Source organism: Vanellus vanellus, assembly GCF_965231255.1.
Source record: "Vanellus vanellus genome assembly, chromosome: 5".
Classification (NCBI taxonomy): Eukaryota; Metazoa; Chordata; class Aves; order Charadriiformes; family Charadriidae; genus Vanellus; species Vanellus vanellus.
Genome location: NC_138910.1, coordinates 76,671,201 through 76,959,558, shown reverse-complemented (window position 1 = coordinate 76,959,558; position 288,358 = coordinate 76,671,201).

The following is a 288,358-nucleotide window of genomic DNA, read 5'->3' as shown; positions in this document are numbered from 1 at the left end:
TTTCATCACAGAAGAAGTGACTCACAGGGATGTGAGTTGTCGTTAGTGTGAAAAGCCCATCAGCACTTCTTGGGAACGATGGAGGTGCTCGAGCACATTGCTGTGGCTTCCCTGGAGCAGATTTTCACCTGCAGTGTGTCTTCTTGCAAAGGCTTGTCCAGAAAAAAGGTGTTTTGTAGAGTGGGGCTCCCTCCTTTAGAAAAATCCCAGGCTGAACACGTTCATTTGTTGTGGCAGCTCCTCTTCAAAACACGTCACTTCTGATCTCCCGTCTTCTTTACTCAGTCCCCAGAATAAAATGGTCTCTTCAGCAGGATCCACCTTGACAAGCAGAGATTTATGCAGAAACTGAAGAGTGATGACTCTTTTGCCCTTTTCCCCACTGCCCATTGATATTTTACAGGCTGTGCTCCCACACCGGCTCAAGCCAATGTGGATGGGCTGCATGGTCACCCCCCATGGTCCCCAGCCTCCTGACTTTGCCGAACGTCCTGTCTGCATCCTAGCAGTTACATGAGAGCTTCATCTCCCACCACAAAAAAAAAAATGTAAAAGGAAAAAAATAGGATTATTTGTTCATGATGGGTTATCCATGTGTCATTCCTCAGCCAAGAACACATATGTTTCGTTTGTAGTCCCCTACCCGCTGCTTTGATGATAGTGTGAGAACCTTAGAGCTAAGGAGAGCTCCACTTTTTGCTTTTGGCAAGGTAAGTTTCCAACCCCAACCCCTCGACAACACCAAGAATTAATATTTAACATATCCCCAGCGTAACGAGGAAATGTGGACTCCTCCTTCTAAGATTTTAAAGCTAACTATTGAATACTGAGCATTCTCTGCTTGGTAGCAAACGTACATGAGAGTCCTCTGTAACTTGTTGGTTTTTCAAAAGAAAAGACCTGACGTAGGCTAAGCAGCGTAAAACCTCTTGATCCCATAATATGTGATAAGGAAACAACGGTTACTGCCCTAGAAAGAGATATCTGAGGGTGGCTATGTGACAGCAGCTCAAGCACTCCAATTCTTATTAAGGCTGTGGTTTGCACCCAACTGTAAGATTTGTGGTATCGTACCACCAGTGCCGTGTGCCAGATGAGCAACACGCTGCTACAGCATAGACAAACTCCAATTAATGGTTCACATTTGTCAAAAAAACCCAACCAAAAAAAAAAAAAAAAGCCAACCCTTTATAACAGCAGTTTTTTTAACATATCAGTATTGTCTTAACTTCATGTTGGACCAGCTATCTTCTGCCTTTCCACAGCAGGAGTGCAGCTAGCACAGAAGTATAAAGCTGGTATAAATTCCATATCATGTCCCTTGGCTAATTTGACAAAACACAATCATGTGTCCATGCCTGATCCACATTAGATTTATAGTCCTGGGTGAGTTGGTAGTGCACAGATCTGGTATTAATAATCCTGGAACCACAGCCTAAATCTATTAGCTGGAAGCAGTTATATGATTCTTAATCCTATTTTGTGTCAGAGCAGATGACTGCAACCAAGACGGAGCAGAAATTGCATGTTTTTGCCTGGCTAAACTTGCCCTGAGTCTGAGCTTTTGGAGAGTTCGAGCCATTCCAGGTACTAATCTTAAACCTGATGTTGTGGGGGCACTTTATGGGAACTGAACCTAGAAATCCAAGAGCCCAAAGGACGAAGCTTTGTCCTGGAAGAAATAGGCTCCTTTTACTTGAAAGATGTTTATATCTCATGCAAAGAAACGTCATCTATGTTTGAGAACCCACCATTGGAGCAGGATGAAAGCTTATGAGCTTAACATAATTTGCAAGCGTGGTAAAGATTTGGAACAATATGCCCTGAAAACTTAATGAGACCCATACTGCAAGAGTCCACCATAAAAATGCAGCTCCCTTCCTTAGAATGATTTGCCCATACTAAATATCTGAAAATCATAATCCTGCTGTTTCCTCAGCAATTAGATATTTTTATATACTACATTTCTTTAATAATACTAAGAGTTGTTTTTTTTTTTTATTTAAAAAAGCCGTCCCCTTACAAACACGTTATTAAATTACAGTTTATAGCTCTTGCAGTGGGGTAAATTATGGTTGTTTCATTAAAGTATTTTAAAGACTGGCGTTTTACCGACATGTTGCTCATTGCCAATAGTTGGCCGGGCCCGTGAAAGCTGCAAAGGTGCAAGTTGCCTCTCGCAGAGTCCTTCTGCACACCAGGAGGGAATTTATGTTTGCTTTTCCAAATAATGCGATATCCCAGAAAGCACATCCCGGCTGACTCCGAAACTCTGATGTTTAACACGCATTATCTATCTTGGGGGTGTCGTATTTTCTCTCTCACGAGCGGTGTGACCCCAGGAGGAAGAGGCCATAGCCTGTTACTGTTCTTCTGTTTATTCTTATCGCAGGAGTTTATTTGCTTCTTTGCAAATGACCCTGCTTCTCCACAGCTGCTGGCGCACCAGGAGCTCCTCAACTTGAAGGGCTACACGTGCTTACCAAATTGAAAACCGTAAATAAAGTATTGGCGACATCCAGGCTGCATAAAGACGCAATGAAAACGCAAACTCATGCCACTAGCCCGGCCACGCCAAAGGGCGCGTGCGCCTTCAGGACCCACTTCTGCCCCACGTTACCCTCCCTGGAGTTACGCCGATGTCAAATTGACATCAGGAAAAGGAAAATCACATCCCAGATATTAAACAGAACGCTTGGGCCTTGTGTGGAGTCAGTACCGCATTTTCCCACTTCCGCAGGCTTGTTGTATCTGCAGTTGGTAACTCTGCGCTTCTGTCATCGTGTTTTGTGATGCTAAACTGCGTTGCGGGAACAGACTCGCACGCGCGCGCGGTCGCGGAGCCGAAGCTCCACCAGCCTCGCCGGGGGCTGATCCTGCGGGAGAGCTCCCTTGTCTTCTGCTCCGAGCAATTTCTGCGCACGGCATTTGGCACTGAAACAGGAAATTAAGGGCTGTAGGAAAGCAACCTTTGGCCTTTAATTCACTTTTTAATAAAATCATTAAAAGAAACCTCCTCCCTGCCAGACATTATGGGAAATTGCTTTAATGATACTTGCAAGCAAAACACATTCACTCAGCTGCATGCATGGCTTGCTCAATAGCTTCAGCTCACTTATTTGTGAGTTTGCAGTATGAAAATGGTTTGAATTAAAAAGTCAGGCTAGAAAATTTTATACGAACCAGGCCATGATCACTAGAGGCGGGGTTCTGTCCATCGTACATTTCTCTAACACGTAAACAACAGTTTCAAAGGTTTGCTGGAAAAGATCAGTAAGTTTGAGCCAAAGATGAGCATCAACAACATAAAAGGACAAAGAGAGCAGAGGGGTTTTGCGTCCTCCCAGTCTCTACCGGGAACAAAATGGGTGCCATTAACTGCACAAGTGATGGGCACACAGCTGGTCTCCCATTGACTTTAGATTTTACCGTTGCATGATTGTGTATGCTCTTGTGAAAAAAAATCATGGCATTCTTGTACTAGAGAAGAGGCAAATCTCACTTTAGAACTGTTAAATTCGTAACTGACCACTTGGGCTTGTATAAATCTATTTAAGAAATTTTATTAATTGACCTGAGCCTATGGATAGGTAGATGGTTACTGAGGAGACCTGAAAAATTACAGGAGAGATCTGTGCTAAACCAAATTCATTGTTTAGTTACAGCAGTGAAATTTTAAAAGACTGAGTAATTTCTATATCTAGTGCGAAATTTGCCTCCATGTACATTCGTTCTTTCTTTCTTTCTTTCTTTCTTTCTTTCTTTCTTTCTTTCTTTCTTTCCCATTGTATAGAACAATGTTAATCAACAAACCCGGTAGTTTTCTACAATCAATAAATTCTAAGTCCAAGCCACAGTAGCTTTTATGTCTGTACGTTGTAAAAGTAAATTTACATCATATGTCAAACATTACACATGAAGACAAAAACAACGCTGATTTCTAGTCCTAAAAGATATATGTGTATCCATAAAACCAGCAAGCTGTGTCCTGAATACAGCTGGAAGATCATACTCTGACCAAATGGCTTTTTGTTTAAGACTGGAGATCTGTCAGCCTCAACTGTTTTCCAGAGCCGCATCTGTTTCAGGGAGCTTTGGGGAAACACAGAGGGAGCCCCTGGTTTTCTACCAGTCCTGGAAGAACCCAAATTTTCCTGCTTCCCAGGCTGCGGAGCAGCCAAAGGGGTCATGACAGGTTCCCAGAGGCTCCGGGATGGCAAGAACTGAGCCCAAATCGGAGCTGCGCTGCACACCCTTCCCCGGCAGAGAGCCAGGCAGCCTGGTAAAGTTCGGTCAGCAGAGGGAAATGACAAAGGAGGAAAGACCCAGCTGCGTTAATTAATCACGGGACGTCTCGACGGCACCAGTGTGATCCCGAGAAAAGCAGATCTGCTGCTGGCAAGAGGGACTGAGCAGACACAAGGGAGCGGGGAGGCTTTTGCCAGAGGTGTTGATAAGAGCCCGTCGGGGATCCGGCGCACGTTGCTGCTCACCCTTGGCGAGAATCCCAGCCAGAAGAAATGGAGGAAACGGGCAACTAGAAATACCAGGGAATAAGCAGTCTTCCTTACAAGACGAAACTTCAGACTTGTGGCACCTCTAGCCTACCAAAATGAAATCTAAGAAGGACACAATATCTATCTAAAGATGTATTGGAGAAGAGCAGCGTAAAGGAAGGAAATACGGCTTTAATTTAAAGGGCAAATGTGGCACAAGAAGGATGGAGTATAACCTCTGCCCATAATTACATAAACATACAAGGAACTCCACTGATTAGAGGAAAGAATGGTCAGCATAGTTTTAAGGTTTGTGGTTTTACCCCAACATGCTGAAGATAGTAAAATCTTCTTGCAATGGCCGTAATTATTTACTCCTTTTTTTTCCCAGAAATGAACACATATTGCTACTCATCTTTCTAACTCCAGGAGGCTGCACCTTGGAGGCTGGGGAACACAGCAGAAAAGACAAAGGTGGAACCAGAAGAGAAGATGTGTTCACGGGCTCTTTGTTACTGTCATTTTTTCACATCCTCCGTGAAAAAAAAATGCTGCTTCTGCAGAGCACAGGACAAGAGTATTTCCAGAACATTTTCCACTGTTTTCCAATGACATGACATTAGTTTATTTGGGTGGACTCCTTTCTTTGGCTAGTTGTGTCCCAATTCTTGGCTGGAAATCTCCACGGATGAGTAAGGAAAGGAACGCCACCTATTCCCACAAGTAAAGAGGTTTTTTGAGCTGCAGTTTTTAACGAAGGCCCCTGTGTACCTTTCTCATGGAAGGAATTTATTAGAAAATCCCTAATGAAAATTAATATATCTCTGAAATGAGCTTTTTTTCTCATACCTCACCATCTTGCTGGGAAGTGACTGGGTGGAGGCAATTGGATTTCGATCTGGATCTGGTTAATATAAACTGCCACCTGGCGAATGCTGAAGAGTATTTGTGCCTTCGCTAGGTGTGGTCTGGTTTACACTTAGGAGAAGAACTGATCCTCAGATATTCATGTTGTACAACTAGGGATTACAACACAAATAGGGATATCATGAAATCACTGCATCGCTTTCTTCCAGCCACGCTGCGCAGAGATTACTCTGACAAAACGGTTACTTCTAGAGCCCCCAGGCCAGAGCAACCCGAAATCAGGCATTTGCAGTTCCTGCTAACCCAACTACTTTTCCATCCAACACTGAGATGTCTTAAGAAGCTGTCCCGCTAAACCCGTGCTACCTGTTGGTAACACAGAAATGCCAATAGCTCCTTACAAGGATGGTGAAGGAGGCTAAAGGCCATGTATGAAGTGTCCAAACCCGGTGGCGATGAGGCCGCAGCGGTGTCTAGGGGAGATTTGGGATGCCAGGCTGCAGCAGCTCCTTTCAGACAGCCTGCGGCATCACAGACCTGCTCTGAAGCCTATTGACACTGAAGGACTCCCACCGGCTTTTATCAGCTTTGGCTCCCATCCTTGGCATCTGGTTCATGCCGCTTTATTTATAATGTCGTGCATATCAGAAGCAGCCTCCCAGGGAAAATACGCCAACTCATCTTCTTGCTCAAAGAAGCCATTTCGCTGTGATCGTAATCTGTGATTTCATTGCTAGCCCCTATTTGCCTTCGCAGTTAGACTCTCCGGGGATAGAATTTTATTTCTTTGGCACAGCTTAAGCATTGCGCTGTGCAAATCTATCTGTCTATTTATCTCATGCATACCTATATAATAAGCATGTATGCGATGAATAATAAGTACCTAGGTATTACGGGCCTCCTTTGTATTTCTTTGGCACTATTAATAGCCCTAAAAAGTGGGAATAACTCTTATTAGCACCAGCTCTAAGCTGTCTTGATACAGTCCAAGCACTGTAAGGGAGTTTTATTATAAACAGAACATTTCTGAATAATTAATCATTCCGATATAAGACATACACGTACCAATTCCAAATAACCCCTGCATGCGTTCTTGGTTGAAAGTGGCAAATGAAAGATGGGGAAAAAATGGAGTCAAGATAAGGAGCTAAGATACAGAATCCAGCCAGGAAAACGTGGACTCCTTTTTTTTTTTTTTTCCTCCTTACTCATACAATTCAGAACGTATTTTCCCTATAAAGTAAATGGGTAGGATATCCAAGTATACCTCTGACAGTATCTCAGCTACACGTGCAGCAGTGGGGCATAAGGATGGGGTGTTGGACAACATCCTCTGCTGTTACCCACCGAGCACGGTCCCAAAAAGTATGTGCCAAGCTCTTGGCACTGCAGTAGCAGATGTGCAACCTGTTGGGCTGCCCAGCGGCACCTGTGTGTATAAGCTGGTGCAGTCACTTCTTTCACTTTTAAGAAACCCAAACAATTATAAACACACACACGTTTTTAGCTTTAGCAGCTGTAGCGGAATTCACCAGGGTGAGATGGTCAAGAAACTCGTGCGAGGCAGGAGGTTTGGTGGTTGCTCGTAATTTCAATGGATGTTTCACCGCACTCCGTTCTTTTTTTTTTCGGAAACATCGTGAATCGGCGTGTGGCACACCCAGCCGGAGGAGGCTGTAGTCCATAAGGACAGAGCCTACAGTATTACTCACTGCTTTCTATTCGCTGTCCGGCTCGTGTTGCTCTTCCTGAAAGTCAGTCTTGCCCTTCCTCAAACGAGTGGTTCGTTATCACATGGAAATGGAGTTGTGGGATGCTCTCTTTACGGCAGGGGAAGACACAAAATGAGCCCGAGTCTTTAAACAGGCAGCACGGCTCTGGGGAACCCGGGGGGATGTGTTGCTTTTGCTGGGTTAATCGTACAGCAGGGTCATCTTAAGAACGAGAGCTAATTTCTGCTTTTTCCAGTCGTCTCGTGTTTTCTGAAGTCTCTCAAATCCAGCCAAGCACATCTTTAGTAAATAAAGGTTGAAAGACCTTTGTTTTGCAGTCATGTAACGTGAAATCGTGTCTAATATATGAGTCAAAAACAAACAAACAAACAAAAATCAGAGTGGTTCATGGGAATAATGCATTTCTTCTCTGACTAATACAAAAGGCATTGTCAGAGCACTCCCAGAACCAGCATCTATAAACGGCCTCAGCCTTTGAAATCCTGCTGCCGCGTATTTCTAAAACACGGATGAGCTGGCAGACCTCGGGCACCATCTTCCGTGCCACGAGACGTGGGCTGAAGGTTTGGAGGAAGTTTAACTTCTCCTTCATTCAGGACTCTACCAGATGATGGTCTCATGCAATCTGATCTACGCTATGGCAGTGTCAGGGCGGAGGGAAAGATCAAAGTGATTTATCGTAGTACACTTGTCCGTGGCCAGAACAACCCTGTTCCAGTAAAGGACGGCCCAGCCCTGCAATCGAAATCCAGATCCAGGATGGGCTCACAACCAGCCGTTCGATTTGGTAGTGTGGTTTGGATTATCCATGCTAATTTCTGCTCTCTGAATGGCAGGAGGTTCCGGTGCTGCAGGCTTACGTTTTATCAGTAAGCTGTAAGGAGACATAAATAGTCTAACGATAGCGGAATCTGTCAGGGGAACCACATGAAAATCCCAAGAAACTGGAATTTGGGCAGTGCTTTCTCAGACTTTAGTAGCAATTGTGGTATCTAGCAAAGGTTTTTTTTTTTTTTTTATAAAAAAAAATATTCTTTATGATGACTTTAATGGGAGAGGAAAATTGAGTGCCTGACTTTGCAGCTTGCTTTTGGGATTTGGAAGGATTTTTTCCATACTAGGGATCAGGACTTTTACTACAAATCACTCCCAAACTCCACTGAACTCCCTCTGTCACAGGGATGCTGTGCCTGAAACATGCTTTGTGCACCCCTGAGGGCCCTTTAGACCTTCACACCTTGGTCCCTGGTGCTAAACAACTGGCAAGAAAAAACTTGTGCCTTTAATGCCATTACAGCAAAGCAGCTTCTTACCACACAGAAAATCACACGAAGCTCTAAGTCTGAATTGAGGTTATAAATCAGCCCCATTTACACAAGCAGACAAGTTCAAGTTGAAGTTATCAAGTATGACGGCTCAAGTGGCATCCTGTACGTCAGACCCAGAACCAAATGACCCCTCTTTTCCTTTTGCCAAAGAGACAAATGGTGAGATCGTGTCAGATTTTATCTCTGATTCACTTTTTTTTTTAGCTGGCGACATAGGAAATTTTAAACTGAAAATAATGTCTTTCTAGGGGCGTGTTACAACTTTTTTTCTGGAAAAAGGTCTTTCTTTTTAAAAACAGGGCGATAAACAGAACAACACCCAAATAATGACAAGATTGAACTATACGGATGTTTTCAAGCATTTGTCATCAAAGAGATACTGAGCTGCTTGCCTCCAAAGGCCAGCTCATGAGTGACTTTCCTTGCAGCAGGACGGCATAGCATGCCTTGGCCTGTGCCGCTACCCTGTCTGAGATAAGCCCCTGCCAGATCTTTCATCTTTGTCCCACGGACAGAAGGTCCCTGGTGATCCCCTGTTGAAATATCAAAGCATTAATGACACACCACACTCATTCTCCCACCATGAGGTTCCCCAGGACCACGATCTGGCCGTGACATCTTATGGAAACCAGCAGTTGCTCTTGCATCAGCGCGGACGATCTGTGGCCGGGTTAGAGCACTTCTATATGTCAGAGTGCCATAAATGGGATGCAGCCTGGTGGAAGGTGGGGTCTTCGGTCTTTATGCTCCCCTTAGCCAAACAAAGGTCCATTAAAAACAAAACAAAGCCAAACAAAAAACTATCAGGAAAACATCCCAGTCCTTCACGGCAGAGCGGTCAGATCATGTAATGTTAGTACACATCTCAAGCAGAGACGCATTGCCCTTTCCCTTTGTGTTAGATAAACAGCAGCTTCTTTCCTTTTTTTTTTTCTTTCTTTGGGGAGGAAATCATAACTGCATAGCTTGCCGTATTACTCAGCGGCTGAGTTACTAACAGCCTTCAAAATCCTTTCCATTAGGAAGCAACCAAACAAACTTGACAGGAGCATCATGCATTCGATCACTTTTACCAAATTCTGTTTATGTTATTTTTAAAGTGGATTTAGCATTCCCAAGACTATATCACTTTTTGAAACACAGGCAACAAAAGCTCTTGCTGTTAACAGGAAAGGGATAGAAGAGGTCCTTCACATGTCCTTGAAAGCTCTCTGCTGCTCTTCTGGCTCTTGAGCCAAAAGCGCAGCGAGGTCTTACATGTGGCCATGCAAGTTCTGCAGAAATTGCCAAAAACATGCCCAGAATATTGATTGTTTTCTGCCTCTGAGAAAGTGAGTGGGAAGGTCAATCCCATCAATTCATTCAACAAGCGAAGGTTGACAGCCTTATGCTGGTGGCTGCCATCACCGCCAAACTGGACTTCATTCAGAATAGGACTTGTTCTTCCTGCAGTGGGAATCTAACTGGTGGCTTTAGTGGTGTGGCCTTTACGGGGGAAATAAAGACAGCCAGAAGCCTCACGGCCTTCCAGCTCAAAGCCCGTATCACCAACAAACAAGGGGGGATTGTGTTTGGTTTCCTATCTGCACCTGGACCCACCACAGCGGCTCATGACAGCCATGCGCTTCATCTCATCTCTGGGTTATCCTCCACAAAGCGAGTGGGATTTTATCCAGAGCAATTCTGTAAAGCGTGGTGAGTGGTAGCAGTAGCATTTCGTAAAATGTTTCATTTCACGCAATTAGCTTCTTGGTCTGCAAAAGTGTGTTTCTGAGAGAATTCCCATTCGTCTACTGGGCAGTAAAGCTAATTAATTTCACCTGACAATGTTACATTTTAAAACTGAAAATACCCTTTTTTCAAAGAAAAGCTTTCTGATCAGCCAGGCCCATGGTGAGGCAGCGCTTATTGTTCCTTGGTTGGAAGAGCCTTTGCGCCACGTGCAGACAAAAAAGCGATTATTAACCCTAATCCCTGCAGTGAACATCGCACCAGCCCTGCAAACCGCTCTCGCGTTCCGATAAGGAAGGAAAACATCAATGCAAAATTTATTGGTCATCAGGCAGCCTATTGTGGCTGGAATTTTCCAACGAGCTCAGCGTCTCTAGCGGTGGCCAAACATTCAAAAGAAGCCCTTCATAGTCCAAAATAAATGTCTACATTTTCAGAAGACAGGCAAGAGATTAGGCACTGTCTGGGAAAGAGATTCCACTTTTTTTATCACTTCCAAGTTTTATTTTTTTCACGTGAATTTTGTCCTCGGGTCTGGCTGAGCTGGAAGAGGCGCACGATGCTCTGCTTCTCAGAAGGGCCAGCCAAGCACGGGCGCCGTATAACCTTAAACCAGAAAGACTCATCAGCTTTGCCCTCTGGAGCGTAAGAGAAAAGCCTTGCACATACTCGCACCCTGGAAAAGCACACACACACAGATCGTATCGCGTTGCCTACTGTAACACAAGAGGAATGAGAAATCAAAGACACTGGAGACTTTTATTGTTCTTTTTAAGTTCTCTCCCAGCAAATACGGTGCCCATATTTTACAAGGCTACAACACAATAATCTACCACCACCGCTTTAACGACCAAGCAGTTGCAGAGTTGATCTATAAACTGATGTTGCCATTTAATGTGGTTTCCAGTGAACTGTAAAATTTATAGCTGTAACTAACACCCCCCCTGCCCCTCTCTCTTTTATGTTCTCCTCAAAAAACAAGCTGCTCCACAGCTCCAAAAGGCAATGTGCCGAAAATCAATGTGTAACCTGAAGTGAGCTAATTAGGATCATATTCACATACCGTGGATCTGTGGCCTTCTGGTCAATTAAGCAGAGATTAATGTCTAACACTGGGTGGACAAATACCGCCAAAAGGAAGGCATAGAAATATTCAGATCCTTCTTGCACAGCTTCTTTCATGAATAGTGGCAAAACTGCTGTGCAGAGCAGAGAACCTCTGGGAACTTTCTTCCACGGGCTTTCCCCACACTCTCCTTTGCAAACTTCTCAGCTCGTTTTGGGCAGCCTCACCACCATCGTCATCTCGGCATGGTGCCACTGTCACCCCTTCTTTGGCAGCTGCCTGGCATGGGTGTCTCTGCCCTCACCCATGCTGATAAGAGCGGGTGTAAGATGAAATCCTCTTCTGCTCAGCTGGTCTGGCCCTTCTCGCGTCCCCTTTCAAGTGATTGATGGGATTTAAATGGGCTTTACTTCAAGTCCACCGCATGGGGGGAACTTTGTCCCAAACGAACGTCATGTTGGAAAATCTTTTTGGGCGCGCACAAGCGCACGAATTGATTTAAGCTCACTGTTGTGAACGCTTGGAATAAAAACCGGGGGCCTGATCCCAAAGCCCATTAGCCTTTGGAAAGGCTCCCTATGATGTCAGTGGATTTTGGAACAAGTTTTTGATGCTTTCTGGTAAGGGCTGATGGAAAAAAATCTCCAAGCTTAATTGGGATGGGGGGGTGGGAGGTGGTAAGGAAAATGTTTTTAGATGAACACCACCTTTGCAGGGCGATGCACGTGCTTGCTTGAGGTCCATTGATACTTTCTGTAGAAAATTCCCACATTTATTGCTTTTGTCTATTTGTTTATAGGGTGTGATTTTTTTGGGGGCGGGGAAGGATTAACTTTCTGACCTCATGTGAGATCACATTTAATGTTTTAATCTTCTCAACAGCTTCCTAATGGGAAGGAGGATCCATTTCAGGACTTTTATCTGGATATTCAATCAAAATTCTGGCCTCCTCTCCTCTGCCACTGCCTCTCCGCCACAAGCACGGCTGTCTGCAAGCGCAGGAATGGTGATGATGCCGTGATGGATTGAGCAATAGATGCACGCTGCCTCCAGGGGAGGTTTCTCAGGGGGATGGAGAGAGCAGTCCAAAGGGACACAAAGTCTTCCCTGGGCCATGCTGGGAGCTCCCGGGGCTGCAGCACGTGTATATCGCCTGATGAGAGAAGTCATGGTCTTCAGCATCATGACTGCAGTACTTATTTAACCACAGACTTGCTTTGGTGACTTGACCAGGTGGCTTTGGCTGGAGCCAGAGTGTGAGTGGCAATTCGGGGTAAGGGTACCTTATGATGGTTTTTGGAAAATTGTCATGCTAAGCTCCTGTCGTGGCTGCCACGCTTTTTATTAAACAACAGAGCGAAACAAAGGCAGAGGGACAGATTCTGACGGCATTTTTGCTAGTAAAACCAGGCACAAGTCAATGGGTAATAAACTCACCACTGGAGAACCACGGTGCTGTGCCATGTAATTATGGGCGGCCACATAGAAATTAGTGGAGGTGGGAATGGAAGAGAGCTGCCGTCTTAATGAAAAAGAAATTAGGAACTCTACTAGTAGGGGAAAAGAGGGTGGATAACAAACAATCGGATCCAACGTGCCCGGTTTGGGACGTTCAAAAGTGTTAGATGAATTTTCTTCTTTTCCCTTAACTCAGCTCATCACTTGCTGGCTGCATTTGCCACGGGGGGACTATCTCCTGGAAGTCTCCCTGCTCAAGGCGGTGCGATCACACCAAGATATTGCTGGGCAAGGGCGCAGACACGAGGAGCCGTTGTTTCCCGATCGGGCTGAATGCGGAAACACCGAGCAACTTGCAAGCACCTTAGCAGAGCTGTAGGATATCGATGGGGTACCGCATCGCATAGCCAGCCAGCGCGTAACCAAAGAGCCCAGAAAGCAGAAACAACAAGGCAGCGATTAGGAATAGCAACAAATATTATCCCCGTGAATCTGCTCAGCAGACTTTGCAGCAGGGAGAGCTCAACTCGAGTTTTACACAACAGCTTGGAAGCTGCGCTATTTATATGTTCACCACCAAGGTCTCATTAATTTTAACATGGACAACCCCCGCATTATTTTGGGAGACTAAATGGGAGATGTATTTAATTTCCTTAAATATAAAATACGGGTCAAGCAAAATAAACTATGGATCGTATTTTTTTTTTAAGGAAAAAAAAAGGGTCAGTTTAACAGAATTCAGACAGAGCAATGTCTGATCATATTTACAGCATTTATAGGTTTGGAAATCTCCAAAGAAATCTGAGGAAACCTAAAGCCTGCCTGAGTACATTGAGTGAAATTCCTCTTGGTAATGCATAAATATTCCACAGGTCTTTACAAGAAAACCCTTTTAACTATATGCAAATATTCCACAATCTTTTAGAAAAAGGTGATGCTTAAAAAAGGCGCTTTTTTTTTTTTACTTTTAATTTTTTAAAAGCCATTTGCAGATCCTTTCATTTCCCTCAGATTTCTTCCTTTTCCTAAAAACACCAGTGTTTCCAAACAGCCATACAAAGGCTTTCGAAACAGAGTCCTTGTGCTGTTTAAAAAAAGTTCTCAGATATTAACTACACGCACCTAAATCAAATCACAGCTACAAACAAACTTACTTCGCACCTCATCTTGTTCCTTGAGATTTAATGGAAAACTGGCATAAAGCGTGGCAACAGAAGAAATACCTGCCACAAAAAATAAATCTGTCATACTTGGGAAAATCCATTCATCAAAGGAGGGAAAAATACAATGAAATCGTGAGAAGTTTATGGAATAAATCTGTAACTGATTTGGCTCTAATATTTAATCTCCCTCTGCTCCCTTGTAGTGTGATATTGTGTTCACCCTGCATAACTTGGAACATGACAATGGGTTTTTAGTGGCAAATTTATAACTTAATCGGGATATTACTGGCGTGGTAGGACAAAGCCAGTGTCTTCCGAGTGTTTCTGATTCTGGCCAGAGGGACAGATGCTTGGGGAGGTAAATCAGACATAGTTTGACTGGTAACACATGACTTTGTAGAAGCTCCACTGATTTACACCGCTGCAGAGCCTGGCTCTTATCTGCACTGGAAAAGGCACCTTCAAAGCAAAATCACCCCCGTGCACACCAGTTCCAGTCAAACACAATCCTGGTTTGTCCCGGGAGCCAGGATCCGGGATCAGAGGTTTGCAGTGCCAGGAGAAGCGCTCTCAGCTTCGTTCCTTTAACAGAATAAAAACCTTTGCCCTCGCACACCGTGGCGGCCACGCTGAGCTTGCTGACACACCAGGCTTCAAAGGAGGGCGAGGGGTGGCTGTGAAGGAGCTGACCTTGCAAAGAGGTTTGTTTATCGGCACGAACCGGTGCCCTCCTCCAGCCCAGCGGCCAACTGAGTCAAACAGCTTCTGTTCAAGCCCGTGAACTGCGGGGAACTGGGGAGCCCATGGGAGGGCTGCAGAGCCCATCCAGAGATTTGACTTTCTTGAGTGACAGCTTGATGAACTCAGGCGTGAGGAGTTGGCCCTTTGAAGAAGTAATTATGCTGCCCGTCAAGAAAAAAATAGCTCCGGATTGTGCCATGTGTGTTTACACCGTGCCAAAGAGCCGGGCAGGCGCTCCATGGGACGGGTGCCGCAACAAGGAAGAAGCATTTCAAAGAGTTATTTATTCACCGGAGATCCTGAAAGGATGTTTGTTGGATCAGGCAGAAGAGTGGAAGCTCCTGAAATCCAGGATGCCATAATTTCAACTAGGAGCAGGCAGCAGAAGATTTATCTCTCTGGGCTACTGGGATCTTGTCACTGCTTCAAGTGCCATAATTACCATTCGGTCTCCTCCCACCCGTGACTTCTCAGTGGCAGTCGCCTTTGTGACAGCCCTAGTGGTGATTATTTATGTCATATAAACAACATATGTTGGCATAATCATCTTTCCCCACTTCTTAATTCACCAGTTTCTCGATGAGCTTTGCAAATGCACCGGAAATGGGATCAGTGCTGAGCAAGCGAAGGGGTTTGTCTGAGATGTCCTCCTCGCCGAGGAAGAGTGAGAGCCTCTGCATGCCCCCGTGCTGCTGGGTACCTGGGGAAGCACTGGCCTAGCCTCATCCCTTAGGACGCTGTTGGCTCCCAGTGCTCCTCAGGACGTCATTTAGCACAAAAGCAGTAAAAAAAAAAGAGCATACGTGGCTATTTTTATAATAAAGCATCCACCTTCTGCCTTCCTGTGCGGCGTGCTTGCTCTGAGACGGATGCCTCCCCTGTGCCAGCCCCTTGCTGGCATCTTGTTCCTCTACCCCTCTTGTTTTGTCTACCCTCTCCGTGATAATCGCCTGCGTTTGTACACTGCGTTGTTTTAATTCCAGCCACCAGCCGGATAAGACTATCAGCACATCAACAACTTTTGCTGAGGATAATCTGTGAGTGCTCTTGTGAAAGGCATGTTCTGCAACCCCCGGGGGGGCAGCGCGGGGTGTACCAGAGGGATGCTCAGCGGCCACGGCCTTGCTGCACAACCTGAAGCAAATCGCCTCAGCTGTTTTCCCACTTGACACCATCTGTCTGCTTATTTTTGAGAGTAAGGCCGACTTTTAACACAGATAGCCGGAGCGCGAAGCATGGGGGTGGACCTTGACTGAATCTCTGCCGGCTACTGTAATATATGCTGCATCGTAATGTACAGCCAAGTTGTAGGCAAACATTTTTATATAGATAAGCTGACATCTTGTTTAGTATATGCACTCTAATTTCCAATAAAACCTCTAATAAAGAATTATAAAGTAAATTTATTGCTTCACTTCAAAGCAAGGACATGGTGCCCCTTTGAAGGGGTATTTGAAGTGTTAAATCCATTTCTATGATGCTTTAATGCATTTTCTGTACTCTTTTTTTCTAAAGTTATTTTAATATTATTGTGCCACTCTGTTAAAAGGCCATAAAATATTTTAAAGAGCAATAAAAGTAAACACAAATGCTAAAAAGCCCATTCTTCTCTCTCCAACCCACTGAGAGAGGAAGAGACAGAGGATTTAGGCATAACAAAATTCACGGCAGCTGTGTAAATAAAATAAAAGAGCACACTGTTTTTCTGTTGATGGTGACTCTTAACATCTTGCTATCTAGCAGGAGCCCAAGGCGAGCTATGGGAAGGAAGAAGAAACACCGAAGGAGAGCTCGCAACGGAGGGCAGGCTTTGCATCCTTCCTGAAAACGAGAATCGAAATAAAAGAACAATAGAGAGCTTTCCAGGGCAAGAGCCTTCATCCAGCAGACTTCACCTGCTGCAGGCATGAACCAGCTGAAGGGTGTCATTACAACCAGCGGTACTAAGGATGCGCTCCTCACCAAGCCAGAGGAGGCTTCGGTAGGACCAGCTCCCCCTGAGATAAACTCCCTTCTCCTCTCCGGCTTTCGTTTGCTTTCTGCAAACCAGAGGGTTCAGCTCCGTGCTGGGTACCTGCTTATGGTTCACTGAAGTTTTAGAAGAGTGCTTAAAGAAGACATAACTCGATAAACTACGTGGTTCTTCTCAGCCCACCCATGAATTTCACCCGATGCAGGAAGAGGAAAGTCTAGTCTAGCTGCAACACTGAAGCTCAAGTGGGGATGAAAACGGTCAGAGAGAGTCTTTCAAAAATCTGAATAATGACTGTTAATGCTACTGAAAATAGAGAGGCAAAACCCCCTGCCAAAATGGGTTTAGCTCAGGGAAATTGGATTCTCGAAGTTGATGCTCTCTGCAGAAATTTACAACAGTTCTCATAAAAGAAAATCATGGATTTTGAGCCAGCATCCCTCCTTTCTGTCAAATATTCCTGACAAAAGTAAGGGTGTGTGTGTGTGTGTGTGTGTGTGTTTCCCCAGCCCAGTCCAGTGCAGGGAGCACAGCACCTTCCCACGCTGCCTCTGACGGCGAGCGATGGCCGCTCTCGCCGGCTCCTTCGGTCCGGGGCAGCAAGGAGCTGTCAGAGCCGCTGTCAGCTCTCGGCCCTGCTGCCTTATTAAAAAGCAAGAAAGCAGCACGGGTTATTCCACTTACGGCATGTTAAAATCTGAATTTGCAGCTGGCTCTACAGGTACAAGCTCAGGCCCTGGTCTGCTGCTTGGGATGAGCACAAAGCCCCGTGATACAGCTCGTGTTTGGGGTTCAGCAATAATTATACAAGAAAACCTCCCAAACTGCCATGTCTGTTGGAGTTTTTGGAGATGTCAGGCATATCATGGAGAGACATGGAGAGTTATTTTGCAAGATGCCGGTACAAACTTTCTTTGCCTTGAAGACTGTTTCACCAACAAGCTCTTACAAACGCAATGTTTCACAGATGACAGCCACAGGGGTGATGGCAGAAGTGACAAAGAATTTGCCTTCAAAAGCCAACTTGTGAAAGAAGGGTGGAATAAATTCGCGAGACCTGGGGTGAGGCAAAGCTTAGTGGGAGCAAAACATGACTAATGGTCAAGCTGATCCAACGGGTAATGACCACCATGGAGGCTCCTTCAAGAGCTGGAGACCTCTTGGCTTATGTTAGAAAGGTTTCCCGGGTAGGGAAAGGTAGCAGGATCCTCACCTCAGCGCGTGCACAAGCCCTGATCAGTCTCGCGGGGCTTCTGCCACCCCGTAGCCCCCCAACCTGCCCCACACCAGGCAGGACCCACAGCTCGCCTAACTCCCGATGAGTGCGCTGCAGTCTGTAATTGCAGCACACACACAGGGAGCCATGCGTCGCATGAGCAAGACGCTCGACAATGTTTTTCTGGAAGTGACTTCATTTGGTCTGAGACCTTAATGCAGGATTTGGTTGTATTTATTTATTTTTCCCTCTGTTTTCTTGTCCTAGACAACTCATTTGCAGCTGCGAAGGGCTGATGACTCCCTTCGCTAAGCAGACTTTCTCCTGAGAGCTTTCTTTCAATGGTCTCCATTGTAACGATCTGGATTTTGCATTTCCGCCGTCGCGCTGACGAATGGAGTCCCAGGTCCTGGAGTCACTACAATGAGCACGGGGCAGAAATCACAGCCAAATTCACCAGCGCAGCTCACTGGCCTCTGATTTATTTCCCTCTGTGACCTTCACATGGCTGCGGTCCAGACGTAAGCCCACGTACCGCTGGAATCCTACACATCATTTCGGGGTCTTTACTCATCATTTACTAGACTGTGCTCTCCGAGTTGTCAGTACCGTTTCCAGGAGGCTCTCGTTGTGCTCAGTGGGGATTTGGCCACGGCTTTCCGGAAGGACAGGAATACTGAAAGTACTAAAGTCCTCCAAGTTACTCACTTCAGCGTGTCTGTAAGGTCCGCATATGGAAAATTATTTGTCATTTCCTTGCAGACGCTATTTTCAAAGGAGAGATATATCATTCTGGCAACAGCGCAGCACCGTGATTTAATAGTTTGTTTATCTCTCAGCCCAGCTCTGCTGTATAAGTTCAGGAATCTAGCCCTGTCCCTTCTTCCTATCCTTTTTTGTTAACGAGCGCACAGTTCTGGTCTAATAAGGCTCGTTCGTTGAACAGGATCCACCGACATGAATGAACCCTGGCTACTAAGGGAAACAGGAGTTTGCAGTGCTCAGAGCTTCATCCAGAGGGGTGAGGTTGTCTGAAAGCCTAAGAGGGACTCCAACAGCTAAAGAGATTTCGAGATGGGACTTCATCATATCGTTTCACTAGCCAGACACAGTCTTAACATTGGGGTGTAGAGATGTCGGAGGAGAACATTGCTGTGGGACAAGCTTTCTGGGGCAAAACCCCCATGAAACGGTTCTCTTCACTCCTGTTAGCAGAACAAGCGGAGGAAGGGATACCATATGGTTTCTTTGTGAGCCACCAATTTTCTCCATTTCTCCTACCTCCAGCAGCCTTGGGTACCATTTATAGCTATGTTGTAGTAGCTCTCAGGCCTGGCACACAACTAACTCAGCTAAGAAAGGGAGCTTGCAAAGCAACCCTGGACCTTACCACCCATCCTGATGTCGGGCATCCCGTGACACTCCTTATCCCCAGCCAGCCCAGGGCTTTCAGCCTCTAAAACAGAGAGCACAAGCACACCTATATACCATTTCAGGATGTTCTGAAGCAGTAAGGGCTTTCTCTCATTTTGCTCTTTTTTTTTTTTTTTAAGAGGCAGGATACTTTATTTTCTATGATGTTTTATAAGAAGCAAAGTTACAAGGGGCCTGATCTTGTGAGGGCACTGTGCTTCGATGGAGTTTGGCTCCAACGTGTATTGAGCCCCGGATTCGCTTTGAATAGAAGCTGAAGCGCCTGTAAGTTCTGGCTGCAGAAGAGCCATGGATGTAGTCAGACCTCTTACAGTACAAGTCAAATTACATCTTTGGAATGGGAAGCAGACATTTCAGAGCTGAGACAGAAATTCATTAGAAATAAAGACAGGAGACCACGAAGTCCAGGACTGTGAATGGAAGAAGTTAAATAACCTCCCAAAGCCCTGACAGGCCAACAACCTCCCCCACCAAAACATTAAAGATGTCTCTTCACAAAATAAAATTTAAAAAAGTGCATTTTAGGGCTTGAGAGAGATCTGCTTCAGGAATTCCTTTGTCCATTTGCCCAAAAGTCTCAGTATCAGTTACAGCCTGTGAAACACTCAAAGCTTTCTGGGGTCGCTTAGCCAGCAGATTCCCTCTCTCTGCTTCCAAGGATTATTTTTTCCCCATTAGAATACAAATTTTGGACAATTTCCCTCTCATCATGCACAAGTGTAACAGATGATCTCTCACTGAATTATTTTAGAAATGCATTTACGGAGTCTGTTGTCTGGGATATAGAAGCTCCATCTTTCCTATGCTATATATTATCAAATATCATTAACAGGGTCCAAAGCATGAAAGACTGACTTTGCAACTAAGAAAAACCTTCCACCAGTCAACCCGGACACTCTGCTATACATCTGCACTGTGCTTATAATCCGCTTTGTATCTGTCTCAAGTGCCTCTTGCACGCGGAGGATAGAAAGCCATTCCTGATCCCAGTTGAAGGAGCTGCTACCATAGCTCAGGTGACAAAAGCTTACACCTTTCGGTCACATCAATCCCATGCCTGCTTCTCACCGAGGACACAACCCTGGACATTTGCAGCCGCAGACCCGCTGCTGTTGATGCCATATGCTGTTGTGATGCTGCTTGCTGACCTGGTGACACCTTTGGAAAAGTGATGGCTTTCTGCAAAACGATGGTGAGGGAAGAGAAGGGTCCCGGCCACGTGCGTGCTCACCCTCCTGGTCTCCGGGTGCGCAGGTTGGTTGTGTCCTGGCTTCTTGCTAGGAACTGACCTGAGCGTGGTCTGTCTCCCACGCGTGCCCCGTTTCCTTGGGAAAGGAGGAGGCCATGGGACAATTCTTGAGGTCCCTTGGCGTAGACGAGCTTCAAACATGGGCTGCAGACCTCACCGTCCTGAATCATTAGTGTCGTCTATGCGTCATCCGTTGTGTTGGAGTCAGACAAGGGAAAGTCGTTATAAGGATTTATTTACAAAGAAAACAAAAAGACATCACAAACCCAATGCTGTACAATGGGCAGTACAGAAAATACACTGCCCTGAGCCAACCGAATACTGAAGCTGATACTTAGCGTTTCCTCTGTGTTTAAAATTGCGCGTGTTCAGGGGTCGGGCCCTGGATGCTGAACTTCTTAGGCAATCCAGCCCCCCAGTGCTGCTCGGGACATTCTTTTTGGTTTACAAGGAATCTTTATTGGAGCAGTACAAAACGATAAGCATTAATAGAAAGGACATTCCTCTCCCATAACTTTAAAGAGAAACCATTAATTCCCTTTGCAGAAATGTGTGCAATGTGAATTCCTGGAAGGGTGGGGCAGGAGGGAGAAAGGACGGAGAGAGGAAAACCTGGCGGAATGGCGTCAAAAATAAAATGTAAGCTGTATAGTGCATGATGTAGCTTTAGAAAAGCAATGTGCCTTGGTTAAAAAAAAAAAGCACTGATCAGCCACTATTAGCAGCGTGTCCAACTCGATTATCCTGTCCCCAACTAATGTCCCATCTACTGACCACCCCAGAAGCTGGTGGGCAGGGTCATCCCGTTCCCTTCCCCACTTGTTGTCCTCTCTCTGGCCGCAGTGCTGTTGGTCTCAGACCTGTCTGTCATGCTGCTGCCCTCTCCTGTTGGATGGACTGGGCATAACCATCCTTCAGTAGGCAGAGAGAGGGTGGAGGGCAAGGACCAGAAACTTTTGCAAACGTGGCATGGTGAGAACGGGAACGTTGCCCCTGCATCAGTTCGCTGCTCTTGCAAGAAAGACCGCTTCTGCAGGTCATGCCCTGAGTGCTGGTCCTGAAGTGCAGACGTGTTGCCATGCCCAGGGCTAACCCCAGGCTGCGGACACGAGGACAAGTGCCGCAGGACATCTTGCCACGTGCCATCACCCTGCGACGGCCAGTCCCTTGGAGCGCTGAGCCCAGGGCCAGGAGCAGGAAGGGAGGAGAGGAGACAGAGAGGTGAGGAATCAGCAAGGCAATTAGCCACAGCCTCAGATAAGAGTAAAATATTCCGTCTGTCTTTGTTTTAATGTCATTGATCTAAACCAGAGACCCAATGATTTCCAGTGCAAAAGTTTATGGGCATAATCTCTGTTTGCTGGTGGAAATGGGACTTCAGAGTGGGAGCATGCCACGTTGGTGCAGTTTATCTTCTGGTGAGCTAGAGACTTCAAGGAGATCACTTTAACAAGGGGTTAGTAAACTTCACAGTTGTCTGCGATATTTTATTGGAGGTTGGAGAGACTGTTCAAACATCTGTTCGGAAACGTAAACAAACAGCCTTGCCACGTCGGTTATAGCTGGCTCACGGTTCTTGTGAAGGAGGTGATCAATGGACTTAAATTACAGTTTGAAAGCGCAGGCTAGCTCCTAGGGTAGGACTTATATGGCAAATAAGAGCACGAGGAGGTTGCGGAGCCTCCCTGCGATCCAGTTCTGGCCCTCTCCATTGCATTCGTACTTTAATATCGCATCCCCAAAGGGAGATGGAGGTGGCGGTTGTTTTTCGGAATAAACATTCTGGGTCAGGAGCAACGATTAATACAGCAGAGATCTGGGAAAATATACGCCTGTAAACAACACCGTTTTATAGCTGCGAAAGGAACCGCGTGTACCGAGAATCCTCTGCCTGTATCCACGTATGCCCTGCTCGCTGAAACGAATCAACAGGGAATTTCCCCACATGGAGGAAAATATTCAGAAGATTTCGTTTGTACAGTATGTTTCACCTAATCCATATTTCCCTGGAATGAAGAGATAGAATATAGACTGTGGTAGGAAATGAAATACATGAGGAACCAAAGGAGGAGTCTGAGATTTCTTATGTGGATAACAGAATGAAATACACTAGAAAACTTTAACTTTGCTATCGCTCACTGAAAAGAAAGTTTAAAATATAGATCCTGCCAGCCACAAATTTCCAATGTAATGTTATGGTAAGAATGCTGCACTTGTATATATATACATCTCTCTCTCTGCACAGAAATAAAGACATTTAACACTGGAAAAATGTGTGTCACCCAAATGAAACGGTGAAATATGCCGTGTACAAAGGCATTGGCGATATTATCTGTTATGCAAGTGCCAGCCCTGCCAGCAGCTGGGACCACGAGCTCCATGGGGGGGTTGAGGTCAACAGAAGAAGCCCATATGGGTAACCTAATAGCCCAGTATAGGCAGGAATGATTTTCACTGCACAAAGGGCAATTTCATGGCCATCTCCCTTGGAAAGCTGGTGGGAGGTGGAAGCTGAACCGCTATTTATGTCTTTGAAAACCTCTCCTGTAATATTCAGACAGAATGGCAACAGGGTTTTAAAAAAAACACCCCAAAACAGGCAAAGGTGGAACCTGTTTTAATCTAATGCTGTCCAAAGATAGGAAGGTCTGTCATTTGAACAAGAGAAAATATTTAAATATTGACCCGTGGACCAACGTGCCTTTGATTAAATTACCCTTATCAGTGCTCGTGGCTGCAGGGGAGTCCTCTTAACGTTTGGTGAGCCCTCAAGTGACACGCAACATGCTCAGGACACTCCAGAAGCCACTGACACGGTCACTGGGGATACAGGTAGCTGTGTCATTCATTTAGAGAGTACAGCAACCAACAAACTGAGCCCTGAACTTCAGGGGCTTAGTAACCTTCTTGTGTTGAAGAACAAATGGCGTTATCAGAAGAAAACCTGCGCTTTTCCTTGCAAGGGTGACTTTGCTCACTCCCCTGGCAGAAGCCAGGCACGCAGAGCCCTTTTTTTCCTGTAGATATTCTCTTTTTCAATAGATTGCACAACACGCAGTAATCTTACTATGCTAGGTAGGTTGTTTTTATAAAGAAAATAGGACTTCTCCCTATAAAAGACTGCTTCTTTCAGAGGAAGACTGCTTTTTTCTAAGGAAAAAACAAGGCTTGGGCTGTGGCGGCAAGTCTTCCAGGAAATTCAGGGGCTGACTCATTCTTCTTCTTTGGTGCCAGAGACCTCATGTCTCCTAGGCTCCCCATCACAGATGGACATCACCTTCTTGCCCCTCGCAGGCAGCTTTCCCCAGTGCTCAGGGACATGAAGGTGTCCCTCATATTGTGGCTGACCCAGGAGAGGAGGAGGAGGAGGAGAAGGTGGAGGTGATCATCCATGCTGGGCGAATGTCAGCCCTTGGGCTTTAGATTCCTATCCCAAATCTTTCTGAAAATTGAACAACTGGCTTAATAACAGGAAGTCGGGAGCTGGCAAAATACCGTTCTTACAATCGGAACAGGAGGCTGAGAGAAGGAGTTGTGTTTTGGCAGTGATAACTAATTTCCACATCTCATTAAAACACCGTGGCTTATTCATGTATTTTTAAGGCTGTTTTTCGTTTAACGGATAATAGAGCAGGTGCCCTCTTTTATGAGGCACTAATCCATTTTGGCTGAGCGGTTTGTATTGGTGGAGGAAGCGGATTTATTCCAAGTGCCTGGGTAAACACGGTACCAGTCCTGTATCCCTCTGATACCAAGGCTCTTACGGGAAAAGACATGAAACACGTCACTTCCATGGTGTGTCTCTGGGCTCAGCTCCGAGTCGGCGCAGCAACTGTCCCGGGAGCCCTTTCATCACGCACGTCCCCTGCATTGTTTTTTTTTCCCAAAAGAGGCTCAATATTTTGATGTGGGTGTGACTGAAAAGTCTCCAAAGGGATAAATATATGGGCTTATGGTATGAGGGTGCCGGCATGTACCCGGCCACTGTGCAGTGCAACGGGTGGGTGGACCTGGCCCAGTCGCCAGCCTACATCCCACCTCTGCAAGAGTGATGTTGTGTGAGCGGTGTCAGGAATAACATTGTCAGTCGGGTCCTTTCCAACAGCTGGGGCAGTTTAAGGACAATTCAGGTCTGCAGAGACCTTTCTCCTTTCCTCGTTGGTAAAGTCCTTACCCGTGAGGACAGAAGAACTGGTCTTGTAGAAGGAAAACGTTCAATAAAGCAGATTACTTGCGTACACGGTGACTTTCCCCAACAGCAGTCCTCCTCGGTGGAAATCCCACTCTCCTTCCTACCTGGCTGCAACCCTTTTGCGCAGAGGACTGAGATGTGGTGGGCAGCAAAAGCACTGCACAACGCAGAGGGTGCTTTGCAAAGCCAGCCCGAAGGTCTGCGCAGAGACACAACAGTGATAAGACAGAAGGAAGAGTGACCGAAAGCCCGCGTTACCAAAGGTGTGGGTCATAATGATCCCACAACAACATTTACACAGAGTTTCTGAAACGCAATCTTTGAAGGGATAAGGCTGTATTTTGACTGAATCTGGGCCGAAGGCTGCTGCGGCGGATTTCTTTGCTACGGCCCCAGAATCAATGGTTTGGGCAGAAACCTCTTGCTGCAAAATAGTAAGGCTCGAGGCAGCGCTAACTGCGCGACAGAAAACACCCCCCCCAAAATTGGCATAATGTTCACCCCAGTAGGGACTTTATCCTTTGAATTATGTTTAAAGATAAGTAGAGGCCAAGCGTGTGTCTTCGTCAGGCACTTCTATAACGTGATCTGAAACAAAAAAGTTTGGGCTGAGCAATTTAGGAGCGAGGAAAAATCTAACTTGTCCAGTTTTATATACGAACCAGACAGCCTAGCACAGAAGGGAGCCTGGTCCCTGAGGTCCAGCACCTTTTGCTAGACGATATATTGACTGTACGTACAATGCTGTAAAATATCCTGTCTGCTTTATCTTGGGTGGAGCAATAAAGGAAGGAAAGTCACAATAGCACTCCTCCCTTTATCAAAATAGCCTGTGCCTATCTAAGAATCAAGGATAAATTAATAATAGGTATCCTTTGGGATTTGGGCTGCTGCTAGAAGCCAAGGAGCGACATGGTGAATATACATACTTGAATATCATCCAAGCATTTAACACCCTCCGATTCGGACAACGTGTCTGTGCAGCATCCCTCCAACCAGTTCCTGTGCAGCCTCATAAAATACGTAAACACTGCACTCTTTTTTTATGGAAGCCTCTCCTTCCTTTCATATTAGTTTTTTATATCCCTTTGCATCCTCTGCCTCTCTCCTCCCAAAGACAACCCAGTGCCTTCCAGCCTGCAGCCTCCCCGAGTCCCCACTGCACACAGGGAACGGCACCTTCTGCATGTCCTCGATGTGTTTCTTCTTTTCAGCAGCTGAAAGGTATCCCTGCCGAATGCCTCATTTGCACTTGGCCACATATTTACTCACATTTCTTTGGCCGGTGCTGAATATATATGCATTTCCTGAATTTAAAAATAACAGCGCGGAATTTTTCTTCTCCAAGGAAAGAAGGAGAATGAAAACTTGACTTGCTATCAGATTCCTAAGCAAAATGGAGAGGAAAATTTGGAGACGATCAGAGAAAGGACAGTAGGACTGAGTGACCATGGCCAAAACAGAGAGGCATGCACAGCGCAGGCATTCTTCACGTCTGCACCAGGGCTGGCCCTGCTTTGTGGGGACCAGACACACCTAAATATGTTTTGTCCTCAGCCGAGCGATACAGCACCTTACCGCAAGGGCTGATTGCTGTATCGCGGGCTGTCTCACAGAGAAATCACACAAAGCACAAACCACCCAAGGTGCCCGGCCACCTCGCAGAGCGGTCAGCCACCAGCCCTGCGCTGGGGTCCCTCCAGTGCAGGGATGAGGAAGGAACACCAGGTGATGGGTGAAACAGGGAGGGAAAGCTGCTGCAGAATGAGACCACGTAGTGGCTAAGGAACAACTAATTTTATTGCATGGTGCCTTTTTTTTTTTTTTTTGTAGGCTGGGCTGGTTTATTTTATATAGCCAACCTGCTCTTTTGTGTGTGTGTGAGAGGAGTACCTTTTTTGGAAGGACTTGGCTGAAGGGAAGCTGATGAGCAAGGAAAGGGAGCAAGCCAAGCAGAGGAGGATTGTGGGGCGAGTTCTTAAACAACATGTTAGCAAAGAGGGGAAAGCTTTTCCTTACATGAGAGGGATGAAAACAGGCTTTTCAGGCAGGTTGTAGGATGTGGGAGCACCAACAGGAACATCTGCCCTGTGTGAATGGGATATCAAGAGCTCAGTGGTGGAATATATTCTCTAATTTAAAGGACACCAATTCTGTCCAAATTACAGAAACTCACGTCCCAGGAATCCCTGTACAAACCTCAGCTGATCTATGGGCAGGTCAGATGCTCCACCGAGGGTTAATACTGGCCTAACCCAAATTATTTGTCACCATTTGTGGTTTGATGGGAGAAGATCAAATATAAGGATGCTCCTCATCTCCTGTAGACGGCAACACAAGCCAGGAGAGAGGAAAGGTTTGCTCTGCCGAGGAGAGTGGGTCTGGTTAAATGGAGAGCGCTCCACACATTTCCTGGGCACAGGAGGGAGCACGGGGAAGAACCATGTCCCGGAGGAGTGACCCTTCCTGCACTCTCCCCTATGACAATGCCTTTTTTTTTTTTACCCCTCCTTCTTCAGGGTTATTTGCAGCTGATACCATCTGACCCTAATTCACTATAGAGCTCTGTCTTGCCCGTGGCTTCCCCAGGCAAAAGAGTGGAGGTGACTGAGCCCTGTGTTTAAACGGCAATAGGCACACGCGGCTGTTCGTGTCTTAAGGGGTACAGCATCCCAAGAAGGAGAGAGAAAAAAAAAAAAAAAAAAAAGGCGTATTTTCTCATGATTTATGCAACTGATATGAAATATTTGTTATACATTTCCTCTGGGATGTATTTTGGTTCAAAACCTGTGATACCAGCTGATAATGAGTTACACATTTATTTTGAAAGAGTGCAGACCAACGCTAATTGGAAGCACGTTCTGTTTGACTAAGCAGGTACGATAACTCTCAAATATTCACCATCAGGCTTCTGCAGCAGTATTAATCAAAGCACTTTTTCTAAGCTAAGAAAAAGTCAATGTAGCAGTGATCAGGTATGATATAGAGTAAAGCAACGACCAGCCAAGGAGATTTTTCTTTTCTGGGACTGTTATGTTTTCATCAAAAAAATCAAAAAAGCTTTCAACTGGGGCTAGTAAATTTTTCATTGTCAGATGAAAACTTCTAGTGATTTCAGGAAATGTCAATTTTTCCCCCCGTGGAAAGCAGACTTTTTTTGTAAAAAAAAAAAAAAAAAAAAAAAGGTGATTTAAGTTATAAGCCTGGCTGGGAATTTGTGACTAGTTTTTATACATGCTCTTTCTGCGCTCTCTGGCAATCGCGTTGCATCTCCAAACATTAACTCATTGTGCCGTGGCCCAACCGTAACCATGTGAGATCCGAGAAATGGAGACACAGGGAGAACTGGAGACACGACGAGGTCGCGGCAGCCGCTGCTGCGAAGCCCGACAACACGGTTCGTCATCGCCATTTGCGTTACATTATCCTGCACGATCACGCAAGCAAGGCTGAGACTACCGACTGCAACGCGGTGTACAAAGACACATGAGGAGCCTCTTATACCTCTTGGGACAGGATTTAATATTAGCTATAGCAGGACTGTGGTGATAGTCGTTATGCAGAAAACCAATTGGCATTCACGGCCAGGAAAGTAAGGCGCAAAGACAACCCTTAAGATGGCAGATTAAGCGTAGAAAACTGTGACAGCACTGCGCGAAATAAATAGGCTGTCAGCCCTTGAAACTTCAGAGGATCGACAATCTAAATTGTTTAAGAGAGCAGAGAGATCTGCCTTTTGCCCTTCCACTATTTATATAGATAAACGGATAGAAATGATTACGTGAGTGCGGATGATGTAGGAAACTTTTCTGTGGGTGAAAGCAGATTCAGAGAACTACTCAATAAGCGTTACTCAAGCAGAAAGAGCTGCACTGAAAATCAGGTTGGTGTAAGGAAGGCGAGGAAATGATCAGAATAAGACTTTTTGGCGTCAGATCTTGCAGTCCCATACCTGACGCCCCAAGCTGCTCACATCCACCGAAGCGACTCATCCCCACCACAGAAATGTGATTTTCACAGAGGCATTCAATGTGGGGGAATCATCTGCTATTTTCAAAGCTAAAGCTGGGTTTTTCCTATTGCCATATCTTGCCAAATACTTGGGGAAAACAGTAAAAGGGCGTTCTCAAATGCATTTACCTTAATTTTTCAGGTATTAAGCACTGTTTCCTCCTCCAAATATGATAAAAAAATGCGATTTTTTTTTTTTTTAACATCTAGTTCCAGCCATGGGATGATTTTTGTGTACCCGGCAATCATTGCTTTGCTATCTAATAAGTTGCTGTTGAGTGTCTGCAATGGGCTGGAAGTAATTCAATCACGCTTTTGCAGGAGAAGGGTTCAGCAAAGTTTCACTGGGGTACTCCAGCACAAAACTTTCCCACCTGGCTAAGTTACAAATGGGCCTTTCCCCCATACCACGAGGAGATTTAATAAACCAGTGAAACCCTCTAACCACACAGGTTGGAAGCAAAAGGCAACGCAGAGGGGCTCAAGGGGAAGCCAGGGCAAAACACGCCGGCACAAACACGCACGCAGAGATATTGAGTAAATAGGAGAAAAACTACGCAGAGGCATAATTAGATCTTGCGCGGATCTAATTATTAATCCACTGCTTGGTACTGCTGGGCTGGCTCCAGGCCTTGGAGAAACACAGAGCGATCTCCAGCGAGGGAAATTTCCACGAAACAGCGTCGTGAGGACGTCCTGCGCCCGCTCCACCACGGCTTTTTCCAAGAAAAACAGCCGTCAGCCCAAACCAAACCCCAAACAACGTAGACCTCAGAAATGTAAATAAAAACAAGCAGGAGAAAGAAGCCTTCGGAAATTTGGGAAAGCAAGGAAAGGAGCAGCCCAGCTGAAGGCACCGCAGGGCTTGAAGAAGTCCGGCCTGCTATTTGTTCATCGCACCAGAGCAAATGCGATGAAACTGTCCCGGGGAGCAAGAGCTTTGGCTGGCTAGAGCACAACAACGTGCCTGTTCCCCAAAATGGGAGGTTTCGTGCGGACTTCATCACCAGAGAGCAGTAACTTTCCATTCGAAAGCCAACGAGGAGATTGGCTGCGACGGTGTAAGTCCTCCCCGAAGAAGAAAGGCATTGTGCGCCCCCAGTCCCTTGGACGATGGGTGCAAGTCCATGGGTTAGAGTGTCTATTTCCAGAGGCTACAAAAAGCCACTCCAAACAAAGGGCCCTCTCAACGTGACACAAGCAGTGGTGAGAGTATCACCGTAAGTGCAGCTGACATCAGAAAAAAACAGTCTCCAGGAAAAACAGCATAGGCTGAAATACTGCGCCTTTAAATAATAAGCTCTTCTCTTCCAGATGATTTTAATAAGCCCAGGCACATGTGTTGTAACCCCTTGATGCAGTACAATATGAATAACCAAATAAAAGATTTCTCCAGATTTTAAGATTTACTGTTTGCGATGGGAAAAGGCCAACCAGATGACATCATTATACTTCAAATGTGAATTACTGCCAAGTTTGGTAATACTAAACTAGAGAAATTGATCCTCTATGTTTTTGCAGAAAAACGATTTTTGGCTTCAGTGGTGATTTTTTCTCTTGTTATTTATGTAACTATAACGTTCATGTTTAGCAAACTTGAATTTTACTCAAAACTAGAGCCAGAGTACCTTATCTTACAGGTTATTTGTTTTCAGCCATCTGCTTAGCTGGAAATAATTGAGTTTGACAATTTGTGGGTTAAAGAGTCAATGGATTGTGTTGGATAATTCACAAAGAGCCAAATTCTAGCTCAGGCAAAACTGTACTTGGCTTGGGTGGGAGTCTGCCTGATGAGGATGTCAGGATCTTGGTCCCTGTCTGGAAGATGTTGCTTTGTTTGCCTCTAAGGAAGAAAAATCCATACGTATGTAGCAATAACACCCTCTTCATGTAAGACATCTGGATTTTTGGAAGTATAAAGCCATGATACTCCAGCGGCGTGATAATACTACGTTGCACTTAAATGCCATCTTTATTCAGGGACTCTGCATCTTCCCGTCTCTCATGGATATTTCAAACACCCCCTTAAACGAGGTCCACTAAATACTGTTCAGCCCACTGCAGAGCTAAATAGATCGAGTCCCCGAGAGGTTAAGCCACTTGCCCGAGACTGCAAAGTGATTCACAGGCAGAGCTGTAACCAAAAACCACAAAGCTCTTTTTCCCACACCCCTGCACACCACTTCTTTCAGTCTGTTTGTTGATGATGAGAATAACAACAGTTGCAAAGTTTTGTACTGCAGACAACTCCGGTGATTTTTGGTGGGTTTTTTGTTTTTTTTTTTAAATCAAGTACTTTTCCTAAAAATCTTCATGTTTTCCTCAGCAGAAAAGGATCCTGAAATTTCATGTTACAGCAATGTTTGCAGACAAATCCACACCCTTAGGGCCAGGAAAATGTTCTATTTTTACAGCATACATAAGTGTATTTATTAAAGCAGCCATACATACATGGAATTATGTTGGATATATTTTCTTCAGAGAGGAAGCCCCAAGCCGTACAACTGTTATTATTCTTAAAAATGCGCAGCATGGCACCCGTGAAATGCACTTGGTTCACCGATAACAACAGAACAGGTCTTATTTAAAGCTTCGGGCCGTGACTGCTTAAGAGTAGGCGTTGCCCAGAGGAAATCACGCCCAGTGCCCAGATTTATCTGCTGCGTTCAACCCTTAAATCCCAATCCCCCGTCCTTGCTGCCAATGCACAGTGCCATGAGCTGCTCTGCGCTGCAGCTGGCACCAGGAGGTGGGACACACCAGGTCCTGATGGTCTCCAAAGCCTGCAGACCACAAGCAGTGCTGCAGAGCTGTTTTTTTCTTGTTGACTTCTGTTCCCAATGGGTAAATCTTCTCGTGGCGGACAAGGGTTTTCTCAACGCTGGTGAAGGGTTGGTCTGAGGTGACCTCCTTCAGCAGGGCCATGAACTCAATACCATCACGGAGGTGATGGTGCCTGGTGGACGTGGCGGTGGGAAGAGCACCTGGAGCATGCCCGCAGCCTGGGAGCAGCGGAGAGAAGCAGAGGATGAGGCCAGAATAAGCACAGGAACTAAGAAACTCCAAAAGGAAGTTTTAGGGCCGAAAGCTGGTTGGTAACGGCACTTGGCTCTCTGAGTGAGAAGAGCCTTTCCAGCTCTTTGATTCCCGGTGTGCAGGGGGAAGCGGGACTTCATAGCTTCCCATGGAAGAAACGGTCCACATCACCACCAGCTCTGACTCCAGCCAGGTATTCTTCTTCCCACCAGCCAAACAGGGAAAGAAAAGAAGGGGGAGGAAAAAAAAAAAAAAAAAGTGCTAAGCCCTAAATTTGGCGAGCCACTTCAGCCAAAAAAAAGGTTGAAAGCCTCTCTGGTTACAGTGAAAACCACTGAACTGCGGGTGAGTTCAAACCTAGAGAGGCTTTTGTAGGACCAGTTGTGAGGGGGTTCGGGGTGGAGCAGTTTGCACACCTCATCAGGGACCAGCGCCTGGGCAGGAGCTGTGGCCAGTGGAGCTGTGGCCAGTTTTAGTCACGCCGACTGGCATGGAGACATCCAGGGCAGCTGCGTGTGATGCAGCATCACTCTCTCAGACCCTCTCGGCCTTAGAAGGTGGTTTGCCTGAAGCTCACGACTCAGGGAGTTTTGGGTGGCCCAAAGAGCTTTGTGTTGTCAAAACCAAACCCGGGGGGAAAGGTTCAGGGATGACCAGCTGTTGAGTATGGAAAGAAGTACGAGTATTTGCTGGCGCTTTTTTTTTTTTTTTAACGGGTTTTTATTCCACCCAGCTACATAGACATTCTCCACAGATCTCGTAGAGGATGGAGATCTGGGTTGGGAAAGCAGAAAATCTCTGCTCCTGTGCTCCTCGCTACACTCCTAGGTGCTCTGCTAGTTAAATTGTTGGTAGATATGGGAATCTGGCAAGCTAACTAACAGCCGCGTGCTTTAACCAGCGAGTGTGAATGCAATTATGCATTTCACAGCACACAGAATTTACCGTGGGCTTGGCAGAAGCGTCCCCATGAGTTTTGAATTTTGACCCATGAGTCAAAATAATAAGGAATACCTAAAAGGCTGAATTCATACATCCAAATGAACTAGAACAAAACCCCAGAAAGTAGAAACTGAAGAATTAAAACACAGGTCCCTGCGTCAAGAGACACTGGGGACACGTTTCTCCCCAAAGCTTTATTTTTAACTTAGTGAGTGGAGGAAAGAGGGCAGACACGGCACGCCATACTGGGAAAGGCCATCAGAGGTCAGAAGGATCAAGACACTCCCAGTGAGAGGGACATGAAGGAGCTACAACAAATCCCTCAGAGGAAAGCACTGGCCCTTTCCAATAGCACATCCTTTATTCTTCCTCCTTTTACCAGTGCACGGACCACATATATCCCAGTGCCCTCCATGAAAAACATGATGTTGCCTTCAAGTAGTGCCCAAACAAAACCACAGCAGGAAAGATGAAGAAAGGAAAGGCAGGACAACCCAAATCCCCAAGCCAAAGTCCTCAGGTACCTAAATTCTGGCTGTGTCACAAAGGGAGGGTAAATCTTTGGATAAATGAGGCAGGGCCCACCGCGGGAGGGTGTGTACAACCAGGAGGATGCTCCAAGTGACCATTGCGTTCGCTCTTATGACAGCTTTCGGATTCATTTTATTTTACAAATAATCATGGCTGGTTGCCCAACTTTGAACTTCAGTCGGGTGGCGTTCTGCATTTCAGCAGAAGCCTTGTATTTAGTGGTGTCCAACGAAAACATGTAATGTGGTCAGAAATGTGTTTTCCCTGTTTTAAGAGGAGCAGCAGAAGGAAACTTGGAGGAGCTTCTGGTCCCTTTTTTCCCCTCTCTATTGGATGACTTGAAAAATGAAAGAGAATCTGTTTCTGTGTGAATATATCCCTTTGGACTATTTTTGAAACACATTATTTAGAGCTGTGTGAAGAATGGATTTTTTTTTTTTTATTTGGCTGCCAAAACAGAAAAATCAGGAAAAAAAGTTCATTTCAGATTGACTAATCTATTTTGTGTCACAATAAATGAACGATTCTGTTTCATTTTCACATTTGGACTGTTATTTTCTTAGCCTTTAGAAAAGAGTTGGAGTTGTTTTTTTTCAGGCAAAGAAATCCCCATCTCCAAATTAAACAAGGAGAAAAATCTGTTTAAAAATGCAAACAAAATATATGAAAGTTATCCCATTTTCTCCCTGCTTTGCAGGTGAAACTATCTGGAAGTTATCTGACTAATTCCTCATCTCAAAAGAATATTTTAGCAAATTTTCACAGAATCACAGATTCTGTTCAGAGAAAACTCCAATAAATTTCCAATAATTGTTCGGTATGAGGAGATTTATGGGGTATTGTTTCCCAGGTAAATGTACCATCTTAGAATGAATAAAATAATGCAAAACACTTTTTTTTTTCAGTGTTGCCTTAACTAGAGAGGTCAAAATATTGAAACCATGCAACATTCAGGGCTGGGTAGTGGACCTCCAGCAAAATCTCACCAGCTTGAAATAAAAACATGGCCTGAGTGCAAAACCCTTCTGCAATACAATTCCCTTTCCAGGGCACACTCAAATTGGATCCGGATGCAGCAATGTCTCCTCACCTTTCAGGTGTGGAGCCACAACTGACCGCAGCGTATATTTGTAGCCCACCTTGAATGCAAAGAAGTCCAACACTTAAGCCTCAGCAAGATCATCTAACACCATCTGCTTCTCTCGTAGTTATTCCTGCTGTTGTCGAAGCAGTGCATTTTTGGAGAAATACAAGGAAAAGGGGAAAGATCCTAAGAGGATCTTGAAATCAAATAACGATGTGCACTGAACTGCTACCAGATTGCTAAAGAAGGATTTCTTGGAGGCCCCTGAAAGAAGCTGTGGCCAAAGTACCTTTTACTTTCCTCCAAAGACATCATAGCCCACAGTGGACTATTCTGTATCCATCCCATCAAGGTTCTTAGGAGAAAGAATGAGTCCTCTCGACATTTTTAAGGTGCTAGAACAGGATTTGGGGAAGCGAGGCAGGTTTTTGATGAAGGCCAGTCATCGCAAGCCCCGTCACCAGGGGAACGCGTTTGAGGAAAGAAAATGCCAGGAACTTTCCTCCAAATTGTCTCCATTCACGCACCAGTGTCCGGACCCCTGTCAAAGTATCCATGTTCTGAAACATCATTTGCTTGTGTGAGGTTAGAGTTAAATCTTTCTAACACATTTTTTCTGTCAGCAGTTGCACACAGCCAGAAATGAATATCTAGAGAGAGTGCGTATGAAGAAACTAACCACAATTGGTGTTAATTTGGAAGTGTTAGATTTGAGGGGCCATGAGATTCGACTTCCCTGAATGGATCTCAGTTGTAGCACCAAGTCAACACAGCGTTTTGTGCGAGGTGTGTGAACTTGAGGAATTTGACCTAAGAATCACGATGACACTAAGACACCAAAACCCACATAAGCGGCTAAAAAAACCCCACCTCCTCTCTTTCCACATTATTTCAGTATGCATTTTAATGGAATTTTGGATGAAATTCAGCTAATGCTTGGAAAGGTTTTGGGTGTTTTACTGTCTTAACCATATGTCAGTACTTCAGTCCTTCCCTGTTAGATTTAGGGTGCCTACAAACCAGTAAAGAAGTCTAATCAAGCGTGTCCGGAAAGGGACAAACCCAGCAGTGTATGACCAACACAGTCCCTTTTTAGCTCCTTTTTTTTTTTGTTTTAACTTCCTGGTGTGCTAATACGATCATTGTCCACGGACATGGAGTCTTTATTTTAGGAAAATCTTGGACTGGATTGAAAACACATTCCTCATCTTCTCCCTGAGAAAACATTTATGCTTATTTTATGCTTGGGTAGTTGCTCAAATGCCCATGCAACGCGTCCGAGGGGATCCGGCGTGTGAGAAGAGCAAGCCCAGCTGCTCCAGGAAAGTCGCCCCGAGGGCGAGCTCGGCACTTCTCCCAGCAGCTTTTTTTGGGGGGTGTCAGTGGAGCACCTGACAAACTGCTCCCGCGCGAGCCAGCCAGCGGTAGCTCCAGCAGAGACTCACGGGTGATGCTGGTGGTGCCAGGTGCTCCAGGCACCCACAACGGACCAGCCGTGGGCCACATAGGTGGCTGGTACAACCCTTGCTTTGGCCATGGACTGCGCAAATGGACACGGAGAGGACAGGGTGGGCGGCAGGGGTGCACAGCCCCCCACCTCCCCCAGGCTGGCTGTCCAGTTTGGAACAGAGGCTCCTCTCAATTTCTTGTGTCTTCCTGGAGGATCTTGGCACAGCTTTCCTTTGCTTTAACTCTCCTTTTCAATTTACAATAAATTAATATTGCTACTATTGTTATTAAAATAACGTTTGAGCAGCCCAGAGAGGCTATTTAAGAGGAGCTGGCGACATCCTGAATCTCACACAACCTTTTACCCTCACATCTGTGCGTTTTCATCAGCCGAATTAAGAGTGAGTGGAAATACTCACACAATTACAAGTTTCTATGTCTGAAACGAGCGGTTGGATACCCACGTTACTGGGTCCTGTGCCAATTAGCTGAGGCACAGCAGAGTGGTTCCAGCTCATCCACACAGTGCACGGCACTTCATCATCTCAGCCTTTCCCCTCTAATAAGGGGTTGTGATTCGGTCGCATAGTTTGGTCTCCGTTTGTAAACAGAACGCATTGCAACGTGAAAATCTGGTCGTGATCTTCCCACGAATTTAGGGACACAACATCGCACTCCTAAGCAAGGGGACTAGCAGAAACTTTTCTGGCGGGTCATGCGCATCTTTTAAACATCTTTGTGAGAAGCAGCTGAGTGATGCACTGTGCTGGGGAGGACCTGAGCCCATCTGCCTTGGGATCGATGGCAAAGAGTCACTGGCACGACGCACTGCATCCAAGTTTCAACTAAAGCACGTACGGACTACTTTGCTACTCCACACAGAGCAGTTGGCACCTGCATCCCAAGGATCCCACCCAGCACAGTCTCTGTTCCTTCTCCCCCAGAAGTGTTGCAATAAAAAGAAGAAAAAAAAAAAGAACCCCTCACTACAAAAAAAAAAAAAAAAGATGGATCTTCTGGACCTCCACAGGATCTGTGTCCCCTAATTGCCCCCTCATTGCTACTGTTCATCTAACACTTTCTCGTGCACTTGAAGTCATGTGGCTGTCACGCACCTTAACCTTGTCATTGCCTGTCCTCAGACACGCTGTCTCTGAGGATGACACCATCAGGATGCTCAGACTTGGGTGCTGGAAGTGCTAGAAAGACCTCAGCTGCTTCCTGCGCAGTGACCACTACATCAGCAGAAAGCACGCGAGGAGACATGTTTCAGAGCAACTGCTTTACTCCAGGAGACAACAGAGCGTCTTCCAGTCTGCAAAGCACAATGCGATCCATCTGCTCTCTTTGACATCGCCTTGCTGCCTTTTGCAAGACGTATTCCACAACGTCCCTGTATTTGCCAAATACACTGTGACTCATGTTCTTCCCAGGTACAGCAAAGTTGTGAATTCCCCTCAGACATTACAATGCTTCTTGTATTTTGATGGTCTCCTGCCTCAGTAGCCTTAGCAGGGTTTGATGAATGCAGTTATTGGTGTGAAGAGTAAAACAGATGTTTTGTTTTGTTGTGGGTTTGTTTTTTTTTTTTTTCCCAGCAAACAATGATGTTATTTCTACATAAAAACACAATAAGAAAGCAAAAGCTTTCCAAATCTCAGAGCACGAACCTGCAGCTTTAGCAGTGTGTGGTTTTCCACTTAACCCATTAGGAGCCAGAGAAATAAAGATGTAAAGGAAACACAGGTAAAATGGGCAGATGTGTCAATCGAGCCAGATCTTTGCCAATGGATTCACCTCCCTGCACTTGAACCATACACGAGGAGACTTGCATATGGTGGAGAGACCCATGGGGTCCCTCGTGAACCAGTGGAGAGGAACCGGCGTATTAAAATACTCTGCTGCTGCCGGGTAAGTGGCTGAGGTCCTTTAGGTGCCTCTTTACTCACTCTAAGGATGACCAGCTCAGATTTTGACCTCGGCATAGCCTGGGTCAGGTGAAACATGCTGTTTTCAGGTGAAGGGGTGGGTTGTTCTGCCTGATCAGTCCAAATTTTGCCGGAAGAAAGCCTATCACCTTTTCCAAACCGCAAAAAAAAAAAAAACCGATACGAGGACATAGTGGCATCTCTCCATGGCGACTGAGGTGATAACATAAAATATAGCAAAAAAGAACCAAGTCTGGGCTTTGGCAGGAATAAAATATAATAAAACAGTAAGTCTTGCTCTTTGTGTGCAACTATAACTTGTGTGTGATTATACAGGGGACAGAAGATGTATTGGTCTCTGACTGCTAAACTGAGTGAATCTGTAACAGCATTGTTTTGTTTAAATTTATGATGCCAAAGTAGAATGAAGCCTCTCAGATGTTTCAGATGTCATTTTACTTGCTGTAAGTAGATTCCTTTGTTCTACTCTTGCAGTTCTTCAACACCTATCGCTCCAAATGGGTCTAAACCAGGGAAATTTGAGGTGGACTCAGGGTTTCCTAATCCAATTTTAAGGTTCTATTTAATTGCTCCTTGGAGGCCCAACTAGTGATCATTTCTCAGTTTTAACATCTTTGTTTTAGCGTGAAACAAAGCTAAAATCACATTTTCTATCAGAACAGTTGCTGAAGCTGCCACACGGACATCGGGTCATTGTGAGAAGGGCAGCAGGAACTTTGCCTTCTCAGGAACATGAAGTGAAGGGATACCACAGGCTTACACCTAAGATGTTATCCATCCAATAAAATGTCTGAGCTCTCTTTGCTCTGTTGACTTTCCCCTGTAAAGAGGGGGGGGAAAGAGCTCTTCTTTGCAATCTGTCTCGAGTTTCTTTTTCATCAGAGGAATGGATAGGAAAATACAGGGCTTACCACCAAGAGTAGAGGTACATTTCAGCTGTCTCAAATAAGCAGTCATCTCAGATTTCCAAAAGAGTACAGATAGTTGAGCTTTGCTGTTTGAAAACATTTTCAAACAAAATTGCTCCAAATCCTCCTCTTAACCAGCTGCTTATTTCCACCCTTAAAAACTCCGACAAGGTTTTTCAGATAAACCGAGCAACTGAGTTATATTCCCAGGCAGGGAAGATGCTGTTATTGAATTATGTCTTGCCAAACAGTGTCCGGTCTTGCAGTCTCTGGGCTAAATGAACAAGGATTTCCATGGAAAATGACCCAGGTTCCTTCTCTCCCTGAGCTTTCTGTAGAGCTGTCCATCGGAAGACGTACTGCTGGGAAAATGCTACAAAAAGGGTTCCCAGGAATACTCATTTTAATGCCTTATTGAATGCACTGTAAGTGGTCTTACGTCCTTTTTAAGTTTCTCTTTCCAGTAATGAACACATTTACTGACAAGAACAATTATAGAAGCAACAAATTAATGGAAAGAAATTTTATAATGCAAGCATTCAGATTGGAAACTTGGCAGTAAACGGTGTGTTCCTTTGATCACGGAATGAAGTCGTATTACATTCTCCTGTAAATCTAATGGCTAATGAAAATAAAAAAAGATGGCATTTGAATATTGATAAGAAGAATTGACAGATGATCGATTATTTGTGACGAAATTTTTGTAACAATTAAGAAGAGTGGTGATGTTCTTAGATTATTCCAGATAAGGGGGGGAGGAAAAAAGGTAAAATCCAATGGCTGAATGATTGGTAATATTTGTATCTGATGAAGAGACTTTTGGGGGGCAGGAGCAGTGTGTATCGTACGTGCCCTGTGACACCACCACAGCTGAAAGCAAGCCGACAGAGGCAACAGTGTGCAGCTATGCTAAATACCAAGATATTAACCCACGGTGAATGCTGATTATTCAACATTGCGCTATCAGACACGCAAGGGGAGCTTGACTTCTGCTATATAACAACTCCTGCATTAGTCAGCGTGTCTCTACTGATTCAGATGGAAATATGGCTATTTATGGTTATTATGACTAATCATATGAATAGGGAAAAAAAATCCCACTAAACTAACCAAAAAAGCCAGCAGTGCAATCCAATTACCATCCTCACCATAAAGAATAAAAACTAAGACTTAACACCTTAGAAACACTCTTAAGGGCAATCCAGACAAGTTTGTTAATACGGACACAGTGATGACAAATAAAATCACCCCAACTCCATAATTAAATTGGAAAAGGGATAAAGTATTTTAAAATCCGCCCCATCTATGCTGTGTAATTAAAAATCTGGCAAAACCACCACTTAAAACGGCTTGGTTGTTGGAGAATATCCGCAATTACTGAACTCAACTGCTTAACCTCTATTCCTGCAAGAGTAATGAGACACCTATTTGGACCGATAGGAAACGACTCAGTTAAAGGTTTTCTAAGCTGGTGAGGGGTCTGGAGAACAAATCTTATGAGGAGCAGCTGAGGGAAGTGGTGGTGTTCAGCCTGGAGAAGAGGAGGCTGAGGGGAGACCTTATCACTCTCTGTAACTACCTGAAAGGAGGTTGTAGCGAGGTGGGGGTCGGTCTCTTCTCCCAAGTAACAAGCAATAGGATGAGAGGAAATGGCCTCAAGTTGCGACAGGGGAGGTTTAGATTGGATATTAGGAAAAATTTATTCACCAAAAGGGTTGTCAAGCATTGGCACAGGCTGCCCAGGGAAGCGGTGGAGTCACCATCCCTGGAGGTATTTAAACGATGGGTAGACGTGGTGCTGAGGGACATGGTTTAGTGGTGGTTTTGGCAGTGTTAGGTAATGGTTGGACTCAATGATCATAAAGGTCCCTTCCAACCTAGACAATTCTGTGATTCTATGATTCTAATTTAAGTTTTCTTTTGCAGGGCCACTCAGATCTCCATATGAAATCAAAGATAGAAAATGGGGAAAAGGAAATTTTAAAAAAGAGCCCAATACTTTCTGCAGATAAAAACGCCACAGCAACTTAGCTGGGCAGATGGAAATCATCCATCGCAAAAATCGTTTGGTTACCAATGGTAAGACGAGAAATCTGGCAATAAGTAACAGGGATGGATATTCCTGACTTGTCTCCGGATGTCATTGAACTCCTCTGTGGGAAGCACATCAGGCTGTTCAGCAACAGAAACGGTCCAGACCCCAGTTACAAATCCCACCAAAAACACAGCACACTGCTTGACTGTATGTGAAGAGATGGTGATGGAGTGCAGCGGTTGAGAGGGAGGATAAGTAACTATTCGCTGGAGTGGTTTAAACTTTCCTCCTCTTCCTATTTGAAAACGGATTCTCTTTAGACACAACAAAAGTGAAAAGAGGTTAAGTCTATTAATTTCAAAGGGCGTGTGTGCAACGAGATACGATACGAAACAACACAGACCACTAACTTGTGAGGTCCACGTCATAATTATAGTCAACTGTTTTTCACAAAGGATTCATGAAACACGTTGAGATTTTTCAAGTGCTTCATTTTTATTTTTTTTTTTTCTTTTTTGCTACAGAGGGGAAAATAATCTTTTAGTTTAATAGTCTAGCTTTTCAAACGCTTATGGCTGATCTGAAAATCTGCCAGTATTTTCTCTCTTGGCAGATAAGTAAATGCTTTGCTTCAGTACTTATCTTCTGTATCTTTCCCCTGACCTGGTGGCATATGAAGTGGTGTGCAGAAAAATGTGAAGCTAAAGGGAAAGGAAAATACTTTTGTGTCAAACCAAAGGTATTATACGCTCACCCTTTATTTTTGACAAGTGAGAGCAAAATTGCTTTTCTGCTGTTCCCTGTTCCGAATCTCCCCCCTGCACTCCTGAGCTGACCAGCAAAACTGGTTTTCCAGCCATTTTTTGTAATGTAAAGCTGGGACTGCCCAGTAATTCCTGGGGACTGTAGACAAAGCCTTTAACCTTTTTACCTCCATCAGATGCTTTAAAACTGCTTTAGAGTGCTTTTAAAATGTCTGCTGCAGCACACAGAAGAGGAAAAGGGCACAATCCTGAAGAAGAAATCATGCATGATCCCACTGTTTTCTCCGAAGGGAATTGCATAGGAGACGCAGAAAGCCTACGCATCATTTACGCACTACTTAATTTCCTCAGTTTTCCCTAAGATTACCTGAGACTCGAGCCATAAGTCTTTTGCTTCCCCCATCTCCTCCGCTAGAGTATATTTTTCTCCAGAGTTTGGGGCTTTGTGGCCGTGAGATCTTCAGAAGTGGAGTTAATTTCCCACACAGAAAGCAACAGCTAAGAGGCTGATGTGGATGGCTACGTTTCTCTTCAATAGTTGGATAAACTCTGTTTCAACTTATTTTTTTTTTTAGCATTTTTACAATGTAATTATTTGGAAAACAGAACAATGTACATTACCAGGAACATTTGAAAATAGAGACTGAGCAATAAGAACATTATAGGACTTGATTTCAAAAGAATGCGCGCGGCAATTATTCCAGGCTGCATTAAATTACAAAAATTGAGAAAAGCTGTGACCTAGATATTTCTTCTCTTGAAATATTTTTCGTTTCAAGCGTCTACTTCTTTTTTTTTTTTTTTTTTTCCCCCAGGGTCCATTTTGTAATGAAAGGAGTATTATTTTGTTGGTAAAGGTTTTTATCTTTGCAAACCCGTGATGCTGTATTAACAGGTTGCAGGGGATGGTCAAACACAAGAGAGACCCATGTAGCCCCAGCATAGCAGACCAACAGATTCGGAAACAAAGATACCCTGCAAACCATTGGAAGTTATACAAAACAGACAGGAGAGCTGTTTAAGAGAGGAAACTTGATGTGGATCCAGCGCTGGAATCGAAAGGCTGAAAGGCTCAAAGAGTAAAATTTGAGTATAAAATGTTATCTGTGCAGGAGGGGATTAGGTATGAGCTGAATTATATTAAAACGCGCTCTATGCTAAAGAAAGGTTCTGATACACATCTTTTTTTTTTTTTTTTTTTTTTTTCTACAGGAAAAATACAGTCACTTTTCATAGATTCAGTACTCAAAAGCGGTACCATACACAACAAATGGAAGAATAGCTCCATATATTGAGAAATGAATGGATTTTTTTTTGGTGTAATTGAGCGCTTTGGAAAGGGAGAAAAGACTCAGAGAAAATTTAGTATCCTGTCAAGAGCTTTCAAAATAGTGTGTAAAACTGAATGAAAAATACCAAACACAAGGACATTGTAATTGGAATAATTACTCTGATTCAGGATTCATATTGGCTGGGAAAATTATGTGGTGAGTCATATTTTTTTTTTAATCTGCTCCTAAATAGTGTTTAGCAACATACGCCTAAGCTCATCTGTGGAACTCTTACAGGATTAATGACTGCTGACTTAAAGATTTCAGTAAATGGTAATTTACTGAAACATTACTCATGTCTACAATAAAGTCAAGTACTTACTGTCTGTGCAGAAATTGCTTTACCTGAACTGGTTTATCAGAAATCATTGATGATTTTCTTACAAGTTATCCTGCGCCCTGTTAAAACAGTTTTGCAAATCCTTAATTGCATCATCACGGGTCAGAAGCAGTTTTCCCTGGGACTTTATTGCCTCTTTGAAGCATTAACTGGTAGAAACACTACTCTTTGCATCCCACCTAGCAAGATCAAGCTCCAGCAGAAATATTGCCGAATATCTTAGATGAAGACATTCAGATGGGGGCCCTCATCAGTGACAACAGGAGAAACTGGTTGCAAAAAAAGCATATTACTGCAAGAGACACTTATGATTTACACAAAAACCCGGCCATTAAAACCCCTTGTCTTTACTAGAAATCATAGGTAAGAGGAGAAAGATGCTAAAGGACCAATAATGTTTCCAAGAGGAAGCATTGTCCTTGTGCCACCATGGTCACCCTGAGGGTGGGAGGACATCGGCAAGTTGTTGAGCTACCTGTGATTGTGCCTTACCTGTGGCAAGTGGGAGCCTGCCATGATTTTCACCGGAATAAAAAAAAAAAAAAAAAAATCATCCTAGAGAATCGATTTCTCAAGATCAGAAGCTCCAAGCCCTGTGCCCACAGCTCCCCCAGAGCCTGACAACTGTAGGTAGGAAATATTTTCCTACATCCTTAATAACGGCTTTACCCACTCAAAAAAAAAGGTTTTCAATATAAATATGTCCTACATGAACTGAAAGCACTTCCCTTTGAAAGAGTTATTCATGTCGATTAAGTCAGACAAATGATTGAAATTTAACATTAAAAGTGCAACTCCACACCTTGTACCATTTATCGACAGGAAATGAGGAACAATTAGATCTCTGTAAAACAAGGCAAAACCATGACTGGTGAAGGTCAGACTTCAGGAAAACCCTGCAGAAAGCTCAACGGCAGAAATTCTTTACAGGTATGCTTCTTCACGCTGATATCGTACATATGGTTTCAGCGACAATCAGGTAAAATGGACAAAACCAGATTTTCCCCACCAGCTGTAATAAATCCAACCCTTTTTTGTTCCCTCCTCCCGTTATAAACAAGCAGAAAGGTTGCACAGAGCAGACACTCTCTGGTCTTTTATGGGCGTTATTGCGCTCTGGAATGGAAAGAGGACTGGCAAAGATTGCTTGCAAGTACAGAAATGAAAGGAAGAGAATAAATTTTCTGCAACTCGCTACGTGTATTTCTTGAGTTTTAATACTTTGCCATTCAGAAAGTTCGCAATGAAACACCTTGTGTAAATATTGCAAGCCCCTGCCTGGAATTCTCACAATGAGCTGTCAGCAGATAAACTTTCGCCTGTTACCTTCTGTAAATGGATATCCTTGAAAACACACACACACACAAATTAAACCCCAGTCAGATCTCATGACTTCTTTTCTTCAAAATGGACCCAAATGCTGATTCCTAATAAGTATGTGTACGTTAGGTTAGAAATGACGAACCATTTTCCAAAACCTTATGTCCAACTCAAACCAATTTTGAATAAAGCTTCATTAGGGTTCTGAGGGTTTAAAGTTTTTATACACATAGACATACATAAAGTACATTAAATAGGTAGATAAATAGATAGATAGATAGACAGATAGATAGACAGATAGATAGAAAGAGGGTTTTTTTCTTCTAACCTCCAGTTCTGGCTAGCACTCGAGCCAAACATGCCAAAACACAGCAGAGAGGACTATTCTCTTGATACTCTCAGCTGTGGCCAGAAGAAATTGTGCCTGAAATCGCGTGAGAAAATTTCGAGACAAATGAGCTTTGGCTAGCTCAGCTGTGAACGTTTGGATGCGTATTTAAAGTGAAGTGACCCCAAACTGCAAAGCATTGGATGTTCACTCGTCACTAATTTCTAATAGTCACCCTGAGACAGGGTGAAACAGCCAAGAAAGGGTTATGGGCTCCTTGCTTGCACAGAGGGTTGAAGAGGTAGAGGAGGAAAGGAAAAGCCTCTGGGGTTTGTAGGCCGTGCTGGTTGGAGAAATTGTTTTTCTTTGGTGTTACGCAGGAGTTTTGCTGTTTGAACAACACCCCACGCCCAAAGGCAGAGAGCGATGGCAGCCATCAGGATGGCATGGTGTCCTTGTAGGCAGGTCAACAGCCATCGCCGCGGTCTGGCCCTGCTTCCCCTCCATGCGCAGAGGAGGGGGCATTTGGGGAGGAGGAGGTGGAAAAGGCATCCCTCCACCTCTCAAGGGATAAACAGGACAATCCCACCCCCTCTCCCCTGCCACCCCCCCGGCCCCGAGGCACTGCCTCCGCTATGTGTTGGGCCACCTCCACGGAGCCCTGAGCGAGGCTGAAGGGGTAGAGACAGACATTGAGTGATTCCTTTGGAAAAGCTCCTTTTGGGGGGCTGAAGGTGATGCAGGGTGAGTGCAATGGAGAAGGATGTGGAGAATTTGTAGTCTGGGAAGTCAGGGAGCCTTTTCTGTCGCTGGTCCCTCAGATGAGTGCAGCTGAGATGAGTATGTGCTTTTACAAGCAATTATTTTAAAGTGTGCCCAGAGGACGCAATAGTCAGGCTTTATTGGATATGTAATACACACTGTGACAGTATACGGTGCTGTTGCAGGCCAAAATTACAATTCTGGGACCTTACAGCCTGCAGCTGCTCAGTAAAACAAAGGAAATCCCACCGAAAGAAAAAAGGGAGGGGGGTTAATATGCTTTTAAGCAAAATCCAAAACATAGATTATATGACTTCCCTCATTTCAGGGCTTTTCTGTGCCTTTAGGGGCAGCTGGAGGAAATACGAAAGAGCATCTCCCCTAGAGCTTTCCCCAGTAAGGGCTGGGGAAAGCGGGGAGGGGGGTGCGGCCACCACAGGCACTGCTTACCTCTGCACGTCTTGTGCCCAGGAGAGGCACTGGCATCGGGGGTGCCAGAGCTGGTGGTGGCCCTTCCACTGGTAATATCAAGACTGTGATGCCCCTTATGGTTCTTCAGAATAGATCTCCAGGACCATCAATGCCATGGTTCAGCCCCACATGTTCCTTAGCATGTCGTTGGGCAAGGAGCCAGAAGAGAAGCACCCAGCAAGTTAAGCATGTGCCTAACTGGAAGCAATGAAGATTATCTTCTGGGAGAGGCTTGCAGCTAGTCCTGGAAGACGACTGGAGCAGAAGAGTGCTTTGGGAACAGAGGCAGCCGAGGACACAGGCTGCGGGAGATCTGTCCCACCACAGGAACCACACAGCAGATTTTCTCTTTCATGGTGCTTACGATGCCACTGACCCTAACCTGTTTAGTAAGTGACATATTGTTCTGCACTCTACATCGTTTCCCACGAATAACTTTGTCAGTTTGTTTTCTCCTCTCAAAGTTATTTTGGTTTTGGGAAACTTTGTTGCTGTATTCCAGAAATCAGGCAAAGTGTTTCCCTTCCAGAACAGAGAGTGTCCAGATGTTGGCAAGACAACCTCAAGACAAATTAGGATCTGACCAAGTACTCCTGCAACCAGACCGAGCGACGCAACGAGTGAGTAGAATATGGGCTGCAGATCTCAGATAAGGCATGCAAAGTATAAGACGAATGGTGAAGCACAGAAGGGGGACGGTTAAGCGTTCTTGAAGCCGTACCATTGCCTTAATGGCAAAACTAAGTGTGGCACAGATCAGATGGAGTTTATGCTTTATTTCTCAATCGCAGTTCGGCTGGGAGCGTATTTCTAGACGGTAAGTGTTGCTCAGCTGCTGGGCTTCAACCATTCCTTACCTTGAAGCCCTCCTTGGAAATGCAAACCAACGTAGGGAAGTTTCTGAGCAGTTCCTCTGCAGCAGCAGCCAGCAGCCCTCAGCAGCATCGCCTGCCGCCAGCTCCACGTTACCCACTTCAGAGTATTTGGAGAACAGAAGGGGATGGCACCCGTTCGTGCAGAGCTGCTGCGGTGCACCGACCCGCCGCCTTCACGGGAGGCAACAGACGTGGCAAGGGGATTTGGGGAGCAGGTGAGTTGGGCTGTCCCTGGGACCACACACCCGTCCACACCAGGCAGCACCGTGGAGGCACCACGGAGGACACGTTCGGGTACAGCACACTGAGCTTTTGCCCAGAGCTGGAAGAGGGGCTTCCCACCCTGCAGTCCAGAAAGGCACCCAAGGACTAACCAGAGCAGAGGCTTCTCAGACCTGGTAACTCAGATGCTGGATGCAGAGTTAGGAAGTCTGAAGTAATATATTAGGTCAAAAACTCCATGAACTCAAGCTGAGTAAAAACATCACTGTTAACCACCATCCAAGTTTAACACAAAACCCCTTTGGAACCGTGGTTCTAGCAATTTTATCAGCATTTGATCTCCTTTGACATCAGAGCTGGCTTCTGTCTCTGGATCGTTTTGTCTAGACGCGGTGTTTACATTAGACTTACCCAGATTGGCACCCTTTGCTTGGCAACCTTTTTGTCTGCGCGTGTGTATGCTTATAGCAGCTTTGTTTACGCAGTTTCCCGCTGAGTTTGTGACCAAAAATAAACACAGAATTAAATGTGAGCAATACTCAGTGGGACACTAAATGCATTTTACAGGGTTTGCCTCTGAAGCGAAGGATATGAACTGATTTTCAGACATCTACAAAGGGCCATAATCAAACCCAGATCATCAGACAAGAGCGATTGTTCGGGTGAGCTAAATTTCTTCTGCTTTTCACCATTGGAACAATTACCGAAACCTCAGTCATGTTCAATATGTAAAGTGGCAGCAAAACCCAAGCCTCAAAAATTTTTCAAGAGAGCTTTTTCTGTGTATAAATACACCAGCCCAGGGCCAGCAAGAGTCAGGGAAGAGCTGCAGAGTCCAGTGGACTTTGGATAAGAGCTGTAACGACGTTGGTAAAAGAGGTATTTCGTAGCTCAGGATGGCTGAGGTCGTTACTCCACCTAGGAATCAGCAGCTGAAGTTCAGCTTCTTAAAATACCGAGGAAAAGGCTTTTAATGAGAGGATGTATCGAGTCACGGTTGTGAAAGTCAGAAAACACTGTTATAACTACCCGGCTGCCCTCCTGCGAAAGCCCTGACTGTAATATTTCGAAAGGTAATTCAGATGTGCATGTCGAAGTCACAGTGTCCTCTAGACAAACATCTGTCCTTGATTCGAAGGGACCACATGACTTCTGCTAGATTTCTTCCTCCTCCTCGTTGTTTGCCTGGGCAAGAAGAACAAAAACTTAACCATCACTATAAACCCAATATTTGGTCAACGTGACTATCCAGGTCTTGAAAAGAGGAAGCGACGTGCATGTTTAGGTTCAGGGAGCAAAAGAGTTCATGGGAAACAGCAATGTTTGCTTTCACCCAAAACCTCACCAAACTTGGCATTTTATTCTGGGTTGTTAGTATTAATCACTCTAATCAAGTTAACTATCAAGATATTGTGTAGTCTTAGGTTCTTCTTTCTCCTAAGTGTCTCTTCCCGGTCATGTTCCCATGACACATGCTGGCTGCAGCTTGGCTGTTCATTTATTGAAACTAAGACTTCACAAGAGTACTAGGATGAAAGTTTGGCCAGTCAGAAGGAAACAGCCCACTGAACCGAAGCACTCGGTTTTCTGCTGCATCTGATGCTGCCTTGAACGGATTTTGCTTTCAGGAGACAGGAAAAAATACAAAATACTTTTCTTTTCTTAGTAAAGCAGTTGTTTTACTGGGGCTAAGCTTTCCAAAATAGCACCAAATGCTTGAAAAGGTAGGGTTTGCAGCAGATCCCCATCATCTGGAAGGACTCCTGGGCTGCTCTGTAGAGTTTTTATGGATTTTCTCAGACTCATTTGTCCTTCTAGCCATCAGATGCATATGACCTCCTCGGCTGATGGCAGATCTCCAGCAAGACAGCTTGAACGGCACACACAAGTTACGTATGTATTCACGGCTACAAAAAAAAAAAGCAGCTCCTGAGCCAAAATAATGAGTACAAGACACAGCTGAGCTGATACGACGTACTGCGTGGATGTCAATTTTCAGCCAATAGTGAAGTGTCAGGACGCAATTGTTTGGCAAGCCCTTTGCCCTTTATGTGTCCAAAACGGCGTGCCGATGCCTTTGTACAGTGAAGGGCTCTGGATGTTACAGGAAGCATTCCTCGTTGCTTTTTGTTAGCTCCAAAAAAACTGCAAACCCCTCAGAAATTAGAAGTGAATCACAGGTCATTTCTATTGCAAAATCGCAGCGATAACCCTTGATCATTCAAATCTTCTCTTTTACATGTAATCACATCTTACGAGCTGTGGTGTGATGTTCCACTTCAGAATATGGAGTAAGAAACGATGACTCACACCTTTTCCCAGTTGGTGTACATACGGCCCTTCCTATGTAACGCTGTGATATATGTCTGATTATGATGATAAGAGGTTCATGTATGTTTTAGCTCCTTGTATAATTTCCAGCCTGTATTCTGGAAATAAAACAACTAGAAAATCCCAGCTTGCCCAGTTGGTCTAAACCGAAGCATATTACGGGCATCAGTACAGGCCAAGTTTTTTAGAAGTATAAACTTACAAAGCCGTAAAGGAAATTTAATGTCAAAATTAATGTGCAGACTCTGGAGAAAACCTTGCTGGTATCAAGATATGCAGAATACAACCGAATAAATTTCCTTGGATCCTCGCACAATCTTACGTCTAATTAGAGCTGCCTGAGGCAGAATCTGTCAATGCAGAGATGGAAGTCTCAGGTTGGGGACCCTCACGCTGCTTGTGAGCTCACGGACCGTTTTTCCAGGGCACTACAGCATTTATTTCAAAGGCATTAATTAAGATCCAAAATAAGGCCGGGGAAAAAAATTTCTGCAGAATGAGAGGGGAGGCAGGTAGGGTTGACAAGTGATTTCGCGATGGAAACCTGACAGCTGTTGCGCTCAGAAACCCTTTTCTATTCAGTTGACCGCTAATTTGAGGGAACAGAGGGGGCTCAGGGGAAATGAGGAAGCACGGTAGATTAAGCATCGTGATTCCAGGAACAGCTATTCCCAGGTTATCTATTTTAGGCTTCCCAGGAAGCCTTGACAGAGTTTCCTAGCCATGATGAGCAGTCACCTCGCCTGCACAGCAAAGCATGGAGTCATTCTCGTCCCACCTTGCTGCTACCAAAAGCTCTTCCAGAAACCTCCCTCGGAGATTTCTTATGCAGATAAGCGGCAGTTTTTCTTGAGTGAGGGCCATGGGGTTTGTACAATAGCAGTCATCACAACCATCTCCTGTGGCAATGAAGTCCACAAGTTAACTATAGGATGCCTGAGGAGCTATTTCCTGGTATTCTTTCACTTTCCACCAGCTGTTGTTATTATTTAACTCATTATTAGTTTCAAGTATGATGCAGCATCAAGCGGCTGCTGTTCTTATTAAGGAAAATAATTGGCTGTCTGGCCTCCGCTTGGATGAAACCTCATTTCTCTCTGGGGAGTTTTCAGCGTTAGTCCGTCTCCGGCAACAAAAGCTGTGATTTTAGCACCCTCCAAAAGACTGGATTACAGTAAAAGTGGAAGTCGGGCAGTGAAGCAAAATTCACAGTATTTCCCACGAGCAGTTCTTCATACGGATAGTCAGCAGGACGGTCACTTCTGTGTACAAGAAATGCTAGTTAAATAAACACACCCGCCAAACTTCCTGGGCTCCATATCATCCTGCGAAATTTGATTATCACCGCAGTGATTTAGAAAGCAAGATGTTCTCTGCGTTATAAGAGCTCGTTCACAACGTCAGCTAAAAGTGATAGACACTGCAGTAATTCAAACCAGAGGGTGGGGGAAGAAGGAGTTATGAAAACTTGGCTTAGGCTGGAGACCAGGGAAGAAGTTGAAGGAAGAGCAGCATTTTTGAGGGAAAGGCGAATTGAAGGAATGAAGTTTTGAAATTCCTGTCTTTCCTGCCTCCCCAGTAAGCAGGAGAATCTAATGTTCGCTGGCTTCACGGGGAACAAAGCAGAGCTTGAAGTTTTAAGCCCCGCTGCTCCCACTGGCTGTGTCTACACGGCTCCTCAGCCCGAACTCCAGCTCTTGTGTACACACAAAAAAGTCTCTGGCTTGCCCAAAACTTGAGTCTGGCTTGTTAAAAAGAAAAAAAAAAACAAAAAAAGGCTCTGCAGATGCTGTGGACCATGCTGGCACTCAGCACCGCACCCCCTGGATGTTAGGAGGAGTGAGGGTTGAACGCTGAGCAGAGAGGAGGGTCTCCTCGCTACGCTCTCTTCGTGGGAAAGGCAAATAGCTGCTGCGCGCCGGTTCTCACGGGCAGTGAGTTAAACCACCTGCGGATGCGCTCCGCACTGCCCCTTCTGCTGACCCTTCTCCCTGATGCAATCTCTCTTCCAAAATATGCACATCCTGTGCCTACTGCAGGTGGTGAAATTATGAATGGGAATGAATTTTCCAAGCAGATACTGACATCCCCGCTGATGAGACGACACAGCCTGTGAGCAACCATCACAACAAAGAAGCGGCAGGAAAAGATGCCATCTCTCCCGCGTGGCATCTGCTGAGCCACACAGCTCTGCACCAGATCCCACAGAAAGACTTCTAGAAAGCCTCAAATAATTAACAGCATGAAGTTAACCGTATGTCAAACATTTCACGGCATATATCCAAACTGTAAATGAGTATCTGCTAGAATTTTACTTGGAGAAGAAAAACAATAGATGAAGATTTATTTTTGATTAATGCTCTAATGCATCTCCTTCCCTATCTCCCTATCCAAGAGCTTTTGCAGTTCACTTTCCCAGTATGGGCTCAGCACCATCCCAGTTATATCCCATTTGCCCATCCTTAGCTTCAAATAAACTTTGAAACAAATGAGAAAAAGTGGAGGAGGCTCTCAGCATTTTATACAGCTGGAATAGAAGTGGGAACAGAGTAATCTGTGTGATTTCCTTCCATCCTAGTAAAATATAGGAGAATAAGAGTAGCTCTAGAGATGTGCGTGCCATGCAGGAAGCAGAGAAATGTTTGTGCAAGTCTGTGCAGCACTGAGCCTGTGCCTCATTGCCCCAAGATTTCCAACAGCTCCAACAGCTCCAACCCAAGAGTAACAACAAGAAACTCATGACACAGCATGGAAAAAAAAGGTCAGTTGGACATAAGTATCCACCAACATTAACTAATAATCTTGAGAGAGTTGGATCAAGGATCTCAGTCCCAGTCCTAGGAAGTGGGTGAATTGGGGATCCTAGACCTTCATGTGCATGGGTTGTATGGGGGTCTTAGACCTTCAAGAAGGGAGGTTCACATTGATCCAGAACAAGATATGTGGGTCCCCTATGCTCAACCTCAGAGGTTTAAGGACATCATATGTAAACTTTTTGAGAATTTATGTCTTGGTCAAGAAAAGGGCTCACATTTTTGTAGCATTTCTTCCAAATTTTCTACCTGGGACGAGAAAATGGGCAACCCAATTAATCTGCCATCAGAAATGTCTCCATTAAGACCCTTCTGAAAGAGTCTGGCAGTGAACATGGATTGGTACACAACTGCCAAACCAGGACGTGCCCTGGTAAAGACGGTGTCTCAGAGGTTACCTCTCAGCCCAGCATCAGCCCAGCCCTGACATCGCGTTGCAACTGCTCTTCAGCATGTGAACTGCAGGAACCAAAGGCTGGCGCTCGCAAATGCAGCTTCATGTCTTTTATTGTAAAGGTCTGACTCCTTTTCCTGAAGCTTTTAAGTATGGCCATTTGAGCATAATTGAATGAGACAGAAGCAAAAAATCAAGAGGCCTCTGCTTTGGAAAGAGACGTGACACTCGTTGATTGCTAACCACAAAACATGGGCCTCTTTTCTTTCTTCTTTTTTTTTTTTTTTTGTTTCCTTAGTGTTAACTTCACAGTTTTTCTTCCTTTGAAGTAGCTCGATGCTACCAGAACCTAAGAACCCAAAATGTCCTCATCAGCATGTCGGGGTACCCCTCCTTCAGGGAGCGCAGCCACCGAGCAGCCCCTGGGATAACTCTTTCATCCTGACAGTTTGGCTGTCGTCACGGCACCACCAAACACACAGGAGGTTCACTTTTACCTGCACAAAACACCTCATTTACATTTCCACTTCCTGGAACTCCTGCCCACCTGCCACACCGCACCGCTGCCCAGAGGCTGCAGCAGAATTTCCCTGGAGTACGCGTACATAACATTTCTTGCAGGCTTACAGAGGTGCCGATGAGCCCGGGCAGCTCCTTCTACAACAACCGCAACAGCCTTTTCAGACCAAAACTGCAAAAGTCTTTGAGGGGTTAAATTTTTCTGTAGATGAACTCTTCTGTCACCTACATGAGAACTGAGATTTAAAGTGCATATTGTTAATAATTACCTACCTAATGCAAATCTGTGATTATAAGGATGAAGTGGACCGTAATGACTGTCTTTTGTCATCTCCTGCCTAACCCAAGCACGAACCTTGTTCTGTTTTCACCTCCTGCCCAAGCCAGGCGTGACCGTTGTCTTGAATTAGTTTCTCTGCCTGGTCCCTGGGGTGTCTCTGAGTCATGCTGAGCACCTAGAAGAAAACAACCCAACCTCAGCTACCAGTGACAGAGAATTCTACATGTCCCATCCATGAATCAAATCTTTATAAGGTACCTTATGGTTAACTACTTTCATCATTCAATTTTTTAATGGTGTTTCTAGCCCAGATTTTCCCAAATTCATTTTCTCCAAATTTCAAGTGGATCAGACAATTTTTTATTTTTTTTTTTTAAATAAAATTCAAGATGATTGGGCAGTCTAGAATGACAATGGGGTGGGGGGGAGCACATTTCCATACTACTGTTTTGTCCTCAGCAAGGTCCAAGTCAAAGAGTGATGCTGTAGCAGCATAGGAATTGTACAAGGGTGAGCCAATATCTGCCTACTCTTCTGATTCAAGGGATCACCATTTCCTTAACTCTGAAACCATCATAAGGTAAAATATTTCTTGGATGTTGTCTGACACATGAGCAACAGTTTCTCAAAGTGAGTGGGAGCGTTTCCACCTCTATTAGTGCGTATTTTATCAAGTTCTCACCTCTTTTGTAAGTGAAGCTGGGCTAAAATCTGCAAATCTGACAATAATTTGAACTTTACTGCCTATGCAAGAGAAAAACAGCCCCAAAAAACCCAAAATAGATCCATGAAAAAGAAAGTTAAGCAAGGTTTCCCCAAACAGCATTCACTGATAACAATACAGCTTTGTGATTGCTTTCAATTTTTTTTTATATATTTCCAAGACAAAACAAAGGGTAATTTATGATTTCTCCAAATTTCTGCCAAAAAGGCAGTTCCCAGAGTATACATTTAGTGACAGCATCCCAGGAAGACAATTTTTCCCATCCTTTCTAAGTTCCCTGCCCACTGCAAAAAGGACATCAACAGGAAGAAATCCCACACAGAAGGGGCGGCTGTAAGGCCACGTTTGATTGAAGTGAAACAATTCTTTCCAGCTGAGCTGGTTTGAAAGGGCTCTGGTGAGCAGCCTGTCATCTACTGGAGATCACCCAAATCTGAGGTCTCGCTGGGGCTCCTCGAAATAGGCTCTTCGCTCATTAGGCTGACAGGAGAGTGCCAAACATCTGTCCCCTGAAGAATTCCTCATACCTGATGAGATCAGGGTCTTTTGGGGGTTTTGGGGTGTTGGGTTCTTTTTTCCCCAGGTTGGAAATGGAGAATTTCATCTCTTTGGAAGGAGAACCTGTAGAAGGGCAGGTAATCTGGGCCCTTGGCCTTCAAGCAAAGCCAAGCTTAGGCTGCCCACATAGCACTCAGTGGAAAGTGACAGTGATCGCTGGTCGATGGGAGATTAAAAAGTGATTTGAAGTGAAGGAAGGACCACCCCTGATGCAGCACTTCCAGTTAAACCAAAGGAGAAATGTCTGCTGTAAACAACATAATGTATGTAAACTTCACTTGTACTTAAAACCAGGCTTGAAAAAAATACTAGTGGAAGAAGAAACACCAACAAATCAAAAGTGGCAGAGGATAAAAGGCAGAGCTGAACAAGAAGGCATGCTCCTGTGGAAGGCCAGACGAAGCACAGCCATCCCTGAGCTCGCGGTAACACCCTCCCAAGCAAGGGAGGATTTCGAGAGCCAAATAAGTCCGTGAAACTCACGCAGGGCCTTCAGGGATAGAAGACATATTACACTTGAAAAGACACATTCCCCAATCAAGACCACAAAAGCCCTTAAAATTATCAGGCGAGTTGGTCCAGACTCTCTGGCAGGATTTCTGCAGAGCAGCACAAGCTGCGGTGTGGTGGTCTCTGATAAATCACAAGCCACTGCTGCGTTGCTGATGCAAAGAACTGAGGTCTATCAGAGACCAGTCTGTCCAGGACAGAATCATATGGAGATGCGATGCTGTGACACCGAGTGTCTGACCGAGACTTGACCTTGGCAATGACCTCTGCGTGGTGTTAGAGAGAGGGAAGCTACCGGGAATTGTGCTCTTGAGGGAGATTTCCTGGGGGGAAACTGGGGAAATCACTCTACTATCTTGGTGGAGCCCAGTTATTCCTGGCCAGGCTTCCTCACCAGTCGCTATTTCTGACCTGCTTTTGGGTAAGCACCAAAAGAGTGTTTTCTAAGTCATAGCAAAAAGCCTTAAACTGAGTGATAACAACTTGACTCACTTTAAGTAAAACTATGGCTTTCAATATCAAAAAGGAAGTAGAGCTGGAGGAGTCGGGGGGACTGAAGGGCTCAGTGGCTGCTCTGATGAAGGTGATTGGAATTTCTGTTAGGAAACAAAAAAAAGTCTTCAAATATATCACCCTGGTAAAAAAGGAAGGACGCCTCACTGACGTACATGGCTACCTTAAGGTGGCAAAAGAGTAGGAGTCTTACCAAGTGTGAAAAAAGGGGCACAAAAGCAACAAAGAAACCATCTCAGAGGCTGGGGAGAAGAGAGGTAAAATGAGAACCGTCAGAAGTCTTAGTTCAACAAGGGCAAGTGTAGGGCCCTGCACCTCGGGAGGAATAAGCCCATGCACCGGCACAGGTTTAGGGGTTGACCTGCTGGAAAGCAGCTCTGCAGAGGGACCTGGAAGTCCTGGTGGACAACCAATGGACCATGAGCCAGCAATGTGCCCTTGTGGCCAAGAAGGCCAATGGTAAAAGAGCGCGGCCGGCAGGTCGAGGAAGGTTGTCCTCCCCCTCTACTCTGCCCTGGTGAGGCCACATCTGGAGTACTGTGTCCAGTTCTGGGCTCCCCAGTTCAAGAAAGACAGGGAACTGCTGGAGAGAGTCCAGTGGAGGGCTATGAAGATGATCAGGAGACTGGAGCATCTCTCTTACAAGGAAAGGCGGAGAGACCTGGGTGTGTTTAGCCTGGAGAAGGTTGAGAGGGGATCTCATCAATGCTTGTAAATATCTAAAGGGCGGGTGGCAAGAGGATGGGGCCAGACTCTTTTCAGTGGTGCCCAGCGACAGGACAAGAGGCAACGGGTACAAAGTGGAACACGGGAAATTCCATCTCAACATGAGGAAAAACTTCTTTCCTTTGAGGGTGGCTGAGCTCTGGCACAGGCTGCCTAGAGAGGCTGTGGAGTCTCCTCTGGAGATCTTCAAAACCTGCCTGGATGCATTCCTGTCCAACCTGCTGTAGGTGAACCTGCTTTGGCAGGGGGGTTGGACTAGATGATCTCCAGAGGTCCCTTCCAACCCCACCATTCTGTGATTCTGTGAAAATTAACCTAGCTAGACTTTTTAATGAGGAAGAAAGCCTCAGATGTTTTCCAACCACAAACAGCCAGAATATGGAGAAGGGAAAAGGGTTGTGGTGCAGTAAAAATGGAGCAGAAATAGGAGAACTGAGGATTAAGCCAACCAGGCTGCCACCCTGCCTGTAGTGCTCAGCAAAGGGCTGCTGCTGAGCGTGGGGCGAAGACAGGGCGGCGAGTGAGAAGAGGATGTGGAAAGGATGGAGCAGAGAGGGAATCACAGCCATAGCATCACATGGGGAGATCCAGAGGGACGGGGAAATCTCCACCCTGGGGTTTGAAAAAATACAGGCACGAGAAACTGCAAGTCAGGAGCACAGATTTGTAACCCCTGGACATGCAATAACTGCATTTAGGGAAAAGAGCAGGAAGAAAAGAACAGTTTAGGCAGTGACAGGTCACTGAATCTGAACTGACAGCATAGGGAGCTTTCAAAAGCACTTTTTCAAGAAAAATTAGACTTTGTGAATCAGGCTCTGCCTCCACTCCTCCAGATCCTTCCAAGAAATGGGTCCCACCTCTCTCCTGGCAGGACATGAGTCATTCTGACCACCCTCAGTGAAAGTCAGTCGTGTCCGTGTGGGAAGAAGAAAGCCCCTGGCACACGCCACGGATGTCGCTTTCCTGGGCATCGTCTGGGTAACATACTTCCAGCCCGAGCTGCCATTCATTTTTGGCAAATTACTAATAATGACTTGCAAAACTTGCTACTGTGTTTTTCATCACAGCTGCTCTGGGGATATGTTTCTGGCACACGTAGCACTGCTACCATCATGACAAAAACAATTATATGAGTAGAAAAAGCAGGCCAAAAAGATATAAGGTTATTGTCAGGGTGAGGGCAGGGGAATTATGGAGATGAGTTGTCTACAAAATAGCTGAAGTGAGTTGATTTCTTATCATGACATCATGAGTTATGCTCACTCAATTACGATGAGTGATAATCATGACACAAACTGCTCTAGCTATGAAAATCGAGGGGAGGAACTAGCGGGGGGGGGGGGAGGGTAGAGAAAAAAAAAAAATAAAATTAAGTCACAGGCAACAGAACCAAAAAGTTTCAGTACACATTGAGCCAACAGAGATTGGTTCAAATTAGTGTTTTGAGTGGAGTAGCAGGGAAAATAACCCCACAAAAGCAGAGCGAGGATTATTTTATAGTGCGTGCCTATAGAAAGCCGGGTGCCTTGGGGGGAAATAGGGCTCAAAGGAGTCCCAGCAGTGCAAACAACCCAGAAGAGGCGCACGCACCTGGTCCCAGGCAGAGGGGACATTTAGGACTGGAGCTCTGCATCCTCAAGTCTTATCCTCATCATACAGCTCTTTTCATAAATCCACCTAACATCCCTATAAAAGCAGAGGATTTGTATGTCTCTTTAAGTGCTCAGAATCCCACAGTCCTGGTTGTCAGAAATGTCCTTTTTCTCCTAAATTTCCTTATTGCAAAGCTATACCCGGACATTAGGTGTCCTCCTGGCGCGGTCCCCTCTTAGGATGCTGCAGAGATGTAATACCCTCTCGACCTCCCTTTTGCACGGATAACCAAGCCAGCATCTCTCAGTTCCTTCACATCAAATGCCCTTTCCTTTCCCTGGGACTCTGGGGGCTGCTGAGCATATTCCAGGTGGGAAACCTGACACACACACACACACACACACACACACACACACCCCGAGGCTATCTCTGCCCTGGAATTAGGGGGCAGCTGGGTGCTGAGAAACCCACCTCTGAGAAAAGGGCTAAAAAACAAAGAAAACCACGCGAGAGCTAAGGAAAACTGGAAGTAACAAGATGATTTGTGTAAACTTTAAATTGAGCAAGTTTGGGGCAGAAGGCTCAAGTTACGTTTTGCGGGAAGGAAGAGGCGAGCTCAGGCGCAAGAGCAGCGGCTTCAAAGCAACAGAGAGATGATTTCTTCCTCGCTGCCCCTGTGCCACCCTCCCCCGTGTGGAAAAGTCGGGCAAATGGATCCTCTCAGGTTTGCTGTGCACTAAAGTGAAGAAAAAAAGTGAAAATCTCTGAGCTTTCCCTGTCAGTTCTGGGCTGTTGGGAACAGCCGCGCGTTTGTGCCGGGCACAGCAGCGCAGGCAAGGAGGTTGTGATCTGGGAGCTCAAATTTTACCTGTAGCCTGAGATTGCATACCAAAGGAAAACACATTTATGGGTTTTGCAGAACGTTTGCTGCCTGAGCCTACGTGGAGGGCTAAAGCAGGGACGGCGCAGCCGGCTCCGGCCGTGCTCCCCCGCAGACCACCCACCGCCTCCAGGTCCCCCGCTCACAACCAGCCCTTCTTCTCCCTCCGGTGTATTCGGGATACACCAGCACGGCGAGGGAGCGAGAGCAATTTGAAAGCTAGACAAACATAAATAGTTGCAGGTTTAGAAAACAGGAGATAGAGATTTTTGCGATAGAGCTGTCAGAGACGCGAGACAGAACTATAAAGTCAAAATGAATAACCTGTCTGGCTCGGGAGCATGGAAAATGCGCTGAGGGCAGGACTTATGCAACATGGCAAGATGTTTATCAGTTCTGCTTTTTTCACTTCTTTTTTTTTTTTTTTCCCCCCCTTGAACCAAGAGCTGGAAATGGGGAGGCTGAGGGTGAGAGAGAAAACAGGGACCCTTCATTTCTTGAGTTGCCATCTCAAAAGCATGACACGGAGACAGCGACACTGGGAACGACTTGAAAGGAGCCTGTGGTTTGCTCCTCTCTGGCTGCTTTCAAGGAAGATTCAGATGTGACAATGGCGAGGGAAAAAGGGATAGACCCTCTCCCACCCAACAGCTCCTTGATATTAACACTGACATAGCGCGGGCTCAGTCTGGGAACAGGGCGCCCAAGTGCATCTCTGCCACACTTGGTGACATGGGATATTGCTCCTGTCTCTGCATTCAGCAACACCTTAAAAAAAATGCCTTTCAGAGGGGAATAAAATCAAATGCAAATGCATCTGCCTGTCCAAATCCAAGGAGATGACAGCTGAGAGGTTCGGGTGAAGTCGGGAAAAGTTCGCAAGAAACGCTTGTGGGTGGTAGAGTGATGTAACCCTTTAAGTAGCTCCCAGCGTTTTGAGGTTAGCAATCCATTAAGTTTCCATTAAAAACCTGGCAATCTTCACGCAGGCGTTGCAACACCCGATTTCCGTAGGCCCGAGAGGGTGCCGACCCACGGGCTGCTCCCTGCACCCCGCTCCCCGGGGCGCGCAGCCGCCGCTCGCGATGTCAAGAGCCAGAAGCCACTCGCTCCTGGGAGAAATGACTCAACACCCGGACCAGAGACACATTCCAGTGTGGAGGAAAACAACTGAAACCTCGAGTGGTCTTGCAACATCCAGCGGCTCAAAAGAGCGACGCAATCACCCACATAAGCTGCTTTTCAGCTCAGTTAAGCTGAAGACTGTCTGCAGAGCCCAAGAGTAACCAGGACCAGAGTTTGCTCCTCCATGGTTTATGGAGTACCCAAACGCAGAGTGACGTGGCCCTGGGTGGACACCGGTGTCCCTTCCCACCCCACCAGTTCCGTGCAGACAGTGGGCTGTGTGCTGGGCATCCCTGAAGTGCAGAAAGAGCCCACTCAGGCCGTGGTATGGGCAGGGAGAAGCAGCCCAAGCTTCACTTTGTGGGGATGCAAAACCACTGCCCTGGGAGGAGGAACCACCTCCTCACCCTACGCCCTCTGTACTCGGAAACAACATAGAATCATAGAATGGTTTGGGTTGGAAAGGACCTTGAAGATCATCGAGTTCCATCCCCCCTACCATAGACTGGGACACCTCCCACTAGACCAGGTTGCCCAAGGCCAAGTCCAGCCTGGCTACATCTAGAGGAGGGTTGCATTTTTGGCACCTTAACAGTTATATTAAACTTACTTGGGATTTTTTTTTTCTTTTGTTTTGCAAGCCTGGAAGATGTTCATGCTCTGGGGAGAAGTTTAAAAAAAAAAAAAAAAAACAACAGAGAACTGAAAACGAGCATATGTTTTTAGTGGGAAGGAGGGCAGTTTTTCAAAATTTTTAAAGCAAAAATTTTGTAGATACGGTGGTACATTTGTATTACAGAAAGAGTAGTTGGAAATAAATATTGCAGAGCTAAAAGAAGCTCAGCCCTAGCAGGTGTTTTATGATGTTAATGGAGCCAAGTGAAGAAAGCATCTATCCATTACAGACGCAATTATCTGTTTGAACTGAAAACACGAACTTTGGAGAAAACAGCAAAATGCTTGTCTTCCAAAATATTTAAGTTATTTTGAGCATTTGACCAGTAGGAGGGAGCAAAGCAGGGACAAAACTACTCGTGTAGTGCTTCCAAATGTACATATACTACTCACGCTTTTCACAGCTGAATGGTTAACAACAAAGACAATTACATTCTTGCTACAGCTGATTAAACAGTTGATCCCACGGACCCCAGGCTTCTCAGACACGGTTGTTTGCCGTAAGCATTACCAGCAAAACAAAAACAAGGCTAAAGCGGAGATGTTCATCTGTCATGGCTCGGGTTCAGGACAGCAACCCTAGCCAGAGTCCTGCATAAATATGAAACACATCCTGTTTATATTAAAATTAATACGATTTAACCAGAACTTAATAGGGTTGTAAATGTGAAGGTGTGGTTAAATTTGTAACTGAACTAGGATCTGAATTGTCCCTCTGCTGCTGTCATCAAAGAGCAGATGTTGCCAAGCCCTGCGTACAGGAGTCCTGGATCACTCTTTGGTTTATGGGTTAACATCCCAGTATTCAATCCATCTTTTCTTGGCTGTACCCAGAGCGTCCCACCAGCCCAGCTGGGCAACTCTAGATGATGTCTTAAGCACGCAAACAGCTCTCCGTTTGGAAAAGCTCTGATTCCCGTTGAGCCTGTGCCATAAAGACATCACCCAAGAGTCCATTCCCCACCTACAGCTGCTCCCCCGGGGCATCGTGAGTTATGTTACACTGAATATCTGACTTCTAGAGAAATAAGTCTCATTGAATTTTAATGACCTATCATCTCAGCAGGCGTAGACTTATTCCTTGTTACATTCCACAAATTCCCCTCAAAATTGTTTTATATTCAGCCTTGTTTTTCCTCCTTGGAAGCACTGAATGTTGTCTCCTTAATGGGTCTTTGCAAGAAACAATTGCATTTGTATTGGCAATCCTGTTTTCAAGATATTACTAAATCTCCAGTCCTTTCCCTGTGGGACAACAAAAGTTGGATAAAGAAGAAGAAAGCTGGCTTCTGACCACTTTTTGCAAAAGAGGGGAGGGAAAAAAGTGCTTTACTATGTGGCATAATAGACAGTATTTCCACATAGTTAGAGACAGCAGCACTTTCTGTGGAAAAAAAAAGACTGCAAGCCTTTCACATTTTAGCCCAAGTGGAGTATTGTCTCCAAAACAAAAATGCTCAAAATATTCTAGAAGTGAGTCCATATTCATATATTCATATTCCATATTCATCAATCACTTTTGTCTCTCTATCATTTCTATTACCACAAATCTTAGACTTGAACACGGCTGACCTCTTGTTCCTCTTTAGGACAAGAGGAAACGGGTTCAAGTTATGTCAGGGCAGGTTTAGATTAGATGTTAGGAAGCATTTTTTCACTGAAAGGGTTATTAAACATTGGAATAAGCTGCCCAGAGAGGTGGTGGATTCACCATCCCTGGAGGTGTTTAAGAAAAGGGTAGATGAGGTGCTTAGGGACATGGTTTAGGAGTGGTGGTGTTTTTATCAGGGTAGGTTAATGGTTGGACTTGATGATCTTAAAGGTCCCTTCCAACCTCACTGATTCTATGATTCTATGATTCTATGACCTTTTTTGTACCCCTCAGTGGTGTATAGACTATAAAAAAATGCTCCCCCATATTCCTATATTGATAAAGGAGGTCCAGTCCTTAAAAGTTTACAAACTAAAAAAAGCCAGGAGAAGTGGTGAGGGAGAGCTGTCACCACCACAGAGCTGGAGACCTGAAGCACAAGAGCCGAGGCAACGTCCCCTTGGAGAAAGCACATGGCAGAATGGAGAGGACCATCACAAGCACAAGGGTGCAGCTGGTGTTCCTCTTGAGATATCTAATGCCTTACTGTGAGAGCGATGTTTTAACCTTGGAAGAAACGTCATGTTTCTTGGTGGTTTTGCTGAGGGAACTCTTGCAAGGGCGAAGGGGTTTGTTCTTGACCCTTTGCTCTCTCAACAGACTAACTGTTAGAGGTAGAGTTGGTCCCTCCAAGGCTTGGTCTTAACCCTGAGAGAGGAGGCTGCCTGTTCTAGAAGTGGTAAAAAAAATAACGTATCGCAAATATGTCTGCCCTAAGAATGCAATGCAAGGGTTTTTTTTCCAAGCTATCTTCACACCCCTGGTGCAGTGGACCTGGTACATAAAACACTGTGTAAGGCATCACAAGAAGACACACGATCATCCTCTAACGTCAGCACTGAGCGTGGAGCTTGCAGTCCACCCGGGCCTGCTGCATGACGTGAAGCTGAGATTTACAGCCAAAGCAGCTAATAGTCACCTGCCACCCAGGGACGTGATCTGCAAGGTCTTCTGCACTGGTGTTTCTCCATAGCTAAGCGCCTCTGAAGCTGCAACTCCGTTTTATATTTAGTTAATGGAAACCACCTGGAAAGATTCCCATTGACTCCAAAGAGCCATGCCCCAACACATAATATATTAATGGAATAAACCACCCTGTTAAATCATCAGAAGTCATGGACAGACTTGTTCCTCACCCCGAAGCCCCTGTCCAGATGATACAGCTTCTCTTTAAGGAAGGAACGAGAGGAGCGAATTAATCCTGGGACTAGAGGAGTTAATCCTGAAACTAGAGACTGCTGAAATGCAAATTTCACACTCCTTCCAAACAAACACCTCTGACCGTGCAAAAAAGGAAAATCAGAGCACGGTCCCCAGGGCCAGACCAGAATGAGCCACCCTGATCCTCTGATGGTCCTTTAGCAGCCAAATCCTCTCCTGCCTACCCCAGAGGGTTTGGCTACATAGGTCGTAAGGAATGCGCAGGCAAGAAAAGGCTGCTGCTGCTCATTGGAGGGCGAAGATGAGAGTGAAAAAATAAGCGTGCTCTGGAAGGGCTGGATTGCACTGCCTGGGATACATCTCCATACACTCAGCCCGGCTCGGAGCTAGAGAGCCCTGCAGCTCTTGGAACCTTCTGCTGCAACTTTCCATCCAAAACCTCCACGTGGACTCACTTGTAAATGGCAAGAGATTAGAGAACTTCCCATCGTCATCACTTACTCACGAAAAGTTCCGAAAAATCTTGCTTTACGCAGGAAAAAAAAAAAAAAAGGATCGGATCTTAGGGGGGGTGGGGGTGGAAATAAAATGTTTATAGTGTGTATTACCTAAAAAAATAATTCATACGATGAATCTTTATCTTAGAAGCCCTCGACTAAAAACAAATAAATGAATAATTCAAATTATTGTGGAAACAGCCACGTTTCATGTTATTTATGTGTTCTATGTTCCTTTTAGGGTTAGGTTTTTTTCTTCTTGTAAAGAAAGGCAGTTTTCTTAGCATTGCTGTGAATACCAGTGTCAAAGTCTATTTTAACAGTGTTCAGTGATGCATGAATATCCCAAAGGCAGAATTTTAAAAACACTAAAACCATTTGTTAAAGAGTAACTAGACAAGTTGAACAGTTTTCCTTTCCTTTTCCTGCAAACTTTATAAAGACAGGACGAAATATGGTTTCAGATGGAGAGTGTCTGAGCCAATTCCCATTACAGTTAACAGGAATAATTTCATTGACTTTATCTGAACTTTGGATCAGAACCATAAAAGTCTTTTTTTACTGGCAATCGGACTTTGTGACCAAAATTATTGATAAGATTGCAGGAAGCCAAACTATTTATTAAACGGCTAGCAGTTTTCCAACCCGATGGTATGGGACATTCTAGCTTCCCTCTAGAGATCCTTAAGCTGCCACTTGAGGTGTGGGATGATATTTGCAGCACCAGAGCAGAAGTGATGGGACTCCAGTAGGTGTTCCTACTCAAAGGCAGAAGATCTCCCACCTTTTTTTAGAAAAGGAAGAAATGAAGGGAACTCTGCTATGAAAAGCGCTGTCTCAAGTCCAATCATGTCTTTTGGGAATAGCAGGTTTCCTTTCACCAAGACAGCAACCTCATCTTGGCTGCGTCCTTCCTCAAACAGGTTACCCGATTCAATTCTGTCCCACAGGTATTTCCGTTCAGTCCTCTGCTGGGATATTTCTAGCTTTATCCTTGTACATTTAATTGTCAAGGCAGGAATTTGCTTCATTGTTACACATCTTCTCACTTCTCTTTTTCTTTTCTTTCTTTCTTTTTTTCACTCTACATAATATACCATGGCTGCAATACTCTGCTAATTTTAGCTGGTTTTAGCCACGGCTTTTGTTCGCATTCATGTGTCGTCCTACAATAAAACATGAAAAAAATTACAATGTTCAACTAAAAAAATAAAAACCAACACAACGCTTATGTCGCTTTTCTTCTGCTCACTGCTTCTTGCATTGGCCACTTGTAGAGTGACATTCAATATTCATCAATCAATTGCTGGGGACAGCAGTTGGGTCACATTCCCACCCTACGACTCATGGCAAGGGCTGGTGTAGGGGCCAAGGTGAGTAGCAAGGAGGAGAGGAGGTTGTTCAAGCCAGCAGTGCCCTGGGGAGCTTCTGGGGACGGCGTGTCCCTGTCCAGCGCGTAGGGAGCATTGCTTTCAGAGCCCATGGACTGTGACGGATGGAAGGAGGGTTACCTGCCTGAGAAGGTCAGAGGCAGAGAGTGCTGCTGAGAGCACTCAGTTATGCTCTTAATATCTCTGAAGTATAACAGCATTTTTTCTTTAAATGATTTCCCCCAAATCCTCAGTTTATGGAATATCAGTGCAAACGTTTTTGACACCGACTGGTCAACCCTGGGAGGGGAGAGGCTCTCTACAGGACGCTTGGCCAGCAGCAGTGGACTAACACCAGCCACAGACGCAGCCCCTCCATTTCTTTGCATACATCAGGTCAATTCATTTAAATAAACCACTTGAGTGAACAGGTGCACGCACAATTAGCGTCATTAACCAGCTGTAAAACCAACGAGTAGCATGCTAAATTTCTCTCTTCGGATGCATACCAGAAAGATTACGTATATGTAAATAAGCACGTGTTGAGGATCTCTGGGAAACCATGTGTTACTGAGCCGTGCTCTTGGGGGAGGCGTGAACGTTAGCGGGAGCCTTGGGATTTGGCCATTCCTTTCTATCAGGGGTACATTTTAACATCGAACGTGGGTAGTGACAACACGAGAGATCTACCAATCTCTACCAGTGCTCCTTTGACTTTCTTAAAGCCTCAAGATGTGAGTGGGAATTACATTGTTATTATGAATAATAATACCAGAGAAGGGAAAACCCAATAGCAATGACAAGAATAACCCAAACTATGTCAGACTTGTTACAGGCAAGTCGAAAACAATTTGGGACCTAATTTGTTGAGGATAAAACATCAGCAGCATTGGAACAGGTTGCCCAGAGAGGTTGGGCACCCTGGAGGTGTTCAAGGCCAGGCTGGACGTGGCCTTGGGCAACCTGGTCTGGTGGGAGGTGTCCCTGCCTATGGCAGGGGGGTTGGAACTTGATGATCTTCAAGGTCCTTTCCAACCTAAACCATTCTATGATTCTATGGTTTAGACCTGTGCCCCCCCGGCCTGAAGCTCAGCAAGGGACTTACGCACAGGCCTAATTTTAAGCACACAATTCATGTATGTGATTTAATGGGTGCATTTAGTAAATTTAAAATTACATATACATTTAAGAGCACTGCTGACTCAAGGCGTGTATTCCTGTCCTTATGTTGTAGCTTCAAATTCTTCATAATTACATTACCCTTCCTGCTCCCTTCAGATATTTCCATCTTTCCTCTGTGTCAGGAAAAGCCTCTCTTTCACAGTTTGTTAATTAGTTTATGATAACACAGTCTTCGTGGTGTTTCCCTTGGCAGCATGCCTTGGACTAAAATTATTTAACGATCTAAGCATTAATTGGAGATTAAGGCTTGTGGTTGTGTGCTCTTGGGTCTCCCATTGAATAGGAACCCAACAGAGCTGAAGACATCCATCCCTTTCCAGGATCAAGAGTCAAATTACCAAAAAATAGTGAGTTCCAGCAGGCTGGTGTCATTGTGCTGCTGCTTTGTACAGATTTCACGTGGCATCTAGGTTTCTATAAACATTTTTCCAAGGAAATCAGAGAGGTTTAGTCCCACTGCCCTCTCCTCACGTGCCCGCACGCAGGGCTGGTGCAGAGAGCCGCTAAAATGGCCCAAATCCACTTATTGCCTGAGGTTGTCCCTGAGGCAGAAGCTGTTGGGTTTGCCTTGCAACCCCCAAACTGGGCTGTGGGACTGGGTGCCCTGCATCCCCAGCAAAAAACGGTCCTGAAGAAGGATATGCTTGTTTTCCCCTGTTGCTGCGACTCTCCCATGACGGTCCTCCAAGGGAGACCTGGTGGGACCCAGCAGGATTTTCCCCAAGCCCCAGTCAGTCACCACAGGCTACGTCTTTCCCACAGAGTTATTAGAAGAATTCTTAATTCTTTTACTACTGTTTTTGTTTCGCAATTTTTTTTAAGGCAACAGCAGGTTTTCAAAAATCCATTTAATAATAATAATAATAAAAAAAATCAGCAGTAAAAGTGTTTTAGGAAGTGGAGGTGATGGCTTACTGATTCTTTTCCATATAGCAGGAAGACATGTGGTTCCAAATAAAATCAAAATATAGATGAAGAAAAGCTTCAAGAAAATGGTAAAAAGAAAATACATTAAATAAAATAAAAATCCCAGTCTCCCCAATTAGTTAAATGAGGGAAATGAATGCCACCTGGACTGCAGCAGATATTGGACTGTTAGGATTTTCCAGAAGAGGAAAAGAAATTCACTTTTCTCTCCCCCTGTGTCCCCACTTTTCATCTGTCTTAATTCGTTCACATTATTTTGTCAGACTTCTGCCCAGCTCCAAGTCAAATAACCTTCCTCATCCCGCCTTCTGCCGGATAAAACAGACCCAAGCGAGGGAATACGGAGCGCGTATCTGAGCAATCTTGGCACTTGGGATGTATAAACCCAAGCTTAAGCCTCACTCTCAGTTCTAGTTTGTAGGTCGTCCCTGTAAAAACCTGCCGAAATGCTTCGAATAGCTGGAATTAGCCTTGTAAATATCCTGCCCGCTATGCCCCCTAAAAACCCAACTACGGAGCCTAGATTTCCACCGAAATATTGAATCATTTTGTTATTGCCTTATACTGCTTCTGCCTTTCAAAGAGCAGGTGGCCTGAGCGCCGATTAGTTAAATAAACATACAGAAAGGAAGAGTTAGTCTGGCAGAGGGGGGGAATAAGAGCTAATACATCTTGCTGAGGTCTGAAGTGCGTGCGTGCGTACATACAGGCAAAGCAGGCACGGGAATTTTTCCTCGTTTTGTGTTTTACACGGTGACCAGGGATTTACCAGCTCGAGTGGAAAGCAAAACCAAAACCCCATTCAGGGGCAAAGCCTGTCTAAAAGACCAGAACAAATTCTCTCCTTCCCTCAGGAAGATTCTTGAGAATACAAGAAAAAGAAAGGGGGAAAAAAAAAAAAAAGGTAATAAGAATCGCATGCATCTGGCAAGATCAAGCGACGACGGCTGAAGACACAAAGCCGTTGTCAGGTGGGAGAGGGGATGCCTAATAGCCACTTTTGCTCATAATAAATGGAAGAAATAGCTATTTTGGGGTGGGGTGGGGGGAGAATTAGCGTCTAAAGCAGTAGAATCCACTGCCTAAAGCACATAGCATGAGTTAGCCAGGTGCTAAGCGCTAAGGATTTGATTTTCTTTTAAAGGAGTGAAGGAATTCATACAGTTTTGGGTTTGTTCGAGGTTTGGTTGGTTTTTTTTTTGGGGGGGGGGGTGAGGTGGGAAGGGGAGGGCGGTAGGGGAAAAGGGGCGAAAAAAGTAGGAAAAACATCATGAGAAATATCCCAGTAGCAAGGAGAGAAGGCAGCTGAAAAAGTCAAGGATAACTAAAGAAGCACATGAAGCATGACCTCGAAATGAGACTGATGAAGTGAGCTTTTTGGGTTGAGTGCTGGCTGGAAAAGGGGGCTTGGACCGCTGCCCAAGGAAACTGCCTCCTGCTATTTAATTCCTAATGAGTTCAGGGAACAAGGATTTTGCACAGTCTTTGAAATAAACAGGATTGTGTTAAAGAAATACTTGAGACCATCATTAATTTCTGCTTCGAGTGGAAACATGCCATGAGACCCCACATCCTGCCTAATCACTTGGGTCAAAAAAGTAACATAATGCGAATTTCAGCACTATATATTATTTTGCAGGGCCAAATAATTTTACATGTTCATTTCATGCCTATATCGTGGGTCTTCAGAAGAGAAGGGTCGTTGCTAATTAATTATTATGTTAATTATGTACTGGAGGAATTCAGCATTCTAGTTTCTTGCTTTTCCTCGCCTCCTGTGCCAATTTTTCCATCCTTATAACCGTCCTTCCTGTTTATGCAATTCCATATGCACAGTGGCTACTAAAAGTCAGCTGTTAAAACTGTTTACTGTAAATATTTACGCTGCGGCCATTAGCGAAATCTGTATCTCTGAATGGATGATGGATGGCAGCGGGTCTAATCCGAGAGACCCCCGTGGGATAAACAGGGTAAAAAAATCACGTGCGGAGGCTGGGAACGCTGCATCCCACTCCTGTCAAGGCAAAAGAGAAAGCCCTGTGCTTGGGACATCTGTTCTGAGAAACGCTAAGACACACGAGGTTATTTGCCGATGTCCGTGGCACGGAGGTGCCGGAACATGTACCAATTATTACTGAACGCGTCTAAAATCCCAGCGACAGGAATAAGAGGGTTAATGGGTTACCGCAGCATATAATCTAATAAAGGTTGAATTATATACGGACCAGGATAGCAGTGCGTATTGTACATCTCTGCGAGCACGGAAGGCAGGAGAAGCTGAAATACCAAAAAAGTCAGTATTCATCATTTAAAGGGAGTTTAGAAATCAGGTCAACCCCTGCCTGGTGCTGAGAAATCCTGACGCGCGCTGCGCTCCTCGACACCCAGGTGCTCAGGGCGCTCCGGCTCCCAGGTTTCAGCGGTGCTTGTCGTGGAAAGCTGTGCCTGCGTGTCCATCCCATGGACCGTGCAAGGAGCTGGGACTGCCCCCGCGCCCCAGCCGGCCCCAACCTGGAGACAGAGCCTCACAGGAGGCCCATCCAAGGACCACGGAGCACGATTGAGGGACACAGAGATGTCCTCACACCACAGCACCCAGGGCCAGCACCGGTACAGCTCTCACACCCCGTGCCCTAACGCCGGGCTGCCCACCATTGACATTTCTCTACTTTGCTACCAGGCGTCACTTCCAATTCTTCACCTGTGCTCTTTTCTATGCACTCTGGTTCTACTTTTAGGGACATGACCTATTTTGGATGCCCTTTTCTCCAAGGCATCCTGGGGTCTGGGCTGCCAGCGGGCAGCCAGCAGCTTCTGGATGAACCATGGGCAGTCCATCGCCTTCCGGAAAAGATGGATCTCAAATGCCCGTGTTCTGCACATTATTTTTTTGTCCTGGGTGTTCTTTCAGAAGCAACTGGTGTGGCAAATCACATATTCTCATGAAAAAGAGACACTGAAAAGTAACAAAATGAAATCCCCCTCCAAACACTGACTTATTTGGGAACAGCAGAAATGAGCAGGTATTCAATGTTAATCAAATATTTGCTGGAATAACAGCTTGGGCTTTGTTCAGTGTTAGCAGGAGTTTTTCCACCCGCTGCTGTCGGATTAACCTTCAAAAACGAGTCACTTAACGCAAACATGCCTACACCTCTTTCAGCCATGTCTAAAAGCCCGACTGCACAAAGGAGAGAATCGAGAAGGTGACATTCCCTACAAACATCCAAACAAACACATCAATATATCTCAGGACAGAGACCGGCCCCACTCCACAGTCCTAATCAGAGTTATGGCTCTTATTTACAAATCAGGACAGCACACAACCTTAAAGCATGCGCCTAAATTCCTTGCTTAAACCGCAGCATGTGTTTAGATGCTGTTTTGCAGGGATGGGCTATCCTGATGATCCAGCTGATATACGTCATGGAGCATGTCCGACGGGGAAATAACTTGGCAATTTACTCTGGATTTAAGATGGGACTGGTGCGCACATGAAAAGCACTGTATGACTTACGCCTGCACAATGTGATGGTTTGGGAAATGTTTCACGTGTTATCAAATCCGTTTGAGATTCTCAACTCTGCCTTCTCTGCTGTCATTTTAATTCCTAGACAAATGGGAAAACCGCAGGGAAACAACCAGGCTAATAACACCGATTGGTATCTGTTTGCAGGGATTCATCCTCAATTACAGCATTTCCTCCGACCGGTTGGCCTGGAGGCTGAGCAAAAGCAGGCTGGAGGCCAGAGACAGGCATGGGGCTCATCTGAGAGTCGAGAAGCAAAGGAGTCCGGAGTACAGGACAGGACCGGACCTTCCTCAAGCACTGTAGGGAGGAGGAGATGGAGACAGAGAAGCAATGTGGTCCACATAAGACGGAGAGAACCAAAAGAAAATGGATGTAGACAACAGGGTCCCAAATCCCACTGAGGAATTAGGATCATGGAAGAGTCTGAGGGAAGGAAGAGCTAATAGCTATTTCAGGCAGTTATTTTGTGGGTGTCACAGGACGAGGTGTAATGGTTCTAAACTGAAAAAGGGTACATTGAGATTAGATATCAGGAAGAAATTTTTCACTCTGAGGGCGGTGAGGCGCTGGAACAGGTTGCCCAGAGATGTTGTGGATGCCCCATCCCTGGAGGTGTCCAAGGCCAGGTTGGATGGGACTTTGAGCAACCTGGGCTGGTGGGAGGTGTCCCTGCCCACAGCAGAGGGGTTGGAACTGGATGATCTTTAAAGTCCCTTCCAACCCAAACCATTCTATGATTCTATAATTTGTGGCTGTAGGAGGAGGCAACCCACAGGCTGTCCCCAGGGGTGGCAGAGGGGTGACACAAGGCCACTCAGCAGCACCTTTGCTGCAGTGTCGAGGACCAGCTCACGAAGCTCAACACCTCCCCAACCAGAGGAGTCACATTTTGGTGTCGTTCAAACCCTTCTGACCTGTACCAGATGTATAGCGGTGGTCATCTTCCATGGACACACCAGCACACCTGCAAATGGAACTACAAAAAGCTCAGTTTTGGTGAAAACTATGTTCTCTGCCAGCTGCAAATGCATAAACCTCAATTTTCCTCCATGCTTCACAGGTGCCCCTCTGATCAAAGGCAAAACAAGTCCTTTCTTGAATACAGTCTTTCATTTTGCAGAAGCGCCTTCCTTCCCACACCAAAAACTAATCATGGCACAGGTAGTTTTCCATTTGTAGCTCAACCTTCTTTGTGGGAAAGTTTATTTTTGGATGAGGGTATAAATGCTCAGCCCAATTAGCCACTGCTGCAAATGGTCTCTTAACGGCAGCCAGGGTGGGATTAGTCATTCCGGGCTGGGAAGGTTTGCTCCATGCAGCACCTGCCAAGCTCCACACAGCCCTTTGCTGCATTTAACGGGAGATGGATGGGATCTAATGGTATCATTTTTGATTTCTCTCTGTAAGGTATTTTATTTCTGCTGGCACTCCCGGAGCTCAGGTTTGGACGTGTTTATGACACGGCTTGATGTTAATGTGAGTTTTCCGTGCCCCACCGTTGCATTCTTACTTCTCATTCCCCAACGTGTTACTCCCCTCTGATCTACTACTTGTATTTATCTTTTCCCCACCTTTTGGTTTCATGGCAAAAAGTCATCACGTGGAGCAAAAAACGGAAGGATCAGAGCAGAAAGCCATTTATTTGCTGTTTGGCAGAGAGCACAAAAATGGGCTCACACCACCAGAGGCACACCGAGCCGTACCATCTACGTCTTAGCGGTCCTCCCCCAGCTGCTGGTGGAGCACGTATGCCACAGCAGGCACTGTGAGGGAGGGCGAGCTCCCTCTTCCCTCTGCCCTGGAACAATTAATTACGTTGAAATTAATTATCTTCAACTCAGCTGAGCTGAAGCTCGCGTTGGAAAGTGTTTTCGGGTCTGGCAGGCTATCCCGGCCCCAGCTTACACCTGATGTTCAGGCACAGGGTTGAAGGCAAAGGACCTGCCTAAGCTCACGGGGTTTCGCTGAAGCCACTCTGCTCATCGCAGATGGGAAACCGAGGGCAGCTTCCCGCAGCCCCGACTAACTCCTTCGGCGTGTGCCTCGGTTTCCCCCCGCTCCCTCAAACAAAGGCGGCCCTGGCTCACAATGAGTGCCATTGAAGAGATAACCACGCTCCCCTGCCCGTTATTGACTTTAGAGTGGCATTTCCTCCATCAAGAACGAGCCCCACAACAAGGTATTTACGCCTGGCTGCAATACAGGCTTGCTTTTTACCAGTGCCTGCCGCACATACCGCACAGAGGTGTTGGGAGGATTAATTACTTAGCGTGTGCAGAGGACTTTGAAGATAAAATGTGCCAAGTAATTATTACGTGTTTTACTGATTTGGGCATGCACGGACATTTTTTTCTTAATGGTTTGTTGATTTTGTTGACTGGCAGTCTGGGACAAAGCTGCATTTCTTGTGAGGTTTCTTTTTTTAATATTATTTTTAATAGGCTTTTTAATTGCAGTATTTACTTTAGTCACCTATTAAATAGCTAATTGCTTGTGATCCTGTTTAGATTTGTGTTTAGCACAGACAACAATTACATCTTTTCTCCCACAGCCCACAGTTACGGCATTACATACTGGGCTTCATCTATTTTTTTCCCCTGTAAATAGGACTCTGACTGTAATAACTTATTTTCCTGGTCATGCTCCATAAGGTGGAATGAATTTCAGTAAAGGCTTCTCTGGTTTGCCCAAGACAACGGGAACATGACAAAACCTGTATTTTATGTTGTATAAACATGATAGATTCGTCCTTTGTGTCATTAAAAGGTGTAAATGGGACACCGATGTAAAGGGGAGGGAGGAAGTCCAAGACAACGGGGTAGGGAAAGAAAATGTATGCAAAATTCAGTGTTCTGCTGATTAAGAAAAGGTGCCAGTAATATCATCTCAGGAGGTAATTAGGTTTTAATTTTGGGAGAACAAGCAAGTAGTCGAGCAGGGCAACTGGTGACACCCTCTCCCATCTGAGCTTTATGAGAAGCACCGATAGAAAGGTCAGCAGGGAGCCACAGCAGAGGGTGTTCCATCGAGGGCAACCCCGTTGGGCTTCGTGAGAGCCAGCCCAGAAAAGAGGAGCCCAGCCAGCCACCCCTGCACCTTCTCGTCGGTTTGATGCCTTCCGCGGTATTTAAGCTACCATTTCCACTTCCACAAACACCCAATTAAAGAGAAAGACCTCATTAGGCAGAATTTGGCAGATCACTTCTATTTTACTTCCTCACCGCTTAACGCCAGCGTTAAGCTCCTCCGCAGCACACAGGCATTTGTGGAAGGGTCAAACCTAGCTCAGAAATTGCTACCACCAACAACCAGACAAGAAGGGTCTCCTTTCTTGTACGCCTTTAATCTCCTTTTATTGCTGCTCAATAACTTGCTGCACGTGGATTTCTAAGATGGGAAGCTTATAACAGATTACTTTTTTGCCTATCCGTACTCCCAGCCTTTGAAAGGACACCTAATCCTGCAGGCTGAGCTGAAGACCGTTCCCAAGAACAGAAAGTGAAAATTAGATCTCTTCTTGCCAAGACGGCCTTTGATTTACACTTATCTCCTCATTTCTTCTCCATATGTTTTGTTTCCCCAGAGCGGGCTGCTGAGGAAGCAGTTTCAGTTGGAGGTGAAAAGGAGGAGATCAGGGTGAAGAGGTGAAAAGAAACTCCTGCTATCTGCTAAATTATCTGCAGTTATCTGTATTGGGCCGCTCACCTCAGCTCTCACTTTCCATTGTAAAACACAGCGAAGTCCCCGTAGTGCTTTGCTCCAGGCACTCCAAAACATGAGAAACAAAACCCAACCAAACCCTCTCAGCCAGCTCAGCTCCATGAGAACAAATAGTTTAAATGCCTTCCCCCGTCTCCATGGTCCAGGGGGCTCAAGGTGCAGCTGCTGGAGAGCAGCTCTGTGGAAAGGGACCTGGGAGTCCTGGTGGACAACAGGATGACCATGAGCCAGCAATGTGCCCTGGTGGCCAAGAAGGCCAATGGCATCCTGGGGTGCATCAAGAAGACCGTGGCCAGCAGGTCGAGGGAGGTCATCCTCCCCCTCTACTCTGCCCTGGTGAGGCCACATCTGGAGTACTGTGTCCAGTTCTGGGCTTCCCGGTTCAAGAAGGACAGGGAACTGCTGGAGAGGGTCCAACAAAGGGCTACAAAGATGATGAGGGGACTGGAGCATCTTTCTTACGAGGAAGGGCTGAGGGACTCAGGGCTTTTTAGTCTAGAGAAAAAGACGACTGAGGGGAGATCTTATTAATGCTTATCAATCCCCAAAGGGAGGGCGCCAGGGGGATGGGAACAGTCTTTTTTCAGTGGTGCCCAGTGACAGGACAAGAGGCAATGGGCACAAACTTGACCATAGGAAGTTCCATCTTGAAATGAGGAGGGACTTCTTTGCTGTGAGGGCAGCAGAGCACTGGCACAGGCTGCCCAGAGAGGTGGGGGAGTCTCCCACTCTGGAGACATTCCAAACCTGCCTGCAAGTCCTGTGCAACTGCTGTAGGTGCCCCTGCTGTGGCAGGGGGTTGGACTAGATGATCTCCAGAGGTCCCTTCCAACCCTGACCATTCTGGGATTCTGTGATTTTTTGCCAAGCACAGAGGCTAAGAGAGCTCCAGCTCTGCCACGGGACTGGCTGGCTCCTGCCCTGCTTGCGATGGAGCCTCTGCTCACCTCAGCTCTTCTCCCCTGGCCTTTGCAGACAGAGGCTCCATCTGCCCCAGGAGATGCTTTTCCCACCACACCTCCTTCCACATATAAGCCCAAATAGAGTTAGCAGGTGGAAACACTGAATTTGCCTCGCTGCCGATGCCCATCCAGAGGCTGGATGGCTCCAAGGGGAGATCCTGCCACCGGCAGAAGGAGAGCCGGTACCTTACAGTTACTCCGAGGGGATCTTGGAGGCTCATTCAGCTCTGCCACTGTATTTACTTTTCACAGGTTTTATGGCAGCGACTGTGCATTGCAACAAGTCCTTTTTTCTTATTTTTTTTTCCCTCCAGGAATTCATGGCAGGTGCAGAACCGCGGAGGATGCTCGCGGGAACAAAAAATAAATCAGGCTCCAGGGAAAAACCCTTCTACCTCTGCCTGTCCTGCCATCTCCAACTGAGGACATGGCAATCCTGCTAATTACTGCATTCAAATCTTTACAACCGCAGAAGCTCCTCCAGGAGTCCTGCAGTCAGGTTTAGCAGCGCCCTGCATCCCAAACCTTTCGGGGCAGACCAGCTTCAGGAATATCATGTTTTTCCAGGCACAGAACTGAAAGTAACAGGAAAACAACTGTCTCATTGTTTAGAGCATCCCTAAATATTGCCAGTAAAGATCTGGTCAACTTTCCACAAAGTCTGCGGCTTTTGAGATTTTTCCATCAGGGTGATTTATTTCATCAAAACAGCTCTCAGGCCACCAGCTGTTAAAGCACTTGTGGAAAGGGCCAACTCAATTCTCATTATTCACTGCAGGTTTCCCTTAATAGAATCAAACTGGTTAATAAGTGCTAATACCGGTAATGCAGCCCTCTGTACTTTGACCTAAATTCTCCTCCGGCTCCCGAGGGGGTGGACACAGGAGGAGCTCTGCAGTATTTCCTCCGGTGCATGGACAGCGAGGATTAACCCATACAGGCAATCCTCATCCCCTGTGTTTTGGGAGCGTTTTGAGGTCTAGGCTCTCTTGTATTGGGTATTGCGCAAAATCCCATCCAAAAAAACTCTGATCCCAAACTGCTCGCGGTCTGTTAGCGTCCAAACAGTGGTCGGTCTCAGTCCCTGTTCTCCAGAATGACCTTTCTCAGCCACGTGCCACCAGTTCAGAAAGTCAAAGCTGTTTGGTTTGGGTTTGTTGTTTTTTTTTTTTTTAATAAAAAGATAAGAAGTGGCACAAACAGTTTTCTGTGCTTGGTAATTGCACAGCCAGTTCGGGTACATAATAAGAAAGCAAATATTACTGTGAAATGAGGGGGGAAGAGAGGAGGGTGCCTTCTTTTTTTTTTTTCCAGGAGAATATCCAGAACAATCAGACTGGTGTAAACACTGCAAATGCCATTGTATTTTTGTCAGGTTCATTTGGCAGGTCAGGTTCAAATGAAATGGTTCATTTAGTTATTTTCATTGCTACATAATCCAGGTTTATGAAGCATGCACGCTTCTCTAGGACATACACGGAACTGCGACAAAAGCAGCTCGCCCAAGAAGGTGTAGAGCAGAGTGAGGTGGTTCAGGAGGGGTATTTGGGGTCAAACAAGGCAATTTTACTCTGACTTGTCCCAATCCCAGCAAAAGCATATGTTGTTGCCCAAGGAATTAGCCCTGAAGTACTTCTCAAGTAGAAATGGGCATCATTAGGCTTCAGGGTTAACGCTCCAGGGTGCTGGGCAAGGGAAGCGTTTACAATTATGAGCTGGTGCAGCATATACGGCATTACCACGCTTCCTCCTCCCAGCTCAGAGAGAGGAGGAGTCGCAGCACTCCCGGTGCTGACCTCCTGCACGGCTCAGCCTGCGCTCTCCAGAAGAGTTTTGGCAGCAAAGGGGAAGAAGGAAGGAATGTAGACTCCTCCAGTCACCAAGTTAATGGATTTCAATGTGTAATTAGTGTCATTCTTGAAAACCCATGTCTTGTCACCACTCTAAATGTGTTTAGCTTCTGTTTCCTCATTATTTTGGGATCTCGGTTTTCCACTAGATTAAGGAGATACTTTTTTTTCCCCCAAAAAAACCCTCTCACATGTGAGTGTTCATAGATGATTAAGAGATGACTGAAAACCTCTTGGCCTGCTCTTTGCATGTTAAACATTTGCCTGAAGAAGGACAAATATCCACTATACAGTTTGAAAATCTAACAAAATCTGATGTATTGAGCAGAGACTAACAAATCCCTGATTCATATCTAGTCCTGGGTACCACAGTTCTTTAGGACTAGTTATGCATAGTGACCATGAGACACATTAAAGACTAATTTTCCTGCACTGGCAAAAGTAATTTGAGGGGATTTCAGACTGCCCTGAAAAGCCCAGAGTCATACACCTCGAGGGAGCTGATTTAAGAGATTAGTCAGCACATGCTCTCATTATCATTGGGGAAAAACAGGTACCTTGAGAGGTAAAGACAACTTTGAGTTAGTTGGTGGGGAGGAACTCTCTCCTCTCTCCACTTTCTCTGTCCCTATCAGAGAAAACCCATTTCAGTCGATGGGATGAGAAAACATGACTTGACGTCTCTGCCGCTAACCAGAACATAATTTTTTTTAACAGCACTGCACCGGTATGACAGGGTACGTGGCCTCCTGCAGCCAAGGCAGTTTCCGAGGCCTCCATGCCTGTTCCCACCTCCATCCCAGGCAGAACGTGCAGCAGCGACGGGCTCCAGGCACACCGTGGCTGCCCCAGCTGGGTAAGCTAAAGAAACACATTCAACTCCACAAATGCCGAGATCTAGGGTTACACGTTACATGTTTCTGCTCTCTTGCCCCGTTTTATTTTGGTTTGATTTTTATTTGCAAGCCAGCACAATTGCAAAGTTCTGAGGAGGGATGCACTCTCCTTCTCTCCTGCCTTGAGACAGAAAGAAAGACTTAGGAAATGCCACAGAAATAAACTCCGCTAAGAAAATGCAAGAATTGAACAGTTCAGCTTTCAAGAGTCAGATAATGGCAAACAGAAGGTTGAACTTTTCCCCTCGTGTGCATATGCATCATGATTCATTGCATACTCCTCTTATGCTATTCCTCAACTATTGCAGTATGCCATAATTCGTCTCAAGAGGCAAACAGTAGTTTGCAGAGCTGCATACTTGTCTCCGAGCGGCAGGGCAAGGCTGAGTTCACAGCACGTCACATCCCCTTCGCTATGCCCGATACGCTGCAAATAACGGCAAGCTTGCTGGCATCAGGGAGAAGCAAGAGCAGGGCTGCTCCCTAAAGGAAAATCCAGGAAAACCAAGCAAAAACTCGGGAACGGGGCAAGGGGCAGGCAACCCTGCCATGTAGCTCAGGCTGGGCTGAGCTCAAGTGGGGACTCAAAGGTCCTAGGGTGAAGCTGGTCAGGGAAATCAGGGTCTGTTAGTGCCCCAAGCTGGTGCACGGATGTCCCCGAGATGTGGCCACTTAACCTGTAGCTTCAGGCATGGCAAGCCCTGAAGCCAGTCCCTGAGGTGCAGGCAAGGCTGGCTGCGTTACGTCACATCAAGTGGCCGACCCCATGGTTAAGCTGAAAGCCGCACCGTGCACCACACTGTGCAGGATTTGGCCTTCTGAGATGAGAAGTAGTGGTAAGGTTTGTGTCGTTTCTGGCAGCGACCTGTGAGGAGCTCATCGCCCCCAAAGCACAGCTCAGAAAGAGCCTCGCTAGAAAAGAGGAGCCTGAAGTCATGACATACAAGGGCATGTAGAGGAGGAGGGATAACGGCTTCAAACTGGAAGAAGGGAGATTTAGATAAGGTATCAGGGAGAAATTTTTCACTCTGAGGGTAGCGAGGCACTGGAACAGGTTGCCCAGAGAAGCTGTGGCTGCCCCATCCCTGGAGGTGTTCAAGGCCAGTTTGGACAGGGCTCTGAGCAACCTGGTCCGGTGGGAGGTGCCCCTGCCCATGGCAGGGGAGGTTGGAACTGGATGATCTTTAAGGTCCCTTCCAACCTAAACCATTCAGCCTGGAGGAAAGGAGGCTCAGGGGAGACCTTATCACTCTCTACAACCATCCGAAAGGAGGCTGCAGAGAGGTGGGGGTCAACCTGTTATGTCAAGTAACAGGTGATAGAACAAGAGGAAATGGCTTCAAGTTGTGCCAGGGGAAGATTAGATTGGATATTAGGAAGAATTTCTTTACTGAAAGGGTCATCGGGCATTGGAAGGTGTTACCCAGGGCAGTGGTAGAGTCCCCATCCCTGGAGGTATTTAAGGGTTGTGTAGACATAGTGCTCAGGGACATGGTTTAGTGGTGGGCTTGGCAGTGTTAGGTTAACGATTGGACTAGATGATCTTACAGGTCTTTTCCAATCTAGGAGACTCTGTGATTCTATGATCCTTTGTGTCCACATCCCTCTTTCTCCCCAGCCAGTTTGGACCAGTGAAGCTTAGCAGACTGGTATTGCAAATACCTCTAAAAAAAAGCTCCCTGAGCAGCCTTCTGAAAGAAGTCCAGCCACGATGTCAATACCGCTGAAGTCAGCATAACCCTGGTCTCAGCCGAGGCCGCTGCCCGGGGAGCCTGCCTGTGCGCAGGACACGCGCTTCCCCGATGCTGCACACTGAGTAATCAGCTATTCCCATGCAGATGAGCCCGGGGAGATGAGCAGCAATCGGCACTGGGACTCGCAGTTCTGGGAAGCGCAGACCTCCTCTTTCAGAAATATCTCACCGCAGGAGTAATACCGCTCGAATCTTGCAAGTAATAAAAAGTAATGGGAAACAGATGCTGCTGTACCTTAGATTAGAATCTATGTTTAGATTTCCAAGATAATTTTTATCTCCGATACTTTGGCTAATGCAAGGCTGATATGATAAATGGATTTTCTACGGAGTCTGAGGAGTCTACGCCTGCTTCAAAAAGCAACTCGATACGTAGTTGTCTCCGGCAGGGAGACAGAGAAAAGAAACAGAACTGGCCTGAGCGAGGGTCGGGATGGAGGATGTGTTACATGTGTGAGGTCAAATGACCCTGGACTGGTGCTGGAGGAGGAGTCGTCCTCACATCTCCCCTCCCGCCTGCTCTAAGCGTGGTGGGAAGGACTATCCCGTGGGGCTCCTCGGAGGGCAGGGGAGACTCCCCAGCCCAGGACATGATCTTGGAAAGATCCTGGGAGAGCCGTCACTTCTGCAGGAAAGTGAGAGCAGGGTCTTCAAATCCTAAACGGGGCGAACTCAAATATCCAGTACATGGACTTAAAATCAGCCACTATTGGAGAGAACAGGCTACGGCACTCCAGCAACCATATTTCCACTGGCCCGCCGTGCTAGGATGGGGTGCAGACCTGCCTGCACATCCACATCCATCCTACTTGAACCCTGTTTTCTGAAACCTACTTTGTCTCCCTGAGTGGTCTGACACCCTTCCGTATGACCATGCCTCTACTGAGGGCAGGCACAGTTTGCTGCCACGCTGCGACTGCCGTTTCCCACCTCTTTTTCACTGTCCCCTTGAAGCAATGGCCACAAACGGTGGATACAGCCTTTTCTTGGTCTGAAGCCAACAGCAAACGCACTTGACAAAAAAAAAAAAAGGGGGGGGGGGGGAGGGAAATAAAGGAGAAAAAAAAATCTTTCTAAGTTATTTTTATTATTATTATTTTCCAGGCTGAAAACTCTTGGCAAAGTAAAACTCATCAGTTCCTTCTAGCATTGTAAGCGGAGATTATGTAATATTTACAGTGATATTAATGCAATCAATCAGCGTCAGCAAGTGGAGATGTGGGAGCCAGCTATACACACGAGAGAAAAGTGGGGAAAAGGAAAGCACAAAGGGGTCCCTGTGACGGCCGGGGAGGGATGCCAAATACTTTCACTGCTTTCTAAACTAATATGTTACAAAATAACACAATCGGCTTTGGCCCAGTTCATTAAAAATAATTAACTTGACTGCTCAGTGACTTCCCCGTAGACTTGAGATGCCCACTAGCGCCCGGGCGTTTGCATAAACACCTTTCCTCCTCTCATTCCAAGGGGAAGACTTTGCCCAGCCCTGCTCCAGCTCAGCCCCAAACAGCGTTAAAGGAGCCCTTGTTGGATCTTGGGTTACTGGGAATGGTGAAAGCGTCATGGATGGAGACCCTGCACTGAACAGAAGGGCTTTGCCACGGCCCCATCCGCTCGCGACAAGATGCCAGCTGCTGAAAAGAGGCCATTCTTCCCGAGGTGTGTGCCTTGCAGCCACCAGGCAAGTGACTTCGCAACCCTGACAGCCGCACAAATAGCTACTTCTGCGGCTTTGTTTTCTTTTTCTTTTTTTTAGGTGGAAATATTAGAGCCCAGAGGGGATTGTTGCCAGAGCCTGATTTCTGCCAGGCCATCAGAGAAATTTTTGGCATCAGGGAAAAGGTGTCGTTTTGTTGCACATGGGTGGGAACTGCAGATGATTTGAGGTCCAAACCCAGCCCTCACAGCTGCCAACTGGGCAGGCTGAGAAGGGGTCAGCAGTCAGCTTTGGAAGAAGCTGGGACTGTGCTGAGGAGCAACAGCTGGGAGCGTGCTCCGGTCCTTGTCTACCGGGATGGAAACACTGCAGGCATTGCTAAACCATATCTTGAAATAAGCCTTTCCTAAATAACGGCTACTGATGTTTGTACCCCAGCCTGCAGTTTGGCAGAGCCCACTCTTGGGATTCGGATCTTGATGTGGACTATTTCAGGCTCTGATGATGCTGGGACCAGGGGTCACTGCTGCTCTGGCTGATGGCACATTGTTGGTAGTAGGAATGGACAAATCAATTCAGAAGAAAGAATCAGGGCACATGTTCATAAAACCATGAATCCTACCTTCAAAAGAGGGAAGAAGGAATTAATTACCTTGTCTTCTTTATTTTAAAATGTTTGCATAACTGTTAAGATACTGGGTCAGAGGGCTTTCACACACCAGTAGAAGACCTGCTCACCAATTTCTGCTTGACCGCTGAAGAGTTTTGTAGCCAAATCTGCCTAATCCAAGAAATTCAGATCTACTTTGTACGTGTCACTGCTGTTGATGCGCTTGTCTGAACCAAACAATTACAGCTTCCAGAATTTACCTTTGCACGTTACCTAAAGGACAAAACCTGCATATCTTTAGAAAGGTGAATATCACTCAAGAAAACTAGACAAGGACCCCAATATGATTAAGAAAAAACTCAACTGACGACAAGCGTATAGATGCCTAAACCCTATAGTGTTATCTTCAGAGGACTTGTTTGACCAAGAATTCAGTTTAACTTCTGGACTAAAGAAATTCTAGGTGTGCTTCATTCAGAGAGAGGAAATCCAATATATTTTAAAAATTCATCAGTGCAGTAAAAGAACAGGAGGCACATAATATTCTTCCCATGTTCATGTCTGTTATGTTACCCTAAAACACAAAACCAGAAGCGTGCTTGGGTCACAGTGAAAGCCGATGTACACAAGGCAGATTTTTTTCTCTGTGGACCTCCTGCCAGAAGCCACCACAAGGAAACGCCCACACCTTCAGCAAGGTTTACTGACACCAATCTTGGTGGAAGGGGAAGGGAGAGCTGAGTGGCAGAGCACCAGCTGCTGAGCTCGTGACCATGATGCAGACGAAGATAAGGCTAGAGTAGATGATTCCTCTAACCTTGAGTTTGGAAAGAACTATTGGCCCAGCCACGATTGAGAAATGCCTGTTCTCCGGAGGAAGATCAGCATGCGGGCAGCAGTTTTCCAAGAGCAGACCTCCCCAAAGAGTCAGTCTGGCAGCAAGAGCCAGTTGTCTTTGAACAGGCAGTCAACATGTGATCATTTTTGGCTCCTTCCCATTGAGGAGTATGACTCCTGGGGAAAGCTTGACATCAGATTCTGCCCTGGTCAGAGAGCGCAAAACTCTGTCCGAGGCCAAGTTTGGTGCATTTCTGACTCCTGAGCCATACTCTGTCTTCCTTTCTGACCCAGGGAATCTATTTTGGGCTGAATTCCTAGTGACATGAGCAGGAATTCCTAGAATAAGACCCTTGTACACAGATGGAAGAGCAAACTGTTTTGACCACTGAGCAACCACAACCACGAACCACTTCCATTAAGTCCAATCTTTTTCTCCAGCTTTAGGTTTCCTTGTAGATGCTTGGAAGCTTTCTTCTGGGTGAAGTTCAGTGCTCTCTGGGAAAAGAGGCCCCTTTTTTATTGATGCAGGGACCTGTCCCTTGCACCATGGAGGGGTCAACCAGATGCCCTAGAAAGCGTTGTCACTAAGGACCTCCGTCACTGAGGGCAAGGAAAAAGAACATTTGCCCCAGACAACTTTAATCGTGTTGTATAAGCAACTAAATTAGGTGGCTGACCTTCCTTCCATCTCTTTATAATCTCTGTAGAGAGATCTTTCTTCCGGTGAGCGACTCGGAGCAGGAATTAACCTCACGTGTAGGGAAGAGCCTTAGGGAGTAACCTTTCTCTCTGTATAGAGGAGCTGTTGAGCAGCCTAAGCCAGGTAGCTGAGTTAGATACCTTAAGCAGACAGCTGGAGGTAGACGAGAGGAATACTTCTCTGGTACTCTAGCCTTTGTATCTCCATCCCAGTGGGGAATATCTCACCCGTGGTTCAAAATCTGGACTACACCTTCCTCTACGTCAAGCTGACCAAAAATTGATGCTGGATAGTAAAAGTGACATGAAAACTCAGAAACTCTCATCATTCCAGGGGGTCAGAGAGGAGAGAAACAGTTGCCTCCTTTGGTCTGTGGTGATATTCACAGCTTTCTCTGTGTGTCACACTGAGGCAAGAATTACGCAATGCCCTGACCGTACACTTACCCACACTTCTGATGCTTTAGCAATCTGGTTTCTCAGCTAGAGGCTGGAGCCAAAGCATATTAAGAAATGAGCCTGTGAGTTGAGCATATGCTATCAGCAAAGGCTCATTTTATTGTTACCACTTACTATTTCATAACAGGAGGAGAATGCACATGGGGCTGTCTTGAGACAGGAATGATGTAGGACAAAGCCCTGAATTGCTTAACGCCTTCAGGCCACATGCTGCCCTGAGCTGAGTCTGCGGGCAAAGGTGTCCAATTTTGACCTACCTAGTTAGTGCTAATGGAAGGGATCGTTAACAACAAAAGGAACTACATGGAGGAGCAGAGATGATGGCAATCACCTCACCACCACGTTGCAGGCTAATATGGAATAAAAACAACTAAGCTGCAGACGAGCTCAAGATGAAAGATGGCTGAGGGAGAGATGTGCACTCCAGTCCAGGAGAGCCACAGCTTGGCCAGCAGTCCCCAGCTAATGCCAAGTCCATCCTGTTTGATTATAAACACAGAGCAGCACTTGGCCGCTGCTCTTGTATTTCCATTTGTGCTGATAATACACATTTTAAAAGGCAACGTTAATTGCCATACTAGATTTATCAGCATGAATATTATCCATCTTTTCCTTTCACCCCGCCTCTCTTCAGCTCAATTCATCATGTTTACGAGAGGGCGAGTTGCAAGGACACCTCCTTCGCTTTCTGGGGACGGCACCACGAACATCAGCTCCATGATCACCCATTGATCAAAGAATATAGAAAGTTGTGGGTAAATGACTGAACCGAGCTCTGAGAGCCCAATGGTATTATTTTCTGCTGATAAACCCCGAGCAACTTGAGGTGCCAGTAACGTTGCATCTAGTTTGCAGCAGGGTAAGGAGAACAAAGAGCTTTTGGGGTGGAATCCAAACCACATCCTCCTATCAAACCCCGCCGAGCAAGTACGCTAAAACGGCTGAGCGCGCAGCACGGAGCTATATAAAGCTGCCAGGATAATAGCCCTTGTTTGGTGCCAGGCTTGAAGCTAAAGCGAGTTTTACAGGAGGAGGTTACTGGCCTCTAACGGGACGTAAATTGTGTCTCTGCGCGCAGCAGAAAGCGTGCGCCTGGTGTCTGTGCCGATCCTTGCAAATTGCATCTTTAAATGTAAGCATCGGTGGTGCCAAACAATTATGATGTTTATAGAAACTGATGGCCTACATCTGTTTAAAATACTTCTCAGTGTTTAGACTGACAGAACAGAAAACATTCCGCAAAGAGTAAGCATAAACTGGATGGTTTGATATTTTTTTTTTTTTTTTTTTGAAGTGAGAAGAACTCACACTAAATTGATTAACTACTCAAATTCATTAGCGCTGTAAGCACTATAGAGTGAACTCACGCCGTAAACCTGCCTTCCTGCGTGGCAGAGACTTCACAAAATGTAAGGAAATTCTTACAGAGGGTAAACCCTGTTTGGGACTAGAATACAATCTCGTATCCCAGCACCGATAGAACATTCCTGCTTGGTCTTAAGCACAGCAAAGCTTTTTCTCCATTGAGAAATCAGCCTTGTACATCTTTGCCTCAGCTTCCAATCTCTCCAATTTAGCTATTTACAGCCAGACAGAGCAGAAGAGCAAGCTGAGGTCCCAACCTGACCTACTTGCAAAGGATAACTGGATTAGTTGCACCACACAGAAAAGCCTGACCGAAGCCCTTGGCTTCAGCTCACCTCCCTGAGGTGGCTCTTTATCTCCACCCCAACGCTTTCCTCCTTCCAGGGGGCTCTGCAGAACCAGTGGTCCCTCTTCATGCCAGCATCCTGCTGGCACCACGGGATGTACCTTCTTTGTCAGGGCAGGTTTAGATTGGATATTAGGAAGCATTTTTTCACTGAAAGGGTTATTAAACATTGGAATAAGCTGCCCAGAGAGGTGGTGGATTCACCATCCATGGAGGTGTTTAAGAAATGGGTAGATGAGGTGCTTAGGGACATGGTTTAGGAGTGGTGGTGTTTTTATCAGGGTAGGTTAATGGTTGGACTTGATGATCTTAAAGGTCCCTTCCAACCTCTCTAATTCTATGATTATATGATTCTTTGATCCAGGTAACTTTGGGTGCAAGCAAAATATCCAGGTGATTTGGGGGTGAAAGAAACAGAGATTTTGTAGACAATGACCATGAGAACAAAGAGCACAGAGCTATATGGTGCTGCGGTCCAACAGCCCTCAGTGACACAACGGCTCTTGAGGGACCTCAACAAGCCAGTGCAAACCACAGCCGGCTCCAAAAACCCAGGAACTGCTTCAGCAATGACCAGACCCCAGGACATACTAGGCTTTGGCAAACTGGCTTCCCTCAGCCACGGCGGCTCCCTAAGCGCATACAACACAGCAATACCCAAGTTCTCACGCACATCCCCGTAGGCTTGCTTGTCCAGCCATCCTTAACCTGCTCTTCCTTGAATGTGGACTGCTGCTTTGCCACCTGACTAATCAAAGAAACCTTCCTTCATTAGTAGCTTGAAATCTTACCCTGGATCTCCCCGCAGGGCTCACTCCTGGGTGACAGTGTTTCAGAACAAAGAGCCCCATTCATCAGACAAGCCTTTGGAGGTCACTTTCTGATTTTTAATGTGAGTCTTAGAGGGGGGTACAAGTTTTATGGGCAAAGCACACGGGTACCCCAGAAGGAACACCCTGCTCTGGAACTAGTTATAACCAAGTCCCCTGGGGCACGGCTGCTGTGCAGCAAGCGGGAAGGTCTCTCCTCTCTCAGTTCTACTGAAAAACAAATGTATGGCAGAAAAAAAATCCAGCTCCGGAGCTTTCCCATAGTTAATTGCCAGGATTATTATGGTATCTAGCTTAGTAAAAGACTTGCAGTTTCCATTCTTCTTTTCCTCACGCCTTGTATTTTTAAGGCCACTTATGTCACACACACACACGCAAAACTCCAGCACGAAAAGGCAGCCACATCAAACACAACATCACAAATAAGCAGCCTCCGTCTCTTCCAAGCCCTCATTCCTTCTCTGTCGATGTGCTGTAAATTAGTATGCAAATTATGTAAATTAGAAGCACATGCAGAGTGGAAGCCGTTCTCCCTGGCACTGGCAGCAAGCCCTGAGTAAGCACTGCAGACTTCAGAGCCTTATCGAGACCACGGCCGTCTCCGGGTGAAGCGACGCATCTGTCGGAGCAGCTCCCTGAACCAACCGGGGGGGACACACAGGGGATACCCCAGAGCAGATGAGCAAGGTGACCCATCGCTTTTCCTCCTCAGTTCCTTAATATCAAGCAGATCTCAGCACCACGAGAGTCCAGCTTGGGGCAGCCAGACTCACGCAGGAAACTGGAAGGGGACCAGATCTCCCATGGGGAAGCTCTCTGGGGCATCGGGATGGTGTCAGTGCTGCACTTTTGCAGCTACAACAAAAGCCCTGCACATGCCTAGCTCCACACCACTGATGCTTGCTCCCAAGGGAGACCAGCCTGTCCCCTTGGCAATGACACCGTGGGCATGGGGCTCTGCTGCCTCTCCCCCAGACCCAGGGCAGAGCCATGTAAAACCCGCAGAGTTTTCATCACTTAACTTATGGCTGCCCTGAGGGAACGTGCATAAGATTACCCAGCGCTCTTTAAATCACTCCCAGAACAACCTTTTCTAGCCACTGCCAAACAAAAGCTTTTCCAGCAGAGTTCCGTTGTTCTTCTCTCCGTAAGAAACCCCCCTTTTCAGACCAGCTCAGCTCTTACACTTGGGTGCTAGCTGGTGGAAACACGCACAAATACCTGTGCCCTCACTGAAATGAATGGAAAAAACCTGCTGTTAAATCCAAGGAGAGCGGAACAGAATTTTACACCCATTTTTCCCAGGAAGGAAAAAAAGAAAGGAAGGAAGGAAGGAAAAGATCTGTTGAAGCCCAACACTGAAGCAAAGCTTGACTGCTCTCATATCCCCTGTGCATGACATAAATCCTACAGAAGCGCGCTGCTGCTCCACCACGATGTAAGAGCTGCAAGGACAGAGTCTGCAGTAGGTTAAGCCTTTGACGTGCTCCTCGCGTGTCCAAGCTGGAGCGTTACTGTACGCAGCGCTGACGCGGAGACGTAAACACGGTGCTGGTCACAGGCAGAGCCTGGTTTTGTATACCACCTGCAATGCTAAAGGTAGGCGCAACATCTACCAAGCATCATCTAGCAAACGCATTCTCAAGCAGTGTGGTATTTTTAGACCTTTATTTTCCTACCAAAATATTTCAGCCACTGACATCTCAAGAGTGGGCTTTATAGGGTGAAGCTCTGCTAGATTTGCATTTGGTTTGATGAGGACCGGGGGATGCACTATTCTGCACCCAGTTTGCATCCATTATCACCAGTCCAGAGGACCTCCCAGGCAATGAAGAGGTTGTTCTTTCCATCAGGATGGATAGGTGGATTTTAGGTGAAGCCAACCTAACAGCTCTGCTGCCAGCTCTCAGTCCAGCTGCGCAACCACTTTCAGACATCTGACATGATCCCACATACTGGAGCTTTTAAAGTTTCCATTGGTTCCAGCCCGGACTGGTTAATGGCTGAGGCTCATGAGGATGCCCAGCATGAAAGTACACCAGAGCAAGGCCAAGCCACCACTGGGGACAATCCTGGGGACATCTCTAGCCAATGCTGAAGGGACTTGTCATGTTTTCAGCTTGGATAGAGTTGACTTTTTTTACTAGCAGCTGGTATAGCACTACATTTTGCATTTGGGATGAGAATGGTGTTGGTAGTGCACTAATGGTTTTGGCTGTTGCTAAGCAGTGAAGGTCTTTTCTGCTCCTCACACCACCCCACCAGCAAGCAAGCTGGGAGTGCACAAAAAGTTGGAAGGAGATACAGCCAGGACAGCTGACCCCAATTGACCAAAGGAATATTTCATGCCATATGGCGTCATGCTCAATATATAAAGCTGGGGAAGAAGAATAAAGGGGGGGTGATGTTTGGAGTTATGGCGTGTCTTCCCAAAGCATTATGGGTGATGGAGCCCTGCTTCCATGGAGACGGCTAAACATCTACCTACCCATGGGAATCAGTGAATGAATTCCTTGTTTTGTTTTGCTTGAGCGTGCAGCTTTTGCTCTACCTATTAAACTGTCTTTATCTCAACTCACAAATTGTCTCACTTCTACTCTTCTGATTCCCTCCCCCGTCCCAGGTGGGGGGAGGAGGGGGGGGGTGAGCAAGTGGCTGCATGGTCCTAGTTGCTAGCTGGGGTTAAACCACCACAGGACCTCAGCAGCTTAGGAGACCAGCTCCATCTGAAGGGACATGGCAGTGCGGTCTGAGAGGAGACACATCAGGGTCAGGGCTCTGAGATAACAAGCTGTCCCTACACAACCAGTTGATGGATCTGCGACACGTTGATATTTCTATACAAACAGACTTGGAGGCTGCTGACATCAACATTTAGCTGGAGGAAATCCCAGCCATGAGCCCATCGGGATCAGGGGAATCAAAGTGTTACTAATAAAGAGCCATTTCTCACCCTTCCAAATCCACACTCCAAACAGTAGGATGCAAGAGGGAGGATTTCTTGTAAGCTGAACGGCTCCAGCAGGAAATGGCACATTTAGCACTTCTTTCATGACTTTCTTTTCACCAGGTTTCCTTTGTGCCCTCTCCCCAGCTCTGCTGATGGCAGAGACAGCTCACTATCCTGTGAGCAGATCTCTTGATCTTTAAGAAGAGCACTATGCACTTCTGACAAAGGAACCTGGACCAGGGTGCCTGCACACCCCTTCTGCCTGGCTGGTCCCCAGCAGCACGTCCCCAGCCCTGTCTCTCCAACTTAGCTCTACAAATCACAGTGGCACCAGATTAAGCCTTTAGCTGTGTTATTTCCTGAGGTTTACTCATCACAAACGTTGACAGTAAGGCTCAGCTTTAAGTAACAAACCAGAAAACCAATTCCCTTCCATACAGTCAATAAAATCCTGTTGCCTCCTTCAGGAGAAAACATACTGCACCGCATTATTATACGGACACAAGAGGAAATCATTCTTTGGAGTTGGAAAGTCGATATTAATGGGCTCAGACTGCAACAGAGGGCATGTTCATTTTGCAATTGAGTTACTTTCTCTGATACACTCTTGATTCTATTTTCCTGGCAAATTGTGATTGCTAATAAATTGCAATAACTTTGAGTTTACATTATGACTCACAGAAGATTATGTTGGGCAGTAATGACATTCCCAAACTGGAGGGTCTCTCCAGTGAAATATCTGGCATATGGAAGCAATTCAGTATTTACAGATTCAGATGAAACCTACGTATTACTGATGAAGAAACCATATTTTGATAAGATAATAGGCAGCAGTGTAAGCCGACAGACGTATTTCTTAAAGGGACGAAAATATGAAGCTCTCAACATCTACTAGGAAGTCAGGCTTCACCCAGAGCTTACTGAAGCCAATAGACTGAGTCCTCCAGGATTCACCAGCATTGAAGATTAAGTCTTCACCCTTCTTTGCAACAGGAGCATGTTCTGGGTCAGCTCGCTCCGTCCCAGAACACTTTATCCTACAATAATATTCCAACCTCCTGCTTATTATATGCTGAAATCTGTTTATTTCCTCTAATACCCAACTCTCCCTCAGTGTCTCATTTTGAAACCCCCAGGGCAGCTACAGTGGGAATTTTAATTTTTTTGCTCTGTTAGTCAAACTTTTCCTTTTTTTTTTTTTTTTTTTTTTTTTTTTTTTAAACACTGTTTACATAGAGCAGCCTTCCTCCCTGATCCCCTCTGGTTTGTCTTTTGCTTCTCAGGCATTTCCTAGCTGCTGTGCTTGGGCTCCACCTTGTCATGTAAATCCAATTTAATTTGCACAGTTCTGCTTGACCGGGGCTGTTTTCTAATAAATTCAAGCACCATGAAAAATTCCAACCAGGTGATACACTCGGAGGCAGCGGCTCCTAAAGCAGTATGTAGTAAGGATCTTCAAAACACACTCTAAGAGGAGGCAGGTGGCTGTCAAGGCTATTTGGCCTTTTACTTCTAATATTGACTTTTAATTACCAACAGCTAAACCTTGTTTCTCTATATGATCCATTGCTGCCTCAAAATCCATTTTGTCCTGGGGTTATTGACACAGTTGGGAAATTTATTCTGTTTTCTTTGATTAAGAAAACAGTTTATTTTTCATGCATTAATTTCAAACCAAGACTGCATCCATGATCATACCACAAGCTCTAATTCTGCTCTTCACTAGGTTTTGGACTTCTTCATCCCTATCCTTAGTAGGGAACTGTCTTCAGAAACCTCTAGCGCAGAGATGACAGCGTGCAGGAAACAAGGATGAAGGATAAGTTTTATTTTATGGTCTTACTACTTCTTCTTCTGTGGGTGAAATTTCGTGAATACTCAATAGACAAAAGACCAAACACCCTCTTTGCGAAAGGGGGATGGCTGAATCTTATGAGCCCCAGTTAGCATCAAGCAGGATCTGAGCTGGATGGTACCAGAAATAAGTGAGCACTGTGCTCTGCCCAGCCTGACACGGGTCAGGAAATTAGTCCAAAAACCTCCTTCTGCTACAAGGAGAGTCTGGGAGGCTCCGGAGCAGTGCCTACGAGCAGAAAAAGGCCCTTTGCTTCATGCCTCACGTTTCAGTGCAGGCTGGTGCCTCCCCACAAAAGCCATTTTCAGCTGCGGGCTCAGCCCTGAGCACAGGTTAGGCGACGCACGTGGCTCGCGACCACCGAGCAACCACTGCTCCTCCTCGCCTCTGAACTGGCTTTGATCCCCTGTGAAATCCCTCCAAAAATAGCAGCATTACATACCTCAGGTACAAGAGGCCAGCTTGACGTTTAGGTGGCATTTAATCAACTCTCCTGTGCAAAAAAAAAAAAACCAAAACAAAACACCTCCAAAACCCAAAAGATCCACAAAACAAAAGAGCCCCAGCTTTTGTTCCACTTGGTCAATAAAACTGAAAAATACTCCTCTAAGAGCTTTGTAAATAAATACGGGGCACCACGATAGTTCAGGTGATTTATTGGCACTTAACATTATGAGGGTGACAGAAAGCACTGCAATAGTTAAGTACCACGGTCATGGCCATTATAAACATTTTTTTAAAGGGGTTTATTACAGAGCTGTAAAAGTAAGCTCTAGGCTAGAAGTTGGCATGTGAGTTCTCTCTACCTTTGAAGTATTTATTGACATTAGAAATTCGGGAGGGGAAAAAAAAAAAAAATCAATTTGGAAACTGGTTTCATCAGACGTTGAATAGCAAGTGTAACAAAGCCAGCAGATAAGAATGGGGGGAAGGAAGAGAGGGAGCAATACCATTAAGACGAATAATGTTCAGCAAATCATTCGCCAGGGAGATCTTTTCGGTTCACCTTTTTCCGTTCACAAGTGACTCACAACGCTGTGGTTTCTACAAAGTTTCTCCATCTTTCAAAATATTTGCCCAGCCATTTCCATGCAGTTATTGGTGTGTAATTTACAGCTTTTCACAGCAGGGAACGCAAGTCGCCCTGGGGTACGGCATGCCATCGAGCGCTGCTGGGAAAGCTGCAGCTCTCTGCCTGGCTCCCTGCTTTCACCGGAGAAGGAATTTATATCCCAGCGGCTCAGCCCTGCCAGGTTACACGTTGGCGAGAGCAAGGGGTAAATCTCACCTGGCCCGATTCTCCGGCTGCAAGGCCAGCGAGCTTCAGAAGTCTGGTCCAGGCAGGAGGGCACTGCTTTTTCATTCCTACAAGGTACTCACCAAAAGCAGGTACCTCTCAGATTTCAAATCCAGAAGGAACCATTGTGAGCTTCCTATACATGAACGGCCATTCCATTTTTTTTTTTTGGCTAAATATATTTGGTTAAATGTCACCACAGCATTGTTCCTGCTCATCCATTACTCAAGGCACCTGCACAGCATCACTACACCACCAATAGGGCACACCGGAACATCTCTGGGAAGACCCACGCTCAGTGTTACCTTTAAAGCCAGCTATAGAAAAGGGCTGCGCATCAAACATTTGGCAATGGGTTCTCCACTGAGGACAGTAGTAGAGGAACATTAACTTCTCCATTGACACCACCCGGGGTTGCACTCTGACCATGTTGCAGCTCAGCTTCCTATTTTGATGGCTTCTGGGTGCCCACCTGAACTTGGCGCATTATTGACGTTGGGTCTGTGAAGCCCAGTTCAGATAGACAAGAAGCCTTCTTCATTAATTGTCTCTCTCCTCCAGGACAAACCCCACGGTGAAACCAACTTGGATGGGAGAAACAATTTGGAAAATTGGCTTGGAACATGTCAACCCGAACCAGTCAGGCTTGGTGAAGATGAACCACGCCTTGAGCAGGCAGCACAAGAGAGGAGACACCCTGATTCACACCAGCTGGCAGCCTGGCCTTACACCCTGGGAAGCTGATGCTATTTTTGTCTGCCCTTTTCGCAGCCACGTTCACCACTGAAATCCTCCCACATGCTGAATTACGGGCTGGATGGATGAGTCCAGCTTGGAGCAGATGTTTATCTAATTTGCTCCCATATGCTTTTAAACATTTTGCATGTAGGAAAACGATAAAAGCAAGAAGATTAAACATGGATGTCCAAAGTCTAATTAACATCCCCACTGGTAATCTGGGTGTGTTTTATCTTTAAAACAGAGTGACACCAGCTTCCTTTGTAACACGCATGAGTCCCAGGGGAAAGCGATCAGAAATAACATATTGATGTTGTTAAGAATCATTTAGTATTACTATTCCAGTTACAAAGCTTGGGTGAATCAACTCAGGAAGACCAACACCACCTTTATGAATCAGTTAAACTCTATTTTATAGAGGTTATCTTCTCTTTATTTTATAGAGTCTATCAATAAGACTTTGATGAGACTGTGTGTAAAAACCTACATAGGGGTGAGATGCAATGAAGGAATTTGGACAAGGGCATTTGATCGACCAAAAAAATCCATGCATCAAACTGTCATCATCACTAAATGTGCATGCCTCAGACTTTCCAGTTCAGCAAGGTTATAGAACGTTAGGGCTTTCATATATGTAAAAGCGCGAGTTAAGATGTAATTATAATATAAAAATGTTATAAAATGAAAAGCTTATGTTTTATAAGCTTGCCACACTGGAAAATTTGAGGCACAATAATCTTCTCTATAGCGGCCTCCGTATTATGGTTCCAAGTTCCTCACACCTTGTAATATAATTAAGCGTCCTCCTGAACGCTTTGTCGCGCTTCCATTTTTGCGGACTATCAGAAACGGCTGAGCAGGCTCTGCTCTCTCCAACCATCCCAACACTCGGCGGCTTGGAAATGGACTGCTGTGAGAGCAAGCATGAGAAGTGAGCCCTAGGGGTAGCTTTGGCTCTATAAACTAACTGCATACAGAGAAAGAGAAAGAAGGGACAAAAATATTTTCTTCCCAGATGCGAGCGTGCAGGCAGGTGCCAAAGGCTTTTAACTACATGACTTTGTATTTGGCCTGGTGACAAAATAAACCCCTGTGTAGGAAGATACAGTAGTTCTAAGCAATAGGTTAGGGGGTTCAGTTTAAGCAAGGCCTAAATAAGTTCTTTATCAGAGGGAACAGCGTTAATATACATATATTCTTTAATAAAAAGTTGGCCCTGAGGTCATGTGTCTGAACTGTTTTCTTTTTCTTATGTTCTAACGGAGCTTTCAGATGTTCATATCCTGCAGCTGCAGTTCCCATGTAAGCACGGTCCATGCTGCCAATCCTTTGGCAAAGGGATATTAGCACCTCACGGCCACTTGTTGTAAATTGGCTATTCTTTGGCTCAAAGGCTTGTGCATCTTTGAACATCTGCACTGAAGATGTTAATGAAATAAATCAAAACAAATGCACCTCCTGATAATTACAGGAAATTCTAGACACTGTAGAGATTCTTTGGTTGAGTGATTGACAGACTGCAAGAGGTGTGCATATCAAAATCCCTCCAGTTATGAGCCTCGGGCTTGACTAAAGGAGTGTAGAGGACGTTTGGAATATGGATTAGATCATTCTGCACCATAAGGACACCCCATCCTCCTCAGATGTTGTCGTTCTCTTTCTTCCTGGCTCTGTGGGGTGGATTGTCCAAGCAGAGTTGGCTCTCAAGACTCGTCATCTACAGTCGTGATAAAATCAAGTCTTGAACTCTGATGTTGACCTGGGAACCGAGGGCTGCAGTGGAGAAAGGGACAGAAAGGTTGTGTTGTCCTGCCTAGATAAGGAAGAGACTAAATGGGTCTGACTGTGGGGGCAGGAAACACGTCCCCTTCCTGGTTCCTAGCTAAAACCCTGTGTGTGTGTGGTGACTTCATGCCATTCCTTCATAGGGTTTGGTTTTCGTTGCAAGGAGATCCAGGAAGGTGGTCAAACAAGAGCTACAAGAGGCTCCATTATGCCCCAACTTCTGGATGATGTCCTGTGCTGTGCATTGGCTGTATGCCTTCTTGATTCAGCCCCAAGTGATCCTGAGACGGGAAGGACTGCAAAGGTAAGGACCATCCCTATCGCATCTCTTGGGACAACTCACAGAGGGTGGACACAACGCTGCTAACCCAGCTGCAGGTGGCTGGGCAAAGCTGGGTGTACCGTGGCAACTCAGGATGGATAAAAATAACACGCAGCATGTCCAGGGCTGACTCTTAGGTGTTAGGGAGGGCCATAAGCAATGATATTCAGATTTTGGAAGACTGAGTGGAATGTTCCAGTTCTTCCCAAAATATACAGTGGAAATATTTGGGCTCAGAGAGAATGACTATAGCCAGGGCAGCAAGAGAAACAGCAGCGAGTCCCAGTGCTGGCAGTGCTAGAGAAGTTAAGAGCTGACTCAGAAAGCGAATTATCTTTCATGCTGCCGATCTTAATGTCCTCGCCTGGCCTTTCTTAATGCATTTCACTACTGTACTGCAAGCCAAATCCCCAGCTATGGGTCAAGCCAAACAGAATAGGCTTGAACGTGGGGCAACTGGCAGCAGAAAAATTTCTCCAGACGCTTACTGTGGGCCAGAGGTGAGCCCATCTGGGATTGTTATTGCAGGCCGGGAGGTGCGGTGTGCTTGGCAGCCGCTGTTTCCATCTGCTTGCATGGGCTGGATGGGGGAACCGGAGAGGGAAATTCATGCAGGCCACTGTCTCCAGCCACCTATGGGCCTGTCGAGGATGGCTGTCCTCTGAATTATCTAACTTCCCAGTGGTACAGTCTTGCCCGATTCTTTGTCCCTTCGCACAAGAGGTCCACCATTTATTGATGAAGGATTTCTCACAAGGGCTTTACAGCACCAAGAATCACAGGACAAAACCGTTTCTTTTTCCTCATCTGCTCATTCTGTTTCACCCAACCCATCATACGGAGTTTCTTAGTGTTTTGTTCAAAAACTTGGACAAGAGACAGTGAACTGCTTCCAGGCTGGGCTGTAGTTGACTATGCACCTCTGCAGAGTCTACATACATTTTAGGTGTCACCATAAAACAATTAGCCTCTAATGATAAAAATTTTACTCCAGTTAAACTAACAAAGAGATTACAGTTCGTATCCCATCAAGGTGCCACCAACTTCCTGGGCCCACCACAGCACCAAGGAAGACAAAGCTCCTCCTCAGGTCAACATCAACACATATAAGACCAGTGGGATGAGACTACACAAGTTATTCCTTCAATTTGTGGGAATTTAATCCAGGCATCTGCCAAAAGACCAGCTGCTCTTTCCCTTTTGGCCTTTCCCATATCTAAATACGGGTTAGTAAGAGGAATTTCAGTCAACTTACTACAAAGGAGGCACTGTGTTTTGGGGCATGTCCCACAGTACCACCCTTCTCATCAAGTCAGGCAACCAGCTGAAGCAGGCACAGGGCTGATTTTAGGGCCATGAGTCCAAATTCCCTTCCGACGGCAAAGAGTCATAAAAGGAAAAACAGAGTCAGCGTGTGCCCAGGGAGAACACCCAAGTCACGCTCTGTGGGCATCACCATGGGCTTACTCCAAAGCAACGTGGTGGAGATGCTATTTAGGAAACGAGCACTGACTTTTCCCCACCCTCACTGCTCAATTTTACTATTTTTGATCACCAGGCAGGAAAGCATAAATAAAATCTGCTTAATGTCATGGTCATTTTTCAAGCAGGAAGTGACACTGGTTGACACCCAGCCATTAATTTGACACAGGGGAGTAAAATCATTTGATTCTGCTAGCAGAATTTTATAGGAATTAAGATTTATGGGCAATATATTGCTTTAACTGTAAAGGTTGGCATTAAAAAAAAAAAAAAAAAGAAGGAGCATCATCATTTCTTATTGTAAAGGGATTTTTTGACTATGGAAACAGAGTCACTCAGGAAACCTTTGCTTTTCTGTAAATCCTCTTCCCCCACCCGTGTAGTTTTGCTCTATTTTTTTTTTTTTTTTTTTAAAGGCACAGAAAGGTATGTTAGGAGAAGCAGATGTTGTAAGAGGCGGAGAGAAATGGATGGGTTTTTAGTGGTGCGTGAACTTTGCTCCCAAGGAAGGAAAGAGCACATGTGCTACAGCCAAAGAGATGGTTCAAGTCTCAAAGGTTTTGTTATTGCCTACTTATCAGATGAAACCTGAGGTGGTCATGGAGGTCTTTGGGGCCTGAGGAACACCTTCAGCCAGGCTGGGAGAAGGCTGTAGCCTGCTTGTCACAGCCATATGTCCTAATCCAGCCTCACCCTTAGCTCCCACCTAGGGCAACGGTGGCGGAAGACACTGAGCACCTGCAGAAGAGAGGTACTTGGACATCAAGCAAAGGTCAGGGCTTGCATCCTCGTGGTCCTGTTCTGCAAAACTTAACACACACAATATCACTTCAGTTACGCGGACCGTTTACGTGCACCAGGGCTCTCTCCCCAAGTACAAGTTCGCAGCTCACGCTCTAGATCGCAGGCATATTAGAATAACAAACGCGGTTCTGTGTGCGAAGGGGGAGCGTGCGTGGGGGGGGAACTCTGCCAAGTAGTAACCGTGTACATTTTTTCCTTGCAGCAGACTCCAGCCCCAGATGGCAGCGGAGCAGGGCCGCGCTGTCCCCCACCCTCCCGCTGGCCACCCCCGTGAAATTTTCCCTCCAGCTTGGGAGGGGGGGGGGGGAAATGGAGGGCAGGCAGAAGCATGTGGAGATCCTTATCACGCTGCAGTCAACACCACCACATCAACCAGCATGCCCGATGTATTATACCACTCTCTCGAGATGAGCCAACTGACCCAAGCCTGTGCTCGCAGCCTCCACCAGCTCCCCTGATAGCGTCACCCCAGACAGGGGCCAGCTCCTTACACCACTGCCGTGCTTCAGGCTCAGCCGCTGTCTCACTCAGCCTTCACACTCATTTTTCCAAGCGTTCTTTAAAATACCACAGGGAGGGCAAGGAGATCTTCCCAGCACCTCCAGACAGAAGTGAAACCTCTATGCTTGCATGACCAGTCTCACCGAGAGGTGACCGAAGTGCTAATGATCAGCAGTTGAAGGATGATGCTAGAGTAAGAGTCCCCGGGAAGCGATGAGCTGCTAGAAAAGGATGGCAGATCCCAGAACAGCCATCCTTGTTCCTTTGGGTGAAACCCCACTCCCAGATGCAGCCAGCTGTGAGCCACCTTCAGCACAAGGAACACCACAACCAAGGCATCCAAATTTGATCGCTACAGCGCCTGAACTAATAAGGTGAGAGCCTACGTTTATTATTATGGGCACAGCTGTGCATTAACAGGCTCGGGTGGCTTCTGGCTTACACCCCATCACCTCGGAGCAAGGTGGAGCCGGTCCTCATCTGCAGATAGAGCTGAAAACTTACTGCTGTTCTCGTGTCTGCATTGCCTCTGCGACGCCTCACGGCCTCAGCCCAAATTCCTGCACGAACCAACCCACAGCGAGAGGGCCTCCACACCAAGGAGATTTATATGCTCGACAGCAGGAGATTTTGGGGGAGCAGATGTAGAGAGAGAGGGTCATGCAAGGTCACATTGGAAATACATGGCAGAGGCAAGAACTTAGCCCAGCTGAACTAAATTCTCGCTCAATGGCAAAACCACAAGACCATCCTTCCTCTTAAAAGAGGGTTTTTTCCATGTCCTAACAAGCCTGGTGAGGAACTTAATGACATCTGCGTGCTCTTGCCTGAGCAAGGACCTCATGATTTGGCTGGACGCCACGAAAAAAGATGTCCAAAAGTTATGAAAATAAAGGTATTTATCTTCATTGTTAGAAACAGAGACTGAGCCTTTTATTTCTCTCTCCTGGAGGATTAAGCTCACAGATTTACAAAGAACTGGTTGATTACCAAAATAAATACATCGCCATGCCAATTTATCGGACACAAATGTAGGAAAGCCATCCAACCAAATCAGGCAAAGTGTAATTCATGTGAGAGCCCTCAGCATGTGCAAAGGGCACAGTGCATGTGGAACAAAGTACATAGGGAAAACATGCTAGAAACCTCTATCTGCGGGAACAATTCCCAGTGCAGCATACAATGGAGCTATAAAATAAATGGCTCGGCTCTCCACTGGAAGCAAAGCCCAACTGTTCTCAATGAGAAGGAGGATCATGTATCTTTATAATGAGAATTCAGTCATTTTTAAATGTTGGCTTTGCTCATATCACCACCAAATCTGTCTGCAGAGCTGACAGGCTGCAGACTTCATTTGGATTTCTAACTGTGATTATACATGGCAGTGATGGATACCACAGGGTTTTCGGGGGCTTAGGGTTTAGGGCTGGCTTTTGTTTTTCAGTTGTTTGGGGCTTGGGATTGAGGGGGCTGTTGGGGTATTTTTAGTGTCACTGTCCAATGAGGCTTAAAGAGCTCTTTCCTCATTTTAATAGTTCTGATAATGCACAGAGATGAAAGCAGATCCTGAACAAGTTCTTCTTTATATTGGCAAAGCCACCCCTTCTGCGATGAAACCCAAGAGCAGTTTCTGCTTTCGGTGCTCAGTGAGATGGAGCAGAACATGTTTACTGAGGCTGAACATACCATTGCCCTCAGAGGTGTAAGCACCACCCTTTGCAGCAAAGGTGACCCTCAGAGTACTAAAACATCTGCTTGCTCAGTAAAAAAACAACCCCATAACCACATTAATGGTCAGGAGCATGGCACATTCAGGAGTTAAGGGAGCTTTCCCCTCTGCTGTTTCGTACAAGGCAGAATCATTTTCTATAGCCAATAGCACATTCAGGAGCGATGCATCGCACAACCAGATCAGCTCCTTTCACAGCCCAACCTGAAGGAACAGTTGTCTACTTAAAAATGAGGGAGTCCTCACGCAAGAATTAAACCCACATTTGGAAGCTGTTCTTTCCCATTCCTGCCATCCCCCTCAGATTACACGGCTGCAGCCAGGCATAGCACTTGCATTACAGTGGGATGCAAAGCGCGGGACTCTATAGCAGTGCAGTGATGTCCAAGGCTTTACAGGAGAAGGACACAGGCAGGGCATTTGTAAATTTACAATTTAATTTCTCCAAATCTTCACTCCTACTATTAAGACTAAAGAGCACAAGGTTTTCCGATTACTGCTGGGGAACCCCAAGTAGAATCATGGAATCATTTTGGTTGGAAGAGACCTTTAAGATCATCAAATCCAACCATTAACCCAACACTGCCAAAACCACCACTAAACCACATCCCTCAGCACCACATCTACCCGTCTTTTAAATACCTCCAGGGATGGCAACTCAACCACTTCCCTGGGCAGCCTGTTCCAATGCTTGACAACCCTTTCAGTGAAGAAATTTTCCCTACCATTCAATCTAAACCTCCCCTGGCACAACTTGAGGCCGTTTCCTCTCATCCTATTGCTTGTTACGTGGGAGAAGAGACTGACCCCCACCTCGTTACAACCTCCTTTCAGGTAGTTATAGAGAGTGATAAGGTCTCCCCTCAGCCTCCTCTTCTCCAGGCTGAACAACCTGTAAATAGTGAATGCTATGATCCCTAGGGACCGCAGCCTGGTCTCCAATGGGAAAACCAAGTGGCATAATTTCAACTTCTACAAGGCTGTTCTCCACATATCCCAGCGAGAACATCCCCGCTTTCGTGACATGAGACATTTGGAAAGCAGCAACCCACACATTAGCCTGATTTGGGGCACTATTAGGCAGACAAGAGTTTGGGCACATGTGAAAAAACAGGTGGCTGACCTGACTACCGCTGCACTGGATACAAGTCAAATGCATCCAAACCGGTGAACTGATGACATGCATTGAGTTCACAGCGTGTTCTTCCCGAGTGGACATGAACCAGCTCAGAGAACTGGTTCAAATTAGTTGCTCAGAACAAAACGTGCTCAACTGAGCTGATCTGGCATGCCATGGGGCTGCGTCTCAGCGGAGGGGATCTCTCCCGTACTTCACAGCACCGCGCAGTCCAAAGCGTGCCAGCTCAGCACAGGACCTGGGTAACACCTTGGGCTCCAGACTTCCATGTCCTTCAGAGCAGCAGTACCCAGCCAGGTGGTGCAAAAGCAGCTCAGGAATTTCTAGACCTCACCAAAGCCTTTGCAGCGATGGGAACTCACTAAGACACCATTTGTTCTTCACGCAGGGGTGGAAGGCGGGATGCAATGCTTCTCGGACTCCCGTCCCTGCAGTGAATATTACCCTGCCACTACACTGATAGAAAATTTGAAGGAGATAAGGATCGATCCACACTCCAAGACAGACTAAAGCACAGATTCCCCAAGGGTAGCCCCAAAGTTCAGCAGCAGCACTGCTATATCGCTCGGTAGCCCAGTTCAGTGCTGCTGTGGCACAGACCAGCTGCAAGTATACCATAAAGGAAAGCGCACAGCAGAGCCAAGCAGGGCTCTGGGTCTCCTCCGCAGCATGCCAACCCCTTCAACCCGCCGCTCCTTCCCCAGCTTTAGCCATCTGTGCGCAGCCCTCGAGGCCAAAATGAGAAGAGCTTTCCCCCAGTTGCAGCTTTTGGAGCAGGCCAAAGTCTCTGTACGTTGTGAGCTGTGAAATATATGAACTCTCAGGCTTTACATGAGCCTCACTCTTCTGTGCAATATCATATGGCTTTCGGATTTGTCTGCCCTGTCCACCTCTCCCATGTGTTTCCGATAATTGCTTACATATGGAGGGGTTTCTCTCGTTTGCCCTTAGAAGGGACCTGCTGTTGTTCCCCCTTCTTAGATGAGGCTATGGACGTACACATCATTTTTATTGGTGTATTTTATTGCCCTTGCTTCTTTACAGCCCACACCACCGGTCTCCCCAGCCTCCCCTTTCAGTCCACCGTTTGCCGTTGCCTCTCTGTTAGGTCTCCTCATTCCCCATCTTTCTCAGTCAAAACAGGGGCCCCTAATTAAGAGAATGCCTTATAAATCTCTCTGCATCCAAATAAGATCCAGAGCCTGGCTGGGGAGACGGATCTGGAGACAGTGGGTAGGTCTGGCATTCCTCATGTCGCACACAGGCTTTCTTTAGCATCGCTTTGGTTGGCACGTGAGCTTGGGTCTCGGCACCGGCAGCGTGCCCACTGCATATGGCAAGCAGCTAGGAGAGGGATGGGCTGGGGACCACCCACTTGACCCCAAAACCTCGGGTTATGCAAAGCAAAGACCCATAATTGGATGTTGACCCTGCAGGAGAGGCAGTCACCTCGTCTAGGTCTTCCTGGCAGGACTCTGTGATGCACACTGGTAGGAGAGGTGGGTAGCAATCTCTCCCCAAAAAAGCTGAGGGATTCGTGCTGTCTCATAGACATTGCCAGCAGACCTTTGGGTCAGGAGGTGAGCTGCGTTCAGAGAGTCTGCTTCCTCTGCCAGGGCATGTCCTACCCTCAAAATCCCCCCAAACCAATCCAAAAGCCAAGAGGGAGGTTCCCGCTACAAAGCCCTGCCTGGATACGGCTTTGTGCCCAGTTTCACACTGACTGGTGCAAGGCAGCTCCCAGCTCAGCAGACCCATCCCATACCTAGCCCATCACCCAAGCCCCCATGGAAGCACCTAAGAGGTTTGCCCTAGTTTAAGCCTCCTGGGTTGCTCTCTGCTCTTTCCATTGATGCCATGTGCGAACACGGGTCTTAACCCAGGCAGGATCACCCTGCTGAGACAGAAGCTGGTGACATTGCATCACCCAAATTATGCATCTAAAGCAGAAGACTTGAATATGATGGCCCTCAAAACTCACAGTGGCACCAAGCTTCTCACTGAAAACCTGCTCCTTGTGGAAGAGTGGTGTTGGAGGCACTATAACTCAAAAAACACAAAGGATAATAGCGGCCCGAGACAGGAAAAAAAAAAAACCACCCCTCTAAATCACCACATTACTTTTGTCCATGCTTGCCCACAGTTCTGACTTTTGATCAATACTGTGCCTGCCCGGGGACTTAAGCTCAGCCTCCAGTGGTGTCTCTGCATTACACTCGCACACAATAATTTCCTCGGCGTACACATCGCTGGAAACGCAGCCGGTGCCAGAATTCCCCGATACCAAATCCCTCCTTGGGCCGGTGCCCAGCACTCTGAAAAGGCCGTCAACATCTGGAAGCAGTGATGCCGCACATCTGCGAGACCCTCAGAATTACAGGATGCCGAGAGAACTACCTACAGGATTACTTATGTTGATAATTAAATCCCAAATAGCAGGACGCTAGATGTACTCACCTTCCCTAACACGGTAATGCTTGAACTATCACATGACCCGTACGCGATGCTGCTGCTGTAAACAACCCCCGGGGTAGAAATAGATGGAAACTTCGCTTGCACTTGTAACAGAAGTGCCACTGGGGAGGCTGAGCAGGTAGGATAAACCTAAAGAAAATGTCTCTAATTAACAAGGGACTGATTTCGAGTCTCTCATTCGTGCAGAGTAGTAACAAAACAGATCATTGCACCCGTTATCAGCATGACTCAGGGGACTGGATCCAGACTCTAGCCACAACCAGGACCTCTAGGACCAAACCAGGGTCACATAAAGCTTCTCCAGGCTTCCCACAAACTTGGGAAACTCATTTACCCTCTCAGGCTTCACAAGACGTGGCTTTTTTACTACACCCAGAAAGATACCTTCATGCTTCTACCACGCTGGTTTTCTGGATGCCTGGTATAGAGGAGCACAGAAGAATAGCTTGTGGTTTTAGCTGGGTCAGAAACATTCCTCCTTCATCATTCTGGCATAATTTATACCACAACATACAAGATACCTTGCTCCAAACCATGTGACACTATATCTTTACTGCATATTCTTTCTTTAAGTCATTTGGGTTTTTTACTGCTAATGAAGTCCTGATTTCCTGGCAGCGGGGTGAGATGTAGCAGAACGAGAGAAAGCGCGAGAGGCACCATAAGCCCTCTCTGCTCTTCCCCCGTCGGCACTGCATCGGCATCACCCAGCCCGTGCCATAGCAGAGGGGCTCCGCTCCACACCGTGCCCCACACTGCAGCTTCACAGCCTGGCCCAGACAGGTTTTTGGGGACACTCACATACACGCATCACTTTCCGTGCACGAGTAACCCCACTGAAACCAGTGAGGTCAATTGGGTGCCTGATGCTCACCGTTTGCTGCACCGACGTTTCAGGAATTGCAACAGGAGTTCTATCCAAGTCAACCAAAACTCAGAGGTGTCAGAGTCAAGGAGGATTTTAAAAAGGATCTACTTCAGCTGCTGGTTTTGTGTACTAACACCTCCTGTTTGGCTCCAGGACTATGAAAATTCAAAGAGGCATTATTTAATCTATGTATATTTTTCTATTCTGTTTACATTCTTTATGCAAAATTTGCCCCTTGATAGCCAAGATCAGAGATCTCGATCACCCCAGCTACACCAGGAGCTTGGGGAAATGTTTCCCCGTGGTGACCCTGAACAGAAAAGCCATCTAGACCGACAAAAGGCTGTCGATACAGGCTACGGAGCAGCAGAAGCCACCCGTACCCACTAGATGAGCCATCCTGCTGGACGCGATATACACGCTACAGACAGACAACAGTTTGCACAAGGAACAAAGTTTGCAACCGTGACATGAAACGCAAGGTAACGAGGCTTTCTGACACTTTGATCTGAGACCTAGGCTCATTCCAGTTATTTTCTAAGTCATCACAGATAAATACTGTTCTGCATTTTCAATGACCCCAATCAAAAGCTTTTGCAAAACCAGAAGCTCACAGGACCGCGGTGCAGTAGCCTTCAGGAGTACGTTTTGGAGAGGGTGGAGCAGATTTTTGCTGTTTTGCTAGTGAATAAACCCATTATGCGGACACCCAGTATTGAAATGATGAGAGATCTGGGTTCAAAAGGAGGTTTTTGTTTTGCTGTAAATCCTATTTATGGCTTAGGGTGCAGCTGATACGCCGTTAGCTTTTATTTCATTGATAATTCTGCGATTGTAGTTGAAACCTTGCAACTTAATGAGCTGATGTTATTACTCATACTGTGTGGCCATCTGGAACCAGTTTGGTCAGAGAGCCCAAAGCACCGAAAGCCACCTGTAACGCATTAAGGCTCAGCCCAGTACCAGCTCCGTGGATTTGCAAAGCCAGGCCTGCATAAATACTAACCTGTGAGAATGTAATTGGAGAAGTGATATTTAAGAACTTATAGTTTGCCAGAAACGCTCATTCTCAGGGGAATGTATGCAGAGGCTTAAAGTTTAAAGCCAAGCGGTTTTTAGTTTCAACATTGTGAATCGAGAAAAATCATTGCATATGGATGTCGTTGGACTGTCCAAACCACTAGGTCTATCCAAACAGGCCAAGCTCTGCCAGGGCTTTTTCAAAACCAAGGCTCCCTCCTCGCACCTGAGCCTCACGTTGCACGTGTTGCTTATTACCGAGGTACCATCTCAAGACATCGCTCCAAAAGGTCTGAAGTAATAAGGGGTAAATTTTTCGTAATGCTTTATAGTCACAAAGAACACGCAGCTGCCACAATCACCAAGAAAAAAATAATCACTACAGAACTCTCGTGTGTATAACATGTAACACCCAACAATTTGGAAAAGCACAAAAACAGCCTCTAAACACCCCAACAAAATATTCTACTGAATATTGTGATCAGAGATGAGCTGCCTCTGGGGCCAAAAAAGAGGTGGAGCAACTGTCTTACCTGAAAGCCTTTGCCGTGTCCTGAGCAGACCCATCCTCAGTGATCTTCTCCTGGGAGAGGGCATGAGCTGGAGTTGCTGGCGGCTCTGGCTCTGGTGTGACAAAAGGATAGGTTATGTTGGCAGAGACATAAACGAGCATGGTTCCTCTCTGCTCGTTAGCCCATTGCTGATTTACACCACCTGGGGGTGTGAGTCACTGCTCAGATTTCAGACATTCAGGTAAAATACACTTCGAGTAAAATACTATTTTTTCCTCCCTTTGATTTTTCAAAATCTTTTTGGCATTTCAATGGCAAACAAATTATATTGGGAATTGTTTAACCCGTTACCTAAAGCCCCTGCTTCGGTTAAAGACATGCAAAGCTCTGATGCCTCAAGGTAGGAGTGCAAGCCCCAGAGAAATACAGATGGCTCAGCCCTCGCAAGGGTTTTAGCTTCTTCTCTTGCCCTGTTTTTCCTGCACAAGGGGACTTTACAGAGCAAATATCAATGGTTGCCTTTCTTCTCACACACTTTTTCTTCTTTTACCAACCTAACACTGGGCAGAGAACTCAACCGAATCTCCATATTGTTCCTCTTCATTCAACTACAGTTATTTCCAGTGTAACCACCCCCAAACACCAGCACTGAGAAACGCTTCCCCGAAAGCAGGATGTGATAGCTGTATCTTTTAACAAGATGAGAACAAGCCCTCTTCTACCTGAACTGCCTCTTTTCCAAGATTTGGCTCCTCCTTTGCACTGTGTACAAGCCGTGATGTGAACTCCAGGGACAGAGGCTTCTCAAGGGGTAATTCAGCGCATGGCTGAGCTGCTTCAGCCCTGGTGCGGTTTAGCAATCAGGAGCGCACTTTGTCAAGGAGGGCAGCAGTTTCTCATACTTGAAGCAAGCAGCCGGTTCTTACCAGGGAACAATTAGGAAGAGAGTGTGTCACAGTGTGACAAGGAAAGCAGCCCGACTGTGTCAGTGAACTCCTTGCAGTGGACTCGTGCAAAATACTTCTCCGAGGACAGCAGACTGCAGCAGCGTGAATGCTGGAGCACGTGGAAGCAGGAAAAAAGCCATCATGAAGCATATTCTGCGCTCAGCTCGTTATGACGTGGTCCAGAGGGCCAGCCAGAATGGAGAATTTTCCTTTAAATGAATGATTTTATTTTAAAATATTTAAGAATTGTTGAATTTGTTGAAATTGTTGAATTTCCTCTTGTCGATAGAACAAGAGGAAATGGCTTCAAGTTGTGCCAGGGGAAGATTAGATTGGATATTAGGAAGAATTTCTTTACTGAAAGGGTCATCGGGCATTGGAAGGCGTTACCCAGGGCGGTGGTGGAGTCCCCATCCCTGGAGGTATCTAAGGTTCATGTAGACACAGTGCTCAGGGACATGGTTTAGTGGTGGGCTTGTCAGTGTTAGGTTAACAATTGGACTAGATGATCTTACAGGTCTTTTCCAGTCTAGGAGAGACTGAGATTCTGTGATTTGGGAAATAAAAAGTACCACTTGCTTTTTTTTTGTATAACACATGGAAACCTCTTCAGAAACCCTCTGTGGATGAGCAGACAATGGCTTCATTAGAGGAAGAGAGAAGACTAAATGCTCTTACTTCTGATGGCCTTCCCCATACCCACGTCATGGAGTCATACTCCATTGAGCCCCAAGACTTCGCCAGACCACAGTTATACTTGGAGACTTGTAAAATGTACCGAGCCCAAACTTTCTCCTTAAAGAAGTCTGCTTCAACAGGAGGCCACTTTTTCAAAAGCGCTTAGTCCCACTGACCTCCACCTGAAGCTTTCTGAAAACAAGAGTAGAATTCCAAAATTATCCAGAACATCTCATTTACAAAGTCTCCTTTATCTGAAGTATTTGGAAATCATTTCTAACGTAGAAGTGGAATGGTTGACTTTTTCTGCACAAGCAGTTACCACTTCTTCATGATATTCCCATTAACACGGTGACTAATGCAGCCCACATCTGAATGGGGTGGGAGTAGACGTGGCAGAAGACACATGTGCTGCAGCAGAGAGTGCCCATGGGGAATCCTCTTCTCCCTTCGGTAAATACAGGCCTGTTTGAAGACACAACTGGCTGCATAAGCATTTTGTCTTAGAGGAGAGCCTTAAATGCTTCACGAGGAGCATATAAACATATAAACATGGTATTTGTGTGAAAATCACATTTTGTTCAGCATCATGTGCATTTTACCCACTCAAAATACATTGCAAGGGCTCAGCATGGCCAGCGTCATCCAAAGCTCAACTATCACAACCATCTGTCTTGCCTGGAATTAGTTTGTGTTTTATTTATTATTTTTTAACGCATTTTGGTGACAGGAATGAATCCATTTTAGATGGAGGCTGGAAGTACCTTTTTTTTTTTTTCCTTGCGTAATCCTGAAGTGCTTTGAAATTCACAGTCATAAAAAAAAAAAAAGCGGGCCAAGGAGAATTTTTTCTGATCTGGTTTTGATATAAGTGATGCAATGCAATATAAAAGAGCGTTTACAGAAAGCCCACGATAACAGCGAAAATGTGAAGAGGTTTGATTTTAAACCCCAAAGTGTGGTGGATATATTAACCAGGAGTTGGGGAGAGGTCACGCATTCCTCACACATAGATGCTTTCCAATCCCATCCCTGCCTGGAAAACGCCCCGATCTTTTCTTCCCCCCATCCCCATGGCCAGGTAGGGGCTGCAGCGGAGGCGGCACATGCCGGGGGCCGTGCCAACGGAGAAGAGGGTTGTCCCATGGCCATGTTGACCAAAGCCCCTGAGAACCACCGCAGAACACGGGGAACAAAAAAAAAATCCCAAAAGAAGGGCTGAATTTCCATGCGGACGTGCAAAAGACAGATCTGGCAGCTCCTTGCTTTTCATTTATTTTCTTTGTTCTGTGTCAGAATATATTATGATACAAATCTTTCTGGCCCACAGACATAAAGCCTTTTTTGTGGGACAGTAGATACTTATTTCCTCATGATGCTTGATTCTTTTTTTTTTCTTTTTTCTTTTTTTTTTTTTTCCCCAAATTTCAGCAAACTTTTCAATATTTTGTGGTGGGTTTTTGAGCAATTCAGAGCATAACACTGTCTAAGGAATTTTTCTTTGTAATAATTCTTCGTGAGCTGACTTCCTGCGAACATACTTAAGTGAGAGCTCCATCAAAAACTGCTACTTTCTGTTAAGTTGTGTAAAGATTAGGATGGGAGGATAAAAACCCACAAAAATTTTGAAGGCTTCACAAAAGCATTTAGAAAAGTTACTCAAAATTCCCCAGTATTTTCTGGGATTTTTTTTTTTTAAATCAATGTTCTACCTTTTCCCTGAAATGTATTTGTGGTTTGGACTGCAAAGAAAATCTCTCTTGCCAAAATTTTATTAGTCGAAGTATTCGTAACTCCATTTACGTGGAGGCAACAGGAAGAAATACCATATCAGCCCTTACGATTGCTGCATGCTGTTGGAAATCTTGGGCTTCCACCCCACCTTTGAGCCTCCAGACAAGTCTTGCTTCTTCCCTACTTTTTATTTCAAGTCACTTTCTTCTTCAGAAGCTTTCCATTTTTTCTCGACACCTTATCTGAGACGGGGATCCCACCCATGCCTATACGCCATTTCCCCAACCATGGCAGCATCCTCCCAACCTCCTCTATTGCTATTCCACCCCTGTTTCTTTGATATATAAGATCTCTGAGATGGGGATGGAAAGATTTTTATTCCAAACTTCTTTCATGCTTAATCAGCACCAGGAAAAAATTTGTTTTGTTTTTTTTTTTTTTCAAAAGACGGATTCTTGGGAAGCTCAGTTTGGAAAACATCAGTCTCAACACCTTGAAAGCCTCCCTCTCGCTGATAAATTTGACAGCGAACAGTGTCACCAGCTCGCTGCTGGTGACAGCTCCTGTTCCACGTGGGCCTCCGCAGCGATGGCAGGGACAGAGCAGGTACACGGCTTCCCCAAGGACAGGGATACCCAAACACAACCTACAGCAGATATGTTCCCACTGCAGCCTGAGCCACCCTTAGGACAGGATCCAAGCGAAGGTGCTGTTTGCTTTGCCATGCTATCTCATATAGACCGCTTGGATTTGCTCTAGGAATAACAAAAATGCCTTCCTACTCTGTTTGCATTTTATTCCTTCGCAGCTAGGATTTCCAAGAGCTCCGAAGTGCGGGCACGCAGATGCTGCTCTGCAGTCAGCTCAGCATTTGGCTGTCAGAATAAAATTCAACTTACACTCAGTGCCTACAAGGAAAGAAAAATAAGGAAACCCACCTAGATTAACTGGCTCGTTCAGTGTCCCACAAGTTTTCATTCACAGCTTTTGCTGCCAGCGTTGCACCGTTACAAATTGAACGATGCGAAGCTTTCTTTCGCCAGAGGTTTTTTTTCCTTCGTATATAAAATATCCATTATTGCCATGCATCCCCGTGGCACCGTGCCAGCCAAGATCAGCCATTTGCACACACCACGAGCAAGAAACTCGCCCGCGCTTAGCCAAAAAAAAAAGGGGGGGACGGGGAAAGTTCATCCATGGACCACACAGTGTTAAGTAGAGGTACAAGGGGTACATCTGTCCTAGACGCCTGCTCAGGGTCACCTCCAAACCTCAGCAGCATCTGGGCCATCTGCCTTAGCTCCAATCTGTCCTACGCGCTGCTGCGATTTCCCCCCAGCTGTCCCAAAAACCAAAACAACCCCCCAACTCCACACACGAGTGCCTCTTCCAGCGGCAAAACCAAATTTCTGGGCTCAGATGCCCACAGAGAGACCAAACCAGGCTGAGCTTTTCCCAGCAGCTGCCTGCTCCTCTTACGTGATGTGCACCTCGCTCCCTTCCCTCCTGTAGCGCATTAAAACCCAGACAACAAAGCCACCGTGATTTTATGAACAACATGGGGGAAAAAAAAAAAACAACAAAACCAAAGCAGAGAGCCCACGTGACACATCCCACCCATGGCTTGCTTTGTTATATCTTTACACCCTAAAATGCTCTGTGTGCATCTCTCTACATCTATCAAAACGTGTCTGTGCAGACCAGCACTGGGGAGAAACCCCTTACTCGGGACAGACTGGGGGTGAGCGGGGCAGGGATTTCCACCCTCCTTCACGGAGCACGTAAAATACTCAATTACTGATATATAGCGTACGAAAAGTACGTCCTCACTGTAACAAAACCACGTTGCAGACCCGTGGGCATCTATCCTGTTCCCGCTCTGGGCTTACTGCTGCCCCGTGCTGTTGTTTGTCTACCAGCAACCTCCACTCCCGCTTGAAAAAAAAATAAAATAGCGTAACATTTTAAAAAAAAAAAAAAAAAAGCATTCCACATACACAAACACATGTTTCTCTGTAAATATTTAGAGAACATGTGAATCCTCAAGAGAACAGAGCAAAGTGGTGAGAGCGTCAGCAATCGCTCTCATTGCTTTCCAAACCCCAAACACTAACAGTTACTGTCTTTCTCCATCTCTCTCTCTCTTGCAAAGGAGTCTTTCTTCTTGCAGTAGCCCCTGTGCATGCCATCACCGTGGCACAGGGATGCTTGACGCTACGTGCTCGATGCATCGTGCTCCGCTTGACGCTTTATAGGACTTTTAAAAGAGCAGGTGTGCAAGAGGCAACCCCTGGGTCAGACAGTGGGGATGAGAGGCTCCATCCAGTCAAATGAAACAAAACAAATAAAAAAAAAAAAAATGCTCCTTTTCATGGCTTACAGCTGGTCATGAAAAGGCTGGAGCCCTCCAAAACCTCAGGGCTGCTGGGGTCTTCTGCGGGCGGCGGATGGGAGGGGAGCGGGCGCCCGGCGCAGCCCGCCCCTGTCTCCATGGAAGTGCTTATCAAGTGGAAGGAAGTTATAATAAAATTTACTGCAGTTCCACAAAGTACCACTGTTTGTGTGTTATTAATCACTTACACGGGTCCCCGTCAGAGGAAATGGCAGCCCCGACAGTGATTTATACGCTATTTAGATAACCTGAGGAGAGCGCGTTATGAGCTCCGTGCCAGGGCTGTGGTCTGCCGAGGGGACCCCCTCCTCCAAACTCCCGGGGGTCCCCTCGGACCCCCCCTCTCGCCTTCAAAGCCACCGCCTGCCTTATCAGGGCCACCTCCAAAGCAGCCGCTTTCCGAACGCATCCGAAGGCAGCAGCTTTTCCCATCGCTGCGAGATCAAACGGTCCCTCCTGCCTGCAAACAAAAAATCTGGCTGGAAAACAAAGTAGCCGTCCCCCGCCTCGAGTCCCGAGGGACATCAAGCGCTGGCAGACGGCGATGCTGCTGCTCCCGCTTGGTGCCGAGCACTCACAGGGCAGTGCCCAGCGCAGGTCCCATCTCCCGGCCACCCCAGCATGGGAAAAATCCCATCGGGATGTTCATTTTGCAGTGGTAAGATGGTTAATGAAGGGATGTGGGTGTCCTTTCAGAAAGAGAGAGCCATTTGCATAACTTACGTTTTGGAAAAAAAAAAAACCAAACACAAACTCTTTTGGTTTTAAAATAAAGCTTCAGCCAGCCTGGGGTGCAATACACTCGGGCAGCAGAAGGTGTTTGGGTTGCAAATGTTTCTGCAGCACTGCCCTGGGCTCCGGGCAGAGCCCCGCAGCCGCTGAGCCCCATGCGAAGCAGGGGAGGACGGTGCAGAAGAGACCGGACAAGGGACCCCGCTTTGTTTGCTGGCACCGAGACCCAGGCTAACCGCGGTATAGCACTCCTTGTCTCCTCCTAATCGCTCCTCTAGCAAAGCTTTTCCCACTCATCATCCTGCACCCTACATTTGGGGAGCTCCGGCTGCTGCTTCGTGCTCCTGTGGGATGAGATCTTGCTCTGTGGTCCACTCTTGGATGCACACGGAAGGACCCACGGGACTCAACCCTGCCTGGTCTGAGCTGTGGGCTGGATGTGGTTCCCCCTTTCTCCAAGAAGCTGCAAAACTTCTGTTTCTTTCCCCCCTCCCCCTTTGCTTTCTCATTTTGGCAACTTCAGACCAGCAGGAAGGCCCAAATTCATTTTGCTCAGTCTGAACTGAAACATTCTTCTGCACTGAAAAGCCCTCAAAACTCTCTTTCCATCCTGATTTTTTTTAAAAACCTGTGATGTGGAAGTTTATATATCCTCGAAAAATCCACGTCCCTGTTTCTGAGGGAGCCTAGAGGAAGCAGTTCGGGGGGATACGGCCGCAGCACGGCCCAGCTCTGTTTCGGTAGAAGGGTTGTTTTCCTTGCCCCTAATCTCTTCTCGGTATCGCATTTCCTTTCTGTTTCATAAATTAACAAATTTACTGTAATCATTAGAGTTTTATTCCAAAATTAAAGGCAAGCTAATACAAAACTATGCACATATTAACTTTGACTTTGCTTTTGTTAAGTCAGATGTTTCTTAATCAAAACCACATTTTTTTTGCAAAGTCTGGTGATTTTAGGCACCTTTTTAAAAAATAAAGGAAAAAAGGAAAACAAAAGTTAACCTTCCATTAATTATTAACCTTTCTTCATCATAAACAACTCAGCTCTAGATCAATGGTGATGACATTTGCTTTCGCAAATGCAAGTGTTTGTTTCTGTCTTTTTGTAAACAGAGTTAACGCCTTCGTGGCCTTTTCATTTTAGTTGACGTTGAGAAACGCACAGGATAAAGACGTGACCCAGAAAGCTCTGGCCGCAGAGTTGGCTCTTTTGGAGAGGCTCAGAGTCCCGTGCTAAGGGTGGCTCTGAGGTTCAAGCAGAGCTCCACGGATTAAAGTGCTCGAAATGCAGAAACTTTCCCAGAAATTCATTCGGAAACCCAGATCTGACATTTTGGCCTCTGCAGCCTTCCAGCTGGTGATGCAGAAACGCTGCCACGTGTTGCAGGTTTCAGCCAAGCCCCAGGCGAGCTCAGGACTTGGGACCAAGCACTTGGTGGGGCAGGTGCCCTCGCTTCTGCCTGGATGACCATTGCCAAGAAGCAATGGAGCTCGGAGACAAGTTTTGGAGAGGAAAAGGCCATCCTGACTTGCAAGCATGCTGCACCCGGCCAGGCACCGCTCGCTGAGTGCAGTTCAGGTCTCCCCTCTTTCCCATGTACCGCCTTTCATTCCCATGTGGATGGCTTGGGTACCATTGGAGACTTTAAACAATATTAGATGCCTGGACCATCTGAAACGATCCCTTATTTTCTCTGGATTTGCAGCTTACATTGACCTTCCCGTGTATTTGGTCCTGCTGAAAACCTCAGTCGCTTCTGCATCTTTTGGAGCCGCGATGCCTTTGTAAAAAGTATGACCCCACGCAGAGGCCAGTGCAGAACCCCTCAGACCCGGCTGGCAGCACTTGTATTTCAGCTTGGCAACACGTCAGAAAGCCCTTCCCCAAAGTGGTGGCCCCCGTGGCATCGGGGCTGTTTCGCTCTCCTACTCCAGAAGCACTGAGAGTCCCCAAAAAGGACAACCCCCCCCTCGCGGTTGTGAAACGTGAACTCACACGGGTCAGGTCCAGGAGCAATAGGGACAATGTGGAAATACAGGAAGGCGTCAGCACTAAGGGAAGGGTCCCCTTCCCATTCCCCCCAAAACCCAGTGCAAAAGCTTTCGGCTGCACGCATTTCACCACTCTCAAATTTCGGGTTGCACCTGAGGCTGTCCATACCAATCCCACTTCTTCCCACTTTTCCCCAGTATGCCATGCTGGAACTCTCAGCTGCTCTCCGAAACAAACATCGAAACTGCCAGAGAAAGGGTTTAACAGCCCAGGAGACCTTACCCAGGCATGGCATCCCTGTCTCCGCTTGAACCACAAACTCCACCGGCCACAGGGCTAAAATTAAATTAGTGCTATTCAAACCAGAAAGCAAGATGTACTTTTTCTCTCGTCTTGCAGGTTTGAGTAGTCGCAGCTAAAATAACTGATTTGTTTTGTTGTTTTTCTGAGCTTATTTTAATCCTCATATGGATAAGTTATGAAATTGCGGTAGCACATTTATTGACTCAAAGCATTCATTCAGAAGCTGCGGACCGCTGAAACCCACAATTTTACTCGGGAAGCAATCCCTCTCTGAACAAAAGCTTCGGTTCCGTGCTCATAAATAACAACAGTAAAGAAAAAGGAAAAAAATCTAAATAAGATGGAGAGAGAGGGTTCAATAACAAACCCAGCTCGCTTTTCAAAACAGCCTTATAAAAATGCTGTTTGTACCACAGGTCTCAGCTGGACAATACGAGGAATGTGAGGAATCTCATTTCTAGAGTCCAGCCTTTGGGGAAAAGGCGGTTTTTAAGAAATACCCGATGATACGATCCTGAAAACAGTTATATAAATCACAGCTGACGCAGCCCAGAAAACAGCTCCTTTGGAGCTCTTCAACTGCGGCAAGAGATGTGCACGTATCTGTTGGTGTGTCTCCTACAGGACAGTTTATTCCAAGACCTGAGTGCTTCAGAAATCTCTCAAACAACTCTTCAAACCAACACACAAGAGGAAGGTGTTTGTGCCCGAGCTCTTATGTCAGCGGCCTCATTTGGCTGGCGCACCCTAAATGAGAGAAAAATAACATTTTTGTGGTAGCAACTATAACGTATTTACATCAATGCGAAAAATGTTTACTTCTCCTTCCCGAGAGTGTGGCAAGCGCGAACGACCTGCCCACGGTGGTGTAGGACAGCAGTGGTGCTACGAGCAATTTGCGACTTGCCGACGTCCTCGGCGGCGGCAGCAGTTTGGTCCCATTCCGAATCAGCATTTCTAAAAAGCTTTATGGACCTGAAAGCCCTTTCTGAAGAGGGGGAAACCGGGAGGCTTGCCCCCAACCCGCACCCTCCTAAATGATTTAGGAGCTCTCATCTGCTACACTGACATGACCCAGTAATGATTTCTCGCCAGGCTTTCCTTTACATTTTTATCTCCCCACTTCATTTTCCTCCTCAGTACACAAAATAGCTGCTTTTCCTCGCTTGCTCATCGCCGGGCTCTCATGGGGCAGCAGTGAGCACTATCCCACCTTCATCAGCACCGCTGACAACCAGCAGAGGACAGAAACTGCAGGAACTCAGCCCAATTTCCCCCTCCTCCCCCCCCCCGGCATTTCCTAACTGGCAGCACCAAGCGGCAGAGCGGTGCAGGTACCCCCTGCCCCCCCAGGGGATCAGCTGCATCTCTAGACTCGCTGCGTCAGCGAGGTATCAAAGGAGACATCCAAAGTGAACCTCCAGACCTGCTGGATGTAAACCTCTGCTCCTTCTCTGCCTGTGAGGCAGAGCAGAGACACGAGGCAGGAGCTTCCCGAGGATGGATGGGCTAATTAGCACACTGGCTGTCTCTGGGGAGCTGGTTGGAAGGAGCTGGCTTAGAAGATGGAGGTTTGATGGGCAGACGGGGAGTCTGCGCTCTTCTTTGACATGCTGCAGTAGTGATTTTTTAGTGGAAAATGATGACAGCTTTGGAAGCTGAAGGATCAGCCCAGGGAAGGGAGAGAGAAGATCTAAAGTAAATTGGGACGATGTCTGCACAGGCATGCCAGCGCTGCCAGCCACCACGAGGGGAGGCAACCCTTGGAGCTCCATCTCCTTCCTGTAGGAGGGGATGTGCCGGCCATGAAGCCGAGGCTTACGCAGGCTACTGGTCCTCCCACTTTTCCCAAGCAGGGAAGATGAAATGGCACCAACAGAGACAACAACTGAGCGAGGCAGGGTGTTGGGAGACATCCCCCTCACCGGTGGTCTGTGCAGGAGCAGCGTCACACCACAGCTCAGCCACTGTCCCCTCTTCAGACCCTGTCCCACACCATCCGTAACCCTGTAACAGGGGAGGGAGCAGAGGCTGCTGATGCCAGCAGACAGATGCCCATTCCCAATGGATTGGGGCCTCACAGGAAAAACCAGCATGTTCTCCAGAGACGTCTCTTGTCTACCGTATGCCACAGACCTGTTCCCTCGCTCCGTCATTAGCTCTGCGTAGACCGCCTCCACATCCACCTTGGTGGTACCCAAGCTCATCCTCCCTCCCCCAAGCCCTGAACTGCAGGACATCAGGGTGTCTCAGCCGGTGCTGCCCCATATCCGCAGCCAGAGTTTGGCCCTGCTAACCCCAGCATCAGTGGCTAAATTCCCCTCGATCAAGTGTTGCCCTAAGTGATTAACCAGACAAACACCACCCTACAGCGGACCAGCTGGACGGGTGACTTGAAAGCAGTTTTGCTCATGACATGCTTGGACTCTGCCTGGTGAGAGCGAAGGGTGAAGCTAAAAACATCATTCACCAGAGAGCACATTTTTGCATTTCAAAGAAAAAACAATTTTACTTGCTAATAAATGATTTGTTTATTTACCCTTTCCTCCCAGAGAATGGTTCCATGGCTGCAAGTCCAGATAACTTATGCTTCTATTTAACTCGTGTGTGACTTCGAGGTCATCCATTCAGGGAAGTGTAGTATTTCGTACGATGGTATGGAACAAAAATAGGCTGGACGCTCGCCAGATGGGAGGTTTGTATCTCCCTGCGCAGAAGACACCCAAGTGGCGGTCTGGCTGGTGGCCACGCGGAGCGGAGAGGTCAGGGGCCATCCATCAGGTTGGGTCCTTTCTGGGTGAGCAGAGCCGAGTAAATAAGTAGTTAAGTCGCCTGCTCCATCCCTGGAATTGGAAAAGCCATTGGGAGTGGTGTTTTTGTGCCGTGCAGTGCAGCACAAACTGTCAGCCAGTTTGTTTTGTTTGCTAATGTAGCCCAACAAGCGACTGGTGGGTAAATTTAATCGGTTTGAGAACACGCAGTTCCTCGATAGGTTTTGAGATATGCCCAATAGTGAACCCGTTGCCCTGGACTGCTTCAAGGGTTGGGGTTTTGGTTTGTTTGCTTCCCCTTTGCTTTGTTTTTAACACAGAGCAGACCTCAGTTATTGTAACAGGAAAACTGAGAGCTCTAGTAAAGTCGTGATTATGCTGTTGCCAAGTATTTGGGATCCTAGAGTTGCGTTGGTTTTTTTTTTTTTTATTTTAATAAGAAAAACCTCCCTGCTGCCTTTCACAGGTAAACCTGTTAAACACTTTTCAAAGGTCAGTTTTCCTTCCTCTTCCCCTTGTGTGGGAAACATTTGTTTCACGTGTTGGTAATTTTCAGATGAAAACGATAATATCTCAGTGATGCAGAACTGAAGCACCCATATTCATCTTTTCAATAGAAATCAAAAATTTCCTGAGACATTCCAGCCTCTTTAGGAGGCTCAAAGAGAAGACTGCAGTGCTACAGATGCCATCTAATTAATCCTCCTTGCACCTTCGCTGTATAGAGGTTATTAACCTCAACTTAAGATCAGAAAAATGAGACAGGAGGGAGATGAGTGACAGCTGTAATGAACACATTGCTTCACTCAGCCAAGGATTACAACTCGTGAACCCCCGGTTCCCAATTCCCTAATTAGTAAACTACACAGCTCCTCCAATGGACCAGAAATGAATATTTCAGAATAAAGCAAAATATTTTCCTTCAGATGTTTGGGTTCCTGCACAGTATCTTGCTACCGAAGGTGATTACGAGCCCTGCGTCTGACACTGTCACCTCTCCTGGTTTTGTTAATGACAAATTCATCTTCAGGGAGGAAATATCTGCTGTCACACCACGTCACAGGAGGAAGCATTACAGAAATGTAACTATTCAGCAACCTTGGGGGGTTCTGGCTGTGCCGGGGCTGCTCTTCACGTGCTGATTACGGCTCCCATGCTCCCTTTTATTTGCTGAGTGTTTAGGTCTCGGTGCCAATGGAAACCCAGTTTCATCAACAGCTTTTTCTGGCATGAGAACATAAATTTGATTAAAAATTGATTCAGATCACCCCAGTAAAGTTCTAGAGCTTTGTTTAACTCTAACGAGTGTTCTAGGGAACATGGTTAGTGGCAGCATTGGCAGTGTTAGGTTGATGGTTGGACTCGATGATCTTAAAAGTGCCTTCCAACCTGGACGATTCTATGATTCCAAGTGAAAACTAACAATTCTCTGGAGATGGCATGGTTTTTTTGCATACATTGCATGCAAACAGCATGCCTCGGTATGGGCAATAAACCCCGCTAGGAGAAATCCCAGTGACTCCAAAGCATTGCCCTGTGACACTATGGCATCTCTTCTAATAGTCTAGAAGAACAGATCACAGTGCCATGGAGAAGCCTGAGTATTTATAGCCATACCCACACCCCTTGAATATTTTCCTATCTATGAACTTTTAAATCTCAATCTTTCATAGGCATTTTGGGTTGAACAGAGTGGTTAGCACATTTTCCAGAAGAAAGTTGTTTGTTTCTTTTTTTTTTTTTTCCCCCACAGGAAAAGAAACAACATGCCATAAAAATCTAAAAGCTTCACAAATTTTGTATCAAAAAGAAATCTCCTCTGCAAAAATTATTTTGATTTTCCTGCAAACGGAAGGGTTGACATTACCCTGACTGGCACATTTCAACTTTCTCTTTCATTTGCAATACAATGATGTAATTTTAAAGACGTGAAAAACACTTCCATTGGTGAAAAAAATCAGTTTATTTTTGGTTTTGAGATTTTCTTCCCCTTTGGAAAATGTTTTCTTTCCTGTAATTTCAGAAGATGTCTTCTCTAATTTCAGATTTTTCCATAAATAACAAATCTGATTCCTACCCTGCTCTATTGCATCCTTTATGCGGGGTCCTCCCAGGAACGGCATGCCTCAAGGATTAAAGAGATGTAATGTTTGTAGAGAGATAAAGATTAAGTTCACTTCGTTCTTAGACCTCATGCCGGCTCCGAGCACACGGCTGAATTTCACTTTGTATGAGTTATCACAACTGAAACTGCTCTTCGGTGGAAACCACTATGCAACCATCCATTTGCAGTTGTAAAAGTCAATATATTTAAGCCTGCAGTGCATAACAATGACCCCTATGGATCCTCCAACGTTTTTCTTGGATCTGTATAAGCCTGTTTTTAATATATTACTCATCTAAATTGTTCCTGGGACTTGATTATTTGCTGGAGTTAAAATATCCAATCTTAAAAGATTTTTAAACATGTGCACGCTGAATTCCCCACTGCAATAAGCTTCATTTAGCTCAACTAAAACTGCGGTGCCATAAAAAAATGCTTTAAAAAATCTCAAACTAACTGCTCTCCTGGTTGGTGGAAGCTCCCCAGGCAGGATTCCTTAGTGATGATAATCTCTGGTTTTGGCTGGCTCCGTTTGGTCCCTGGAAGAGTAAAATCCAGTTTTCACTGAGCTGCATATTGAGGTGAAAACAGAGGGCACAGCCGTCCCCTCTCCCCTGCAGCGTCCTTCCCCGTAGTTCACAGATACTGGATGTCCCCCCAGGAAAAAAATGTGGCAAGCCAAGCGATCTACAAAACAATATTGATTTATGCTCTGTAGCTGAAAAGCATACGAAATCACCCTCGTTTGCATGCGCAAGCGCTCGTTGCATTCCTTCCAGTCACCGGGGCCATGGAGAGCCCTCCTCGGCATTCAAAGACAAATCGCTGCACCTCCAGCCCAGCGCAGGGTCCGGCCCTTTGTAACCATCAGCTTCTGGGGCAAAGCCTGCTGAATTCAAATGCCGATCAAAGACCGTTCAGCCTTCGCCTGGTTTGCTTTCTAAGTCCCAGCTCCTTTTCATGATGCTGGTGTGAATTAGGGGCCAGCCTATTGAAGGAGATGAAGTTAGAGGAGAAAAGAACCGGGCCAAAGGAAAAAAAAAAAAAGAAAAAAAAAAAAACACACAACAAAAAACACTGCAGAGTTCAGTGGGCGACTTTTCCTTTTCCATTTCTTCCGCAAAGAAGAAGAACTGGGTCATCTTGAAAATAACTGCACAGGGCCCAGAATTTTCCCCCCCTTCTCCTTTTCTGTATGGAAGGGCAATTGGGCAATCATGCGAACAACTGCATAAAGTTCAGCAAAAGGTGTTTTGTTTTTTTTTCCCTCATCCTTCTCCTCTGAATAGTCTTCCCTTTTGCTCTGCAGCAATGAATACTAACAGGGTGATTCTGGTGTGTTTTCAGAAACTTAGGATGGTGTTCAGAGGAAGTGCCAAACGTTTATTTCTAAAACTTGAAGTTTTGCAAATTGTTCGCCTTTGTGACTCTGAAGTCTGGGGGGAACCACCCTCATTTATGTATCTTTGATTGACTTCTGTGGAAATTCAGAATGTCTTTATCTCAGCCATACAGTCAGATTTCTGTGGTTTTGGCCATAGAGCCTCCCTAAGGTTTCAACAACTTGATGTCCAGAATGAATAAATCTGATATGTGCATGCTTTTACAACCCCCTTGTCTTATCCCTCCGGGGAAGAATATCATCTGCCCTATTGTTGACCGCCTGGATTTACCCCCACAACATCCCTCCCATCAACATGTGATTAATCACCCTACTCCAGCAGGCACCTCTCAGGAACTCAGGACCTTTTACGAGCCTTAATTAAGCCTTGCAACATCCCTGTAAAATAGGTTGAAGCTGGGGTTAAATGATTTGCCTGAGGTGGCAGAGCAAATCAGAAGCAGGGATAGAAAATAGAAGGAAAGCTGCTGCTTCTGAAGCACACGCACGGCTCCCAGGATCAATGCAAGATTCCAAAGTCTTGATACTTCTTTTTGGGGATAGGGTGCTGCAGCCACAAAAGCTGTGGCCACCACGCAGCGAGGCTTCCCCAGCTCTCATAGAATCATAGGGTTGGAAGGGACCTCTGGAGATCATCTAGTCCAACCCCTCTGCCAGAGCAGGGACACCTTAGAGCAGGTTGCACAGGAACGCGTCCAGGCGGGCTTGGAATGTCTCCAGAGATGGAGACTCCACCACCTCCCTGGGCAGCCTGTTCCAGTGCTCTACCACCCTCAAGGTAAAGAAGTTCCTCCTCATGTTTAGGTGGAACTTCCTATACTCAAGTTTGTGCCCGTTACCTCTTGTCCTGTCACTGGGCACCACCGAAAAGAGCCTGGCCCCATCCTCCTGGCACTCACCCTTTAAGTATTTATAAGCATGGATCAGGTCCCCCCTCAACCATCTTTTTTCCAGACTAAAGAGACCCAATTCTCTCAGTCTTTCTTCATGAGAGGTGTTCCAGTCCCCTAATCATCTTGGTAGCCCTATGCTGCACCCTCCCCAGCAGTTCCCTGTCCGGGTGAGTTCTTCTCACCCGCAGCACGAATTCACCTCGATCCCTTCAGCCCAGGCATCCCCTGCGAGAACAGCCTCTCCCCTTGCCCATGGTCCATGTCTGCAGTTCCCTAACCTACTGCTTGTACAGGCTCTGCCTGCCTGTAAAGGGGCAGCTGAGCCCTGCCCCAGAGCTGACTCTCTGTCACCAGCCACCTCTTCCCATTTGACACCCAAATTGGAGTCAGCCCCTTGACACTTGGCACATCATCAATTCTAGAGAGCAAGCGGGGAATCAGAGCCAGGTGTGAGGATGCTGGGGTCCAGGCATCTCTCTCGCTACCGCTGCAGTTAGAGGGGAGTATCACATCAAGGCAGGTGAATCCAGTGAAGCCTTCTGGGAGGCAAAAGTAGCAAAGGGGAGAAAAAATGCATGAGGTTTTTTTTCATAGCCTGGGAGCTCCTGTCACCTTGCCAGAGGTCCTTTTGTAGGATCACTTATTTTCTGGACTGAAAAATTAGTCTCATGCAGGTGGTGGTGGTGTCCGTGTCCTCTCCACTGAGTTATGAGACACAATGTGGGTTTCTGAGATTGGTTGGCTTTTTTTTTCTTCCCAAGAAAACTCTTTGCTTTGTTTTTTCTTAATTTGCCCCAGATTTTCATGGCAGACTCCAACACTAAACAAACAAACCAGCAACCCAAAATCAATGTTCTCTCAGCTGGTTTAGTGGTTTCCTCAATGACCCAGCAGCAACAGCAGACTGGCAGGGGTAGGGAGATCTCCCAGTGGTACCCACCAAAGCACGCTCCATTGGGAAGGATAAATACTCACAGCTTGGGGAAAACATCCCTTTTCCTTGGGGAACAGGGTTCCCCTATCCTTCTCTCCACTGCTTGCACAGCTCCTTCAATGTATTCCTAAAGGTCATCCAAGGAGACGTTATTCCTAGAAAGTTCCTCCTCCCCTTACATCTTAAGGGCCTTACATCTCCTCTCACAGCCTTTGCCTGACTTGGCACAACACTGAATCAATACAGCATAACAGACTCTATGAGGCAATGATGGTCTGAGGCCCCCGTGTGTGCTCTGCCACTCGGAGGGTGGCCAGGCTGGACGGCAGCTCAGCCATGGGCAGTGTCCTGCGGGAAGGAGCGAGAGCATCAGTCCCACAGAGCATTACTGAAAGCTTTAATGAAACACGAGAAGCAGCAAAGCCAGCAGACCCCCACTTCTGTTTAGCATCTGTCTTATCTATTTTCTCAGCGGCCAGCTCGGATCTTTGGCATACACGTAAGCTGCGGGGCATCCCAGGGGCATCCTGACAAAGAGATTAATTATTCATACCGAAAATATTACCCACTGCTGTGACCTCCCTGAGCACACAGGACCCTTCCAGCCTGGTGGCCTGGTCTACCACATGTCCCTGGAGACAGTCCCTGAAGCATGCCAGCTGATGGGGACAGAAGGCTGGTAGAGCTGGTGGCCCCACGCAGCATCCCTGGGGACGCTCTTGCGTGCCTGTCCGTGCGGGCTACTCCCAGGAACAGCTTGTCTCCAGGTTCGCTCTGCTCACGCCACGGTGTAAACATCTGGGCAAGTGGCATACCGCAGCGCTCAGGCATCTTCGCCTCGAGAGGTCCCCTGGGAGTTGCATCAAAAATACTCCTCTTCCTTCTTGACTTCTGCTCCGCAGTTGTATCATCAGCCACCCCGTCACACACGCGCTGTGCACAATCAGCACACGAATCCCGGCGGCTCAGACCATCCCTGTCCGATGCTCTCGGTCTGGAAGTAGTTAATCCACGAGGTGCCAGGAAACGGTGCTAAAAATACGCTGCATGGTTCCTCCGTAGAACATGCCATGCCTTACATGCGGCTTTTTCGGTGGGGTCCTTCAGATCAGCCCTTAACAGAAAATGGTATTTTTTTTCCTGCACCTATTTCAACATCCCAAACTGAGCCACAGGCAACGGGGTGGATTGCTCCCCCATCCTCTTGCAAGGCCAGCGTTCCCGGCTCCCTCAGCCCTTCTGGCAGGTTTTGCAACATTTGGCTATTTTGAAACCCCAAGATAAATTTCCAGGCCCATGTTTACAGCAAAAGGCTTGAAAACACGGATCTTAAACCCCGGAAGACAAATAGACACAACTCTAATTGCAACGTTATTCTAATCCCAACAATTTTAATTAAGTACTTGGGTTCTCGACGGAATGGTGCTTTTTTTTTCCTGTCTTTCGGAAACGCTCCAGAAACACAAATAGTCTCAACAGTTGGAGATGAAAATGCGAAATCAAAAAGTGTACAGAAAATGCTAATTAAAATGGAACCGAATTGCTGAAAGCTCAGCATTTTCCCTGCCTCGCTCCCCTGTCTGGCTTTCCCCGCTGCAACGGGAGCTGGGCAGGCAGCATCCTAGGGCTGAGACTTTGGGAACAGGGATTATTCCTGATTCAAAGACCCAAAGATGCGGGTCAGAAAGTCCCTGCTGCGTGGACCCGATTGCCGGGCTGCGGCCACAGGCTGTAGGGACCCTCGCGTCATCCATTGCCCCAAATCAGCCTTGGTACCGTTGCTGCTATCAACTGAGTAAAATAGCACTTGTTCCACAAAAAGCGGCCACGAAGCAGTTAATCCCAATTAGTTCAAAACAGCAGATATCATTCTTTATATTTTGGCAGTTCTCGTTTTGAAGGGAAAAATATGTTTGTGTTCTTGGAATCAGCCTGAACAATAAAATCCGATGCCAATTTTCTGGTCTAAATTAGGTGAAAGACCAGACTTTTTATCATATGTGTGTGTGTGTCTGTGTGTGCTGTTCTGTTACATGTTTATTTTACTCCTCTGCGTATTTACCACCGAAATCGGGGGTTGCCCAGAGCATGCCGCAGCGTGGCAGCGAAACACGACAGCCCGCTTCAGTTACTACAGTTGGAAATTGAACCCGGCACCAGGAAAACGCGAGACGCTATCCATTGCAAGAGGAGATATTGCCAAAAGATAAACATAATAAAGTCAGTCATTGTCAGCATATCAAGCGAAAGCCTTTCCAGGGTGTATGAATAAGGGTTTTAAACTTTTGCACCGGTTGAAGTGTTTTCATGTCCAATTTCAGTGTGCGCTGAAAAACCTCCAAACCCTGGGCTTCAAAGAGGCTAAAATCAAAAGGATTAATGAGTGGTAAAACTCTATGGGAAAAAAAAAAAACAAAAAACAAAAAACGCCGAGGCTGGCACATCTTCCGTGGGACATTGTCCATTGTGAGCCCAGCGCCGGAGGTGCAGGCAGCATTGCCCCCCATCAAAGGGGAGGGAAAAGAAAATGCAAGTAAAATAAGCACGATTTCAGCTCCGCTCCACACGCTGTTCCCATCTGCTGAGATCAGCTATAAGAGCCCAACCAGGGGAAAGCCGTGCCATGTCACCACCCCTCTGCCGGGCAGGTCTTGGACCACGCGGACACCGGCCGGCACGCAGCATGCCTGGTGACACAGGGCAAACCCCAACCTACGTGATCCACCTGGGAAGGCTCCGATGCCAATACTTTTCTTTCCATGCAAGTGAGCTTTCCATAATCTTGTTTTCATCATTCATTTTCTTCAGATGTCACTAATTTTCAGGACAGGCAAGAGGATGCCAGACTCGCAGTCAGCACAGACGCCAGCACGCAATGGAGAAACTGTTCCTGCAGCGGAGCAGAAGATACAACGCAACCCAGCCAAAATGCTCCTGATTAATCAGCCAGCAGCAGCTCTGCTCGCAGCACGGCGCTCCCCATCCAAAATCCCTCCAAGCCCCATCCTCTGGACACCAGTGGAGGCGCACAGTAATGGGGAGAGCTTGCTGATATCTGTTTTCTGCTCACTTAACCAGGAGAGCACCTTGGACATTAAATCTCTGACACCCCATTTACCCCCTTCCAATTGTTTTCACAACACTAGAGGGAGACAGGATTCAAATAAGGTCTTTGCAATCAGAAGGAGGTATTTATCGATGAAAGAAACCATCCAGAAACGCTCGCTGAGCCCAACGCACCCAGGAGAAAGCCAGTGCCACCTCCGAGCACGGCCAGCTGCAGCCTGAGCAGACCCTTCGCAAAGGGTATTCATAGTATTTTGGGGTATTTTACTCAAGAAATGCACATAAATCAGATAAAATTTGAGCACAGGCTTAAATTTAAGCACACACTTAAGAGCTTTCTGGCACAAGGGCTCAACTGAGGATTAAGAGCCACACACCATATTAGTTTTAATTGAGCTACTGTCTTCCCATATGTTTTTCCCTGGGGAGATCAGTGGCTGGCTTATGAGTTCAAGTAACAGCATCAGTTAAAAGAGTATTCGAACAATTGCGGTTGGCAGTTCTCTGAATAATATGAATGTTATAGAGTGTCGGAAAATGTCGTATCATCAATTTTCTGGTTTCCTGCACTCATTGCTTTTGATCTCCACTAAAAGATTTATTGAAAGGTTTTCATTTTTACGTTAACCTAGTCCAAATTACACCAATGGAGAGCTAGGATTTTTTTTTTTTTTTTTAAACATACAAAGAGAGATTTTTAAAGCTGAGGCTTTTGGTTCCTTCCAGTTTTTATTGTTTGAAGCAAAGAGCTGTTTTGGCAGGTTTATGAGATGGCGTCTGTTTTGCTGACAGACATGCCTGATAGATTGCTTGTTCATGTTTTATTTTTGGAGCCATTGCCGTGTTATCTGCATTTGAAAAACAATTTACTTTGATTAAAACTTAAATCAAATACAGGGAAATATCAGCTTTGCTTACAATCAGATCTTAAATCTATCCTGTTGAGCATCTTTTCCTCATCGCGGGTGAAATGCAATGCAGAAGAAAGTGACTCCTTGCCCTCCAGCAATGCCCACACTCAGTCATTAGTGCTCACAAATGAGGAATATTTCCTCCCCCCGAGCCCTGCGATGCCTTAAAAAGTAAATAAGGACACATTTTGTACAGTCTGGCTAACCTTAACGTGCTATTGATAAGTGTAAAATTAAACATTCCTTAAAAAATAAATTTATAGCAGCCAGGACATTTGACTTAGATGATTTCCTGCAGCAGTGAATTTTAGAGTGACCACAATGTATATGAAGGATTATTTCCTTTCATTTGTCCTGGGTATTTAATCATTTGTAGCCTTTGAGCTCTGCCTAGGGATCACATTCCAGGAATTTGTTGTTTTCACTAACCTGTGCCACACCATAAGTTTTGGGTGAGTTAGAGAAACAAAACCGAGAACTTTTAGCACCAACACCTCTAGAGAAGAGAGCTTGCAAGTCGGTGATCTTCCTTCAGCTTTAAACGACACCATTTGCCACCCTCTGAGGTGTTACAAGCCCACTTTATTCTCTGTTAAAAGAAGGAAAAAAGGATCTTTCATTTAAGCTACATAAAATAGAGATGCCTCGTGTGTTGCAGAGAGCTTCAGTGGCAGTGGTGGGGGAAAAAAAAATTCCCGTTTTCCTCCCCTGCTCCTTGCTGTTAGACAGCCCAAACATGAATTCGATGAGCCAAGTTCACCCCCGCAAAGTCCATCTGTGACAGTACTGATGAGTTTGGCCTTGCTGATGCTTCTTGAAATAGCCTCCAGTCCCAAAATAGCCCTGCGCGCTCCACAGCACCGTTTCCTGAGCGCGAATCGCAGGGACGCGGCGGGCAGGGAAATCTGTGGCACCTCGTGACTGAACATCAGATTTGAGGATGGTCCAATTTTCTATAAATATGGCTAAACAAGGCAGAGCGTCTGTACTCTGCTTCTTTGCATTCTTGTTTTCCCTTCTCCTATCTCAGCTGAATTTTCCTACCAGCTTCCTGAAAACACTTCCCCATTTCACACCATAAACATCCTCCACTTTTATTTGACCAACACTTCCTACACTGCAAGGCCTTCCGCACGGCTCCTCCAGAGCTGCTTCTATGTTTCCCCTATCTTTGATATCTCAACAATAAATGAAAAACAACCTTTCCTGTGCTTGGTACTGGCGTGTTTTGCCTTTTTTTTCCCCTCCCCCCCCCCCAAGTGGTGTGTGCAGGCCATTTCACGGCTGGGGTAGCCAACAGCCTGCTTTGCAAGAAGTAGCAACGGTGGTGGAAGGACTCATTGTTTCCAAATCAAGGATGGGAGGAACATCACGCTCAGAGGGAGCTGACGTGGTGATGGGGGTTGCTCCGGTCCTGTGAGGATCCTTCCAGACTCGCATCAGTGGAGGCGCTTGGGGAACAGGACTTTCCCTTACCAGAAGACGGAAGGTCACAGCCACGCTGGTCTCCACAAGGAGCGCTCCCTCCGAGCCACATGCTGGTGTCCTCAGATCACCTCCTCCTCCTCCTCCGCTAGGGAATTCCCAGAGCTCAAGCCAAGGTCAGCTGAAGGCGAGAGATGTTGTTTGCGTTGACTTCAGAAGCCTGGAACAAGGCTTCCTAGAAGAAGAATTTCCTGGAGAGCCAGCGTGGATGGACAGAAAGGTGCTTCCTCAGGAGACGTGCTGCTGCCAGCCGGGTCAGGTGCAACATCGTGCAGTCTCTTCCTGATACAGAGAGCTTTAGCCACTGGTGGAGACCAACCATTCCATATCATATTATTGCCCTTTTTCAACTTTTTATTTTGCCACTCAGTAACACGTGAACTCCCCAGAACTCCAACCATGTACGACGCTTTATTGGAGCCATGAGTGTGCCCAGCCCTAGCAAACAAGAGAAAGGTCATATCCTCCACTGCAGGCAGCTCGTGAACACCCAGGACCCATTTTGTTGGGCTGATGAGCACCGATTGAAGCTGGAAGAGCAGTGTTTGACCATGATGGAAGTCAGCCTAACACCAGGGCTAAGGTGGTACGTAAAGGTTCAGTAGGTGACTCAGCATTTGGGTGCTTGAGCTTTGGTGGCCTGGTACAGGATCTGCAGCATCCAGAAAGGCTCTGATTTTTTGGAAACAGCATCACATCAGAAGGCTGAAGCACTCCAAACAATTCAGCTCTGATTTAAGGAGAGGTCGTGTAACCACAGCTTCTGCAAAAGTCTTTACAGAGGCATTTGGCCAGTGCGCTTCAGCAGCAGCTTTGGGAAGATCTTCTGACACACGAGAAAGCAGAAGAAATTGCCAGGAAAACTAGGTTGAGGAGCAGCAATGCATATTTATGGACACCCTGCAAACGGGCCATCTTAATTCACCACGATTGTATCAGAGCCACTGATGGACAAATGCCCTGCTTCTGATGTAAAAATAAGAAAGCGAGGATTAGTCTGAGAACTATTATATTCTGCTTCAGCCACGTTTTATTAGTATCAGATGCAGCCAGGGATATACTACCCTACCTCCGAGTGGCCAAAGATAACATGCAAAGCTTTGCTAGAAAGGACAACTACGAAAGATGAGGGAGCGATGGGGAGGATGCACAGCACCGTGCATTTAACCAGCAGCAGACACGCACAAAATACCCATCCCGTTACCCGGCACCCACAGCTTCTCCCCTCAGGCAGCCGTATTTTTTCCACCCTGCAATTCGTGACTCCCATCGTTAGATAACATTTGACTGCATGAAGGGTTGTTTCTTTTAACAAATGTTGGGTAGAAGCTGAGAGCATCCTTTGCTTGTCGGCCCTTTTTGATATCAAATCAGGGAGGCAGCAGCTTCTCTGATTGTTCTCATAACATAACATAGGAAAAGTGGGAAGGGAAGCCTGACTGCAGCTCTGCGTTTATGATCAGAATCATGGAATCATAGAAGGGTTAGAGTTGGAAGGGACCTTCAAGATCATCCAGCTCCAACCCCCCTGCCCTGGGCAGGGACACCTCCCACCAGCCCAGGTTGCCCCAAGCCCCGTCCAGCCTGGCCTTGGACACCTCCAGGGACGGGGCATCCACAGCTTCTCTGGGCAACCTGGGCCAGGGGCTCACCACCACTCGCTTTATTTTACAGCTAAAGCACACAATTGAGAAGATTTTAAGCCATGAGAGCCCCGGGATGCAGAAAATATACTGGCCGTTTCATTTGTGGTTTACCCTGTCGCTTTTTTCTTAAAGGGAAAGGACAGGAAAAATTACCTTTTCACAGTGTTCCGTTCAGGCATGATTTTAATCCACCTTGCATCACTATGAAACACTGGTGACCAGAAAAAGAAATAGCAAAGTTGCTGGTTTCATAGTTCTAATATTTCTGCAGCATTAGAGCATGATAAAGCAAACCTAAGCTGTTCTCGTTTAATACTTACGAGATAACAGTTACGGAGACATTTTTGTGATGCTTTAGGAGTCAGGACACCTGCCTGCCCGGTGTCCCATCACGTAAGTGTACACTGCTTAAGGCTGCCAAGCATGCAAAGACCATTGCTTGGAAGAGACGTAGCTGGGCGCAGATGATTCCTCCTGTTTAATGCCTCATGTTTGGAGCTGAGGAAGGCTGAGCACCAACTCCACCCTACGCAGGGCCACCATGCCCCTGGCAGCAGGGAAAAACAGGACAACACGTAGCATCTGTTTGGCCCGCCATGGTGCTGCAATTTAATTGCCAGCAACCCAGTCACTGAGAGACACAGTAAGGATTTAATAGGATTTATATACTATAATACTTTGTGTATTGATAATATTGCATTATGAATTGGTTTGTGTGCAAGCATATATATTACCTATATACTCACATATATAGATATTTTATATATATATATAGGTACACACAGAGATATGCAGAGCAGTGCCTTAAAGAACTAAAGGCAAACCTTGTGCAGCTGCAAGCCCCAAACTCAGAAGCATGACAAGAGCATAGAGCAAAGGGAGGTCCTGTCTGGATGGAGCCTTCAAGAAAACCCAGCCAGAACAACAGACCAACCCAGCCGGACAGGGACTTGAAGGCGAACGGGAGCACGCACTGGATGAACCTCACCCAGCTCACATCAGCTCCATCCATTTTACGCAAGCAAAGAGCTTTCAGGAGGGACGTGTAGAGGGACAGCACAGGACTTGTGTGCATTGAGCACGCTGTCGGGGCAGGAGGCTGCCGAAAGCGGCTCGGCAGGTAACCTGGCCCCACGCCACAGCGGTGATGCGCACCCTCGCAGAGGGGAGGCTGCTGTCGGCTTCCCAGCACCACGCCAGAGCCGGCAACAATGCGAAGCTCAGCCTCTAGCAGCCTCACAAGCAAAACCAACTCCAAACTCTTTTTTTCCTCCAATAAGTTTTTGCTTGTGGCGAGAATCACTGGAGAGTTTAGTTATTTTTTCCAATACACAAAAAGCAACCGTCCAGCCCAATGCCTGTGTAATATCTAGCAAGAACAAAACAAACGAAGGACAAAATTAAAGCTGAACTCCCCCAGGAATGGGCTGCAGGAATCCTTGGGAACAACATGCTGCCACACACGGCACACCAGGAAAGTCCTGCTAATTAAAAAACAATTAACCCCTCCATGGCAAAATAGTGACGACGGGACTCCACCTCTCCAGCATCAGGGCTACATTCAGCACACACCGTTATCTCAAGCGCTGGTTAAAAACAAGTTATTGGCACTCAGAAATAGGCAAGAGAGACTTTGTCAAGAAAACAGATCTGGGGAGAGTCAACAGATCATGGGTAAAAAACATTAAAAAATCTGCATTTTCCAGCTTGTCCTTTTGGATCAAAGCTTTCCAGGTGGCTGCACGCACCCACTGAATTCATACCTTGAAAAGCCTCAGAGCCTGCAGTTTATTGCCTCCAGGGTCAGTCAGATGCATCTTTAGCTGATGCTGTCCGTCAGAGCTGTCACGGGGTAATGGATGTCCCCGTCCCGTAGGTCCTGGGACTCAACCTCAGCTCCGCAGAAGAAGGGGGGACCATGCTATACCCGGAAACTTGGCAAGCAAGACCAGTAACACCACCAAGAGGCTGAGACCGACAGCAAAGCCACCTTCCTCCTCTGTATGCCATCTCCATTCACTTTCTCTAGATCATTCACTGCCCTCTTCACCTCTCAGTGAGTTATCAGCTCACACGACAGCCTTCCAAACCAGGGAGACCATTAACACCAGTGGGGGCGAGTATCCTCTGGCATGGTTTGGTACAGCAGGTTTTGGTCCTCAGTGCAGGCAGCTCATCCCTGCCTGATGCCCCACTGCCCTCGTGTCCTCTCAACACAACCAAGACCACCAGACTGTGCAGACTTGTCCCAGGCCAAGTTATTGGCTGCCAGCAGCTTACTGTCTTATTAAAATAACACCCTTTTGTCATCCAGGCCCTAAACACCTCTCTGGAGCACTTGTTAAAGGCCTGGATACCCGAGGGTTTCTTCGAGGGAAGAAGAACTCACGCTTCTCACAGGAGCTCGGCCGAGAAGGCTGATAATCATCTCGTGATCACAAATTACTTTTCATAAGGACCATTTATGAGGTAACAGTTGGCATGAGGAAAGCATTTCATTTCGCCAGCAGCTCACTGAAAACGAAACATCGCGAACCCTAAAAAGAAACTGTGAATCAAAGGCTGCATTCTTCTCTCCCACAGTGACCCCTTTGTTTGGGGCTACCCAAAAGTTTCATTACGAAAGGCTGATACAGGAGCCTTATTAAATTGTGATTAAATGACGTGTCCGCGTAGAAGTCTGCTCGTTCCGCTGTTGATGTGGGTTGGCTTTCTTAGACTCTTAAAACATACGGGCTTATGAAATAGCTGTAATATCTTTTCCCATGATTGCTAGGGACCGGAGGGTCTTTGCTCCTGCTCTAGTCGTACCTGGCCTCGCTCCAGAGGATAACATTTTCATTAAAAGTGCATTAGGTGCACAATTCACCATGCAGCCGTCCTGACGAAGCGCCTGATCCAAAGCCCGTTGACCTGGCTCAGAAGCCTTAATGGGCTTCGGTGAACTTTGCTGGCCTCTATAAAAACAGAATCACCCATCACTAGCGTTACTCTGAGCTGCTTTTACCATCAGTTGGATCCAATTTGTTCCCACTGCTTCCCTCTAACTCTTTCTGTGTTTCGGGATTTAAAAGAAGTAGCACAAGCTGAATCGTGGCTCTGGCCAGATAAATGCTGTTGACCTCAGTAGAGCAGCAGGGCTGAGATTTGGACAGTTGGGACACCTAAGAAAGGGTTAAACAGTAGAAAGTCAAAGGCAATGACCTCCACACCATTTCTGAGTATTAGTTCCGAGCCACCAGTAAGCTTTGCAGCAGTGATGCATCTTTCCCTTCAGATGACTCACTTTAAATAGTGCCCAGTGATTTACACAGAGAAATATGTATTAATAAATATGGAAATGCACAAATTCGTACATTTTAAGGCCGGGGTAACCGTCATAAATGTTCAGTCTGGCCCTCCGGAGACTGCAGCCTCACCCAGAAACTTCTGCCTGAAATGCATGGCTTCTGTTCGAGTGAAAGCATCCAAACATCACAATGGAATGCCTTAAAATATTTTCTTCTAAGCTTTGTCAGAAGGGATGTCGCAAAACCAGAATCGCCCTCTTTCTGCTGCTTCAGAAAGTCTAAGTTAGGACAGGGTTGCCAAGAATATTTTTCTAATTCTTTTTTTTCTTTTAAATTCAGCATCCCTTATTATGCTGTTTCCATACTCGGAGCTGTGCATAGGGATTTGGGGCAAAGCTGGATGGAAGCTCCCAGTGCATCCCACACCTTCAGCCTTGTCATAGGCAGCCCCACCAGTGTGGATGTCAAGGACCAGCCTGTCTCGCCCAGTTGCGCCCGTCTATCCCGTAGGCCCTTGCAATCAACACCAGACTGGAGTAACGTAGCTGGTTAACAAAGCCGCTGCTTCTCATCACCTACCGCTTCCTCCAGGCAATAGCAACTCTGGGCTCATTCAGCAGATAGTAGATCAAGCTACTCAAAAAGGTGGCAGAGGATGGCCAGAAGCTTTCATGGCAATACGAGGTATGTCTGGGAGATGCCGGCAGCCTTCTGGCTGAGTCAGCAAGAATTTTCCATGGGGCATGCATCACAGGCTGGCCTCCTCGCAACCCCGGGACCAGAGGGCTGGATCACAGAGGCACCGTCTCACTTGTCCAGCAGAGGCAATCTAAATCATGCTTTACAAAGTACAAATGCCTGTAAATATTTGTGTAAGATAAGATCGGTGAGCAGCCGAGCAGTATTTCAAAGAACTGAGCAAGGGCAACAAACAAATTATATATACTGCTCGAGAAAAATAAAATTAGGAAATCTAGCGATGTGTTTATGTTAGGGTAACATTTGCTCTGGAGTGGGTTTCTGTCAATGGATGTCCTACACATGGAACAGGCGGTGGAAGTACGAGGGCAGGGCATGCGAAGAGATTTATCTGAAGATCAGAGCTGAATCTCATGAGGTACTCCTAATCAAGCCGTTCACCAGCCACAGGACATCAAACGGCTTTTGGGAAAGGTTGACATATGCGGGCACAGACAGCTGATTGCTGGGCTGTATTTTATTCAGAGCAAACACACAGTGAGCATCTCTGAGATAATCCATCTTTTCATATTCAGGAGACAAAGTCTGCTATCTGAAGTAGCTGCAACGCTTTCTGACAAGGATACATTCCAGATTTTCTCCTTTTAAATTAATATTTTTGATTAATATTTATAGTCCAAGGTCACAACACTGGGGACACCATCAAAACCCATCCCGAATGGGAGGTTTGGAGAAGTGCCGTACCACCCCACTGCCCTCAGCAGGCAAACGCTGCTGATGCTGACCCGTGATGCTCGGACACAAAAGCAGAATCTCCTTACAGAGAAAGCAGAAAGACCAATTAAAAAAGTCCGCATATTTTTATAGGTAGGAAGCAGACACCGCCAGTCTCTGAAGTGGCTTAGCCCAGAGGATGAACAGCAACTCTCAGCTTTTCATAAAGACCCCCACATTTCCCAGGGATGACCCCACTGCAGTATCAGGTGACTATAAAAAGACACTACATCATTTTATAAAGACTTTGTACACCTCGGTTGCATTTTTCATCACGAACCAGATTCTCAGTATCTCTTAATCACTTTGTCTAACACTTTAATCTACAGGAGTCAACGCAGCTTCTTCTGCCACAGCCACCTACATCTTCACACCGGGAGCAAAACCACTCAGCCCTCCCATGCACCCGGCGTTCAGATCACGCACGGACCGCACAAGACGGTAGGTAATCACAGTGCAATGACTCGAGCTTTCTAATTGCAGCCATTGGATTTGAAAACATCCGTCTACGTGACTTGGGCAATGAATGAGAAGAGTCAACCAAGCAACCCCGCTCCAACCACCGGACAAACAACTGCCTCCCTCACCCCGCAGCCTCCCTTTTTTTTCTCCAGATGCTTTGCATTTCCCCTTTCCTCTGCCAGGTGTTTTTAGCACATCGATGCTAAAAATTTCAGCATGTTCTAGGATCCCAGCCTGCTTTTAAATAAACTACCACAGATCTGTCTCTCTGGAAGACGTTTCTTGCCAGAAATATTATCTAATTTGTAAGCATTTTATGATTTTCTAAGAGTTATAAAATACAGTATTAGGAAACAAATGGCCAATGGAAAAGATCCCTTCTGGTAGCCAAAGTGACCATATAATTGATTTTTATGAACAGCATCTGAAGAAATGAGTCACAACCCATATGGCTATTTTGGAATCTAGATATACATCGCCTTTTAAGCCTCTCAGAAGATTTATCCAAGTTTTCCGCATATAATCAATGGTGATTAGACAAGGATATGAATCATTACGATTCTTAAGGCTGAGCACATGTTTGAGGGGTGAAGGATTCACACATTCTTGCTCTATAAATACCCATCCAAGGTTGTCCAGAGCACGAGAAACTCAGATGGCAGAAAGTAAAAAGGTATCGCAGAACCAACTGTAGCCTCATTACAGAACCAAAGGCCTCCTCCCTTAGATGGGTGTAAATATTATTAACTTAGGACATGGTTCAAACTTCAGTTGAAGTCAGACGGAAAAACTTTACCTCTAAGGCGGACTGTGTATCCTCTTTCTCCATGACTTTAACCATTTTCTCATAGCTTGGCCCCAGCCAGTGAGGAGGTTAGGTTACAAATTTGCTCACTCAACTGTGATGCTCTACAAATAACGCCCACACAGTTCACACGTGCACACTCTTCCCGTGAACATCTGGGCTTTCCAGTGGTGCAGAAACAGCCCTCCCGTGGCCCCACATTTGCACAACCACACAGATGCACACCGCACACCTAACACACCTTCACACACCCAGACTTTCTCCTGGGCGCTGCACGCAGCTCCACAGTTAAAGCCTCCACTACTTTTTCCCATGCCAGAGGATTCACATTCATTCGGTGTCGACGCAGGATTGTATCCTTCATCGTCTGAAAGATGCTGAGAGCCCTGTTTGCAATTGCTGAAGACTTTTATTACTGTCTCCCAATTGATCCAACAGTGGTGTTGGGAATTTTGTTTACACTGACAGCAGATGCAACAGGCACAAAACCCTGAGCAACTCAGTCCCAGCATACATGGTTGCTAAATTATGTCATCTTTGTATTCCAGCCACAGGTGTCGGTCCACAATACCCTTCCTCCGGTCATGGCATGCAGCTCCGGAGCACCTACGCATGGCAGAGCACACCAGTTTTCAAGGACTCCCAGAGAGAGAAATTTCTCCCAGTACAAAACAACCTTCTTGTTACCATGGAAATCTTGCCCAAATAAATATTTTGCAAGTTCGTTTGCCATGGAAGAAAAAAGCATAAGGCAGGATTTATGCATGATGCTTCATGCACGGTATCTCCAATGCATTTCTTTCCATCCATCAGACTTTTGCGCGGCCACAATTTCCAGCACCCAGCATAGCTGCCCACAAATACTAGAGATGTTTGGCCTAGATCGTACATTTATAACTTTGATAGGCTTTTAGAAGCAGAAGGGACTGTTATTAGAGTACCATCCAGCTTCCTGTGAAACACAAACCAAACAGTCTCAGCTGATAATTTCTGTATCAAGCCCCATGACTTCTACTTGAACCGGCACCAGGCACACTCCCGACGTGCTACAGCTACTCTATTATATAGCTCACAGTTCCTGTGTTCCGCCAGGCGACGCAAAGAGAGAAGGGAGCCACAGTCCCTTTTGCTGCCTATTCCTCCTGATAAATGAGCGAGCGAACTGAGCGCCGGCAGTATTTTTAAAAGCTGTACAGTCTTGGAGGCAAGTAAAGCCTCTGCATTCCTTGGAAAGAGATGATGGGGGTGATAGAGAATAGCCCAGGATCCATACTCTGTTACACAGGTTTAACTTCATAACACTAGCACACATTCAGATCCCGTTTAAAGGGAAGCTGGAAGATTAACATCGGCTCCTAGACCGAGCCTGTTGCGATGAAACCCGCGCCTACAGTTCGACGGAGGCACTAACAGGGTCTTTTATGATGACTGCCAAGGGAAGTCTCCAAGACAGCCGAAAACTTTGAGGTTAAAATTTGAAAGGAAGACAAACTTATCCTCATATTCATGTTACAGCACATGATAAACTATTCCAGAGGGGATTCTTACCAGGATGCTGAAAGAAATTTTATGGAGAACTAGAGTCATTCATCTAAAATGAGGATGAAAGCGTAACATATTACCTAGGAGGAAACAAAGAAAGGTAATATTTTGCCCTCAATTTTATTGTGTTTTTAAGGCAATTCGGTCAGAGAAAATTTGCAAAGCCATTTCAAGATGAAAAGGCCTGTACAATAACCAGATCCAGAGGATCGTGATCTAAGGAAATATTATGCCACTTGTAGCAAAAGTAGAAGTTTTCATATTTCAGTTAGTTCATATTATTATGAACCATACCAAGACTAGCATTCTTCCACCCGGAGATTTCCCAGATTTCCCACCCACATAGAGCCTGAAATCTCTATATAAGGAGTTTTTCCCCACCTCACAGATCAAAGCAATCTTCCCTGTGCTGCCAGCTCAGCGAGAAGTAGGGCTGACAGCCCTCAAGGTCCAGTTTAGTATCTTTAATCTTGGTTTTAGTCCCTCAGTTAACCATTACAGCAACAAGCACTGCTCTTACTGTTCTTTGCCTAATTGCCTCTGGAGGTAGTAGACGTGTTTTTCTGAGCACATACTGAGGGGCATCGAACTGGTTGGTTCCCCAGTTAGCACAGGTGATTAAATCATCTCTCCAACACAGGTCGGTGCCCTCTGCTGATGTGGGGTTAGGGGGCTCTGTCCCCCCTGGCGCGGCAGGAGCCTCCGTGGTGCCGCAGAGCTGTGCTGAAGGCAGCCAAACCCAACCTCGCAGCCCTCGAAACTGCTCCCGCGCCAAGAACAACAGTAAATAACCTGCTCTTAACCAAGGACCGTGAGGGTTTCCAAGCTCAGCTGGGGCCTTTTCCTTTTTTTTTTTTTTTTTTTTTTTTGCCTGAGAAAAGTCAAAATGCTCTGAGATGCCTTGGAAACATGGTACAGCGAGTGCTGCTGAAGGGGATGTTTGCGAGGAGCCCTGCCATGACCTCAGCTTTAAAAACACTTCAATCAGAAGGACTCAGAAGTCATGCCAATGCCAAATTATCCCCATGCAGTACAAGAAAGGAAGCTAATCCCTGCTTCTTGATGATAATTAGCACAATGAGAAACACCTTTCTGACATGATTTAGCTCAGAGCCAAAGCCCAAGCTGTCACAGAAGAAAACTTCTTCGAAGGAGCAGATGATGACAAAGCCTTGAGTGGTGCATTGCACCACACCGGTGGTGTTCAAAGAAACAAACCACCTGGCATTCCTGGCTCATCCGCTGCAGCTGGCCATCATCCATGCCTCACCCCCCGCCACGATCTTGGATACAGGCAGGAATTTCTTCTTCTTTCCAGTGGCCAGACATACTTGATTTTCGAGCTGTTCCACCGAGGAAATAATTCCCCAGGTGACTATGTGCTACAAGACTCTGCGCAGTGACTCAGCCCTTGTGGCTTTTAGTGGGACCGACTTCACAGAAAGGTTTTTAGGGGGGAAAAGATAATATATTCTTAGTGAATGTGATGGTGAATACATGTGGTAGTGAAACTCCAGGCTGATGCAGTTTTAACTCCCAGGTGACTTTCCATGCACCTACTCTCATTCCCAGGCCTGAACTGGCTATTTTTAAGGGAAAAGCCATCACAGAAATAAAATTTTCCATATGGATAATTCGGAAGGGTTGACTGGAGTTTTGTCACTGGCACCTACAAGATGACAGGTGAGGGTTTCAACCACAGTGCTGCCAAGCAATACTGGGGAGAGGATTATACCCAAACAGAACCACCTCAGACTCAGAGCCTCACTGCTGCTGTTTCTCAAAGGGTTCGAGGCTGAGAAACCAGAGCTCCCTCAGCACCAGTCCTTTCCAGCCATACCCCATGGTGTGGGGCAAGGGAACGGTGCATTTCCACTAGGATGCCTTGCTTGCCTCTGACCCATCAAACTGGTAAAGAACATTAAGACCAGTTGCTTTACAGAGTCCTGGAAAGATGTGGGAATGCTTTTTTTTTTTTACGTGCCCCAGGTGGTAACGCCGCCCTGCATCTCATCGGGGCACAGCCGTCACCTGCCTCCACAGCCAGGACAAGGGATGCATCTTTAGCCCTGCTTTCCCCAGCGTAAGCAGCAAGCAGGGTGTGCTTGCATGGAAATTTAGAAACCCTACAAAAAAAAAAAAGAGAACTGATTTCTGTTCAGAAACAGTTCTCCTCTGGGAGAGATAAGATGAGAAAGAGCAAATCACTTGTGACAGATGGCAGGGGTGGTGGGGAATGCACTAATGGGAAGCACACACATCCCAGGAGGATGAAAGCAGTATAAAACCTTATAAAAAACCAAGTGCATGTCTCATTGGGCTGCTTCACTGTGGTTCCTTTTATAAAAGATATATTCATTCAAAGGCAAATCTTGATTTCTGTCATGAGCCCGTTATTACACAAGCGCTGTGAATTGGTGTTAAAGATACAGTAAGTCATAAAGAATGTATCCTATATACACCCACATGGATATTGAACCCAGATTTATATAGTCAGTGCTACAGGAAACGAGGCACTCTATATTTACTAAATGTTGGATTCAGCGCATCAGCAGCATAAACTGCAGTGAGCTTAAAGCAAGGTGCTGACTGCACTGCAGCACGACACCGCAGCTGCATACATTATTCCTGCTTAAAGCCATTGCGGCTGGGTCGAAAGGTGGTATTTTCTTTCTTTCTCTTTCCCAGCCATGCCTAAAATTAGTATTAATACAGGAGTGCTGTATTCCAGCAGAGTGTCGGTGTACAGCTCAGATTTCACTTTCAGGTCCAGCTTTAATCCTTTGTCACTGTGGGGATGCACAGATTTGATGGAAACTCCTTTCCAAGCCCTCGTGATGGCTGTTCTACCCACAGCCTGGTGATTCCCACCACTCTACCAGGTGATGCGTTTCATTTTGGCTTACTTTGCTTTGTGTTCTCCACATATAGACCCTGTTCAAATTAGCGTACCTGCTTAGAAAAAAAACCCAACACACAAATACCAGTGCCCGGGCGACTGGGTCTTGCAATGGAGGGTGACACTGACCCAGGTAACTGAATATAAGACCATACAAAAGATCAGTAATGAGAGCACCACGAAGTGAGTCCTCCTCGGTTCTTTGCGGTCAGTGGGTTCTCATGTAATTCAGGGCAGTGCTTAGGTAAAGGCTTAGCTTTAAGCAACACTTAATCTCATTTACTTAATAAAGTCAAACTACAGGATAAAATTCTCTGAACGGAATAATCCCACCAAACACCGGTGAAAGAGTAGAAGGGGTGGGTAGGACCTCCATAATCCACATAGCCCAATAACACACTGCACAGATCCTCCAGCCAGCTCCCAGGGAGTTAACAGAGGACTCGGAGCCACGACAGCCTGGTATTGCATTTGAGTTAAAGACATACGGATATCTAGCTCACATCTCAAAGCTAGTTATATCTGGTGCGGCCTCCTACCCCAGCATGACACACTGGTTCTGGTATAAGGAAGCCAGCAGAGATACCCAGCATTATTCCAGACAGGACCCACCTCCTTAGCAGAGGCAATCTTGGAAAGCACTTTTGAGTTTCATTAGAGCACGTGTAGCATAATGTGAATTTATTGTTTTCATCTTGTGACACAAATATATCTTGTACCTGCTCTCAGGATGCACAGGAATCCCACCAGGCCATTAGATACAAAAATCTATCAAAAAAATACTGTCTGGGGAATATTTCATTCCATCCCTCAGCGGTATAAAGTACTGATTTCATTTCTGAGATGCAGCCCACTGCTGTATTATAAAATCGCACATGCTGGTTTTATGAGAGGGTCCAGAGGAAAACATCCAGAACACTTATCAGCTGAAACCACAGGTAGCACGTAGGGAAGCAGATTAAGGGAATAACATGTTTTGCGCAGGCAGCCATGCCCCATGCACACATGAAAAGCCCAGGGGACAGTTAACCCTGAGTACAGCTGCTAGGATTTAGTACTACAGACCCACTGAAAGATTTATCTCTAGTTCTCAAACGGGCAGGAGTTTGGTAGGGATTCAAGGAAAACAGTAGTGGGTCCCCCTTCATTTAGCATCCTGAGCAAGTCTGGACAGAAGAGGAATTTCAGCAAGAAGCAGCCACAGGTAGGAGCTGCTGGTTACTTGAATGAAGCTCAGCCCACGGGCGGTCAGTAGTAAATCACGCCTGTCTCCCCCCATGACATGTGCGGACCAGCCCGGTCAGGGTGCTCAGGACCACTGAGCTGGCAGCAGGCACCAAAACCAAAAAACATTTCTAATAATTAGAGTCAGGAGGTGACGGAACCACCTTCCACTATGGGAACTGGGGTTAAGAGAATATAAGTGGGTTTCAAGGTTGCTTTTGGTCAATTTATGAGGAAAGATCCAACATGTGGACTTTTTCCAGCAGCTGAGGACAGTGACCCAGGACGTCTCTCAATCCAAACGTCCAAACATTTGTGCTACTCACAGCAAAATATTTTGGGGTGAGATGTTTGCTGGACCAGCTCCAAACCGTTGTCCTAAATAATTTCTGTGATCCCCACAACAACACGTTGCCCTTTCTCGTTATGTCCACATTTTCCATCTCTGGGTGTGCCTTACCATCGTGAAATCTGACTCTGCCACTTAATTAATACCATAACTACGCACTGTAACGGCTTGCCCTGTGCTGAGCACCATCCGCGCACTCTGAGGTATTTGTTGCTGCGACAAGGGAATACAAAGCTTTACATGCAGGAGATGGAAAAGGTTAAAGTCAATATTTTGGCTGGTGGAAATATTTATGGAAAGAACCCGTGAATTAGTGAGCTGTATTCATTCCACTGACATTTCCTAACTGCGTTAACCTTTTATATTTCTTGTGGTTGGCTCCTGTTTAATATGTTCTAATTATATGAGAACCGGGAAGCAAATGAATGGGTGAGATTAAAGTTAAACAACAGCCATAAATACTGCAGGAGGGATTCTCAGCACTGAACCTATAGATTTACGCCTCCAAGTTCAATGCCTTGCAGATGAGACACATAAGGCTAACAGACACACGTGCAGAGCTCATAGTTTCTTGCCCACTCACTCATCTGAGGGCAGAATTTGTCCCTTCGATGGCGCCGTGTTGATGTTTCATTGCACATGCAGTAAAGCACCTTAGTTCATTCAAAGAGGGTTCACGCAGGACAAAGAGCTTCTGCAAAAATCACCATTTCCCCTGGTCTTCATACAATGAGAAAGGCAGGAAAGGAAAAAGGGATTCAAAAGCCTTCAGTTAATGATGGGCAGATGTTCTCAGCGCCTTCAGCTAACCTTAAGCACCGATCAGGTACTACTGCATGCACTGTGGGCAGTAATAGCAATTCCATCTAACATCCGAGCAGGCAGTCACTCAGCAGTGATTTACGAGCACAGCAATATCTGTTACAAAACACACAAGATTGGAATAACTTTCTCCCAGCAAAACGTTACATCACAAGCGAATGCAGACAGTTGCAAAATTCAGATCCACAAGTGGAAGATGTTGGCAATCTGTTCCAGTTCAGCTTGATGCACAGAAATGCCAGATGGCTACTCTGCTGTTCCGCACCTCCAAAAGTGGATGGAAGAGGTTCAGGTGTGCAAGTTGTCCCTTTTAACAGAATACAGTCGAAGCTCGTGAACAAGGGAGGACCAGCAATTTGCTGACACTGTCACAAACTCGCCAGGTTAAAGCTAGTTGGAGATGCTGACCTGTGGAGCAATTGCTCCTCTGCTGGAGAATTAGATGTAGCTTCATTGTGAGACACTCAACCATCAGCTCCACTTTGGGGTTAAGAATGACAATACCAGCTACACCAATGGTTACACACGTCCAAGGTGCTTTCAATCTGCAGTCCTGATCACTCTGTCACCCATATCTGCATGTCTGCTTCCTTTGACTGGCATGGGATAGTACTTAAGATGCTTACGGGTTGACCAAGAGGTCTACTGAGATTACACGGGCCACTTCTGACCTAGCGGCCTCCTGCCTCACTCACACTCAAAGCAGAAATCCATGTAGAGCGACAAGGAAAAAGGGCATCATCTTTTATCTATTTGGCCTGTGTAAACGCGTGTCCTCTCAGCTGTTTGCTCCCCTCTCTATCCGTGTTCCACATGAATGCTCAATACACCCAATTGTTGTCTTGTATCACAGCTTCCGATACGATGCAGCATCAAAGGCCTTCATGCATGTGGTTACAATTAAATCTGTGCTTAAGCACTTTGCTGAACCCAGGCGTTCAGTGAACTGCAATTGTTTCTGAGGTAGGGGCCATCTTTTCCTATAAGATGCCTCACACAGTCGGTTTGACCCCGATTGGCCTTCTCTATCCCACTAAAATAAAAATAAATAACTAGGAGTAATAATAATAAATGGTGTCACCCCAGTAAAAGTTTATTTCCTTTGTGTTTCCAAGAACGGTACGCAATCTGCAAGGAGGGATGCTGCCGTCTCCTACCATCAACAATGCCAAAAATAAATAGAAATTAAGTGAAAGAGTCAAGTTTCAGGCGGCATAAATTCAACCACAGCAAATATTTTGTGTGGATGCGGTATAGTTTAGACTCCAACATGTTTCCTTATGGTCTATCTACTTCCTCAAAAAATATCAACCATAATCACTCTACAACAGCCAAGCCTAACACAGCATATCAATTCAATAAACATCTCTATTCCGCTATTGCTTTAGGGGCAAAAGGAATCCTAGTAGGTCTGTAAAGGATTTTTTGACAGCAAACCTCCTGGCTGATCTGTTAAAAATCACAGTGCTTGCCTTGCATAGCGCTAGCAGAGTCTGTTAATAGCCCAGACAGTCTCTGCTTTATTTTCAATAGCTCTGCTTCCCTCCCCACACGCTTTTTAAAAAAAGTTATTTAATACAGTGATCTCAGATTTTTTTTTTTTGTAAATACATATATACACATATATATGGTGCCTGTGACACCACAGCCCGCGTGCACTACGCAGCCCCTGTTGCTTTGCACAGGGAAGAATTTCCCAATTTCCCCTTTGACTGGCAGTTTTGTGCGTTTGGAAAAGCCTCCGACGCTCACCACAGTTTTCCCATTTGTAAAGCCGGTGTCATTAGAGACTTGAAGTGCATAATGATTTACCGTGCTTTGGGATAAGTAGTGTTACATTAGCACAGGTGCAAATAGCTTTCTAATTATTATTAATTTAATAATACGGTGCTGCTGGTACACACTAATTAGATCCATGTTGTTCTATAGTAGGGGAACAACACTAGAAATCTCCACAGCTGTCAGCTGCTGTCTTCTCCCAATTGCTATGGAAAGCAAACAAACCGTAAAGGCAATTCATAATTATTATAAACACTCCCTAACCTAAACCACGTTGACATTTCTAAATCAGAGTAGCATGCTTGCTCTTGTCTGCGGTGTCAGAAAGGGAACAGAGCCAGCTGAAGAAAGGACAACCAGCTCTTAGATAATTTGAGGGCCAAGGAAATTAGTTTGGGTTTAATGAGCTGTTTTAAGATGCAGAAAGTGCTTCCCCCATCGGTCTGACCAACCCGTCCCACCTCTCACTCCATCATGTTGATCTTAGCTTGAGACAACATTTGGCTTTCCAGTGTTTTCTGGAGTTTTCCTGCAAGGTATGTGCTGTGCTGTGCTGTTTGGAAAAGGCTTTGCCATTTCTATCCGTGGGGATTCCCTCCCCCCAAGTAGAAGAAAGGAAGGTGAGATCTAGCTCTCTGTGCCCATTGCTGAGTCCCTCCAGGTTTTTCTCATAAACTCATTCCAAGAACATGGCTTAAGCTCTTAAGCGATATTCAAAGTCTTCAGCGTGAGATTTATGGCTTTCAACCTCTGCTGAGAATATAGTTATAATTGACAAGTTCCAAGGCAGGTATTTGGATGCTCTTCCACAAATATGTCCCTATAAACCAGATCTCAACCCTGACATTGACCAAGACTTAATTTAAAGTAGTTTAGTAGAAGCAGCTGACTGACAAAAAAAGGTCTACACAGAGAGAAAAGCCCACGGGGCTGAATCTGCAGCCAAATGCCTTTCTAGCAGAACATGGACGCTGTGACTCTCCATTGAACTGTGTATCACTCACTGATTTCAACGTTTTTAATTTAAATTGCCAGTCCTAACACAGAAGAGAGGAAATCCTTGTTTGCTATTTCTTTTATATTATGGTTTCATTTCGATTTCATTACAATAATTCCGGTTTCAATTTGTGGTACTTCCTGAATGACTTCTTTGTCTTATGTGAAAACCCCCAGAGGACGGTCAGAGCTGACAAGCTCAGGGTGTGGGGATGAAGAGGGTCTCCCAGGGGGACCTGCACGCCCCTGCACATCATATCCTCAATGGACAGACATGGTTCGTGTGGAGGGATGCATGGGGCGGAGGCTGCCAGGGTCAGCCCATGCCAGACCCAAAATTGGGGCAATCCTATTTGTCACGTCCATCTGGCCAACACCAAAGGGCACTCCAGAGGACTTCTGCAGCATAAGAAAGCAGGGAGGGAAGCAGAGCAACATGTCTCAAGAGAAACCAAACCCAGCAATGGGGACCCCCCCCCAGCCACACAGCACAGGAGCACCCCAGCAAGGACTAACGCTCACTCACATACTCCCCAACCTCCTGCAGCCAGAAAACCCAACCTGCAAAAGAAACACAAGCTCAAGTTTAACCTCTTTGGTTGAAGTGTAATTCTGAACCTTGGGAAGTTCTCTATGACATATACACAGGTATTCATAGTCTTCAAACCATCACTGAACTTGGGTGACAGCAAGGGCTTTGCAAGAGCCCTTTTAGATGCAGCGAACTCTTCAGAAGTCAGACACTTATTTTACCAAGGTGCTCCGAGAAATGCCAAGAAAGAGCAGAGCCCTGTTGCGTTAGGAGCAGCAGAGCCTCCCAGCCTCAAATAGCCGATTGTTTTGACCATCAGGGCATGCCAACTTGGAAGCCACTGATGGAAATGTTCACTGGAGTAAGAGCAAAAATTCTCACGACTCCTTTAGTACAGCCCCCAAAGGCTCACTCGTATCGAGGGCTTGTTGCACTACAGCATAAGAAGAGATAGCAGTTTTCACATCCGCTCACTGTTTAAGCAGGACAAAATGGATATCCACATTGTTGCAATACAAACACGCAAGGAGCAGCATCATACAAACAGAGGACATGTCCCCATGGACACCGTAGCTGGGAGAAACCCATTTGTGCCTTTTTCCAAAGCTCCCTTTTTGTGCTGAGACAACACTATTCTCCCCTCCAGAGTGTTGATATGAAACCAGGCCAAACGAGAAGTGGAACTAATCTGCAGGATCATATTTTGCTATTGTAAACCACTTGGCAAAAAGGCTGCCCTCAACCTCCAGCCCCTCCAAGCCCCAGCGATGCTGAGCAGCTCGGCTGTGCTGCTGCACCTTGGCACGGCCACGCTGCTGCCGCCGTGCTCCAGGTGGACACCTTCAGCCTCCCACACCTGCGTTCAGGCTGGGCTCAGACAAACCAGCAGGAGTGGGATGTGCTGTAAAGCTCTCTTGCTCTAAGTAGTCAAGCAAACAGGAGTAAACCAAGATGACTCTTTAATTGGCCTCTTCCAGTCACCACGCAACCCTTCCATCTACTGCACAGCCACTGCACGTGCACGCTGAGAAGCAAAAGAAACTGCTTAATTCTGAAACTTTCACTTTTTTTCTATTGCACCGTGAAGTTTGAAACATCATGTTCAAGACCTCCCATGCACGCAAATTATGCTGACAAAGACCATTTTTTTCCCCGCAGGCTGATTCCCACTTTCAACCAAGAAGCTATATAACACGCTTTACCTAGGAAATCAGATATGGTACGCTCTTCACACACTTTTACTAAGTCTCCGTACGAGCTTTACTAGGTCTCCATACAAGTTTGACTTTCTAGCCAAGACCAGGTGGGAAAGTCCTGCTATTAAAACACTAACAGGAAGCTGTGGGGTCATTCAACATCCCCACCCTCAAATAAAAGCTCCTCTTCCACCGACATGTAGCTGAGGGCTCTTGCTTGTCTTTCCCCAACCACAAAACTGGCCTGGATGTCAATTTGAAACGGAAAATGTATCCAAATGTGATGACAGTCTACTAAAAAATAAAATGTAGTAAACTTTCTAAGTAGAAGAACCGCATGGTATAAACACTGCTGGCACTTACAAAGCTGCAGTTGGCTTTAACAGCTTTTTTTCAGCCTAGCATAGCCTCAGCAAAGGACATTTTTTATTTCATTGCGATCACAGTGAAACATCTTTCTTTAACAGTGTTACCAAAAATAAAAAGAAAATTAAAAAATAAAAAGCATACCTTGTTCTGTATCTTACAACTTTCCTTCAAAAGCTCTCCTTCCCCTGGTGCGGTGCCTTTGGGAACTCAACATCTTTGCCCCCAGCCCTTGTATGAGCCAGGGCTCACCTCCAATGATGCGCCAGGTGCTGTCCTGCATCCTGGGAAATGTAGTCTGGAAAACTGAAGCCATGACTGGTGCAGCTCCCGCAAGGCTGGCAGGCATCAGGCAGTGCCTCCAGGTCTCCGAGTGGGCCTAGGGAAAATAAGGGGACTTGTCTGAATCTAAGTTTTTTCAGGACCTTATATCCCGTGTTCGATGTCTCAAGGCTGACTTTTCTTTACCTGCCATAGGGTGGAGTCATAGTAAAAAATTTGCACCACTTGGAAATTTTGCTAAGCTTTTTAAGCCTGGCCCTGGTTCAGAAATTGGGATCAAACAAATAAAGTTCAGTCACAATTTGTTGGATTGGAGAATTTAGATCTCCTGGTTTGGCTGGGGATGTTCCCAGCATGACCACGCACACAGAGTCCCTTCATTTCAGTGTTGCATGTCACCCGCTCTTACTGAGCCAAACTAACAAACTTTTTTTCTTAAAAAAAAAAAATAATCAGAAATATGGCAGGAGTAAAATGGAGAGAAATGATGCTGAGCAACATTCTCCTGTCAGGGAGAGATCACTTTGGTGGAGGATAATTAATCAGCCACAGTCTAAATGGCTTCTGTCTTAAAGGACTTCCTTCTTCTCCTAACGTGTCCTCTGTGGGTCAGAAATGCCAACGTAGTATTATCCTTCTGTCTTTGCATTTGAAATACTAGCTACCATGTTGATGAAACAGACCTTTATTGAACTTCAAAGGCCCATAATTATATATCCTTTCCTTCAGCTTTGATATTTTAATATTCAGCTGGTGAAATTATTATCTATTCTAGCCACAAAGCATTTATTTATTTTGCTTGCTTTATCTCTGTTATTTCTGCAGTGGTAAGAGGCTGAGGAAGAAGCCCCCCTGCTTATTGGCAGCAGCAGAAAGTGGGAATTGAATGTACCAGGACTTTTATCTCCAGCAGCTGAAGAACGAAACGTTTGAACTCCTTCTCGAGCCCTAACGGGACTGAGAAACCTCTCCCCCCAGCCAGTTCCTCTCATTTATGCTTTTTAAGAGCCAGCCAATTTTCCTTATATAGGTTTCCCTGTGCCATAAGGGAGCACAGGAGAGTCAAGAAGACACCATTCAGTACTAACGAGGGCATGAATTTTTCATCTGAAAAGGGCACTCTGTTTTTGGAAGCTGCAAAAAAAAAAAAAAAAAAACCCTTCACTGGTGTTTGCTCAGCCCCAACCTCACCAGGGTGGCTGTATGTGCAACAGGGGCAGAAATATTTTATGTATACATCCAGCCCATAGAGCAGCAAACATAAATACACACAGGTAGAGCACAGCTCCCCTCGCTGGCTAACAAAACAAGGCGGTGTTTCAGGGCTCTGCATCTCCTGCAAGAGAAAGCCCCCATGAACGCCTGGTGCCCTTCTTCCAGGGAGTTTCAGCAACAGGACTGAGCTGCAAAATTGAGAGCAAAACCTGGATTTTCCAAGCTCAACCCACAGGCCTGGCCCAAACCTTCGACAGAACTACGTGAAAAGCGCATTTACATCACCAAGAGATTTCAAAATAAGGTGAACCCCCACCACCACCATTTTCACAGTATCTCTGTATCTCAGTGAAACGGAGCTGTAGCGAGGAGGTGCTGGAAATCACATCGGAATGATGTTATTGAGAGATTAAAGTGTGACTTCTAAAATAAATCCCCTCAGATACGCCTGGATCTTTCTCCTGGAGAAACAGGCTGATGGTTGATCCTGTGCAGGCGTTTCTCAAGAGGAGTCACAAGCCCTCTCTCTCTCTCTCTGTTGGGTCATTTCCAAATAATCCTGAAATCAAACCTGTGTTAAGATGAGCCCAATATCAGCATATGGCTTTCATCAGATGATTTCGAAGCCCTTTAGGGACGTGACTTAATCGCACTTCGCAGCAGCCCCTGATGGACTTCAGCAGTTTTTGCTCTGCCTTTTTGAGCTGGAAACTGAGGAAAAGGGTCTATGTCACCTTTCCAAACTTGCAAAGCGAAGCAGCAGAAGCTCAGAATTACTGTTGAGAGGTCTGAGCTCCTTGTCTCATGCTTCCTTGGACGGGCTTCCCAAAATCCAGCCCCCTTAAGAAAGTATTTCCTCACAAGGGGGTGGGGACGGGGGGGAGCAAGCCAGCTGGAGAAGGACATTAATGCTAAAATGCTCTATAAAATTGTGATCCTCCACTTAAAAAAACATTCAAAATGATCAATTCTAACCACGGGCTTTCCCAGCATTAAAACTGAAGAAGCTCTTGCTGCAACATATGGGATGGATGTCCAGACCAGGAAGCCATCTCATTCAGCCCTGGGAGTCCAACTCGATGATATGGAGGAGGAATTAAAGAAGTGGGTGGAAGTCTGTAGGAGAGGTGCACGGTTCCCACGCGTGGCCTTGCATGAGCTCAGCAGGTGGCTGAGTTTGTCGCCTCCAGACACCTCCTGTGTCAGGGCCTGCCAGGAAATGCCAGTAAAAGGCATTTAAAAGGCAATGTGGACATATTCCCTTCCAACCGAGCGGTGCTGTTATGCCAACACAGGGACCTTTCCAGAAGCAAAGGCAAACTACTTCTGTGTGGAGCCATGCGAGGCCCAGACCTCGTCCTTTCTCCTTCAAACACCCCCAAGTGCCTCTGTTGATGTTTACCTTGTGCTTCCCAGCAATGCAGCCACTGGCAAGCATAGTCCTGGTAGGCTGGAGGAGCCCGCTGTCTGTTTGCAGCGTTGGTTATCTTCTTACGTGGGCCCTCAGGAAAGCTATGATTCTGTTTACGTCGCAGTCAGTGTTGCCGTATTCCCAAAACTTTAATGTCTGAAAAAAAAAACCAACCCAAAACAGTGAAGCACTGTCTGGGAGAACGGGACCATTACTGGAAGCAGAGAGGTGACCGGGAGCCAAAGCAGCTCTCCGTTGAGCAATGGCTCGGCTTGCTTCTCCAGCTCACAGTCCGCTGAAGGATGCTCAGCACAGGAGAGACACGAAAGCCTCTTAAAGTCAAATTTGATACGTATTTATTTACCAGGAAATTTGGGAAGAAGGAACAGGGGAACCTCATACACTACTTTCTTTTTGCAAATGAAAGAATTGGGGGTTTAGGTTTTGGTAGTACTAGAAAATCTTGGGGGGGGGGGGGGGCAGGGGGTATTTGCAAATTTTCATACAAAAATGACTTTGTATTTGGAAATGTTGACGCCTGACTTTCAGCCCCTGAAAAGATGCAAAGGAAGCTGAAATCTAAACGAGTAGCATATGCCATCCCCTCGGCTCCACCAAGGAAAATATTTGGCTTCCACTTGCAGCTACCCCAATCAAAAAGAAGTTTGGGTTGCAGGAATGTAAGTCGAAGTGAATGTTAAATTTACATTAGACATTTGTTAATTAGCCAGCAAATGAATCACCCCCACGGACTGGCACAGTCCATGCAATTTAAAGCAAACACTGTTGTGTCAAGTTAAACTGTTGCCCTGGAGTTGACTAAGCAGAAACATTCCAAAATGTAATTATTAATAAGATTTTCTTCTATTATTAAAAACATCAAGATTAAAATACCTCGGTGGATATTTACAGGCAGGGAAGTAGGGGAGAGACTCAGTAGGTGTTTATTCAATCCATTTCCACATATATATCCACCCTTCGCGTGCTCTCCATTGCCCTGCAAGCAAAAGCCCTCTTGTACCTGGTGTCTATCCCTGTGGGTACCTCGTCGGTTATTACACCCTGGCCAGCATGATTTGTTGGCTTAATCAATATTCTGGTTAAACAACAATTTCTTTTAGCAGGAAGGAACTCTGTCACCCTTCTCGGTGTGTTGTGCCAACACATTAAGGGACCAAAATATTTTCCAGGGGCGTTGAAGGTACATTCCTGAGACAGTGCCCCAGTGGGGACTGGAGTAGCTCTCGGAGCTGGAGTGGTTGTAGCGTGCACAAACTCTTGGCTAGTGAGCCTTCCTCTTCCCCCTGAAGTTGCCGACACCTTAGAAAAGGCTTTGGCAGATGTAGGATTTAGGAATCGCTGTGGCCTCAGCTCCTGATCCCACATGGCTTCTCCACTGGGTTTTCTCCCCAGACGAACGACCAAACAACCCACATAAAGTTATTGGGGAGCTGACTTTACTATTGACACGGAGACCCTGGTAAACTTGCTTGTACACTAACATCTGAAACTCAAGTGCTCCAAGACCTTCAGCAAAGGATATCATTATTTTTTTTTCGCTTCCTTTGAGCTTAGGCCAAAAGCCAAAATCATAAATAGAAACAGTTATTCTGGGCTCAATATCACCTTTTGTGCAATGACAAAAATAATGTGTTGTTGAACTGTTTGGCATGACTGCCCAAGCATGTGACAAGAAGCTAATTACTTTTGAAGCCAAATTCACTCAAGAAAACAAGAATCCAACTCACAGCAACTCATATTTTGCCAATTTTGCTGCTCCAAACGTGTATTTTCTTTCTGTTTTCCTCTCTCTCATGACATCCTTTCCTTCTTTTTTAACTACTAACGCACAGTTTGTAGCTGAGCTTGCAGCCAGTCTCTGCTGTCCTTCTCTCAGCCTTGCTCAACCCATGTGATAACCAAATCCTTCCTGCAGAGCTGAACTCTTTTTCCACCGTCACACAGTACATTAATTCACTCAGCACATTTGTTTGCAGCTGTCTTCCATCACCAACCCCACACCCGGCAGTCTTCTCACAGGAGAGGGAAAACTTAATTTTCCAGTAATGAAGGTATAAAGCAGGTAATTTTTTGTCCTTTGCTCCCCCAGAAAAATTTGCTTTATTTTACTGGGGAAACAAAAAATACAACAAAAAGCTTGGGCTGCTCGTTTTGGTCTTAGGGTAGGTGCCTCTTCAGAGAAGGAACAGCCTTTAGATTTTTAAGCAAGTTTAGTCAAATCCAACAGTGTCTTCTTAACACAAGCTGCTCATTCTTATATGTGTGTATTTCTTCTAGGGTAGGCACAGCTACTGATTTGTTATGAATGATCATATCGGTGGCTTCTTCCATCGCTCCCCCCAAACCATACTTTCACCTATAAATGCTAAAGCAAAAACCAACAAAACAAAACAAAACAAAAAAAAAAAAACAAAAAAAAAAAAAAAAAACCAAAACAACAACAAAAAAACCACCACAAAAAACAACTCAACAACTGAAGAAACAACCAAATCTCAGAGTCAGAGGTTTGCAAGAAGAATTGCTTTAAGTGATGTCCCCGAGACTGAGACTGCAAACACAGCACGGGGTTGAAATTTACTCTGCACCTGACATTTGGGAGGCATTTTCCTCTTTTCTCCCTCACTCTTCAGCCCTTGCTTCTAATGTCAAAGACAGGCAGTAGCTTTGAAGCTTTTCCAAATGAAAATGCCAGAAAAGTCCTGGTTTTCCAGTCAGCCAGCCAACTCCAGCAATCATTAATTTTATGTGCTAATTTTAAAGTTGATTGTTTTTGTGTCTTTGACTTCAAAGACAACTCCAGTGAAAAACCTAAAATATATTTTAAAAGGTAGAAAATAATTTTGTTTAAACGTCTTTTCTTGCAAAAAAATCCATTATTTTTATTTTAAGGAACACAGATTTCCTCCCTATAGCCTGCCTAAATGCTGCTGAAGATTTTCATGCCAAATATTTGCTTTATTCCAAAGAAGTCTTTAAAAAAATTAAGAGAGTTAAATAAATCAGACTAAAAGTGTTTTCATTTGTTCCACCGGTGGCACTGTGGATTTTATTAGTAAAGTGTGCGTGTAACATATGTGCAGAGCAATTATGTTTTTCAGTTACAAAACACTATTCATTAGATTAAATAAAATGACAGAGATTTTGGTCTGGTTCTGCCCTCAGATATTACACAGTCACTTGACTGGAGTACAGTTTTGACTTTTCCCAGCTCATCAGCACATTAAAACCAGCTGTGGGTCTCGATAAATTGTTTCAGCAGAACCCACTGAAAATCTCTGTATTTTCCTCCCTCCCAGCCCAACAAATGAAACTCGGAGGTCATTATGGTAGTTTTAATTATGATTTGGTAGGGATGTCCTCCACTGAAATCCGTAGTTCCATAAACAACATGCTTCTTCTGTCATATTAGATTTCTTTATTTCAATTGTAAAGTCCCAAACCCATGTGCTTTCCATTTTAGCTCCTGGACCCCCCGCTAAACTTATACACATGAAGGAGTGGTAGCAAAGGGAGAGCAGCAGCCAGGAGTGTCCACAGCCTTATTCCTGCTCGTGAAAAGATGTTTACTGATCCTGCAAACAACAAAAGGAGGGAAAAAAAAAAAAAAAGAAGAAGAAAAAAAACTCAACAACAAAAAAACCCCAAACCAGAACTCAGCAGATTGGGAGGAAAATCAGGCTGGTGACAATGCGGGTGCAAAGACAGAGCTCCGGAGCGATAGAGGTTTGTAAATGTATAAGAACCGCATGAGCTGCGAGTCTCGTACATGGCTTTAAAGTGAATCCAGCTGCCAGCGCCTGGCTCCCGCCGCCTCGCAGCAGAAGCTCTGGGACACGCCAGAGAAAAGTTCCCCAGTGCTGCAAACAATTACCGTGGGTTGTTTTTTTGTTTTTTTTTTTTAATTTGGTCCATTTTATCACAGTCCTTAGGCTAGAGAGAAAAGAGAAATCTGAAGGGAAATAGGAACCAAATATTTAAGTAAGGCTTCACTTGGGTTTAGTTTGGTCTTGACTGGGTTAAATCCAAGAACAGGTTCCCACATACCGCTCCCACATCCCACTACTAGGGATTGGACTAGATGATCTTTTGAGGTCCCTTCCAATCCCTAGCATACTGTGAAATTTTAAGTGCCTCCTCAACCTGCAGTAGCCTTTAGGCTGTATTTTATCAGGGCCTTTACGCGTGTGCTTAATTTTAAGCACCTGATTTATTCTATTGACCGCAGGCCCAGCCTACCAGTGGGTGATGCAAAATGTAGATAAACACCGATTTCACTTAATTCAGTAACTCAAATAATTCAGGGCCCGTAATATAAAGACGTCATTATCCCAGTTGGTTGTTTCTGCCACATGGAATATTTTTCAGTGTCCTGGACATAACCAACCAGTGAAAGTGCTGCTGAGATAAGCCCTTCCAATTAGGGGAACGCTGGAAAAACATATTGACAAACAATTGTCTGGAACAAAGCCCAAGCATTCCCTTTGACGATGTGTTTATAAGATAAATTTTGGCTGGAGAAGGGACATTTTGGGCAGGCATTAAGCATATTTGTGAAAGAAAAGTTCCTGGGGAAACCTGAGAAGGTGGTTTTGCACTGAAGAGTTCACACAGTTGGCTTGACCTCACGCTGATTCCCTTATAGCTTCACATAAACACTTTAATTATCTCATCACAGCCTGGAAACAGTATAACGAGGGAGACATTTGTTTCTGCCCCACCATGAAACGTCGCTTGTGATAACGAATTTTGTGTTTGTCAGATGAAGAGTTTACAAGACCAAATTTAAGTTTGGGAAATATCACAAAATGTCATACTTCTCAGAGGGCAAACAAGTTCGTGAAAACCATAGCCAGAAACAACCCAAAGTAGTGGAAATTCCAGCTGAAAATGTTAGCCTGGTTCCCTGCCTTTTGTTGACAGTAGGATTTTGGAAAAGAACAATTAGTGTAATAGGCTCTGGGAGCTACTGAGCCAGAAACTGAGAAAAATGGAAACCAAGAGAAACAGCTGAAATATCTTCTCGTTCTCATTTAGATTGCGGTTAGAGCAGCTGAATGGCTGTTTTTTCTGGTCCACTTGTGTAATACTGAAAACTGGGGAGGGGAGGAATTGTCCCAAGTCGACCTCATGGAACAAAGGGGAAAAACCGTGGGACAAAAAGAAAAAGGAAAAAAAAAAAAAGTTTTTCTTTGGAGAACTGAGAAGTGTGCAGCATTTTCTGTTGGGAAGGATCGATGGCTTTGCTCAGCCCCAAAATTAGATTACTTATTTTCTTTACAGACTATTTTTAGAGGGGAGCCGGGAGAGATATGCTCGGTTGTATAAGGAAAATTGAAGGATATTCCAGGAAAAAAAACAACACCAAACCAACTTTGGATTGAAAAGTAGAATTTTTCAGAGGACATTTTAAAGAGATGTTTCAAATAAGAAAAAGAGAAAGCTTTCTGATTCAAACTTCTTGAAATATTGCCTTTTCTTTTTTCTTCTTTTTTTTTCTTGGCGATTTTGTTTTCATGGGGAAAAAATGAAGGCATTTGACAGAAGTTTGCAAAACAACCAAATCAACTTATTTTTAAGGGAAGGGAAAAAGCACTGTATCATGCCTGGGGTGGGTGGAGGGGCCTGAGCCCCCGCACATCGTGGCAGAGCCCCTCTGTCCCACTCAACCCAGTATGTGTCCTGCCCCGGGGCAGAGCTTTCCTGGAGCTGGGAGCAGGACCAAGGCGCAGAGACGCTCTTCCACCTGCAAATATGGGATCTAAGGGCTGTGAAATCCCTGTGCCAGTGGGAGCGCAATGCCACCTGCCCAAGGCAGAAGAAAGCAAACACTCATGAGGCACCACAGGTGAAGAGAAATGTAGGATTTGCAGGGTGGGGATGAGACCTGAGTGAGATCAGTCATCAGATCCCTCCAAAGAGCCAGGAGAGGAAAGGCAGACATCAACCGATTCCAGCAAGCCAGGTGCTGGTGCCACGAAGCCAAGCGATGACGACATCCGCCTTTCGAAGCACGGAGATTTGTTACCTGCCAAGTTGCTGGATGCCTGCAGTCCCATTCCAGGGGCCCAGGCATGATATTTAGACTATAAAACCTTTCCAGACCATCGGCGCTCCAAGGGTATTACTCAAAAGTGGTTTGGGATGTGCTGTATCTTTCTAGTATTGGGTTCCGACAGGACAGGATTTTCCCGTTGTGGGGACAGGTGTCCAAAAGACGTCATTTGCTCTAAAGCATCGGTAGATGGGGAGTGTTGAGCTGATGGATCGGTGTCAAGAGGAGGTTTCCCAGGATGGAGACCTGCAAGGGGCAGCACTTAGCTTTCAGTGTTTAATCTAAACGAGTTGAAATCAACGTCCATGAGTGTAGGGTCCGGTCAAGAAGGTTTCACAGTCCGAGTCCTTGATGCTCTCATCCCTTGGGAGCTCAGCTTAGCACAGGGCTGCACTCCCAGAGCCCCAGGGAAAGGCTGGGAGCACCGTAGGGGTGTTCATTCTCCCCACATTTCACCCTGGATGCTTTTTACAGCCTCCTCCAAGGCGATGCTCCTGTGCCTCAGCGGACATTACTGCATGCTGAGCCCTTTAAACCCATTCCAGTGCAGAAGCATCAAGATTTTCCTCCTGCTTTTCCCAGCCGGTGCTGTGCGTGCAGGGAAGTTTCTCAGCCGGCGTGGTCTTCAATGCGATGCTGTGTTGCAAGTTGTGGATGCTGGTAAAAATGCCTCATTGTTTAAAGCCCATGATTAGCAGGATTTTGTTGTGAAAGGCAGCAGGAATAAACTTGCATAGTACAATGATATATCTTACGATAGAACAGTATCTCTATAGACACACATATTTGGGGTTAAATTACCCTTTTTATAATTTCAACTGCTGGGGGTTTTTAAGGGTGCAGGATACACCTTTCTCAGGCCCAGATGATGGAACCAAGCCCTTATTACCCTCCAGCTTTAAAAAAAAAAACCTCAGAGATCCTAAATATGGTGACCACAAGCAAGGCCCACATCTCCAGTCCACTACACTGCGTCACAGCTGCCACGTGTGGTCCTGCACAAAGCCGAGAGCCGCTCCATGTGGGTTTGCTTTTCCACCTGCCCTGGGGAGACCCACTCGCTGGTACCTTAGTTGTAGGGCTGAGACTCCCCTATGTCCTGAGGGACTTTTGTACACAGACCCCATGGGTTTTCATTGCAGCTGGTAACTTGGTGTTGGACAGCTAGAGGAGTTTAAGAGCTTAATTCCAAGGAAAACCGATGGTACCTAAATTCCCTTAAAAAACTGAACTTGCTTGACCAAATTCAAAAAGTCCCATTGGTACATTTTTGAACAAGCAGAAAGAGTTATTTACACCAGTGATGTGGGCAATGCTGGAAAAAACCCTACAGGGGAGAGCAGAGTCCTCCACTCTGCAGAAACTCCAGCTGACTTTGAGGTCACTAAAAATATCTTTTGTGGCAAGAGGAGAGGAATCCAGATATGATCTTTCCCTAATCCTTTGCTCCTGACTAAAAGGCATAACATCGTGTTTCCAAATGGTGATTCCCCCTTGAGCTGCTAAAATTGTCTCGGATAACAGTGTTAGCAAAGGTCCATAGATAACACAAGGGACATGAGGGACGTACCAGTGGGGCCACCCCTCCTTGCAGCTGCTCCTGTCCCCTGATCCGGGCCGCCTGCTCCCTGGGCTCAGGACACCTGTAACTTCAGCCCTCGATGCTGAAATAGGGGTTTCTTCAAGGAGAGACTTTTCACAGTGGAGAAGTGCCAAACCAAGACCTTCGCAGGGCTAACAAACAGAGAATTCAGACACTTTCTGGTTCTCACGGTGGGGTTAGACACAGCTGTGCTCGGACCGGATCTTGGGCCAAGGACTTTAAAGTTATTTAGATATTTGGCCTTCCTGTATCTTTGAAAAGGTTGTCAAGGCATTCTGTATAACAGCTGAAAAGATTTATTAAATTCTGGAGAAAGCTCCAGAATTTCAAACAGGCTATTTTGTGTGTATTAAATGGTATTGTCACTGATTTCCCCTGCGCTCGATTGCGGCTGACGGCACTAAGCCCTAACATGAGGAGATGCATTTACGGGGTGCACTGAAATGCTCCATTGGGGCACCCACTGCCAATTCAGTTGTACATCTATTCCCTCTTGACTAAGTCCTAAGACACACACCCCAGGCAACCACCCTCATCACCCAGGTGTCTTACGAAGTCATCATTTAACAATTGCGACATCATAGTTTGGTGAAGCCCAAATGGAGGCAAAGTCACGCACTCAGGACCAAGTTTCTTCTTTCATTTGAAGGAGGGAGAAGCACAGAGCTGAGAAATTGCAGGCGTCTTCCAAAAACAAGCAGTGACGGTGGAGGAGGCAGGAAAAGGGTACATGGATTGAGGAGTAAGGTCTGAGGGTTGTTCCCACTCCCTGCTTCAATGCAGTGCTGGGAACAGCTGGTGCCATGCTTGGGAATTTCACCCTTGGAGCAGCTTCACACCCAGTCTCCCCAGCTGTGTGGAGGTCCACATAAGGACCCCCAGGTGGTGCAGAGCAAGATATGCCAAACCAGGAAATGTCCCAAATTCTTGGCTGGATGTTCTCCATTATATTTGCCCCACCTCACCGCTGCGGCATCTGTGCCCTTTGGCAGCAGAGAAGCAAGTTGTGCCAAGGTGCTGTGAACCACCAGCCTTCTGCGGCCTCACTTCCACAGACAGGAGACATATCTTCACTCCAGCTCTTAGAAGACCAAAAGCAGATGAGGACAAAGCCTGAAGGTGTAAAATATATACAAGGAGTTGCCCCTGCTCCAACGGGAATTGAAGGCAGTTTCATACAACCGTGAAAGATGGGAATCTAAGTTTCATGGATAGCTTGAGAGCCAGGGCTATAAACCAAAATTAAGCATTAGATGTTCTTAACAAAGGCAATCTGGGCTCTCTGTGTTCTGTTTTTGTTATGCTTTCCCCCTGTTTTATGCTGCTTTAACCTTCAGTTGTTGCTGTTGGAATCCTTTTTGCGCTGTTCCACTTGTCATTCTTCTTATTTTTATTAGAGACACTTTGGCAGAAGACTTATCAAAATGCGCTGAGCTTGTCAACAAACGTCATTAGCAACGAGTTGAGGCAGACAGTGTAAGCAGAGAAAGGGCATGGGAAAATATGCAATATTAAATAATTTTATATGTCGAAGAAATGCAGCAGAATAATAATGGCAAAGGCCTTGCTGTAAATTACTTGTGCTGTTATAGAAGTAAGTTCCCACTGTTAAGTGATTTCTAGCCAGGCTTCAAAAGGTCCGTGCAGGGGGCCAGATGCTCTTCTGGAAGCAAATGGCATAGCTTCATGAGAATCAAGGGCCTGGCCACTCTGCGTGCAATGTAATCAGGTTGAGACACGCCACTCTCCACATCGGATAACTTTAAAATCTCAAATGACAAACCAAGGACTAGATCTCCAGCTCTGGAAACCAAAATCAGCCCACTGGCAGCACTGCAGCTGTACCAGTCTGTACCGGAATCACGCTTTCTTCTGGGCTAATGTTACACACTGGTATCTGCAAGTGGCCCACACATTCAGCGTCGCGCTGGGGTTCGATCGCAACATGCCAAGCTGTTAGTTACAGGGCTAAAAAAGTTGCCCTTCTCTCAATCCCCTGCTTTGAAGTTCCCTCAAAGACATTTGCTTACTTAAGCTCACGCAAGAGAAGGTGAAGTCTGACCCCACCATCCACTGGTGGTGTCCACTTTCATAAGGGTATGAGAAGAAAAATAAATCACAGCAAAATGAACGTAAGCGAAGCCTTACGGTGTGCTTACCTAATTAGGTGTAAGGTTATATGGCAGGTTGCACCAGGCTGTACAAGAAGGGTTGGAATTCAGTAGGCTTAGGTTAAACAAAATAAATCATAAGGTCAACGGTAAGGTGAAAGCAGAAAGGCATCCCACCCACCCACCACAGTACATCAGCAGCATGCAAGAAAGTGCACTCTTGGTATCCCAAAGGCCAAGGAAGACATATGAGCCCATAAGATTTAGTCCCTTTGGCTGCAATTGCTGATTACAGCTCTTTGGAGATCAGCTTCTGATAAGTAAATAGGTCAGCCTGCTCCTGGCCAGGGCCAATGGTCAACTGGTATTATTTAACCTCATGCGCTTCCACCGGGCACTGGAGCCTGATGGAGAGCTACCACCGAGGGTCACTGAACGTGGGTGAGCACATCGATAGGAACACGGGTAAAGCCCCAAGGAGACAAAATGGCAATAAGGCCGACCCTCGCAGCCACACCGGCCGGTCTCAGCGGCAGGAGGAGGGGAGCATGTGGTGGCTCACAGCACATCATAAACACCGCTGGCTGCAGCTCACAGGACGAGACGGGGCAGGGGGAAGGTACAAAGGAGTGGAAACTTGGAAGAAAAAGCTGATTAGAATTTTAAAAGCTTTAATTGATCACACCATTAATCTCTTCACTATCACACTAAGCATGATGGGTTCTTGCGAGCTTGCTAGACCACACACGGGAACTCAAACACCTCAGATATGGAGCTGAAGACGGTGTCCTCCATGGGGCAGGGAAGTACCCTTCCACCACTGTACAGCCTTGTGCAAGGAGCTCTCGAGCACATGTAAGGAACAGGGGCTTAAAACAGTTTTGCAAACCTGACTCAGCCTTGATGGAAGCTAATGCAATTTCATTGGGCTGAACTGAGGCTGTACGTCTTTCATAGCCTGTTTTGCCTCAGGGAGCATTTTTATGGCCAAAATAATATGTGCCATATGGGAAAGCCCCACAGAAATTAATAGGAGTGCAACCAGTAGGATTGGAGAGAAATGAAATAATCTATGGAAATGGCTGTGTAATCTTTAAAATTTGATAGAGAATGATCCCCTCTCGCAAAGACTTTTTAAGACATTCTATAGAATTGCTATGATGTAATTCCCTTTTAAATCCTATTCAAAAAGCTCCAAAGCCTAAGAATGGTTATTGTTTTCTTATTAAATTCTGTAAGACTTTTCCATAAAGTAAGAGCTGGTATTCTCATAATATCTCCACTGTCCAAATCTGAAGGAATACAAGACCACTGGATTTAATTATATCAGGCACATGAATGTCTTCCAAACCATTACATGTATCTGTACACATGAAAACACTCATTCATATAAATTAGGTGCCATCGGAATCAATAGAGTCGAACCTGCTCCGACGGGACCAGCTACCGAAACAACTACAATGACTGACATGCTTTTAAAGGCCACAGAAGGGGACGGGCTGAAAAGCTCTTACGAAATGTTTTTCGAGGTGGAAAAATACCAAAGCATTGAGATGGAAACTGTTTGGAGGAACACGGTGGGTTTGCTCCCACTTCTTTCGCAAAGAGGAATTTTCAGTCGTGCACAGAAAGGGAGTATGTGCTCACCCCAGTCCAGAGCATCCTGTGGCCTGGGGTGGGGAGGCCAGCTGGGATGTGAAAGGCAGAGCCCTTAGAGCTGGGAATTGAGCCTGAAGCACTGGCAGCCTGAGTATTTCCCTCACCAGGGGACTGTAAGGTATTTGTTCTCCTCCTTTCTCTCTCCCACTCATTCATTTCAAATGAGACCTATTGGTTCACAGTGAGACGGAGAGGGAAAAACAACCCTGCAATCACAAAGTGCTGTTGTGAGATGGGAAAACTGTTTTTGACCCAGCTCGGCTCCAAAAAAAATTAAGGGAAGAGGTGAGAGCGGCTGCCCAAAGCCTGCCCATGGGTCACGAGGGGGCTGCGCGCTGGTGGAGCATGCCTGGGATTCCTCCACCGTGATGCCGAACCGGCCCCAGCAATCGCAGCCAGGGGGAAGTTGCTCAATGTTGTGAAACACAGGAGGAAAAAAGTTATATTAAAGTAATAAATGAAAGCAAAAGTGCTCTCTGTAAGGGGGCTGGGAGCAGGGGAAATCTCAGTGTGTGGTAGACCGGTGCAAAACACATCTTGGCATCATTCTCTGCACTGGAAGAAAAAGGGACATAAATAGATGCAAAATAATCTTATGGCTGGCTGGTGGAGTATGCATGTACATGTCATTAAGGAGCTCCGACCTCTGATTTAGTGAAGTACTTTCGTATATGTTTAATTTTCAGCACAGTAGTACCAAACTGGGTCATAGAACACTAATGAAAATGACTGGTGTTGATCTAAAAATCTGAAAACTAGGAAAGATAAACAATTAAGAAAGATACATATTTCTTTTTAATATTTCTTGGGAATAATATTGTTTCAAAATAAAACAGCACTTAAATATTTTTTAAAGACACTTTTAAATTTAAATTTCCTATTAAACTCAACTCCTCTTCCCAAAGGAACCCAGCAAAAGATCCAGCAAATTGGAGGATTTTCCTGAAAAACACCTGCTTTTCCCATTTTTTTTCAAACACAAACATATGGCTGCAGATCTCCTGGCAAGGGTCAGGGTCATACCAGTATAGTCCTACCAACCAGTAGAAACTGCATGACACGTATGAAAAAAGCAACGCGAACCTTTCACATCCACTCCCAACACGTGGTGAATATGCCTCAACTTGGCTTTTATTATGGTGTTCAAATGACGGTCCCTGAGGTGGACCAAATTTCAAACAAGTCTTGGCTGTGCTTCAAGGGAGCAAGGACCAGTTTATAGCTTCAGGTGCAAAGACTCCGCGACTTTCTCTGGCACATAAATTTGACGAACTTAAAACGTGACAATTTTAGCCACACTGTGGGAATCTTCTCAAATCTCTGCCTTCTCCAAGGCCACCTGTCGGAGAATGACACCCTGAGCTTTAAAGCTGCTGTGATTTATATTCTATTATTTTATTGGACATTGGGAAAAACCACAGTTAAAAAATGAATAGTATATCATCAAGGCAAAAGTTTTCCTTTAGTAATTGTATTCAGCTGTCTTTTCAACAAAGGCAGTACAGGGAGAGGGAGTAATTTTGCTATATCAGCCTAAATCTTAATTAAAAGTGTATAATAAATGCTTCTTGTTTGGGAACGCAGAGGGCAGAAGAAAGCCAGAAGTTGTTTTTCTTTATGAGATAGCCATCAGAAGTGAAAAATCCCAGTTTATATTCTGGATTTCATCACTTCTGCCGACTCGGCGTGTTGTATAAGATCAACCTGCCATCACCAAGGCTGGCACCATCGGTGCTGCCGGAGAAACACCCTGCAGAAAACTGATGTTCATCTGGGGAGGAGTCAGCCCCTGTGATGACCCTCTCAGGGGACAGGAGATACGTGTTATATCTAATGCAAACTGCTGTGCAGGCAATGTGAAACTTTGGAAACCAGACTGCCCCTGTTCTTTAAAAGCTTTTTGCTCCCCGGCTGGAAAGATCGGGCCACGTTCAGGGCTGGACAGGCCTCCTCAGGACTCTGCAAGTCCATCAACCCTGGGGTAGGGTGTTGGAGCAGCCATCTGACCTGCAAAGGTATTTGTCAGCCTCGGGAGCCTTGTGAAGTGCAAATGCACTTTGGTTTCCCCTCTCTCATGAACGACCTCCTAAGAGGCAGCGGCAGCTGCCCAGGAGCCGCTCCGGCTGGCAGAGTGCGCCGCAGGTGGCACCATCTGTGCCACCAACTCCAACCCAAACAGCTCATTTCCAGCTGCAGGGAAGGGCCGGCAATGCGATAGTGACTCCCAGGCGGGCTGAAGGGTGGCTCACACACTGGCTCCCTTGTGGAGGAGGAACAGTCAATAATTAGCACCAGTAGGCAACTCCCAGCCTCTGCAATAAACATAAATATGTCTCCTGGCATGGCCAGCAAGGAAAATATAAGCTGAAAAAGCCCCCTGTGCCAGACACATTCCACAGTATGTGTGCCACTGCTGCATGCCAGCTGCTTGCTGTGGGTACGTGTGCTGGAGAGACAGCAAACGTGAGCCTGCTGCATCGTTCGGAAGACGAATCTTTTCCCTCGGCTGTTCTCACATGCTTAAGAGCATGTATGGACTTAAGAGATACTCTCAGCTTCAGACTTTCTTTTATAATTGGAGGAAAGATGTGACCCCCAAATGGATTTACGCTATTATTTTATGCAGTGTATGTTTAATTTGTCCTGTTGCTTCAGTAAGAGGCTGACTGGAAGTCCACAAGTGAGATGCACACCTTTCCACCTCCCTCTTACCCCTTTGCCAGCTGAGAGCACCAACGTTGCTGCAATGCAGACGTTATGACATGAGGAGCAGCAGATGTACAGCAGGCAAAAACAAAAAAAACAAAAGGTGGTACCAATCCCAGACATTAAAAGAAACCTCTCACAATTGGTATGGGATTGTCTCTGATGCCCAGAACCGCCTAGCTTATGGGACTTGTGTAAGACCTTGACCGTGAGAAATGCCATCCCAGTTGACGGTCCAGGCATGAAGGGCAAGTGGGCCCTCTGGTGATTACGATGTGGGAAAAATCCAGCCGGCTCTACACCCAGGGGGACATTCAACAGGGGGTGGCCACCACCAGGCTCCAAGAGGACACGTCAGGTGAAGGGAAGAGACACCCATGACCTTCTGCCACCGTCACTCCGAGAAATGAAGGCTGGATGTGGGAAGATCCCAGTCATCCACTCACCTCACCAAGGGGGTCCGTCGGAGGGGTCGATGCTGCCACCAGCACAGCTGCAGGCACCCCAGGCCCAAAGACAATAAACAAAAGGACTTTGCTCTCAGAGCCAGGACTGGGCACGGGGTTATGTGATTTTTGGAAGCCTTGCAAAAAGTTGTGTGTGACAGATGGAATGAAAAATCCCTGCGCGTTGCATGTACGCCCTGGCGCAAGGAGGCAGCTCTTGCTAAGCACTTTGCTAGGTGGCTACCTGCTGTGCAGCTAGATCTAATCAGCGTCGAACATCTCCAAAGGAAACAGCTCTGAACAGTTCCATTGTTTTAATTTTTTTTTTTTTTTTTTTTTTTGCTCTGGGCTCACAAAATCCCGATGCTCGCTCTCTGAAGTGTGAAAACTGAATATAAAGCAGATCGGCCTCAGCTGTGGCTTAGCGGGCAGCGTGAGCTGCACATCAGTGATGGGTTTGCATATAAACCACTTGGCAGAGCTTCCAGGACAAGTCAATTCCTGGAAGGAAAAGTGGCTAATAGGTATGAAATACACTTTGCCTGTACCAATAAGCACTACGGCCAAACGTCTGACTGTCAGACTGATATAAGCCACAAAGCACTGCCTATTGAAAAGCATTCTACTCCCGAGTGGTCTCACCTGAACCTTTGCTTCTCTGAAATTCATCTCCTTGATCAAAATATACTCTAGGGCTCAGCAGCTGAGATGCCTTGTGGCACACAATGTCCATTAGTCGCAGTTCAGTTGAAATTCCTGCTTGCTTGCCTGCTGTGCCAATTTGGACCCCGGTTTTACCTGCGACTGGCCAGGGTAAGCGACTGACTCCTGCTACGTATTTTCCCATATAAAAAGGGCATTTGTATTCTTTCAACCAGTGTGACTTTTGGGTTAGATTCAGGGGAAAAGCAAACTTTTCCTAACAGGGGCAAAGAGCGTGTCACCTCCATAACATGCTACATAAACACAGTTTCCCTTCTGGCAAGTAAGACCCACCTGAAATACAGAGGAGCAGCGCTGAGCAAACACACTTAGAGGTGTGATGGAGCTACTGAGGGCCGCCCAGTCGGCAATGCCTGCACGCCTTCATCTGCTTTAACAACCAGAAAATCAATGTGGATAGGCACATGTTGGCCCAAACTGTGACCAGGCATCTGCTGTAAGTCCTGGACTTTCGGGTGATGTTCCTCAGCACTGCTTCTTTGGTACGATACGGGTACAATAAGCAAGTACCAGCAGCTTAATTCTTCCCACTGTGACTTTTTTTCTCTTATTGTCCATATCACCCAGGATAGAGTTAGTTCGATTTAGGTTTTTGTGTTCAACAGTCTTATCAAGGTCAGAGCTGGAGAGAAAAATATCCTGCAGCATAAATATGCTGCAAAAGAAACTATAGGAAACCTCACGTTGTCCTGCATCCAGGAAAACAACAGGAGCAGTGCAGTTTTAGCATGTTTAGTTTAATTTAAACTATTTGGTACTTTGGAATCAGATAAATTTGGATGAGTACGGAACTGGCCTGAGGATGGGAGATGGCAAATTTCCTAAATAAAGAATAGCGATCTTAATGGTTTCTAAAAACCTCCTCCAATGTACTTTTATATTTTCTCTTTTTCCCTTATTGCTGTGATTAATGTTGTGCCATTGCTATGGCCCAGATAATAACCACATCAGAAGGAGCTCCTTTATTCATTTACAGATAGACATGACCCATGAGGCTTCTGAGAAAACATCTCCAGGTCACGGTCAGTTTTCCCCCATACTTCCAGCCCAAGTATCTTCACCCTGCCAAGGAAGGACTGCTTTCCCAGGAAGGGGGTGACCGCCTCAGTGACCGTCATGACTCTTTGTAGATGTTTTATGCCACAGCCCATGGTTTATCCAGAATGATGCAAAGGCACAAAAAAGGCAACCAGCCCTGCTGCTCGCAGAGAACTCAACGCTAATTCATGATTCCACCTGGGCTGAAGACTTAAATTTCATTATGTGCTTTATAAACTTAAAGAGTTTTAGAAATAACATATAATATTACTGGCTCAGAATGAATTTCCATCTAAAGGCAAAGCTCTGAAAGGGATATATTAAATCCAGGGAAATTCTGCTTCAAAAGCTCCATGCGCTTCTGAACATAATATCCCGAAGTCATACTCCAAAGTTAAAATTTGATAAAAACTGGAAATTACTTGGCATCTCAGCGTATTTGGAGATACTAATAAAATGGATAAGACCTGTGCCAAGAATAAGATGAATTTTCCCCGTTTGTTTAAATATTTAAACTGTATAGAATGAGAAAGTGCTGCTCAATATTTTTAAATGTGGCAGATAGTTAATGGCATTAGTTTATATGTCTCTATCTATTTCTCCTTATTTTTTCTCCCCGAGTTCAGTGTAGGTAGCTGACTTTTCATCTCCTGCTAAAATCAAGGTTTAGGTGTACAGCCAGCAACATCCATGCAGGTTTAACTGATTTCATGAATGTCAACCATCAGAATCCTTTTCCATGATCAAGTTGAGAAGAGATTTATTATTTTTAAGACATTAGGTATTGTACTCTTCTGTCATCCACACCTTGACATGCAATTATTTCTTTCACCAGAACAACTAAGAGAATCCTTTATGCCATTTCACTCCTCAGAGTATAATTTCTCTCAAGATTTGTATTTTGGCTTCTTTTTTGCTGTTGTGTTGGTTTTTTCATGTCCTATCCTCTCTAGGGTGATAAATACCCAAGATGCCAGGCACAGGTTATTGAAACCAGAACAAAATAAATATAAGCAGGGAGAAAAACATGTTTTATGGGGCTTGTTTTTGAGGGGGAGTTTTGCAACTGGAAGACTGAACATTGGTCGACTTTGTTCTAAAGGCCACAAAGACAGAAACACGATGCTGGCTTTTTTTGAAGCCTGCAAACCGCATTATCTGAAATAAAGAGTTCTGCCTGAAACAAAATGGGGTTTCTTCAGAAATGCCTGCTGAAAATTAAATACTAAGAAGATGTTATTAGATGTGTTAGGCAAGGTCTTTTCCTAGGGCCACTTCAGCGAATAAAGCCAACTGTGGATTTTAATAGCCACCTTGGGGAAGGGAAAAAACAAGCATATTTGGCTCCTCGGGATGTAAGAAGAGTAATTAGTGCTTTAGAAATAGGTGTGGCATGGGAACAAAACAGTGGACTGACAGAAGGATTCATAGGTCAAGAATATGGAATAACTTGGAGGAAATCCGGAGATTTACCAACAATGTTGACACAGAGTATGCAAAAATAGCTGTGTTCATACTCTGTCCATTAATCCAGAGGTGTTTAATGGGTACACACAGAGGGGAAGCCCCTCTAATCCAATTTGCAGAAGCAGGTGGGATTGGTTTGAAGAAAACAACGTGATTCCCTGGTCAGAGAATCAGTCCAGGGTTGTGGTCAGTGTTCGCAGAGCCCAGGCACCTCTTCCTCCTTGGATCTTGAACACGGTGGAGTTATTTGGTTCCTTTATAGCTCGGTTCACTTTTACCTGCAAAGCTCATGCAGTTCAACAAGGCCAAGTGCAAGGTCCTGCACGTGAGGCAGGGCAATCCCAAGAACAAATACAGGCTGGGCGGAGAATGGACTGAGAGCAGCCCTGAGGAGAAGGACTTGGGGGTGTGAGAAGCTCAACATGACCCGGCAATATGCACTCACAGCCCAGAAGACCAACGGTATCCTGGGCTGTATCAAAAGAAGTGTGGCCAGCAGGTCGAGGGAGGTGATTCTCCACCTCTACTCCACTATTGTGAGACCACACCTGGAATATCGCATCCAGCTCTGGAGCCCTCAACATCAGAAGGACATGGGCCTCTTGGAGAGGGTTGAGAGGAGGGCCACAAAGACGATCAGAGGGCTGGAGCACCTCTCCTATGAAGACAGGCTGAGAGAGTAGGGGTTGTTCAGCCTGGAGAAGACAAGGCTCTGGGGAGACCTTATGGCGGCCTTTCAGTAGCTAAAAGGGGCCTACAAGAATACTGGAGAAGGACTTTTTACAAGGGCATGTAGTGATAGGACAAGGGGAAATGGCTTCAAACTGGAAGAGGGGAGATTTAGATTAGACATTAGGAAGATATTTTTCACTCTGAGGGTGGTGAGACACTGGAACAGGCTGCTCAGAGAAGCTGTGGCTGCCCCATCCCTGGAGGTGTTCAAGGCCAGGCTGGACGGGGCTTTGAGCAACCTGGTCTAGTGGAATGTGTCCCTGCCCATGGCAGGGGCGTTGGAACTGGATGATCTTCAGGGTCCCTTCCAACTTAAACCATTCTATGATTCTATGAAAGTGAATCGTATTTAGGTATCACCTCTGTAGCACCTCATTCATTGGTTTATAAAATACCCCTGAAGGAAAGATGTCAAGAATGGTTATTAACAAAGAGTCTGAAACCCTAGAAGCCAAAAAGAAGACAGTAATCAGAGCATTAATAAGGCTACCAGCAGACTCAGATGATGTTGCCAGTCACAGGGGAGATTTCGGTCTTTGAATTTTGACATCACTATTTACTATCAACTCATCTAATGCAGTTTGTTTTCTCTAAGAAAAACCACAAAACCAGTTCCATGAAAATCCCAAGTTACTGTGGGACAGCATCTCCTATTTTAACTCTTTTTCTTCTTCTTTGCTATTTGCAGTGACGTTGAAGCGCCATTGACAAATCCACCTCCAATTTAATGCAAAAATGGAGACAGATGCATTTTATTAGGAGTTTGCACTGCTCTGCAGAGATGAGAAAATATTTACAGATAGTTCAGCTGATCTTTTAAAGTGGCATGATTTGATTGCCATCGAATAATTATTATGAAAACATTTGCAAGGTTTTTGTTACCTACCTTCCCTTCTCTTTAGAAGATGTCTTTCTGGAAAAGATTTTTCAAAAAAAAACCAGGGCGTAATGTAATACATGGCTATAACATAGATTGTTAATTTTTAGTGTAGCTGAATCACAGCATGCTTTGATTGAGAGGAGCCAACACAAACATGCGAAATATGTGCCTCTTTGAACAGGATACACCACATCCTGCATTTGGTAGCCAAAGGTTCCAGTTTGCATCACAAATGTAGTCCAAGATCTCTCTCTCCTTGAGGTATGTACCTCGGAAAGTGCCAAATCTGCAAGACACGCCGCCTTTTTCTTAATTTCTTTCTTTCATTCTTTCCTATTTAAAAAAGCAAGTTTAATCATTTGCTTGTTTGGGTTTTTAGTAGAGACTCAGCAGGTGATTGAAAGAAAGGACGGCGTTGTCAGGAGGGACTTTGATTAATCAGAGACTTGATCGTTTGATTAATCGTCCCAGAAAGAGCTGACTCCGGCAAAAGCGCCCCAGCCAACATGTAAACACATCGAAAGAACATTTTCGAAATACATAAAGACAAATTGCAGTTCAAAGCTACTCTTACTGGCCCGTTGATTTGACTGCTAGAAACAAAAGCCTTTCTGCCTGGATGATAGAAACCAGACCTTCAACGGGAGGAAACAATTGACTTCAGGTCCTTTCAAATTTTGAAGAAAAAGAGCTTGACATTTTCTTTTTTAATTAATTTTTTTATCTTCTCATTATTGTTTACAGTAATAAATTACAGTGCTTAGTCTTTTTATAAGGAAAGTTAAGTTTCCTCTCATTTTCAAGCAATTTATGACACATGTTTAAGACCTTCAGTTACATAAGGGCTCTGCAAAGCTTCCCAGCAAAGCATAAATTATCCCAGTGAGGCAGCAAACAAAACATTGTGCTATGCATCGCCCAGTCATCCTCACATTTTACCTGCCAGTTAATGGTACCCAGTAGAAAACCTTAAGTTGGAAAAATAGTCAAAAAGCCTGCCTGCTTGCCTAGCAATCTCATTGTGTCGGGGGAGGGGGGGTGGGGGTGGAATTCAGCTGGATCCCAAGGTAGTGGAGGTCATAAAAACTCTTTCTTGTCATGGAAACCCATGGTGTGATGACTGTAGAGAGCTGCATGGTGCACGTAAGCACTCAACAATGTTTCTTCTCAAGTTCAGGAAAGCCCACGTACATGCTGAAGACCAGCCCTTGCTCAGAATGGCACGTGAGAAAAGCCAGTAAAAAGCAGAATTAGTATTTTGCAGGAAATTTGGGGAGAGCAGGAAACAATTTCCTTTCCGCAGCAAAAATAAAACTTTCCTACAGATTGTGCAAAACAGAGAACATGGGGAGAAAATTGAATGTTTCCAATGTTCAAGCCAGAAGCAATGGGTTTGGTCTTCACCCCACATTATGTGGGGAAAGCCCTGAATTGTGGGTGCCGTACCCTTGCTGGGCTGCCTGCGGGCAGGCTCAGGCACGGAGACACAGTAGCCTGGCAGCCACCAGCCCAATTCCTTCGTAATCCAATTACTGTAAGGGGCTTAACTACTGCTTCGTATCACGGGCCCAGGCTGAATCAGCTGTTTTTCTTGTCATCAGCTACACAAGAAATAATCTAAAGAAAATAGCTGGTTCAAGTCAAACCAAAATGGAGACTAGTTTGCTTTTGCCGATGCGCACCTGCAACCTCCCACGTCCATCACCAGCAACCCAGCAATAATTCTGAGTCAACTGAAAGCATTTGTTTGGCCCAAAAAGGAGCAGATTTAGATTGAATGAAGTATGTTTTTCGGCCAAAAAGAAAACTTAAAAAGAAAAGATAGTATTATTTAGCAACTGCTGAAAAAGATATGTGGATTGTGAGACTAAACAAGTCAATGAAAGTTAAAATAAGTTCTAAGCAAAACTCTCAAAAAGTATTTTGACACTTCCAAAGTGTTTCATTTTTCAAAATTCTGAAATATGGCATCCTGTCCTTTACATTCCTTCCAATAGCACCACCTATGGTTTTGAGGTCCAAAACTTGATTTGGAAATAGAGTTTGTCCTGCTTAAGCCATAATTTTTAATGCATTTACTATTCCAGCTGCAAGGGTTGCAGCTACTTGTTTCTCATTTCAGCATTGCGAGTGGGGTTTGAGCTGTGCAAATTGTCTTGATAATGCCACAGCACAGTGTAGCACTTCTGGTGAAAACATTAAGAAAAATCAGTGCAACCTACTTGAAACAGTCCACAAGTTGACAGTCTAATCGCTTATTAATATTCGCCGAAATATAAATAGACAAAAAACCCTATTCCCAAACGTTTTGCTAACAAAAAAAGAGACATACTAAAACATATTGGATGCTTTTGTAATAATTGATTTGTAATAAATGTTTTTGCTGTAGTTTGCTTTATTTTGCTGTATCGTATCTTCACCGTGTTTTATTTATCATTAATTAACCCAGCTTTGTCAAAGACCTTGAATCTCAACCCTGAATTCTAGCAAAGCACCACAGAGAGCTAAAATTACCAACCTCTCCTCCCTTCAGCTACAGAGCCAAGAGATGAAGACCTACTTTGCCTCTGACAACTTCCTTTGTGGCAACAGGAATCCAAAGGATATTCCTCCCCTCTTGTATATATCAATCGTAAGTCCTTTGTATTCATTCTCATTCCCTATCCAGCCGTATTTTAATTAATGAAATCAAAAGACCATCTACTAAAATAAACCAAACTTAACGAGGGAAGAAAGTCAAAACAAACAGGCACTGTTTACTTGCTTTGCACTGATTTGCCAAGAAATGAGCTCCACATCCAACATTATCGATTCATGTCAGAAATATTAACCTCTCTCAGCAGCATGAAGAGTAGCATCTGGATCGAAAGGACAGGCGTGCGGTGAAACGAAAGCAACATGCCATTTCTGCACGGCTTGGCAGATACCTTCACCCCCACAGGTAGTGTTTATGTCCTGTCGATCAATACCACAGATGGAAATGTGACATTTGAGGTCTCACATTTGGCTGTGGCTCCGATTGTCAGTGGAGAGGGGATGGGGAGTGGCATGTGCATGGTGTGTCCTCCAAAAAGTGTTGCTCGGAGCCACATCTGGAGTTCCTGGCTCATAACAATGGAAGATGTGTTACCATATGAGCATAAGTAATATAATTCAGCTGTTATCTACCACTGACCACCTCCTTACCGTGAAAGAGCTCGGATTTGGTGGCCATCACAGCAAAATGTGACAACCGTTCACGTGATTAAGTTTGTAAGGAAAGGAGGCATCAGATTGTCCCCAGAGCAGGTGAAAGCATGCAGAGACATCTAATCACACAAACACCTCCAGCCTTTTGGACTATTTTATACGAAAGATTTTGTTACTGAAAAAGCAGTTTTCCCAAACCCAAAAGATTCAGTCCAAAAGTATCACTTTCAATCATTAGATCTTTTCTTTCACAGAAAAGGATTTTAAAACAAAAACAAACTAGGGTCTAGGTAAGCTTTGTCTTTTAGAAAATGGAAGCGTTACAAGCTTTTTCCCCCTGGCTGTTCCTCTTTCCTCCCTGCCCCACCTTCCGTTCACCACTGAAGGCACTGACAGGCTGTTTGGGTGGTGGGGTTGGGTTTTTTTCCTTTTCCTTTGACATCGTCACAGTATTTCTCTGACTTCTGCAATGCATAGGGCAGCCGCATGAACACCTGCAGGACCCACCTTCAGCTGTGGTACCACCCTGGGAAACAGAAGCAACTTGAAGGTCTGCAATTTTTCTTAATAAACCCCTGCTTTCCTGCTTTTCAACTAGCTCTGCAACACTTAGCGCTGATCTTGTGACACTGCTGGATTTCAGCAGCGCCTTTTGTTATCCCCCCGTTTGCCAAGGAACAAAGAGGGAACTGGATGGCTTCTGCAAGCTGGAGTGGGATGTTGGCTCCCCATTCACTGCTTCAGATCTGAAGCTGCTAACAATGAACAATGGTAAAACGCTGACTCCCCGTTGCTTTTGCGCTCCATGTGGTGTGCGAATGGGGCCAAGGGCATGGACATGGCTCTGGGACAGGGTATTTTGGTTTCCTGCCTTTTTTGTCCAGCGCAGACCAGAAGCCAGAGCATCCACAGGGGTATTCCCTTGCTACACTTGGTGGCATCTGCCCCTCAGGGGCTGTTTTGTCACTGAGAATAGTAAGAGCATTAAACGGAGGCCAAGGAGTAAAGCGATGTGCAAATGTCCCGTTAACTCCATCCAGCATGACCAAATCCCTCCTCCTAGCAAACAGCTCCTTGGTCTCTGCACCTCATGCTCCAGGAGCCACAACCGACCAGAGAATGGTCCTGGCCCCTGGGCATGGAGTTAGTGACCTCAATATTGCTTCTGGGAGTAAACATCCCATCAGCCAGGCCACCAGCAGCTCCTCAGCATCCAAGCGGGTAGACAGGCACTACGGCGGCAGACTTAGAGGTGGCCTTTCCACTTGGGGATAAAACCTATTGTCAGTATGAACATTTGCAGCCCTGTGGATAAACACAGGACTGCCCGGAGCCAAGCATTAAATCCACGCTCACATGCAGAATAAATAAAGAATTAAATGCGGTGCATAAATAAATACAAATGTTAAGCGGCATGGAAACTAACACAGCCTTCTCTGTGTCCTCCTGCTGGAGGGGCCTCGGTGAAGGAGCCCGCCCCATCTCAGCTCCACACCAGGCTGCTGCAATCAAAGCCGAAACAAGAAAGTGCTCTTTTTTTTCTCCTTTTTCTCAGATCTGGTCCCTAAATTCTCACTTTACATGGGTGACAGAGGTCAGCACAAACAGCGCAGAGCCAGGTGTGATGCGTTTCTGCAGAAACAAAGCCAACTAGGACAGTCCTCTGGTTCTGTTAGTCCAACGCATTAGTAAAGTCATAAAGAAAAACGCTGACTCTCTTGCCCTGAATTTTTTTCCCCAGATCATATGACACACAATGATTTCTCTAGGTTTCTTTAGATTTTTATCCCATATTCACAGAGATGTTTATTTCTTCACTGTTCATTTTTCATTTTCTTTTCCATTTTTCCTTTCACCTCCTCAACTCCAAGCCAGGGCGTCAGCTACAAATTCAATACATATACATATATATATGAGAAGATCAATATATACATCTTTTCAGAAATGCCTTTCAAGTATCAGCTTTCCAAACAGAACTGTCCTCCCAAAAACTAAAGCAAGTCAGCAACTACAGCACATCGAACACGTCTGATCTCACACCCATCGTATCCAGAGCTAACGCAACTCATTTCAATGTCAGTGGCATCAGCAGTTATTTCTGATTTGCTTCTGTGTGTGTTGAGTCAAAGTCAAGTCCCTCTTGCTTATGAGGGTGGCTAGACTTTTGCATATGATATTTTTACTAAGAAACTCAAGCAATAAACAGATGAGAACCAGCTACTCTACAGGTCTTCAAAGGAGAGCTTCAGTGCAGCAGAGGACACCACGTAGGAGCAGGTCTGGGCCCGCTGTACATGCTGGATCTACCACCTGAACCTTAAAGCCCAAGGATGCTCCCTAAAGACCTCCTCAGCTCAGGCCTCCTTGTTCATTAGAGACAAGCGGAACCTCAAGATGGTTTTCGACAGGGAGTTGGATGAAGCTTTGCCATTTGGGCTGTCCCGACTGTACTCGGTTGTCTCAGCGGAGCGTTTGGCACACAGGTCTGGTAGCCATTGCCCTGGTCACCTTCTCATTGCTCTGTAGTGTCCCGCATCACCAGCGTGGTGTAAGCAGAGGAGTGACACATTCCTAGGAGGGCTTCCTTGTCATCCAAGTGACACTGAGATACGGCTGACGCCTGAGTCTAGGCTAGAAAACTGGTATACAGAATGGACTTTTCAAATGGCAAAGGGTGCTGGAGCTGAGATTGTTCTCTAGTCCCTTGCAAATGTGGCCATTACACTCTGTTCACGGCACAGTTGTTCCCCAAAGGCAACAGGGCTAAGGGTAGCCCTCCAACAAACTCTGCAAATGCCCCATGGCCGGGAGAGTCAGTGGTGCCTCTGGAAACACAGCTGAGGGTCTCTGGAGTGATGGGAAAGCCTTGCTGCCTCTGCTTGTCCCCACACAGTTCCCTCCACCCCCTCCCCTGTGCTGCTTTAGCATCTCGAAATCCTGACCACACAGGCGCCACTGGGGAACCTCTTTAGCTTGCATGAAGGCATTTGTGGATTTCAGCTAAGGAATTCTGGTTTTCAACCATTTGGAGGATGATTTTTGCAGCAATTAGCTATCAGATCTGTCTCCATTTCCCTAATTGCCTATGAATTTCACAGTGAGCAACACGAAAGCCATTAGTGGTCAGATAGTCACAGTAGATTCAGAACACATTTCCAACTGGAAGAATTATTAACTAAGATTTGTTCATGGTGACTTCCAAGCTCCACTTCCCAAGCACTCAAGAAGGGATTATATCTATTTGGAGGCAGTCAAATTTCAAGGGTGCAATATCTCACGGTTCGGGTGGGGTTTTTTGGCCCATAAGCTTTTAACTACTTCCTATGCAGAGACTTTAATGAAACTCGATAGTAATTCAGTAAGATGAACTCCCCATTAATTGCGAAGCAGCAGCCAAGGGCCACAAGTGTCACCAGGTCTGATGTCCCTGTAGGAATAAAGGAGCCTTTCCGTGGTGCCGCACGGATGCTGTGTAATTTCCAGCATGCACGGTTCTGATGTGTACTGTGGGCTACAGATCAAGGGAACTGGAAAGGCCAAGCTGCCGCACTGTAGCAGGGTCTCTGTTTACTGATTTCGTAACTCCAGCTGGACCTCTTTTGGCAAGGGAGAGGATTTTTATGAGGGAAAATGCTATAAATCCGCTGTCGCTAAAGGACATCAGACACCATGTGGCATGTTCATGATATCACCAGTGCACACCAGTTTTAAAACAGAGGTTTTAGCCATAAAGCTGCCAACCAGGAAAATCACATACGAGAGCAATGCTGAACTTTTAACAGTGAAACATCCCTTTGAAAACCCTTCCTCTTCCTGCTCCTTCTCAACCCCAAAGCTTTGGAGAGATAGAGAAGGGGAAAAATTAGGGTATACGCTTCAAAGTCCTGTGATAAACAACCCAGGATTAAAACAAAGCTAAACTTTGTGTCCCGTTTCTGAGCAGAAACAGCTGTCACTCAGCAAAAACGTTAGCTTAATGATGAGGGAGCCAAAAAAAAACCCCAAGCCTTCCTTAAAGAAAGGGAGTATATCTCTTTCATAATGTTCGTTTTGCCCTGCCCTGAGTTAAAAATCAAGAGGAATCGGTGCAACATGCCAGGTAGGAGTCAGAGATGGAAATCTAGCAGGGTAAGTGTGAGCTATGCAGCCATAAATTACTTGCCTTAACTGTTTGTGACAATTGGTAGCAGACAAAAGTTATATATCTTCAGCAAGCGTTTCTGCAGTACACAGCTTTCCGTTCTGCTCAAGTTACTGTGGCCTTTCTGACCACCTTCTTGTGAGAGTTTTTCCCTGCGTATCGAGGAAACGCTCCAGGCTGGGAGGAGAGGGGAGCAGCCAGAGCCGGGCCAGGCCACTGAAACCCTCCGACATGGACTACAGCAAAGGAAGGCAAAACATAAGAAGCCTCAGGGGACTCAGAGCTCCACGAGACAGAGATTTTGTGCATTGATACCTGCAGACAAAATCCTGATTGTAGACACCAGTTCAGTGCCAGAACACTTCTCCACTAGGAGACTTTAAATTTATGCTTCTAGTAGGGTTGAGAAGTTCACAGAAAGGTCATATTCATCTACTACTTTGCACTGTAATGCAATACCTCTCCCAGTGATTTTAATTAGGACCCTCACAATTAATTTGTTTCCCCATCACATTTGTATTTTCACTTCTTATCACAAGAAGAAAAAATGCTGCTGCAGTTGCTGCCTTCCTTACCAGAGGAAAAATCAAGACTCCAGACTTTTGTCAACAAATAAAGGATTGCTCACCCTACCCCCACTACACCCTGGGCTTTTGCAGACAGATTGAAGATAATTGCGCATCTCAGCTGGCTGCACGATGCCCGAGTATCTTTGATTTTGGAGGTTTTGCCTTGTTATCCTACTGCCTGCCATCGGAGTTCAAGCCAGCTGGCTACGTGCGTGCAGAGCAAACTCGGCACGTGCCAACGTGCGGGTAGGTGGGGGAGAGCAGGAGGGAAGGGGAGAGAGCGATTTTACGATATTGATGGAATTTATATTGTGCTGCAACTGAAAAGGACAAGCAGTGATGTTCACATTTCCCATCAAAGAGGTTGCACAGTTGAGTTTTACTCAACCCGCATTGAGTGAAAAGTGGAATATTTGCAACTTGGAAGATAAAGTTACTGTGACTGGGAAACTCTCTTCTAATAATGAAACACACGGAGTGAAGATGTTTCCTGCCTATTTTGCTGAGTGCAGAATAAGAGTATTCGGCTCCTAAAATTTCCTTCTGCTGCTACACAAGGACTAAGTCTTCAAACTTGTTCACTTTTCTCAGTGTATGGGTTTGTACAATGCAAATGGTGGAGGAGATTACAGAATCGGACCTTAAATTAACAGAAAAGCTTCAAAACATTCTTTTTGATCCAGTTACCAACTGTATTTTGCACTATGGCTCTCCTACACAGGTCACATGTCAATGGATTTCAAGGAGCTTTTAGATAAACTCCACATACAGGCTAAATAGATGGGCTTTCTGCTCTTGCCACTTTGCATGGACAGCTCGCCACTTTGGGGTTAAGAGTCATGCCCCTAAATTTGGCTAGCAACATCCAGAGGCCTCCTGGGTGCACAGCCAGTATTTAGAAACTGCTGTGTGGTGGTGGTGGCCTGTGCAAGCTCTCCCTGAATTCCGAAGGAGAGAAAGAGCTTTGAATCATTTCAAATTGAGCTGATACAACATTGTCACATTATAGTTTTTCATCACTCTGTCCTGCCCTGTAAAAATCTTACTCAGGTTTCTTTGCTTCTCCCAGATGAGTAATGTTGAGCTATACAGAATGCTTGGAAAGCAGCTTTGGATGGAGAACAAGACATCGCCAAAATTATGCGGTGCATGATCCAAATCTCTGAAACGTGGGGGTAGAACAAATAATCCCTTCTCTTACACAAGTACCAGATTCATTCATCTGTTGAGGACTCGTAAAAGGCACGAGCTGACTGGCTACAAGGCAGCTTGTCGGCCCTCCGTGTGTATGATGGGGATAAGCCCTTGTGAAATCATACAAACTCCTGAGAGTTTTCCATGAGGTCACTTCAGAGCTGTCCTCACTGAAGCAGGAGGATGTATGAATTTTAACACTGCCAATGTGTACCTAATCATGCTAAATGCTGAACATCCCTAACCCTTTCTGGCAACTGGAAGTTTCTATCCTGAGCAACGAAGGAAGGAACGGACACGCCTGACTGCTGTCACTGCAAGAAGGCCAGGTAGTTTGGTGCTTGCCGTAGCAATCAGGGTCCTTCCGTTCCCAGTTCAGGAGTAGATTTAGTCATCACCAGAAAAAGAAGAGGCTGAACATACTTTGTTGGAGCTCTGTACAGTTGGCACCAAGTAGGATTAAGCTCAAAAATTGGGGAGAGAATGCAAATGAACTGGGCACATTCATAACGCTGGCTAAAATGGCACAGATTTGGGCCCTCACTCAAATCATCGCATCCTGACGCCTGTGGAACAATCCATTGCTCTGTCGGTTCAGCCCTAAGGAGAAGGGACCATCTGGGCACGTTAAGACATGGTGAATGAGGATTTTAATAGCATATATTTCCATATTTCAGGCATCTGAGGACGGGAAAGGGATTGAACCTAAGCGACTTAAGCAACCCACGCAGCTTGTTGACTATTAAAGAGGAATACCTGCCATTATATCAACATTCAGAAGTTTGGTGGTGGAGGGGAGCAGACTGCAGTCACCACCCAGCACAGCTCCTGCAAGCCAACTGACATCAGCCATCCCAACCTGAAACTGGAATTCCTCAGAGAGCAGCAGAGGCAGTGAGTGCAGACAGCTGGTTGGCCTTCAGGACACAAGCTGGCTCCCATTCCTTTGGAGCAGCCCTTGCCCATTGCTCCACCTGTGTGCTCTACTGCATGTGTCTTCCAAGTCTTTCTCCGGCTTTGGCTCTTTTACTGTGTCCTGCTAGAAAGGCTCTTAAAAGGTGTTGGTCCAGAGAGGTATCCATTGCCAGAAATATAACAAACCAGCAGACAAAAATCGAGGTGTCAATGCAGAGAAGCAAAGAAAGAACTGAGGAAAACAAACGAGAGCATTGTGACCAAAGCCAAGCCTCAAAGTGGTGGATGGAAAAACACTGCATGTGTGTTGACGTTGTTATGCATACTGATAAATATCAAAGGCCAAATACAAGTACCAACTGTTGCAGAGACTAGTTGGCAGCACAGTCCTTCATACACTTTCAGTATACATTCAGCCCTCTGTTACCTGAGACAATGAGGACTGAGGATTATCCAGACAAATTAACAATGCAAATGATACCTACTATTTCTGGACCACACCACTGGCATCCCACAGAGCCCCAGTTGACTCTCTGCAACTCTTCGTAGCTCTTGTGGTTCCAAGAAGGTTTATTAACTTCGCCACAAGACCGCACACTGCACACACGTGGAGGTGCTCCTGGGTGCTCCTGGACCCAGGCGACCTCTGGAAGCAGTGGAGTTGCAGGCGAGCAATGTGCTCCTGGGCTAATAAGTTCTATAGAAATAAGATCACTGTCTCAATAAGGCACTTTGGTGCCTGTGGCTAAATATATTTTTAAACAATTACTTCAACGAGCATGCTTTAGAGAGGTCTGTGTTCAGCACCTGCCTGCCATGGCAATAAATATAATTTCTGTTGATACATTTGCTCAGGTTTGGCATCTCCTGGTGGGGTGCCCATAATGGTAGTGCCTCTTGCAACGTTGCCTGCACAAGACTACTTCAGGCACCCCCGTGCCTCTGCGGTGCAAGCTACCAACAACCTAATCCAAGTGCTTGATCATTCTCAAAACAGGAAAGTAAGAATTACAGTGCATGTAAACCCCCATGGGGTATCATCTCAGCCATCTTCATGACAGAAGGTCTCATAGCTGCAAGCGTGTACTGAGAAAGAAGTCAATGTGAGGGACTAATTTGGCCTACAGCAGGATTCCAAAGGAGTACGTGACCACTGCAGAAGCAAAATAGGGTGCTCTGACACAGAGACAAGACAAGGAGATGGAAAGAACATGATCATCTAAAGAAGGAGTTGTTGAAGATTCCAAAAGGAAAAACCCATTCGGAGGACCTAACGGGTCCACTGTCAATCAGCAATCAAGACCATTTTTCTGCCCAGGGAAAACTCTGAACTTGTAACCTCCAGGCTCAGCTAGTAAGCAAATGTTTGCACAAAAAGCACAATAACAATTGTTTAAAGGAAAGATGTAGCAATCTACATGAAACTTTGAGTAGCAGATAAAATTTGTTCCTAACTATTTGCGGTTCACAACACTTCAGATCTATTGTAACCACTTTATGACCATCAAAAATGTCATGTTGTCACTACAGTAAGCCCTGCAGTCATATTCTAAAAGCACGATCCATCACTCGAGTTGAAGAAAAATATCTTGTAAGGTTTGGCACTATGAGGTTCATGACACATATCCTGTCTCAGAGAAGATGGTGACACACATACTCACCAGCCAGTCTACTACAATATACCAAATAGTCTGACGAAGTATTTTAAGTCTTGTTCGTTTTAAAGTATCCAAGCCCAAACCTGCACCAATCGAATGGTTCTTTTAAACTGTTTCCTCCCAAAGTAGCATTCAAGCAACAAAAGCAATGGGGCACTCTGACAGACTATATCCTGATACTTATCAAAGAGATACTTATCAGAGAATCACTCTGTGTGGTTAACTGAGAGGTGGCCCTGGACAACAAATACGGCATTTTGCTGTGGGTAGGAAAGTGTCCAAGCAGAGTTTTAGTGGTGCAACAGCAATTAACTGGTCTGCTTTAGTGGCTTCAAAAAAGAAGTGCGATCTGAGTACATGGAAAACACACAATATTTGAAGGCAAATTACTCTCAATCCAAATGCAAATCTAAAATTTTTGGTGTTGGCCAAACTCTCTGTGTCGAGCTTATTAATGCTGATGGTGCACATTTCTTCTCTCAGAGTGTTACAAATCATTTAGCGTGGTCTCAGTGAGAGACAGCATTACAATTGTGTAATATTACTGCTTTATCTTGCATTGCCAAACTTCTCTCCTCCCTCAGTCTCCATTAAAAAAGCTTCCAAAGACTTATTTCTTTGAGACCTCTTAATAGTTCTTCCGCACCAGTACGGAAATGCCAGGGTTTGGATGGGTTGCCAGGGTCTTCAGGTTGAGGTGGGGTTTGAGGTTCAGCATTTGACAAAGACGCAAACACATCAGCATCTCAGGTGTGGATTTGAACGCATGCTACTGAGCAGCAACTTTAGACCTATGCCTAAAAAGATAGCTATTTCTGTCCTTGAGTCATTACCAGCACCTATGGTCATCCAGTGACCTGGGAACTCTGCAAGTCCTTGAAAGACAACATAAAGGGGAAAAAAAAATGCCTCTCTGCCTTAAAACGGAACAAATAAGGAGTAGCAACCTTACTAGAACAGCAACCAGGTGCCAGATGTGCATAGGTCATAGAATCATAGAATCATAGAATGGTTTAGGTTGGAAAGGACCTTGAAGGTCATCGAGTTCCAACCCCCCTGCCATAGACAGGGACACTTCCCACCAGACCAGGTTGCCCAAGACCACGTCCAGCCTGGCCTTGAACACCTCAAGGGATGGGGCCTCAACAACCTCTCTGGGCAACCTGTTCCAGTGCCTTACCACCCTCAAAGTAAAAAATTTCTTCCTAATGTTTAATCTAAATTTCCCCTCTTCCAGTTTAAAACCATTCCCCTTCGTCCTATCACTACAGGCTCTTGTAAAAAGTCCTTCCCCAGCTCTCCTGTAGGCCCCCTTTAAGCGCTGGAAGGCCGCAATAAGATCTCCCCGGAGCCTTCTCTTCTCCAGGATGAACAGTCCCAACTCTTTCAGCCTCTCCTCATAGGAGAGGTGCTCCAGCCCTCAGATCATCCTCATGGCTCTCCTCTGGACACGCTCCAGCAGGTCCCCTCATGGCCCAGCACTATCTACATTCAGCACACGCTATTCAGCACACCATTTTTGGAAAAGGTGTGAGTTGATTTCTGGATTTAGCTTTCAGGTCAAACCCCACTGTAACCACTAGTGAGATCACATTGTGCAAATCTGTTGTGGCCGCCTAACTGGTAATTTCATCTTTCCTGGAACGCTTCATGTTAGAGGAGGGTGTAAGCTGTCGAAAGCATGCTCCCATTCGGCATGGGCTCAACACAATACAGCCAAGCTTCTTATGCAGTAGACGAAAAATAATAACAAATGCTAAGATTTTTCATAAATGCCTGCTTTGGTTTGTATCCTGTACTCAACTAAGAAGAAAACCAAAGTTTAGCAGTAAAGTGAGAACCAAACACAAGTGAACAATGTCGAAGCTCTCTAGTGAAATGCTTTTCTGTAAGTTGCATTACATGCATGATAAACTGAATCAGCTCTGAATTCCTGCTCCAACTGGATACGAGGCAGGGGAGTAATTAAATCAGCATAAAACAGTAGACCATGTCAAGAGTAATCAAAATTTACAAGCTCAATAGATAAAGATTGGGGTTTTTTTACCCAGAAGCTAAGAGTAAAGCTATCAGAGCATTAGAGGACAAACACAAATCTAAGCATTCCCACTTATTTTACAGAAGCCAGCAGCAGAATTATTCAGAACGACCAAATACAGAGTACTCTGCCCCGGCCTTGTTGGCAGATGGCCCATTCACCACGAAAAAAACCCACACAAAGATTTCAGTGTACAGAGCCCCAGACTGCGATGGTGTGAACCCGAGAAGCACCAGGGACCGAGCGGGGGTAGGAACTCATAAGACCTGTGGGTCCTTAGTTAGGCTGTGTTGCAGAAAGCAAACTGCTCAGATGGACAAATAAGAGCCCATGAGAATGAGGAGTCTCTGTCTCCATTTAATATATTTGTTCTAAGGCAGAGTTGTACAAACTGTCCCTCTGCTGCCTCCTTAGAGGTGCTGAAGCCAGCCCAGATAAAGTAAAGCTAGTAACAGGGCAAAGGGAACGTTTGCTGCCTTTATTGCTGGCTTCTATTACACAAATTAAGTCTTATGAAAGACAGCATCATGCTGAGGATATAAGATATCAAATGAAGCCATTCTAAGAAACAGGATTTTCCTAAAACCAGATTTTTTGATTTTGAGGTTTTCAGTAAGAACAAGTTTTGTTTTGTTGCTTTAATTAAAAATTCCATTTTACTAAGAATTCCTTTTCTTCCAGGGGGAAAAAAAAAATCCCAAAATATAAACCAGAAAGAAACTCCGCAGTGGAAAAATACAGAGGAGATCTAACATATATTTTTGTTCCCTGTTTGATTCCTGATTGTACGCATTGTAGGACAACCTCTTCCATATTCCAAGGAAGGCACATTCAAACAAGTGGGAAGGCACAGGCTGTGTTAGACATGGACTGTGAATAACCACGGAAAATGGGTGGTGTTCCTCTCCTGGTGTCTTGAGATTGAGAAGTTGCTTTTCTGGTGGTGATACTTTCGCTAACACACGATCAGCTGGTCTCCATACCAGGTCAACCGGTGAAATCTCTTATCTACTAGCTTGAGGATGCCAGCCTAGAAGATCCAACCATTCTTTTTAGTTCTGAACTCTACGATCCAGATCTATACGTGAACTGTCTGAGAGGAATGCAGCAGTACTTCACATACTGCCTTCAGTCATAGGCCTTCCACCAACAGTTGGTGACCAACAGCATCATTCCCCTGCGCAGCCCTTTCCCATATTTCACCTGGAGGTGCATGCACACCATGGAGTCCATCCTCCATACCTTTCTCTTATGGGTTGGGCCTCGGTTCCTGTAAGAGGTTGTTTTAGCCTCACCACAGTGTCCTACGCTTCTGTATCAGCCCTGCACTTGTCCCTTAACCCAAGGCTCATCATGCCAGCTCCAGAGCAGATCGGGCATGGGGGTCACACTGGCAAGAGGAGCCAGAGGTGCAGAAAGACCTTTCCATGCTGGGGAAGGGCCACGATCTGGCTGACTCCATTTAACCATCACTGTATTTGTGTTGCAGTAGCACCTAGTGGCCAGGATTGTGAAAACACACAGCAAAAGAAGCATTCCTGCCAAAAAAACTAAATACAATTAAGCTTAACCAAGAAACAACAGGTGGTCATATGTGACTGATGCAGCCAGCACAAGGTAACTCAAGTTGACTCTAAAGGCCTAATTCTCATGTGAAAGTGAGAGTAAAAATAAGTTACATCCTGTGCATGCTGGCTCAAGAGACCTCAGTATAAATGAGAATCCAGTCCTAAATCCTCAATGGGATCCAGGCTTCAAGAAGGATTTCAGCCTGAGAAGGGGTCCGGGTTTTACTTTGCTGTGTGTGAACAGCTGAATGGGCAATTCATATTATTTTAAGAAATGTCATAATAGGTTTCATTTTGTTTTGTTTTTTCCTTTAATAACTTCACCCCAATTATTAAGCTGTAACCAGGGGACCTGTAAAGCCTGCCGAGCTAAGATCAGCACAAATCATCCCACCAGAAACACACAGTGGAAAACTGAGAACACAGGAGGAAGAGGTGTTGCTGAAGAGCATGAATCATGCAAGGAGAGATACCTCTGGGAAAAACACCCGTTGTTGTATCCTTCCTAAAAACAAAAGAGAAGGCAGTGGTTCTTTCTTACTGGCAGTACAACTGTCTGATTCAGGCATGCAGAATCTAAAAGCAAACTGAGATGAAAGAGAGCATCAAGACAGGAATGTATCTTATGGCTAAATTTCCCTTTGCCTTTTTATTGCTTGGGCAGAGCCAGGGGAAATAAATGTCATGCAGAAACGCACGGAAGCAGGTCCTGAAGTCCCTTCTCTGAGCTCCAAAGATGTCTGGTTGAACAGGACTGGACTGAAAAATCAGAAAGTTTTCCAAGACAGCGCATGGTTCACTTGACACTATGAGCTCAGTCTGTGCTCTTATGTTAGCTCAAGGCTGGGAACCACATTCAGGTCCAACACAGTCTTACTGTCCACACTGTCATATTTTGGCTTGCTGTCTGGATGTCGTCTGGATCAATCAGCTAACTCTGGGGTGGGGAAACCAAACAATTTGCATTCAAACTCTGTCCCCGTGGGAGAAAGGGACAGGAGCCACTGGCAAACCCAAGCTCAGAAAGAGCTACCGAGAGAACAGCTGCAGCCAGCGATGACAAAAGCCATTACTCCTTGTCCTGCCATGCATCAGCCTGTAGCAAGAGAAACCATAGGTCTTTCAAACCCAACAAATAGATTTTCCATGTAGAAATTCCCTTTCACAGACAAGATAAATAAAAAATTGATGACAGGGACCTGAAGAATGAAAAATAGTCAATGTTAAAGGCAGTTCTATTGGAAGGGGATGAGCTGGGCTAAGATGCACACAGATTATCTCAGTTCTGGGCCTAAAAGGGAGTTGTGTAAAACGGGCCATCACTGAGATATCTTGAAAATGAATACCAGGAATTATTGCAAGAATCTACTCCTTTGCTCTGGTTACCTTCTTCCAGTAGAAAAAATGGAGAGGGAGAAAACTCCACATTTCTTGTAGGAGCTCTTTGTTTTAAGTTTTTTTTATTAGGGATGAAAGAAATGTTCAGAGGGAAAATGAGCTCATTTCTGTCATCTGCTGCCACCATCTGCAAAGCCAGCAGCAACGTCTTTGAAATTCTGAATTAAATCCACCCACTTCTCTTGTTTCTGCCTTTCCTCCCGGTGCGGTGGGCAGTATGAGCCAGTAACAGGGAAGCTGGCCTGGGAATAAGGACCCAAAAGGGCCAGTAGAGACCCAAGCTCCCCATTGCTCTCATCAACCTGCCCCACCAAATAAATTCATCTTTCCTCCATTTTTCCTTCTGTAGGGTGGCTAAATTAACTCTTTCTCTGTGCAAGTTGTTGTGTTACTTTCAGAAGATGGTGCTGGAGCGAGCTTGGTGACCCAGGGACTGTGGGGGAACAGAGCACAGAACTATACAGGAGCAGAGATCATTTTTGCCCAATGATCAGTGCTTTCTGACATGTGAGCTGGTCTGCTGCTGAGCACAGAGCTTGAGAAAGAAAGGAGAGATCACGTAACACTATGAATGTCCAGCCTGGGTTGAGTCCTCCACTTAAAGGTTTCAAAACAAATACTAGTAACACAGCATATTTTTTCATGCCCCACTGATTCCAACTAGGACTGTGACCAGATGTGCCAATTTTCAACAAAAAAAGGCTACTCATGCTATTCTTGGCACAGCTTGAAGCAGCAAGTACCACAAATCCTATTTAATACAGTGCCTAAATGCCACAGACCTATTTGTTCGAGTTCTTTCACTCCGTTTTTCAAGCTCAGCTGGTTCCGATAACCATCTGACCTCCAAGGTCCGATTCAGTCACAACCCTGTCTCCCACTCTTCACAACTGCACCCATCGCTAATGTTTTCCTTCTGGAAATGAGTTTCTTCCTATGTCTAAAGATTGCCTTGCAAATAAAGTTTACATGGACAAAGTGCAGACACTTCACAATTTTTGAGTTAAATTGCATTGCGTTTTTAGTACGGAGATACAGATCGTTAAGCATTTTTTAGGGTTTGGAGGCATGCTGGCATTCCAGATTAGCAAGATGGGCATGGGTGCTACTGACAGATGTTTAGTAAACTGTTCACATAGCTGGAGATAAGGGATTTACTACCCAGAATATCCATGAAAATAAGAGGAGATAGATACAAGCATATCAAAGTTGCATAGAGAATTCATCCTCCCTTGGACTTCAGTCTCTGAGGACACAATTTTGCAACGTTCTTGGTGAATGTAATATACATACACAGCTGGGGAGTTGTATCTTTGAAAGAACCTTACACGGGCTCTGAAGTTGTGCAAAGATTCACGTTATACAAGACTGATCTGCCGGAACTCAGATGCTGAGCAAAGGAAATCCCTGTCTCCTACTCAGCTCTGAATGATTACAACATGTTACCCTGCAGTCCCATTACTTGCAGCTCAAATGGGATAAGGTCACTGAAAAAATTGTCATTTGTGGAGAAGACAGACAAACACTTTCAGTTTGGAAAAGGCTAAAGTACTAAACATCTTTTTTCCCTCTGTCTTCACCAGTAAATCTTCCTCCTAGACCTCGGCACAAACCAGAACTGTTTGGGAAAGAAAGGGACAGCCAACAGTGGAAGAGTAACAAGTTAGAGACAGCATAGGGTAGGTGCAAATATTCAAATCCATGGAGATGGGTGGTTTTCGCCTCAGGGTACTGGAGGAGCCATATTGTGACTGTGAGACCACTGTTTATTACCTGCATAAGATCACAGTGATTGGGGAAAGTCCTTAATGACCAGGAAAAGGCTGATGTTACACCCATCTATAAGAAAGGTAAGAGAAGGATCTTGGGCAGCTGGGTTCTCTCCATCTCTGGAAGGACCATGGAACACATCTGCTGTAGTCCATTTCCATACATGCGAACAACTAGAAGACAATAGGGAATAGTCAATAGAGATCTACCTAGGGCAGATCACGCTTGACCAATCTGATTGCCCTGTGTGATGAAACGACTGGCTATGTAGACAAGGTGAGAGTAGTGCTGTAATATACTTTGCTTTTAGTAAGGCTTTTGACACTATTTCCCACAATAGCCTCTTTCGTAAGCTGAGGAAGTATGGACTGAACAGATAAACCATTGTATGGGTTGAAAATGGGCTGGACAGCTGGACTCAAAGCGTGGCAATCAATGATTCAGCAGTTCATTCCCAGCTGGGAAAAAAAAGACAGGGTATAGGATCTGGGCTTGTACAGTCTGGCGAGGAGGAGGCTAAAGGGGAATCTAACAGCCACCTACAGCTACATGAAGGACTGTGACGAAGGTAATGGAGTCAAACACGTCTAGGTGAGGAGAGATAGTTAATAAAAGGTGCAACAGAAATTGCAATACAGGAAGCTAAGCTTGAACATTACAAAACCTTTTTACTTAAGGTACTGCAGCTCTGGAAAAGGTTATCTAGAGATGATGTTCCATCTGCATCCATGGTTGTTTTCAAGCCATGGCTGATCTGATCTAGTTTTGATGATAGTCCCGATCCCACTGAGAGGTCCCCTTCAGGCAGTTTTTCTATAATTGTGTGATTCACACAGGTACCTCCACAAAGGAAGGAACTGAGGAAGCAAGAAGGCAAAAGCATGTCAGGACAGATCCTGGCTCTAACTGCCAATCTATGGCTCAGTCCCCATACAGAAACAGGAGAAGACATAGCTACTCCCAATGCAATGGGTGGATGGGACATTATCTAAGGGGGAGATGGTCACCTGGCTGGTTAACATTAATGAAGACAGTGAGCTATTAAGACCCTTCAGCCTTATTACGCCCCACTCTTGCCGCCCCCCAAAACCTGGACTTGATAGTTTGCTGGAAAGAAACTTATTAACATGTGAGAGGAGCCCCACTACTACTGACACGAGATGAATAATTTACAAAACTGAGAACCAAGGCCAGACCAGCTTTCGTAGTAAATAAAAACAGTTCTTTGTTGTCAAAAGGAGGACTGGATCTTTGGCAGGGTTTGGTGACAAAGCAAAGCTCCATATGTGGGAAGACAGCCATAAGAGGCTAAAAGCATCTGTTCGGATATGCCTGAGAAATAATCCGGTGTTCGCCTGGCCAAAGAGACCAGTGACCGTTCAGGACAGAGCACCCCACTTTCCAAAGAGGCACCTTGATTTGTTCCGGATTGTGGGGGAGTGAGATGCAAAGCCTTGTACACACGTGATTTCGATCATGCTTCTGGCACATGTATTTTGTCCTCTGCTGGCAGAACAGTCACCCAGCAAGCCTGTCTCTGGTTAAGGCCTCCCTTCCCACTCCCCCACCCCCTGTTGTTACTAAGCAGGGCTTTTCTGTTTCGTCTCACTTTGCTTTTATTATGGCAAAGCCCTATAAAACTATCAAGTGGAGCTGGCTGAAAAGCAGTGTTTCCAGTGCCTTGAAAATGTAGGGTTTTATATATATATATAAAATTTGGGTTTGATCCAAATTGAACAGAAACTTTTTTCAGTTTTTTGAAGAGAGAGCAATTTCCAGGAAGCCAGAAGCTCCCCAGACCCTGCTGCAGCCTCCCAGTGAAATGCACGTCAAAGCTTGTCAGCTCCAGCGGGCAGCTGCAGAGCTCCCAGCACCCCTGGCCTCGGGGCAAATCCACCAGGTGCGTCCGCTTGGGAGCCAGAGACTTGTACACACCATGCTTCTCCTGTCCTGGAAGAGATCTGCCAGGAGTACAGGTGGGTTTCCTCAAGCTCTCTTCCTCAGGCATGGGGAAAGTCAACTGTGCTCAACACAGTTCCAGCAAAATAAGCCAGGCTCAAGGAACGATGTTTCATGGGAACATTTCTGACCAGCTCAATTCCCTGGGATAAACCATCAAAGAAGAAACTTGTTGGCTGAAGGAACATTTTCATCGCAAGGATATCTGATCCATCTGCTACGTGACTTGCCTCGCATGAGTGTCCAGTCTCAGTGATCCTTCCTCGTTTAAGCTGGCTGCCAACAAATACTACTCCATGTGGAAATGGCAAGGCAAGGACCACCCCACCAGTGCTAATGGTTACCGGGGTGATGTCAGTAGATGACAATTTTGAACATCTAAACCGGTGTCTTTAAAAGCAGAAGATCCTGGCACCATTTTATGACCTCGTTGGGTGTATCTTCCCTTCATGCACTTAGGGCCGGTGATGAGAAGGGCCATAAATTGTTTGGATGACTTTTAAACAGATTCTTCTGAATCAGCCCACATGGATATGACGAGCTGGTGAACCATACAGCATGCTACAGCTTGGCACCACGCCTGCAGCTCCTTCCCATAAAATGGGCAGCTTTTAGACCCATTTAATCACACTTAAACAAGCTTTTTATCCCATTTGTTCTGCGTCATAAGTCTCCTTCCCAACACTATAAACCACTGTGGCAATACCACGAAGTACAGGCCAGCCGCACATTTTAGAATCATCTGCCTGGCTCTCCAAATTTCTTTAAATTAATATTTCATGATGAATATCTGTTTTCTGCAGATTGTTTTTTAAATGCCGCTCTTCTTCCACACACACCCCACAGCCCTTGAGGAGGCATATCCGTGCCCTAAGTTCATTTTCTCATGGTGAAATCACTACCCTTTTCAGCCACGACCTCCTTGTCGAGGGCTCAGGCTGCAGGTGTATTTCCAATGCCTCCAACCATCTGGAAATGGTACCTGAGGGAACATGTTAGGATTCCTCCTGCCCAGGAGATCACCAAACGTGGCACGGATGGCTTTGTGTCACCTGCTCCTCTGCACAGAGGTTATGGGTAAGATAGTTTGGTTTGATTTTTATCTTTCTTTCCATGTTGAGGTTCCCTGCGCTAGTCCAAGCGTTTCAGCACTCACATGGAGGGAGTCCTGCTACTTGCTTAGATGCAGTGGGTGAAATACAAAACCCACACAGTGATGGGTGCAGAGAGGGAAATATACTTCACATTGATAAGCAAATTAAGCAAATAACTCCATGAGAACATCTGCCATGAGGGCTTCAGAAGGGACAATGACACAGCCAGATAAGCATTTATAGGCCACCTTTTCCTTTCATTCACAGTAAAGAAAACAATGCCAAAACTTCCCTTCCATATTTGTCACATTCAGTTTCACCTTGTGACAAATCCTGAGAGCCAACCAGGATTAACTGGAAGCCCCATCTTGCACCTGAGAGTGCCAGTTCCCTCTGTTCAATAGATGTTGCCCATCGCAGGACCTCAAGAGTTAAAATACCCTGATAAGCTTTAACCTCCTGAGAGAGAGGGGGAAAGACATCTGCTTTTTATTTTCGCAGCCCCGCATCTCTGCGCTCCGGTTTTGAAATGTCTGCATTCCATATAAACAGAGAGAAGTCCTCATAATTTATGCAACGATACACCAATGCATTAAAAGGGTTATATTTTACTCTAATGAGAGAAATAAGGTATCATTTCCTTCACACGAGGAAGGAAGATTTGCTGTAATAAATGCCAAATGGGCACCCCTTAATTTCTTTAAGGGCAAGGATATTATGACAGCAAAGACTTCGAGCTCTAGCTACCTATTAAACAAATCTTTACCAAAACAGATGTTGACACTATAAGGACATCTTGTGAACTAAAGGATGCAAATTTATTTGAATAAGGTTAACGAGGAGAAAACCATGCCTGAAAATCTGTTGTGTTTCTGAAGAACTCTTTGCAAAAGGAATGCAAATGGAGTAGATTAAAAGAGCTCATCCTGACAGACAATCCACCACAAAGGCAAAAGGAGCTGGGGTTTTCACTCTTTTTTGAATGTTCCAGCACAATCAAGTGACAGCTCTGAAATGTAGATTTACCCACAGAACTCTGTCTCACCGATTGGCATCGAGTGTGCACTTCTTGGATGGACACGAGAGCAGCAACATCTGCACTGCAAGAAAATCCAGTCATGGCCATATAAAATCCACAGCTACACAGTGCTCTGTCTTTTTGGGGGGTTCATGTTGCTATGAGAGAGGAGAAACATGAGTCCAACTTTGTCCTTTGTCCTTACTCCTCCATCAACAGGAGGGAAATACAGTCAAGTCTCTGGTTCTGCCCGTCTCTTGCACTTGTGGCCTGTTTGGAGCATCTCTTTGTCCCTACAGCATCGGGGAGAGCAGGGATGTGCCCAGTGAAGTGGCTGCATTACACTATTTGCTTGTGCTACCTTTTCTGAAGTTGATCATCTTTTTCACACTCTCAAAACATAACTTTTTCTTGGCAGTAGAAGGACCAAAATCTCCAAGAAGAAAGGCAGGAGGAGTTCTCATCTGCAGACAGTTATGAAATTGCAAAAGGTCTGTGTAAATAGCAATGGTAGGAGAGCCTACAGGTGAAGGAGAGACATCAAACGGCAGCAGCAGTGTAGGAGAGGATGTTCTGTTCTTTGGCCGATTTCCCACTGGGACAATATAACTTTTAGACAGCAAGAATAAATGGAGATCTTCATTTCTGCTGCAGTGCTAAACTGCTTTTAGCTACTGCCTGGGCATGCAGAGAACCAAATAAAAAAGGTGTGTTTGAAGGGGGGGGAAAAACAAACGAAGCGGAAACCACCTCAAAACATACCCTGATCATGCTGCAGATTCTGTCCAACTATAGATAACGTGACAACCTTTCTGTGTAAGACAGTTTCTGGAGTATTTAAATAATTTACCTTGAGAAGGACTCTAATTTATGAATTTCAGTATGATTTATAGTGACCCACAAAAGCAAACAAGTCCAACTACTAAAGGCCAGCACTTTAAAATATTAAAATAAGGAAATAAAGGCAAGATGAAATTCAGATGAAATTCCAGTTCCACTATATGACACTGTCTTAGAGATCACTACAAAGGTCCATTCAGCCAAAGATCGCACTTGCATTGGAGGAAGTCCTCTTTATGCACTATTACTTCAACAATCTATAAAATTAATGACTAAAGGAACCACATTTATAGAGATTATATTGCAGATATTACTTGCATTTAACAGAATATCCTTTGTTAGTAATTACTGGATATATGAACTGTTTGGAACAAAATGGACACACCCCAGGGAACTTGCTTCAGTCCCACAAACACACCGCAGACAGAGACACACATCATTCATTCACTCTGATGCTGCAGAACTGTACCGAGGGAGACGCTTTTCACCGCCCTTTTCAGTTGTCCTAAATCCTGCATTTTGTGCTCCTGCAAAGGAAGCAAAGGAGGACATGGCAGCCAAGCTCCCTCCCCGTGGCCAGGAGACCAGAGCCGCTTGGAGGACATAGTGCTCCTCACTGTGACGCATCTTCAGACTCTCCCAGCATGACACCACTCACTACTTCTACTTGAACACACAAGGCACGTCCAAAAGAAAGATCTGGGCAGCTCAGATGTGCTGAAGGACACTTCTCTGCCTGCCAAACACCAGAAGCCAAGGCGAGCCGCATCTCCAGCTTCGCCTAAGAGATCTGCCACCTGCAGCCAGCCTTGTCAGTTTAAGATATTCATTTTTTAAGGGAAAATAAAAAAAGTCAGTCTGTCTTATTTTGACTAGAAATTTCAATTTCAGTGTCTGTTTATGCTGCCACGGCTAACTTCACAAGTTTGACAAGTTAGAACGAAATGGAAATCTTTCTGGATTAAAATAATAGGAAGAAAACATAGTATCATCCATTTGTTAAGATAATTGTGACCCAAATCCAGCCCCCGTTGGTCAAAAGTGCTGGGATAAAAGATCATTGTCTCATTTCACTTGGGGGAAACTGAGGCACGGAGCGACATGAAGTGTCCTGCCCAAGGTCAAGAGGGACATCTGTCCCCAGGGAGGAGGCTGAATTCAACTCTTGCAGTTTCGCATGTGTTAAGGTCTGGCTCAACTGCCCTCTCTGTGTCTTTATAACAGAAGCTTAAAGGATACCGAGCCGAAAAGCCTGTTTTCACTCTCACCCCGGTGTGAACGTAGCATCGCCCTCCCATCCAACCCCAGCCAATGCTGTCAGGCTAGAAGCACAGCCGCTCTTACCCCCCTGCTTCCCCACGTCAGGGCACCGGGGAGGTTACGCACAGACTAAGGGCGAATCAAAGGAGCCAGGCACAGGGGAGACAGGTACAAGTCATGTCACGGGTCAACCCAGGCCTTTCCTGTGGGCTTCTCCGAGGAGACCTGCCAAACTCAGCCCTCAGCTAAAGACTCCACCGGGCTTCTCCCTAGCTGCAGCTCTGCAAACCCGGTCGCAGCAGCCCTCCCGCAGGCGGTGGAGATGAAAGGCATGGTTGCCTTGCTTTGATCTGCAGGCTAAGCCCCAAAATGAGCTCTCGCTTTCCTCTGCCGTAATGCTGAGTGGGTACTGCACAACATGTCATTCACGGGCCTCCTTTCACCTTTCTTTCCACTCATGGTATGTTCATGAAGATCAGCCTGAACGCAACACGTGTGATTTTGCCCACTGCATCAGAGAGCTTTGTCACATAGTTGTGACCAGTCAAAGCATCCATGTTGGGTTTGGGTTTGGTATTGTTTGGGGAAGCTGCCAAGTTCCTTTCAAACTACATAGAATCATAGAATCGTCTAGGTTGGAAGGGATCTTTAAGATCGAGTCCAACCATTAACCTAACACTGCCAAAACCACCACTAAACCATACATAGTTGCCTCCTCAGCTTTTAAATTTGGTTTCCAAATGTAGCTACCTGACCTTGAAATTAACATTCATCAGGCTTCCAAAGCAGTAAAATTAGCACTTGGATATTAGCTGAAAGTTAACCCCAAATGGGCACAGCTGAACTAAAATTACATAAAGAATTGGGATATCAGGTATGCATGGTACATTCAGCACCGGTCACTGCATCAGCGCTGCTTCGATAAACCCCTTGGCAGCAAAAGGAAGAGCAGAGAGAAAAACGAGTGATGCTTTAGCGGTCTGGCCCCTGTGGCTGCATTTCAGGTCTAACACAGAAACTTCACACAGAGGCCATACGGTAAATAGCACTGTGCATCTCTTTCCCTGATAGGAACTGTGTCACGTTATGTGGATCTGGGTGCAATTTAACTACATGCTGTATGTGGTGGAAAATCTGGGTAATCTATGCGCACAGTGCTGTGGAGGAAAACTGATTACCTTTAATATCTGTAATGGAAGGTAAAGCTGGCAAGGGCTGGGGAGGGGACCCAAGAGCTGCTTTCCAGGCGCTCAGGAACCCTCTGCTTCACCAGCCCAACCTGGGGTGGATTTGGGTTTCTTTGTGTAGATCCAGACCTGAATGTGGGTGTTCTGAGTAGAGCTTTACTGCATTCAACCACCAGCTCACATCATCCTTAAGAAACCGCACTTTCCTTTCCATGTTAAGCATTTTTAGAGCACTGTCTACACTAAAATCATGACGCTTTCACTTATATATGAAGACTTTAATTATCTTCCTGGCTGGTGGTGCCCAGGAGATGGTCACACGCATGCCTTGAGAGCCAAGTCAGTCTAGGCGTTAGGTCCTTCAATCTGCCTCCCCTGAAATTAGTAGCAGGTCAGCATCAAAATCTTTGTAAGGCTAACAGGGCAGACAGATCCTTGGCTGTGGGGAGATGGAGACATCTACCCAGGTGTACTGGTGTCCAGGACCCACACTATCAGTAGCACCAGTCACCCACTCCTTTTTATGGAAACTTCTAGCAAAAAGGAGTAAAGAAAGATCTCTCTATGGGCAAGGTAAAAAAACACTTTACAATTAGATTCCTTTTTTAAATCAAGAAAACTTCTTCCTGTCAGCCTGAAATCTTCCAACGTATTAAGAACTTCTTTTGCTATCTCTTCCCCCATCTGTGATACAGAAGTAAATCTTCCTCTTCCTTAAATCTCTCTCTCCCTCTTGACTCATCTCATGCATTCCTTCACTTGGAGATCCAGATTCTCATCCGTTCCAGGCCTCTTTCCATGCCAGACTCTTTGGGAGGAATTTTCTTCTCTTAGTAAAGAGCTGAATTTCTCTCTTCTCTTCTCCTTTCTTACTTTCCCAGATCAAGCCCACACCTTCCTCTTGGAGCTACTCATTTTCCTCCTGTTGCCACACTCGTGTAGGTTCCCATTTCCCTTTGTTACATTCAGGTTTCCACCTGCCAGATTCCCATTTCTGACGAGTCTATTTAGACTCTTTTTATTCTTTACCCATATTATCCCCCCTCCTCACTTCTGGCTGGTATTATTCAGATTGAATAAAATACCCATTTCTTTCATTTCAAACACAGGCAGGTGTTTCACATGTTTTATATAAACCTGTATGCATGTGCCTGAGTTTGTATGAATATAGAGTAGATACAAGCCAAAACTTGTATTTCCAAGCAGGAGCAAAAGCACAACAATAAATTTCCCCTTTTCACCTCTACTTAACAGTAACTCTATTTAAAGAACAATAATTTAGGGAGCGGATGCATAAACCACCTCCAATTTCTTCTCACATGATGGGCAAGTGAGGAAAGGGAGAAATAAAATTCCTCCCTTCCCTAAGTAGGCACAAAATGCCACGGAGAAATGTGACCCAAACACCATCCTCTGACTGAGAACCACTGTGGTGAATGACAGCTTTTCCAGTGCCTTCTGTGCCCGGCATTATGCTAGGACCCGACCCCGTCATGTCCAGATGCCTTTGGAGACCTGCTGGTTCTCCTCGCCGTAGACAGGGTCCAGCGAGGCAGGTAACCTGCTCTCCGACCAGCCTGCGAACTCCACTCCAGGAAAGTGTCAGCTGCATCCTGGACACCAAGATTCATTTTTGGGCAAAGTTTATAAACTGCTTGCTTTAAAGCAGCAGGTAAAATCAGTTGCTATTAACCATTTTTAATAGCACACAAGGCTTTAAAACAGCAGTCAAAGGAAAGCGTAATTAAAGACATAAGTATATATGGGAACTGGGATAGAGTACAACTTTGGGATTTGCCAAAGACAGATACTCATTTCATATGGTTTCTTTGCTAGAGATTTCCTAGAGGACATACAGTGAATCCGATTGTTCTGGACTTCAGTAAAGTATGTCATACAGGGCCACATGGAAAATGGCTCTTTACAGGAAAAAATAGGAATTTGTGCAAGATCTGAAAAGTACATAAAGTGTTGATTTGTATGAAAGGAAACACGTTATGTGAAAAGGAAATTCTTCGACTAAAGGGAATTACTCATGGAGCTCTTCAGTGTTGGGTCTTAGGAATCTTGCCGGCTGTTCTCATTAATGACCATGGCACGTAATGTAAGAAATATGCTAATAAAACTTGCTGATGACTCCCATTTCAGAGATACTCTAAACAGAGAGGAGAACAACATGAACTGGATGATCTTGAGATAAGAAGTCATGGAAAATGCACAGAAATTTGTGGTGCAAGGTGTGAGGCAACATATCACTGTACCCTCACTGAAGGAGAGGGACCTGGAGAGCAGGAGAGAGACCTGGGAGCACTGAGTAATGCTTCCAGTAGACGGAGGGAAGTGATGACACTGTTGTACTGGAGTGTTGTGTCCAGTTGTATGTAAGGAAAGTAAATTCACAGGGCAACATATGCAAGGAAGGACTCTGGGATTAGCAGAAGGGGGAAGTACTTACAGGAGCAGAAACCAGAAGAGGACAGCCTGTGTTCAAGGAGTGCGAAGACACCCCTTGACTGCAATCTTCACACTTCTCCAGTGACAGGAAAGGAGAAGAATGAATAAGCTAAAAACCAGCACTGGAGCATGGGGATATGAATGGGCTGAGAGGAAATCCGGGCTGTAAATTAGAAGGTTCAGTGACAGCCCCGCACAATGAACAGACAGGCAAACAGCCCTTAACTGGTTTCAGGATGGAGCTTGCACATTCAATATTTATTGGATTTCATTCTCTAAGATAGCAGTGGCTTGGCCTGCTAGCTACTTTGCAACAGTTTAGTACTCAGTCTAATTTAAACACTAAAATTTCCTGAAATGAAGTGTTTTGCCCCTTCTTTCTTGTCTCTTCTCCAGGACAGAGCTCCATAAAAGAGGAAAGACCTCCCTTCCAAGTGAGACCAATCAAATACTATACTTCTTGAGACCAACGCCCATAATGACCAATACATTAAAACGAGCAGGCAAGTTACCGAGGCAGAGGAAACAGTCTCAGCCACACTTGCTCCTCTTGGGTAATGAAAGATGGCTGATGAATTTTTGTACTCCAAATCAGATGTGGTTTAAATGAAACAATGGGCTTAAAGTACACAGACCAGAAAACCTTGAAGAGCCTCATGCTCTGCCTGGGAATAATAAGGCAAAAGCTCTAACAGGCTGCTAAACTTAAAGATACTTGTTTTGATCATCAGCCCATCGGTGAAGGACCACAATCTCCTCCCACTGATACCAGCTTTCACCGATGGCATTTGCATGGTCACCTGAACCCAGGCATTAGCTGTACCCGCTCTGTCCATTAGAAATGCCCCATGCTTCAAAGGTGAGAAGCGGCTCTGGGGTAGGACACGCAGCACGTGGAAAGGATGAGCAGGCTGGGAAGTGGGAGGCGTTACAGACCTGGTGTCTAAAAGGCCCCACAACCAGTTCGGGAGAGGTCCTAACAACAGGGAACGCGTTGAGGGTCTGTGTCTGCAGGCAGGCGGGTTCATCTGGCTGTCCTAACAGCCAGGTGAGTGTCAGTAAGAGAGGGCGACAGCAAACATAAGGTCCCCCCCCAAAAGCCACGGAGTACTTTAACACTAGTAAGACATTAACATCAAAAGTGAGCGGTGTGGTGAAAGGGGGTGGTAAGAAGCCAGAGTCGTGCGAGGTTTCTATGTACAGAACAAGTCCAAATCCCCATCTTTCCATGATTTGACATCTTAGAGGGAAACAGATTTTTTTTTTTTCTGCTTTTAAAGAAAAAACATTCCCTGCAGTGAACGCAGCCTAAATATCCCAGCATCCTGTTATTGTATCCAGTCCAGGAAGTGAAACCGAGGCCCTGGGTCCGTAATTGGGGCCACATGGACGTCCCTGCATCCCGCTGAAATGTTCTGATTTCAGCAGCCCAACCACGCGGCTCCAGGTGAGATCTGAGCCGTGGTACCTGAGCTGTCGCCCAACCCCTTCACCGTGAGCCTGGGCAAGTAATGCCGACTCTTTTATCTCAGTTCCCCATCTGCAAAACTGGGAACTGGGGTAATCGTCCAGCTCTCATCTGCTTAGAGGCTCGTCAGGGCAGGGAATGTGTTTTTGAGATGAATGTGCAAGAGGACCCCGATTTTGGCTAAGGCAACTGAGTGCTACAGTAATTATACATGTAATAGAAAAGCAGTCATATTATATAAATTATTATAATCAAGAATCAGTGGCTATTCTCCTGAACAGTCCCAGCGCCTAGAGTTTTCATGTTTTTGTTTTTGGAACAGACTAATCACTTTCACATCATAAACAAATAATGGTTTTAATAGATTCCACATTTGTGGAACTTTTACAGCTAACATGCAGCAAAGCTCTTGTCCTCCACAGGCTTTCTTTTTTTTTTTTCCTTGCTTTTTTTTTTTTTTTTGCTGAAATAGCAAAATATATTCTGTAGTAAATTAAGTGCGATTCACGTGGCATTTTGTATGAACGCAGTGTGGATGTGGCCTATGAAACAAGCTTTGTTAGAATTCTGTAGCCCTTATGTTCCATTTTTGTGCTTATAATTCTAAATATGTTTTTGCTGCAATTTCATATAAGGAACAACAGGGGAGCCTTTCTCTGTCTAATATAACACCTATGAATTCCCATCAATGCAATAACAGCTGGGGAGGAGTCGCATGCTGCCCTGCCATCCACACAGGCTGTGTGCTTCCACCCTGCTCGAGGGGCGAGTAAGTGAGAGCAGAAGCCAACCCTCCTAAAGGCATGTGTAATCTTTTACAGGCAAGTTCAACTCCTGATGAACCTTTAGGACTCATAAATTAATGTCCGCTTTCCCAGGCTATCCTGCCTTTCCCTGTTGTGCTCGTACCCATCCTGGTCTCAGGCAGGGGCTGAGAGCAGCTGCTGAGCGTGAAGAGGCAGCAATAATCCTCCGGTGGGATGAAGCTTGGGGAATTCCTGCAGCTGAGGGGGCATCGCTCTGTGCAAGCTCAGCGCTACCACTGAATTCCCCTGTTACTTTTTCTGCTGTATTTGGTATCTCTGCATCTGTTTGAAAAACCCAGCTCTCTGCGGAAAGGCTCAGCTTATAGCGACTCTGTCCAAAGAAAGTCTCTGTTGGATGATTTTGCTTATCAAGCCCAAAAAATCCCAGCTACAGAACCTCCGCTCCTGTGAAAAAAAAAACAAGCCCTTTGAGTTGTATGTGCCTAACATAAAACATACCGGACTATGAGGCCCAGAGAAAGGTGGTGGAGACAAGATTAATGGTTTTAACTGGGAGTGAAATCCAGTAATTAAGTAGTGACCCATGACACTTGAGAAGCAGTAACAGTTTGTTGACCACAAGAATGATTGCTCAGAGCGCCTTCTTAATGTTGTAAATGTGAAAATGATTTACAGTACGACCAACAGGGAAAAAAAAGCAAGCTAGCAAGCAGACACGATTGACATTGGTAATTGTTCCTGACTGCATACATATGTGGAGGTAAGAAAGTAGAAATACTTTCGGTGTGTAGCATGGTAGCAATATATCAAAATTACTAACAGCAAAGGACTCAAACTCCTTGAGGTAAGATGATTAAAAAGCGTGCAAACACCATTCATAACACTGAAACAAACAAGAAGCCTGAAAGGGATGAAGGCTCCACTTTGGTTTTCAGTAGGGCTTGTCTGCTTCAGGTCTGGAGCCCTGAGCGTACCGGAGCCTTGCGGACAGAGTTAAAAACAAATGATTAATATCCAGTACGAGTCTCAGTGCACAAGCTGCTCTGCTTCTGAAGAAGAAATAAAAAGACTCTCATGGGATTTCTGCAGCATCTGAAAGCATGAGTCGGTTCAGATTTAGCACCAGTGCGATCTCACTGGAAGTCAATAGGGAACTAGCAGAGTTTTTGAGAAGGACATGACACTTGTCCTCCAGTGAACTTTGCTGACTTGCACGCTGTGGATGGTGAAGTCCAGCCTCGCAGTGGCACCTTTTGTGGTTCTGAGAGAAGACATGAACATCAGGATATCCCGGCTTCCTCTTTGCCTGTAAAATAGGAAGATAATCAATCCTTCTTCCCCTTGGCCTCGGTCGGCCCCGCTGGTAGTTGACCGGGGCACGGAATGTCTCCTATGGCAGGGCCCAGGGTCTGACAGTCTCACAGAGCAGGACGAAGGCTTCTCTTTCATACCATTGCTTTATGCTGCTACCAGGGGAAAGAAAGAAGGTTTGTGCTGCCCAGGTGTAAAGTGGCAGAGATCTGCTTGGTGCTGTTTTGGAAACGTTCCCTTTTTTGTTCAGAGAAACAGCTCTGCAGCATATAAGAGAGTTCGGTAAAATGGTGATGTTTTCTCCTTTGTAAACCCCCAGAGGATTGCAGAATAGTTTCCTTTCCAGTCATTTTTTTGCTACTAGAACCACAACTTTGCTGTCCTTTTGTGAATGATCATAACCTGCTGGAGGTTTTCTGAATAGAGCAGGGCTGTTCCCTGCACCCCAGGGAGCCACCAAGCATCCCACCCACACCCAGGCACCTCCAGCCACCAGCCCGTGGGATGTCTCACCCAGATCCTGTACAGAAAGAGACCTCATTGCATTTGGGCTGAAACCCAGATACAAAGGCCCCCAAAACTGGCACTGTTCAGACTTGAGATTTTATGCAGCCTTTAGCCAGGTCATTAAGACCAACATCAGCTAATGACAAATGCACAATGACAAAAAGAAACAGGGTCTCTGATCTAGCCAGCTGCCATGGCTTCCATTTCTCGTGCCTTGGAGTGCTCAGACCCATGCCTCCATCCCCTGCCTGTCAGTCCCAACAGCGTTGGATTGCCACTCAGCAGCCACAGCCCAAAGCTGCTCTTCTCCTCTCTTCAGAATGAAAGGCAGTGGAGGAGGTGCAGAGGGGACAGGAGCAGGGGTCATAATGAGGCTGAGCAGAAGAAAGAGCAGAGCCTTGTTTTAAATGTAATTATTTTCATGCTTGGCCTTTTCGGCATCACTTAAGCCCTCTGTTCCACCATCTCCTGTTAAAAGCTGGTAGGTTTTGTTGTGTTTTTTAATATGGTCATAACCCCATTTTATATAGAAGGGAAAATGCTGGCTCCCCGTGGCTTTCATGTATTTTCATATTGGTGTAATTCGAACAATATGATGACTCAACTTGACGTCGTTTCCTGGCTGCAGTGGGGCTTGCAGTAATCGAGAGTTTAAACTTTATTGGGACGCCTGATGGAACAGCAGCAAACACCACAGAGAGCCCTAATGAAGACCAACAGCAGACAGGCTGGCCGGCTCAGCTCAGTAAGGACACTTCTTACCCCAGGTAGGAGCCGTCTGGCCAGGTGAGCCACCCAAAAAGCTGCCATCTCGACCCATTGAGATGCAGTCATGCAAAGGGCCTTGATGAGCACACGCACAGAGGTTGAACACAAGTCAGCTCCACTCCCACTGCAACGTTCTAGAAGAAAGTAGGGGTACAAAGCATCTATGCTACTTTCCCAGCACCCTGGAAGTTGGCTTTGTGCCATCCCAAAGCCATTGTGAATTCTCCTCTTAATAATAATTCTCAGGGCATGAGTAGAGCCAGTGTTTTGTTCCAGTGAGGACAAGAAGCATTTGCAGTCTGGCTTTAATTACAATTGGAGGAGGAAGAAGCACCAAACTTGAAGAATTCAGGTTGAGAAGAAAGAGGTGAATAAAAAATGGTGTCTTGGAAGCACAGGACGTCGACGTGCCATTGCATTTGTGCATGTTTCCAGCTGGAAGCATCTTAACACAAATGCACGTCTTTGTGTCACGTCTATGCACATCCCTGCACATGCAGACATCTAAGAGGCCGGGTTGGTAGCACAACCTATTATTAAGTTTGCCAAACATTTCCAATTATAAAGCCCTGTTTTCAATTGCTAATAACTTTGTTAAAGTTAAACCACTTGGGCTGCAATTTTCCATGCCAAGTGTCTGCCTTGGGCTGAAATTTTGTTATGCCTTCTTCTTTTTTTTAGCCATCAGCCAAAAAAGGTTCAGCTGTTTCAGAGAATATGGCAAGAGAAAATACAAAAAAAAAAACCTCCTAGCAACCTTGTCCTGCAAAGGTCTAGAGTCCTCTTGCTTTAGAGAAAGGATTGCAAATCTGCAAGTAGTGAAAAATCTCGTCAACTATGACAGAGCAAAATTGCACTGAAAACCCTTTTTATACCCAGGAAATACCCCTTACATCTCTGCGACTTCATCTTTCCTGGGCATGCTTTAGCCTTTTGCCCTCATGGCCATGGCAGGACTGTTTGGGACCACCCCATCGCAGCCCAGCTGCACTCAGACGGCATTTTCTTTCAGATGGTTTTCTTTCAGCCCAACTCTACTACCAGCCATCACCTTTCCCTTCCCAAAGGCAGCCGTCCTCGCCCTAATCCAGCACTTCTCTCTCCATGTACCGCACACTGCATTTTTCAGTCCCAACAAGGAATGCAAAGCAAGGTACAGTGTGAAAATATAGTCCTTTGTTATAAACCCCATCTGATAGCAAAGATGTGTCTTTGTCCCTCCTCCCCCCATGCAGCAATACCTTCAGGATCCCTGGAGTTTGCCCACTTATTAATAGCACTAACAGTCACATCTGTTTCAGATTGGTTTATATGGATGGGATTTAATAACAAATATGTTCTCCATTAATGCTAGCCCTTGCCGTGCCTACATTCACTAACAGGCTTACGTATTTTCTGGTCAGATCAGATGTTCTCTGTGGTTTGTTTGTCAGATTTTCTGTTTGGTGACTTTCTTCTCGCAAGTCAGGTCTGAAATGTAAAACATGCAGAGAATATCGTGGAGCCACCAGCACCAGCAGGTTCAGAGCAAACAAAACCAGACAGGCATCCTGAAGCTCCACTTCTGGATTTACAGACTCCTGGCCTGATGCACGGATATGCCAAAACACCCTTTGCCTCCCTGTGGGAGGTCCGCGTTCCCCCTTGCATCGCACTCCTGTGAGATGCTGGACAAGTGGCAAATGACACTTGTGTACCTCTGGGACTAAGAGGACCTTAAACGGCATGGAAATACAGCTGAAAAATTCATTCATACAGGGAGGTGTGTGAGGATTTCAGCTCGACAGGACTATAAACAGAGGGTGCAGAGTTCTCAGCAGTCGTGTTTCTTAAAAGGTGAAAGAATCACTGAAATAATCCAGGTCTAAATCCCTTCACATCTACATAAAAGATCCAGGAGAAATGCTACAGTTCACAGAGGATCATAAAACTGGAGATGCTGCGAAAAGCACAGGAAAGAAGGAAAAGAAAACAGTGAGCTTGTTGTGGCTTTTCAGGTGGTGCTTCCCACGCACAAGTCTGGAAAGAGCGCTGGACTGAAACGACACAATGTGATGGTCGCTGGTATCAGAGAGTTGGGACATAAGGTTGAGCTTTAAGTCAATATTCACTCAGGAATATTCAAGAGACAAAAGAAGCCAGAGATGGGAAAATCAGGAGCCCTGCAGTGGGGCCAGAAGCTGGTAGATAGGAAGTGGTAACGCAAACACAGGGGCTTCCAGCAAGGCAGACATGCTCTTATCAATGAGAAATAACACATCGGTGGACCAAAAGAGAGATACAGAAAACCAAGTGCTACCACACTGCAATAAGGATAAAATGCCAAAGCTTATTCTGCTTTCCAGGGAAAACGCATCACCCCATGATGTACTGAAAACACTGCTACCTCCTGTAGCAGTTATTTTGAGAGACACCACCACCTCCCATAACAATCCCTTTCCCACAGATAATTCCATTTAATTGCTGAGAAGATACATTTTCTACTAGGGACAAAAAGCCCAGAAACATGTTTTCTGAAAAAACACCCCTATCTTTTGGAGCAAAAGCATCTGCCCAAAGCCTGTCATCCCAGCAAGGGACACACACCCCCCCCCCAGCACAGTAGCAGCAGAATTCAGACTGAGGCAAAGCCATCAGCTCCCACCTCATACATTCAAGAGGCCCAGAGGGAAACCCAGAGCAAGTTAAGACACTGAAATATTGTCTGAAAAAAAAAAGATGTTTTCTTTTTTTTTCTTCGGGGTGAAAGCTGTTCTGCCCCCAGACAAGGTGTGCTCAGAGTCAGCCAGCAGGATTCGTTAAGGATAACAGCTCCAGTGATCCTGCAAAACGTGGCCTGTGAACGTGCATTTTGTTTTGCTTTCAAGCAGCTATTGCAGCGCTGAGCGGGCTGAGGGTCAGAGCACACACTGGTTAGAGCTGCTCAGCTTGTGGGTAACCCAACAGAAAGAACTCGGGAGTTTCTTGGAGAAGTTCCTTGCTTTTCTAAACTCATGTTTACACGGGAAAGAGCAAACAGATCCAAATTTTTCCCTTCTCACCTTCTGAGTTGACCAAACACAACCCAAGACTGTTCCAGAACTCTTATAGCTATCACACCTTGGACACTGTCTCAGCTGACCATCTCTGGCCAGACCTGGCTACAGACAGCTCCACTTTCCCTGGCTGAAGTTGTGCTGATCCCCTATTTCACAGTCCCAAAAGGTGTAACTGGAAGTCAGGGAGAGCTGCTGTTCCCTCACAGACATTCCAGCTGGAGACCCTGCATGGTGCAAGGTGGAGACCAGCAGAGACTGAAACAAGCACCCAGATACCGATTAGCTCTGCAACGAGGAGCCAGCACTGAGGGCCCTGGAGCCCGGTGGTGTGATGTGCATGGATGGTCCCACCGAAGCCACGTGCTCTGCAACAGCGTGGTCCCAGGGGAAGCACGACCCGCAGAGCTAGCCATGAAGCGCAGCCTGCTGGGGCTGTGGCAGACAGAAGAACGTGCATCGCCACGAGGGAGAATTTAACCCGGCTCCCTCATCTTTCAAATGCCAGGTGGGAGGTTTGACCTTGGGCAGCAGATCCAGGGACCATCCCACGGCGCAGACACACATGTGCACATGCAGAGGAAGATGAAGTGCTTTTGCCTGTGACCCCAAGTGAAATGGCAAGTCCCAGTTGGCCGGGGTATTCCAATACCCACTTAGCGTTTGTAAGCTGTCCCCTGGGTAGGATTCCCAGGCACGTAGCGTCGTATCTTTCACACTTTTCGAGCAGGGCTATAAATTATGGCGAGAGTCCCTGTAACTTCAGCCCAATCACTCCATACTCCTGGCGCCTGCTGGGTTGTTGTTGTTGTTGTTACAGCTACAGCTCCAAATGGGGAACGTGTGATGTACGGCTGAGAAGGGACAGTTCTAGCTGCTCAGCAAAGAGGTCACAAATAGGAAGAAACTGCAGTTTCCTACAATATTTAGCATTATATAGGCCCTCAGCAGTGCCACACTTTACTTCTTCATTTCTAGCATCCCCCTTTGAGAGCTCTACCCCACTTCATCATCATAAACATGTCAACAATCAGTCCCCATGGAGGGCTCTGCTGTTTGTTCTTTGGCTCACATGGAGAAAGCATGTCCCTGCTCCAGCCCCCAGCACACATTTCTCTATGCTCAAAGGGGCCGGAGTTGGAACATGGCCATCTTGTGGTTCCCGGACCTTGATATTTAAGGAAAAAGGAAAAAAAGAAAAAAAAAAAAAAAAAAAAAAAAAACAACGCAAGGAACATGAACTTGATAAATATGATCAGCTGCCGGGAACGTGCCTGAAGCCCCCCGCTGCTGTTGTTGACATCAGAAGGCTGCGGAGCCCGGGAGACACGAGGAAGTTTTATTGTCTCGCGCCTACCAGGAGCACGCGATTGCCGTTCCAGCTGCCTGGTGCTACCCGGCGCTCTTCTCGAGCGGCTCGCCTGTCACCCAGAAAACAGGACATCAGTTCTCCCCTCCCGGACCTGGCGTCCAGGGGTAGGCTTCCCGCTGCCTCTCCCAAAGCCTCAGAAGAACCTTTTCACGAAAACCAGCACCAGCATGATATTTTCCCAGACTAATTTTTTATTACACCTGAAGCTTTCCCGTCAGCCACCTGACAGCTCTCCCGGCTGCAAGGGCTGCTAACTGGGTGAAATTGTATGGCCAGACAGGGTGCACCCAAGCACAGGGAGAGGGTGCTGCTCGAGGGTGCAGCTGTGCGTTGATGCATTTTCTAGAGTGGCTCCAGTTGGTGGAGCAGGGCAGCCCTAGCTGAAAGCTATTTCATATTTTAGGAAGAAAGAGGATCCAAAATGCGCTCAGCTGGCTCCTTTGAATCTGTGTTCCCCCATCCAAGCTTAGCAAGGAAGTTCAAGCTTCCTTAAACTTCACTAACACAGCAAGCTGGTCTATCAAAGGACCGGGAGGGAACTTCATTAAAAGTGATGGAGAAGAAAGAAAGCCCATTTGAGTTAATAGATATATAATCTGAATACTAATTCAAGCAATCAAGCTGAAAAGAAAAGAAAACTCCTTTGGGGGAAACGGAATCTGAAGCAAAGCATTATTTTAGCAGGGGCACGATGAATAATTTTGCAGTGACAAGTCATGAATATATGTGATGAAGACAGAAATACCTGAGAAGATCCTACACAAACGCCTTCTGAGAGCTTTTTCATCCTTCTGTTTTCTTCCAGTGTGCAATGCTCCCTCAATCTTTCAGGTCCATGACATTAGGTATAGTACAGGAGGGAATTATTTTCTTCAATATAGAGAGTTTAGGTCCCCTGAAAGGGGCTGGCTGGACAGTTATGAAGATGTAAGCACCCTGTATATACCCAGAACAAACTTCCCCAGTGCTTTGCTAAAAATATATGGTGCAACGCTTGGCTGGATGAAGCATGGTGAAAGAGCTCAGTTTTCATGGCTCATTTAGTCTGGGACTTTTCTACAGGGACAGCCAGCGAGAACACTGATTTTGATAATTTTCTTCTGATGTGGTCAAAGTTATTCTGGGATTTGGGCTGATATTGGCTCATTTTACAAGACTTTTTAAGACGCTTCAAAGTGGTCACCTGGAAAAGACCGCTTCCATATCTGCCCCGCTCCAAACCGGCCAAATCCTTTCTCACATGAACTTAGAGCAGTAATACATTTGGAAAAGAAAAACATCTATTCACAAATGTTTTTTATAAATCGTTTGTCATTCAGCCATGGCTGCAAGGGGATGCCTCCTCACCTTGAGTTTCTAACCTTTTTGTAAGAAAATGTTCAGCTCTTTCTCCAAAGTAAAAGGTTTTTTTTTTAAGAAAATAGTTTTTTCGCTTAAAAAAACCCTTACATTTGTCAGAAACAGACGGTTCCTCATGAACATTATGGTTTTTCGATGACCAGAGCCCTCTTGCAGCAATGTTCACTCGCCCAAGCAGTCCTGCTGCAGGAATGCTAGAGACACTCACGTTGTGAAGGTGCTGAGAGACCTGTAAGTATCTGGATCAAGAGACAGAAAGAAAACACAAAATGAAACTTTCCTGAGTAACTCAAGGGTTTCTTCTCTTCCAAAATCACTAGAACACCTTTAGTATGCACTGCTCCTCTGCCCTTGTTATCCCAGAGACAGATTTAAATAGCAGTCTCCTTTGCAAAAAAAGTTGTAGAGGGCCCTAGAGCCAGCCAACTGAGATAAAAGGCCACAGCTGAGTGTTTCTGTAAAGACAACAGTTGCACCATGAGTGACAGATATTTCACTCTATCAGTACGCCACACCGCAAAGTTCTTCTGCAAATGGAAGAAAAGTTGTCTTTGTGCAGCCTGTCAAGGCTCTTCCCCCGCATCCACGGCACGCAGGGCTCCCCAGGTAGGACACACTCTGCTGTCGGGGATGGGAAGGAAAATAAAAAGGCACAAACATCTTAGCTTTGAGCATAGAGCTTGTCCCTGCCATCGCCAGACTCTGTTCGTATCAAAGAGTGAAATACGGCCCTGTGCTGGTTCGTATCACAGGTGCACAAATCTAGCCCTTCATAACTGCATTACTTGCGAGCCCTCAGTGCACCAGCAGCCGCACTTGGGGAGCGTTACCAGCTCTCTGCACACTTTAATCCCCGTCTCCCCACTCAGCGGCTGCCCTAACTCCCCGTGAGTGATCTGCTGCCGCACGAACCCTCGCACCCGCGCGCGCCTGGCGCAGCACACGCGGTCGGTGGCAGGCAGGCACCCGCAATGCTGCGTGTGCCCCCGCGGAAACCTGCACCCGGAGCAACGTTAGCTCGCATATACCTGGTCCCCAAATTCTCTCCTGCAGTTCCTTAAACAGCCCTTCCTATCATTTTGAGGCTGAAAGAAAATAAACTTTCATGACCGTTTTTATTATTCCTTTTAAAAATTGTTTACCACCTGTTTCATTTCCATGTTAAAGTGTGAGGTTAATTTGGACCCAGGCTAACCCCTCCTTTGTCATCAAATTGTTGCCCTTAAATCAACCGAGACAAAGACATTTTCTTTTCCTAACTACTTTCTTCTCCATGCTAGCCATGATTCTTGGCAAAGATGCTTAAGAGAGAAGCTTGGAGGAAATTAATAATATTTTTGATTCTAGAGAAACAAATGCCAAAAGTAAATTTTGAAAAGATAATACAGCTTCAATTGACTCATATGTTTGTCAAGATGCTGTGACTCCACAGAGCCCCGGTGAAAGGAAGAAGCTGTGATTTTAAACTGCATAAACTGTTGATCTTTCGCATTGTTCGGACTTTTGCAATCAGATCTGTATTTAAGTTAATAAAAATAAGGCAGTTACTCAACGTTTTTTATATTCAGGGCAGCAAGCAGACCAGCCCTCCGAGACAGCAGCCAACTGCCTCTAGTAAAGCCCAGTTAAATGCAATCACATGCAGCCGCACTCCTCCGTCTGACAAGGCAGCATTCCTGCAAAAGTGGTTCTCCTTCACTAATCCCATCATTAAACCTGAAAACCAGATCCTATTATTTTAATTCATCTGGCAGTAGCTCGCCCCGGTTTAATTGCACACCCGTACAAATTGATACGTCGCTTCGGTCCAGACGAAGGGAACCCAAACTCCACGTCGAAGCTGTCAGCAGAAACACACTGAGCGAGTGTTAAACAGCCCCATTTGACACACGGCTCTGTGTTATACCTATGGCTTTCCAGGCCTTAACTGAGCACGCTTGCATGATACTATAGGGGTTTAAGGTCTCACTGGTAAAAGCTCTATTTACCCCCTGGGAAGTCACACACAGGGTATTATTTTAGTGGTCTGTCAACACAAAGCTTCAATCTGACTGGGGTTGTGCCATCCCAGGCATATATTAATGAATCACTCGAACAGAAGCCGTAGCATCTTAATGCAACCATCCTTTTAAAAAATCAATCAGAATTAAATGTAAACCGCAAAACCAGTAAGTGAATGTATTGTTAAGAGGTTTTGATTAAAGCTTTTGAAATTAAAAGGATCAGACTGAGGATCAGAGAAACATACCGCAAAATCATCAAAAGAAGATGAGGAGCAGATTTTGTAGCCCTTGCTCTTGAGGGAGATAAATCAGTACTTTATATTTTACGGAGGGAAAGGGTTGCAAAACTTGCCCTTTCATACACAGAAAACGTTCTTAACTGATCCTTTGGTGTCTCCCCTGTGAGGAGTCTCTGGCGGCAGGAAAGCTCCCCCAAACAGAGGTTTCTCTCCTGTCACTTGGCTGGATGGGCCAGGGCGATTTTCGGCACACCACCAGCATGGTGACAAGCAACCAGACGCTGCAGCTCATCCACTTCTAATTGCTGGAAGCAGAGAAAGTCTTTTATAAAGCAGTGCTACCACCGAGTGAGAAAATTGCTTATGTTGCCTGACGGGTACAATTTACTGCTTTTATGTCATAAAACTCCTTGCACTGAATTTCTTACCGAATAGCAGCAGTGTGCCATATCCTGTTTTTTACAGGAAGCCTTAAACATGAACATGAATTTTTGTTTCCAATCGGACTAAAAATGAGTGAGGACCATTAGCCCTGCAGGCACTTTAACATGCCCAAACCCTCATCCACCCCAAATCCCCACTGAAACGCCATTCTTCTATTCATCTACGAAGCCTTCTGTTCGTATCTTAATTGCGTCTAAAGTGTACCACTTCCTTGGAGGTGTAGGTGTAAAAACTGAGCATTGGATATAGCCTTTGGATTTGAGGGTCTGTATACGCACTATCAGAGCTGAACGCAGTGCAATGTAACTGCCCTCTAGCAGTTATAAAGAGTCAGCGATTCCAGTACGGTTTGTGCGGTGAATAGAGCTCTAAATCCAGATGCTAGTTTACAGATAGTCTTTCAGTTCAATTACAGTAAACTTCTCATTCTTAGGCTACCCAAAAGCCACAGAAATTAATCCCCTTTGCAATATGCCTCTGCTGAACTGAAACCTGGTTAAACACATGCTTGAAGAAGCCACCTGAATTTTTCTATATTTACTGCACATTTAAAAGTCGTGTTTGTAAGTGACAGAGCAAAACAAAACAAAACAAAAACAAAAATAGGTTCTCTGCTGAGAATTTATGTGGCAAGCTTTGCCCCAGAGTGCGTTTTTATAGCCTGGTTATAAACATCTGGAAACAGAAGGGTATATAATGGAAACACTGACAGATCCTTACCTAGAATATTGCAAATGAGCACACCATAAAAATGACTAATTACAGATATTGTAAAACTCAGCTTAGCTCTCAGGCTCAGCTGCTGGGCTGGAGAGGGCAGATGCCGGCAGTGATAACAGAGGGCTCGCCCTCTGCTCCTGTTGGCTTTGCCTACGGACAGGCAGGGAGCTTCTAGTTTTCACCCTTCATTAGCGGCCGTGACCGCAACAGAAAACACTTTTTATAACATTGTGAGCTTAATGGCAAGAAGAGTGTTTGCGTGTTACCCGGCCTGCAAAAGAACCTGCCCTTGTTCACTGCCTGCAACGTCTCTGGCATATGTCCACCCATAAAGTCCCAAGCAAGTCCCAGCTTAGTAGACCTCATGTCTCTACTACAGATGAGGCTTGAGGATGTGTTAGATCCTATCCTGAAAACTCAGATTACTCTAATGGGCTTTGCCCGGTTTTGTGAAGAGGCTCTGAAGAGCAGCACAGAGGGACAAGTTGAGGGGCTGGGAGATGCCTGGATGGAGGCCTTGCTCCTTGGGGGGGGTTCGGACTAGACGGCCTTTAAAGGTCCCTTCCAACCCAGACCATTCTATGATTCTGTAAGTCTGTACACATCAAGACACACAGGAATTAGGTGGTTATTGCACTGGGGATGGCCCCACTGAAAAAAAAGAACAAAAATAAGTGGAGACTTGATGGCACTGAGCACCCATGCAGCAGCAGGGGAAAGTTAATTTGGTTTAGATGTGTGGAGAAGTGTAGTTATTGTAATCAATGATTTCTGCATGATTGCAGGGATAGTGCACGTGCTCTGCATGCCATGGAAGGGGTCTGCACAGCTATTGGTGCTAAATTGGGAAACTGCTTAGGGCCAGACTCTGCCATTCCAGTGTGGTCCTACGAGCCAGTGTCCCCCTTGCGGCTCTTGGGAAAGGGCTTTGCATGCTTTCCACCTGTGCTGGAGATGCTAATGTCAGCCGGCAAAGTTGCAGGCAGCAGGCTCTGGGCTTCAGAGGTCTCAGAGAAAGACATCCTCCAGCTTTCTCATTTCTCTCTGTCCTCCTCCCCTCTGGTGGGGAAACCCCCTCCTTGGAAGCCTCTGAGCCTGAGTACATCACCTGTATGCTGGATACTGTCTTCAGTGCCTGGTTGGGCTGCACACAGATCCCGGCACGCTGTCCCTCCAATGTTTGTGGAAACCCCATCACCAAGGTCACAGCAGGCCCATCTGTCTGAGATACTGGCAGCTGTATCCATTAGGAAAAATAAGTGGAGCCGGTCAACTTTACAAGAGATGGTTGAATTGTTCTTACGCCGGAGGGGGCCACGATTACAATAAAGGCCTCGGCAGCAACAAGAGGACAGACCCTGGCCATGGACACCCCGAAGGCCTGAAGATAAAGGGTTGGATTACACAAAGCAGCCTCTCATTATCCACTCCTTGATACTGGTTGGTAACTTTGTTTTTTAAGGAATCCCTTAATTAGGTTTTACAGTGCATAGGTTAGGCATTTTCCAGCAAGAGCTTTATTGTAATGGGTTGCACATGTTCTCATACTGTACACCAAAATGAAACTTAGCTACAGGGCATTTCCTTCCGTTGCTCTTGCTGGGGAGCAGCTTTAACCTCTTTGCAGACACAAAGCCATATTTCACTCCTGAGAGGCCACAGCAGTTCCCCACTCCCAATCACTTGGGTCATTTCAACCCTTAACTGCGCAGCCAACTCGCAAATGTGCTGCAGGGAGCAACCCTGAGGGGGTAGGGGAGAGGTGAGACAGAGATGGAAAAGAACCAGGAGGTTAAACCCAAGAGTGCCTCACTCCTAGCAAAGCCCAGGAGTCTCCCAAGGAGGAGCCCATGGTGCTCGGCTGTGCAGCACATAGCTGGTGGCCACATTGCTGACCATCGCTAGACCGCTAGGGAATCATCCGGGGTACCTCCTCCAAGGCCAGCAGCGCTATATTTCCGTGTCGCATTTCAGTGCACCAAAGTCAGGACTGGTTTGGAGAAAGAGAAGGAAAAAAGCAGTTTCATGGGAATGAAAACATGATTCATCGGTAAAAGAAAAAAAACAGACTGGGATGGCCAGATATTTGGATAGGATTTGTCTGCAGTCACTGGCTATGCTAAGATGTCTCCTGACCCTGGACTCTGGAGATGGGTTACTGAGAAAAATAAGAACTGCTTCTTGAACTGTAGGGTTTTTTCAGCTGGAGATTGCTGTGAGACTAAAGGGGGAGTATGAACACTGCTAGGTCACAGAAGTTACTCATGGATTCCTCTATTCAGCCCACCAAGCTGACGATGCAGCATGACCATCAGATAAAAATCTCCGTCTATGACTTAAGTGTGCAGAATTTACCCCAGATTTTATCTAGCCCAAAACTTGGAAACTTATGACTATCTACCAGTACAAAACCACTGATATCTTAGGGGACTTCCATGCAGCAGATTCAGATCAGACAGAGAGAGCTCAGCACGCAGCATGGATGGAAGCAGTGGGATGCCTTGCTACAGGATGTTGTAGGAAAAAATAAGTTTACATGCGTTCAAAGGGCAAGTAGACAAATTCTTGGAAGAAAAAAATCCTCCAAGGTATCTTAAATACCTAACTAACCACTGTGTGCTTGGTTTTCCTACAAGCCCATTCCATTGTTTGGATACCAGAGCTACAGAAATAGTTTCTCTGGCAGGTCCTCTGAGAAGAGGCTGACAACCTGCACAGCTCAGCACATCTCTGCCCTGCCTGACGAGCGGGGGTGGGAAAGCCTAATTGGACAGGTCTCAGAAACTTCAGCCTGCAGCAGAGGACTCTGCTTATCCGCCCAGCAGCTTCAGCAGTTAACACGGCTAAAATATGTGTTACCCTTAAAGCTGCTGGTGAGGGATTAAACCTCAGTCCCACAAACAGTCGGGGATGTGACAGCTCTGTGCTCACCAAGAGCCTGGCTGAAATGACATCTGCGTAAGAGTTTCTAGGAGTAAGAATTTGCAGCTGGGTTTTCCGTGGTACCCGCTCCTGTTTGCACTTGGACCTTTGAAAATCAGGCTCTTAATATGCTCACATTGAAGAAGGGAATTTATGTTGTCTTCATGCTTTAAGCCTGAATTTGTCCTGAGGGAACAGTAGCAGAAAAAGCAGCCATTTATTTTTAATAGACACCAGTCTCGTTACTTAGGTCTGGTGAGCTTAAAGGATTGAGAGGTGAATGATATCATCAAGGAAGTAATTTCTTTCTTTACTTTTTTTCATTCATCTAAGAAAAAAAATCCCGCACAGGAATACAATACAAGAACCTCGCTATGGTTTGTAAAAGCTTCCCCTCAAGACTACAGACCTCATTTATCTTGTCTGCTGCCCCTTCCCCAAGGCACAAACTTCCCTCCTTGTGCTGTCCCAGGGACAGGCACCTTTTATCCACCCTTTGCCTTCAGCACACACACCAAGAAATGAACCAGGTGATGGTAGAGGTGCCTGCAAACCCCCACATTCCTTTCTCCTAAAAAGACGGAGAAGCCCCTCTCAGCGCAGGAGAAGTCAGGATTTATCCGCAGCGACAGCCCCCCGGCCACAGCCGGCAGCAGGGAGCGGGGCCCCCCACCCCAGGACACCTTGGGGTCACCGCAGGCCAGTCAGAGCACCTTGACTTGGCTGTGACCTTGCGGGAGCCCTTGCAAATCACATCTGGAATGTGTTTCAGCTTCAAGAGCAATAAATGAAAACACTGAACACAACAGGGTCGAGGCAATGTTGTTTGAAAGAAAAGGTAATGCTTTGACCCTTATTTGGCCCATGACATGTCTGGTTATTCCACCAAGAACTGGGGAAGTGTGGCTTGGGATGGGTAAAGGATAATAAGCTATTCTGTCATAAAATAATATAATTCATTTCAAGCTTCAGTGGCACCCAAGAATGGGAAATGTGACTTCCCCACACTCCAAGCCACTCCTTTTCTTTTGTCTCCAGACATTCAGCAAGCGAACAAGAGTTCCACTGGATTCACACAGAAACAATCGAGATCAGACAAGTTCATGCCATTTTTCCAGAAGTTTGGCAAATTCTGATTTGAGAAAAATTAGAAAAAGACTAGTTTAATTTTATAAACTATCACCAAATGGAAATCCAACTTATAGTGACAGCATCAACATAAAAATGACACATTTCCTTTGCTTTTCACCACTGAAGCCGTGGCTGTGATTTCAGCAGCCTGTTCCTGAAAACAAGAGGGGTCCCTTTGGCAGGGCTGGCTGCGGGTACCCCCACCCCTCCCTCTCCTTCACTGCCCATAGCAGTGTGCCACGCAAGCAGTGCCCCCCTCCCCTTGCTCAGCGTGCCTGCTCCTGTGGCCACCTGCAAGAACTATTGCCTGGGCCACAAGGAAAAGTGCAGCAAGTGCTCAGATCATTCTTCTGAGGGCATCCATAATCAGGAGGTATTTTCCCTTTCTTGATGTGGCAAAATCCACTTTTTCCTTAGGAAAGCATTTGCTTGCAGACAAAGTGAAGAGCATCCTTCCAGATGAGCCAACGCTTGTTTTATTTTTCAAATACAGCTGGAATAAAGCCTCTTGAACCTGAAAAGTTCAGGTCCAGATTAGGAAGTTCTGCCCTTATATATGCCACTTATATTTCCACTTATATTTCATTGCCAGCACTGCCAGATAATCTTTTCTATCAGCGCCAATAATTGATTCAGGGCAATAAATTGAATGAATAGTTTTCCACGTAGAAAGGCAATAGCTCCAAGTTGTGAGTTTTCCAGCAGCAGGGCCCATTTCAGAGCTATCTGCCTTCTTGTGCCCTAGCTGGCTCTGATCTGTTGGTTTCTGCTGTGTCTCTTTGGAATCTTCTTGGAGGCCTCACCTCCACCTCACATCAGTGAAAATGTGGGGAATTAAAGCCAGGTAACTCCCCTCAGAATGATGGAGGGTTTTTAACTCGGAATATATTACTGCTGTGGCTGAGAGCGCTGTCTTGAAGGGAGCAGAAGACAGTGATGGGCACAACGGGCCGGACTGTGGTATTGGAGCCATTACAGCGTGGCACCATACCTGTCACCACTTTTCACGGGCTACGGCTGCAGGAGACTTCCAAGAAAACGATGCCCCAACATTGAAGTTTTTGGATCTCCATGCTGCGGTCCCTGGGTAGCCACGGATTTCTGCAGTACCATTCCTACCACGTGGCTGGGTAGGTTGGTTCACAGACATGTAGCCTTCCTCGCTCCATCTCTGCTGGAATTTCACCATATCCCTGTCTCAGTGTTGTGTCTGTTTCATTATTTTATAAAAGGATTTTATGTCTTCCCCTTCGAGCCTGATTTGTTACTACATGTAGGGATAGGAGGGAGAAGAGAAATGACGTGACAGAGGCTGTAGAGTGAACACAGCATACCACAAGCAACCAGCTCCCCGTTTTCACTGCAGCAGTTTCAGGCAGTATCTCACTAGCTTCTTCTGCCTGATTTTTAAATTAAAAAGGGAAAAAAAAAAAAAAAAAAAAAAAAAAAGCCTGACCACCCTCTTGCTGAATAACTGGCTTACAGAAAGCTGTCGCTTTTTCTCTGAAAGGATTGAGAAACAGGGGCCTTCAATAGCTTCTTTGTGCAATTTTATTTTGCAGCTTCCAGCCCACGACAGCATTTCCTGACCCGTGAGGATATGCTGCCCTCTTCCAGTCTGGGACACTGCAGCTCAGCAGTGCCATGGAGACACATCTCCATGGATCCGCAGGATTTACCCAAAGAATCAGTAATCCTCCACTTCCACCCATCTAGTTTCTCTTAGCAGTTAGGTAATGGATTAGGCAGAATTCATTAAAAGAGTAAGGGACTAGGATTGTGTTCAAGCAGGTTTCTCCTGACCTCATGTCCCCCATCTGCCTTCTCTCCTGCCCAGTTTGCAATGCTGAGCCACTCTACCACCACACACTAGCCCCTGACACCTCTCCTGATCTTCTCCATCATTCAGAAAGGAGACCTCCTTCAACACCTAAAGAATACTACAAAGAACGAGATCCTTTCTTATGAGGAATGGCTGAGGCACTTGGGTCTTTTCAGTCTGGAGAAGAGAAGACTGAGGGGGGATCTTATTAATGCTTATCAATACTTAAAGGGAGGGCGCCAGGGGGATGGGAATGGTCTTTTTTCAGTGGTGCCCAGTGACAGGACAAGAGGCAACGGGCACAAACTTGACGACAGGAGGTTCCATATTAACATGAGGAGGGATTTCTTTCCTTTGAGGGTGACAGAGCACTGGCACAGGCTGCCCAGAGAGGTGGTGGAGTCTCCCACTCTGGAGACATTCAAAACCCGCCTGGATGCTGTCCTGTGCAACCTGCTGTATGTGACCCTGATCTGGCAGGCGGATGGACTGGATGATCTCCAGAGGTCCCTTCCAGCCCTGAGCGTTCTGTGATTCTGTGAAAATCCTCAAATATCTTTTACTAAGATGCCATCATCTGGGAGCCTCCGCCAAGAATTTTCATGTTTGGGGGCAGACAGTAGAGATGAGTGAGCAGGAGAGAGCACCAGGAGCCTGCCTTACCCCGTTAAGAGTTGCAAGCCTTTTTCTCCCTTTTGTGCAAGGGGGACAGATGAGGACTTTCCAGCCCCAAGTGGGACTCTGGGTTGTCACACCTGCTGCTCTCACAGGTGCCTGTGGGCGGGAGATCCCCTCCAGCAATTCCCCTGCGACTGCTCTTATCAGCTGCTGAAGATTAGAGGTACCTTGGAATAGAAACTTCAAGGAAAAAGGGAAGGGGAGAATTGCATATCAAAGAAAGCGCTTGAAAGAAACCTTTGAAGGACCCTATTCAAAGGTTCATGACTTGATATAACCATTTTAAAAAGATATAAATTCCTGTTTGGATTTGGGATTGGCTCTCACCCCAGCAGGACAGAAAAGCTGCCTTCTTTGTATGAACACAGTCCCAGCACAACACAGGAGATGAGATCGATCTGATAACATCTTACATTTCTTTCAACCTAAAAAATCCAAAGGTAATACATTAAGGTAAGACCCACTCTCACATACGCATTAATAACTTTTGGAAAAAGACGTGAGCTTGTGTCCATAAGCTTTTAGGTAGTATAAAGAGAGTTAAATGTTTGCAGGCTGGCTGTATATCAGATATCTTAGTGAAAAACCACAGTCAACATTTACATCACTTACTGCTGAAATGTTTCCACCCCAGGATTAAAACACAGTAGTCACTTCCCAGCCAGCACAGCAGCTAAATCAGATGGCCATGCTGAACTGAAGCCCAAACTTGGGCAAACCTTGGGCACAGCTTATCTTTTCGCTCGTCTCTGATGAGGTCCAGTCCTCCTCACTCATCCCAAGTACATACCTTTCGAGCAGTAGCATCCCCACGCCAGGCCTGACTGCACCAAGATGCATTTGGGCTGGCAAATTGCTATCCATGAGTCAAATCAGCTCACAAGCACAAAAATACCCTGTCTGTCTAATTTCCTGACACACTGTTTCCTGGTGGATTTTTCCTTATGTTTGGAATTTTATTTCTCTTTGAAAAAAAATATTTTATTACTAGATATACTGAGGAAATAGCTGCTCTTATCTACTCTATTATAGGTGACTTTTAAAAATAATATCCTTAATGATGCACAGCTCTCCATTTACACAAGTCTTGGTTCAGCTAAGCCCTTAGCCCCTGGGTAGCATGAAGAGTGTGTTTAATGAGATTCAGCAGGATGTATCCTTAAGGATATACTCAACAGATTATAGACACAGGGTCAGGGCTCTTACCACTGCTGCTCTCAGCCCCTTCTTCCTTTTTTGCATCATGACTCCAGTTTGGCCATATCTAAACCTGCATGGGGAGACCTTCCTTCACCCTTTCACTTTTCCCTGCAGCAGCCCCTCATCCTGGCTGTGACCTTTGCCCGTTCCTGCAATTCCTGTAGGCAAACATAGGTGTGCCCCGAGGATGCTGGCCAGTGACCCCGCGGGGAGGAGAAGGTCTGCCTATGCTGCCCAGCACAAAGAAGAGTCTGAGGCCCCCACTCCAAGCTTCAGAGCCAAGGGAGCTGCACAAGCACGCCCAGTGCCCGAATGCTGGTGGAAAATTCGTGTTGAGGTGCTGGACCATGGTGGCAGTGCCAAGCAAGGGGTGCAGGCTGCCTGAGCAGGGGCCCAGCAGATGGCTGCAGTGGGGAGGAGTGGACAGTGAGTGGTTCAGCCTCTCCCCTGCAGCATCAGCATCTCGCAGAGCTGCACAACTAGAGAACCGGGCGGCAAGCCAGGAATTCTTGAGTTATATTCCTGATGCTGCCATTAATTTCTTATATGGCCTTGGGCAACTTGTATCACCTGCCAGTTTGGGTTTTTCCTTAGATAAAGTAGGGAAAATAGTTAACATCATGGATTTATAGAGCTTAAAGCTCTACAAAGAAGAGTCTGGTCTGGCTTCTCTATATCAAAAAAAGCTTTAATTTCACTCAGTTGTGCCTGAATCGAGGCCAATTGCTTATGTTTGACCAATATATATATCTCTCCATCTCTTACAGAAGAACAACTTATCTTCATCTGAAACATCAAGAGATGGAGAAAAGCCAGCACTTCCCTTGGTATTTTCCCCCCTGTGATTAATTCCCATCCCTATTGAGCATTCAAGTTTCATTTCCCATTCGAATTTTTTGGGATTCTTCTTTCAGCCACTACTTCTAACAACGCTTTTTTCTGCTGAATGAAAGTTTTCGCATGATTCGGTATTTCTCCCGTGGCTTATCCACACTCGTTGGTGGGCTAAGGGCAATAATGGCAGAGATAATTAAAATCTACCCAGCGCTTTGAAATATTAAGCTCATCTTTAAGGCCTATTATCCTGCTCAGTGTCAGAGGTACCACTGACAAGTACTTGACTTCAGCCTTTCAGGCGGCGCGCAGCTGCCAGAGAAAACCAAGAGTGGAAAAGTACTATCCCTTCAGAAAAACAGATGTTGCAGCTCCAATTTGTCTTCTGCCAAGACAAAGGAGATGCACTAAATTGATCTTTTGTAAAGGATTTTGTTTTGCTTCCAAGATTAATATCACAACAAACTGGGAGGCACCATTCCTCAGGGTGCAATGCTATATTGCAGAACTGAGCCTAAATACCCATGCTGAGCATAATTTAGTTAGTCTGAAACTATGTCTGCGGAGGGGGAGATAAACTTTTTCCATCCAGTAGCATATTATCTAAATAATCTCTCTATCTCAGTATACAAAGGCTGACCGCTCAGCTTCAAAGCCAGGCAATAGCTTCTAGGCCTGACATTGCCCACCATGGAGTGCCAGTGGTGGTCTTCAGAGCCCTCGCTGGTGGCCTTCATGGGTCTGCTTGCTCACACAAAAGGAAAGGAGGAATGAAGGGATGGGAACGACGACCTCGGGCATCCTGTGAGATGGTTGGCAGGCTCTGACTGGAGCCAGCCATTTTCACTGGCCAGAAAACTTCGTCTCAAGTCATGCAACTGGGTAAAGGACACCCAACCAGGGCTCCAGCTTATGGGGAAAGTGACTGCTTGACACTTTTCACAGAAAGGACATTCTCTTTATCCACAGACCAGAAACACTGCAGTTTATATGCTGGCTTTTCACCCTAGGATCACCTCTGCTTGTCACCATTAACGGCATCCTCCTGCAGTTCTTTCTGCTGCTTACACAAAGTGACAACCCCTTTCCCAAACACACTGGTCCCAGACATGGCTGTTCTTCCCTTGCTGACGTGAACCATTACATGTCTTCACCAGCCACTACTGCCTTTGTCCTCAGCAGTATTTGCACTTCTGCAAAAGGACTAAAAATCCCTACTCATACAACCTGCTCAGGATGAACAGCAGCGTATAATTTAAACACATTGATTCAACGCTCCTTAGAACACCAAATTGGTCCTAATGTTTTTACATGGCATATCCAATTAACAAGCTGAAACAAGCACAATCATCAGATTATGGTATCATCTTTCCACACTTGTTCATCCCTCTGAATAGCTGCAAATAAATTACATGTACGTGTTTCACCAACGCCCAAATCTCTATGCTATGGCAAATGGTGAATAAGGTCTACACACACTCCCCCCCCCACACACCCCCCCAAGGTATAATGGATCAACAAAAATGACTGGACAAAACAGAGCTTTTAGGATTGTTTTTTTTTCTCTGCACTGTGGGAAATCTTTTACAACGGTGGAAAACAGATGTAGTACCTCAAGACAACAGCAATTCTCACTGGTGCATGGAAGCGCTCCTGAAGCAAGCTGACCCCTTTTCTGCTAGGGCTAGTCTACACAAGGAAGTTTTGCAAGCCTAATTATGTCATCTAGGAGTGTGAAAAAACAAATACAAGAGAGAGACCTACACCAACAAAAAGCCCTGGTGTGGATGCGGTGCTACAAAAGGAGGGATTATTTTTTTTTCTTTTAGTATAGCTATTTTTTTGGGGGTAGCTACGATAAACTAAATGAGCAAAAGAAACCACTTGGCTCGAATAACTGTATTTCCAGTGTAGATTGCCAGTCCGGCGATATCTGTGTGTCAGCACATTCCTCCTGCTGGAGAAGAGAGACCTAATGCCAAGTTCTCTAAGTCTTTACCTGGGATAGAGGAAGGCTAAAAGAAGGATCAGACTATTCAATATCTAAAAGGATGCCGAGACACTGCGTGGTGAGGGGGAAAGCTCTGGCTGCTCCGAGCCAGAGGCTGACCCATCAGACAGCACATTCCTGCCTGACGCGTGCCCTCTCGGCTGCAAAGTGAGTTTCATGTCGGAGACAGCCGCTCTGTGATAACACGCAGTCATTCCTGGGCTTCTGGCACGACCCACAGCCCACATCAAGCTTCTGCTTCATGTGGGAGTTTATAGTTGGACCTCAAGGGTTGTGGGCACAGCGGGTTGTGAGATGGGTACCCAAGGTCATGCTCTGGGGATGTGATGACAGAAAGTGTTTCTTTTAACCCAGAATCAAAATAGAGTCTCTCTGGCTTTACCAGGAGGCTGCAGACAAGGTACACTGGACATACTCAGGCTGTGCAATTCACCTTTCCCTCCCACTGCTACTGAGCCTAACGTTTGCCTAATGCGAGCTCTCCCAGGCTGGCTTCCACCTGCTGTAATCACGAGGCTGCCTCCAACACTGCCAGAGCCAGAGCTCTCTCACAGGGAAGGTTAATCTGAACGACCCCATGCCAGGTATACACTACCACTCATTGCAGATGGGCACCTGTTGGGGCAAGATGCATCCTGCTCCCCTGCCCTTTTCTGCAGCCTTGTGTAAGTAACCTGTGAGTACCCTCAGGTAGGATCGTCCGAGACCCTCTCCGTCCTTCCTGCTCTGACCACCACGCTCCTCTCCAACACCACAGGCAATTTCAGTGCTCTGTTTAGCAGGGCTTCAAGGCTGTGGCCAGGGCCCCTTCCTTCGCATCCTCTGGAGCAGCAAGTCCCACCTTTTCCTTCTTGCAGAGCTGCATTGGCTCGTTGCCCTCACTAATCCTGGGGCGGGGGGTGTTGTTTGTTGGGCTTTTCTTCCTTAATCAACTCACAGAAACTAGCTTGCATGAGGCTTTGTGTTTCGGCGGAGCGAATTCCACAAGCAAGGTGTAAAAGTAATTAAGGCGCCAGGCTGCAGCTTTCTGACACTGCAATCAATGAGGTGTCTCCAGGCAGCCACCTGCACAATGAAAGCACAGCAAGCACGGGGAGGCGAGCAGGGAATCCAAAATCCACGGCTTTTAGAAAGCCACATCATTTCTCAGTCCAGCTCTCTGGGGGCCAACAGATAAACAGCACTGCCCCAAGGAATTTCCTTCCTCCGAAGGTGGGAACTGGCCAAGATCAGCCACGGCCTCCCATCCTCCGATGACATCAGCTTCCTCGGGCGTGGGGCAAGGGGACTTCAAAGAAGGAGTTAGGGGAAAAAGCCCTCCTGTGAGAACCAAGAAGGTCTGTTTTCTGGCCTTAAGGCCGTGTGGCGGAGGCCCGTTGTCAGAGGTTCACCCCAGCATGCCCCAGAGAGACAATAAAAACGGGAAGGAAAGCATTAGCACAGCAGCGGCAGCCACGCAAAAGCGTCTGCAGGGCTGCGACCAGCGAGAAGCTGCCGTTGCAGTTCCTCTGGCCAAATGATCCTAACACAGCCCCATCTCTGCCAACATCTGAGCTAACCCATGGACCTGCCTTGCCAGAAGGCCACCAGTTTCCTGGGGCTCATGCCCCTGGGCCGAGCTCACTGCAAACTTTTGGGTGCCAAATCCAGTTTAACCTTCAATGCAGTCCCCATCTAATAATGCGACATGCTCTTCCTTCTCCCTACAGCTTCACTGCCCTTACATCTTGAAGAACTGTAATATCTTTTTAGTCCCCAGCCCTATCCTAAGTTTTGTTGAAATTTGGCCAAGAACTTCCTGGGGGAAGAGGAAAGAGAGGGGACCGGCAGGCACACACGGTGACACTATGTTCACATAAGCTTCATTTCCTTAGGAAAACAGGCTAAAAATAATAGTCAAAAATGTTGGGTAATTGCCTTAAACTCAAGATCTCTCTCTAGACAGGAAGAAAGGAAGGAATTAACAGACTGTAGGCTATATTTCAGGGTTTGTCTACATGATTTGAAGCATAGAAATTAGAAATGAAATTAAGAAGATATATTAGGTCGTCTTGCCGCTCCCTGGGGGAACAAACCTACAGCTGTTTCCCTCAGCATATTTTTCAGTGAAGTGTGCGGCCCAGTTTCAAATGATCCAAGTGATGGAGCTTCCATCAGTTTTCAACAGGGACCCATTCCTTTGCTTACGTATTTTTCCTTTACATTTTTGTTTTAAAAAAACAGTTTCAACTTTTTCATCCGTTGACCGTGTTTCATCTCATCATTTCTAGCACACCTCTTAATTGTTTTATAAACTCACTAGGTAGAAAGGTAAATAGAAGTGTCTACGCATGCCACCAACATACTTCAAATAGCATCACAGGGTTCACTTCATGCTTTTGGCTGACTGAAAGGTTTTTATTCAATATGGTTTAATGTTTTTAACTGTGTTTTTCCGGGGGAAAAACAAAAAAAGGCTTTCGATTAATAAATTCCAGGGTTTTTTTTCAGTCTGATTTTTTTTTGGATTTCCCACCCTGGCCTCATTTCAGGTTGAAGTTGAGGGGCCCAATCCACTCAAAATAGCTTCTAAAGGGTTTTCTCGCTCCCCTTGACTTTTCTACTTTAGTTTACTGTTACATAATTAAAAACTATTGAAAAGGAGGGGCTACTTTAATATGACATTATTCCAAGAAAATAGCTCTCCTTTCTTAACCACACAGTTTCTTTTATCGTACAACAGAAGGTTGCTTTTCAGCAGAGTGGGCCCTATAGATCTGGTGACATTTATCTCATGCAGTACACACAAGTCCTTGAAAAGAGAGGGTCACACTCTGCATGCAGGCTATCAGTGCTTCCTGGAAACATAAGGGCAAACCTTATGTCCCAGGCAACAACTTTGCCCCGGCCCTGATTATTGACCACTGAGATTAAGGCAGAGAATTATAGAATCATAGAATCGTTATGGTTGGAAGAGACCTTTAAGATCATCAAATCCAACCATTAACCCAGCACTGCCAAGTTACCCCTAAACCATGTCCCTCAGCACCACATCTACACGTCTTTTAAATACCTCCAGGGATGGAGAAGCCACTTTGCTGCTTGCAACAGCCCCCTCCAAAATAAACTGTAGTGCAGTGTGCCCAAAACTGCACTTCTCCCCAACACTGCCCATCACTCGCATGGTCAGAAGAAACCCAGGTATGGTCCAACAGCACCATCTGCTGCCCCCCACCCCTGGCAGACAAGCAGGCAGCAGGCAAAACCCCACACATGGCAGGCTGGGCAATGCCAAAGGCCTGAAGGGAGTTAGGACCTACCTAGGGGAAGTACCATGTGGACAAATCACTCATCTGGCTGCAGGACAGCAGGTTAAATTAACTACTTCTATCCAGGCTACGTGTTTGGAGCAGGTCTGAATTTGACAGCAAAAATCCAGCTGCTGACCCAGCACAAGATTGAGGAGGTACGCACGGATGCGTTAGTGCTGTCATATATAGTTGACAGAGAAATATATTTCTTTTTGCTACTTTGCAGCTATATAACATGAAAAAAAAAATGCTGTGAGGTATAATCAGCTTCAGCTTCTTCACCCTAAGCACAAACACGCAGAGGTTTTGACCAAACCCCCTATCCTTAACATGCTTGTTCCACATTCAGTGCAGAAGACATGAAGATGTGCGAGTAGACACAGTTTTCTTGGTCATACTGAGGGGCAAGTTTCACAGGATTTTATAAAAACAAGATTCCCCATCTCAAAATCATCCAACTCAGAAGAGGGGCTGCTTTCTGGTATACTCACACCTCCCTGATGGACAGCAGCACATCCACGGCTGCCAGCAAACACAGGGAGGAAATGTGCACGTAATTGAGATTCATCCCTCAGCAACTCCTGGATTCCTTCTGCACCTCGTAACCTCACAAGAAGCACCACGGCACCCGTATTTCTGTGCCCGATCCCCTGCTTACAAACACTCGCTGTAACTGGAAGCTGGTGGAAGACATAGAAAGGTTGACTCTGTAGGTGGGATGGAGACCCCCATTGGGGATGTTTCCCACAGCATTTATGGGTATCGAGGCCTCCACAACGCTGCAGTGCAGAATTCCCATGGGTCCACATCTATTCCCCGTGCGCATATCTGACCCACAACTAACTCCACTGTTGTCTTGAGCCTCCTGCTTCACCAAGCCTAGTGCTACACACAGTTTCCATAAAACCAAGAAGTAGATTCAAGGCCATATTAGGCATACTTAGAGGATACTAAACGAAGGTTCCAAGAAGTCTGAGCCCTTTCCTGAGCACTGACAGCTGCATCTGAGTCAGCTTCGCTCCCTGCCATTCTCTGCTGAGTCACTTTATCCCAAAGCATCGGCAGCAAGCAGAGAGCGAGGAGGAAGAAGAAGCCAGGGAGCAGAGCCAGGAGAGGGTGTGCGGCAGGAGCAGAGGGCACCAGCCTGGACCTGGTCCCAGCTCTTCTGACATTTGTGTTACTGGTGGGAAAAGTACTCTGAAAATACAGCTTTCGTGAGGATCAGGCAGTGACAGGAGAGAGAAGGACCGTGACATTCAAACCCAACTTGGGGACCAACAGTGTTGTACCAAACTGAGAGGAAAAACTGTATTTTGGAGTGGGTTTATGCCAGAATATGCACATGTGTGTGTGAGAGAGCATGTGTGCACGTGTGTATGAGCACTGTGTCTGCATGAACACACTTGCACATGGTTTTGTTTGGGCAAGGCATTTTGGCAAAGTCAACAAAAACTAATTGCAAACAAACTGCCTTTATAATCGGCCCCCAAAACAGCTGCTTTCAAAGTTGTACCAGCAGGAGTTAAAAGCATCACTAGCTGTTGCTACATGACCCAGTAATTTCGAATGCTATACCTTCCGCTCCATCCCAGTGCTTTCTGTTTGCTGGGCAAAATGAACAGTGAGGTGCTGAGAGTCTGTTCATGTACTTATTCAGGGCTCAGCACCACTTTTCAGGAGCACTACATACATTCAGAAGTTGCCTGAAATAATAAATAACTGTGACAGGTATAGAAACAAAGCCTGTAGCTCTTGGGCTAGTGTTTCCTCCTCCAGAGAGGTTTTTGTTCCCTCGTGGCTGCAGGACAGAACATTCCAGTGATGTTTCAGCACTGATGGGCCCTCAAGCCTCAGCCAGGAGTAAAGTCAGCTTTCTGGCAGAAAACCCTGACTAGCTCCTGGAACTGAGCGAAGAGAAGGAGAAAAGATGAAATACTTTGTTTACCATATCATGACATCACCATCATCACTGGAGAAAAATGCTAGTTCATCTTTCTTCCCTGGGATGGTCCGTATGACCTGAATCATGAGCACTGCTGGATAACGCAGCAGTGTCCTTTCCCCCTCCACAGAGAGCTCCGGGACCACAGCACGGGTATCAGCACACACAGATGCGTTTGACCTCGTGGCCACCGACTGCGACAGGGTGCAGATGAAACCCAGAAAGCTCCCAACACCGAATTCCCTTTGCAAGATACGAGTGATGTTTTTCCTCTCGGGTTGAGCCTGAATGCACATGCAGAGTCGCTGACTGCTTTGTTGGCAAGCTGTACTATCAGCCCGGACAGTGTACAGGCTCCGTGGAGACAGGGAAGGATTTCTGCCCAGAAAGTCTTTGCATCGTCCACTGCTTTAATTGTTAGTGTGTGCGGGCAAACAGAGCAGGGAAGAACATACCCAGGCCCTTACAGAAAATAAATTATTTCCTCCAGAGGAAACAGTCTTTTCAACTGGCATCTGTCACTCAGGTTCCACAGAGTTGTGGCTCTCTGGAAAAAACCCGCCTCCAAGGAAACATCTGGCTTAATTCAAACACATCTAGGTTAGCAAAGTCTTTTTCATGGATGGTTTCATCTCCCTCCTTTCGCTTCCCTTCCACCCCTGTCCCCCCAAACTCTACTTTCAGTCGTAAGTGCTCTGTTATTTTCTATATATCTGTTTCTGTTCTCTGATAACTGAGCATTTGTTGAAGACTTCATGGGACAGGTAAAGCCAGGATACCCCAGTGCATCACATTTTATTTTTTCCTGGTTCTGCTCCCATGGCCTCATGCCAGATTAGGTCCATCAAAACCAGTTTTAGGCTTCATGACAAAGAGCCCGGTTAAAAGGAAAAGGGCGGGTTTTCTACAGGAAAGAGGGGCCACTGCTCTATTCCAGGGGTAAAAAATGTCTGAACACATGAACTGCTGTGACTCTGACAACCAGAAACGCAGGAAAAATACAGTGGTGTATGGCAACGTAGCCAGCTGAGACATCCCTACAGTGAGGTCTTCCTCCAGCTAACTGGAACTCAGATTTAGTTGTCAGAAAGCTCCAGTAAATCTTTTTACTCGCATAAGACCAGAGTCAGGGGAGTGCTTTACCGCCCTGAAATGGAATGGAAAATCAGAGCTTCAAAATCCTTGCAAAGGGATCATCTCAGGAGGGGAAATGGCATGGATCAACTGAAATGTTCATTCTGGTTTTAATGCTACAGACAACAGCGAAGCAAGATAAAACTGTTAAAAAACATCCAGACCTCATGCTTTCCATTTTTGAAACCACTTGGAAACGTTTTCAGGATTGGGAGATTTACTGAACTGACCCTCGTACATGCACACACAGACAGGTTACCCTAGATTACCATTTTCTGATTACAAAAACCCAGTCAGAAAATTCCTGACCATTCTATGTAATTACAAACTGCAAGAAAATGCCAAATCAGAGCATAAAGAAAAAATCCTGGCAGATTCCCAACTGAATAAAAATTAATGCCTTAAAACATTAATTCAATAAAGCGCTGCTCCTGTGGAAGCCAGACATCACTCATTTCAAGGCACTGGTAAATATGGAAACAGGGAAGTATGTGTTCAGTGGGAAGAGCACCCAGTGCAAAGATACCACGGCCCCAAGCCACGTGTGCCAGATGGACTAAAGATCACTTGCCCTCAACAGCACCTTTTTTTTATGTGATTGGAGCAGAAAACCTCTATTCCCACCCTGACATGCTGAGCTTTGGCCTGGAAGCGAGCAGAGCACCCAGTGTTGGAAGGACTCGAGGGATCTCAGCAGGCACTGCTGCGCACCCTCCCCATCCACAGCCTTGCCCCAGCCCCAAACAGCCCAAACCTGAGACCGTGCATGTAGACAGGCAGAATAATTCAGAAACACCAGCTGAAAAGACCATTCCTTTGTGTGAATTCAAGGGGAATTCATTCCCTCCAAGGGCCAGTAATTCATTTGAATGTTGACTCAGAGATGACATTATGGGCCTGTCCTTCACAATTGTTTCAAGCATAATTTTGGCCGCAACGGTTTCTTTAATTGAATCCGATTTAGATGGAAGTCCACCAGCACCTCATTTTTATTTTGTTTTTATGATTCAATTTAGCATTTAGTTTCAGTTGCAATCTGATTTTATTATAGTTGTTGCTAGCAGAAAACGTATCCACCTATTACTAACACTACATAAATTCAGATGCTGTCTTAGGAAACATTCTCACACGTATGAGCGTTAACATTTCATATATAATATGCCTACTTGTTGATAAGGCTTGCTGCATGACTCAGTGCCATGACCTTTCCAGAGGAAGTATTGTTTCAATGCATAATATGTTACAAAGGCAAAGAAATGCAACCTTTCCTATTGCCGTAACGCATGGCATCTTTGGGGTGCATCCTCTGAGAGGCGAAGATGATTCAACCATGCACCGTGCACTTGCTCCAGCAAGAGTGTCGATTTGAGAATATATTCCTTCACCAAGGGAACCAAATTGGTTCTGTTTTACCTCAAACCAGGACATTAAGGAACTGGTATTCACATGTCTTCATGACTTTTTTTTTTTTTTTTTGTATGAACAAAGGGCTCTGTTTCACAGGTCTGATTTCCCTTCCCATGTATATTACAGACAGTGTTGCACCCTAGAAGTGGTTGCGCTGCACTGTTTGGTAGCTAAAGGCAGTCAGAAGAGATGTAATATTTCCAGAAGACCTGAGTATTCATGCTGCAGTATCATCACATCCACTGCAGTTTCAATAAGAAGCAAACTGAAGCCAGCAAGGCTGTGATTATACCTTGGAGGAAACTTTCCAGGCGGTGAGGACAGTAGAGGGTTGCACCAGACAGCCCGGGTAGCCTGCGGTGTCTCCATCCCCATCTGTGAGCCAGGACTGATGTGGGTTGAGCTGGTCTAGCTCTGCAACTGAGAGAAGGAGGAGGTGACATTTTAGGAGAGCTTTCCTAGCCCTGTGACTTTATAGTTACACCCAGGATTTGAGCTTTGGGATCTACCTGCCGGAAGCACAAGTTATCAGTCACATCTACGTTGTGTATACCAACGGCAGCTACTGCATGAGCTGCTTTTCCCGATGCACCGGCTGGTTTTCCGTGCCACGTTAAGCTCCTCGCTGCTGTGGTTAGACTGCTACCTAGTGCAGAATTGCTCGGTTTCAAATGAGATTCACTGCAACAGATACCAAGTAGATCAGTCCAGATTCAAAGGCCCGAAAGGCAGATCACTTTGGAACACAAATTTAGAAGAAATTTAGATTTAATTTTTTTTTTTTTTCCTGATCTAAGCTAAGGCCTTTTGAAACATCTGAGACTTTTATCAGAGTTGACAATGGTATAAATACCATCCTGCCAGCTCCTAGAGTGCTAGCAAACAATCTTTCATCAACCAAATGAACTCTTATAGACAGAGAAAGATATAAACACCCATATGTAATGCACATTCTCTGGACCGGGTCCACCACTAGCAAAACCCTCCTGCTTCCCTGGAACCAGCAACACAAACTCCCTTTATATGTCTTAAGTGTCCACAGTACAAACAATAACACATTAGCATGCTCTTGACACTGCTGTCAAGATAAACAGCTATTTATTAACATTCTACAAGGCATTATTTTTTAAATAAATCAATTGAGCAATAATGTCAGAAAAAAATATATATATCCCTCTGCCCCAGAAAACAGCATCTCCCTTTTACTTAAGACAACATCTGGTCCAGATAACAGCTGCCAAGGGCTAGAGCTAAGAGGAACAGTGATTGCTGTTGCTTGGTGGTTGCTTGAGTATTTTTGAGAACAACATTTTTTCGCTGTATGGTATCACTGCCAACTATTCCCTGGGATCCCAGGAGGACAATGCATTCCCTTTCTGCTCTTACTGGCTAAACAGAATAAAGGCTGAACACGATGCTTGCTCTCACCAGTCAAACCTGCACTAAATATAAAAAGAACTGCCTCTCCCTCTGTCTTTCTGAGGTGAAAACCTCCCCATCTTCACGCACAGAGACTTTTGCTGCCTTTTGTTCCTGTGGTTACAGCAAATTTAAAGATATCAAGGAACCTCTTGAGAAAACCAAGAAAGGAAGCTTGAATGCAAAGTGAACTTACAAACAAAAAGCTATTTTTAGCGTTGGGGGGAAACTCTTAGCATTGGACAAACAATACAAGGAAGTTTCAGACACTGACTGCTAGGGAGAGCTAATATCCCCTTGTCGCTGCCCCACCTAGTCTGGATACAGGAATGCTGCTATATTCTCAGGCTTCTCACAACCCCCAAATTATCCACCTTCCCCTTAGCGTGGTGCAAAAGTTCAGGGCTTCAGCCGGGAGCCACCTGGTGACCTTGGCTCATACACACAACCTCACCCTCCTGCTGGCATAGGTGATTTGAGGTCACAGAGTGACCCTGATGGGACCATGGGCTTCATGGTGTTGATAAGGATGGGTGGTGGGACTTCCATGTGCAGTACCACCAGATGTGGTAGCAGAGCACAGCTGGAAGCACGCACAGGGCTGAGGCCAAAGAGCAACGGAAGAGTCTTGTGTACCTCAGGCACAGAATAGGGACAGAGCAGCTAGGCAGAAGCAGAATTAATTCCATGAATGGCCTTGGGACAACCCAAAAACGACCCTCCTCAACACAGAGTGAAATATCTAGCTGTGCTTCTGCCCTTCATACATTGCTGGAGCCCAGGACATTGTCTGCAGTTAGTCAATGGAGTCGCACTGGTGCCCAGCAGCTGGGGATCCGGCTGTAGATTCAGGACATAACAATAGTGCTTTGGCAGTCCGCACTGACCCTTCTTTTCCTCCTCGCAATTCAGCTTTCCAAACTCACCCCCAGCAAAACAAATAATATATTTTTCATATATTTTGTAACATGTCTGTCTTCTGAGATCAGTGAAATAAGACTACATGTGAAGGACACAGTTTCCCTTGAAACCTCTCCCAGATCTTTGTATTGCCCGGAGACCTGAACCAGTGTTCAGGGAACAGAAGATCCTGGGAATTTAATTTCATGGACCAGATACATGTTGGCTTTTGCTGCTGTTTTTTCTGTGAGGTTACAAACACTTGAAACAAGGCTTTGATGGACAGAGTCAATCAGAAACTGGCTGCAAGGTGGAACTATAAAAAAAAAAAAAAATAGAAGCTATACAGGATTGCTCAAGTCCTTATCTGTCCCTGCTGCCTATGTAGAGTCATGAGAGGTCAGTCAGGGACACTTTGTAGATCTGCCTGCCAGTGGGAGAGAAGGCTATTTATTACATTGCAGCAAGCTGAGCCTCAGACAGCAATGTCCCCTTCCAGGGACAAAGTCCAACCCTGGAATGGGCTGCAACAGCAGGAGCATAACCAGCAGATTGAAGGAAATGGTTCTTCACTTGTATTCAGCACTGGTGAGCCCAAGTCTGGATACTGCATCCAGCTTTGGGCTCCACGGGACACAGCACTGGCTAAGGGGAGTGAGCCAGTGAGCCTGGCTTTGCCTGCCAAGATGGTCTGAGGTCAATGCACATGGCATGAGAGGAGGGAACTGGGCTTGCTCAGGCTGGGCCAGAGACAGCGATGGGGAATTGCAGCTTCCAGTACCTAATGGGTGGTAACAGAGAAGAGGAGGCCCGGCCTCTCAAAGATGCCCGGTAAAAGGACAAGTTGCAGCGAGGGAGATTCAGATCAGGTACAAAGAAAAAGAATTTTGCCCTGAGAGTGGTCAACCACTTGGACAAGAACTCAGAAACCTTAGATCCATGTAGTTTTCCAGTCTTCATAAGATAGATAGGGAAAGGCCTCTACACCCATCAAACACCCAACTCTCTTTGGCCTGCTTAGGGACACGACAATACCCAGGCACCTGAATGCCTTTGTCTAGTCTGCTCCAGAAGGCCTGATCTTTCTTTCAAATGGCACTAATGCTACCAAATCACTTAATTTTCAAAGTCACCTTTAATTTTGGTTTCTGAGCCCCTACTACAGGCTTTTGCAGATTGCTTTGTTCCACAGGTGCTTTATCCTTGTCTTGATAAACGTCCTCTGGGTGAGAGGACAGGATTGCTCGCGGTTGCTTCTTTCTCTATAATTTCCACATGGTTTTTAGCTGTGTGGAGGGCACTCATTACAAAAAGCCTCCAAAGAAATGGTAAGAAGAATTTAGTTCTGATCTGGCTTTTGGTCCCATCGCAGGGTTGGTCTGTATCTGCAAAGGGTTAAGGATTAGCTGATGGAAACCATTTGAGAGGCTCTGATAACAGAGCACATGCAAACAGTGGGATCAGGCTCCCAACACTGCTGGTTACACACTGCAAATCAGCAGCCGTAGCACAGGCAGCACCAGCCCCGTACCCTGCGCCACATTTCTGCTTCTGGGCTGCATTGACTCCCTCCTGCAATAACTCACCTGTCACTCCCCAGAATACTTTGGGATCTCTTTCTTCCACCTACCAGGTGACAGGTCTGTAGACATGCACCCCAATGTCCCCCCAAACCTCTGCCCACTGATACCATACAAACCAGGGATACGTGCTGTTTCAGAGCAGGCCGTCAAAATTCCAGCACAGCCAGGATCTTTAATGGCAGTTGCGCACTGACTCCGAAACACTTGGCTGCAGATTTGCTCAGCTTTTTGAGAAGAGAGATTATTTGATATGGTACTGTGGCCAGAAGGTCGAGGGAGGTCATTCTCCCCCTCTACTCTGCACTGGTGAGGCCACAACTGGAATACTGTGTCCAGTTCTGGGCTCCCCAGTTCAAGAGGGACAGGGAACTGCTGGAGCGAGTCCAGCAAAGGGCAACTAAGATGATTAAGGGCTTGGAGCATCTGCCTTATGAGGAAAGGCTGAGAGAGCTGGGACTCTCTAGCCTGGAGAAGAGAAGGCTGAGGGGAGACCTTATTATGGCATACAAGTATCTAAAGGGTGGGTTGAAGGAGGATGGAGCCAGGCTCTTTTCAGTGGTTCCCAGTGACAGGACGAGGGGTAATGGGCACAAGTTAGAATATAGGAAGTTCCGTTCAAATACACGGAAACACTTCTTTACGGTGAGGGTGACAGAGCACTGGCACAGGCTGCCCAGGGAGGTTGTGGAGTCCCCTTCTCTGGAGATTTTCAAGACCCGCCTGGATGCAGTCCTGAGTAATGTGCTCTGGGCAACCCTGCTTTAGCAGGGGAGTTGGACTAGATAATCTCTAGAGGTCCCTTCCAACTCTGAAAATTCTGTGATTCCGTGATACTGAGCTCTCTAACCATGCTAAGGAGTGGCGCACAATTATAGCCGAGCACAAAGATGCTGCAGCCTAAAAACTAAAATACCCTCCCCGTGAAAGACAAGACACTCGCTGTTTCCTGCCCAAGTCCCCGGGTCTGTAATGCAGCACTGGCTGGAGACACAGCAGTGTTCCTCATGCGGCACCTGGGACCGCTACACGCACAAGCATCTTTGCACAACCATGACCAGCCTCGCACCCGAAGGAGCCCAGATGTGGACACAGCTGGCACCCACATTAGGAAAGGCTCTTGAAGTGGCTGGGGAATTTGACTGATGTTGAGGTCAAGAGTGGAGTGGAAAAATCCCTTCCACTCTGCCTTATGCTTAAATACTGAAACTGCACCTCACTCCTCTCTGTTCCTAAAAGAAATAACAGTGCCACAAACATAATTAAATGCAGCCGTTGTTAAACAATGCTGGGGATACCGTAAAAACTGGTGTTATTATGTACACACACTTCACCTCTGGGATTAAACTGCCTTGTTTCCTTCCACTAACATTAAAAACTTACTCTTTCCCATCTTCCTCCAAAGATGAGCACAGCTAATGGATCAGGTACAAAGCAACCTAATGGCATTGACATCAGTGGAAAAATCCTGACCCCTCCCCCAGCACTGTGTTGATTCACAGTGGTTCACTAAGCTGAGGATCAAACTCAAGAGTATACAGAGCCCCTCTAACACAGAATGATACCTAATCTCCCATGATGCTATTTGCTTCTTAACGCAAATGATACCTCCAGAGCCTACAGGTCTGTGCCTACAGAAGGTGATGAGGTGGCAGCAGCCATAGCCTCCCGGGGTAAGGAAGCAGGAATTGTTAGTGTGGATGAGGTCCATGGCCCGTCTAACCCAATATCCTGTCTCAGATGGTGGCCAGCACCAGATGCGTCAGAGGAAGGTGTGAGGGACCCCATGTGAGGCAGATGTCATGCCTCACTGCAGCCTGCCCGACTTAGGAAAAGATGAAAACAAATGAGTTTATAACCTTTTGTCAGCCTGTCCCAAGGATGTAACTTCACAAATATTTAGGTCAAATGGGGCACACCCTGTGCTGCACAGAAAGAGAAAAGAAGAAAACCCAGTGCTTCAACTCCTGGATGCCATACTCTGTGTGCTAGATAAGATAAACTAGTGACAGTCACTTGCTATTGCTGTGGACACTGGTCTACTGGCTCAGCCCTGGAGCTAAAGGTGGCTTAGGACACAAGTGAAGTGAGCATTGCAATCTCGGTGCAAGCCATCATTTTCCACGACAGTCACAAAAAAACTGTAGTTAATCAAAGAAAAACAAGTATGAAGCTAAGCTAAACTAGGCTTCTCTCTGTAGATTTTTTAAAACTCAATCCGATTTGTACAAGTGATTCACCAAACTGAAAGTCTCTCCTTGACGTGTGGGACTGCACCAACTTTAGCCAACAGTTCCCAAAAGGTCATGAAGACGTCCCCACAAGCATGTTGTAAATGTGAAGACCAGCTATGGATGCATGTGGCTCCTGTCTTCTCCCAGTCAGCTCCTCCTTGGTGGGAAGGGGAGCTGGTTACTTCTGCCAGGTCCCCAGCCAAAGCCAAGAAAAAATGACAGCCACAGACTGGTTCTTATTACGTCATAAAAGGTTTTCTCAGGTATCACCAAAAGTATCGGTAAGGTTCCTAATCAGCCTGCCTGGGGCTCTCATCCTGCTTGTGGAAGTGGGTCTCCACTGCATTCCAGTGCCGGTATCACCTGGCCCACAGGGGTTTTGTCCAGGGCTGTCCCGAGGGCAGGGTCTCAGTCTGGCTGCAGCTTTCCCAGCGTCTCTGCTGGTGGAAACCCCAAACACTGCAAATGCTGATATAAGGACTGGGCAGGGCAGAAACTTGCCCTCGCTCGAAGGCTGGGAGTCCTGTTGGCAAGGCAGGATGGAGGCAAAAGCAGATGAAAGCTACTGCTCTGCCCCAGCCTGGGCGAGGGGAGGGGGAAATCTATTCTGCGGTTTGGCACAGAAGGGTCTCCCATGTCCTTGATATCCCCGGGGTGGTATCACTGATGGCACGTGAGCAAGGCAGAGACATCACACAGCTCTGTGTAGGGGGCAAAGGCCAGCTCAGAAGCACCCCTGAGAGCAGGCAGCCTTGCTCACAGCTCCTTTCCTCCATCAGCTGTTAATCATTTGCCTTGGCTGTGTTAATTCACAAATTTCTTTCTCCCAGCTCTGCTCCCATTGTTTCCAAGCAGGGCATTGTCATGAGGCCAGTTCTATATTTACGACAGGATGTCAGCCTACGCTTACAGTCGCCTTCTTTGAACTGGATACTTTTACCTTCTATGTTGGCAACGCTGCAATTCAACAAAAAGGTAGAAAAATAAACAAGTGTTTATTTAAGACACGCTTGGTTGTATTAAAACACACAAGTGGCACTTCTTCCTATTGGCTCTTCCACTCTCCTGGCCAGGAGAGCACAGGTTTTTTCATGGCATAAACAAAGGATTATTTCCTAAGAAGATTGAGAGTTTCCTTTAAAGGAAAACACAAAAAAAAAAAAAAAGAAAGGAGGAAGGAATCTGCAGAATAGCTCTTAGGAAGTTACAACTCTGGAGGCCCTTTAGTCCCTCACCAGCAAAATGTATTTAAATATAGCATGGCCTGCCCAGAGTGCAGCCTGAGAAATGCCATGTACCCAGCAAAGAAACAATTCTGCAGCCAAAGCCAGAGAGTTACCGGTTTCAGGCACATGTCCCTTACCAGGATCTGCCACCAGGCCTGAGAGCTGCATTTTTGACTTGAGTTGGCTGCTTCAGAAGGTTTGATTCTGCTTTACTATGTTTTAATTTCCACACACAGCCTAACATTTTGTTCGTGCAGCCAAGCAGCCTGCAGCCTTTGTCAGAGCAGGCACACAAAAGCCTTTATGCACTGAAGGATACCACCAGCCGCCAACTTCAAACCAGACCTGAGACTTGAAGCACCCACCTCCTCTGCTCCTCACCCAAGAATAACCAGGCTCTTTCCATGCTCTTCACAAACAGAAGATGATCCCAGGAGATTTGCAAAGCTTCAACCTTATTCGCCACAAAACGCTTTCTCAAGACAGCTCTCAGCTAAGTTCCCTATGATTAAGTTTTATCTGGTATTTCTTGGACAACCAAAGAGCTGAGGGTCCCCCCCCCTATTCCTTGCTGAGATCATGAGCCTCAGCGTCCAAGTACAGCAGGTTAGAAAGTGGGTCAGAAACTCCCTCTTCTCCTTCTCAAAATAAAAATTTTTTGAAGGCAAAACTGAAATGTTTCAAAGCCCAAGTGCCATTCATGCCTTGTGGGAGATGCAACTCTGCATCACATCCATGTTTCCTCAATAGATGAGTGTGGTGGTCTGCATTTCCCACGGCATGCTGCAGTCTACACTACCAAGGCAAGGAGTGATGCACCAGTGACACAAATGGCTGGGAGTTCACCCAGGGAGCCTGGCCACTGGCAGGAATAGGGACATGTGCAGTGAGGACCAGAAGACCCATGAACGGGAATTTTAGGACACAAATGTTTCACCTTGGTCAAGATTACAGTCATAGTTTTGGTTGGGGTCATTCTCCTTCCTGGATAAAAGTTACGTCTCCCCTTCGCATACCTGGAAAGCAGATCACTTTGTGATGGAGGAAAAGCCAAAACTCAGTCTTCTAGGCAGAACACAGAAGTGTTTTGTCCAGTGTTAGTTTGGAGCCATCACCACAGCACCACGGCCTCCATTTGATAATGTACCTGCTCTGGAGCTACACAGTGACTTTGTGCTCCAGGACACTCTGACCTGTCTCCCACACACTTTTTCCAGAGCACAACCGAGTAGCTATTAATTGCATTCAGCTGTAATGAGAAGTCTGAAATAACTCAGGCTCTCTGGAAAGACACTTCTGTTGTAACAACAGGCTTTGGCTGTGAGTTTATCTGCCATGGATCCTGCTTCCCATACAGCATAGGGTAACTGCAGCAGGATGAACCCTAGAATGTAATAATATAAGCAGGAAGGGCTGTAATTTGAGGACCTTCCCACATCAAGTAAGTCAAACAATCTTCTCTTTCAGAATGCAACATAATTCTTGCATAAGGCTCCTTTAAAATAATATACAGCGCTGCTGAACGGGAGCCGTGGGGGGACTCTCTGATCCTCAGTTCGTTCTCAGATTTAGCTGATAGTTTCGCTCTGACTGCTCTAATTCATACAGAGGAGCTCTAAGTTTTACTTTCAAATGCAGAAAAGGCTGCACATACCACTGGCTGTTTCCTGAGCCTTTTGCAAGAAGAAAGGTACTGGCATATAACATGTGAGTTCACCCCTTGCTTCCAAGTAACCAGCATTCTGGTACCCCGGTTTCTCCTCCCCAGATGGTAGTAGGTTCTGCTTGTGCTGCATTTCCCCCCCAGAAGGACTCTTTGGAGGACTCTCTTCACATACCAAAGATCAAAATTAGAATAAGCTGTAGCTGTATCAGGTGAGCTTCAATAAATGGTATAGCCCATTCGAACAGAAATTATGATTTCCTCTTTCCACTCTGCAGGATTCATATTTGGGATACAAAGTTAACTCTGGAAAAGGCAGAAAGCCAGCACATTATTGTTATGTTGGACTAGCTCTTATCCCTGGATTCAGGGCAAATAGACATATTTTATGGAAGGAAACAGTACTCTGCCCTCACTGCTGTTTGCTCCCCATTTTCTTCTGTCTTAAGACCTGGCCATTTTTTAGGCATCCTACAAAATCTGGGAGGTAACATGAAACTAGAAGACCATGAAAAAATTGGTGAATAATGAAATAATCAAGATATAAAGACACACCAGGGAACAGCTATATGTATTTTGCAATTACGTTCCTTGGGCAAAATCTAATACCAGTGCCCTGCTTCTAATTTTAGAAGGTGGCTTTCACAGTGCAAGAAGTCTTTGTTACCTCTCACCCTGAGGAAATCACTGCTGGTCTTCAGACAGCTATATTACACAGAAAATCCTCTTCAGATTATATGTCAAAAGACCTGTCGAAATCTCCATTACAACCACTGGGAGACCTAGCCCAGTGACAGTGAGAAAAACCTGCCTTTGTTTGCTGCCAAAGTCCTAAATACTATTAGTCTACTTCAATAGCCAGAGATGTTGCAGGTCATGACAGAACAAGGAAGACCCAGGGCTTTGCGAACAGGAACACAGTGTCCAAGCGAAACCGCAGGGCCCCATCCAGATGGAGCCTCACTGTGTTAACCCTGTGCAGTGTGGCCCAGGGAAGGGACATCAAACCATGACACATGTTCAGGCACAGCACTAGGCTAGAGATGGTCCGACTGGCCACAGGCGAGCCAGTTCACATACCATAAGCTGAGCTGTCTTTACAATATGCTCTTCAGCACCTCCAGGTCCATGTTAGCACAAGCTTGTATCTGCCAGCACCTCCCGTTCTCAGCCATAATACCTGTCACCGAAGGGGCCATTGGACAATCACCTGTACGGCACAGATCATCAGATCAGAAGATTGTTGGAAAACGTATCTCACCCACTTCTCTTAATAGGGACTAAAAAAACATAGTTCTTGGCAGAGTCCAAGCAGCATCAACACAGTGAAACTGTGCAACAGAGTGGAAGAAAAAGAACCAGCAATTCTACAGGGCTATATTTCATTGCTGCGCACCAAGTTTGGAGCAGTGGAAACAATACAAGCTGTGCAGCAGAAATATCAGTCACCATGGGTGCTCCTGTTTCAGCAAGTGCTTCGGAGAAATTTATGGCTAATCAAGGACATGACATTATTAATGTGCTTCATACCCAGCCAAGTGCAGATGTGTGCTTGCATAAACCTTTCCTTATCATTACTAAAAGTGATGTGCTGCAGTCTGTCACTTTTCAATAAACAATTCCGTGTCCAAGATCTCAAATGTTGCTGCATCGCATTCTGATGATCTGCGCTTTCCTTATAGGGTGTCAGAGTCAGATGCAATAACAAATACTTGACCACAGCCCCTTTGGGCTGATGCGTTTCCAAGAAGGGGCAAATGTTGATCGCTCTGGCATGTTATTTTGCCTACATAGTTAAAAGTCATCCAAAGTCTAAAGAAGCCAGTGGAAAATCTCCCGCTGGCTTCACTGGGCTTTGCATCTGGCCATTAGTTATTCGGCTACGTTAGCCAGATTTATGCCTTTAGCCTAAGACAGCCCCTAAACTACCATCCAACTGTAGCCTCCATTTTGGGGAAAGACTGACAGCTAGAAAACATTCTAATTCACACGTCTTGTGATTTTGCTTTAATTTTTGTTAACTTTTCCCAATTATTTTAAAAAAGAAAACGATTGACCAAAAAAATTCCTTGCAAATACTGCCACCCCAGTTTTCTCTCCATTTTGAAAAAAAAAAAAAAAAAAAAGAGTTGCAGGGGTGCAGGTGCATTGCCTTTCCAGCCATTTTTCCTTCTTAAAGTTACATTTGTTTTGGGTTTGTACACATTTCTTCAAGCCCTTGTTTTCCCCATCTCTCATGCTTGGCTGGTCAGCAGACTGGCTTTTCTAGGATGCCGCAGTGAACATTTCCCATTTAGATGCAGGGAGGGGCTGGAGAAGACATCTGGCCTGGAGTCTGGTGATTTTCCTCCTGCAGATGTAAACACGGAAAGGGAATTGGGAAAAGAAAAGGTAGCCTTTCCTCAGGCCATATCCTGCAGCAGCCAGGGACCCACCTGGTCCCTAGAGAGCATTAGAAAATCCTTAACATTTTGCTAACTCGTGATCTGCTTCACATGGCTCCTGAACAAGAGAGAAGAGCCAGAACACAGTTAACTTTAGCTACACCCTAACCCTCACAATAGCAAGGGCCTGCTCCGGGCGCAGGCAGAGCAGGCAGCTGCCCGGGACAGCCATCAGCTTGGGGCAGGCAGTAGAGACAGATCTCCCTTCTTCCCACTGCTAGAGCTTGGACTGACTGGTGGAGGGGATGCAGTTGGCGCCACGATGCACCTCCGGTCGCTGTTCATGTGCTCAGAACTCGAGGAGATGTGGGCAGGGGGAACAGGGTCAGGCCAGGAGTGCAGGCAGGGTAGTCCCGGGAGAACAGGTGCAGAAGTGCTCCTGGTGTGCTAACCCCATCTAGCTAAACCTGCCCAGAAACTACTCCATCGCTATCAATAAACTGCATTTTCTTGCCAGAAACCACCCAAACAAAATAATTTCTTTTTGCCATCTCCAGAATGAGGGACAAACTCAACTGTTACGGGGCTTGAATCTGTTTCTTCACTTGGTAGACAAAGGACCTACACTGCATGCATGGTCTGGAAGCCTTTTGTGGATGATTTCAGAGAATCTGGAGAAAGTTAGAGCTCTATTGGAAAAATTTCTCTTCCCTGGAAGTTTATTCAGCTGTAACTCTGAAAGTTATATAAGGAAACTAGATAAAATTAGAGCATCAGACAAAAATAGCACTAAAAGAATTCTGCATCTTACTATAGCATTTTGAGACCACTTTGAGGTCTTTTCTACTTCTTCACCTGCTGGCACAGGAACACAGCCTTTGCTCTAAGTCGGCCTCTGGCTGAATGCTGTGGCATTTGCACCATCAAAGAGAGAAGTCTCCTAGGATGGTACACTCTGGTTTCACATCCATTCATGGCAATGTTGATGGCTGTACCTCCCAGGCAGCGGTCCTCACCACTTTACTACAGAGCAACACCGAGGCATAAACCCAGGTCCTGACAGTGAGTCAGCACTGAGCCGTCAAACCAAGCTGAAATCTCCTGGAAGCAAAATGTTCTCTCTGCATATTTTTTATACCACTCAGTACGTTACATAAACTCCCAATGGGTAGAACCATAGCAAGGGTTTGGAAGGGTATATTTATTACAGCAGTAATTCTAGCATTTAAACTTTCTGACAGCTGCTGTGGACAAATATGCAATAAAAATCAAAGCCAATTCAAAGCTAATATTCAGAGGTGGGAGACTGTGTAAGCATTTGGGTTCTGGGCCACATCATGTTTCGTTTAGCATTCAAATGGTAAGGAGGACTGCAGCATCCCTTTTCCACGCTCAAGTCAAGCTCAAGTCACTTTGGCTTCATTTTCCAAGCTTGGCTGCATAAAGTTAGAGCTCTGTCTCCCATTATCTGAGCAATTGGCTGCCATGGTCTAAAACATGACTGGCTCATGACACGCAGCTCGTAGGAACAAACAATTTGAGCATCCTCAGCTGCTCCAGTTCACACCTCCCCTCCTGCTGCTACATGATATCCTCTGGCAGAGACACAGGCTGATAGCTGAGGACAGTAAAAGCTCAGATCACTGCCAGGGCTCCTCTGTCAGGGCCTTTGGGCATCCACACAATGTGCCTATTCATGTTAGGTAGAAATAAAAGTAGCCTGTGCTGTAGGGGTCTTGAGCTCGCTTCCCTTCACTGCTGGAATCACAGAAAAATGTAGGTTGGGAGAGACCCCTGGAGGTCATCGAATCCAACCTTCCGCTAGAAGCAAGGACAACCTGAAATTATTTCAGCTGAGCTCACGATGATGCACTATTCCAAACATGAGATAGTCCTTGCACGAGGCCAGGAGAGAGACCCGACAACTACTATATGGATTTCCATTGAGAAGCCACAGGGTCCCTCTACAAATTGCCCCACTGATGCCCAAAGGAGAGATGGCAGTGGAACTGGGTGTCTTCAAAGCCTTTGGAGGGGGTCAGGGATATTTGCCAGTAACGATCCTGCCCACAGCACAAAGCAGTAAAAGGGACTCCACGCTACAAGGAACTTTATTGATTTTAGAATGCAGCAACCTTTGTAGTTACACATGATCAACTCACGTAGAGAAGTTACATTGAACCACTGTTGTTTATAGTACTCAGAAGGGAATTCAAATGATTCCTCCCTCAAAAGAGCTAAAAGTGGGCTACTTCTTCAGCCAGCAGAGTTGTTCTCAAAGCAATCATCTGTCCATGGCTGTGCACTATACCTTTCCTGATCTGTGAAAGCAAAATGTCTGCTGTTTCTACTGTCAGAGGCACATAGCGCTATAAAGACAGCCACTGAGGAGAACAGATGATCTCTGAAGTGGCAAGCTTCTCACACCATCAGCTAACACATTCATTGTTGACGGCGTACAGAAGGCTGTGCCTACACAGCAGGACCACAGAGCAGTCTTCTGCACAAGGCATGCACACTTCTCTCTGTTCACACTGCTCCAGTTCAGGCTCAAATCATAGAATCATAGAATAGCTGAGGTTGGAAGGGACCTTTAAGATCATCAAGTCCAACCATTAACCTGCCCTGACAAAACCACTTCTAAACCATGTCTCCAAGTACCACATCTACCCTTTTTTAAACACCTCCAGGGATGGCGAATCCACCACCTCCCTGGGCAGCCTATTCCAATGTTTAATAACCCTTTCAGTGAAAAAATGTTTCCTAATATCCAATCTAAACCTCCCCTGACATAACTTGAACCCATTTCCTCTCGTCCTTTCACTTGTCACCAGGGAGGTCAGCCCCCACCTCTCTACACCCTCCTTTCAGGTAGTTGTAGAGGGTGATAAGGTCTCCCCTCAGCCTCCTCTTCTCCAGGCTAAACAACCCCAGTTCTCTCAGTTGTTCCTCATAAGATTTGTCCTCCAGACCTCTCACCAGCTTTGTAGCTCCTCTCTGGACATGCTCCAACACCTTAATGTCCTTCTTGTAGTGAGGGGCCCAAAACTGAACACAGTACTTAGGCTAAAGAACAGCTTAGTTTCAGGACATCTGTTGATATTCTTGCCTGCCCATGCTAGATCTGTCCAGTTAGAAATAATTCAGTTCTCTTCTAAAGACATTTTGAGTCTTATCCTGCCACCACTCCAAGAGTACCATATCTGAGCCTGGGTTTTATACCCATCTCAGCAGTTTCTCTACAAAACTAAGCAACATGCACAGTAGGCAAATCTGAACTGGGGAATGAGCCACAGCCCAAATTCACCAAAACATACCCTAAAAGCCAAACCTAAGTTCAAGGTCTGCACTTGCAACACAGCTGAAGAGCAAATGCCCAGGTCCACTGAGGAGTGTGGAATAACGACTCCCTTGCCCATAAGATGTCGAGACTAGTTATGTTTGATAAAGCAGATATTCCTGCTGGGAATGCATTCAGGGAAGAATTACCCTAAAGACTGATTTCAGGAATGCAGCCTGTTCTAGCCAATTCTCCCTGAAATTTATGAGAGTCCTTTGAGGGTCTGTGTTGTCTGTGGGTGTAAACAAGGAGTCATACACAGAAGGTCTGGGCGTTTTGTTAAGTAAGGGTTTGTACCCTATAGCCACCGAGATGAACGATACAACCCATGACTTTCATTCAAGCCCTTCTTTCAATAACAGCAAGCAAGTGAAGGTTATCGTGCTAGCTGTGCTAGTATTCAAGCTAATTGGTTCCCGGGAGAGAACTACAAACATGTTGGTTTCAGGACCTGCCAGGACAAACGCACTGCAGTTGGTCAGCTGCGGAAATATTTTATTATCTTTGACAGAAAATGCCATTTTTATCTGTAATCTTCTGTTACAGTACGTCTCAACAACCTGTGAAGGAAGAAGGAATTTGTACAAGAGTTCTTACTGTTCTGAGCTGCCTTGCCAGTTTTCAGTACTTTTGCTGAGTTGGTTAAAAGAAAAATATACACAGCAGAAAAGGATCCGTCAGTAGAATGGGGAGAAAATTGCATCCTGGAGGAGAGAAGGGTTTGAGTGATGTCTTCACAGTCTCGTGAAGCCAGAAGATTCATGCCCTCTTCCAAGCACACACTTTACCCACCTAAGCTATCAGTTTTGTTCACTTTTTCCCTTAATCTAGTTCTTCCCACAATGCTTGTCAGCTCTCCCTGCCATCTTTGCCTTCTCTTGGATTCCCAGTTTCTGAGACGTGGCCTGTTTTATCTTTACAACACATATTAGCAGAATCAAATAATGACACCAAAAAATCTGAAAACCCACTAAGGCAGCTGACATCTCCTGCGTTAGATTTCAAAATTCTCTGCAATTTATAAAACAAAGGTCCTCGATGAAAGGTTCACAGTAGTAGGTCTTCTGGGACCTACTTTATTTCAGAAGCTTCTGGAGGAACTGGATTCAGCTGTGGTTAAGGACAAGATAAGCACAGCAGGTGTATTCCCTGTCTCCAGCATCCTGGATCTTCTCCAAGCTGATTTCCATCCTCCCCATTCCAACAAAACAGCGTTCACAAGGGTCACTGATGACATTTTCTTGGCCAGGTCTCTATTCTCTTCCACTTTGGCCTCTGTGTTTATGACACCCTTACATCTTGTCTCAGCTTTCATGATCCTGTCCTCCAACATTTCTCTCATGAGAATGCTTTCCATATTGAGCAAACTAAAGGACTCTCCCATTGGTAATTTGATTCAAATCAAATCAAAGGAGGGTGGAAGAGGGGTAGGGGGGTGTTAGTTTGTAATTTTCTATTTTGAACCAAACTGTCCTAGGAACTTCTAGCAGTGTATTCTGGATTATCAGACAGAGTGATCCACAGGCCCACATTCTACAAGTGGTTAAGGTGAGGTACAGAGTACAGCAGCACTGGGGGTACAGTTCAGATCTCCATATTTGCTGTCCTTTGCCCAACTCCAGGGAGCCATCAGGCTGAGCCAGACTATTGATTAAAGGGAAAGTCCTTCAGAAGGTGAGCTTACACAGTCCGTTCTCATGCAGAAATGCAGGTTTTCCACTCACTGCAGGTTCCAGAACCCCATCTTTGATCAAATGAGATAGCTCTGTGAAAAGTCTAGCAGATAGCAGCCAGGTAGATAATCTTAAGGGGACTCTCAACTACCCCTTAAACTTCAAGGTAAGATTGTAGAGAAACTAGAGAACACAGGAATAACATGCAAACTGCACAGATTCACTTGTGGCAAGAACTGAAAGACAGCAGTTGACCACATCTGATTAGAAAACGCTACACAGCCAGCCAACCAATATGTTGATGATCACAGAGTCACAGAACAGCCAAGGTTGGAAGGGACCTCGAAAGATCATCTGGTCCAACCTTTTGTGGAAAAGGCAGCCTAGACGACTTTATCTAGCACCCTGTCCAATTGCATGTTGAAAGCCTCCAGTGATGAGGACTCTGCTACATTCCTGGGGAAGTTTGATTGATTATCCTAACAATTGATTGTTCTCAGTGTAAGAAGTTTCTTTCTTCTATCAAGGTGATGGGATCACCCTGCCAACAAGGAAGGCCTTTTCTACTCCCCCTGATTTATTACTGACAATCCAAACAATGTGAGGGATTTTCTCATTTTTCTGCTGCTTTTTCCTACTGTCCATTTCAAGGTTGTGGAGCAAGATATACCCGGGAGCAGATTTCAAAAGCAGTATTAAGAAGGTCAGGTCCGGTCACAGTCGGCTCTAGCTGCCAGTCATAGCGGGATGCAGTCTTTTCCTTAGTCACAAAGCACGGCACTTGAAATATCCTGTAGGATGGAAACAATGCCTGCTACAGCATTTCTCTCCCGATTTTTGGGAAGAGGGCCAGACAAGCACCACAGTTAGTCATATGTTCCAAATCCAGTCCCCATTCTTAGTTCCAACCTCTTGCTTGTCCTTATGCTAAGAATGAGTCTACGATCTCCACCCCGGAGAGGGTCTTTGCCTCAGAGTCACACACTATCAATCAGTCTGCTCTCAGTAATGAGGAAAGATGCTTTCCTTCCTTCCACCTTCTATTTGGACCTTCGCCTTCCCAGTGGGATCATTTTACTGGGTAAAGGAGAACAGAAATAGACAGAAAGAAACATGTCAATATGTGCATTGAAGAGGAATTGAAAACAAAACATAATGAAATATCTGAAAGCACATGGGAATTTGCTGGAAACTAGAGGAGAGAGGAAGAGAAGCAGCTATCACGCCTTTTACTGCTGCACATGGAGATAGTTTTGAAAAGTTCCTTCTCCCTGTCCTACCTCCCTCCCCCTACATGCCCACTCTCCTGGGGAGGGGAAGGTAGCAAAGGCATCATTACAAAATTAATCACCTTGAAAAGGGTAGAAACCCAAGATTTTAAAATCACTGCAAGAGGCAGCAGCGTCTTTGGGGGAAAGTTCAAACAGCTTCTTTTGCTTGACAACTGCTGGAAACAATATGGCAATCATTAGTTTCTCTCTCTCCAGTTCAGGGTAGTCCATTTAATTTACACATGATGAACAACAGACATGCACATAGGTCCAACAGCAATGTTAAGGTTACCTCTCTTGCCAAGAATTATGCCACTAAAAAGCACATGTGGAAACCCATGTGAGTCTGGAAAGGGTTAACGGGCTGCTGGGGGCTCATGCTTCTTGAAGAGAGGTAAAAGGAAGGACAGTAGCTCAGCTGGAGAACATATTTCACTCTCACTGTGTGACTATCCACAGGTACGGAAGGATGCGCTGTCTGAGAGGGTGGACAACCCTCTCATCTTCAGCTGAGCCAAGTGCACTCACTATGGGTTTGGCAAAAGCCTCCTGGAATGCATCTGAAAGGACAGCATCAGACCTCGTGTGGAGGTGCAAGAATCCACGAGTCCTGCCTAATTTTTGGGGTAAACCCTGAACCTTCACAAGAATGCTTAGCTTAGGCCTCAGTCTATTGCCCATTCCAGAATAACTCCAGGAAAACTGGGTCATTTTTTACGCTTATGTGATAATATCTCTGGTAACAACCAACACCACCTTTGCTCACCTCGGACAGGGCAGATTGCCAAAATGACATCTCCCTCTCTACATGGACCACCAAACACTTGGGACAGTCAGCAGGGTTTTCAAGAAAACCCTGACTGCCAGAACCCAGCTCTGTACTCTGCATTATTATTAAAAAGAAATATGTCATCCAGCCAAAGAGTCTCCTGTTCTCTGGCATCAGACACATCACTACAAAAACAGGAGCTGCTGTCTGACCTGAATTCTTTTTTACATCTTCCCAGTGCCATGTGCTTGTTCTGCACATAAACAGTCTATGCCACTGAATTCTTGGTGTCATGCTGACCTGGAGCAATGAGATCTGTAGCATAAAAGTAATGTGATTTTAACCAGAAGCCGCTGCATAGTGTAGGAGGATATTTTCCACTCGGACTCTGGCGTTGTCTGCTTGGTGACCTTGAACAGGTAGTGTTATCTTTCTTTGTCTCTTTTTTAAACAGAGATACTGGTACTGACCACTCTTGTAAAGTACTTTAGCTTCTGCCGATGATAAAAAGCCAGGTGTTGACATTATTGTGCAGCAAGTATTTACTCTCATCTGCTTTAAATCTCCTCCTCCTTCATTTTCATTGAATAACCCCTTTGTTCCTGTATTATGAAACACTGTAAGTAGAGTCACAACTGCTCACAGAAGTGAAAATGGATGGACACAGACTGACAGAGAGCCCCTCCTGCAGAGCAGGACTTGCAGGGGTGAAACCCTGGCTCCATTGACCTCAGTGGGAATGCTGCCAACGGGGTGACTACTTTATTGCTGATTCACAGTAAATAATAGTAAGAAAAGCATTTCATAACATTTTCTAATCTGCTTCTTGAGGGTTTAGTCATCCCAAAAGTCAGTATGAATAAGGATTACTCTTCCCTTTCAACAAATGGACCCCTCATGTAACACACTGCCCAGTTAACAATTCCTTCACCATACGGTGGGATTTTTTTTGTTTTTCCGGTGAAGTTACCACCATCTGGGGCCAAACAACGCACTCAAGCCCAGTAACCTTTCAGAAAAATGACAAATGATGTCTGCTGCTCATTTCATGTGTTTTTTGCCCAGTACGGTCTCTGAGGAAAGGAAGAAGGTGCCAAAACTGAAATAAGAAAGATAACATTGGTAAATGTCAGAGCTCCCTGGTGAGCACAGAGGTCTCAAAGACTTGAGAATGCTGAACAGATGACTCACTGGGAAGGGTTGCCGCACGTCCTGTTTTTTACAGATGGGACACTAACTTATTTTATCTAGGATCCTGCATTTTTGTGGTAGTATAGTAGCATCTAGAGGCCTTAATAGTGAAAGTGAGGGCTTTTGGGACTGTGTGGGGTAGAAAGCATCATGCATGATGTAGGAATTGGATTTAATGTAAAATGTCGAGGCCAAATCTTTGTACAAATATTTTGGAGCTGCTTACAGCCAAGATCTGGTTTACAGGTGCAGAAGGGCATCTTCCTTACTGAAAAGACAGATTCTGTCATAGATATACATATATACCATTTCTCCATAGAAATACCAGATATATACATCGAGTTTCTTATGGACCCTGCTACACAGAAACATAGAATCATAGAATGGTTTAGGTTGGAAAGGACCTTGAAGATCATCTAGTCCAACCCCCCTGCCATAGGCAGGGACACCTCCCACTAGACCAGGTTGCCCAAGACCACGTCCAGCCTGGCCTTGAACACCTCAAGGGATGGGGCCTCAACAACCTCTCTGGGCAACCTGTTCCACCTTACCACCCTCACAGTGAAAAACTTCTTCCTAATGTTTAACCTGAACCTGCCCTCTTTCAGTTTAAAGCCATTTCCCCTTGTCCTATCGCTACATGCCCCAGTAAAAAGTCCTTCCCCAGCTCTCCTGTAGGCCCCCTTTAGGTACTGGAAGGCCGCAATAAGATCTCCATGGAGCCTTCTCTTCAGGCTGAACAGCCCCAACTCTTTCAGCCTCTCTTCACAGGAGAGGTGCTCCAGCCCTCGGATCATCCTCGTGGCTATCCTCTGGATACGCTCCAGCAGGTCGATGTCCTTCTTACGTTGGGGACTCCAGAGCTGGATGCAGTACTCCCAGTGGGGTCTCACGAGAGTGGAGTAGTGGGGCAGAATCACCTCCTTTGAGCTCCTGGCCATACTTCTTTTGATGCAGCTCAGGATACGGTTGGCCTTCTGGGCTGCAATCGCACATTGCTGGCTCATGTTGAGCTTTTCATCTGTCAGCACCCCCAGGTCCTTCTCCTCAGAGCTGCTCTCCAGCCATTCCCCGCCGAGCCTGTATTTGTGCTTGGCATTGCCCCGACCCAGATGTAAGACCTTGCACTTGGCCTTGTTGAACTGCATGAGGTTGGCTTGGGCCCACCTCTCCAGCCTGTCCAAGTCCCTCTGGATGGCATCCCTCCCCTCCAGCATGTCTACCTCACCAAACAGCTTGGTATCATCGGCAAACTTGCTGAAGGTGCACTTGACCCCACTGTCCATGTCACCGACAAAGATGTTGAACAGTACAGGCCCCAGTACCAACCCCTGAGGAACGCCACTCATCACTGCTCTCCACTTGGACATCAAGCTGTTGACTGCAACTCTTTGAGTGCGACCATCCAGCCAGTTCTTTATCCACTGAGTGGTCCATTTGTCGAATCCATGTCTCTTCAATTTAGAGACCAGGATATCATATGGGACAGTGTCAAACGCTTTGCACAAGTCCAGGTAGATGACATCAGTTGCTTTTCCTTTGTCCACTGCCACTGTAACCCCTTCATAGAAGGCCACCAAATTTGTCAGGCATGACTTGCCCTTGGTGAAGCCATGCTGGCTGTCACCAATCACCTCCTTGTTTTCTATGTGCCTCAGCAGAGTTTCCAGGAGGATCTGCTCCATGATCTTGCCAGGCACAGAGGTGAGACTGACTGGCCTGTAGTTTCCTGGGTCTTCCTTGTTTCCCTTTTTGAAAATAGGGGGTTTTTGTGTTTCTGGCATTGAAAAAAAGAAGTCATCAAAACTAAACATCATTTCCAAGTGAACAGGCAATGTATTCTGTATTTGAAATGTTGAAATCGCAGACTGACTTTCCCATATTTCCCTCTGCATTTTCAGCCAAAGCCACTGGCTGAACACAAAAATACATGAACAGCCCTAAATCCCACACTACTTTTAATTGAGTTCACTATTCAACAAATAAATAAAGCCCCACGGCTCTAATGTAATGATGCTTGTGATGACATTTTCCACATCCTGCTCCAGATCTCTATGTCATTTGTCCCACCACAAGCTAGTGTAACATACCCTACAGCAGGATGAAGAGTTTGGAGTCTGCTACTGTCTGTGAACTAAAACAGACCTGGAGTGAAATCCTGACCTCAGACAACAGCAGCTTTGCCACCAACATAAGTGGGACCAGTTTATTAGCCCAGGATTTCTAACTCAGGCATTAGAGGCTTGTGTTTTTGACAGTTTTAATCCAGAAGCCCTGAGCTCACTATCATCATCTGTGGATGTGATTACATGGGTAGACAGGATAAAGCTGGAGTACTCAGAGTATTTCTGCTCCACTTCTGTTTCCCAATTTGAAGCTGTCACTCAACCGGTCCTGTCCAGCCAACTAATTGTTCTTTTGGGGACAAAGTCCTGTGGCTAACGTTCCTCCATGGTCTCCCATTTAACATGCTGCTGAAGGAATACAAATTTGTCCACTCCCCCCTCCCCTTCTTATCCAGTTGAAATAATAAATATTTTACTCATGATTTATTGGATTTCAGTTTGTTGAAAAGATCCTCCAAACAAATGAAGTTTTAATGGCAACAAACGCCAGCCGCAGAGCATTAGAAAATATAAACAGCAGCGGAGACCGTTAAACAAAAACCACTTCGGATACAGCTGACATAGTGCTCAGCAATCTTCACCTCCTGAGGCCAGGGCCCTCGAGAGAGGGTCACAGCGAGGCCCTCCCTGGAAAAAGAAATCTGGAAGTATCACGGATTTGAGTCCTTTGAATGCTGACGGCTGCGAGAAAGACTTTTGAAGTGACCAGTCCAGGTTCTGGGCTCCTCAGGACCACAGGCAAGACTTCGATGAAAGGATTCATTTCTAAAGAGGAAGAGCTGAGGCAGCCCCCACTCTCTGGTCCCTTCCCACTGCCTTCCCCACTGCACATCACTTTTCGCCAGCCCAGTCCATCCCTCCAGCTTCCCAGCCCTGTCCTGTGCTCTCCTCCTAACAAACAGGCTCAGAGTTGAGCTCTGTCGTTGCACAGGACACCTGCACAGCACCTGTGTTGGAGCCACCCAGCATTGCCTCACAGATGAGCGAGTTGCCCTGAACGACCCTTACTGCAAGAAGAGCTGATGTGCACATCTTTGCTGCCCAGGGGAAGTAACTTAGGTCATTTTACTCTGCTATGGAAGATGGATGTGCTACCTGTGCACAAGCCACAGGAGTCAGTGCATGGCTGGGTACCACAGAGCAATTGTCACCCGCTCCAGGGAGCACCCAGTGCGCTCACAGCCCATGTCTGTCTCCTTCACACTTCTGACTTTGCATGGGTAGAAGCAAGTGAGTTCTGTTTGCCTGGGTTCATTCTTAGTCCATCCCTGGTTACTCCTCCGCGCTCCCATCAGATCTGCCAGCACAACGGATTGTCCAATCACTCCTAAAGCCAACGCTGTCAAAATGACCAGATCCCTCAACTACTTCTAATAGAATGATTTTTTTCTGTCTCGTTTTGACAGTATCAGAGTAGAGAGAGAGTACCTACACAGCTACACCTGCACGCTTGAGGCTGGGGCAGGTAGAGATCAGGTGGAGATCAGGTGGATGTGGCTGGGAGCCAGTAACCTCTTCAGCGAGCTCATCTTCAGCCAAAACAAGACGCCTCAGCATCGCCTCAGGACTAAATGACCCTAAACAAATGCTCTAATTACAGATACTCCATCCATGCGTGGGGAATGGATTTTCATCTATTAACAGACCATCTAGAAAATAAGTTATTTAGTTCAATGTTCTGCAGGGAAAAAAGAGAGTATTTGACATATGAGGCAATTATGGTTGCTGCCATTGCTCATTTAGCCCCAGATTTATCCTGAATTCCCTAATCCTTTCTCCAGATGCTGATGATGAGGCAGGTAAATTATCCTCCCAAGATGTCCTTGTCCACTTATTGCAACTTTGGGATCTGCTACTGGACCCATCATACAACATGAACAAAGGAAGACTCTTGTCCCTCGGTTTTCAGTAGCTAACAATTTCCCTGAGGTCTCCTGCAGCTTGCCTGAGAAAGATGCAGGTGAGACATGCCTTTGAGAAGATGGTACACAGCCACAGTCCTAGATGGGGCTAACTGTTGTAGGTGTACTGAGGAGTCAGTGGATATCAGCTGAGGCTCTCTCCTGCAAAATTCTGACCAGTCCTCTCTATCCAGCTGGACTTAAGACTTGTTTGAGGTTTTTATTTTAAACTTTGGAGCTCATGGAAGGTAACGGGTAGACCAAACACTTGTAAGGACTCATTTGAGCCAACAGTGGCTTTCTTGAACCTAAGCAGCAATTTCTAGACCAGAGAAAAGACTTAATCTCAGATTTTGGTGATTCAACACCAACCAGTAGCACACTGTCGCCCACCAGGCGACCCTTCTGCACTCACCAAGCCAACACAGAGGTGAATACCTGCAGCACACCCAGACACGCCTACTGTGAAGGGACTCAGGCTGGCTCCCCTTTTCACTGGTGTGATACAATGGAAACCTTCAGGGAACCTTTTCAAACCACAGAAGCTTAACTAAGTCATGTAAGAGACTGGAGGCTCCTGCTTGAGAGGTAAAACACTCTGTTCCTTCACAGCAATCACATCTCCAAGTCTAAGCAGAAGGAGACTAAGAAGAGCTATCCAACAGCACAATTCCCTTTTGTCAAGCCCAGTCCAATGATGTTTTCTGCTGCACAAATCCTAGGGTCTCATCTGTCCGCAGCTTTTTCTGAACTCATAGATGCTACCTAAAACAGCCTGATGAGCACACAGCCGGGATTGCCACCTTTTATTCAAACAGGGGAAGCATGGACAAGTAATGTGTTCCAGAGACTGGAAATCAGGATGTTTTGATTTGAGATAAAGTACAAAACATGTGTGAGTGACCAAAGACACCCTGCCTGAGCCTTTCAGGAAATAAGTGATTCAAGATATTTTACCATAAGAGCAAGAGTTTACTGTCAATAAACCATTGTTTACTGTCTACACAAAAGCTGTGGCTACTACTTTATTCAAACATTCATATTTTGTCTACTTAATCCATTCCAAGTCACTGCAAACAATTTCCCTTTCATCAGTCGTGGATGCCTGGGAAAGGGCACTGTCTGTCTATATGGAATCTAAACTGCACCTTGACATCCCATCATGTCCAGGGCTCCTATGTGCACCTCCCACCCTGCATGTGCACTAACCTGTGCAGACACCTCTTCCCAGCTCCCTTCCCAGCTCCAAGGGCAATCAGCAGGCTTCATACAGCACTTTGCTGAGGCCATGACATGAAGCCTACCTTCCAGGAGCATGGCCCCTGCCAGTGCAGCTCATGCAGCCTTCACACTTGAGCTCATATTTGGAGATGCCAAGCTAAGCCCGTGGAGTACCAGCATGGTTCAGACACATGCCAAGTATCTGGAAAACATAGTTTTTTTCACAAAACATAGTTTTATTAAAACAAAAACCCAACCAACCAACCATAAAACCCAGAACAATCTACAGCAAAAAGCTAGTTCTACGCCAACCTGTGGGCTCACCATAAAAAGATTGACTGCACTAGAAAAAGTCATAATCCAGTTGATTGGAAACCACATACTGAATACTCACATTCAGATTTATTTCACGATTTAGAAAATCACTAAGTGGTCACTATAAGCACCATGCTGTGTTGTGTCCTGAGAGACATCATAATTAAACTGCAACAGACCATAATTGTTCCAGGAATGAAAAATGTCAGGAACACAAAGCGGCCAATGTGGATTTGCAAGAGATCATGCAATAATTGTTGCAGGTTAAAAGCCATTTGTTTATTTGAAGCCTGAGCATTTTCATTTCATTTTTAACTGAAGATCAGGACAGGATTCAGGTAAAGGAGAAGGCAGTAAGCGAGGAGGATGAGGTAGCTAAATGAGGTTAATAAAAATAATCACTGATAATAGCAGGGGATAAAAATAGAGAAATCTAAATACATTCACTGAGGAGGATGTAGACATAACCAGAAACAACTCAAGGTTCTGCAGTGAACAATCCCACAATGGTAAAGAGCCTAATCTAAAGCCCATTGAAATGAAGGTCTTTCCACTGACTTTGTCGTTTGTGACTGCATGAGAAGCAAAACTTTTCCCACTGCAGACAGTCTGTCACAAAATCTTTTTGGTTCCTCTACACATTTTTCCACTGTTCTTAATAAAGCCATTTTCTTACATTATGTTAATATTATAAAAAAAAAAGGAAAAGAGAAACCCTTCATAAATACACAATCAACCCTGAGGTAATTTTCCTAAAATAATTTTTTAAATAAACTGCTCTGTACAAACTTCAGTCACTTCAAAATGTGCTTTGAAACTGAAGACTGTGGAAAAGTTAAAGAAGTGATTGCTGATAAATAGTTCCATATGATTTATTGAATATAATATCCTTCCCCCTAAAACAGAATGCTTTTTCAGATCTTGGGGCATGGACTTTTTGCCTGCTAAGAGATGTGTGCTAAGGTTTAATAAGATATGTATATGCTAAAGAACTTCCTCCGATTCCAGAACACCCTATACCTATTCAGCATCAGCAGCACTCTCTTAAATAGAAATCTCCTTCAGGATGAAACTGAACTAAATCGGTGGAGTTGTACAAAAGTGACTTCTATAAAATACTTGAAATATTCCTCTCTGCTGTCAGAGAAGGAAGGATGCTCATTTTTAGTTAGGTGGTGGCAAGGTCCAAAGGTTTATCAGATGTTCTCCCAAATTCCACAGAATTTTTTCCTGGGATCTGAAGGAGAATGGAAGTTGTTCACTAACTCACAGCAGCATCAAATATATAAGATGGCACGATAACAGCAGATGGAGAGCTTTTGATGGTAAGATTATGGAGTACAGTACATCAATAGCGGCTCTAAGGAACCAGACCACCTCCCCCCTTTCAGAAGAGGTCATGTAAGGCATTTCAGTATATTGCACTGGGCCTTAGAAATATGTAACCTGGAAAGACTCAGTGTGTAAAACAAATCCAGAACTAGACACCTTTCCAGCTTTCCTGCATAGCTCTATTGCACCAGTTCCCTTACAAAGCACTCAGAAAACCACCCTGGGTAAGCTAATGCAAACTCTGGTTTAACACCTGCGTGGATACTTCACTCTGGCTACATAGGATTAGTGCTTTCTGTAAATGTATTGATGTAAACCAGCCAGAAATTACCCAGGTTTAAACAGACACAGGTGGATCCATATGCAAAAGCCTCAGATATAACCATCCACTCTTTTCTGCTCGAGCAGTACGACTTTGTGCATAGAAAATTGCCTTCAAGACAACTGAAGCAGGAACCCAAACTTTTGCTAATCATGCGAGGAACAGGCCCATCATCCCCATATACAGGAGCACAAGAACTCCAAATTTGCTTGACTTAGGACACTTGTAAACCAACATAGGCCTGATGTCTATTTTACGGATGCCCAGCAGCTTCAGGCCAGAAGCCGCATACCTTGGTAGGCTGAAATCATGCGTGCACTAATCCACTTTTTTACACAGCACTGGATCTGGCCAGGATCCCCAACCCTACTCAGGCAGAATGCAGGCAGGAACAGGCAGATCTGTTTGTACCAATTTGTCAGATGTGAACTCAGTTGCCTTCAGAGTGCTTGGAAGGATGTAAATGCTGCTCCTTTCCAAAATCCGTAACAAGGAAATGGCTGGGCTGAACTCTCTGAGCTCTAAACAGGAAAAAGGTTCTTCAGTCTCAAGTGGCTCAATGAAAAATGTCATCCAGAAGTGGCAGCAACGCCTCTGTTTGCATGCAGCTAGAGTATGCCAGAAGTTCAGGTGAGAACACACGAAAGCCCCAGATGCAAAATACTGACACTGAGCAGAATGGGGCAACTTAGCTTCAGGTTCCCCTTGATCAGCAGGGTTGATATCCAACTGGTAGGATCTTGCCAAAGGTATGAAATACTGGGCCTTTAGGAGAGTCTAGAAGGAAAAGTGAGAGGGCAGGGGAAAATACTGTAAAAGTTCACCCTAAAACCTCCAGAACTACCACCAGCATGAAAACCCCTTCTGTAAGAAGGAAAAATAAGATAAAGATGCATTTGGTTGGGGAACTGAACCACTTTTTGTCCCATTGTGCCACACATCTCTGCAAAAGCACATACATGTCCCCTGATGTCCCAGTAGACTCCATACTTTACTATCAAATGCTCCTTCAGCTGAAAATGGAGCTGAGCAGGAAAGGACAGTACTGATCATAGAGGTGAGGAAGAAGCCAACTGAGTATGAACATGTGGGACTCACTCATATGTTTTGTGTTTTTCTGTTTGTTATAGGAAAGAAAGGTTGCGTGTGGGTGGGCTGAGAGCCCCCAACTCACGCAATGTGGAAACAATAAATCATGGGCAGCCCTGAAGAGCCACCTGTGATTTTTAAATGTGAGAAGCCCTCTTTCTCCTCTGGCAAAACCTCCAGTTTTACCCTCCATCTTAATCTCAGCCCAGTGCAGGTTTCTTGGGAAGGGTCTCACAACCCATAAAGCCCTCCCTGAATAAGGCAGCCAGTGGGTGTGGGAGACAACGGGCTGAACCACTCAAGTCTGGTCTTGCTTGGATGATGCGGTTTTAGTCTCGACTCCGCATACACTTTGTCCCTTGACTATTACACCACTAGATCTTACTTTGCTAGCCCAAATTCCTATCACGACTCAGTACACGCAAGGAATGACACATCTTTCAGCACACTAGTTCTGCTTCACTGACCACAACAGGCTTCCTTAGAGGCCACCATTGTCTCACCCTTCCTTGGCACTTTTCACCTGTCTCTGCTTTACACATTTCTCTTTCCTTCCAAGATTTCTCAGTGAGGACTTCTGAAAGTCCTTATTGCCCAGGATTCAGCGTGGAGCAGGGATGAGAGGAAGACAGTGGAGTTCATTGATCCCATTATGGCCAAACACACATACACTTCAGACAAGTTTCTGTAATTCCTCAGCCATTCCCCCATCCTCTGAAAAGGGGTCACCATGTTGATTTATAAACTTAGGAACCAAATGCCTCTCACAGACCTGGTGGGTAAACAGGCCAGACTCCCCAGTAGCCTCGCACAGCTACATATGGCAAGCAGAGCTTCACAAAGACTTTTGTCCGCATTTCCCATCTGTCAGACTCTATGAAGACAAATGACTAAATCCAAACTATGGCCAAGGTTACCTTATCAGTGACCCCCAGCCTCTGGCCTTGCTTCAGTAGGCCCTAGAGATCTCAGAGTGTCCATTCCCAGCCACACACAGATACTCTCCCCTGCCAGGCTTTCTGCCCCGGTAAACATTTCAGTCCTTTTCCCTGGGAAATGGGGGCTGCAGAGCATGGAATTAGCTGCATTAGTCCCAGGGGCATCCCCAGAAGGAGGATATTAACCCGAAATTACACTTTTTCCACTTTTTCTTTATGGTGGAGACTTTTCTAAGCCTACTGCCATTTTGGTACCACTGCCTGAGAAGGTGCATGACATCCTACCATCTCCATCACAAAGACACATATGCATTGCCCTGCATGCACAGACGAATCATTTCAGTCACGGACAGGCAACATCCATCCTGGGCACTTTTACCATGACTAACAACCTTTACTTGTCTTTCTGCCTGCCTCAGTAGAAGTCTGCTGTTGGTTACTGCTAGCAGATACAGTTGGCCTCTGTTATCTTTATAAATGTGAAATATGTACTGCTATGTTTGCAATTATGAAAGTTTAAATGAGACCTTAATTGCAAGAAAAAAGTATTTTTAGTCATATTTACACTACCTAGAATGAGTAATGAGAATTCATATTGTGTCAGATGCCAGAGGTTTTGTTGTTGTTGCTGTTATTACTTTTTTGACCAGTTCTTGAGCATAATAATTGAAGCCATTTATAGAAAAAAAAAAAATTACACTATATTCTCTCTTTTGTTCCATTTTTGCAATAAAAATCAACAAGCTAAGCCCTGCCTTAGATACAAAAGAGTTAATTTAAAGAATAACAGTGGGAACCATGCTCTTCTCAAAGGGATATTTATTTGGTTTTAAAGAACTCGTTCTTCATGCAAAGAAAATGAAGGTTGGAACCAGAAGAGAAACATCTGCCTCCTCCAAAGTTATGAGAAACTGTGTTGCACATTCCTAACCTTTCTCCTGTCCTTTTGGCTAAAAATCAATTACTTTTCTTTTAAGGTAACATATACATCTGGGCAAGTGGGCAACTAGCATATAAAAATCACTCTTCAGAGCTAAACACAAATAGATTAACTAAAAAGAAAGGGCATAATATATTTTCACTTCTGGGAAGAAATATTTGCAATCACTGGAGAGAATTCTTTCTGGAGGGAAGATCTAACCCTTTCTGGTCTTTAAGATCTGAGGAAGGTACAGGATGACTGCAGCAGACACTTAATTGCTTTGGGTTTTGGAGCAAAAGTAAAAAAAAAAAAAATTCTTTAAAACACTTTTGACATAATTTGCCCCTCCACCACTTCTCTACATGAAAATATTTAGCAAACTGTTGGTTCCTTTGAGACTGACGTTTATCTTAGCAAAAGAAGTAAAAACAAAGATTTCAATTTTTTACCCGTTTCTCCTAGGACTGAGGGTGTACACGTCATCAACACGTCCACCAACACAGGTTTGAGCCTTGCTCTGGATCGTTTGGGCTGAAGTGTCCAGTTAGATATGACAAGAAATATGGAGGAAACTGGGCACAAGCTGATAGATGGTTTACTAAATTTTATGGCCCTGGCAATTTTGGCAAGGGAGAAATGGAAAAAAAAAAAAAAAAAGATAGTGCAAAACCATGCAACTGTCAAGAAATTCTAGTATATGCAAAATGTATTATAAAATTATTTTTATGCTTTGAACAATGCAAACTGAATGGACTTTTTCATTTAATCAAACTGCTTTTCGTTTTTTTCAGCTGCCTTTCCTATCTACTTAGAGGCAGTTTTCTTGACTGGCTGAATACAACTGTAAAAACAGCAGACTAAAGCATTTAAAGACACCAAATAATGCTTTTGAGAACAGGTAGCTTTACAGAGTCCAGAAGGAAATAGCTGAAAGCTAAAATGTTTGGTTCATTCTGCAGGAGTGGGGCATAATGAAAACAGATGGAAACAATTTGGATGGCAAGCTTCTTTTATACATCTCAACATCTCCCTAACCTTAGCATTCACCTTGAGTACAAATTGCCCCAGCAACTTGCAGTCCTGGATTAAGAAACTATTGCTTGTTTAAATACAGATTTGCTGGGGATATCCACAGGAAATTTGAGGAGCTACTTACTGAATGCAGATCATTGTTTGCGTTACAGTAGCACTTAGAAGACTCCAGCAAATCAAGCACAGTGTGCACGGTACTGTACAAATTTTGCACGTACCCTCCCTAGCTCAAATTGCCATAATTTTCCACGATTACTACATCACCTAAGTGCTTAGAAGTTCCTGTTGAGTTGAAAAACTCCTTTTTACCCTGAAGCTGTCCCAGTCCCATGCAGCTGATACAAAAAAAAAAAAAAAGAAAAGGGTTCTCATCAGCTCTAGCAGATGGGCAGCTGTGGGCAGAGAGGTGAACGTGACTGGTTCAAGGTTACGCAGGCAGTCTCTGGCAAAGCCAAGAGTAAATCCACGTCTCTGGCACCGAAGCCCATGTCACAACCAAACCCAGCCTTTCTCTCTGATCTTGCTTCTTTCTTGCTCACATAAATATTTGCATGGCTAGAATGAAACCACATTGCATTTTTTCCCCCTTAGGAAAAACAAGTACTTAAAATATTTCTGCAGTTTCCCCCTCCCCCCTTTTTATGGAGTTGGTGGGGGGAATATATTTTTATTTTTCTTGGCAGAGAAGAAAAGAAGGAACAGGCCCAGGTGGAGTCAGACTCCCTGAAAGCCCTTCATTCTTCATCTCTGCCCACCCTGGCATGACTGCAGGACAGCAGAGACACGGCCGCAACAGCTTGAGACCCCAGCTCCGGTGGGAGGAGCGGGTCAGCAACAGTACGAAGGTTTTAGTAAATGAGTCACCTGAACATTTTCATGGGAAAGTTGTGTAATCCATGCTGGATTACCCATGCCAACCACAGTTCACTTAAAATTGACCCAGGTCTGATTACAGTACAACCACACACTGAATGTCATAAGCAGGATCATCACGGTGGATGAACGTGATGAACCCAGGCCTCCCTGTCCTTCCCAGGAGCAACGAGAACCATTCACTCCCTTTAAAAACCATCCAGGGTCATCTCCGGCTCTGCCAGAGGAATTTCACCTGCTTGTGCCAGCAGCGTGTTCAGCTCCAATAAAAGTACCAGAACATGCTTGCATCCACATGAAACAGCCCAAGGTGGAAAAACTTCCCGCTTTGCTCCCAGCCCGCCTGACCCCCTCTCTTGGGATGACAACCGGTTGATTTTGCAGGCGTAACCGAGCCCCCTCCCAGCGAGGCCAGACACGAGAGCGGCTTCACGCCCGCTCGCCTGCGAGGGTGCAAAAGGAGGAGGGGGAAGGCATGTATGCCTTCAATATGTTTGCTCATTTTGAGTCTTTATTCCTAACACATGTTTCTTCTTTTATGCAAAACACGTCTCTTCTGTTTTCTGTCTTCTTGATTTCATTTTAAAATGCAGTATTTTTATGGCATGAAGAGATAAAGATATGAGGAGGGGAGGGAAAGTGGTACAAAAAAAAGCAATTAAGTCTGGTGGCTGGTTATTGTAATGCGCTAAGAAACAACCAAAACCATTCCCTTTGAAAAAGGGGCCACTTCTGCCGCTGATACGCGCAGGGTTTTCACAGCTCCCATTAACATGACTGGAAACTATCCAGGTAAAACTCTTGTCTCGATCAAAGATTACACTATCATGTCTGAGATGAATGGAAACCTTTCAAAGGAAGAACCAGTATCATTGCTGGATCGCTGTAGCCTCATCAGCCATTTATTTAATCCATATTCTTGTATTAATACATAAAGGCTCATAACTCGGGCAACAAACTGCTTTAATGAGCTTATTGAGTACATTGACAACATTGAATGGCCAAGCAGATAGAAGTACAGGGAAAGCCTAGAAGTTCTGCTCTGGAGTAAACGGGTTGCATGGTTTGGTTTTTATAAAAAGTGCTTTGGAGGTTTCTGAGACTGCAGGAAGTTCATATCTGTCCATTGATCCAAACCCTGGGGCAAGTACTGTGGCACAACGCTTCCAGGATGTTGCTGTCCTCTGCTGTCCTACGCATCTGATACTGCAGAAGTCCCCACAATTTGAATTAAACCAGTTTTGTCAGAAATAGAAAAGTGCCAGTTTTCTATGAACCACAGACAATACAGAAGAACTCAAACTGGAAACTGAGACCAGCTTTCCTCAGGGGAAGCACTGCAGGTTAGGAGTATGTGATACCACATCCCTCCACGGGACAAATTCTTCTTGCCAAGCTGCGGCAGCTCCCTCTGAGAACATGCACCTGTATCCATGAGCGCTTTTAACACCACTCAGGTACAGTCCAAGGCCTGCCGCGCTGCCCCAGACCGTGTCACACCTTAAAAAAAAGTGCTGAGCCGTCCCAACTCCGTCTGTGCATGAGTTTTTCAGCTGCTTCTGCAGACCAGCTCTGCTGTCAGTGTTTCCAAAAGCAGCAGAAGCAAGAGGCTCCTCAGCACTCTGAGCCAGAGGGTCTGCCAGACCTCTCACTGTGGCTGCTCGTGCATTGGGGTCCTCTCCCACGAACCTCGCACGACCTCGGCACCGGGTCCCGTTGGCACCGGGGAGGACCTGGGGAGGTAGGGCTCCCCGCACGCCTTGGGCTACAAGCACATTCCTGAGCACCGACAAGCCGCTTGGTACCGGTGATGGAAGTTAACATGAGCTGCTACAAGCTGGGACTATTTTCCGTACTAATCTAGTCATAACGTTAAAACAAACTATTTCCGGACTGCAATTATTGCACCTCATAGAGAAATTGTACGATGCTGAAATTAACAAAATGCTCGAGTGCATTTAATTACTAACAGATACCTTTAAACTTGCGGTTAGGAAACTGTTAGCCATTCCTGAAGCATGTGCCCTGCAATTCAGTTCCACTCCGAAGCATTTTCAGAATCTGCTGATCCATAAAATGTACCATTGGAGAAGGTTTGTTTTGGCAGAGGTCTCAGTTTTGTCCAGCAAACTAATGGTGTCCGTTAACACACCATTACATACATCGTTAACATACTTGGCAACTGGGATTTCCTCTCAAGAATAAAGAAATCATGTGTAAATCATAATTATTGTCTGCCTGGCAGTATCAATCATCACACACAAGGCACTTGTTCTAATTCTCTGCCCGCAAAAAAGTTCCTTGCAAATGCAACTGGGGTTGTCCTCGCACATGGCGCCTTACTAGGAAATCACCAGTCAAGTCACCTACGCAGTGAGTTTATATAGTCCCTGTCAGGAATGCAGAGCCACCGAGGAACAGTTTGCATTAGGTTGACAAGAATGTACTGACATGATGAATAAGAGACAGGGAATTACCTATGGAGCGATCCTTGCCCTTAACATGCAGTTCTTCCAAACCGCCACTGAAATCTATTTCTTTTCCTCTGTAGACGTCTTAGGAAAACAATGAATGTTAAAAAAAAAAATAAATCACATCTATAACCTTATGATAATTATGGTGCTGAGTGTGCACTCCCCTTCATGGCTTTTGCACACTCTTTCCTTTTTTATTCCAGGTCTTGTCCATCTGGACAGGTACAGATCAGTATTGACTTACTTTCTTTGCTTAGACTGTAAGCTCTTCTTGGGGGGCATTTGGGGAAACGTTGCAGAGTGGGTTCGTTTTATAGCAGGGTTCAGCACTAGACTTTTGAAGGAGTTCAGCTCCACACTGTGACACCCAGGTTGCCTGTCGGGCTTTCAGCAGAGCTCAGAGCTGGTCCTCTAAATCTCTACAAAGAGCCTGGCACTCAGAAAGGTGGCTGAGAGGTGACAGCACAAACTGGTCCTTCTCTATGAGTGTACGCTGGGGGGTTTGGTCCCTGCTTCCTAGAACTGAGACTTGGGGATGGTGCGTGAAATTTCATTCCTTTAGATGAAGCATCTAATCGGGCCACAAAGATTTTCTCACATTCAAAATCACTCTCAGACCTGTAGGTTGAACGTTTAAAAAACATAGCAGTGATAAAAGAATAATACCAACAATACTGCCAGCAGCTGTGACCGCCAAGCAACTTTATCTACTTCACAGTTTATGACATACATTTGATAGAAAACACTTGCAGCAAGAGAGACTGGCATTACAGCCAAGGAAAAAAAATCAAACTGTGCAGTTAGCACAATCTGGGGGCGGGAATCTCAAGCGCTGCATTTTTTTAGGAACAGGACAGCGTAACAACCGTCACACACCTCTAAGAGCTGACACTGCATTGGGGCAGAGGTGGTCTGGCTAACCTTGAGATCCTGCTTTCTATAATTCTGCCATTTCCACTCTTATACAAAACAGCCTTATAATGAAGTGCGCAGGTCACTGCTTCGCTCACCCTTTTCTCGACAGGAAGGGATGCATCGGCATTCACAGTAGGCGATGAAACAGCTTTCACCCGACAGCTTCTTCACGCAGGAAGGTGAAGCAGCCTGAACTCACCAACTCCATTGCCTGTGCATTTGCTAAAGAGAGAGAAGCTTCCAACAGAATTTGTGCTTCCCCCGCCACACCTCGCCTTGCACTGTAATGGTAGGAAGTTGAAGGCTGTACTTAGTTATAAAACCAAAAAAAAAAAAGGAACAGGGAATTTGCACTAGAAAGATAAAACGTCTTTTATGATTGCAGCTTGGGAGTCTCGTGACAGTAAAGAATATATTTATCTTCTGCATTTGCATTTACACTTCATCTCGATTCCTTCCCAATACTCCCACTCTGTATTGCTTATATAAAAAGAGATGTACTAGAGACTTCAACTATAGTCTGTAGTATTTTCAGGCCTTGATGGAAGTCTGCAGTCTATTTTCCAGGCTTGTAAATCTCAAGAGAAGTGTTTCATTACTCTGTCCCGGCAGTGTGGAGTATCTGAGCCATAGATCCTCACGGATGTTTCCTTTCTGGGCCATTCCATAGGCAGGCAACATTTTGCATTTCAGAAGTGCCCTTAAATTCTTTCACCAGCCCATTCCTCTTCAAACAAGTTGGAACTGAAAATTCCTCTTTCAAGTTCCGTACGATAAATTGCAACCTCAACATTCCAGCCTGAAAGGAGCATTTTTCCTCTTCTCTTCAAGCATTTTGCCTTGTAGGTAGAGGAGGACAAAAGCCATGACCTTCTTCAGCAAATTCAGGACACCAGAAGCCAAAGTAAACAGCTTTTACAGAGTTTTGTAGTGCTTAGGAGTAAAGTACACAGTCGTCTTGAACAAAAAGCAGCACTGTTTCTGGTACCTTCACTATAACCTAATGGATGTATTAATTAGCAACAGGTCAAAGCTGTGAAGTTCGTTTGGGGATCCGAATTAGCCTTTTATGTGGTCGTCCTGGGTTCAGGACCACCTCACCTAAGCACATGAATTTACTGAATCCTTTAATACTTTTATATATGTGCAAAGAATATTAAATCAGCTTTGTTATTAAGCCATCTGGAAAATGTAAGCTGCATTTTAGGAGTGACTGTATGAATTCAAGCATCTGTCCAAATGCAATACATTTCCAAGCTATTCTCACTTAGCAAACAAAGGAGACAAGCGAAATACCTCCCGGAAAAAATCCTCTTGTTTCTGACCTAAAAATCACAAGGGTAGCGGCTTTGGTCAAAGAAGACCAAGAAGCTGCTGCAGAAACCAGACTCCTCACTGTGCTGCAATACATAGTCCCAGGACCAGCTCTGCAAGAGCCTGTCTTGTTCAGATAACCATCCTCTTTCTTGTATCTTTGTCACAGAAAGGCATTTCAACCTGAGAGGAAAGTGTTTCCAGTCAGATCTCCTCTCACACTCCAAATCACTGAGAAGTTCCCAGAAAAGGGCCCAAAATGTCAGCCTGAAGGAAGTGGACATACAGCAATTTGCACAGTGGTCCAATGCACTTTTGAACCTGCAAAGGTCCAGACTGCTCATGTCCCTAGGTAGCTTGCAGGCTAACTGGGAAGCACGAGCAGCACCGGTTTGCTCAGAGGAGAAGACAAGCGAGACAAGAGTACCCTCTTTTATGTCCTTGCTGTAGAGCTTCTGTCAGAAGAAGGGAAGTAGGGGAAAGCAGGGTAAACCAACTAGGACTGATCATCAAGAAACAGATGGAGATCTGTCTTACCTTTTCCATCTGCCTCTTTAGAGAAGGGTAGACCTATACTGAAAGATGAAGTCTTTGACCTTAAGTGATGAATGAAAACATAACTGATAATTCAAACCTGCCATGGGGCAAGTTTAAAGGAGGGTTGCCCCAAATGGTTTCATTATGTTCACAAGCTACTGCCAGGAACATGGATATTTTTTTCCTGTGTTTGTTGGTTGCTCTACATTTAAAACATCTCTGTATGTTTGTTTTTCTTCCGGTTTTTTGTGGTTGCTTTGTAAACATCTGGGCTGGTTTTTTAGTCCTTTGTACAAGAAGCGTGTGTGTGTTAGTTTTGCCAATGGCTCTTATGTAATGTTTGTGGGGATGAAGGAATTGGTTAAAAAAGCTCCTTTGAAAGGCCACCCCAACCCAAAACTATTATGGGAATATCTCATGAAAAGTCCTCTTCCCCCTTCCATACCGCACCATCAATTTCCCTGACTAAAAAACTCTGTTAAAAACACCCCCCTCTCTTTCAGTAGTAATTACTCAATAAGACATTTACTTCTTGCAACCCCATGTTTCTGCTGAGTTTCATGGTGGTAGTATGTCATCAAAGGACACCAATCCACTTTCAATCTAAATGAATTGCCTCATTTGTAGGGCACAGAGGAGTACATTTCCCAAGAAAGAAAACCATACATTTCTTCTCTAGTATGCAACACCTTAATCCATCATAAAAATGTTAAACCCCCCCCCAGTAGTGTAAGAGTGAAACATAGCAGCTAGAAAATAAATTGTTCAACAGCATTTCCCCGCAATAGATATATGATGGGTTATTTGACAGTCAAGATCCTAATTCTTTTAAGCTCCTCTGAAAGCCCCTGCAGTTAACATTTTTCTATTACTTCAAGCTAACTCTCCCCCAATAAGTGAAGAGCTGCGGAGCTTTTAAGACCAAAGGAAATACTTCGTCAACCTCTACTTTCCTGTACAATCCAGGCCATGAATTTTCACCTAGCATTTCCTGCTGCAAACTCAAGGATTTTGGTTGGTCCGTCACAGGTTTTCAACAAACATTTGGTTTGACTCGGACTACTCTTGCTGGGGCTCTAGAGGTCCAGCCCATCATGCCCTGCACCCACCTGCTGATCCCTTCCCACTGCTCAAGGTGATAGCTGCTTCTTTTCCAGCCTGAGGTGAGAGCCTACCTCAGTCTTGTGGGAGGTCACAGGGAGCTGGATTTTTAAGGAGGACCCCTTACCTCATTTTCCTCAAACCCCGAGTGGAGGAAAGGCACAGGAGAGGAGAGAGGTAAAGGGAGGACGCTCCGCAGGAGGAGAGCTGGGGACACTGGGGTAGAAAGCTCTGCAGGAAAAAGGCAGCTGAACAGGCTGACAGCAGAGAGGTCGATATTATGGTACTATGTGGCTTGTGCATTAACATTTCTTAACGGGCTCTTTTCCTTAGGAAAAAATAATCTCATTTCACAGGCTTTCATGATTACAGGGTTCCCCCCTCCCCCATTCAAAAATACCCCCACAAAGCTCAATCTTCTTAATTTGCTTGGTCACAAATGGGAACAAGCTGCACTTTCCAAATAAATATTTTATGTTTTTTTCCTTCTCTTCAACAACAGAGTTCATGTAACAGATTATCTGAACCAAATGGGTTTACAGTTCTCTACTTCCCCAGTTCCTCACCAGTAAGAATACCACAGCAGAGTCAGACCACACTTCAATAGCACCAGTATAGTTGAAGGAAAATTTGGGGTTTACTCCAGTTTGAATTTGGGTCAGTTTACCCATGTTTTATTTACCACTAGACCATTAGTCAGTACCAGATACAGCCCTCCTTTTCAGGGACCATACATGCTTTCATTTTGCACCCACGTTCCAAGCATTAGCCAGACAGATACAGTTTTATGGAAAGCGATGGATTTCTACATGACCTGGAGTACTGCATCCAGCTCTGGAGTCCCCAACATAAGAAGGACATGGACCTGCTGGAGTATGTCCAGAGGAGAGCCACGAGGATGATCCGAGGGCTGGAGCACGTCTCCTATGAGGACAGGATGAAAGAGTTGGGGCTGTTCATCCTGGAGAAGAGAAGGCTCCGGGGAGATCTTATTGCGGCCTTCCAGTACCTAAAGGGGGCCTACAGGAGAGCGGGGGAAGGACTTTTTACTCGGGCATGTAGCAACAGGACGAGGGGAAATGGCTTTAAACTAGAAGAGGGCAGGTTCAGATTAAACATTAGGAAGAAGTTTTTCACTTTAAGGGTGGTGAGGCACTGGAACAGGTTGCCCAGAGAGGTTGTTGAGGCCCCATCCCTTGAGGTGTTCAAGGCCAGGCTGGATGTGGTCTTGGGCAACCTGGTCTAGTGGGAGGTGTCCCTGTCTATGGCAGGGGGGTTGGAACCCGATGATCTCCGAGGTCCTTCCAACCTAAACCATTCTATGATTCTATGACCTGATCTTAGAGGACAAGTGTGGACACAGGGCTCTGAGACAAATCGATGGTTATCCAAGCACAGACACCATTCAAACAGCTCAGTGTTCTACATCTTTGCTTGCTCCCTGTGGTTGTGGTTGCAAGTTGTGTTTGTCTAGATACATGGGGGAAAGAAGAATTGAAAGTTACAAAGGAGAAAAATATGCTGTCACCAAGAAAATGTTATTCTGTTACTGTAGTTAAAGGTAGCAGATAAATCTGTAATGATGAGGAAGGACAAAGATGGAGTACTACAGTCCTGACTTGAAATTTCCTGAGTTCATACAATATCTTGAGCTTTGCTTTAGGTCACCACACAGTACAGGAGGTATCTATTCTGGTTCTGGCTTTGTCCTGTTATTTCCCCCTTTTATACCCAAACTGAATGAGAAAAAGAAATAGGGTCATGATTTGGACTTAATATTTATAAAATAGTTCCAATGACAGAAAGATGCACTTTCTACTTGAAACTTTACCCACCCCTTAAAAACTCCAAAGGAAGCATCTTGCATGGGCCGCCTCAGAAGACCCCGGAGGATTAATTCTCCTCTCTGGCACTGAGTTCACAGCATATATACCCAGTATAATCTGGATCAACCCTTCCCTCTCTGCACAGGAAAGCACTTTTTGTTTCCCTCCTTGGCACACGTTTCTGTGAGTGTTGGGATCTCTAGGAAAATAAGGCTGCAATCAACGTCCTAGACGACAAACAGGAGATGCCCATAAAAGACTATATGACTTAACTATCATACCTATGCTTGTCTGTGTGTGCATGCATTTAAGTTTCATGTCTTCTTTCTCACTATGTTGGAAGAATACATTAAAGAATTTCAGGATCACTGAAAGAAAGCAAAGGCAGTGGAGTCAAAACTTTTGCTTCTGTCTCAGCCTAACTGTTCTTTTCTCTGACTTAATACAGGTGAAAAGGTAACACATTTAGACAGCCAGACTTTTCCCTAAATGGAGAATAAAAATGCATCAGCTATCAAAAGTGAAATAAACACACATGGGCAAAGACCACACAAGACTAAGACAGTAAATATTGCAAGAGAACAAAAACACCCACCCACCATGATGCCCTGTCTTGTTCATACCATAGATGCCAGCAGATGAGAGTGACAAAAATACTATTGTAACTCTCCAAAGACAGAGATTCTCACACTGTTTTGAAAATCCTTGGATGATAAACATCATGGCTGACAAACACCCCATCAGTGACCCCTGCAGAACTCCAACCCCAGGTAGCAGAACGTTAGAAAAACATCCCTTCCTAATCGCTGGCTGAGACTGATCTGATAAACAACCATCAAACCCTTCAGCAGCTTGCTCAGCAGCTCATTACTTTCCATAGTGAAGGTACATTACAAATCTAGAACCATGGGCTGGTTTGATGATGGCTTGCACTGCTCATCTGCTGATCACAAACTGATGTATCACTCATAAGAGGAAAAAGGAAGAAAGAAAAAACTTTGAAGGGATTAAACCTAGGGCAAACAAGAAAGATATTAAAATGAATGTGGAAATAAACTACAAGAGATTAAAGGGCTGTTAAAACCAAAGGACTGAATTTTGGAGAGTGATGGTCACACATGCAAAGCAATGGTCTTGTAGACCAGTCACAGGGGCTCAAAACTCAGCAGTATGATGCAAAAGAATGAAGAAGAGGTAGAACTTAGTGAAGTAATAAAGGGAACAGCGGCAAACACCCTGAGCTCTCTGAGCCGAAATGGAAATTCTGCTCCCATATATTCAAATATCAATTTTCTAAAAAAAAATAATAATATATATCTGGAAGTAACTAAGCCAGGCTCTTCCTCAAGGAATGAAGACTTTTTAAGCAGGAAACACATTGGACTACTTTCAAGAGAACAGGTGAACCTCTCTAGTCCAACCTATAAAATCTCAGTTTCTGCTTGCCTCAATTTTAGATCTGTTTCCAAAACACAGACAGGTGAAAAGCAGACCAGCACCCAATCTCAAGACTAAAATTCAAGCTCTTCTGTCTGTACATAAATCCAAACTTTGACAAAATCTGGAGGAATCATAGATTTCACTTTTGTTCATCTCTGAAGATTTCCAAGGGTAGAACAAACACTGCATGTTCTGGGTCTGGAGTGTATCTACAGCTCCAGAAATGAGTAGAAAACATGTCTGGGTCCAGAGCTGAGGGAATGGGATCTGTATATTTGCCAGTGGGAGAAGAGATATGAAATTCCAAAAGGTAATGTTTTTAAGCTTGCTTTTAGGCTGAAAACTGAATTTCAATAATTTACTGTAGTAACCAATTACAGGTTTTTTGGTTTTGTTTTGGTTTTTTTTTTAAAAAAAAAGGGATTTAATTGGATGTTTTGCACATAAACTCTGTTCCCACAGAAAAGATTAGTTTATTGAGGGCCAAGTGACTATTGAACTAAAAGTTTGGATTACGATGAGACGCCTGACTCAATAACTTGCCAAAGCTGTTCTTTCACACGGACAGTGCAGACCTCAGGTAAGGCCTCAAATGTTCACGAGGGGACTCAGCACCTGAGGATAACTAACACAGTCCACATTCATATGGACACAATTTCTTTTCTCCTGGTGGAGACACCAGGCCTCTGCTAATCCTCCCACTCCCACTGTGGCTTTCTGAGTTATTCCTGATGTACATGGGCGCATCTTTGGCCAACTGTTACAAATAACATGACCGTGCAAGGGTAACACAATTAATCTGGCCAGAGGTAACTGAATAAAACATGACTTCAGACAGACTCCCTCTTGGTTTTGCACTGTCAAGCAGCCAAGGCTACAGCTTGTAGCTGCATGAGGTGCATAGCTGAGATAAACAACCACTGGTGACATTTTAGGCCAGCTGAGGTAATAAATGAACATTGACCTCCATTACTATCTCAGATGAGTGGAAAATATTGGCTCAATTGGCAAGAAGTTTCCACGAGCTGACTTAGGATAACAGACCATGCCCTGCTTTTTCTGTGTTTTCCATCAGAGCTTTGAATAGCTTTTTGTTGCAGAAAACCTTTAAACCATGTAGCACACACAGAGCTCCAAGCCATCCGAGCCAGAACTTGGGTCAGGAATGCTCTGCCCTTGATACAGGACAGATACAGCAGCTGTAGATTACCATTATTTTTTTCCATGCCAAAACTATTTCTCCGTGCCGTGCTCGCGAGAGAGGAAGTCGCTGATAAGCAATGTTTACATGCAGTGCAAGAGCTCTTTAACGTAAGGGCACAGCCAGTGATTGGCACTATTGTCCGACCCACCACAGACAAGCTCCAGAGACCTGGGGGGAACCATTACGAGAGAATTTGCCAGGAGGGGTGCAACGCGCTCTTTGCCAGAGCTGTGGAAAGCCCAGCATGCGGATTCCCTGAGGTTACCTGCGTTAGCACTAGGCTGGGGCGACGCAATCAACCACAGAAGTGCCCTCAGCCCACAAAACAGAGGGTTAAAGCTGAAGCTGCAGGTGGAGAGCTCAGCTGGGAAACAAGTGCACATACATGCAAAAAGGAAAAAAACAAGCCAGAGGGCAAGGAAGGGAGGTCCGTTCGCCTTCCATCAGAAGGAGCCTGAGTGTCTCTGGAAACCAAATGAAGCGAGGAATTGCTTTTGCATGCCATGGTCTGATCTGCATTGATGGCCTCTTTTCCTCAAACCGGGTACCGACCAATGAAACAGAATTTTTGCCTAGACCAACCTCCCCAGAAGTCAGGATGGCCCCTTGCACTAAATACCAAGCGGGGTTGACCAGAAGTGATGTGCATATTCACTTGCTACATGTATTGAGGTCTGCAAGCCAGGCCTGGCAGTGAAAGAGTAAACCTAAAGTCACTCAGATGAAGACAGGGATAAAAAGGCAGCAACAGGGCTGCAAAATGGTATACCAGGCACTGGGGTATCAATGGGAGTAGTCTGGTACAAAGAGACCCTTGAGGTGAAAGAATCAAGGTAAAATGCGGACCAAAAGGTATTTCAAATCCCCAGGTGGCCCTTCAGATATTAAACAGGGATGGGGTTTGCCTAACAGGTTTATGGATTAGATGAGAGTTTCACTACATGGATATGCTCAAGGATGACCTAACTATTAGCTCATACCTGGTCTGCATAAAGCATTTCTGCTACAGTGGTAGCCCAAAGCAGATTCTGTGCCTGACTGTACTAAATTCTTCCAAAGGCCGGAATATTTCCTGCAGATCTGGGCTTTCTTTTCATTTTGAAATCACAGAAACACCAATGCGAGTTGCCTTGGCAAAGTTTCTTGGTTTGCCTTGCTGGTGATGCAGTAACCAAAGCAAATGAATCAGAAGCAAGATGAGTAAGTACATATCTATCCAGTTGATAACCATCTTACAAAGCTGTTTGAGGGCAAAAAAATACATTCTCCTGTATTGAATCAGGACATCACAACTACAAAGTGTTCCAAGTTAAACACATCCAAAAACTGTTTGACTCATGTTTCACATTTAATTCTATATCTCTAAAAAAGTTTACAAAAGCAAAGCTTGTCTGGACTAAACAACTGAACTGCATGAGGCACGTGGCATTAGCTCAGGCTTCTCTGGCCAGCTTTCTAAATGAAGTGTTTGGAAATAAGAGAAACACTCAGATTTGGGAGTGGAATGGATAAGAGATTTAGTTTCTCCTTTTATAACAGAGTCCTGTGTAAATCTGAAGGAGCCTGCAAAACTTCAACAAGACATGCATTAAAAGCAGCAGCAGCTCTGTCCACATATAATAGAATTATTAAAAGCAAGGCAAAAGAGAAAGATTCAACACATTGCTGGAGAGCTGCCCAAAAGCCCACAGTTGTGATGTAGTGTTTGGACTCGAATCGTGTTAACAGGGCAATATAAATCTGCAGAGAGTAAGACCAAGTCTGAAGAGAGTAGACCTAGCCAAGAAGGCTCCAAAACTGATCACAGGTTCAAGTGGCAGGTAGTTCAAAAGGCAAGTATTTGAAAATTAATTCTATATAGTAAAAAGCTGGCTATGCTCAGTTTATTTTGAAGGTCACACATACATTATAGTACCAAGGGAGCAAATTCTGAGTGATCAAGAGAATGGCATAGCAAAGTGCACTATAAAGACTTCATTTCCCTCCCAGGTTCTACAATGGGCAGTTCAGTTATTGGCAGTGACGATGTTATTTCTAATGTAAACATTTCACTTTCAGCACAGCTGAACTGGGAGGGATTATAGCAAGTAATGAATGAACCTCCAAATACCTCTCCAAGCCAAAAAAACCCAGTGATGGCATGCAGAGCTGAATCCTTCCAATCATCCAGAAAGAGATGGAGAGGATTTTGCATGACTCTTAGTAATTACTACTTCCAAAACTGCCAGTGATGCCTTTTCCCACCCCTCTGTGGTCAAGGCAATTATTCTTCCAGGTTCTCACTCTTGGCCCGCGCCTCCATTGTCAGGTCAATGGAAGAATGACAACATCCACCAGCTGCCTGGACAATATCCAGCCTGGATTATTACAATGAGCTTGCATGAGAAACAGGATCAGAAAAGCAAAGAACGTCTACTGATAAAGCTGCCCCATTTGTTTTGATTCAAGATATTAAGGTTGCTCAGTAAATATCTGTGGTACGTGGGAGACTTCCCTGCACCCTGAACAGCTCCATGGCATTTGATTAGCTTCTGCTTTAGTGAAAATCAAATACCTGGGGGTGATAGATAGGGCAGTTTCAGTGAAAGTTTTAGAGGTTTAGCATTTGTATCTTTTCTCCCCAGTTTACTAAGAAGCATTCGTAGAGATCGCCTACAACCTGATGGGGAAGGAAAGTTCTTTGTGCAGGATCTCACTGTTTAATTTACGGCATATCATAATGTTCCCATTCCTTGTAATAACACAAGCTAGTATCCATACCCTCTTAAAATATGGTCCAACCAGATGGGTTTGCATATTTACAAGTCTAGCAATGAAATATTCAATGTAGTAATAGCTTATATCACATCCATTTTGTTAAAAAGCTCTCTGGAGTATTCTTCCAAAAACTAAAAAGACCACCCGGCGCTGAAAACGCAGGACATCATTTGACTGTGCACACTGACTTCGACTTGATAAATTTATGAATGAAATTGTAGAGTATGACTGTTTACCCTGCAGTATGCAGAGAATGGAAGCAACGACCAAGGAGGTCCCGCGAGTGCTGCACGCCTACCTGCCCACTGAGTTCATAAAAGATCACATCTAAAACATTAACCAATATTGATGTGTCTGGTTGCATGTGTGGAAAAGGACACACTAATAACGTTGAGACAGAAGGGCCACTTCAGTCCCCTCGGGAAGGTGACAAATGACATAGCAGCAGACAACATAGTCTGTCTTATATCGCTGTCATAACATGACCACTTCTCGCGCCTACTTTTAAAACCTTTGTCGTCTCACTGATACCACACCCAGGCAGATCCTGAACTCAGGAACTACTCTTTTCCATTCAGCTCTGCTTCCCTTTTCTTATTTGTTTGCAAGCCCCTTAGCAAAACAAATTCTGGGAAGCAAAATTCTGACAGGCAGATGTGAAGAAAAGAAGCAACATAACAGAACTCAGTTTTGAAGAAAACCAAAGATAGTGCTTGGCTGACCAAAAACCTGGTGTCAGAATCCTCTAGGGCTCACAATACAGGCTGTTTTTTGTGAGAGAACAGAGATATTTTCTACTGTCTTCCGAAGCAAGGTGTTTTATGATCTGGAGTATCCTGTGATTGATGTGGGGTTTGTTCCCCTGCAAAAACAAAAAGCATTTAATCCTTGGCTTTAGCCTTGTTTTTGGACATGAGGCTGGTAAAAAACTGAAGCAGTGATTACAAACTGTTCCCTGTTCTGGGAGGAATAATGAGTGTAAAAAACACAATCCCAAGTGCCAAGCAAAATGGCTAAGGTTAATATTATTTGTCATTACAAGTGCAGAAAGAATACTAGCTGCCAGAAGCTCTGTGCAAGGATGTGAAATCCATATTTCTTGTACTTTTTTCTGTTTTGACAACTAGAAATAATATTTTTCAATTGCCAGATCAACCTAAAAGTTATGGCAATGCAGTCTTAAAAGGATTCACAGCCTGCATGACCAGCATAGAGGACGGGCTTTGTGTGCAGCACCACACACCAACTTTGACCATTCCCATGTATCCCGGGCCAGGTCCTGACCTCATTCAGATCCATATAAAGCCACAGCCGTTTCAGTGGGGCTGTGGGGATGTGAGATCAGAATTTGGCTGGTTATGTTGGCTGAGCTGTGGCAGGTGGGCATTTGCCAAAGAACTTTGTAATGGATGGTGTAAACACCAGGATTGCTCACAACAATTATGTAACCTGCAGTTACTCTGCTTTATAGAAAGATTTACAAAAGGCAATAGTCTCCATGGCTCTCCTGCTCCACCCATGTGCCATCATAGAGATCCTGTGCCAGGTCCACCCCTTCTGAAATGCAGGTGGTGTTGTTTCTGAAATTAGAAATGAAAACTCTGTCTCATTGCAGTGCCATAGTTCAGATAAGTAGCAAGCCCAGAGTGAAGCAGCTCTCCTGATCATACACTCTCAGTTCTCATCCTTTCCAACTCCTCACCTCATCTCTACTTGTCCCTCCTGGCCAGTGTGGAGCTGCGTGGTTTGGGAAGAGTGCTCAGCTCTGGACTCTCTGGAGTCAGCTCAGCTCCGCTCAGCCCAACAGAGCAAGGGAGAAAACTTTTCATGTAAAGTAGAGACAGAAGGACTCCACTTGGCGCACAGGTTGGCAGGAAGTGAAAGCAATGAGATTGGGGAGGGTAATTCTTCAGTATGGTCTCAACTCTCAACAACCACCCTTGTTCATCCACTACATCAACAAATTTCTAGATATCTAATCATTACATAGCTACTACTCATGTTTTCTCCCTCCCTTCCATACACATCCTTATCACTATACCAGACACAGCTCCATTCTTCCTCCCTCCCAGTTTATGGCCCGTTAAGTCATGGCTGGTAAAAAATAACTATAAGGCCCAAATTCAGACAAACAATATTTTACTCTGAAAGAAAAGTGTCCACAATGCTCAGAGTGTAGCCTGATTACCCACCGTTTTGCATACTTCAGGAAACACGACCATCTTGTAATATACTAAAAGATTTATTTCTAATATGAAAGCCATATTTAGTATTGGTTTGGCAGTGGTAGGAAGAAAACCACAGGCAGCTGGCATGGATTATGTGTTAGTCGCTTGATAAACCTGGAGTCGTCAGGACTTTCAACTTCCCTATTGAATCTGCTGCCATCCAGAGCTAAATATTTGAGAAGGGTGCCTTTGGACGAGCAGGGGTTTGTTCTTCACAACTTAGCTGCTTGGATACCAGCAAGAGTTATATGTTTGCACATAAAATATCTATGAAAAACAAGAACAGCTTGTAGCTTCTCTAACATTCTCACTGACAGCTCCTTGGTAACAGCTTTAGGTGCATCAGCAGTACATTTCTTAATCCTCTTAAAATTAAAAATATTACAAACACAGTAGCTCACTGTTTCCTGAACAGCTTCACTATCTGAAACTTCCACTAGTTCAAATTAGAGAATTCTGAGTCTTTTTCATCTGAATGCGAGAGACTCGTTACTGACTAACATTCAGCTATGCTCTGAGGGAAATGCAAAGAACTTGGGTTCGTGATGCTGCCACCTGAATGAAAGGTGGTGCTTAACACAGTGCAAAATTTTAATTAGATAGTCCAAATTACCAAATTCACTTCCAGTGACTCACTGAAGTATTTAAGCTTTAAAATCCTTATCTGCTAGTAAAACACTGGCACCCAAGTGCTTCCACAAGCTAACATGCAAGGCTTTTGAATATAGGCCAATCAAATTCATGTTGGAATTTTAAATAATATCCATAAGTATTTTTTCCTATTTGTTCAGTTCTAGTCACCATTTCTTACTGACATACCGTCTGACTTGAAGTAGAAATGAAGACTCTTTAAAATGTCTTGCAATTATTCATTTATGAAGTGTGGGATTGAACTGTGAAAATTGAGATTCCTTAAAAATGTCAGTGCAGGTGTCTTGACAATCTTCATTCTGTACCATGTATCCCAGCCATAGGCTTTTGCTATCCCTCCACTCCATAAAGAATTGTTTCATCAGCCTTGGAAACTCCAAGCACTCAAGGCAGGACGCTTTCTCCTTCTACAACTCCCAAGGAAATTACTCAGTTTATGAAACAGCCAAAATCAATAATCACCATATTCTTAATTCTCGCTTTTTGTTTTGTATGGCTTACAGGGCTTGTATTTTTAAGCATTTTCCTGTAACTTCGAGAGCAACAAAGTATTCATTCCCAAAATGCCGCAGAATCACTTGATTCCAGGAGATGGTGCTTTAAGAAAAAAACTCTAGAAGTGGTAAGGAGACTCAAACCTCTACCAACAGTGTTGATCTGTCCCCATTACATTTCACAGCATAATCAGAACTTTATGCACCTTTCTCCATTTAAGTGCAAAAGCAGATTTACTATGGATGAAGTCACCTATGACAGCTGATCGCTACAAAGAAAGTGTGACTAAACAAAATCCAACTTAAGAGATGTGGGAAGTTCCCAACAGGGTACACTGCTTGCTTGCCATGGGAGAAACATTTCAGAAAACAGGCTTATATTTAGCAAGTAATCTTGGATTTCACAGCTCTAAATGCAATTATATGCCAGATTTTTGTTGTCCAACCTTCCATTAAACCTCAGATACTAATAGCGTCATATGCCAAATGGCCTTTCACAAACCCTTGAAAAGTGACTGCCACTAAACAAAGAGTTTACGTTTGCTGGCAACATTGCAAGTGATTCCCATGAGAACGGAGCTGCTTTGGGTTCATTGACAGCAGCTCAAGTTCACTGAAGGCCAGCAAGGAATTGTCCATACAGCAGTAGTTTTGCACAAGAATCTACAGAAGGACCGTGAACTGAACTATTTAGAAAGCTTTTAAACCAGCCCTGGGTAGGTTCAGGAGAAAAGCAGACATGAGCAAACCCCATCGATCAGGGATTCAGTGCCATCAACAATGTTAGACACAACTGGTCCTTGCATGCCCAGCCTGCCTGCAGCCTGATTTCTGCAAGTGGAGAAGACTTCACCCACCAGCAGCTGCCAAGACTGATGTAGGTAAATGAAAGGAGGTTGGTCTGTGGGCATCTATTGTTTCTAATGATAAAGTCACTGCACCAATTCTCTTGCAAATATTTCAGCCTTTGGCTCATTTCCCACACACACACTCCCTTCAGATGCCACTAAATTAGAAGTGAAAAATATAACTTGGAGAGCACATTTAACATAAGTAAAGAGATTAAGGAGTTTATCTGTCAACACTGGAGTCCAGATGTTTTTCAAGTAAAAGAAAAAACAGGAGATTGAGAGAGATGTTGATTATAAGCTCTTTTCTTCCTTTAAAACGTTTAAAAATATTTGTTAAAATACCTAACTTTTTCTGTAGGCTTTGGAGAGGGTTTAAAAAAAAATACCAGCACAGATTTCAGACTAAACTTCAGTGTCTACACAGGCCTGAGGAGGCTCAAATCTGCTTCTCATGGTACATACTGTCAGAGTTTCTTTGCATAGCCAACACTCATACAGGAGTTAATTCATAGAAATTTCTGTGTATGACTTCACCAGTACCAGAACTCAGGCTCAGAAAGATATTGAATTCCACTGTTTTTCATCCTTGACTCTCAATTTCCATCTCTAATCCGGTTCTAGGAGCACTGAAATCATGGACTTACAGCTGGACCTACAGCAGGCTCCCATGACACCAATCCAGCTTCCACAAGGATGAAAATAAAATTTAGTGAATAAATTAAAAAAAAAAAAAAAGATCTAGAAAGGGTATGAGACTCCTTTAAAAACAAGCATATCCCAAGAGTGGTTAAATTCAAAGAAAGGCTCAATTCAGAATTACACCCATTATAAAAAAGGAAGCCAGCCCCTTCTGTTTTACCCATCTTTCATGTGGAGGACATCTATTTTAATGTTTGTAGGGGCTGCACCCGTAGCTTCTGGGATTTATTTGACTAGCTTGTGCCGAGTTCTTACTGCCAATTTCTCCAAGAGAAAATCTTGATTAAAGTCCCATATCTAATACAGACTGTCCTCCTGTAGCCTTCATATGCCCTGAACGGGAAAACAGAAGACAAGACAGGACAGAATGCCTACTTCACTGGAACTTCCTTTTGGAGATCCCTATGTCAGACACATTGCATGGCAGTTAATACCTCCCTCTTGGATATAAGTGTCATGAATCAACCTGATAAAAATGGTGGGAAAAAATCAGCAATTTGTGCCCAACTGAGCATTTTGTAGTTCAAAGGTTCTGATGCTGCAGGGCTGGGAGAGATGACTTTGGATAACAACAGAAGAACTCAAATCCATGGTAATTCAAGAGACTGGATGTTCTGAAAGAGCAGTCATTAATTCTGTGACAATACCATGTTACTTTGATCAGTTAATGACCAGATACAAAAGAGTTGAGAAACTAATGATTTTTTTTTTTTTAATTAATTTTAAAAGGAAAGAGTCCATATTATTTCCTAACTCTAGATCTGGGTGTTAATCCCCAAATTCAGGATGTGTAAAGAGAGAGAAAAGCTGTCTTGCAATACCATTCTGTAGAACTAAAATGGATTATGTGGAAGACAAAGACATGATCCCTGGCCCACGTTCCTTATGAACCCATGTCTAGAAAAACATTTTGTTTTTTTTTCTACAAGATTTTTAAAAGTGTTTTAGATTTCTACTTAAACAAGTAGATCCTGTCACCCAGTCAAGAACACCAAGACAGCTGAACATTTTCAAATGTGGGGCATGGACAGTGGGATTGAGTGCACCCTCAGCAAGTTTGCCAACGACACCAAGCTGTGTGGTGCAGTCAACACACTGGAGAGAAGGGATGCCATCCAAAGAGATCTGGACAGGCTGGAGAGGTGGGCCTCTGCCAACCTCATGAAGTTCAACAAGGCCAAGTGCAAGGTCCTGCGCATGGGTCGGGGCAATCCCAAGAACAAATACAGGCTGGGTGGAGAAGGGATTGAGAGCAGCCCCGAGGAGAAGGGCTTAGGGGTGTTGGTGGATGAGAAGCTCAACATGACCCAGCAATGTGTGCTCACAGCCCAGAAAGCCAATCACATCCCGGGCTGCATCAAAAGAAGCATGGGCAGCAGGTCCAGAGAGGTGATTCTGCCCCTCTACTCCACTCTGGTGAGACCTCACCCTGGAATACTGCGTCCAGCTCTGGGGCTCCCAACATAAGAAGGACATGGACCTGTTGGAGCGGGTCCAGAGAAGGGCCACCAAGATGATCAAAGGGCTGGGGCACCTCTGCTATGAAGACAGGCTGAGAGAGTTGGGGTTGTTCAGCCTGGAGAAGAGAAGGCTCTGGGGAGGCCTTATATCCCCTTCCAGTACCTAAAGGGGGCCTACAGGAAAGATGGGGAGGGACCCTTTATCAGGGTCTGTAGTGATAGGATGAGGAGTAACAGTTTTAAACTGAAAGAGGGGAGATTTAGATTAGATATTAGGAAGAAATTCTTTACTCTGAGGGTAGTGAGACTGGCCCAGGTTGCCCAGAGAAGCTGCAGATGCCCCAGCCCTGGAGGAGTTCAAGGCCATGTTGGATGGGGTTTTTAGCAACCTTGTCTAGTGGATGGTGTCCCTACCCATGGCAGAGGGGTTGGAACTAGATGAGCTTTAAGGTCCCTTCCAACTCTAATCATTCTATGGTTCTCTGATTCTGTTGGGACACTGAAGCCTGTTGATGATGGAATGGCTGAACACTGCAGCTGCTGCACAATTCATTGCGTCAACATTGCAATGAGTGTTCATGAGCAGACTGGTTCTACTGACTGTAGCCCCCCTAATGGTTTATTTTATTCAATTCAGTGATCTTTATTAGGCAAGATCTCACCACATCTCTCTCTACCAAAGGATAAAAACCATTCACGTGAACTAGGGACATAACCCCCTGCTCCAATAGGGGGATTGGACTAGATGATCTTTTGAGGTCCCTTCCAATCCCTAGCATACTGTTATACTGTGATACTGTGTGACATATTTCTTCATACGTTTAATATAAATCCTGTTGGCTCTATTAATTGTTACAGAAACGCACTCCATTTTAATAAGTTTTTGGCTGAAATGACCCTTTTCTTCCCAGCTTTAGTGCTTTTTTGTCCTCATTTTATCAAACTCCTAAAAACATTTCCCAAAAATATTTTATTATTGTATCTTTAAAAAATAATAATTTTTTTAAGCTATTAAGATTTTTGTAAAACTTAACTGTATTCTGAGTCGTTTCCTCTTACTTTCAGATCTCACTCCCAGTCCCCTATTCTTTTCTCAAAACCAAGCAACTTTACCCCTCTTCTTGGCCATGGACAGTTAGTGAGACTCCATTGTCAGCACAAATGCTTAAGGGTCTCAAAAGCTGATCAGCAGAATTGATGAGAGATGCCTACAGAGAGCCCCCAAATCAGGCAATACAAAAGCACCTACATTGGAAGAAGGGCCTGTAAAAGTCTACCTACAACTGAAGACCTCTGCAGAAAGATGTGTTCTGCAAGTATGCTCACACAACAACTACTCATCATTCTAGAGTATTCATGTGTCGACAGACAACAGACCACATTGCTAACCTGTTACACATGAAGCCAGTGATTCCTATTAGCTGATGCTAACACTGAGAGTACTTCCCAATAAGTCCTAAGAAATTCATAGGTCTTTATGAATTCAGGATTCATTCTCTCATAGAAAAGTTCTCTTTGAAGAAGACATCAGTTTCTCTTCTTACTGTCAATGGTACCCTAGAGTAATTTTGCAACATCCCTCATATGTCTCTTAACAGAGTACCTTTAACTGGGCCAAAATCCATCTTCCTTTTTCCATAAAGACAGTTGACATCTTGAGTTCATATGAGGCACACTGTGCTTGCTCTCACATATTCCTAGGCTACGTTATTTTATATTTATGCAACAGCAAAAAAAGCTTATGCCATATGGATGTGCTGGTGTGGGGAAAAGCAATCAAGCTCTGTTGAAATCAGCGGGTTAAACTGGCATACACTACTGTGTACGAAGTTGCAGAGCAGCCTAGGCATAGGAACTCCTAGTGAAGACTCAGAGCTGGGCAACTAAACTGCTTTATGAGAAGTTTTGGATGGACACCCCTTTGTGTGCTTTTATGCCTGACAAATCATTAAGTGGGACAGCCTTTCACACATGCACAACCGGAAGAAAACTCAGTTTTTAAATCTACAATTATTACAAAGCACAGTGATCCTTCTTGCAGTCCCTAAACACGTCCATATGCTACAACAATTTCAAATTGAAGTGAAAGAAGATCTTTGTAAAACTCCCACATCTCAGCCTCACTTTCTCTGTTTGCAAACTGTGACAACTTAAAGCCATCCCAACAGGGGAAATAGCTATGATATTGCCAGAATGGAGGGTGACTTGACCTTTTACATATTTGGTCTGTTGTAACTCATTTGCTCTCTAAGGATCAGCTGTAGCCTGAGAAGACACCAATGACTACTTAGGATATGGAATACATCCTGACTTCTATGCACGCTCCAGGCATGAAGGACAGCAGTGCAGGACCACGTCTTTAATGCCCATGTGAAGGGGAAAAACCCTATTCTTCTCAAGACCTGAAGATAGAATGGGAAATGGAAGGATCTTTGTCTTTGAGAATGATGCCTCAAGTTCAAGTCAAATCAGTACATTGGCTCCTGCCTTTTCTAGACAGATGCATTAAAACTAAAAAATAACCCAAAAACTGGAACATTGTCCCCCGGACAAAGAACATCCTGTGAACTGGAGCCACAGCACATCTGGGGGCCTCATGTTGCTGCTGAGTAATGCACAACCTGGGGACACTGTCATTTTGCACTTAACAAGTCTCCAGAGGGAAAGCTGACATTTGAAAGAGACAAAAAAGCTTCTTCATGTGATGCCAACGCACCCTCTCCTGTTTCACTGGAAAGTGGGAGCATGTGAACAACACAGACATGAGCTCATGTAGCTACACTGACGCGAGCCACAGCCTCCCAGTCTCAATGCCAATATCTAAAGCCATGTGCCAGGATACGTGGCATCTCACAGCACCTTTTATTTTCTGTTTCTGTTCTGCCCAGATTTCCATCAAAATACTGGATTGAAATATCAGTCAAGGTAGAGGTACAATCAGGGAAGCTTCACAATCATTGCTTGGGAAGGCACCTGATTAGTTTATTTCTTAATCAATAATTTCTGTATAAGCCACTATTTACAATCCACTCACCACACAGCCTACCATGCATGCAGATCTGGAATTGAAAAACTGTAAGGTCAGTAAGATTTGCTTGAGATTTCACAGGCCAACTATTTGCCATTGTGTTACACAGTGATCTAGAGTTATAATTGAGGTGTAGAGACTCCCAGTCTCACGAGCAGTTCATGTCTCTTGATGCTGGAAATGGAAAAGGGCATGAAAGAATATGCCAGGCTGGGTAACTAGCTTCTCGATAGGGGCATAGCACGTGCAGTGAGATTATGGCAACAGGTCTGACCGAGAAGATCCTGGGTTTTGACCCCTTGATGCTGCAGAGTAACAGACTAGAATAAGTTGTCTGAAGCTCAAAGCAGAATAAAACTGCCTCCACAATATGTAGGGACAGACACCCCAAGACTGTGTGGGGATGACGCATTAACACTGAAATTCCTTCGCATCTTCCTTAAAATCACCTTGAGCATCTCTGGGCATGTTCTAGATCACTGAAATGCCTCTTTCCATCTCTGCATGGTGGAAAATTTCCAACCATATGTTTAGACTTGGACTTTGTCAGAGCTGCTTACAGTTTGTGGCATCCACGTACAGTGACCTAGTTACTATACTGACTCCTGCATGAAGGACGCCTTGGCTGGCTACGTGAAGAGCTGACAAGCTTTCTGGAACAGAGAAAAGTCCCTAAGACCAGCTAAAGTTGTTTCCTGTCCCTGCCAATTCCAGATGAAGCACTGGTAAGAAGAGGTTTCACTTTTTAAAAGGAAACATGTTCTCAACATGGTTCTTATAAATTAAACCACATCACTCTTTCAAGAAAAAGACGACAAAGGAACTGCATGCATGATTGATGAAATATCCCTAACACTCTTACAGAGGAAAATGTAACAAACACATGGGCAGATCAGAATCAACATGCACCAAGGCCTGACAAACAGCACAGTGCAATAATACACATTTTGAACTCGACAGTGAATATTTGCTTCCTACATGTTTATTTGTTTTAATCGGAAATAAGAAACTCGGTGATGAGTCTTTACATACTGGTAGAGACATTTTCAAGTGTCACACGGGCCATAGGAGGCTAATTATTACTTGGTGTAAAGCATTAGAGCTCCCCGGATCTGACTGCAGATTCAGTTGAGGAAGTGAGCCATTGCTTTGGTTACAAAACTCATTTTGAGGAGATGATCAGGTTTCAGCAGTGCTATGCAGACTCCCTCTGGCTCACTGGGAAGCCGTCCGCCAGCCTGTGTGTCACAGTAAAAGCTGTGAGGTGGTTTGTTCCATGCGAGGATGGGAGGCTGCCAATCTTAAAAAGATCATTTTTGTTATTTGCAAACACAAAAATTGCTTTAGGCTCGCTGGACATGCCAAAGCCTTGATCAAAATCACGTCCCTTTCATGGGGACAAAACATATGTTCACATTATCCCAAAAAGAAACAAGAGGGCACGGGGGAGAAAGGGGAGGGAATCTTTTATGTTGGTTTAGCATGAAAATACCATGCATGGCTGCCAGTTGTTTATCAGCTTTTCCAGATCAACAATATGTTCTTTCTTAAGGCCTTTCATTAAAGAGTTTTCTGTCAATCTAACTTCTATTAAATAACAAAAACCAAATGGGGAACAGTCTCAGGCTCTGGGCTTGTCACATGACACTGTTGTTTAAAGAGCTTTTTTGGTCACCACCTCACAGCAAGACTATTCTGGAGAATGTAATTCATAAATACCCACTGCTTTTGCTTTGGGATACTTCCCACGTGATTCCCTTTTTGTTCTTTTTTTTTTTTTTTCCCTTGTGACAGAGGAGGGGGGACGCCTGCTGCCTGGGTCAGTCATCTCCACTTCTCCATTGGGTGGTTCTGCTGTTAGTCCCCTTTGTAGTGTTGGTCCCTTCTTTGCATTGTGTGCTCAAAAGAGAATAAAATCTCAAAGAAGCATAGCAGGAGGGAATTTCAAGTCATGCAAAGAAAATCTGATACTGGGAGAAGAAGGACTAGGGAGAGAGATCCAGGGATCCCTCTTCCGGGATCGGACTTGGGGGAAACGGCTAAGCAAAGTAAAACAAAGTGGCCTTCTAAAAAACACATCTATCCTTCAGCTTCAAAAGATCTTCTGTGAACAAATACCACAAAGGAGATGACAGTGGTTTGCATAGGAAGAAGGGTGAATCAAAACAGGTTTTCAACAACTCTCTCCTCTGTTCCAGTGAGGGTGAAAAACTGCAAATACAAATACACAGGATGTATCACCATTGGGGGTAGGAGAGAGAAGCACACAGGATATCAGCTTGTGTAACTATAATTACAGGGACTCTGTCAATCATTAAGGCAAAGTAACTGGTATTCCTTCCTGCCGAGATGAATTCTCATACGCATTGTGGCAGGTCTTTCCAGATGGATGAGCTCTAAATTGCCACAGGCAAAGGAAACCATCCATGCTGTTAAACTAATGCTAAGATGGAGCAGGATAAGGCTGTGAAGGGTTCACATTTGAACTGACAACAGCAACCAGAACAAAAAAAAAAGGAGAAAGTCATCAGTCA